This window comes from Hemitrygon akajei, chromosome 18 (genome assembly GCF_048418815.1).
Source record: "Hemitrygon akajei chromosome 18, sHemAka1.3, whole genome shotgun sequence".
Classification (NCBI taxonomy): Eukaryota; Metazoa; Chordata; class Chondrichthyes; order Myliobatiformes; family Dasyatidae; genus Hemitrygon; species Hemitrygon akajei.
Window position 1 is genome coordinate 36,902,609 of NC_133141.1, and position 288,358 is coordinate 37,190,966.

General features: G+C 43.0%; 3 protein-coding genes across 7 annotated transcripts; 1 reads left to right on the plus strand and 2 right to left on the minus strand.

The window, feature by feature from the left end:
* Positions 1–26,463: 26,463 nt before the first annotated feature.
* On the plus strand, positions 26,464–64,294 carry tbx21 (T-box transcription factor 21). Its single transcript, XM_073071408.1, has 6 exons — positions 26,464–27,146; positions 48,211–48,365; positions 56,928–57,049; positions 58,905–59,063; positions 60,417–60,478; positions 62,083–64,294. The coding sequence occupies exons 1-6, from the start codon at positions 26,620–26,622 to the stop codon at positions 62,774–62,776; spliced, it is 1,719 nt and encodes a 572-aa protein (XP_072927509.1). The 5' UTR covers positions 26,464–26,619; the 3' UTR covers positions 62,777–64,294.
* Positions 64,295–75,282: 10,988 nt separating this feature from the next.
* LOC140741325 (oxysterol-binding protein-related protein 7-like) lies at positions 75,283–199,118 on the minus strand. 5 transcript variants are annotated; one of them, XR_012102046.1, is made up of 24 exons: positions 199,008–199,118; positions 158,823–159,031; positions 157,267–157,389; positions 155,076–155,129; positions 154,881–154,994; positions 153,680–153,817; positions 147,372–147,498; positions 146,261–146,364; positions 137,660–137,743; positions 132,077–132,227; positions 130,410–130,546; positions 128,784–128,891; positions 119,485–119,619; positions 118,170–118,266; positions 104,536–104,789; positions 101,916–102,053; positions 99,256–99,319; positions 95,866–95,944; positions 93,607–93,751; positions 91,888–92,032; positions 90,315–90,441; positions 84,062–84,184; positions 78,163–81,121; positions 75,283–78,115 (listed from the first exon to the last, which is right to left on the minus strand). XR_012102046.1 is itself a non-coding variant. In XM_073071409.1 (23 exons), exons 2-23 carry the CDS (start codon positions 158,919–158,921, stop codon positions 81,013–81,015), a joined length of 2,655 nt encoding a protein of 884 aa, XP_072927510.1. In that variant the 5' UTR covers positions 158,922–159,031; positions 198,716–198,830; the 3' UTR covers positions 75,283–81,012. The 5 variants fall into 5 exon arrangements, 1 of the variants encoding a protein (XP_072927510.1); XR_012102045.1 differs by lacking the exon at positions 199,008–199,118 and adding an exon at positions 198,716–198,830; XR_012102047.1 differs by lacking the exon at positions 199,008–199,118 and adding an exon at positions 198,472–198,593.
* A 14,225-nt stretch (positions 199,119–213,343) lies between these two features.
* mrpl10 (mitochondrial ribosomal protein L10) lies at positions 213,344–227,445 on the minus strand. The gene is made up of 5 exons (XM_073071411.1): positions 227,342–227,445; positions 224,812–224,981; positions 222,893–223,057; positions 215,057–215,201; positions 213,344–213,904 (listed from the first exon to the last, which is right to left on the minus strand). Exons 1-5 carry the CDS (start codon positions 227,376–227,378, stop codon positions 213,642–213,644), a joined length of 780 nt encoding a protein of 259 aa, XP_072927512.1. The 5' UTR covers positions 227,379–227,445; the 3' UTR covers positions 213,344–213,641.
* Between the last annotated feature and the right edge of the window lie 60,913 nt (positions 227,446–288,358).

Sequence of the window (288,358 nt, forward strand, 5' to 3'; positions counted from 1 at the left end):
ATTAGAAGCATTTACAAAGTTCTTAGATTGGCACGGGGATGATGGGAAAGTGAAGGGCTATGCAGGAGGGAAGGGGTAGATTCAAATTAAAGTAGGTTAAAAGGTCGGCACAAGATTTTGGACCAAACAGCCTATACTGTGCTCTAATGTTCCCTGTTCTATGTTCAGGATGTCTGCAAGCACTTCATATCTAAGGAAGCATTGTCACTATGGTAAGCACAATTTCCATATTTCCTCAAGACCTTTTGGCCAATTAATTCTATCCCAGGTCCCAAAGCAATTGTATTTCCTCAGTAGTTGCTCCTGTACCCTGTTTTCCCCTGATTCCCATCAATTTTTCCAAGATATAATCCCTTACTTACACTCTGGGTGCAATTAATCTACTGGCATGCCTGTCTTTGGGATGTGGGAGGAAATTGGAGCACCTAGGGAAAGCTCACATAATCACAGTGAGAACATGCAGGCTCCACACAGACAGTACCTGAAGGCACGTTTGAACCTAAACCTGGAGCTGTGGGACAGTGTCTCCAGACAATAAGACATGGGAGCTGAGTTAGGCCATTTGGCCCATCATGTCTGCTCATCATGGATTATTTACTTTCTCTGTCAACTCCATTCTCTTGCCTTCACTCTGTAATCATTGATGCCCCAATAATCAAAAAGCTATCAATCTCCACTTTAAATATACCAAATGACGTGGCCTCCATGGCCCTCTGTGACAATGAATCCACAGAATCCCTCTGGCTAAAGAAATTCCTCCTCATCTCTGTTCTAAAGGGACACCCTTGTATTCCGAGGCTGGTCTTAGACTCTCTCGCTATTGGAAACATCCTCTCCATGTCTATTCTATTTAGCCTTTTCAGTATTCTGTAGTTTCCAGACACTACTTATATGTTACCCCTTTCACTCTCTGGAGGATTCTTGTAAACCTCCTCTGGACCCTCTCCAATGCCTTTCTTAGATATTGTGTCTCAAACTGCTCACAATCCTCCAAATCCTCTGAGAGAGTTAGATAGAGCTCTTATAGATGAGAGAGTTAGATAGAGCTCTTATAGATAGTGGGGTCAAGGGATATGGGGAGAGGGCAGGAACGGGGTACTGATTGTGTATGATCAGCCATGATCACAGTGAATGGCGGTGCTGGCTAGAAGGGCCGAATGGCCTACTCCTGCACCTACTGTCTATTGTCTATAAATGCATTCTGACCCACGCTTTATAAAGCCTCAGCATTACATCCATGCTTTTATATTCTAGTCCTCCGCAAATGAGTGCTGACATTGCATATGCCTTCCTCACCACTGACTCAACCTGCAAATTAACCATTAAAGAATCCTGCACTAGAAATCCCAAGACCCTTTGTACCTCTGATTTCTGGATTCGCTCCCTGTTTAAAGAATAGTCCACTCCTTTACTCCTTCTACAAAACTGCATGACTATCCATTTCCCGACACTGTATTCCATCTGCCACTTCTTTTCCCATTCTCCTAATCTGTCTTACTTCGGCAGACTTCCTGCACTACCTATCCCTTCACCTATTGTTGTAGGTACTTGCTACTGTATATTGCAATACCATAATCATCGCAACAAGATGAGTAACTTTGTGATAATGACCAGGTTTTGTGCTTTGTGTAAGTTTGTTGAGGGATAACATTTGTGCAGGACATTGGAGTGAACTTCCCAGCTCTTCAAATGAGTCATTTTTTTGTCCCCTATGTCTCCGTGAGTGGGTGATAGTGACTCTGCTTCCCTCAGAGTGAAACATTAACTCTGTTTGTTTCTCCACATTTGCAGCTTGACCTGCCCCTCTCTGTTTTCATTTTAGATTGGCCAACTCAAAAGTTGTGTCTCACGCTTCAGAACCGAGAGGTTGAAAACACAAGAGCTTCTGCAGATGCTGGAAATCCAGCCCAACAAGCACAAAATGCTGGAGGAACTTAACAGGTCCCGATGATGAGTCTTAGCCCAAATGTTGACTGCTTCTTCCTCTCCATAGATGCTGCCTGAGCTGTTGAGTTCCTCCAGTATTTTTTGTGTTACTCTGGATTTCAAACACCTGCAGAATCCCTTGAGTTTAAGGTCTAATCTTTCCCTCACACATAGCCCGAGAGGTTGAAAATCATGGATTTACCAGACCATCTTGATTTCTGAGGCGACCATTTCAGTGGGAAATTTCATAGGAAAGAAGCGCAGCTCCCTAGATCGCTGAACTTAAAAAAAAGTTAAATGTAATTACTTACTTCCTTTTATGATCTCAGGACGTCCAAAAACTGCTTACAGCAGGTAAAATAATTTTACGTGCAGCCAATATTGTAATGTGTGAAACCTGTTAACCAATATGTACACATCAGTCTCCCAGTGAACGTGGTCAGACAATGGCCTAGAAATTCATCGACAGCTATACAGTGTGCTAACGGGCCATTGTGCAGTGCGGGAATGATTGTTTGAGAATGGACACTCCATGGCTCCTGAGGTTAAAGGTACTAGGTGATACTCTGCACAAACCATGCTCTACCCTCCACGGTGTAGAGCATGGTAATGGAATTATGTCAAGTTCATTTGGGAATTGGGAAGGAAAAAGGGTGGGGAGCTTGCTCAGGATCTGGGGAATGATATCAGGTTCCAAGATGGAGACCGCAAGGTTTGTTAGGAGATAGGAGAATGGGATCAGCACAGTGGGGACTTGTATAGAGCAGGCTGGAGAATTAAGCAATGGGGTAGGCTTTCTAGCAGTGGGTGCTGACATCCTCTGGGAGAACGCCCCTCCCTTACATCCCCACAAACTACCCTCTTGCCTGCCCCGCCAGGCCATCTAGTCCATTATGAGGGGTATAGATAAAGTAAATGCAAGCAGGCTTTTTCCACTGAGTTTGGGTGAGACTACAACTAGAGATCATCGGTTTAGGGTGAAAAATGAAACGTTTCAGGGGAATCTGAAGGGGAGCTCCTTCACTCAGAGGATGGTGTGAGTGTGAACCGAGCTGCCAGAGGAAGAGGTGGATGCGGGTTCGCTTGCAACTTTTAAGAGAAGTTCAGATGGGAGGGGTGTGGAAGGCAATGGTCCAGTGGTAGGTAAATGGGACTGCACAGAAAACCAGTCTAGCACGTAGTTGATTGGCCTGTTTCCGTGCTGTAGTTCCCTATGACTCTATAAGTTTTGGGTGATATTTATGGGTAAAAATATATCTGTTGGTAATCTAGGGTTTAAATAAATCAACAGTCCTAACCATCCCATTCTTCGGATAGATGCTGCAGAGGAGTATGTCTTAGAGACAGCAAAATAAAATCGGGGATTTCCTGCACTGTGTGACTCAGCTGCACAATGGATACAATGAAAGGAATAAAACATTAAACAAATTCAAATTTTGTTTAATAAAATTAAAAGGTGGTATCCATCATTAAGGACCCCCATCTCCCAGGACATACCACCTTCACATTGCTACCATCAGGGAGGAGGTACAGGAGCCTGAAGACACACACTCAACATCTTAGGAACAGCTTCTTCCCCTCCATCTTCAGATTTCTGAATGGGCAATGAGCCAACCTATGAAAATAACCTCACTTTTTTTTTGCTTTCTTTTTGTACTCATTGTTTAATTTAATTCATATATACAGAGGACTCCAGAATCAGGGCAGCCGCTTATCTGGGACAAGTCTTAAAGAACAAAATCTAATAAACAACCGATTGAGAAAATAGCCCAGATTCTCTTTGTTTATTTGGGATACTATGCTGCATAACTGAGACAGGAGATTATTGCCTAACAGTTCCTAACTAGTGTCAATCACATGCACTTGCATGGTTGTTAGACAGTACACCATACTTAGAGCAAACAGTTTTTAAATAGCAACAGTTGTGTCTGTGTTCAAAAAGCAGTGATTTTTGTCACTAATAGTTGTTGATAAATAAGTAATAAGGTAATTTGGAACTCTTTTGCTCACCGTGGTTTCAAGCATTCAGATTTGGAGATGCCAGAAACAGCTGGAATTGAAAATGAGACGATTTCACAACTTCAACAATTTAAGGACTACAAAGAAATTGAAGGTATCAGCCATAATCTTGAATGTTACAATGAAAATGAAGATTTGTAGGATGCAATTGTCAAAAGCATTGTATGAAGGCCGTCCATTTTCAACACTAGTTGTCTACACAGTTTTATAGTACTGTAGTAGTATTGGTAGTGTTCTAATTTGTTCTGTAAATACATAAATCGTAACTCAGTTAAACAGTAGTTTATATTTCTTTATACTGTCTATTTCCATTAAATTTCAGTTAATTGAGTCAACTATTTAAATGGCCAATACATAATAGTCCTAATGAGTCCCATTTAACTGGAATCCACAGTACATACTGTATATTTCTTAAGTAATTCATAGTTTTTTATGTATTGAACTGTACTGCTGTTGCAAAACAACAAATTTCATGACATCTGCCAGTGATATTAAACCTGATTCAGATCCTAAAGTTTTGATTAAAAGAATCAGAGTTCAGGTAAAACACTTACTCCTGACCGTTATCCTTCTTCTCACTACTATCGTCAGGCAGGAGGTACAGGAGTCTCAGGCCCACACCATCAGGTTCAGGATCAGTTATTACTCTTAACCATCTGGCTCCTGAACCAGTGGATAACTTCAATCACCATAACTCTGAAATGATTCTATGACCTATGGACCCACTTTGAAGGACTCTTTGCAATTCATATTCTCAGTATTAATTTTGATTTACACTATCTGTCTTCTTTTGTGCAACGGTTGTTTATCATCTTTGTTTATATAGAGTTTTTCAATATACTCTATTGTATTTTTTCCTGTAAATGCCTGCAAGAAAATGAATTTTAAGGTAGCATATGGTAACCTATGCATACTTTGATAATAAATTTACTTTGAACTATAAAATATCCATTAGCTCACATGCATCTTAGACCATAAAACTATATGAATTAGGCCATTGGGTCTACTCTGCCATTCCATTATCCCTCTCAACCCCATTCTTCTGCCTTCTCTCCCTAACCTTTGATGCCCTTACTAATCAAGAAACTCCGCTTTAAATATACCCAATGACTTGGCTCCACAGCAGATTGTGGCAATGAATTCCACAGATTCACCGTCCTCTGGCTAAACAAATTCTTCTGCATCTCTGTCCTAAAGGGATGCCCCTCTGTTCTGAAGCTGTGCCCTCTTATGCCTAATGAACAACTAAAGTTCAAAGTAAATTTATTATCTTATGTCACCACATGCTACCCCAAGGTTCATTTTCTTGCTGACATTCACAGTAAATACAAAGAAACACAATAGAATCAATGAAAAACCATACACAACCAAAACAAACAACCATGCCAGTTCAGAAGTCTGATGGTTGAGAGGCAGTAACCATTCCTGAACCTGGCGGTGTGAGTCCTGAGGCTCCTGTACCTCCTTCCTGATAGCAGCAGCGAGAAGAGAGCATGACCTGGGTGGTGGGGGTCCCTGAGGATGGATACTGCTTTCCTGCGACAGCACTCCACGTAGATGTGCTCAGTGGTGGGGAGGGCCTCACCTGTGTTGGACTGGGCTGTATTCATTACTTTTTGCAGGCTTTTCCATTCAAGGTCGTTGGTGTTTCCATACCAGACTGTGATGCAACCACTCAGTATACTCTCCACCATCCATCTATAGAAGTTTGTCAAAGTTTTAAATGCCACGCCGAATCCTTGCAAACTTCTATGGAATTAGAAGTGCTCTTGTGCTTTCTTTGTAATTGCACTTAATGTGCAGGGCCCAGGACAGGTGGTCAGAAATAGGAACACTGAGGAATTTAAATTTGCTGACTTGCTCCACCTCTGAGCCCCTGACGAGGGGTAGCTCATAGACACCCAGTTCCCTCCTGTCATCAACAGTCGGCTCTTTGTTTTTGCTGACAGTGAGTGAGAGGTTATTGTTACTGCACCACTCAGCCAGAATTTCAATCTCCTTCCTATATGCTGATTCGTCACCACCTTTGATATGGCCAACGACAGTGATGTCGTTAGCAAAATTAAATCTGGTGCTTGTGCTGTAGTTAGTTTCACAGTCATAAGTATAAAGTCAGTAGAGTGGGGGGGGTGGGGTAGGCTAAGCCTTGTGTAACTAGGATACCAGGTGATTCCTCCTCCTCAGTTTAGGTTTGCACAGAGAGACTGCGAGCCCATTGAGGTAGTGGAAGGGTGCCAGTGGAAATTCTTCCCAGTAAATGTCGGATTCTTGGGAGGAAATAAAATTTAAGATTGTGAAAGATAAATCCCATGCCAGTGTGAGGTGACAGGAAGACACCACATCATTGAGAGGCACAAGGAAGTTTGCAGCTCAGGGTTAACCACTAACTGCATTAAACCAGTGTGTCAGATGGGAATACTTGTGTGTGAATTTTTTAAAAAAATGAGAGAGCACGTGTGAGGGGGAATGTGTACGAGCAAGTGACAGTTTATCTCGAATATCACATTTCAGTTCTGTAATTAAAGTTAGCTGTTAGAATCAAAATTACAGGGATGCATCTTGGTGCCTTTATATCAAAGTGAAGTTGGTGGGACACATGCATAATCTATTCCAATTCTAATCTTCCTCACCACCCAATGTTCACATGAGCATCTGAAGTTCTTCTCCAGCAGATTGTTTATTGCTCTTTGCTTCTTGGCATAATGAGGCACCATGGAAAGTTTAAAATGCTAAATTCATAGAATTGGAAACAGGCCTAAGACATGCACCTTGGTGAAGTTGCTGCTAGTTCAAAACCAGTTTCAGGAGACAAGTCACCTTCAGATTACCCGATGAAATGTGTTCTGCAGCCAATCATATCACAGCTAGCAGCAGCCATGAAAGGGAAGGAAAGTGACGCACAGATGCAGGAACCAAACAACTGAGCAGAGCGAAAGTACGTTGCCCCTCAAGTGAAACTCTGCAGCAGCTCAGAAGCAAGACTAAGATGTAAGTCGCCTTAGTTACCATGAAGGATGGCACCTCACTCACTAACTTCCGGGCTACCTGACATTGTAGCTTCTGAAATGGGTTCAAGCAGGAAGTGAATGTTCTTTTAAACAGAAGCTCATCTTCAAGTGTGGTTAACGCAATAATTACAACTCTGCTTGCAACTGTGTCAAACTCACATATACTCCTCAGAGAGTGAAACATTTCTCATGAACAATTCCATCTGGGTAGCCTCCAACCTGATGGCATAAACATTGATTTCTCTAACTTTGAGTAATTTCTAACCCTCCCCCTTCTCTCTTTTACCATACTTATTCTGGCTCCCTTCCTACCCCCCCTTCCCTTCTTCTCACCTACCTATCATCTCCCTCTAGTGCTGCTCCTCCTTCCCTTTCTCCCATGGTCCACTCTCCTCTTCTATCAGATTCATTCGCCTTCAGCCCTTTACCATGTCCACCTATCATCTCACAGCTTCTCACTTCGTCCCCCCTTTTCCACTCACCTGCCCTCCTCCTCACCCAGATTCACCTATCACCTTCCAGCTTGTACTTCTTCCCCTCCGTCCACCTTCTTATTATTCTGGCTTCTTTCCCTCTTCTATTCTAGTCCTGGTGAAGGGTCTCAGCCCAAAATGGCAACTTTTTATTCCTCTCCATAGATGCTTTCTGACCTGCTGAGTTCCTCCCGTATTTTGTATGTGTTACTGTGGACTTCCAGCATCTGCAGAGTCTCTTGAGGAATATAGTGACTGCTGTAACAGTGTTGTGCTCTGCATGGTGGATGCTGATGTAGGTCGATCAAACCCTATTAAACTCTTGATTATTTGGTTCAAGTCAAGTTCATTGTCACAAGTACGTGTACGCACTGGTACAATAAAAACAGGGAAGAGTCTATGCAACATCCACACCAGGAGCCACTAGACTCAAAAACAGGTACTTCCCCAAACCATCAGGCTGATCAACAGCTCCATCTATTAACCCAATGCACTGTCATAAACATCACCTATCATTTCATGTACATACAATCAGTCTGTGTATGTAACAGTTGTGTTTAATAGAACTGTCTTTATGTTTATATTTATTACATTTTTTTCTTTTTTTATTATTGTGTTCTTTATGCTTATTGTGCTTCTTAAGCTGCATCGGACCATGAGTAACAATCTTTTTGTTCTCTTTACCCTGTGGCAGAGCCCATGGTTGTGACAATTCCATTTTCTCACAGCTCCAATTGGGCAGGAAATAGATGTCTCCTACCACCAGGTTCAGGAACAGCTTCAGCATTTAGCTCTTGAACCGAGTGGTAAACCCTAATCACTAGAGACTGGCAACACTGTGACACTTTGACCACTTTGACCACTTTGACCACTTTGACCACTTAGCACTTCGACTTTGACCACTTTGTATTTTTAAAAATCTAATTGTGATCTTTCTGGTAAAACGATGTTTTATTTATGCTCAACTATGCTTTTCTCGTGAATGTTGAGCATCTGATCTATGTGTCTGAGATGCTGCTGTAAGAGTGTTTTAGCTGCACTCTGCAATCATGCATACGACAATAAACCTGCCTTTGATATCCGACATGTAATTCTGCCATTCTGTGCTCTCAAATGCAATTCACACAGACAACCCCAATCTGAGATCTCACCAAGTAACTTCCAAAAAATAACTCCAAACGAGCAGAATAATCCAGCGGAGCAGGCTCGACGGACCGAATGGCCTAATTCTGTTCCTATGTTTTATAGAATAATTAAGCACCCTTCCTTTCTAGTCCTGATTAAGGGTCTTAGCCCGAAGGATCGACTGTTTAACTTGCTTAGTTCCTCCAGCACTTTGTGTGAGTTGTTCAAATCCAGTATTACATCTCTTGTCACAGGTTATTTGGGCTCACAGCCTAGAAGAGCCTCCAATGTGGCCTTTCTCTTGCATTCCCAAACTTTGGCAGGATTTTCCCCATCCTTGACGCCCACCAACATCCCATCCCCCACCATCCACCCCTCCCAGCTCTGAAGCAGCACTTGGAAACAGCTGCAGGATCACTGTTGGCATCATTGCTTTCAATTGCAAATTGAGGAACTGTGCTCTAAGAAAATATGCAGACAGTGCAACTTCCAGAATAAACATTTAAGGCTTTTTTCGCTTGGGTTCAAAGTCATTTGGAGACGCATGTGACATCCTGATGGGAAAGTTACATTTTCCTCACCAAAAGAACACAGCATGCAGTCACAAGCCAGGGAGAAAATTTCCTTCAAAACTCTTGAAAGAAACAGAAAATGGGTGATGTGTTTCACATGTCACAAAACCCACGGACTAGTAAGAGAAACTGTGTTTAGAGAGTGTGGATTCTCAGTCAAGCCAGAGATTGATGGATTTCTGGGTGTAAGAAGATATGAGAGGACCGGGCAGGAAATTGGATGAGGCACAGAATTATCGATGACATTGAAGGGCAGAAAAGACTTGATAGGCCAAATAGCATATCCCACATTTATTTTTTACAGGGCACACAAGAAGTCGGAGGAATTCTGTGGGATAGCCAGTATCCATGGACAGTAGATATTTCAGGTGAAGACCCTTCATCAGGGTCATCATCATCATCAGGGTTCTGAACCAGTGTGGCGAGGGGGGGGGGGAATAACTTCCCTCACCTCAACTCTGAACTGATTCCAAAACCTATGAACTTAATTTCAAGGACTCTACAACTCATGTTCTCAGTATTATTTTACCCAAATTCCACCAACACGTCACCATGACCACTATGGAACAAAAAGACTCAACCTTGTACGTACAAACAGACACCGTACTTAACCAGCCCACACCTCATCTTGACCTCTCTGACCCTATCTCCACAATGTTAAACCCAGCATACCAGCCGCTGCTGAAAGTGGAGAAACCAGTCAAGAGGACCATCACTGTATGGCCTAATGAGGCAATCTCTATGCTCCAGAACTGTTTTGAATGGACTAACTGGCAGATATTCCAGGAGGCTACCACAAATGGAGAAGGCACAGACCTTGAGGAATATACCTCACCTGTCATCAGCTACATCTGTAATTGTGTAGACGATATTGATACCTCAAGAACAGTTGTCCTACGGGCCAACTAGAAGCCCTGGCTGAATGCTGAATACTGGCTCACTACTAAAAGCTCAGGCCGCTGCCTTAAAGTTTGGTGAAAGGACAGCTCTCAGAGCAGACAGGAGAAAGCTCATTTTGATTGCCTATACTCAAAAAATTCAGGCACACCTGTCCAAGGATGCCGATGTATGTGAGCATGACTGTGCAAGAAAAAACAGCGTTGACAGTACCAGAAACATTTCTCACCTTGGTATCCAAACAACTTTTATGCATGCTTCAAAGCGTGCAACACAACACTCTCTGTAACATGAGAAGAACTCTGCAGAGAGCCAACCCCCATAAGGCAGCTGTGCCTGACAACATCCCAGACTAAGTACTCAGGGAACGTGCACGCCAGCTTACTGACATCTTCACAGACATCTTCAACACTTCACTCATCCAATGGCATTGATGCCAATCATCATGAAGTGCTTTGAACAGCTGATAATAGCACAAATCAGAACTCTATTCCTGCCATGTTGGACACTCACCAATGTGCTTACTGACAGAACCGCTCTACGACAGATGCCATAGCATCTGTCATGCACCTAGCCTAGCCTAGATGAGATGGCCTGCAGAGAGGATTTGGAAAATCTCAAGTCCTGGTGCTAGAAAAATAACCTCTTCCTCAATGTCAACAAGACAAAGAAGATGGTTATCAACTTCAGGAGAACGCGCACCCCTCTTTACATCGGCAGCACGGCAGTGGAAAATGCAAGCAGATTCAAACTCCTGGGAGTGTATATCTCACACAACCTCTCACCAATGACTCTACTTTCTGAGGAGGCTGAAGAGAGCTGGACTATGTAGTCAAAACTACCCAACACATCTCCAGCACAAGCCTACCCACCATCAAGGACATATATACCTCTGACATGCCCCTATACTTTCCTCTGAATACCTTAAAGTTATGCCCCCTCATAATAGTCATTTGCACTCTGGGAAAAAGTCTCCAACTGTCCACTTGATCTATGCCTCTTATCATCGTACACCTCTATCAAGATGCCTCTCTTCCTCCTTCTCTCCCGAAAGTAAAGCCTTAGCTCGTTCAACCTATCCTCATAAGACATGCTCTCCAATGTAGGCATCATCCTGGGCAATGTCCTCTGCACCCTCTCTAAGGTTTCCACATTCTTCCTATAATGAGACTGATTTCTTCCAGCATTCTGTGTTGAGTTCTGGTTGCCTCATCAGTGTTTGTGGTCACTCAGAAACCCCAGCATGGTCACTCAGAAACCCCAGCATGGTCACTCAGAAACCCCAGGGTCGTCATACGTTCAAATATGCAACAGTTCAACATTATTTAATGCTTCAACAACAGTATGGCTCTCCCAACACAAAGTGTTGGTTAAAGCAGATGAGCAAAGTAGAAATACTGAGGTGGTTGATGTCATGCCTGCAATTCACATTGAAATGATCCAGGGTTAATGAGTGACAGAGAGAGGAGTTAAGGTAGTACGGGAATTCTGAATACTTAAAGGTCTGGAGAAAGAGTTCTAGCCAAAGAAGTGTAGAGAATGGAAGAACTTTGTTTTGAATGGGGCTTGAAATTCATTCAGGTTTAGGCCTAATGGAGGTGAACATAGAACATAAAACATAGAAATCTACAGCACATTACAGGCCTTTTGGCCCACAGTGTTGTGTCGACCATGTAACCTACTGTAGAGACTGCCTAGGATCTCCCTAGCACATAGCCCTCTATTTTACGAAGCTCCATGTACCTACCCAAGAGTCTCTTAAAAGACCCTATCGTATCCGCCTCCACCACCTTTGCTGGCAGCCCATTTCACACACTCACCACTCTCTGTGTGAAAAACGTACCCCTGATATCCCCTCGCTACCTATTTCCAAGCACCTTAAAACTATGCCCCTCATGTTAGCTATTTCAACCCTGGGAAAAAGCCTCTGGCTATCCACACGATCAATGCCTCTCAGCATCTTATATACCTCTATCAGGTCAGCTCTCATCCTCTGTCGCTCCAAGGAGAAAAGGCAAATTTATATTATATTCTGTCTTCAAATTGGACCTACCAAAATGAACCACTTCACACTTAAATGGGTTGAAGTCCATCTATCACTTCTCAGCCCAGTTCTGCATCCTATTGATGTCCCGCTGTAACCTCTGACAACCCTCCAGATTATCCACAACACCCCCAACCTTTGTGTCATCAGCAAACTTACTAACCCCCCCATCTACTTCCTCATCCAGGTCATTTATAAAAATCACAAAGAGCAGGGGTCCCAGAACAGATCCCTGAGGCACACCATTGGTCACTGGCCTCCATGCAGAATATGAACCATCTACAACCACCCTTTGCCTTCTGTGGGCAAGTCAATTCTGGATCCACAAAGCAAGCCCTCCTTGGATTCCTTGCCTCTTTACTTTCTGAAGGAGCCTTGCATGGGGTACCTTATCAAATTATCTACTGAAATACATATACATTACATCCACTGCACTACCTTCATCAATGTATTTTGCTACATCCTCAAAGAATTCAATCAGGCTCGTAAGGCACGACCTGCCCTTGACAAAGCCATGCTGACTATCCCTCATCAGAAGCTTAATACTTTCCAGAGCTTAATAGATCAACAAGCAACCTACTGGTGGAACTTGGGGGGTGAAGCAACATCTGTGGGGGAAAGGGATTGTCACCATTTCTGGCTGAAACCCTGCATCAGGACCCAATATGGAAAATGGTTTGAGTCGAGCATAGAAACCAATACAGTCCAGTTAAATTAAATGCCCTGTTTCCTGCTATATTCATTACATAAATCTCTAAGCAGATGCTCTGCTGAAGGAGCTTAACAAAATCATTAATGGGGTATTTTAACCTTGTGGTTGGTGTGAAATGGGTTTTAGCTATATCAGATAGAGGCATATAGGACGAAGAGCAGAGCCCTAAACTACTTGTTTATGTACTAACAGTCCCATCGGCATTTTCCTTCACACTGAATTCAATTCCAAACAACATTTTTCTGTTGTTAATTAATCACTTTTCAGCCAACAGATGTGGTGCTTGATGCTCATTAAGTCACAACAGTTAGGTTGAATAGTGATACTTGCATAAAATATCAGGTCAAATGCGTTTAGGTTGAAGTATCTCAAAATTCTTCACACAATGAATTAATCTGAAGAACATTGCTCTCTATTCCCTCAAGTAAATCAACATCCTGTACTGTGACTATGTTTCCTGAATTTCAAGGATCAACTTTATTCGCCAGATGCATTTCTGTGTATTGTATTAGGAATTTGTACATTGGTGCAACAAGCAACAAAAAAAACAACTTTCAACAATTATAAAAAATAAAGAATTATAAATAAAAGTTAAAATAGAGTTAGAGATTAACATACTTGCTTAAGCTCATTACCCCTACTGGGGCATAGACAACTGACAGCCTGCTAGAATCCTCTGTCCTGGGCCAGTCTTTCAAGCTGTCCCCAGATATAATCCATCTTTGAAGATCCTTCCTCTCTCAGGGTTGGGGTCCTTGGAGCTTCTGTTGGTGTTTCTGTAGCTCTGGGCTTTTATGTGATGGGGCTGCTAGCCCCGTACCCAACCCTCCTTCTTTCACAGTCAGGCTTGGGACCATCCATGGCAGAGTTAGGTTAAAGTATGATATGGTGTAAAATGTGCAAAAACTACATAAATTTCAGGTGGGAAAAGATTAAGAGCTTAAATCAATCAGGAAGTTGCAGGCAATTGATGTAGAAATTAAATTTCACCTATCAGTTGTCCTAAAATACTTTATACTGTATATCTTATTTAAATTACATAGTGTATCCGAGAAAACGATAAAAGGAATGCATTCATAAAGTTGGAATGCTTGGATTATCAAGAATCAACTTTATTTGCTATATACATTTACATGTATTAGGAATTTGCTGTAGTGTGTTGGTCAGGGCATAACAAGCAACAAAAAAACAATGTACAACAATGATAAAGAATAAAGAATTATATACAAATAATAAGAGGTTAAAGTACAGATATGGAATAAAATGTGTATAAACACATAAATACTGAATGTAAAAGTTCAAAGTAAATTTATTATCAAAGTATGTATACGTCACTATATACTACATTGAGCTTCATTTTCTTGCAGGTGTTTATAGGAAAATAAAGAAATACAATAGAATTTATGAAAAACTACACACAAAGGAAGAATGGGAAACAACCAATGTGCAAAAGACAACAAGTTGTTCAAATAAAAGGATCAAATAAATAATTTGAGAATATGAATTGTCAAGTCTTTGAAAGTCAGTCTACGGGTTGTGGAATCAGTTCAATGTTGGGCTGAGTGAAGTTACCCATGTTGGTTTAAGAACATAATGTTTGTAGGGTAATAACTGCTCCTGAACCTGGTGATGTGGAACCCAAGGCTCCTGTACTTCCTGCCGGTGGGTGGTAGCACGAAGAGAGAATGGTCTGGATGCTGAGGGTCTTGATGACGCATGCTGCTTTCTTGTGACGCCGCTCCTTGTAAATGTGCTTGATAGCAGGGAGGGCTTTGCCTGTGATGGACTGGGTTGCATTCACCACTTTCTGTAGACTTTTGTGTTCCTGGGCATTGGTGTTTCAATAAAAGCAGGTATTTACAATGTAAACTGCATTATAAAAATCTTCTGTTCACTTTCCTTTGCTTTTCAATCTTACCCTTTTCAATAGTTGTTTTTCCCAGATGAATATGTATCACTCCCAAAAGTACATGTATTGCCTTTCCCCTCAATAGCGGAAGGGTGGAAGTTCGACTTCTCCTTGATATTTGAAATTTAAAACTGTTGATATTTGGTCAACAATCATTCAAGCTATCTGCACCTGAATCCTAAATTCCATATTATATCTCACCCACTCATGATAATGAAGGATTGTCCATCTCTGTAGTGCTTTACACAAACTCACAGCGTCCCAGTGTAATTCATAGGTAATGAAGTATAGCCTTGAAGTATTTGAAGTATGATCTCCCCTGTAATATAGGAAAGGTAGCAGAAAATCTATGTATAACATTGTTCACATTGAACCCACATTCTCATCCTGCTCCCACAAACAGCAAATTTAACCTTGACTTGATGATCTCTATCAGGGCTATAGGTTGGGGGATAAACATTGGCCAGTGCTCCAGAATCCAAATCAGGTCTATTATCACAGACAAATATCATGAAATTTGTTGTTTTTGGCAGCAGTACAGTGCAATACATTAAAATTATTATAAGTTACAAGGACAAAGTTATAAAGTTAGTAAGTATTGTAAAAACAGAGCAAAATAATGAGGTAATGTACATGGGTTCATGGACCGTTCATAAATCTGATGGTGGAGAGAGAATAGCTATTCCTGAAATGTTTAAGTGTGTGTCTTTAACCTCCTGTACCTTCTCCCTGATGGTAGCAATGAGAAGAGGGCATGTTCTGGATGCTGCCTTATTCAGACATTGCCTTTTGAAGATTTCCTCAAAAACTCTGCTCCTGGGATAATTCCCCTCTCATTTTGCAATTAGTGACATTTTTAAGTGCATGTATAAGATCAGAAGTGACTATGGCTTAGTTGCCCATGAATAGATGGTACCCTGACAGAACAGAACTTCTTCAGTACAATTCTGGGATGTTGGCTGCAATTACTATATCTCAATGCTGGGATGTTGCAGTCATTTTTGTGTTCAGGACTCAGGGAAAGATTTAGCTTACAACCTTCCGACTCAAAAGCAAATATACTGCCACAGTGCCAAGCATAACATCGAGGCAAAGCCTTATTGTTGTCATAGAGAGATCTAGCAGAGAAATGGATGCGTTAGACCACTGCTTCTGCACCAATCATCAACAGTAAGTCGTTTACATTAACGTACACATTTTCTCCCACATTCCCATCAACTTTCCTAGGTAGAACTTAGCTGGTGAATGGCAGGGTGCTGAGGAGTAAGAAAGATCAAAAGAATCTTGGAAAACAGATCCATAATTCCTTGAAAGTGACGTCACAGTTGGTAAAGGGAGCTTTTGACACATTGGTCTTCATAAATTAGAATACTGAGTATGGGACTTGGGATGTTATATAAGACATTGGTGAGGCCTAATTTGGAGTACAAGAAAAATGTCAATAAGTTTGAAGTAGTACAGAGAAAATTTGCAAGGAGGCTGTGAGAACTTGAGGACCTGAGTTATAGCTTAGGACTTTATCCGGGTGAATAACAGGTGATTTGGTAGAGATATACAAAGTTATGAGGGAGTATACATTGGATAAATGCAAGCAGGCTTTTCCCATCCGGGTCGGGTAAACTAGAGATCATAGGTTAAGGCTGAAAGGGCAAATCTTCAAGGTGGATCTAAGGGGGAACTTTTTCACTCAGAGGGTGGTGAGAGTGTGGAACGAGCTGCCAGCGGAAAGTAGTGAACGTGGACTTGACTGCAAAATTTAAGAGAAGTTTGGATAAGAACATGGACGGGAGGGGTATGGAGGGCTGTTGTCCAGGTGCAGGTCAATGGGACCAGGCAATATGGCAGCTTGGCATGCACTAGATGGTTTGGGAATGGAAGTGCTATTGTATGAGGAATGCTTGATGGTTCTGGGCCTGTACTCACTGGAATTTAGAAGAATGAAGAGGGATCTCATTGAAACCTATCAAACGTTGAAAGGCCTAGATAGAGTGGATATGGAGAGGAGGATTCTTATAAGGGGGAAGTCTAGGACCAAATACACAGCCTCAGGATACAGGGACATTCATTTAGAACAGAGATGAGGAATAATTTCTTTAGTGAGAGGGTAGTGAATCTGTGGAATTCATGTATTTAAGGCAGAGGGTGATAGGTTCTTGATTAATCAGGGCGTGAAAGGTTATGGGGAGAAGGCAGGGGAATAGGGTTGAGAGGGAAAATGGATCAGTCATGATGAAATGACGGAGCAGACTCGATGGGCCAAATGGCCTAATTCTGCTCCTATGTCTTATGGTCTTATGGTTTATTACAGTCACATGTACTGAGATATGGTGAAAAACTTTGTTTTTCTTCTCAACAAAGTAATAGAAATACTACAATCTACTAAGAGCAGCAGTAGTTCATAGCTGTTAACCTTAGCTAATAAGAGTTTTGTGTGGTGAAATAAAGTACTAGGCATCAAGTGTTAACAATATGAAAATGGCATCTTTGCCTTCAATACCTTTAACATAAGCAAATATTACTCAGCCTGTGGGTTTGATAGGGGTGTGGAGTGAGGTGTGGGGTGAGGATTCAGCATTTGATAAGTATAAATGCAAATGTCATGGTTGAACAGAATTATCTGCCATCGAGTCTCTGAATGCCAAACCGCTTCAAAGTCAAGTGAAGATTGAAATCAAACCGAGCCATTGACTTTCTGTTTCAGTATCTTACTATTAACCAATCCTTAGCATCTTCCAGCTCTGCTCAAAATTTCTGCACCATACAGGACCTTTGGACCATCCCTCATTTTCAACATCCGTTTCTCTTGCCCTCTTTCTTTCCAATTCAGGAATGCAATTCCAAAATCCTACCACCAATCCTTTTGTAAGGAAATGAACAACAGTCCTGCCCCTTCTGTACTAGCTACTGTATCACCTATAAATTTAAAGAGCACTTCAAATCGACTCTGTCAGTTTGGCGATAACAGCATCGCGTTAAGCAGGAACAGAACAGATTAGTTTGTTCTGTATGGGAAACAGCAGCAGATCATAGACAGAAAAGCACACTGCACAGTTTTTTTCAGCTTAATAAACACCTCAAATGTTTTGGGAACCCACTGTTTCCAATAACTAACACAATTACATATCTTAAATTGACTGCAATAAGGTACACTTGAAATTTTTATACAATTGCAGATTCTGGAAATGTTAAATAAAATGGAAAATGCTTGAAGTTCTCAGTAGGTCTAAAAGCAGCAAATTGTGATTAAGGAACAATGACCTGATATGTAAACTCTTTCCACAGGTGCTGCCTGACCTGCTGAGTATTTGGGATAGGATTCAGTGTCCTTGCAGCAGTCTACTCACAGAAAAAAGGCACAGTAAATTGATCAGCAACTGAAAGAGGAAGATATATATTTCATTCAGGTCCCTTCAGTTAGGAAGCAGTGTCCTATGAGAGGTAAGGAGTCCCTTTGAGAGATATAACAAAAGTTTACCTATGCATGAAAAAATTCAACCTGTACAACTTATCTAATAAGGGTACTTTCAGAATGATGTTTTGATAGCTTTAAATGCATGGTCCAACACAGTGCAAGAAATGTCTTGAAATAAATGGCTGCTTGGGAACATAAAGGAAACTGATACAGGACTTTGTGACATGGTGCAACTCAAACTACCTGCGTCTCAATGTCACCAAGACCAAGGAGATGGTGGTGGACTTTAGGAGATCTAGGCCTCATATGGAGCCAGTGATCATTAATGGAGAATGTGTGGAGCAGGTTAAGACCTACAAGTATCTGGGAGTACAGTTGGACGAGAAGCTAGACTGGACTGCCAACACAGATGCCTTGTGCAGGAAGGCACAGAGTCGACTGTACTTCCTTAGAAGGTTGGCGTCATTCAATGTCTGCAGTGAGATGCTGAAGATGTTCTATAGGTCAGTTGTTGAGAGCGCCCTCTTCTTTGTGGTGGCGTGTTGGGGAGGAAGCATTAAGAAGAAGGACGCCTCACGTCTTAATAAGCTGATAAGGAAGGCGGGCTCTGTCGTGGGCAAAGTACTGGAGAGTTTAACATCGGTAGCTGAGCGAAGGGCGCTGAGTAGGCTACGGTCAATTATGGAAAACCCTGAACATCCTCTACATAGCACCATCCAGAGACAGAGAAGCAGTTTCAGCGACAGGTTACTGTCGATGCAATGCTCCTCAGACAGGATGAAGAGGTCAATACTCCCCAATGCCATTAGGCTTTACAATTCAACTGCCAGGACTTAAGAACTTTTTTTTTAAAGCTATTATTAATGCTTTTTGAGTTAGTGATTTAGATGCATATCATATTATTACTGAGTTAAGTATTGTATGTAATGAGTTTTTGCTACAACAAGTGTATGGGACATTGGAAAAAATGTTGAATTTCCCCATGGGGATGAATAAAGTATCTATCTATCTATCTATCTATCATACCACTTTTTAGAAAGATCATAAACATGAGAGATTCTGCAGATGCTGGAAATCCAGCACAACACATACAAAATGCTGGATGAACTCAGCAGGTCAGGCAGCATCTATGGAGAGCATAGATGAGTTCCTCCAGCATTTTGTTTTTTTTTAGAAAGATCAGGTCTGATCTGTGAAGGAACTCCACTTACAGTACCTACATGTTCCTTTTATCATTTAGTAGTTTTGGTTCAAAAAATATTATTTAGTTGAGATATAAAAATATGAATTGACTGAGTAGCGATTGACATTGTGAAACAGATTTCCAACTTCCTGCCACCCTTGCAATTTCACTTCTGAAAGATGTGGCTCTAATTTTTAGACCATTTGCCTTTGATCTAGTTCCCCAACTAGTGGAAATATTTTTTCCCCTCTATCCAACTGCTGAATCCCATTCAAAGAGTGAAAGTAACAATAATTTCAGCCCTTAATCTTTAAATTCCATTCAATGCAGTTCTGTAATTTCTTCGTTGTCCAACACTCCAATTGACAAGACTACACTGCACTAACTCTAAGGCCGATATTCCCTTCTCACAGTCAAAATTGTTTATTGCTATGCACACAGATGAAGTGAAAAATGTACTTGCAGCAACATCACAGGGGCATGCATCAGATACACAACGTTCACAAGGTAAACATGCTATGCAAAATTATACAAGAAAGAATACAAATAGAATGAAAAAGTAAAGTGATCAAAGTTTTCAGAATGTTGCTACACTGAGGTAGTGATGAAGGCTGTGTGGGACAGCTCATATAACAGTTTGAATTGTTCAAACTATTCTTGGACCTGGTGGTGTGGGACTTCAGGCTTCTGCGTCTTCTGCCCAGTGGTAGCTGCGAGCAACTGGCATGTCCTGGTTGGTAGGGATCTTTAATCTTTACCTCCTTAATGCAGTCCCTCATGTAAATATCTCCAATGGTGGAGAAGGATGTGCCACATTGTTTCTATTTCTGTAGCCTTCTGTATCTTTTTATGACACCTGTCGAGGGCTTTTGAATATGTGTTTGTGTGTATGTGTCCGTGTGTGTGGTGTGTGTGAGAGAGAATGTTAGTGTATGATATTACATTGATAATCATATAATTTTCTTAGAAATGCTAATTAGGTGGATGAAGGAATTCACTAACATCTGGCATTATCTTCATATATCATAGAAAAAATAAGATTAATCAACAAATTGCAGTGTATATATGAACTTAACATGAGTTTACAATACTTAATGGGAAATTCTGCTCATAGATTTACTGTAGATTTAACAGGGTTAATTGATAATAATAATTGCTTTTAAAATACAATTTAAATTGCCTTTAATATATGTTTGTCATTGGGGTTACACACCCAGGCTATCTTAACCTGTATTTTCAACTTATCCCTTTACAGATACTGCTAGATTTATTGCATATTTCGAGAGTTAGCCCACTTTTTAATGAAACTGCTATTCATATTATATACATGCATTACACAGGACTTTAAAACATCTCCATCAATTCATCATAAATAGCAAGGAAGATACTGGAGATCTCAAATAAAAACATGAAAGTTGGGAAATTACTCAACAAGTCAGGCAGGATCACTAAAGGAAAAAAAGTAATATTACGCTCATAAACATTACTGAACTGAAATTTTGAGTCTGTTTCTTGCTCTAGAAACACTGTCTGCCCTGCTGAGTATATCCAGCAATTACACAAGAAAATCTGCAGATGCTGGAAATCCAAAGCAACACACAAAATGCTGGAGGAGCTCAGTAGATCGGACAGCATCTATGGAAAAGAGTAAACAGTTGACGTTTCAGTCCGAAACCCTTGGGGATGAAGAGTCTCGGTCCAAAACATCGACTGTTTACTCTTTTCCATAGATATCCAACAATTATATTGTTTTTTTAAATTTCATTGCATTAATCTTCCTCTCAACGACCCAATTAATGTCCACATCATGTCTACTTTTACAGCACTGAGCTGCGTGCTGTTAATTTTTATTCCAATTAAGTAATGACTGCTGATAACTGTGCCCCACTTTATGCCCATGAGTCAGTTGATTGTGGGTTCAATTACCACTTTAGCAAGTTGAGAGTCAAAATCTTGGCTGACATTAATAAAGTACCTAAGGAACGTTGCATTGTCAGAAGCTGTTCTGTGAGTGGGTTATTTAACTGACTGCTCTCTCTACTGAATGGTAATTTTTTGAAGAAGGGTAGGATTTTTCCCAGTAGTTTGTCCAACAATTGACCATGAATCAATCTTATTACCAGTTTTTATAATGCTGTTGACATTGTAAATATATGCTGGTATTTATGTATTCATGCACATTTTATTCCATATCTGTTACTTAAGCCCATCACCCCTGCTAGGGCACAGGCTGCCAAGAGCAGCTTGCTAGAGTCTTCTGTCCTGGGCCAGTCTTTTAAGTTGTCCCCAGGTGTAGCCCATCTTTGAAGGTCCTTCCTCCCCCAGGGATAAGGTTTTTGGAGCTTCTGTTGCCGTTTCTGCAACTCTGGGCTTTTACGTGATGGGGTTGCTACCGCATACCCAACCCTCCTCCTTTCACAGCTGGGCTTGGGACCATCCAGGGCGGAGTTGGGTTAAAGTACGATATGTGCAAAAAATATATCTGAAAAATTAAATGTGCAAAAAAACCCATACATTTTAGACAGGTAAAGATTAAATCAATCAGGAAGTTGCAGGCAATTGATGTAGAAATTAAATTTCCTCCTTTTGGAGCTGGGTTTAGGACTGTCTATGATGGAGTTATTCAATATCTGTATTCCTAACTTGATTTTTACAGAATCCTTTATTCTTTATAATTGTTGAATCTTGTTTTTTATTACATGTTGTGCAAACATGCCACAGCAATTTCCAATACATGTAAAAGTATCTGGCGAATAAAGTTGATCCTTGATCCTTATTCCACTACAGATTATGGCAGATCCGGACCCACTATTTGGCTCCTGCACCTCTGATAATGTGTCCATAACTACGGTTCACAACACAACCGCACTGATTGTAAAATGCTTCAGAATAGCCAATAGGTGTCCGAAAGTCTATATAGGCTATATAATGCAAGTGTGCGTGTGAATGCGTGTGCTTGTTGACAGAATGTTAGTATTGTAAATGTAATTAGTTTTCCGAGTAACAATATTAAGATGCGTAAAGGAATTCGATTAATACATGCTCTCTGACCTACTGAGTTTCTCCAGGATTTTGTGGGTGTTACTTTGGATTTCCAGCATCCGCAGAATCTCTTGTGTTTTTGATTAATACAGTTTGGTTTACACATGAGGTCCCAATCAATTCCTGAATTTACCAATCTACTGAAACAATTCTGATGAAAGGCTATCATCCTCAGACATTAACCCTGTTTTTCTCTCCAGAGAGGTACTGCCCAGCCTGCTGAGTATTTCCAGAACTTTCTCTTTCTTTTCTGATTTCCAGTATCTCTGGTGTCTTACTTTCGAACTGCGGTCACAGTTGTAAAATCTGGTAATGCCAAGATGCGCCTGGCAGGGTCCTATAGAAAACAACGTGAATGAAATCACAAATTGCGGTTGGATTATAAGAATTATCTAGAATTTCGGAGCGATTCATTGAAATAACTTGGGATCTACTTTTATCCGCCTGCGGTCTCATAGTCCGAACTCCCAACACCGTCCCGATACAGTCCTATTAAGTCACCTGAGATTCATACTTTTACTTCTCCGGGGTACAACTACCGAGCACCAAGGTAATTACTCCAGAATGAATTGCCACGGGGGCATGCCTGCTGGCTCCTCTGTTGGTGAACCTGAGCTGCTTTCAACAACTGTACCAATTTACATCACTTTTATCCGTCCGTCCCTGAGGAGGGAATGTCTATATTTATGGGATAGTGTTCAACGAGTAAACTTCTGTTTAAGGTGGAAAACGGGACAATATAATATGTAAGATTTCTTTATTAAGATCAAGTGGCAAGTTTATTTGTAACTGGTGTTCACACTTAGAAACCGTGTGTGTGAGAGAGAGGGAGAGAGAGGGGGGGAGAGAGGGAGAGAGAGAGTGGGAGAGAGGGAGAGAGAGGGAGAGAGAGAGGGAGAGAGAGAGAGAGAGAGAGAGGGAGGGGTGTCAGTGTTTATAACACATTGACCAAATCCAAGAAAATGATTGCCCGCCAAAGATGAGAATTTCGTTTAGGCGCGTTTTGCGAAGATCGATTTACTTCATAAGCTAACTGCTCTGGAATTATACATTTTTTTCCAGTAAGCTGAAGCGGAAGGTTGTGTGCGGTCATTCATACCAGGTGTAACAGTCAACAAATTGCATTTTCTGTACTGACTGGTGTTCAGACACTTCGGCGCGTCGTTGAAAGATCGAAGGTAGCGACATTTTAACCCTTGGTAGTTAATAATTCTACGTACTTGTTTACCTACTGCACAACATCAGGTAATAATCTGGATGTAGTGAGATGAAATAAAAGTTGCGAGGTAATTTCTCTCCACGCCCTGTAACCAGAATCACCAGAATATCGTATTTTACTCTAGTGCCAATTTCCGTCTTTCCTTACTTTGGAGTTTGAAAAACAACAAAAACCATTGTTACTGTATCGGCCAACTAAATGTAAGAATGAAAATACAGCCGTTCGTTTGCATTAACTTTACCACTCAGCGGTATTAAATTGAGGGGGCGCAGGATGCAGGGTGGGGGTTCACTTTCTAGATAGTGTGGAAGTGGAGTTCGGTTACTTTGTGTATGAGTGCGACAGAATCCAACAGTTGAACCATAAATCGTTGGATGAGTGGTCTGTGTTAAAAAAAGTAAGCAGCGTTACGTCTTATATTATCAATAAAAATAATGATTTGATTTTATTAAAAGTATTGGACTGCAAAACCTGGAAAGTTAGCGGAGAGTACGGAAGGTCACTTTCCTCGTTAAATTTGCTTCTTTGAGCATCCATTCTATTTGCACTACTTGTTTAATATATACTTTATATATATAATTGTAATTTATATATTTATATGTATTATACATGTAGGGCTACCACAAAAAGCTGATTTCACAACATATGTCAGTGATATTCAACCTGATTGTGAATCATCCCAGAGATATTCAAATCAACAGATCCCCAACACGAGAAAATCCTGGAGATGCTGGAAATCCAAGCAACACACACAGAATGCTGGAGGAGGGACCAGGTTAGATCCCCTACAAACTAAAAAGAAATGCTACCGAGGGGGCAAGAACGGTGTTTTTAAACATGTAACATTGTGGATTCAATATGGATAATTCTATTTCCCAGTCATATGTAACTTAAACCCTAATCCCCACCCCCGCTAGTAGACCAGTTCATATATAAACCAAAGACTATATATTTATATAATTAATAAGCATAAAGTTAACACTTTTAAAAGCCAGCTCAAGACCTATTTATTTAACTTTGCTTTTAACTAACATCTTTTTGCCTTTCATTTTCACGTTTATTTTAATTTTAAATTTTAATTTTCATTTGCACTCTATCCCATTGTAAAACACTTCGAGCTACGTTATATGTATGAAAAGTGCTCTATAAATAAGTTATTAATATTATTGGTTTACTATAAGTATTCATCCTCAATATATTTCTTGGCTGTCTTAAGGTAATTGTTAAAAATAACTAGTCTGTTTTATAAATATGTTACCGTTTTTGTCCACTGTTTATTAAATCATCTACCTTTGTGTAAGCTTACTCCGATCCGTGTGAGACTATTAAATCATTGTTGTTTTAAATGGAAGTATCGTTAATGTTGTAACTGCTATGACGTTCAAGATGGTCTCTGCGATAAGATAATGTCTTTTTAGTTGCCTGCTTTGTAAAGTGCAACTTGGGAAGATCTGTCACAATGGAACAAGTTTCAAGATGATTCTTGAACGTTCACACTTAATCAAGGGGCTAATGATATAAAGCGTGCAGGAGGAAATCTGTCTGATTCCCAGTACACAATCTCAGAAACCGTCTGCAATTCACGGCTGGCTGCGGAACACGGCTGGCAATGCTCTTACTGGAGACATCGGGAGAGATCTGCATTTCAGTTCCACATTCACACAAAATACAACGAAAAAAATGTTTCATCGTAATCTTCATTTAAGTCATTTTTTCTCATGGTTGAGACATAATTTGTTTAGGATGCCGCATTATATAACTTATATAACCTCATTACTCGTTTTCTCCCCCTATTGATAATAAATACGTTTCGAATAATCTACAAATATGCTGTTGACTATACCGTAATTTGTAAAGGTGATTCTTGTATGAGTTAACGGGGAAGTGGGTTTAGAAGGAAGTTCATTTACCCAGATCTGCAAGCAGACAATCTCAAAACTTATAAGTAAAATTATAAATTCTTTTTTGGTCATTCTGAATCAGCTTTTCAACCTTCAATGCCAACTCTGTATTTTCTTTCCATAGATGCTGCCTGATTTACTGAATGATTCCAGCATTTCCTGTTTTTTATTTCAGATTTCCAGCAACTGCATGGTGTTTTTAAAAAATATTTTCGGGCACTTTTTGGTTGTCGCTTTGTTTCCCCGCGCCCCTCCCCCGATTTAGACACCTTCTCCAGGAAAGGATGATTCCCCGCTTTTGTATGCCTCGATTTATTTTCACTGCTAATGTTATCCCATTCAAAATGTAAGATGGCATTTTCAACATTCACTCCTGTATTTTTTTCTGAATTAAAATCCAGAAATTATAAAATTTATTCAATTAATCGCCAGTACCCGGTGTACAAAATTGATTTAAATATTTCAGTATCTAAAATCAAAAAAAGGATGCGGAATATTGGACGGAATAAGCGAAATGATTCATGCCTGGTTAAAGTAAAACTGAAATCTCAAAAATTCTGGGCTGGGATTACGTTCAGATGCTTATCTGACATGCAATCCTTTTAATAAGAACCAATTTATAAAGGGTAGTTGACCATTCGGCCCAAAATGTTTGCGCCAACTATTTAAGACTTGCCCAATTTTGACCCGCTATACATAATCCCCATATTCTTACAACTCGGTCCTCTTCAATCACTTGTCCAATTACGTACAGTGAGCTAAACCTCATTTCGCTTTTCAATGTGACACTGCAAGCATTTTCGGGGTAATGCTTTATATAAAAATATTCTTAAATTCTTGCCACATATTTTTCCAACTCCTGCCTTCGGTACAACCGAGATTTCCTTTCGCCCGTCGTGGGCGGGGTTTAGGCAAATCAGCGTCCTCTCTGCGAGTGACGCTAAACCAATGAGACGCACGCTGCTATGACTACCAAGAGCGCAGAACGAATCGTGTAGAAAGAGCCCGGGGCAGCAGAGTGTAATGTTTAATAGGAGCTGGTACCTGAAAGACCTAGTCAAGAGTTTTTAGACACCTTGATGGGCATTATCTCGCGTTACAGTAGCACCCAGAAACTTTGATCAGTTGTTTTTTTTTTAAAGTTTACATTTTTTCCTTCCCTTTCTCTGTTCAGTCCATGGGAGGATCGACTCCAGACTCCGGCTCCAACTTTCCCATCACTATGTTGAACCAGCCAGAGTCCAGCGAGAACTTCAACAAAGAAGCCGAGAGGAATAAACCGATGCAAGACTACCAAGAGCTCAGATATGGAATGCAGGACAGGTTCTTTTTAATGGGAGACCAGTGTCAGAGCACCCCGGACTCTGTCCCTCTCCCATATCCGAGCCAGCACATTTCAACCACCGGAATCGCTGTAGGTAACTCCAGCAGGTATTTGACACCGGCACTGCCTAACTGTCCTTATACTGCCAATAGATCGCAGGTCCCCGGAGCGCCGAGCTACCCGACGCCGGGAACAGAGGTTTACGCGACGGGCACCGATTCCTTCTCTGCTCCCTATGCTCACTCCTTCCAGCGGACTTCCCTCTGCTCTGTGCCGGGGCTGCAGGTATCTGGCAAAGTGCAGATTATGCTGTGCAACTACCAGCTCTGGACTAAATTTCACAAGCATCAGACGGAGATGATCATCACCAAACAAGGCAGGTGGGTAAACTGACGTCGGACGCCCTTTCACCCTCAGAGCGAGACCGTTGTGGTGTCTAGGGGAAATAATAGATTAAATACTGAATTGACCAGAGAGCGTTTAAATAAAAACTGCAGATGAAATTGATTAATTAGAAATACAAGCTACTTCCAGTGAGGGAAATGTCATTTGGAGATGGCTGTTTCAAACAGACTAGATTTCAGGAAAGACTTGGAAACTGTTCACGCTGATTCCTGGAGCTTCATTGTCCCCGTACTTATTAGAAACGCTCCTTCCAATTACTTTTAAGAATCACCTGAGGTTAAACGAGAAATGATCTAAACCAAAGCTCCAGTTTCAGAATTACACCGTGTGTGTGCGGTTTCCAAACATGAAAATCTCTTTCCGCTTTTACATTATAAGAGTTTTTCTCTCTCTCTAAATTACATGTGGATAAGAAAACTCGGGTTTTAAAAAAAGTATATTTTGGTTTAAAGTTTGTTCTGGCACCGGTCCCGTCAGAATTTGCTAGTTTCCGGGTTGTATTTTTGGCGAGCGTTATGCACACCCTTCCTTTCAAAAATAATTTCCCTCCCCCTTGCACAAGAGTTTCTACACTGAGGTTTCTATTAACGCGGGACTTACTGCAGGCCAGTGCGTTACAAAGCGGGTTAACCGATGTCAAGATAGCCATTAGTCTTCAACCCGTTCTCCAACGCTAGGAAAGTTTTGAACCCTGCAGGTTGCCCCTTAGATTAAAGTGGGAATTTCGGGAACAGGGAACGCCATCAGAACAGCTTCACTTTAGTTAGCTGGTAAAAAATTCAGATCAGATCGAAGTGTCAGGGGTGTGATGCAGTATGTTTGGTGAAAGAGATTGCTTCAGAATCATTCGCTCTTCCGCTTATCCTTAATAGAAACGATAGCTGTGAATGAAACAAACCCCACAATAAGAAACGTTTTGGTGATGCTTGGGACAATGTTGACCAGGACTCTGGGGTAATTGTACCGCTCTTCAAAATAGTGCCAAGGGTTTCCATCCACCGGTGTTGGAAACGGCCCGTTTGGAGAAAAGCTGGATTGAAAACTATACCTTTTCAATTCACTGCGCAGATTTAGAATGCTCAGACAGGCAGGGTGAATAACTGCGCGGAGATAGTACGCAATTCGACCACCCTGCTGAAGCGCCAAGTATTTTTTTAAAAAAAGATTGGTGGTTTGAGTGCTTACAGCGACTCTTCCCGGCGACGTAGATCCCCCAACCTCCAGTCTGCCCTGCCTCCTCCGAGTCTGAAACATATTCAAACTTTTACAAAACCGTTTATTTCTACGGCTGGGTGCAGGTGGCCTCTCATTCTGTTCTGGTTTCTCATGCGATCTGCTCGATGTAGGGAGGGGAAAGTGGCCTCTGAATACACACCTGTTACTTGGGATTACAGCGCCAGCGAATTTCTTGCGATCGAGGATAATTTTAAAGTTTAAGGGAAGCTAGTTCCAAAACTATTTTTTTTGCCGTGATACATACACAGTATGTACGAATCTGAAGATTCAAAGAGCAAAAAAAACTTGGTGGAAGTATGAAATACAAGTAAGAACATACTGAAAATATTCAACGGGTCAGACAGTATCTGTGGAGAGAGAGAGAACGTTAAAGGTCGGTGACTTCTTATCTGTAGTAAGAGAACAGTACAAAGGTCAGCCGGGGTTGTAAGGCAAATCCGTACCAGCAGTTTTAAATTCCACCAGGTTCCGCCATTGTCAGGTCGGGCGGACGTCTGAGTGAACTTGAAGGTTGCAAAGTGTTATTAGCCTGAGTGTGTGTTCGTACATGTTCAGCGGTCAATCTGCTCATTATGTGGTCTAGCCATGCGTTTGAGATTGACTGCCAAGTGACTATTAGATCAGTGCAAGATTCAGGGGAAGTTGTGTACTGAGGAAGAGGTGGTGGACGATACACAGAGGCGTTTCAACAAGAGTTAGGAACATTGGCCTTAACTTGAAGGAAATAACGAGAAATTCCTACCAGCTGCATTGCTTTGGCGCGTTGTATCTGGTTCGCCTGCTCCAACGTTGATGATTGTGTTTGTCAATGGAATTGATGATAGCTAACCATAGCAGTCAGACCTCACAACCCCCACCGGTGAAGAATTGGGGACTTGGAGGCTAGAGTTCACCAATACTTGCTCAATCATGCTGTAACTGAGTATTGTTCAGCAGAACTATACAATTGTAAATTCACAGTACACTTTTCAAGTCTGCCAGTCTATTCTCCCAGGTATATTCAGCGAATCAAGGCAAAATGATACTGTGGAAAAAAAAACCAGATGCTGCAACTCTGCGATTAAAACAGTAAGTGCTGGAAGCATCCAACAGGTCAGGCAGCATCTCTGGAGAGAGAGAGATATTAACGTTGGAGTCCAATCTGAAATATTAACTCTCTTTCCACAGATGCTCTCCACTTGTTAAGTAACCGTGTCTCGTGTGCAACCAGGTCTTCCAAAGCAAAAGGGGAGATGGCTACCTCAACCCAGTTCGGTTCTGTCCTCGTCAAACATCAAACGTATAGCTGGGCAGGTTAATCGAGGTTGGGAGGGAGTCCTGGTGCATTCCCCTCTCTGATAAGAAAGGAAGGAGAGTCCAATTCTTTTTGTAATTGTGTCGGTAGAATGGGTTAACTCAACGAACAAAATTGGCAGGTCATCTTTTTTAAACTAAGCTCCTAAACTGTGGCACTCAATACCTAAAACTAGAAGGGATGCAGACTCAGTCAATTTTAAACTACAGCTCAAAGCCTGTTTATTTAACCTTGCATTGAACTACATCATTTTGTCTTTTGTTTTCATGTTTGCGCTTTATCCCATTGCAAAGCACTTTGAACTTCATTGTTTTTATGAAAAGTGCTCCATAAGATATTGTTATTAAATTATTAGGAAACACAGGAGATGGTATTTGAAATCCTAGTTAGTTGTGATTTAGGAAAGGGATTCAATTGCAAGAAATAACCCCCCCCCCTAATATGAAAACCATCTTTTTGGGAGGTGTACCTGTTAACGTGCAAATGCATAAAATGAAAATAAATACTTTTCTCCCTAAACTGCTATGGTACAGATTTTCAGTGAAATAGTTACTGCTTGGCTACAATCTGAGGGATTTTTGGACTACTTAATTACAATATTGCGTTGTTACATTCAATCAACCCAAGCAACTCAGTTTAGAGGAAAGTGCAGCAGAAGAATACACTGTCGTTATGACCACTTCCATTTCTAATTAAGGTTTGATTTTTTGTAAATTTCTCCATGGCAATATTTGCAGTGGAATCAACCCATTGAACAAAAACATACAAGGGCGAAGACGAGGCTGTCAAAAGTGACCACCTCCTCATTTAGAATATGTGTGAAGTTACCCTTTCAAACACCTTTGGGAGAGAAATTAAACCACTTGCGATTGCAGTAGTCAGCCGCTTACTTTCTCCCTCTCCTTTCATCTAAGAATATATTTTCTCTTCATGCCTAATTTTGCCTTTGTGTGTCGATATTTATATATTCTCCGCACCCATGCTCCCTGACTCAGTTTCCCTCTCCACCTTTGTCTCCTTCCTCTGTTCTCTCACTTGAGTTGGTATCGCCTACATTTCCTTTCTCCCGTAAGGGTGGGTTATTTTATTTTCTGTTTTTTCAGCTCTCTGTCCGAAGTGCGCTTTTCTTTATTCACGATCTCTCCCTCGCTCCATCTCCCTCTGCATATTTCCTGTTTATTATTTCCTCAATTTGTCTCTAGCTGATGTTTAATGTATGATAAATAGAGAGAGAGAGAGAGATTTATTTCTATTCTCATCCTGTGAGTTTTCCTCTCCGTACATCTAGGTGCATGTGTGTTAACATACTCTATAGGAATTCCTTGTGCTGTTTTCATTTTGCAGAGGTCTCAGCGAGTTGCATTCGCCATATGTGTGTTTAACCTAACTGTGTTCTTTCATCTTCATTTTTACGGAAATAAATATCAGAAACCACAAGTCGACAGAGAGACTCCGTGTACAGCAGCGTAGTCAAATTGTTTCTGCAGAAAACTGCAATAACCGCCAACTACTGCGCCTCCAACTGAGTAAAAGGGGCGGGGGTAATTTGGTTGGCGGGGGAGAGCTACTTGAATTTCCAAGGGACAGTGTGCATTTGAAATAAAGCAAGGAACAGGGTTAAATGGTATGGAATTGTTTCTAAAAAGCAAATCTCCCTTCTGTCTACCACAGCCAGCATCAGATCAGACCCAGTTGAAATGAGTAACCAGGAGATGATTCATTGAACTGAGATCATATTTTCTTAAAAGTGTGGGTGTTTATTTTAATTCTCTGCTCTTAAAAGAAATCGCCCAATTTATTCATAGCCGCCCAAAAGTAAAAAAAATACTCTGTTCACAACATACTCTTTCAAAAGATAGTGCCCTTTCAAATATCTCCGTTTGAACTGGCATTTTTGTGCATCCTAGGCAAAAAACGTTTTAGTTATGTAACTTTTTAGTTCCCAATATTCTAATATACATTTTGCTCATTTAATAAGCAAACCTGACATTTTTCACAGAGAATTACATGCAATATTGGTGCCTTCTGGTTTTGTTTTAAACCAATTTTGCATTGGATCAGCCTAGATGATTACACATTTCATGCTGTAATGCACTTTTGCTCCCATTTCACACTCTGTTTTCCATTATTGGAGTGTTGTGGATGGTGCCTACTCTGTGCCCATCCTTTGCAAGTCCTGTCAGCTTCATCTGTCTCTAAGTTAAGAACCTTACACTTAAAAGGCAAAGTATGCTAATTGAAATCAACCCAGCTTTCTAAGAAAAGAGAGGGTCTAGAAAATGATTCTGGGAATGAAAGGGTTAATTTATGAGGCAGCGTGAGTCAGCTCTGGGCCTGAACTTGCAGGAGTTTAGAAGAATGAGAGGGAGTCTCATTGAATATTGAAAGGCCTACATAGAGTGGATGTAGAGAGATGGTTTCCTATAGTGGGTGAGTCTAGGACCAGAAGGCCCAGCCTCAGAATAGAGGGACATCCATTTAGAGCAGAGATGAGGAGGAATTCAGTTTTCTACCTGTAGTTAACCATGGCCACAAGTAGCTATCGATATGAATAAACTTCATTCCTCCTCAAGGAGACGCTTCCCTCGTGTATTGTTCACAGAGTTCATGTCTGTTCGATGTATGATAGTATTTTAAACATTGCAAACTCTACCCTATACAGCAAGTTTGCTTCAAACATTTAATTTACTCTAAAAAGGCGCACCATGAACCATCTGATCTGCATGGTTTGGTCATGGTTCGGGTGGGTGTTTGCATTCCACGGAAAGTCTAGGAGAGGCAGTTTAGTGTGCACGATGTTCTGGCCTACAGATAGAAGCAGGTTATCATTGCAGTGAGTTGCATCTTGCTATGCACAAAATGGTGGCTAAAGGTATCCACAAAAGCAGTGAGTTGGATGTGAAACCCTTAAATTTCTGCTTGCCATCGAAGAGCATTATTTAATTCAATGTACTTTCCAGTTACATTATGATTAACTGCCTCTTTTTCATTGAATTACATAGAATTTATGGTGTTGTAACAAGCTATTTGGACCAGGAGGTCCTGCTCTCAATAAATTATTTGGACTAACAGAGCAGTCCCAGGAGGTCACAAAGGTGTTCGAAGGTGTAATATTTGTTTGAATTTTTTTTACAGTGGAAGCATAACTGGCAGCATAAAAGCATGTCTATTCAACATGTGTTTTTGAATGATCAATTTATTTAGAGATTAAAGGGGCATTGTATGATCTACGATGTCTGCATCACTTAAGATCAGGAAAATCCAATATCTAAATCATTATCAAGTCATTATCATTATTAAATTTATTATCAAAGTTTAGTATATGTCATCATGTCCTCATGTACTACACTGAGATTCATTTTCTTGTAAGCATTAACAGGAAAATAAAGAAATACAAGACAATTTGCCAAAATATATATATATATAAAAACAAAGACTGACAGCCAACCAATCAAAAGACAAATTCTGCAAATAAAAGAAATGCTGAGAACACGAGTTGCAGAATCCTTGAAAGTGAGTCTGTAGATTGTGGAATCAGTTCAGCATTGAGGTGAGTGAAGTTATTCACACTGGTTCAGCAGCCTGGTATTTGTAGGGCATTGACGTTCCTGAACCCGGTGGTGTGGGACCTAAGGCTCCTGTACCTTTTGCCTGATGGTAATAGCGAGGGACGAGAGCATGGCCTGGATGGTGCAGGTCCTCGTCGATGGATGCTGCTTTTTTGTGGCAGTGCTCCTTGTAAATGTGCTCAGTACTGGGGTGGTCTTTACAGGTAATGGAATCCGCTGTGTCCACTTAAGCAATACATTGTGAAGTATTGTTGTAGGATTTGGCGAGCTAGCAGGCCTTAACAAATGAGCCAACATTTACACATAGCCAATTTTTGGCCAGATTCACTGGGTGGGTTATAACAGGAAGGAACTGCCCAGTAGCACTAAAGGGTGCTGAGTGCAAATTCACCAACTGTTGCTCTGGCCGTAATACTGTAGTTGAGCACTAGTCAGGGATGCTTCTTCAGGACCGCTCTCAATTATGTAATATCATGAGTGATTATTAATAATGGCATTTTGGAAAATTTATTCCCTCCCATTTTTACCAGACGGAATGATGGCGCAAAATTTACATAATATCTTAAGTGATTATTGCAACTTATAATTTTTCAGTGATATTTATCAATGCTTTTGCATCATACTCATGTACAGTGAAATTATATATTGTAAAGTTTTCCCATATACATTCCATGGCCACTTTATTAGGTACCTCCTGTTCCGAATGAAGTGGGCACCGAGTGTATGCTCATGGTCTTCTGCTGCTGTAGCCCGTCCACTTCAAGGTTCAATGTGTTGTGCATTCAGAGATGCTCCTCTGCACACCACTGTTGTAACACGTGGCTATATGAGATACTGTCGCCATCCTGTCAGCTTGAACAAGGCATTTTCACCCACAGAACTGCTCTTTACTAAATGTTTTTTTTTATTTTCACACTATTCTCTGTAAACTCTAGGGACTGTTGTGTGTGAGATCGGCAGTTTCAGAGACAGTCAAACCAACCCGTCTCACACCAACAACCATTTCACAGTCAAACGTCACTTAGATCACATTTCTTCCCCATTCTAATGTTTGGTCTGAACAACAACTGAATCTCTTGACCATGTCTGCATGCTTTTATGCATTGAGTTGCTGCCACATGATATTGACTGTTTAGATATTTGCATTAATGAGCAAGTGTGCAGGTGCACCTAATAAATTGGTCACTAAGTGTATATTTGGACTTTTATTTAAAGTAAACTTTTTTTTGGTTTGCTATTGAAAATAGAGTAAATTAGACACCCAACACCGGTAATGAGAACAAATTGTTTGCAATTGTAAATATTATCTTTAAACTATTTTTTTGACTACTCCTGCAAATAGGTCTACTGTGAATTTCTGCAAGAAAATGAATCTCAGGGTAATATATGGTGACGCATACATACTTTGATAATAAATTTACTTCGGGTTTTTACTATAATCACTTTCATATCAACACTCATACAAGCAACAAATTGAAATACGCATGCATGTTCAAGAAGCAGGCCCATTGGATTTTTCGTTAACTCAGCACCTGTTAGGCCAGCCTACCCAAATATTAATTAAATGCCATTAAAGGTCTTCATGTACAGGAAGCCTGCAGCCATTTTCTCATTACAACCTATTAGTCTGTGCACTGTTGGTGTGTGTGTGTGTGTGGTAGGCAAGGAGCCATTTTAATTATGTGTACATGATTATTGCAGTATCAGGATCCGAACCACTCCTCCATGTTATATTTATAGCATCTAATGTACAGTGACCATGCTTAACATGTGTCATGTCTTGCTTATTGTGCACCATTAGCTCCAGATAAATGCACACCTTAATTTGTTGGGACAATTTACACCCAGAAAATACTTCTTAAAAGGGAGCAGATTTGCAATGGGAGGTTTTACGCTGAAACGTGATAATTTTCATGTGTCATACCTTAGCAGGAAGTATAGTTAACATTTTGGATAAGTCCTTTGATTTTTTAAATGTTCAAGCTGCCTTTTGAGAAGCTGTCTACTTGCAGTGGTTTCTGCTCATTTCAGGATGTCTCCTCTGCACTGCCAGCTTTGTTCCACTTCTCCTTTTATCTCTTGCTACTCAAACTCTTTTGTGTGTTGTTTATGAATGAAAGTGTGAGTGAGATCATGTTTTGCTGGAGAAAACTTTACGATTGTTTTTCAGTTTTGAGTGTTAAAGGACGTGCCTTCTCTTGGCCTCACTGAGACGTTCACCAGCTCATTTGTAGCGCATCCTGGTGTTCTGGGAGTAGCTGAACTCTGTGTTACCCCTGTGCTGTCAGAGGACATGTTTATAAACCTGTTCAATGAGCCACGGAACACTTGGCCCTGGAGCGAGATGAGACCCAGCTTCTTAGCAACATTTCCTCAAGCTGCAACAAATAGGAAATAAATTCCGCTTTAGAAAGGCAAGATTTCAAATGACAACGTATGACTATGGTGTCTTTCAGTACAGTATTTGATAATGGTTGGTTTAGAAGCCACACATTACACAACAGTTTGGAGGGTAAAATGGAATAGATAAAATAAATTGAGGTGTGCTCTATGTGCTATTTCTCAAGCAAGAAAATTCCTAAATCTTGGTGAGTGTGCAAATTTTTTTCTTGTAATTTTAATTGTCTTTCAATCCTAATTTTATATCCATGTCCTTTAATTGTAATCAATGCTTGATACTTGTTTTCAGTGACCTACTAATGGGTGACAGGGATTATCGGCAGTATTGTATCAGATCACTTCAATAAATGGTTCAAAATTTTTAAAAAATACAGCATTTCATACAGGATGTAAAATTACATGTCAGCTTAGGGATAGATCACTGGGCTCTGGATATTCCCCAAGAGGGAATAGCTACCCTGCATAGTAATTTCTAAATTCAGGTTCAAGTTTATTGTCATTCAATTCATGCATACCACCAGACCAAGGTGCACAGTACATATAACACAAATAATAAGATGCATTTACGACTCAAGTTAAAAGTAAACTGTATAATGCCACAGCTGCTAAATATGAGCAGGTGCCTGAAGCTAAACTTTGGATTTGTTAACACACACAAAATGCTGCAGAAACTCAGCAGGTCAGGCAGCATCTGTGGAGAGGAGCAAACGGCCAATGTTCAGACCGAGACCCTTGTGACGAGCAAATCGAAGCGCCCACCTGCAACCGTAGGGATAATTGTTACCTCACCAGCCGGAGATGGAAAATGAGGGAACACATTTTCTGAACATTAGAAAATCACAGTTTAGCACAGAAGTGCTTGATCACTTTTACTTCACCTGTTCAAGCCCCGGTTTTTAGAGTGAAAAGTCCCTTGGTCATGAAAAGTTTTTGAAGATATCTATTTCTTTGACAAAAACTGCCAAGTACAGCTGCCACAGTGGTCAGACGGTGAAACAAAAATCACCAAGCGCGCACACATTATTTTATGGATGTGCATATTTATAAACTTACTGTTCTGGATAATCGTGGTTGAGGTGGTGGGGGGGTTGTTCTGAGGCCCTGATTTCTATTGCTTCCTCCCTTCCCCCACTTCCCATTCCTATCCCACGTACGCTGTGAAACAATCTTGGACACTCATGTCAAGAGAGGGCAAAGGTTCTGTGCATTTATTCCAAGTGAATGGCTTCATGATCCTTGATCTGCTGTGAAAATAACTGATAGTTTCATAGACACCTGATTTGTCAAGACCAAGATGAGCTTTGGTTCGTACACATAGAATGACTTCTTTGACAGACACAAGGATTGGAGAGATGCTTATAGATGTCGGCTCTGTTTCTGATAGGAGGCAGTTGGAGGGGTGGTAGGAGAGGGTTGGATGGGAAGCGAAGGGTCAGATCCAGGGAGAAAGTGCTGTACTACATATTATTCAGGTCACTCAACCTCAACACCTCATATCCACTTACATTGGTATTTACATGCTGCAATCTTCAAAACTGCAGCTATCGGCAACATTACCACATCAGAGAAAGTCCTTAGTGCTGATAAAAGACTAAGTAACAATCTGTCAACTCTGCAAAAATAAGTTAAAAAGAGGAATGAGTTACAGAGCAAGAACTTATCTTGAAAAGCTGTATTTTATTTGAGAAGATAAAATGTGCGTGTGTGTATATACACACACAGTACATTATATAGCAGTTACTTGTACACCGTGCTTTGTGGGATCACTTTTATATTTATAGTGTTTTTTAACTGTGTTCTTTACCTTTGTTGTGTGTTTATACTGCCTTGGATCCTAATTAACAATCATTTTGTTCCCCTTTACACTTGCTGACGTTGCTGATGAACGACAATAAACAATCTTGAATCCTTTGTAATATATAACATATTTTATGTATTGCACTGTACCACTGCCACTAAACGACAAGTTTCTTGACATGTCAGTGATAATAAACTTGATTCTGATTCTGAGCAGAAGGACCTGCTTCCATGATGAATGACCCTGGCAGACCGATTTCTGTGGGAGGAAGGCAGGGACATCCTCATAGAGAGGCAAGGTGCTTAATTCATTTAGTTACCTGTATTGTTAAATTAGGATTGTGAAGAATGTCACACGTTGGACAGGTGCTAATGCTTTGGGTGCTGTCTGTAGGTTCTCCACTCGGGTTTCCTCTGGGTGCCCCGGTCTCAAAGACATGCAGCTTGGTAAGAGATGCAAAATGCAAGTCAGACAACAGTTGATGTTTCAAACCGAGACCCTTCATCAGCAAAGTCATGGCTCCAAAATGTCAACTGTTTACTTCCCTCCATAGATGCTGCCTGACCTGCTGATTTCCTCTAGCACTTTGGTAGTTTCATTAGCTTTTATATATCGCTCCAAGTGCTACGATCTAGGGTTGGGTACTGAGAGCATGGGGGTGTTAAATGGGATTAGTGTAGAACTAACACAAATTAATGGACGGCACAGAGAACAAATACTTTGCAGTTCCGATGAGGTGGTGGTCAGCTGGCCATGGAGGCACCCTTTGGTTTTGGCGGCATCAGAACGAAGGGGCCAAGGTTCCGCAAGATTATGGAAATGTGAAATAAAAAGGAGAGAATGTGGGGAAATACACAGCAAGTCGGGCAGTATCTGTGGAGAAAGAAACAGTCGCTTGATTCAGTTCAATAACATTTCATTTCTGATGTTATTTTGCAATGCTAGGGCTGTCAGCATTTAGCCTGTGGGTGTTGAGGCCAGAATGTGTTAGAGCACCAACCATCTGTTCCTAACACCCCAAAATCAGAATCAGGTTTATTATCACTGTTTTATGTGACGTGGTACTTGTTCTTTGGTAGTGACATTATTGAAGCTAATAGGTTTTTTTCTTATGACAATCCAGTAGCTTCATGGTTACCACTGTTAAGGTTAGACTTTAAATTCCAGATCTAATTACATAGGTATGAGGTACAGGAGGTATATAATAAAGTGGCCACTGAGTGTACGTTCATGGTCTTCTGCTGCTGTAGGTTCAATGTGTTGTGCATTCAGAGATGCTTTTCTGCACACCATTGTTGCAACATTTCAACGTGGTTACTTGAGTTACTGTCAGCTTGAACCCGTTTTGGCCATCCTCCCGACCTCTCTCGTTAACAAGGTGTTTTCACCCAGAGAGCTGCTGCTTACTGGATTTTTTTTTTGCATTTTTCACACTATTCTCTGTAAACTCTAGAGACTGTTGTGCGTGAAAATCCCAGAAGATTAGCAATTTCTGAAATATTCAAGCCATTCCATCTGGAACCCGCAATCATTTCACAGTCAAAGTCACCTAGATTCCATTTCTTCCCCCATTTTGATATTTGGTCTGAACAACTGAACTTCTTGACCACGTCTCCATGCTGTTATGCACTGAGTTACCGCCATATGATTGGCTGATTAGATATTTGCAACAAGTAGCTGTAGAGGTGTACCTAATAAAGTGGCCACTGTGTAATTTTGTTTCCTTCTGAACCACATGGTTTTTTTCCGCATTGAGTTGCATCCTGCCTCATGTTTATTCAAATCCACCTGTTCCTATCTTGGACTTTTTATACCCTGCCAACTACTTTACATTTAAATTTGTATCATCTGTAAGTTAAGTCCTTGCACTTGTGTCATCTTACTCCCTGTTAATTTATGAAGATAATAAACAAAATATTTCCCAGGAATCCTCTCCACAGATCAGGAAAATCATTCATAAACACGAGATTCTGCAGATGCCGAAAATCCAGAGCAACACACAAAATGTCACAGAAACTCATCGGGTCAGACGGCATTTATACAGTTGATGATTTGGGCTGAGATCCTTCATCAGGAAAACCTGTAAGTGGCCTACCAACCTTAGAGCTGAAACCTCCAGCACTGCCCGTGGTTTCTGCTCTTCCAGTCCTTGAGTACTTGAATCCCTGTGGAATTGGCAGCTGTGCCTTCTACTGCACAGGTCCCATGCTCCGGAATTTCCTCCCCAACGGTTTTGTCTCCTTTAAGCACCTTCTTTTAAGCAATCATTTTAGACGCGCTCTTGTCATTTGCGTTAGTACCTCAGGTTTGGTGTGCCGACTGCCAGTGCAGTGTTGTGTCATTTGAGAACATTCAAGGTATATGTGAATGGTGATTATTACATTTTCTTGAAAAATGCTACCGATCATCTCATACAACAGCTTCAGCTGCGACATTACAATTGATAGATAGTTTGAAAACTCTGTTGTCACAATTCTCTGATGTAATTTAGTGAATAGACTTGCGTATGGAATGATCTGTGTGGATGGTAGCGCAAACTAAAGCTTTTCATAGTATCTTGATATACATGACATGAATAAACCAACTACCAATTGCCATTCATGAAGTCACATAAGGTGATAAGACCTACTAGCAGAATTAGGCCATTTGGGCCGTTGAGTCTGTTGCACATTTGATCATGGCTGATTTATTTTCCTTCTCAACCCCATTCTCTTGCCTTCTCCCCGTGGCATTGAACAACTTTACTCACTTACTGTTTTGGAGAGCAAGTTCATGGAAATAAATATGGAGTAACACCACTGCTGATTGTTGATGTTTCTCGGACCACAGGGTTTACACCTTTGGGATCTCCTGTGCTTCATAACTGGCCTGGAGCTATAATCCCAAGCACAGGGGCTAATTGGTTGGCCTAAACCTAGTCCAGAATAAGATGTAGGAATCTGAATAAAGGTGGGCATCGTGATGAGAGCAGGCAAACGCAGAACTATGTAGGCATATGTGATGTGTTTGAGAGGCAGCTAAGCAAACTGACAGAAATGTACTTAAATGCGCATGCAGGGGAGAATCAGCAGGAACACAAACGTGCCCAGTTTTCATTGAAACAAGATGCATGCATTTGTCACATAACATTATGGATAAGTCACCTATCCATCGAAAGATACCAAATTCTGTTTTACCTGCAATTTGTATGGAATTCTTTATCTAAATAGAAGTAAAAATAATACATGGAAAATGGACAATTGGGGTTCATGATTGATGATAGATTGAAGCCATTGCTATAATGCTTTGAAGTAGTAAATACATTCATGTTTTGGAATGTGTCAGAATGTCATCAATGTAGTGAGGTTATTACAAATTATTCATTGGTGCAACTGAAATTTGTACGTCCTTGTGGGGAACCTCCCTTTGCTGAAGCTGAGACTTGTAAACTCATTGCTAGAGATAGATCTATTAGTTCAATACTCTAAGAGTGTTTCTTCTGCTCTGAGGTAGATGAAAAGGAATAGTATGGATTGTGCTATTTTTCTCTCTCTGGAAGCTTGTAACTTTTGTTTTCTATCCCTGAGATTACACTACAAGTTACAGAGTGTGGTAACAAGACAGAGGAACGACCCAGCAAGAAATGTTTCCTAAAAGATTCAGACATCACTAAAGAAACTTTGAGGAAACCAAATGTAGAACCACAATCTGGAATTCAAATCAAACGATATTGCTTTCTCATCTGTGGTATCAGCCTAACTTGAACACTAAGCTTTGAAACATTTTCATATTATCCTCAGTTAATTTATAAAAATTATTTCTCAACATTCATAATAGCCGCTATATTTGGGGGTTTGCGGAGCTGTACTGTTCCAATTTCCCGTTTTCCTTGTACAGCTTGTGAAAAGATTATTTATTAGAATTGTAGACTTTCAGGTTGTTACATGACTTTGATTGTAAGATTTCCGTGTAAAGACCAGTTAACGCCCACATATAATTTCTAATGAGACAGATATGGCAAATTAGCATCTTCCAACAGCTGTAGTTGGCCTATTGACTTCCACAATATTGTCGACAAGGAGTTCCATGAATTAGATCCAGTGATGGTAAAGAAAGTGATATTTGTACGTCAGAATGGTATGTGATTAAAAACGTGGCCTTGTCCTTCTAGCTGGTGGGAACCCTGAATTAGGAAGTAATATTACAGAAGTTTTGACAATTTACTGCAATTAATCTTGTAGACTGTAGGCACCGTTTGCCACAGCTTGTCAGCATGGGGTTTGCGATTTTTCACAGTAATGGATCTGTATGATGTTGAATGTTATTGATGTTGGTATTGGTATTGGTTTATTACTGTCTCATGTACTAAGATACAATGACAACTTGTCCTGCATACTGTTCATACAGATTAAATTACACAGTGCATTGAATAAAATAGAACAATAACAATTGCAGAGTAAAGTGTAAAAGCTACCAGATGTGCTTTTAGATGGAACTTTCACTCATCTAGAAAGGTGGAGAGGATTTCTTCAGACTTGAGTGCTGTAACGTGTAGAGGGCAGGAATGCCTCAGCATGTCAAGAGGTGAGTCACTTGGCCTGCCCTTGTAGCTAAATTGGATTGATTTAGTTAAATTTTTTTGGTCAATGATAACTTCAAGAATGTTGTTAGGGGAGTCACTAACCATGGTGCCGGTCAATGCCAAAGAGACACGGTGATGGAATAATAATTTAAATTTCTTATTTATATTTCCTTATTTGTCTTGCATCACTTTTTGCCCAGTTGAGCATTGAAGTTCATGCTGGACTTCATGCATGTTCTTTTAATTTTGATATATTCTAATATTCTAAGAGGCTGTTTGGCAAAATCCCCTGAAATTGTGATCGGGGTAAGATACAGAGCAGGTGTTAATCTGCATTTGGCTTAAGTCAATGATATTTCATTCACACCAGCGTCAGGCAGCCAATTCTAAAACTTACTCACTGACAGACCTTGTGTTCCTTGTGAGCACTATACGTGATTAAAGAACTTGCAACCTGACCATTTCAGAGACTCTCTTTTCTTAACTTTCAAAGTTCATTCTCATAAAGGCTCAACAGGTATATGTTTCAAAATAGTCCCCGTCTGCACTTCCATTTTATGGGCTGAAACATTTTCTAAGGAGCAGCATAACCGCACTAGTAAAGCTCTGCACAGCTCCGGAGATGGGCCCCACGGCAGTGTAACGGTTAGCACGACACTATTACAGCTTGGGGCGTCGGAATTTCGATTTCAATTCTGACGCCGCCTGTAAGAAGTTTGTACATTCTCCCCATGTCTGATTCCTCCAGGAGGTCTGGTTTCCGCCCACATTCCAAAGACATACCAGTTAATAGGTTAATTGGTCAATGTAAATTGCTCTGTGTTTATGCCAGTGGTAAATAGGTGGGTTGCTGGCTGGCGCGGCTCGTTGGGCCGCAAGGGCCTGCTCTGCACTGCTTCTCAAAATAAAATAAATCATGACTTCTGAGGATCTCTGTGTGGAAGTTGCAGAGAGCTGTGGACATAGGGCTCAGCTCGTGGAAACCAGCTGCCCCTCCATGGATCTTCTCCATAAATCTTGCTGTCTCGGCAAAACAGCCAACACAATCAATGACCCTACCCACTCTAGACTCGTTCACTCTTCCCCCCTCTTCTAATAAGGCAGAAGATACAAATGTTTAAAAAGGGCATGCCACCAGCTTGAAAGACAACATCTTAAATCGTTCCCTATTATAATAAAATGGACTCTGTTGACTTCACACTCTACCTTGTTATGACTTTGCACCTTATTTACTTGCACTTGCTCTGCATTGTTATTGTTTTAAGTGTACTGCCTCAATGCGCTGTGTAATTAATTGATATGTAGGAACAGTATGCAAGATAAGATTTTCAGTGTACTTCAGTACGTGGCAGTAAACCCAATTCCATTTCCCTGTGACTCACGTGTCTCTGGTTTCAACCCCCCCCCACCCCCATCCCCAATCCTTAAGGCATGCAGGTTGACGGGTTAATTGACCACTCAAAATTAACCCTACTGTGTAAGAGAGTGGAGAAGATGATGAAAGTGTGAGAAGAATAAAGAAAGGCATTAGTGTAAGAGCTATGTAAATAGGTGTTTGGTTTCATGGATTTGAAGGGCCAAAGGGCCTGCCTTTGTTCTGTATGACTGTTGCTCTATAATCATTTATATATATTTAACCATCCTAATAGAGGGTGAGAAACGCCTTCTAAACTTAGTGCTTAGTTTAATTTTTGTGGACTGCTCAAATATTTGAATGGAATTAATAACTCAGCCATAGCATCGGAATTATTAGCTCATCTACAGTTGCTTCAGTATTTCACAGCATTGCTGCCTAAAAGTGGCAAGACATCAGATGATCTAAACCTTTAGCGCCCATTATACCGTACAATGGAAACAAGAACATCCTTGTAAGGTTCACAATAAGTAGTTCTGCTACGTATATAGTAAAGATAAAGATGTTTTGGTTTTGCTGAATTTCAGATCCAAAACCAATGCAAAGTATTTTCTGTTGATATCATCCTCTGTAATGGTTTCATGTGCTTTTTATACAGAGAAGTACTTTTGTAGGTGCAAAGTGTATATGTTACTGAATTTTCGTCATCCTTATTTATCATTGTGGTTTGACTTGTGATTTGCAAAAATTGACTTAGAAGTGTCGACAAACTCAAAACAAATTCGGTCTGTTGGGGGTTTTACTTCTGCATTGTTGTGTGTACCAATTGAGTGTTATTTAGTACACTCCATTGCTTGAATTGTGTATTCACTGCTGCTGTTCCAATCAAGCTGTGAAGACTCTCCAAAGTACCTTAGAACTAAAAATTCTCTTTTCACAAAACCTGGATGAACCAAGTCTTGCCTGGCTGATAGAGTATAATAGTATACTGTACATCCTTAGTAAAAGGAGAAGTGAGTCCTAAGGTATCAGAGAAGAAACCTTCATTCAGCATTGCATTGCTGTTTATTAAAGAAACACACACATTGCTTGAGCCTGTTCACATTTCAACATTTTCTCAGGTGTCTTAACAATCAGTTTAGTGCTTGTGATGTGTAGTCATTGCTTCAGTGCAAGAAACATGGCAAGCGATTTGATCACCATGGACCACAATCAGTTAGCACACTACAGCACAGGAATAGGCCCAAATGACGTCTGTGTCAACCATGACGCCAAATCTGCCCACCTATGACCAATATCTCTCAGTTTTCTCCTCCTCCCTTCAGAATACTTTTCCATCTTTGGAATGAATCTATCTTGTGCATTCAGAATTTCCCCCAGAAACTCCAGCTATTGCTGCTCTTGCCGTTATCCCCGATAGTGTCCTCTTCCAATCAACTTTGGCCAGCTTCTCTCTCATTCCTCTGTAATTCCCTTTACTGCACTGTAATACTGATATGTCTGGTTTTAACTTCTTCTCAAACTGCAGGGTGAATTCTATCATATTATGATCACTGCCTCCTAAGGTCCCTTTACTTTAAGCTCCCTAATCAAATGGTTTCATTACACAACACCCAATCCAGAATTGCTGTCCCCTTACCCATTAGCATTCTACAAATTCCCCCTCTTGGGATCCAGCACCATCCTGATTTTTCCCAGTCTACCTGCATATTGAAATCCCCCACGATTATCACAACATTACCCTTTTTACATTACTTTTCTATGCCCTGTTGTAATTTGTAGCCCACATCCTGGCTACAGGATGCTTGTATATAACTCCCATCAGAGTCTTTTTACCCTTGGAGTTTGATTCTACCCACAAGCATTCTACATCTTCCGATCCTATGTCACCTCTTTCTAAGGATTTGATTTCATTTTTTAGTGACAGAACCTCCCCAATCCCTCTGCCTACCTGCCTGTCCTTTTGATACAATGGATCTTAAGCTCCCAACTATGATCTTCTTTCAGCCACGACTCAGGGATGGTCCCTTTCGGGTTCAGGTCTAACCCGTCCCTTGTTTTACAGGTCAAACTTTCCCCAGAAGAGATCCCAATGATACAGAAATCTGAAGCACTGTCCCCTATACCAATTCTTCAGCCATGCATTCATCTGCCAATTATTCATTCCCTCACTGGCGCATGGCACAGGCAGCAATCCAGAGATTAACACCCTGAAGTCCAGCTTTTCAGCTTTCTACCAAACTCCTTATATTCTCTCTTCAGGACCTCCTCGCTTTCCCTACCTATGTAATTGGTATCAATACCATACCAAGACCTCTGACTGTTCACCCTCCCCCTTTAGAATGCAGTGGACTCGATCTGAGACACCACAGACCCTGGCACCTGGGAGGCAACGTACCATCTGGTGTCTCTGCTTTCTGCTCCTCTAGTTATGGAATCCCTTATCACTACTGCTCTCCTCTTCTTTCCCCCCCTTCCCTTCTGAGCAATAGAGCTAGAATCAATGGGTCTTCCCTCTGGTAGGTCATCTCCCCCACCCCCTTACCCCAACAATATGTATAGTGGTTTGTTTATTATTGAGGGGAACGGCCACAGGGGCACTCTACAATAGCTGTCTATTCTCCTTCCTTCTCTTTACCTCTCCTGATGGTCACCCAGGTATCTGCCACCTGCATCTTCGGTGTGACTACCTCCCTGTAGCTCTTATCTATCACCTAATTTTCTGGTATGAGCCAAAGGTCATCGAGCTGTAGCTCCTGTTCCTGGTCCCTACGGAGCTCCAGCTCAATGCACTTCATGCAGGTGGAGTTATCAAAGGGACAGGAGATCTCCTAGAGTTCTCACATCTCACCCAAGGACCATACCACAAAATCAGTACCCATTCTCAGTGCACTACCTATGTGCTGACAAAAAAAACCTTATTTGAAACTTACTCCACCAGTCCTCACCTATGCCAGTTGAGTCCATGTCTGGCCGCTCTAACAGTGTCCACTCACACAACATCCGCTCCACTTACACCTCCCTTCTTATTATTGGCCCCATGCTGATTGCAGCCCGCCAAAAAGAGCCAAAAGCACCAAAGCTCTTTAATTCTCGTGCTGCGTCACCAATGAATGATCTCTCGTGCTGATCGCAGACCACCGATTGTATCTGCTTCTACAACTCCCATGTCCCCTCCAACCAGCAGCCCATTCCAGGCACCTAAAACTCTGTAGAAAAACTTACTTTGCACATCACCCTCAAACTTTATCCCTCTTGTGCTTTATAATATTTGACATTTCCAGACTGGCTAAAAGACAATCTATGCTTCTCATAATATTATACTCCATCACTTTTTCCCTCAGCTCCTGAAACTCCAGAGAAAACTATCCAAGGTTGTTAAACTCCTACTAATATTCTCTGGTCCAGTCAATATTCCAATGAATGTCCTCTGCACGTTCTCCAAAGCCTCCATGTGTGGTGACTCGAAGTACACACCATACCTCAAATCTGGCTTAAACAATGTTTTATACATTTGCAACACGACTTTCTGACTTGTCTCGATTAAAGGCAAGCATACCATATTCCTTCTTTACTGATATTCTTCAATGTAGTTTAAGGCCAAGAGATCGTTGTCAACCCTTGTGCTTATCTTCCCATAAAACAGTGGGTTTGTTACATCCACCAGACAGCAGGTTGGCTGTTCCCTTTCCCTCTGGCCAGTGCACCACTTTCTCAGTAATGCACTCCAGAGTTGGTGATCAGATTGTGGGAACTGGACTCAAACTCAACCTTCTCACGTGGACACTTGTTGAGCCACAGGAGTCATTGAACCATTGGGGATCATGGTGACCGAGTCAGGTGTTAAGGAGAAACTATATTGTTTTCAAACTGAGTTCCCTAAACAAACATCGGCACACATGATCTGGCATGAGCCCAGAAATGAAAGGGTTATGAAGAGTGCTTGACAACTCACTAGAGAATTGGGGTGGGGGGGGGGGGGGGAAGGGAGGGATCTCATTGAAACCAATCAAATATTGAATGGCCGAGGCAGAGTGAATGTGGAGAGGATATTTCCTATAGTGGAGGAGTCTAGGACCAGAGGGACATCACTTTAAAACAAATGAGGAGGAATTTATTTGTGGAATTCAGAGGGCTGTGGTTGCCAAGTCATTGGGTATATTTAAAGCAGAGGTTGATAGGTTCTTGCTAAGTAAAGACATCAAAGATTACATGGAGAAGGCAGGGGAATGGGGTTGAGTGGGATAAGAAATCAGCCATTAGAAGACTGGATGAGCTGAATGGTCTAAGCCTGCAGGCATTTTCCTGATAGCTTTTCTTTAAACTATGCTTCTTTTTGTTTGTGTATTAAAACACCTACCACTGAATGAGTAATTACTGGGTTATCAAACTGACTAAGCATTCTTTTCCATTATTCAGTTTTCCTCTCTCGGAAGAAATGATTTGCAATAATGACATTTTAATAAAAATGTGTTAAAATTGATAAAACACTTTCTAAGCAGGTACTGTCAATACTGTGATTATCATGGGCAGCCAATTTGCATTCAACAAGGTTCCTCAAACAACAAAGATAACAGACCTGGTAACTTAGGTGTTAAGGTGACAAATGTTCATCAGATAGGCAGCAGCTGTAGAGAAAGAATCAGAGAGTTAGCGTTTCAAATCAATAACTTTTCATCAAAGCCAATGTAGCATAACTTGAAACATTAACCCCAGAGATGTTGCGTAATCTCTGAACGTAAACTGTGCAGTGGGAAATCAAATGTTAGATGTTTTATTTTTCCAGTAATACTGAATACTTGTATTTTTATTTCCCTCTTCTTCCAGGCGGATGTTTCCTTTCCTGAGTTTTAACATCACGGGGCTGGATCCTTCTGCTCATTATAATATTTATGTGGATGTTGTCCTGGCAGATCAGCATCATTGGAGGTACCAGGGAGGAAAGTGGGTGCAGTGTGGCAAAGCAGAAGGCAATATGCAAGGTTAGTGTGCTACAGACAGGAGGACTGTCTATTCATGGTGATACTTACTGCAAGTACTGTATAATTCGGCCACATGGAAGGCAAAGTACAAACTGATCTTTGGTCCAGGCATACCATAATGCTGCCTTGTTATGAGTTTCTAGAAGGCAGTAGACATTAATGCACAGAGCTTGATACATTCATAATTATGTTATACAATCAAACATGTCTTGGTGATTTCAGTCAGTATATTTTATGCATTGATGTACATATACAATAGGAAAATTCAGATGTATACTGTTTTATATTTATATCTGTGGGTAATGGTTAACTTTCAGTGTTAGTGCATGATGGCATTTGGAAGGTCATAAAAAATTTCTGCTATGCATTTCAAAAGCATTTCTGCTCCAACCATTGTCTCAAAGTTCCAAACTAAATCCCATTCATTGCAGCCTGTAACAGAGATCCAAAGCACCTTTCCTGGCTTGTGAAGGTCCTGAGGATAGGAAGATGATACACATTTTAAGGATTTAAGCTCTACTTCAGTAGAGTAACCCGTATTTAAATATAGGGCAATACTCAATGGAGGATAAAGTTCTGACAAGGTTGAGGTGTTGGTAAAAAGCTTAATTTAAGAGTGCAAACCGTTCAGAATGTGCTTCAGTTAAAGCCAAAAGATGGTGAGAGTGAATTGGAGGAGCCAAAGGACAGATGCTGGATGGATGAAGACCGTACCATCAGTATTGGAGGGATGAGGGACAGGGCCCGAGATCTGTACTGAGTTTCTACTCCAGATCACTCTGCAGCACAGGTTGAATTAGGCTGTCGGCACTTCTGGGCTCAAGTACCTGGCCAACAGTCGCCTTCAGGGGAATGAATTTTGTTCCTGAGAGGAAGGCAACCTTAGATTTTCTGACGTTCAGTATTTTACCATGTGAGGTTCTCAAGGACTATCCACACGGCGTGAATAATCCCGCCTTTTAGATTTTACACAATTTACTATATGCTTGTGATATTGGCTCCACAATTATGCACTGAGATAATGAACATCTTGGTTTTACTTTGGCTCATGTAGTTAATAAGCTTTAATCGTATCTGGCACATTGATAATTGGTGTTGTTTTATTCAGTATTGCTAGTTATAAATTGCTTTTATTGTGGGTGCTTCAAATGAATTTCTCCTCAGTTGTGCAGACCTGCTTCTGTTTGATATCTGACTTCGGAATCTTGACATCAGACAGCCTGTCATTAGCTCTTCAACCACAATGTCAGATACTGCTGATGTTGACACATCAGACATGACAGGCAAGCTCTCTTCGGTGACCAGAGATCCCGATTCTGGTCGGCGTTCTGTTCTGATTGAGATTATGTCTAACCTATCACAGACCCAAGACTAAACCTGAGCCCCACAGCACCAACACCCCATCTCCAATCTGTATGAAAGTAAAATTCTGCTTTACAGCCTTTCGCAGCCCCGAACTTTTCCATGCAAAGCTCTTCAGAAGCAGTGGAATATTTCTGGAGTCTCGGCAAATATAATGTAGGAAATCCATCAGCTAGTTTAATCCCGCATACTCCCATAGACAACAATGTTCATATTATTCATAAGAACATAATATACAGGAATAGGAGTCGGCCATCTGGCCCATCGAGCCTGCTCCACCATCCAATGAAATCATGGCTGATCTGCCTGTGGGCTCAGCTCCACCAAGCTGCCTTTTCCGCATAATCCTGAATTCCCCAGCTAGGCAAAAATCTATATGTGTTTTAAAATTATTTACTTAGGTAGCCTCTCCAGCTTCCAGGAGTACACACTTCCACAGATCACTACTCTCTGGGAAAGTAGTTTCCCTTTATCGCTGAACAAAATCTTGTTTCCATGAATCTATGTTCAGCACATTAGTAACAACTACTCTATTTAAATGAACTCAGTTTAACATCACATTTGAAAAGTGCCTCAGAAGACTGAGGTATTGAGATATTTTGCATCGGACATGAAACCACACCCCCCTGAGGTGAGAGCAGAGCAGAGTGAGCCATGGTTAACACATCCTGCTGAGCAAATGAGTACCAAAGCAAACCAAAACTTTGCTGAACAATCAGCAAACACGTGATCTGAACCAGTGTTTAGTGCAGTCATCTGTGGTGAAAATACTTGAAATTACTGAGAATGAATGGTTCGCGTAAAAATTATTTTTTGCTGGGTGACCTTGTTCTAAAGAACCACTAGTAATTTATGATTGTCGCAGCACAGAAGATGGCTGTCAAGCCCATCAAATCTATGTTAGCACCTGCTGAAGCAATCCGGCTAGTGCCATTCTCCTGCTCCGAACACATAAAGCTTTTATTGTCCCTTAGATGTTCTCTCCTGAAAGGCTTGATTGCTGTTTCTGCCTCTTTGTACACTTTGAATCTGTTCCCTAATCACTAATAGGAACAACTTCTCTCTTTACATCCTCTTTGACCAGCCATGGTCTTTCACACTGATATCAATTACTAATGTAACCTCACGGCTGAAGTTGCTTGATGCTGGACTACACCAGATTATACCAGAAAACCGAGAACCAAGAAGCACCTTGCACCGCCTCCTAATCCTCTCTGAAGTCACCCTCATTTCTGTTAGATTATGGTTTCTCTCTCTTGCACTCTTATCTACCCACCTCGGCTGAACAATCATCACAATGACTTGACATAATCAGAGTTAGCTTTTACATTTCCAAATCACTACCCTTATTTTTTTGGGGAAGAGAGGCAGAGAAAAATATCTTTCCCCACAATTGCCACCAAACAACTTGGCTCCAATTTGGTTTGAATGTTTATTCACTATGATTCTATTTAGTGTTTAATACTTTGCATGGTATAACATTCAACTGAAGTAGGGACTGACTTGTACATCTTTTGCTTCCTGTGACTTTCCTCTCTACTTCTAGCCCCTCATAGTTTGTGCATTCCATGCCTGAAAATTAAAAAGTTCCACTATGGCATTGTTTGTATCTAAGGCAAGCACTGTAAAATAATTTGTAGAAGGGATTACAGGGGTGTGAAAGAACCCATTGGAAAGGTATATTGGTGTAATTGTAACATGTAATAAGAAGGATACTGAATATGTCTTGGAATCAGTCACCTGACAGGCAATAGACTGAATATGTCTTGGATGATAGCAATTCATCCAAAAATTAATAAATGCACGTGGATTTCAAAAGGTAACTGCCAACTTTATTTGGCCACCCTCAGTGAATTTGAGGTAGTGATGCACGTGAACAAAGTAGATATTATTTTAGATGGATTACCAAAAGTACATTTTAGTTTGGTTCATAAAAGTTTGTGGTGTAGGAGATAGAAGACTGGTTGTCTAACAGGAAACAGCAGAGACATAAATTTTTTTTCTGGTTGGCAAGATATACCAAGTGGTATGCCACAGGGATTGGTGCTGGGCTCTCAATTCGTTAAAAAATATTTATTTCAATAACTTGGGTGAATATAGCAAAGATATGGTTTTAAACACACAGATGATGCAAAGGTAGATAGGAACATACAATCAGTACCCTCAAGTTCCAAGTTCAAGTTTACTTGTCATTCAACCATACATGAATACCCATGAGTACAGCCAAATGAAGCAGTGTTACGCCAGGGCCAAAGTGCAAAACACAGTCCCAATAGTCATACACAGCACAAGGCACATAACAGACAGCAATAAACATACAGTCACACAAAAAATATAATATTGTGGCGACCCACTTTCTGCGCAGGTGAACCGACTCACAAATAGCCAGCGCATGGGGAGAGACTTTGGTAATGCACCTCTGACGTCATTCCCGCCCGGAGAGGGCGGGCGCTAGGGATTAAATGCCAGCGCCACGAAGTTTGAATAAACTAGTCTCGAAACGACTTACCGACTGCGTGTCGTCTCTAGCTCAGTATGTAGTACATCGCTACAATATAGCCCAAACGAACACTGCAGGGCATCAGCAATGCCACCATGGATGCCATGTCACACTGCCTCCGGTGTCACCTCTCCTGAGTGGGTTCAACAGGTGACACCATGGCATGAGGCCCAGTCACGCTACAACCGAGGCCGTGCAGCTCCCCAGCCATCGGTCCTCCCAATAATGCCGTGCAGCATTCCACATTGCCAATGCCCAACAGGGTGATCACAAAAAAAAACGACTAGGGCAATTATTTGCTGCTAGGCTGTACACTGCCTTCACATACCAACTCCTCCGACTCTCTGGCGGGCAGTAGCATGGTTCATGCTAAGCCCAGCTCCTCCAGCTTCTCTACCAGACAGCACCTTGCTAATGGGATAGACCTGCAGTATTTGAAGTTCTTCATGTCTAGCAGTGTCTTGCAAATGTAGAAATTTTTTAAATTAAAAAAAAGCACCTTTGGTGAGCCCTATAGTCCAAGCATGCCACCATCTTACTGGAAGTCTAGTACTGGTGAGGTTCAAGGTTAACTTTACTTCAAGGTGTGACATGTTGTGCATTCAGAGATGCTCATCTGCACACCACTGTTATAACACTTGGTTATTTGAGCTACTGTCGCCTTCCTGTCAGTCTGAACCCATCTGTCCATTCTCCTCTGACCTCTATCAGTAACAAGGTATTTTTGCCCACAGAACTGCTACTCACTGGATATTTTTTGATTTTTATACCACTCTCTGTAAACTCTAGAGGCGGCTATGCATGAAAGTCCCAGGAGATCAGCAGTTTCTATGATACGCATCTGGCACCAACGATCATTCCATGGTCAAAGGCATTTAGATCACATTTCTGCCCCATTCTGATGCTTGGTCTGAAAAACAACTGAACCTCCTGACCATGTCTGCATGCTTTTATGCATTGAGTTGCTGCCATATGATTGGCTGATGAACGAGCAGATGTACACCGAGTAAAGTGGTACACAGATTCAGAGTGCTGGAGGAATTCAGCAGGTCAGGCAGCATCTATGGAGCGGAACTGTACAGATACCGCTTGATCCACTGAGTTCCCCCAGCAGCTTATTTATTACTGAAGTATAACTTCCTAACTTTTGTATTTTAGTTCCCTAATTAATGAACAGTAACCAGTTTTCCTAATTACCTGTTGTACCTACATGGACAGAGCAGAGTGCAATGCTTTGGTCAGGTGTAGCCTGTGGCACTGTTGGTTTATACTAATTTCTCAGAGCTAAGCACTTGGATCGTCCTGGATTGAACCCCAAGGCAATCAGCAAGTGGCAAAGGGTTCAGAGGTCTGAAAGCCTCTCAGAATATGTCCATCCCAGATCAGCCTCTACAGCTGCCTGAAAAAGCACCAAAAGGCGTCTCCTAGGAGAACATCATAATCGACTCTTGACACGCACTACTACTAATACTACTCGGGGGGGTAATTCAGAGCAGCGGTGAAAGGGTCAAAAATTGGTTTGATTCGTCTCTGCAAGTTGGGGGGCAATCAAACAGTCAGAGTATGATTACGATTCCACGGTGGAAATTCTGGAGCTGCATCTCGCTATAGAGTTGGCAGCGTGAGCGTAGGGTAACAGGGCCCTCAACTGAAAGTTTTTTCATACATGAGGCAGAATAACCCATCTATTAAGTGGTTTAGTATTAAATTCACTCCCACAACACTTACCCCACATACCCATACAACACCAGTGGGTTTTCAATGTCCCTCAGACACTTAAACAGTTTCAATGACTCATGACTTTTCCAGCTACGGTGAGGTCTCCCAGTGGTTAGTGCACTGTAATATTTTCCAGCCAGTTCTTTGTCGTTTTAACAATTACTCCGATTGTTCCTCTGTACAGTAGCCACTGGATGCCTCAGCGCCCTTGTCAGTAAACACCCTTCAGGAAGGGGTATGTCACAAGGCCAATGGCACCAAATTATCCTTTCCGGAGCTGCCATTTCCCAGCCATTTTAATTCCGCTCTCCATTCTCATACTGATGTATCACCTCAGCCTGCTGCAGGCTAAATGGAAAATACACCTCATATTCTGCCTGGGTAATCCACAACCTGACAGCCTGAACATTGACTTCTCCAATTCCTCTCCTGATCTACCCAGTTCCTCATACGCCCACCCCAGACCCCATTTGCCGGTTGCTTTCCGTTCCTCCACCCACTCAATCTGCCCATCACCCTCAAATTCCTTCCACTGGGTCCCCTCCCCCTATTGTTCCTATCTCCCTTATTATTTTGCATGCCTCACCTTTCTTTCCTATAAGATTCCACCCTCAGCAGCCCTTTTTTTGCCTCTACCACTCATTGCCACTTCCTAGACTCAGTTGCTATTCCCACTCTTCCCTCCTCACTCGGACCCACCTATCCCTTGCCCCACACCTGTCCTTCACATCTTTATACTGGCTAATCCCCTCTGTCTTTCATTGGAAATGACCAGTTTGGATATGTAACATACACCGTCCATTCCCCTTGACAGGTGCTGCCCGACCTGCTGATCCATCCACAAGACTGCCCTGTCTGCGAGAAAACACTACAACCCTGTGGAAGATTCTGCTGTCCTATTTCTGAATTACAAATCCTTAGAATTTTCTTTGCCAAATTTTCATGGTGGAATCAGCATTCCTGGAACCAGGCAGGGACGTTGAGTGAATGTATAGGTTCAGGCACAAAAGTACATCCGACAAAGTTGTACATAGTGTATAAACTAAAATGGCTCTATTTGAAGAAGGCTTTAGGGATTGGATTCTCTGTTCTTCAGACCATTGTTTTTTCTTCAAACAACCTGACAAATAGCAGATTAGTTAATAATAATAGCCCATGGTTGCGGAAACTGAATGTGTGCAATGTGGTTGCTGTGTTTCCAACAATACACACACACTTGGCTGAATCACACTGACTATTGGTAGCCTTTGATACCTGGAGAAAGCAGTGTTGCTTCCTTGACTCAAACCTTCACCCCACTGCCTGTGATCCCAAGGGGAATTTGCTGGTGTTGCCCCAGGGTTTGAAGTAGGAAGGCCAACTAGTTTCACTGTACCTTGTTGGCAACCGCATAGGGCTTCAGCTAGTGTGACCATAGAGTGACTTGGCCTAAAAATCACTCAGCAAAGAACCCATATCCTATCTTGCGTTAACCAGCAGTTCATTACAAAGTGATGTTGCAGCTCTATAAAACCACATTTGGAGAATTGTGTTTAGTTCTGGTCAGAAAGGATGTGGGAACCTTTGAGAGGTGCAGAGAAGGTTTACCAGGATGCTGCCTGGATTAGAGCAAGCTGGGGCTTTTCTCTTTGGAGCGAACGAGAATGAGAGGTGACTTAATAGAGATGCACAAGATGATAAGAGGCATAGATAGAGTGGACAAGCCAGCGACATTTTCTCAGAGCTAATATGAGAGGGCATACTTTTAAGGTGACAAAAAGAAAATATGGGGGGAGTGTCAGAGATACATTTTTTAACAGAGTGGTGGGTGTGTAGAACACACCGTCGGGGTGGTGGTAGAAGTAGGTACATTAGAGACATTAAAGAGACTCTTGGGAACATGGATGAAAGAAGGCCTATGTGGGAGAGAATAGTTAAATTGATCTTGGAGTAGGTTAAAAGATCAGCACAACATCGCGCTGTGCTTGCTGTACTGTTCTATGTTTTAAAAACATTCCCACACTAGGATATGGAGATACAATATGGCAATGAGAAAATAGCAGAAAAATTGAAATAACTTTCCAAAAGGTTACCCACTGCTGCGATAGACTTCATTAGGTGTAGGGGCTTGTTAATTTTCAAACTAGCTAGTAGCTTTCTTGGAAGTACCATTGACTCATTTAAAATTTGGCTAATTCGAGCATTCATCTCCTTTCTGAGTCACTCATTTGAGAGAAAGGCATACTTGAATTTATATAGAATAATGTTTTAAGGATATCCCAAAATACATTTTGTAGGCAATGTTGTAGTAAAACATGAGTCAATTTGTCACCAGCAAGTTCTTACAAAGGGCAATAGGGGAAACACCAGTGCCCAAGAAATGAAAAGTATATCAAAAGTAGTGGATACGGCCCAGACCATCACAGGAAAAGCCCTCCCCACCACTGAGCACATCTACGTGGAGCACTGCCACAAGAAAGCAACGTTCATCATCAAGGAACCCCACCGTCCAGGCCGTGCTCTCTTTTTATTTGCTGCCATCAGGAAGGAGGTACAGAAGCCTTAGGTCCCACACCACCAGGTTCAGACACAGTTGTTACGCTTCAACCATCAGGCTCCTGAACAAAGATGAATAACTTTACTCACCTTAACACTAAACTGAATCCACGGTCTGTGGACTCTACAAGTTTCAAGGACTCTACAACTTAAGTCCTCAGTATTATTTATTTACTTAGTTTTTATTTGCAGTTTGTCTACTTTTGCACATTGGTTGTTTTTTTTATTGATTCTATTGCATTTCTTTGTTCTACTGTGAATGCTTGCAAGAAAATGAATCAGAGTAGTATATGGCGACATACAGTATGTGCTTTGATAATAAATTTCCTTTACACTTTGGGAGCTGTATTAGGATCTCAAGTAATTCTTCACAGTCGGGATGGAAGTGCACTACATCTCCCTGGTGACTGACTTTGTGTTCTGGGCACATATTCCTCCCAATGCAGGTAATCGGACGTACATGCACCCAGACTCTCCGAACACAGGGGCTCACTGGATGCGCCAGGAAATCTCCTTTGGTAAACTAAAGCTGACCAATAACAAAGGAGCATCCAACAACGTCACTCAGGTAAGCAACAAGTTTCTAAGTAATGCAGCTTATTTAAAAAAAACAGGACTTGTCGCCCTTCCTAAAACAATCGCTGCCCCTCAAGGTGAGTGGCGATATCCTTACTAATCAAAAACCTATCAACCTCTGTTTTAAAGTGTACAGTTCTGGTTGCTGCATTATAGGAAGCTTGTCAAGGCTTTGGAGAGGTTCATCAGGATGCTGCCTGCATTAGAGGGCACGTGTGGAATAATGAAAGATTGCAGAGAGGGTTGTTTTCTCTGGAGTGGTGGAGGCTGAAGGGAGATCTGAGAGTTTTATAAGATTATGAGAAGCATGGGTAAAGTAGACAGACAGCACTTTCTCCCAGGGTCATATTGTCTAATATCAGAAAGCATGCATTTAAGGTGAGAGGGGTAAGTTGAAAGGAGACGTTGTGGGTGCCTGGGTGGTGGTGGAGGGAGGAACATTAGGGACTTTTAAGGGATGTTTAGATAAACATGTGAATGTGAGGGTAATGGAAGGATATGGACAGGAGGGATTAATTTAGTTGGCCATTTGATTACAAATTTAATTGGTCTGGCACAACATTTTGGGCCGATGGGCCTGTTCTTGTGCTGTACTGTTCTCTGTTCTAAATACACCAAATGACCCGGCCTCCACAGCTGTCTGTGGCAATGAATTCCCCAGATTAATCACCCTCTGATTAAAGAAATTCCTCCTCATCTCTGTTCTAAAGGGATATCCTTGTATTCTGAGCTTGAGCCCTCTGGTCCCTAGACTCCCCCGCTACGGGAAACATCCTCTCCACATCCAGTCTATCTAGGCCTTTCAATAATCGATAGGTTTCGATAAAATTCTCATTTTTCTAAACTGCAGCGAGTACAGGCCCAGAGCCATCAAATGCATTAGCACCTTCATTTCCAGAATCATTCTCATAAACCTCCTTGGATCCTCCCCACTGCCAGCACAGCCTTTCTTAAACTGCTCACAATACTCCCAAATACAGTTTGACCAGCGCCTTATAAAGACTCAACATCACACCCTTCTATTTATATTCTAGTCCTCTCAAAATGAATGGACGTTGAATTTCCCTTCCTTACCACTGACATATTCGTCCCATACATCACATAAAGTCACACAGAACACAGAACAACTCAGGAACAGACCCCTCAGCCCACAATGGCTGTGCCAACCATGATGCCAATGAATCCAATCCCATCTGCTTGCACATGCTCCATATCCCTCCATTCTTTGCATTCCCATTATCATGAGAGGCATTGATCATGTGGATAGTCAGAGGCTTTTTCCCAGGGCTGAAATGGTTGCCACAAGAGGACACAGTTTTAAGGTGCTGGGGAGTAGGTACAGAGGAGGTGTCAGGGGTAAGTTTTTTACTCAGAGTGGTGCGTGCGTGGAATGGGCTGCCGGCAACAGTGGTGGAGGTGGATACGATAGGGTCTTTTAAGAGACTCCTGGACAGGTACATGGAGCTTAGAAAAATAGAGGGCTATGGGTAAGCCGAGGTAATTTCTAAAGTAAGTACATGTTCGGCCCAGCTTTGTGGGCCGAAGGGCCTTTATTGTGCTGTAGGTTTTCTATGTTAATATCATGTCTGCTTCCACAACCAACCCTGGCAGCATGTTCCAGGCACCTACCCCTCGCAGTGTTAAAAAAGAACTTGCCCAGCACATCTCTTTTAAACTCTCTCCCCTTCTCACCTTACAGCTTAAAGCCATGTCATCTAGTAAATGACATTTGAAGCCTGAGGAAAAGTTGGCCCTTTCTATCTACCCACCCTATCTATGCCATCTAACAGGATGGAGGTGCAAATGATGGTTTCCTCTCTTGACTGATGCATGGGATTGTTTTGCAGATGATTGTACTGCAGTCTCTACACAAGTACCAGCCCCGGCTGCACATTGTCCAAGTGAAAGAGGACGGTGCCGAAGATCCATACCTCACATCCAAAATGCAAGCGTTCACGTTCCCTGAAACACAATTCATCGCAGTGACCGCCTACCAGAACGCAGACGTGAGTTGCATCCATCAGTATTTAGTCCAATGAGACATTTCTATCAGTCAGGGTACTTCAAAGGCAATCATTGGAGTGTGGTGTATGTACTTATTGGAAATGGGGATATATTGGGTGCTGGTATATGTTTGATAGAGCTATCTACCTCAGAGCTAATGGGAAATTTCCTGGAGTGTTTGGAGTTATCAAGTACACTTCATTAGATAGCACTTTGGTTCAGAAATGGTTCAATCCTTATCCAGAGACCGGAGTAAAATTCAAGGTTGACCCATCAGTATATTACAAAGGGGTGAAAATTGCTCAAAGAACTCAGCCAATCAGCCAGCATCTGTGGAGGGAAAGGGGTGGCCAACGTTGTGGGTTGAAACCCTGCACTAGAAGTGTGCACGTAGAGGGGAGACTGCAAGTACAAAGAGATTCGAGGTAGGGGTGAGAGCAAGAGCTGGTGGAACCAGATGAGGAGGAGGGGGAGTATTGGGTAGATGGAGCCAGGTGGAGGAGAAGGAGGGGCCATTCCTGAGACAAGAGGCTGGTGGGTGATAGGTGGAAATGTGCAAGGAAGAAAATAGGAGGAGGAGGAGTGGGTGGAATAGAGACAGAGGGTGGAAAATGGTGTGGAACGAGAGAAGGTGGTGGGCACAGATGGGGGATAGGATCAGGAAGGTAGGCCAAACCTGGTTGTTAGATGTGTGTGGGTGATGGGCAATCCCTACAGCCCTGTAGATGAGCCTAAGGTGAAGGAGAGTAGAAGAATGAGGGGAGATTTGATAGAGATGTACAGATTTAGGACGGCTATAGACAGGGTAAATGCAACTGAGGTTGGGTGAGACTAGAACCAGAAGTCATGGGTTAAGGGTGAAAGGTGAAATGTTTATGGGGAATGGGCAGCAAACTTCTTCACTCAGAGGGTGGTGGGAGTGTGGAACCATCTGCCAGTGGAAGTGGTACATCTGGGTTCAATTTCAACATATAAGAAAAGTCTGGATAAGTACATGGATGGGGGGGGGGTGGATATGGAGGGCCATGACACTATGGCAGGTTGCTGGAACTATGCAGCATAATAGTTTGGCATGAATTTGATAGGCTGAAAGGCCTGTTTCTGTGCTGCATTTCTTTATGAAACCCTAAGCAAGATATTAACTTTTAATTTACTTACATTTTAATAAGCGTGTTAACTCATTGAGTGAAAATCCCCACAAACTCCGTCAAAGAATTAAAGCTAACCAGCCTTCATTGTAGTGGGTTAGAGTTCAGAAATGCTTTCAGTCCAATGTAACTGCTGCAAGCAGACACTGTAGTTGTTTCAGGGGACTTCTACCTCTGCTTAACCATTGTGGAACATTTCCCTTGCAGATCACCCAACTTAAAATAGACCACAACCCTTTTGCAAAAGGCTTCCGAGACAATTTTGACTCGTAAGTATATTTAATCAAATAACATCTACACAGGCTGTAAATTATCCTGATTATCTTTCACGCACTAAACTGAAAGGAACTGACTTTTTTTAACCACATCAACCTACTTCCAATGAGCAAGATGCAAGGTGAATCTGTGGAATTCATTGCCACAGATTGCTGGCTATCCTTAAAGCAGAGGTTGATAGATTCTTGATTAATTAGGGCTTCAAATGTTACAGGGAGAAGGCAGGAGAATGGGATAATAAATCAGCCATGATGGCATGGCAAAGCAGACTTGATGGGCCCAACGGCCCAATTCTGCTCCTATGTGTTATGGTCTAAAAGCATGGCTTGGGATTCTAATCATTGGCCTGATTCCTGGGATGGCTAGGCTGCTGTTTGAGAATTTGAGTTGACCAGGTGAGTATCCCTTAAAGTTCAAAAGAATCCGTGCAGTTTTTGAGCAGAAAGCCGATTGTGATTCCTGCCAGACTAAATCGAAGATTGGGATCAGGGAATAGAATAGAAGTGCCCTCACCTTTCCTGAGCCCTATCTTTGCATCTCCCTTTTCATCCAATTTAAGTTGGACTCCATTCATGTACACATTAACGGCAAGCACTGCACTATGTGATGAAATCCAGGAACTGAGATGGTTTGAGTCTGACTCAGCTCTCCTCTGCCCAGTCTGTTCTGTCTAGAATGCCCACTGTGTTAAATGCATGACTGGTCTTTCCATTTAGTTATTACAGAATGTGAAACCTTTTCAAACCCCAAGGGATGCAGCAACTCATTTTGATTGGTATAAGCCTAAGGAGGAGGGCTGCCAAGTGTGTATTACTGATGCAGCAGGCTCAGAGTTATATCCACCCACATTACCACTAAAGAACTCGTTGCTGTATGTAGTGCAAGGATCAGTTTGTTCACCCGTAGCATAGTACAGTACAGTAGCATAGCAATAGCGCCAGCAATCAGCGATCAGAATTCAATTCCTGCCGCTCTCTTCGCTCTCCCTGCGACCCATGCGAGTTCCTCTGGGTGTTCCGGTTTCCTCTCACATTCCAAGGGTTAGGCTTCGTAAGTTGTGGCCATGCTACGTTGGCGCTGGAAGCACGGTGACACCTGTGGGCTGCCTCAAGCACATCTTCAGTGATTTGATTTGACACAAATGACACATTTCACTGTATGTTTCAATGTACCTGTTAGAAATGAAGCTCCTCTCTCTCTTTAGGGAAACATCAACATTCCCAACTGGTCACACAGGGAAAAAATCTCCCTGGAAAGGTGACTGAGGTTGAAACACAGGTTCAATTCAAATGGAGTTCCCCACCTCGGTACTTGACACTGTGATGCTGGCTTGACGTCAATTAAGGCCTATAACCTCCCCAAGCACAATATCTAATACTCTGGGAATACTTTAGGCTTGACACAGGGATTTGGGTAATTTATGGGAATTACTGGTTTGGCCATGGGGATGGGCAAGTTCCTGGTTATTGTGGTGTCCTGGATGCACGTGACAGCTGAACTTTCCACATACTCCTGTCAAGCGATGTTAACTCTAAAAGCTTCTTGGGCGTCATTTATGTGTCAGAGTCTGATCCGCCCCTCTAACTCTATTTTTCAGAATATACACCAACTCGGAAGGAGACCGACTAACTCCTTCTCCGCCAGACCAGCAGAACTGCCAGCAGTTGGTTCCCGCCCCGCGCTACCAGCCTTTCCTACACGACCAGTACATGAATGCACTGCCACAGGGTAGATACTACAATGGGGAGCGGACTGTGTCCCACACATCCAAACACCGGGAAGATATTACAAACCCTCACCGCTGGTTCATGTCACCAGTACAGCAGTCTAACACCAACCGGCTGGATTTCAGTACGTATGATCCTGAATACACAGGAAATGCATTTATGACTTACAGCATGAAAAGTTTCCCACTTCAAGCAAGCCCCCATGCCCTTGGTTACTACCAAGATCATCCATTCAGTTCAGGGAATACCTGGGGCACTAGGGGACCTTCTCAGTATCATCACAGCAAGCCTAGTTCTGCACTGACCTGGTACAGGCCTGTAGGTGATACCAGGCCAACGCTGCCCAATGTAGAGGACAAAAGCAAGGAAACAGAGGACTCTTCCTGGCTCGAGCCTCCCTCTGTAAAGTCAGCGGACTCCTCTGATTCGGGACTGTATGAGGTTGATTGTAAACGGAGGAAGGTGTCCCCCTATACCTCAAGCACCGAGAACTCGCCCCCCAATCAGAGCAGCGAGAAGGAAAATGGAAGTGATACCGGTTACTACAGCTTTTATGCCAACTGAATCGCTGCAGACGAGATCAATCCCACTGTGCTGCAAACCAATTCTGCATCAAACCCTCTCACCTCACCACTCGGGTTGGAGCCCCCTTTGAAATCTAAATAAGTTTTCTTACAGCAGTCCTGAGAGAGAGAGAGAGGGAGGGAGAAAGCTTCATGGAACTGCAGAGTTTAAAACTGCCCTGTGGTAGAAAGGGTGCTCTCTGCAGAATTTTGAGGCCATGTGTATGAAGTGTTTGTACTGATGGACTGTTACTCCAGTTAAAGTGATATAAATGGGTGTTACAGGGAAATAAAAACATTTCATTCAAGCACAAGTTTATCATTCATTGGTGGGTTCTCACGTCTGGGTATGTCGTTTTCTTATGTACAATAGAATGCCAGGTAGATATCTTATAATTGCAATATACAGAGTGGAAAAAACAATAAAAATTACCAGTTATAGATTGTTTCAAGCATCTGGTTGCAAAACACAGAGGCAAAAGGTACATTTAATATATGCATATATCTATTTACTGTGTTTAAAGAGTTATTGTTTCACTTTAAGAATGTGCTTTTTCTAATTCAGTATTTTTCATCACACTGCCAAGGAATAGCAAGCTGGCAGCTTCAACACAGCAACATTAAAGAAAACTGACTCTGCCCCTCTTTACAGAACATATAATACTGGGACTGTGAATGTGTTGTAATTGACCTGGAAGTTGACCAAGCCTTTATTTTTGTTTTTAAAAAAAGTCTGTTTTATAATGAAATAAATTAAATGCTGAGTAAAACAAAAAGCTGTGGTGATTATATTTGTCATTTTTGGCAGTTTTTGCATCCCTATCATAAACTGATCTGGCAACACCACCATTATTTTATTCATCTTGCTTCTACAGTTTCTCATTCCCAATCACCAGCCCTCAGTCCACATTCTACCCCTCCCTATTTGGAATGCACTGAATACCTGGGGCAGGATTCTACAGCATTCTTTTTCCAGGGGTGGTTCATTAAAATTGTGATGGACATTATCGGCAATCTCAGCCCTTGAGCCAATGCCCATTATGGTGGACCGCATTCCCAATGTCAATCAAGGGTGATGACCTCCTGCCTGATATATTGTCCTCCACCGCCACTTAGGGGCTAGTATCCAATTCTAAAGCTCTAACCTCTGACCTTCAGTGACTTTGACTACCAGGTATCAAATGAAGATTATCTGCCACTCAATTGGCAATTGAGACATGGAGAAGGAGATAGCTGTTCTATATTATGTGGGGGCTGTATGTAAATATTTTGATGTAATTATTTTGGGACCATTTGTAAATGGCTTCAATTCTGGAAAATGTAAAGGCTTTGGAATCAACCAACATCAGTACTGACCACGTGACTTAAAATGTGAAGATGCACAATAAGTTATATTAAAAAAATGCTCCTCCTGTGTCAGTGTTAAGTGTGAAATCTTTCTTGAGCATGGAGTTTTATTCCTGATTACTTAATTTATTCAAAAATCCTTGGTGTACATTACTGGTTAATGTAGTATATATTGAATAAATGTACCTCAAATGCCCAATGGCTGTAGCTATTTCATTTTTAATAAAAATGAAAAAAATAAATATTTTGTTAGAAGTTAATTTTGCATGAAAAAGTCTTGCATTTATATATGCACAGATACTGGAGGAATTCGGCAGGTCTGGCAGCATCTATGGAAGGGAATAAACAGTAATTTTGGGCCGAGACCCCTCAATCAGTCCTGAAATGTCAACTGTTTATTCCTTTCTTGCCTGACCTGTTGCGTTCCTCCAGCAATTTGTGTGTGATGCTCTAGATTTTCAGCATCTGCAAAATCTCTTGTTTATGCATTTATATACCACTTTTAATATTAGGACATCTCAGAGCCCTTATGAAGTATGTGTAAAATGTAACCACCATTGGAACTGGAGGCTCTGCACCCAATGTGGTGAAATAGAAAACCTGGTTTCATTTAAAACTTCAAGATGTTGCAAAGCACTTTGCATTTGCTGAAGGACACTTATTATTGTTGGAGTAGGAAATGTATGCCTACATAGCCAGGTTTCATAGACACAAAGAGCGTGACCGAATTTTTGGAATTATTGTAATAATCAGTTGGGACACCAGACAGAATTCCTGAAATAGTCTTTCAGCTTTCTACCTTTAGCAAAGAGAACAGATTGCATCTGGGTTTAATATCTCATCCCACATACGGCACAGCATATTCTCAGTACAGTCTGAGAATTTGCTACACAGAGGGACATTGCACATGAAACACAGAAAGTTAAGCTTGCACGTACAAGTAATTGGGAAGATAAATCACTTTTAATGGCAAGATGATGAGGTACAAAAGTTGGGAAGTCTTGCTGCAACCGTTATAGGGCATTGGCAAAAGTCCAGCTGGATTACTGTGTACGGTTTGGATTATTTTATCTATTATTCAAGTTCACTAGGTTGATTCCTGGGTGAAAGGGGAGTTGCATGAGGAAACATTAGGTCTAGAGAAGATACACGACATTGAAGGTAGTTGACAGGGTAAATGCTGAGATGACATTTCTCTGGAGCCTTAGACACAGAGGAGAGGCCAGATTTTCTCTAACACCTTGGAGACTGAGGGGAAGCCTGGAGTGTCAGAGGCTGAGGGAAAACCTGTTAAAAAATTATAAAATTATGAGAGACGTTGATAATTGACGTCAGCCAATATCTTTTTCCCAGGGTAAAAATGTCAAATGCTGTATTGATCTCTGTTATATATTTGCAATATAGAATTCCAAAGACTCACAACCCTCTGAGAAAAGGAACATCCATCTATCTGAAGTAGGTGACCCTTTATCTAAAACCATAATGTCAAGTACTGGAGTCCCCCCCTGGGGCAAACGTAGAACAGTACAGGATATCAAATATTGTATTCTAAATCTCATTCCCCCAGTTCTGTGTTCGATTTGCTTTGTCGTAGGTTGCACTGCCACCCAGTGGTCGTGTAAGTAAACTGAAAGTTGGACTAATTGTAGGCCATTATCTCATCTAATCTCAATGGTATTAACAATCAAAGAGATGTGCCAACAGATTACACTACAGAGGATAGCAGGAGCATTCCTGCATTGACTAATCATAGACTCCGAGTGATACAGCACAGAAACAGACCCTTCAGCCCACCAAGTCCATAACAACCACGAATTATAACAGTACAGGCCCTTTGGCATACAGTACCGACATACAACACTGTGCAAAGGTCTTAGACACATACTGTTGTGTGTATATATATACTGTAGCTAGGGTACCTAAGACTTTTGTACGGTAGTGTATATTAAATCTTTCCAGTTACCAAATCGCGCTTAATACAACGCCAAGTACTCTTATTTCTGTATCCCAACCACCTTCCTATTTTAACCAATATTATAGAGTACTGTGCAATAGCCCTAGGCACCCTAGCTACAGTATATTTATATATATATATCTAATACTTTTGCACAGTACTGTAACCTCTAAGATGATCAATCTAACATTTCCCTCCTACATAGGCCTCCATTTTTCTATCATCCATATTTAAGAGTTTTCTAACTTCTGGTAAGATGCCTGTGCGCATTAATGTAGCGGCCACTCTGGGTCCATTCAAAATGTGTAATTCTTTGTCATTTATGATCACAAGTTGCTGCTGGATACAAAGAACATCAAGTTCTGCAGGTCTACCCCCATCAGCTAGCTGCTCAATAGCGATGGAGCGGCGTACCGTGTTATCACCTAGACTTGTTGCGTACCGTTATTGTGCCGAGATGGTGCGCAGACCCTGTTGGACTTTGGTAATGTAGAATACTGCAAGTCCAGTTCACTGGCTCATTGGTGAGACCAACGGCGAGGGAGCTCTGTTGTCTCAGTTGTGGTGAGAACTAGGTCACCTGTTGCAACCACCCAGGGGAGGAGACCACGGAGGTGGTGTGTGAGAGAGCAGAGGCCTCTGCGACGAATTCGTACTGTGTTGGGGACTGTCCCCCCGTTACTGCTGCCCTCTAGTGTTCAATCAGTGGAAGAACAAGCTGGATAAGGACAATTTAGTTTACTTTGGCCTAATGTTTGGCACAGATTTTGTGGGCCACAGGGCCTGTTCCAGTGCTGTTTTGAGTTGTGTTGAATTAACCTGCCATCCAGTGCATCCAGAGGAAAACTATGCAGTCACAGAGAGAATATCCAAATTTCACATGGACAGCATCCACCATTAGGATCGAACCAGTGTTTCTGATGCTATAACATGGCTGCTCTATTGACTGCATCATTGCGCTGCCCTGAAGGACATAGAATAGAAAGAAGTTACACACACAAAATGCTGGAGGAACTCAATAAGTCAGACAGCATCTACAGTGAGGACTTTGATGAAGCGCCTTGGCCCAAAACATCAACTGTTTATACCTCTCCACATATGCTACCCGACTTGCAGAGTTCCTCCAGTATTTTGTGTGTGTTGCTCAAGTTTTCTAGTGTCTGCAGAATCCCTTGTTTACAGTAGGAAATTATTTTGTACCACCTTCCCCCAACCCACTTGTGTGGAAAAAGCACAGAAATGCACAATGGCACCAGATGGAAGGTCTTGACTTCCTTCCATAGGTTTTGCCTGCTCGGCCGAGCTCCTCCAGATGATAGGGGACCTGACTGGAATAAAGGTTGAAGAAAGTGTGAAAAACATTTTCCTTTAGCGGACATTGTCTCTAACTGGAGGGCACACTTTTAAGGTAAGGGGTAGGAGACATAGAGTGGATCTGAGGCAATTTCTTTTTCATGCAGAGGGTAACTGGAATCCCTCATTGGCTTGAGGGATGGTGGAGGCAGAGACTCTCACAACATTTATGAAGTACTTCAAAGAGCAAGTAAACCTCCCCCCCCCCCATGAAGAGAGGCCAAATACTGGGAAATGGAATCAGTAAAGAGTAAAGACAGGTATTAGATGGTTCCCAAGAACACAGTGGCTGAAGGGCCCATTTATGTATCGTATTATTATATCAGGGGTTCCTAACCTGGGTTCATGGACCCCTTCGTTAACAGTAGGGGTCCATGGCATAAAAAAGGTTGCTAAAGTGAGAACAAATTCAAATTCAGGCAAGCATTGGAAGGGTAGCCTCTAACCTGATAGCATAAACATTGATTTCTCCAACTTCCAGCAATTTCTGTCCTCTCCATCCACTTTTCCATTCTCCATTCTGGTTATGTTCTCATTCTCCACCCCCCCCCCCCCCAGTGTCCCTCCTCCTTCCCTTTCTTCCATTGACCACGGTCCTCTTCTATCAGATTCCTCCTCCATCAGCCCTCCCGCCTATCCACTCCCAGCTTCTTTCTGCATTCCCTCTCCCCCCCTCAGCTTTTGCTGGTTCCCCCCTCCTTCCCTTTCTCCCATTGACCATGGTCCTCTCCTATCAGATTCCTCTTCCTTCAGCCTTTTACCTCTTCTGCCTATCCCCCTCACTGCTTCTCACTTTATTCCTCCTCACCCTTCACCTGGTCTCACATCACCTGCCAGTTTGTACTCCCCCTACAGCCCCCCCCCCCCAACCACCACCTTGTTCTGGTTTGTCTCCTTTCTTTCCAGTCCTGACAAAGGGTCTTGGCTCAAAACGTCAACTGTTAATTCTCCAGCATTTCGTGTGTTGATCAAGCACTGGAAAGTGGTGGTGGAGGCTGGTTGAGCCTCTGTTCAGAAAAGAAGCAAAAGGTTCTCAGAGCAGGGTGGTGGTGGTGGTGAGAGATTGGATGCCCATTTGAACATGATCTGTTTGGCATCAGAAAACTGGGAAGCACCAAAGCCACAGAAGACATCAGAAACATCATGGATGTAAGTGGGAAGGGCCTGAACAAGTGGAGAGGTAAATCCTTTTGAATTAAAACTGGCCCATTGTTTACCAATTTGTGGACCTTGGAAAGGTGATAGAAGAGGACTGGTAGCTATGAAAGAAACCTTGCCCAGGCTTGCGCCCTGGAAACTTTCCAAGGTGCAAATCCATGGTCTATCGAGACTAACGGAGGCCTACATATATACACATACACACATATATACAATATACTGTTGCAATGTATTGCAATGTACTATTGCAGCAAAACAACAAATTTAATGACATATGCCAGTGCTGTTAATTCTGATTATTGTTGTTCAGGAAATCTATATTAAATAGGTAGTGCAAAAGAGGGGGAAAATAGTGAGGTAGTGCTCATGGGCTCATTGTCCATTCAGAAATCTAATGACAGAGGGGAAGAACATTGAGTGTCTCTCTTCAGGCTCCTGTACCACCACCTTGATAGCAGCAATGAGAAGAACTGAATTGACTAGGGTAATACATCCCAGATGTATGGATGGGCCAAGGACATAGGGTAACAGAGGAAATGAAACAGATTGACATTAGGAAGGAAACGGTGATGAGTAGACTGATGGGACTGAAGGCTGACAAATCCCCAGGTCCAGATGGTCTGCATCCTAGGGTACTAAAGGAGGTGGCCCTGGAAATTGCGGATGCATTGGTAATCATTTTCCAATGTTCCTTAGATTCAGGATCAGTCCCTGAGGATTGGAGAATGGCTAATGTTATCCCACTTTTTAAGAAAGGAGGGAGGGAGAAAACAGAGAACTATCAACCTGTCAGCCTAACATCAGTAGTGGGGAAGATGCTAGAGTCCATTATTAAAGATGAAATAGTGGCATATCTACATAGCAGTGATAGGATTGGGCCGAGTCAGCATGGATTTACCAAGGGTAAATCATGCTTGACTAATCTATTGGAGTTTTTCGAGGATGTAACCAGGAAGTTAGGCAAGGGAGATCCAGTGGATGTAGTGTACCTCGATTTTCAGAAGGCATTTGATAAGGTCCCACATAGGAGATTGGTGGGTAAAGTCAAAGCTCATGGCATTGGGGGAAGACATTGACATGGATAGAAAACTGGTTGGCAGATTGAAAGCAAAGGGTAGCGGTGAATGGGTGTTTCTCGGAATGGCAGGTGGTGACTAAGTGGGTGCCACAGGGCTCGGTATTGGGACCACAGCTATTTACGATTTATGTCAACGATTTAGATGAAGGTATTGAGAATAACATCAGCAAGTTTGCTGATGATACTAAGCTGGGTGGCAGTGTGACATGTGATGAGGATGTTAGGAGAATTCAGGGTGACTTGGATAGGCTGGGTGAGTGGGCAGATACTTGGCAGACGACGTTTAATGTGAATAAGTGTGAGGTTATCCACTTTGGGAGTAAGAACAGGAAAGCAGATTATTATCTGAACGGTGTAATGTTAGGTAAGGGAGAAATACAAAGAGATCTAGGAGTCATTGTTCATCAGTCACTGAAGGTGAATGAGCAAGTGCAGCAGGCAGTGAAGAAGGCTAATGGAATGTTGGCCTTTATTACAAAGGGAATTGAGTACAAGAGCAAGGAAATCCTCTTGCATTTGTACAGGGCCCTGGTGAGACCACACCTGGAGTATTGTGTACAGTTTTGGTCTCCAGGGTTAAGGAAGGACATCCTGGCTGTAGAGGAAGTGCAGCGTAGATTCACAAGGTTTATTCCTGGGATGTCAGGACTGTCTTACGCAGAGAGGTTAGAGAGACTGGGCTTGTACATGCTGGAATTGAGATTGAGAGGGGATCTGATTGCAACATATAAGATTATTAAGGGATTGAACAAGATAGAGGCAGGAAATATGTTCCAGATGCTGGGAGAGTCCAGTACCAGAGGGCATGGTTTGAGAATAAGGGGTAGGTCATTTAGGACAGAGTTAAGGAAAAACTTCTTCTCCCAGAGAGTTGTGGGGGTCTGGAATGCACTGCCTCGAAAGGCAGTGGAGGCCAATTCTCTGGATGCTTTCAAGAAGGAGCTAGATAGGTATCTTATGGATAGGGGAATCAAGGGATATGGGGACAAGGCAGGAACCGGGTATTGATAGATGATCAGGCATGATCTCAAAATGGTGGTGCAGGCTCGAAGGGCCGAATGGTCTACTTCTCCACCTATTGTCTATTGACTATTTCTTACATCCTTCACATACATGAGGAGTAAAAATCTTTACATTACGTCTCCGTCTAAATGTGCAATCATAGTAATAAATAGAACAGTCAATGTAACATAGAAATACACTCAAATCAGTGTGAGTTAATCAGTCTGATGGCCTGGTGGAAGAAGCTGTCCCAGAGCCTGTTGGTCCTGGCTTTTATGTTGTGGTACTGTTTCCCAGATGGTAGCAGCTGGAACAGTTTGCAATTGGGGGGACTCGGGTTCCCAATTATCCTTCAGGCTCTTTTTACACACCTGTCTTTGTAAATGTCCTAAATAGTGGGAAGTTCACATCTACAGATGTGCTGGGCTGTCCACACCACTCTCTGCAGAGTCCTGCGATTAAGGGAGATACAGTTCCCATACCAGGCAGTGATGCAGCCAGTCAGGATGCTCTCAATTGTGTCCCTGTAGAAAGTTCTTAGGATCTGGGGGTCCATACCAAACTTCCTCAACCATCTGAGGTACCTTTTTCACCACACAGCTGATCTGTACAGACCATGAGGTCCTCGGTGATTTGAATGCTGAGGAACTTGAAGCTGTTTACCCTCTCAATCCTAGATCCATTGATGTCAATAGGGGTTAGCCTGTCTCCATTCCTCCTGTAATCCAGAACCAGCTCCTTTGTTTTTGTGACATTGAGGGAGAGATTGTTTTCTTGACACCACTGTGTCAGAGAGATGACTTCTTCCCTGTAGGCCACCTTGTTACTGAGATTAGGCCAATTCATGTAGTAGCGTCAGCAAATTTAATTAGCAGATTAGAGCTGTGGGTGGTGATAGTCATGGGTGTACAGAGAGTAAAGGAGGGGCTTATTACACAGCCCCAAGGGGCTCCTGTATTGAGAGTCAGAAGGGTGGAGGTGAGGGAACCCACTCTTACCACCTGCCGGTGATCTGACAGGAAGACCAGGATGTCCTGGGTGATGGGGATGCTCAAAGACAGATGCTGCCATATTGAAGCATCACCTTTAGAAGATGTCCTCGATGCTGGGGAGGCTAGTGCTCATGATGGGGCCGGCGGAGTTTACAACTTTCTGCAGCTTATGTTGATCATGTGCAGTGGCTCCTCCGTACCAGACAGTGATGCAACTGGTTAGAATGCTCTCCATGGTACATCTGTAGAAATCTGCCAGTGTCTTTGGTGACATTCTAATTCTCCTCAAACACCTAATGAAATATAGTTACTGTCACGCCTTCTTTATAATTGTCAATATGTTGGGTCCAGGATAGATCTTCAGAAATATTGACACCCAGGAACTTCAAACTGCTCACCCTTTCCACTACTGATCCCTCGATGAGGACTGGTGTGTGTTCCGTCAACTTAACCTTCCTTAAGTCCACAATCAATTCCTTGGTCTTACTGACGTTGAGTGCAAGGTTGTTGTTGCAACACCACTCAATCCATCTTGCTCCTGTATGCTTTCTCATCACCATCTGAAAGTCTGCCAATGATCATTGTGTCATTGGCAAATTTATAGATCGCGTAGCCACAGAGTCACGGGTGTAGAGAGAGTAGAGCAGTGGGCTAAGCATGCATCCTTCAGGCATGCCAGTGCAGATTGTCAATGAAACGATATTATTTCTGATCAGCACAGACTGTGGTCTCCAGTTGCAAAGGGAGGTACAGAGGCCCAGATTTTGGAGCATTTTGATTAGAACTGAGGGTATGACTGTTGAAAGGTGAGTTGTAGTTAATAAATAGCAGTCTGACATGTCCACATGATCCAAGACTGACTGAAGAGCCCCTGAGATTGCATCCACCATAGACCAATTATGATGATGGCCAAATTGCCATGGGTCCAGGTCCTGACCTAAGCAGGAGTTGATTCCAGCCATGACTAATCTTTCAAAGCACTTGATCGCAGTAGATATGAGTGCTGCTAGGTGATGGTCATTGAGGCAGCTCACCCTGCTCTTCTTGGACATCGGTATGATTGTTGCCCTTTTGAAGCAGGTGGGAGCCTCTGACTGTAGCAGTGAGAGACTGAAGATGTCCCTGAACACTCCCAACAGTTGGTTGGCACAGGTTTTCAGAGCTCTACCAGATGCACCATCAGGGCCTGTCACTTTACGAGGGTTCACCCTCTTGAAAGATGCTCTGATATTGGCCTCCAAGACATAGATCTCAGGGTTACCGGATACTGCAGGGATTCACGTAGTTTTATTCCTTTCAAAGTATCACTGCTATTCTGATGTTAGACTTCCCTTTGTAGGAAGAACTAGTCTTGTCAACTGGATTGATGTTCCAGTTGGTCTTTGTGGCAAAAGTACCATGATTTTGGTCAGTGTGGGAGGGATGAGTTAGAGCACATTATGGCAGTGTTACAAATGAGAAAGTCAATGGCACAACTACAGGTAGCAATGGATAAACCTGGAGAAGGCAAGAGGTCAGAGGGCAGGATTCAGGTGGTCCTCAGCCTAAGTGATGGACATCTGACCAAAGGACAAAGATGAAGTGGCTAAGGTCCATCTCAGTGCAATGACAGCCATGGCATTTATTGAGATCAGGACACCTTGGGAAGAGGCAGAGTGCTGAGAACTGATTATTCAGGATTAGAGAAGGAAGAAGGCCCTTTTCTTCACCACCACCCCTACCCCCAAGTACACTGATGACGGAATTGTCACTATTTCTACTCTGATACCAAATGTTTTATGACCTTTGTTGCAAGTCTTTTCCCTGCTTTCATTTGGCCCATTCCTGACTTCTCCAGCTCCACTTTAGGAGATAGGATATTGAACAGTATTTAAAGCCTAACACAGCTATGTCATCTAGATCTCTTTGAATCCCATTTCAGGAGAACTGTCGACTTTCTCAAGTTTCTGCAACTCCATTTCTGTTCTGATGATATTTCCCCCCTGTATCTGAGCTCCCATGATGTCTGATTTGAACTTAACCAAGGTTTTGACCCTTTACCAGCGTTGACAGGGCTCTCACTTACTTCCCCTATTCAAGGTCTGGATACTGAAGATCAAAGCTTGACAACCAGAGTTTGTGCTGGAATGTGTGGCACCCCAACTTACACAAACATGCTCCACTATGTTTTGATGTACATGTGATATATAAATCTGAATTTGAATCTAATCTACTTCTGGTCTCAGGCCCATGCCTCTAAGGATAGGATATCTCTTCCCCTTACCTGCCCCCGCTCCCAATCATTTACATTCAACACATCATCCACAGAGCCTAATTCCTTCAACATGGTGGTATCATCAAGACACACCTTTCCCCCTTCTGGTTCCCATCGAGTATTCTAAAGATCCTCCACCTTCTGTGACTCCCCAATTCACTCATCCATCTTCAATCTCCACACCTCTCAGTCCTTTCCCATGCAGCTGCAAGAGATGACAAACTTATTCTTTTATCTCTTCCCTTATCATCCAGAAACAATTATTTTCCATGTTCAGTGTATTCTCTTCTGCACTGTAAACCAAACATAAATTGCTGACCACTTCCTCTTGTTCTACAAGGGTTTCCACTTGCCTGTCATTTAATTCTTCATCCAAATGTCTTTGGCTTCTTATGCTATTCCAAGGAAGTCCAACAAAGAGTCAGGTAATAGCTTCTTTCATTTAGGTATGTAATAGTCCAGACAAGTTTGAATTCAATGGTTTCAGATTACCTGATGTTGCAGTTTGTTTCCAAACTGGTAACCAACCTGTAATATTCATTCTATTGTTTATCACCACAGATGCTTTCTGATCTGCTGACTACTAACTGAATACTCCTTTACTTCAGACTTCCATTAACTTTCACTGTAGTGTAGCAACTAGTGCAATTGCTTCACTGGTCAGGGTTCGAATCCCACATTCCAAAAGTGAGTTGCGGGCATGCTATATTTGTGTCGGAAGTGTGGCGACACTTGTGGACTGCCCCCAGCACAATCCTTACTGCGTTGATTGTTGACACAAAACGACATTTTATTGCATGTTTCGAGGTTCATGTGACAAAGCTAATCTAATTTTTTTTTCCCTTTTTAAACTGCTGTCTTGTATTCAATCAGCATAGGGTTTTCTACTCAACCTCTTCCCACAAGACAAAGGCAGCATTCCATGAACTAGCAATAGTCCACTGCATTTCCACAAAAAGCAAGCAGAAGCTTCTTGGACAGAGTAACATAACAGTTAAAGGTGCTGTCTCACAGCCTCAGCAACCTGGGTTCAACCTTGACCTCTGTGTGTTGTGATCATCTGGGCTTCCACCACGTGCTCTGATTTCCTTCCACATCCCGAAGTTAATTGTCCAAAGTAAATTGCTCCTAATGTTAGGAGGGAGTTGAACAGTATGTGAGAAAAGGTATAAGGGAATGGGATCAAGGGCTGGCATAGACTCAATGGGTCAAATGGTCTCTTTCTATATTATAATAAAGTATAAATATAGAGACACCAAAACTGCAAGGAAATCATTTATGAACATACTCATGTAGAGATATTGAAGGAAGAGAGCTTCCAATCCTTGCACACTAAGGGTGAAGGGAACAAAAACAAGTACACCAATCCTTCAGACACAATTATATTTTTAATAAACATTTAAACATGCCAAGTACAAGGTATTGAATACCTTATCACACTGTGCTTGAATGGAGATGTCATTGTGCCACTAATACAGAAGTCCTGATGACACAATCTATTTGAATATTGCTTCAATGATGTTTCAAAACAATACAAAAAGATTTCTAAAATGTTTAACTTAGACAGGATGACATTTTTTCCCATGATTTTCAGACTCTAACTTTTAAAATGACTCTTATAAGTTACCTCCACACCTTGCTCTGTCTAGTTTTGCTCTATCTTGGTGGCCAGAACCAATCCTGTGGCTAATGGACTTGCCACACAAGTCTAATGTGGGCACTGGATTTTCACTTAGATGCCAGTGCTGACTACTTGTGTTGCTGTGTGAAAAGAGTGCCTGAATAGCTAAGTCACAATGATACAGTGGTAGGATAAACACATTGCCTTGGAGTGGATAGAGAAATAAATGTACTGATGTTTGGCTAAAATACTTAAATTTCAGCTGAGCTCTAACCCACAAGGGTAGGAACCAGAGGTGCCTCTCATTAACTATTGACAAAAAAATGTGCAGTCATCAAGTGGGAAGGAGGCTGGACATTTTACGGTGGGAAAAATATTGGGGGTGTTCTACTTGCTCTTCATAGGTCACAAACTGATGAATATTTTGTGAATCTGATTTCACCGGGGGAAAGTGGTGGTAAAATTGGGAGAAATTGGCATTCAGGGCACAGTAAAATGGGGCAGTGAACAGTATTGAAGAGGTTTGGTGGGACTAATAGGATGTTCTCATTTCTTCACTGTTTAAATAAAATAACAAAAATCTGGAAAAAATGGAGAGGTGGTCACAGAGCAAAACTAATCAACAGAAAACGAGGAATGCTAGAATCAGGGGTATTGCCAGTCTAGTTGCAGTCTAATTCCATAACCCTACTGGGGAAAATCTGCTGAAATTTACTCTTTGTAACTATGGTAGCAGAATCTAGTAGCACAGTAACATTAGTTTTTCTCAGTGAGATTGGAGGATAAAAATCAAAATTTCCAGCAATTCTCACTCACAACCAAAAGGTACAATAGCTGGTCTATTACAAGTACTGTATAAAGATTGCACTATATTGGTTCCATCCTTGCCTTACAAAATGCCCTTTTAACGGTGCAACATCACTGAAGGGTATAAGCTCCAAGAGACATTCTGGAATTTGACCTCACTTTCCTAGTGTGTGGAATCAAGGGCCAGGAAGGTACTTCAGAGAGGATTGTATTCAGGCATTTACTTTTCCAAAGTAACAGCAATTTTGGCATAGTGCAAAACTATTCCAAAATTAGTGGTGGGACACAAGCAAATTGGCTTTTACATTCTGCAAAGAACCAACATTTTGCAGCAACTAGAGTGAGCAAGGCGTGGAAATAATGGTCAATGACCAACTGCCCTTCACAGACATGACCTCTCCACTTCTCTCAGAGCATAGCATGGAAAAGTGTCCAAAAGTTAAATCTGCTTAATGTGCAACTTTATATTCCCCATATGAAAGACAGCTCAATGTCCACCTCCCCATTGACCAACACACAAGATTTGCTTGGAGATGATTACAGGCACCAATACGTTACTAATTGGGTCATCAGATAATATCAATAATGTATAAACGTGAAATCTCCAATCAAAACTGTTGTAGTTAAAATAAATATTTAATTTTGACTAAGATATTAAGAGAAGCTCAAAGAACATTTTTTCTCTTATGGTATCATGTCATGCTTCATTTTGAGTTATGTCCTGGTCATGATTTAAAGATGTGAATGGGTCTAAGCTCTAACTGAGCCAATGTTGAGTGGAACTTTCAAAAAGGTCATTGTTTTGCAAGCGTCATGGAATAATGCAGAATGCAGTAAATGTAACATTTCTCCCCCAGAGGTACACAAGGCCAGTTGACAGCATTACACGACTGCAGATGTTGTGAAGTGACTCAAGTGGTGGGGGAAGGTTTGGGGTAAAAATTAGGCAACTTGAGGATAAAAACATTCTGCCAACTTGACAAGAGCTTTGCATTATTTCCAAACAATCTTCATCTCATGCTATCTTTCTTCTTTTTTTAAAAAAAAGGAGTGAAAGCAAACCCAAGTCAGCACTTTAAAATTTCCCACAGCAGCATTTGAACAAGGGGTAGAAATACTTCCACGACTGGACAGAGACTGTTGGATGCGGAGAGTCCAAACCCAACTGTACCATGAAGATGATTAACTTGGTACTCTGAGCAGGATGAAGCCAAGTGAATTTTCTTCATTCAAAGCCATCTGAACAATCTCAATTAGCCCAATCTTGGTAGGCTGTATTAAAAGGTGAGCATTTTGCACTTTACCGCTTTTCCTTAACCTACCTCAACATTGCAGTCCACAGTATTCAATCTGGATATCATGTGTCTCAGGATCCACATTATACAGATTTGATTTCGACCATTTTAAAACAAATCTTGCTCCAATTCAAATGACCAGAGTCTCAAAACTTTACTGAAGCAAATGAACAGAGATACTATGCTGAGAATGAGTGATCATTGTTAAAGTATATAGAAGTGAGAGATCATGAGGTCTGACCCTGTTTGTTGTCTGCCTGCAGATAACTCTTCAGGGAGGTATAAATACCAGCTTTATACAAACTCTGGGTTTGGGTAGGGGTGGAGGAAATCAGGCAGCAATAATGCCATCAAATGGTAAAGGTGACCAACATCCACACTTCAAGTAACAGTTCCAAATGCATATCCAAAGTGTTCAAGCTAAACACTAACAGTGTACGTGAAGAGCCTTCACCAGAACCAGAAGGAACTTCCAAGCCCTCGAAATGGTTATTACTTTTTTTAAAAAAAAATTTTCCTTCTGTACCTTCATACATATTCGTTCCAAGGCTTAGTATCTCATCCGAGAAGGAGTCTTGATTCAGCTCCTGATTAAAAGTGCTGCAAATGTGCAGTTAATTAATTTCCTTTATTCACCTTTATAACCCACTGGTTTGATGGTGAGTACTAACTAACCATATAACAGGTCCCTTTTTAAGTTTAGAGATATTTAGACTTATTCACAACAATTTAAAACAGTGATTTGCAGGTATCCCTCCCTGTCAAACTACTCATAGTTGTGCTTATTCACTAAGGGGTAAGAATCTCAAAGCAATGAAAGGATTGATAGTCTATCTTCTTCACACCAAGTCAGTGAATATCAGGAGAATACTTTCACCAAAAAGAGAGTCACAGTGGAATCTACAGCCAGTCCTTGCACAACGTTGACCATTATGAAATACTGAACAAAATTAGTGTGATCCTGCCACGAACTATCCCAAGCCAAGAAATATTTAAAGCAATTGTAGTACCTTGCAATTCCCCCTAGTTGCTCCCACTATAAAACTGTACATCTCAAACTTCCTGCAGTTCTGTGTGATGGTTTCCAAGAAAAATGACCCATTGGGTTTTAGTATTTGACTGTAAATGGTAACATGAGATGTTTAATCAATGGATCAGTGCAGAGAATTTCAAAGGTATTGCTATTATCCATCCCCTTGCTATAACTACCTTGCACCTTGGCCAACACGAACGAGGGAAACGTGATGAAGTGGTGGAGCCCTCTTACCTCTGCATCTGATGTGTAAGTAGGCAAGAAAAGGCCAATGGATTGGTTATCCATTCCCTCCATTTACAACTTGTGGAAACAATTCCAGGGTCCACCAACCAACCCTCATCTCACCTCTTCCAGAGCAGAGGTCAGCTAAGACGGCAAAGACCGGAGATCAAACCTAAGCCCAAACCATTCTGGTTACTGCCCCACTGGACCAAACAGAGCTAAAGCCTACAGCTACTCAGCAATGTAGGTGGGAATTGTGATCTTGTGGTCAACACTCCATAAGCACAGTGAAAAGCACATGCTTGCTCCCAATGTGATTCCAATGCATTACTAGCACTGTTAAAGCAGAGCGAGTTGCAATGCACAGCAACTTTTCCACAAGCTCAATGCAGTTCAACCAAGAGCAGATGAGTGCTGCCAATCTTACTGTTCTGGGAGCTGGGGACACCTCAGTACTTCTTACAGGCTACAGGTCAACTCTCCCACAGAGTTCAGCACAACCGCTTTTCAAACCACTCAGCGGCCGCGTGAGTGCGGACTGCGCACCAGGACTAACAGCAGCAGAGTTCCAGCTGAGTAATGCCGGAACAAGACGACGTGGCATCACTGGTCCGTGTTTAAACACTGCAACCGTGTTTAATCACGGTTCCACTTCCCCCAGCTGCAGTGGCGCAGGCTACTGACTGCAAAATGCACACCGTGCTGCATCTCAGGCTCCGTGTGATAAACTTGCCAGTTGTGCATCCCGCAAACTTTAGCAATGAAAAGTTACAAATGTAAATAACTGTCATTCCACGCGTAGTCAGGGCATCCTGACAGCACTTGACACCTCAAGCTAACATCCAATGGCTTTTGACCATTTACACCACCTCTATAAACCCCTCTAATGGGCCTTTGTGACTGCTGCTCGATTGCCAATATATGCTGTGTCTTGTTAGCCACAACTTAATAATGAGCTCCAAGACCTCTCACTAGTCAAGGAAAAGTCAACTACAACTTGCTAGTGAGATGGTATTTAAGAGACTCCTGTATCTTTCCAGAGCTTTAAAAAAAAACTTTCTTGAAGAATTTTCCATTTGTTTTCTTGAGATGAAAACAATCTTTGCAAATGACAAGTGTCATTTTAATCACAGGAATACAAGGGCTCCCCCTCAAAATGTGCTGGGAACCTGCAAATACATCGAACCTGGAGGATGAAATGCCACCACTGTTAAAAACGTCTCTAGTGAGGCATTATCTCAGTCTATACAAACAAATAATCTTTGATTGAAAAGTGATTGCGTACAGTGCTGTAACATAAAAGACTGAATGCATCTTTTTTAACATCTGCTAGACATCATTTCAATCCTGCATTGCATCATTGGTCCACTGCAGGGGGCATGTCCAAAATGGAGATTTCCAAACCATTCCAAACGTACAGCTGGTCTATCAGTTCCAAGAAATTAGCAGAGGGAGGAAACTGCTCAAGGAATTCCTTCCCACTGCAGACCACCATCGCTCATGAGATCTATATCTCAGAGTAACTCTGTAGCAAAGGGAATCTTTACCCTGTGTGGATGCCAATTACAAATTATTTCATAAAACCCCACTGCGTTAGCAGTCAGACCATCAGCAGCAGTGACTCAAAAGATGAGAAAAAAAATCACCTCCCAAAATAAATATACACTATTTTCTTTTAAAATAAAGCTTAGACTTTCTTTGAAAACTAAAATTCTTCATAAAACAGGCTGATTGATAAAATATTCTTCATAATCTATGAAACTTTCAAAGAAAGACGTCCATGACAAACAGATGTGGATACATTACATTTATGTCAGGTGATATGGAAAGGTGCAACAACCTTAGTGTATTTCCAAATAATGCACTTTTGAGTTAGCCGGGAACCCACACCCCTACTCCCTTGCGCTAGAGTGGGGAGGAACAATCTATTAGCAGCACATACGCTGTGCTTTGGACGCAAGTGTGCTCTTCTCGTATAAAATTTAAGGCACCTGCTAGGAGGTAAACCTGAGAAGCAGGGTCGGTGTGGTGAGGGGCAATGGAACAGGAGGTGGTGGGACTTTGGGGGATAAGGGAGGTGTAAAGACTTTCCACATGGCCCAACGCACAACTGGGCCCTCACCACAGCACTGGGTTGTCCACCTTTGAGAATCCGGGGTCTTTCCTCAACTCCCAGTAAGTACCGTTGCTAATCCATGACTCTTTTCCACTGGCGTCAATAGTTTTTCTGGAAAAAAAAGACAAAAGTGTGGCTCATTAAAAACAGAGGGGCAGATGGGCAACAGACTGGAAGCCATTCATGCTCTTGACACTGAAGCAGGAGTGACTTCACGTCTCAATGCGGTGTTGGAAGTGCTGCTTTTCAGATCATCCACTCTCTTATTTGAAACCACAACTCATGTAGAGTGAGGGGTCCATCAAGGAAGCAACTTGGTTATCAGTTCTTTGATTATTTGCGGGTTTGTGCATCGATGATGAGGTCAGCATTTAGTGCCCTTTGGAAGTGACGGTCCCTTTGAACTGCGATAACCCTTCTGGCAAAGTTGCTCTGGGATTTAGAACAAGGAACGGTGAACTTTTACCAAGTCAGGATTTCGTACATTTTGGAGTGGAACCTACATAAGAGATTGGAGCAGAATCGGGCCATTCGGCCCATCAAACCTGCTCTGTCATCTAAACATGGCCGATTTTTTTTTAACCCCATTCGCCCCCTAACCCATAACCCTTTTACCAATCAAGAGTCCTCAATCTCTGCCTTAAGTACACCCAATGAGTTGGCCTCCATAGCCATCTGTGGTAATAAATTCCAGATTCACCACCCTCTGGCTTAAGAAACTCCTCCTCATCTCAAGTTTTAAAGCAATGGCCCTTAATCTGAGGCTGTGCCCTCAGATCCTAGTCACGACTCTACTAGAAACACCCTCTTATTTCAGTAGCTGGTAGGTTTCTTCTTGGTGGTCTTGACATAGTAACAGTGGTTTGATTTCACAAGGTCAGTCACTTGGTCTCTTGTGTGATGGAATCATGGAAACAAAAAGCCATCAACCAAGATCAAAGTGAACCAAGCGTTCAACCTTGAGCATGGCTGTGAGACTTTACAGGAAACGCATCAAACAGCAAGTGTTTCCACAAGATTTCTGCCATCACTCATTGGCATCAAGGTAAAACTTGGAAAGGCTGGACAAAACCTACCTGGTCACGACCCTGAGGGCACAGTTACACTGGACAGGTGACAATTCCCACAGACAGACCCATTCGCAATGCCAGCTCCCTTATAAAGAGCTTGAACTGGATGACTAGAAAGTTGCGTTTTTTTGCTCTGTGCACTTTTCTGGATAACTTTTTTTTCTCTTGTGAATGCTTTGCATCTGATGTCACGTGCCTGTGATGCTGCTGCTGAAAGTTTAAAAAAATTGTGTGTGTTCTTGTGCATTGAATAAACTTGACTTTAAACAGGGATATCCAAGGAAATGATACGAGGACTTTATCAAAGACAGCCTCACACGGAAATGATACGACGACTTTATCAAAGACAGCCTCACACAGTGACCTTCCTGCAAGAGAAATGGAGTCTTGTGCCCAGGACAGAACAGGCTGGTGTGTTTTGACCAAATGGGTCTGCGTCAACTTTAAAGCATCCCAGAGCCGGAGAAGGCAGGATAACCTCAGCATCTGTGCCTGCCATAGCATCTCACCTGTTTCCTTCCCTACCCCTCCACAAGCCAGCCTCTGAGCATGCACCTCCAGAGCTGGCCTTGCCAACCACACCTGCACAAATGACATCATTGAACTCAATGGGCAACCCACAGTATGGGTTGTTCTGTCCTGGGCACAAGACGCCATTTCTCTTGCAGGAAGGTCACTGTGTGAGGCTGTCTTTGATAAAGACCTCGTATCATTTCTGTGTGAGGCTGTCTTTGACAATGACAACTCACTGAAAACCTGACAGGGCAGATGCTGGAAAAGCAAATAAAGAGTTTTGCACTTCGAGAAGGCTGTGAAAACATTGTGAAGAATGAGAAGTGACCTAATTGAAACGTACGATTTTGTTTTGTGCAGCTTGACAGGGTAGGTGCAGATGCTGCCCCCTGGCTGAGGCATCTAGAACCAGAGCTCAAAGTTTCCAATTAAGGGGCTGAGATAATAAGTATTTTAGCATTATTGATTTATTTTTTTTATCTGCATGGTTTGTCTTCTTTTGCACAGTGATTGTCAGCCATTGTGTATCGTTTTAAATTAATTCTATTTCTGTTCTGTGAATGCCTGCAAGAAGATGAATCTCAAGGTAGACATGGTGACACATGCACTGTGATAATAAATTTACTTTCAACTTTCTTTGCCCGACAGGCAATAAGCCTTTGGTATTCTCCATCCAAATGGCTGCAGTAACTCAGTCACTGGCAGATTAGAGAGGGGGATTGAGCAGATTGTTAACTGAATCAGGGAATATGGACGGTATTCCTGCTGGAAATTAGTCCTGAGATAAATGATCAGCCATGAACTCAGTGAATGGGGAAAGCAGGTACAAGGGACAGAAATGGCACACTCTCGCTTCTGTTGCTATGCCTCATGCAATGAATAAGGTGGGATGGTAGGGCCCCCAGAGGTCGGGGTTCAATTCCTGCTGCTGTCTGTAAGGGGTTCACTTTGTGGGTTTCTTCTGGGAATTCCAGTTTCCTCCCATATTCCAAAAGATATACGAGTTAGGGTTAATAAGTTGTGGACATGCTATGTTGGTGCGAAAGTACAGCGACACTCGCAGGCTGCCCCAGCACATCCTCAGACTGTGCTGGCCATTGACGCAAATGACATGTTTCACTGTATGTTTCAATGTGCATGTGACAAATGAAGCTCATCTTTAGAGTCCAAAGGCAGATGCTGGTGGCACAAGAGACTCCAGATGCTTGAACCTGTAGCAACAAAATTGCCCTGATGCAGGGACACAAACTAAAACATCGACAATTCCTCCCCACCCCCCCATAATCCCCAGACAGATACTTGACCCACTGAGTACCTTCAGCAGACCGGTGGTGATGCTGAAGATCTCACCCTCTCCTTCACTCCCCTTTTGGCATCTACCCATCACCAGCATCACAGCAACGCAGTGCGCAGCCTCTGCCCATAATGGGTACAGTAAAATGAACCACTGTACCTAACTGCTACTTACGTGAAAAAACGAGACTGGTAAACCATGTTGTTTTCTTCCATTATCCTCCTCCTCTCCCTCTGTAATTGTTCAATTCTTTGCTTATGAACCTCTGCTCCATCCACATTCCCCTCCTCTAGATATCTGAAGTTAAAGAAAACACATATTAAAAAAAACGAGGGAGGCGCAAGGTTACTGGCAAAGACTTGCAGTATAATGAAGAGGCTTCCATGTTTGACACTGGCAAACTCAGCCTGAAAGGGGAAGTAGAAAGTTATGGAATCTAATCGGTACATTGCTTGGGTGGCTCAGTAGCATAGCGGTCAGCACAATTGCTTTACAGCGCTACCAATCACAAATCGGGCTCTGACTCCCACTGCAGTCAGTAAGGAGTTTGTATATTTTCCCCGGGACCACACGGTTCCCTCCCACATTCCGAAGACATACTGTTATAAAGCAAATTAGAGAATTGCAGGCATGCTATGCTGGTGCCGGAAGCATGGGAACACATGCAGGCTGCCCCCAGCACAATCCTCGCTGATTTGATTTGGCCCAAATGACACATTTCACTGTATGTCTCAAAGTACATTAGAGAAATAACGTTAATATTTAAAATTTTGGCTAGAGTTCTGGATCATTGACCAAGGGACAATCCCACGGTGGCAGATACCCAAATTTAAGTTCTCTGATTAAATAAAACTGCAATCACAAATTAAGAGCTAATTTCAATCATGGGAATCATAAACTTGATGGATTATTGAAAACATCCATCCAATTCACTAACATATTTTAGGGAAGGGAATCTGTCGACCTTACATTGTCTGGTCTCTCTTCAACCCTTGGCCCACCAACATGGTCGATTCTTAACTCAGTCAATTTGGAGATGGGGGAGTGTTGTCTCCCCGTCACTGTGGAAAGAGCGATACCTGTCTCCCCCTTGTTAGTGAGAGAGAGAGCCTGTGGGAAGTGGCAAATGTTGGAGTGAACAGTTAGACTGTAGATCATGGACTCTCTTTGGGGGCACGGTTGGTGGTGAGAATGCCGATGCCTTATGCTAGAATAAGTGGGGGAAGGGGAGGGGGGCTTTGGGGTTCTATGTTTTTTTCTGTTATTCATTCGATGGGTTTTTCTCTTCTGTTGTTTTGAGGATATCTGCGGAGATCAAGAATTTCAGATTGTATATTGAATACATTCTGATATTAAAATGGAACTAATGAACTATTGAAATTCAATATCCCCATCCTCTGAATCAATTTGATAAGGATTCATAATCCCTTTCAGAAAGATTCTCATGTCTATTTGAAAGGGTTAATTTCCCTGGGCTAGGTCGAGGAGAGAGTGGGCAGTCAATCACACATGCCCTCAAAGCATAGAATCAGATGCTATATATTCATCCTTTACTAAGACTTCCCAATGAAAACGCATTTGACAGAGTTGAATGGAAATACCGTACTTATTTAATGTTTTAGAGAAATTTGGCTTTGGTATTAATTTTAATAAGTGGATCAGAATGATATATAAAAGCCCTACTGCTACTGTTATTACTACCAATTGCAGATCTTTTTTGTCCCCAGCTTTCTCAGGGTACGAGACAAGGATGTCCGTTAAGTCCTTTGTTATTTAATTTGTTGCTGGAACCCTTGGCTATTGCACTTCGTGAAGCTAAAGATATTCATGGAATTTTCATAAATGGGACTGTTCATAAGATCTCCTTTTATGCTTACGATCTCTTAGTTCATATTTCGAATCCTGAAGAATCCATTCCTAGTTTATTGAAACTATTAAGTGATTTTGGAAAGTTTTTGGGATATAAACTAAACCTTCATAAAAGTGAATTATTTCCCCTAAATGACTCTGCTTCTATATATGACATTCCTTTTAGAGTCACGGACTCTTAAATATTTAGGTATTATTATCACTAAAAAAATCACAAAGACCTTTATGAAACTAATTTGGTTCCTTTAGTGGATTTTATGAAGCAATTATTTTGTAGATGGAATCCACTTACACTTTTGTTAGCTGGCCGAATTCATGCAGTTAAAATGATGATTTTACCAAAATTTTTTATATGTATTTCAAAATATCCCTTTTTTAACTAATAAGTTTTTTTTGATCAGGTTGACTATTATTTCATCTTTTGTTTGGAATAATAAAAGACCAAGAATTGGTAAATATCATTTACAAAAATTAAAAAAGCATGGAGGTCTTGCTTTGCCTAATTTAAGAATGTATTATTGGGCTGTTAATATGCATTATATGTGCTTTTTGTTATGATAAAAATGAACTATCACCTTGGGCTGATTTGGAATTGAATGCTGTGGAACAGTTTCACTTAACCTCATTATTAGGAGCTTCTCTACCTGTACAACTGGCCAAAATTACTAATTTAAATTTATACCCTGTGATTAAGCAGCCATTACAAATTTGGTTCCAGTTTCATAACTTTTTTTAATCTTAAAAAATTTAAACTTTTAAAGTTTAATTTATCGAAATTATTTACTTAAACTTTCATTAAGTGATCCTACCTTTCTTCTTTGGAGGAATAAAGGAGTTTATTCCTTCATGGATCTGTTCCAAGATGACCGATTGATGTCTTTTGAGAAATTAGTAACTAAATACTCTCTCGTATTCACATTTCCTGCAATATCTTCAGGTCAGACACTTCTCACAAGAATATTTAAATAATTTTCCATATATACAGGATTCTGACCTGTTAGGTATTATTTTTAAAATGAACCCTTTAGTGCAAGGTTTTATTGGGAAAATTTATAATTTATCGTTACAACAGCACAATTACCCTTCACTTAAGATTGGGAGAGAGAGCTTAACATGACCCTGATAACAGAGGATTGGTTGTGGATTTTGAAGTTGGTTAACTCTTCTTCGATCTGTGCCAATCACTCTTTAATTCAATTTAAAATTATACATCGTTACTATTTGACAAAGGAGAGACTGTCTAAAATGTTTCCTAATGTTGATAGTCAGTGTGACAGATGTAAAACCGAGACAGCCACATTGACACGTTTTGGTCGTGTTCTATAATGAAACATTTTTGGAAATCTATTTTCTCTACAATTTCTGAAGTTTTAAAAATTAATTTACAACCTATAAGACCAACATGTAATTGCACTTGTTATATTATTGGCCAGAAGGGCTATTTTGTTGAAATGGAAAGATGCTTCTGCTCCTACTTTGATACAATGGTTCTCTCAGGTGATGCTATGTCTTAGTTTGGAGAAAATCAGAAGTCGAACTTTTGATCCTCGATTTGATTTTGAGAAAAGGTGGGGTTCATTTGCCCGCTACTGTCATCTGATTTGAGTTAATTAATATGGTTTCTTTTCGATTTTTGTTTAAAAGGATTTGAGTTGGCGGATTGATGTTTTTCTTTTATGGAAGCTTGTATGACGTATAGCTCCAGGGTTGTGCTCCCAATGGGGTTTTATTTTCTCTTAGTTAGTAGGGGCTCTTTTTTTACCTTTCTTTCAAAAAATATTATTAACACTATTTTTTTCTTATTATTGATATATTGGTTAGCTTTGTTAATCAGTTATTTGCTAATTCAATTCTTCATTGTACATAATGACATACTGACTTGATTACCTTAATGTATTTTTTGTTGATCTTCAATAATAATTAATAAAAAATATTTTAAAAATGAAAAATGAATCAGATGCAATGGGCTCAGCAGTGCTTTATGTTGTGATGGCTCTGGATCTTTGGTCAACCAGCCAGATGTTCTGCCAACTGCAATTAAGGCCTGCTCCCTAGATGCCAGGAGCTGGTGTCTGATTAGCTCAAATCAGAATATTGGGAAAAAACCTGTCCCACTGCCAGCTTTGTACCAACATTTTATTAACTAACGAATATTCCAAATATATTTTGGTGAGATTCAACAGACCTAGAACTCGCAGCCTAACAGATTGTTGAAAGCCAACACCTTCATATTTCCAAGTGCCTGACAGTGGCCTAATGAATACCCTGCCACCACCAAGATCTTGTCACTAGAACAAGACTGCTTACCTATGCTGCACACCAAATGCGCTTTGAATCATAGTTTACTAACCTATTTGTGGTAATATTTTGTTTTATGTGCGGTGTGAGATAGGTTTTGTGGGTGCACTGTGGTCTGGAGGAATGTTGTTTCGTTTGGCTGTAAATATATATAGTCAGATGACAAACTTGAACTTGAGAAAAGAACTGTGATTGCAGGAACAAGTGCCAGAAACAGATTAATTTCACGTTCACTTTTCATCTTCACTAAAGGGTCTCCCTCTATATTGTAAATTTCCAAGTCTATGGTTACATGAGGTGTGGTGAAGACATGCAGTGAAAGCTCCTTCAGCCTACGCCCCCACCTCCCAAGCAAGCCTTGAACCAATATGGGGTTACATGCTAAATTAAGTTTTTAGGTAGGCAAGAGATGCTTATGAGCCATGCAGTGGTGCAATGTTGACACAAAGGCCTTGGAAAGTGTGCAAGGAAAGGGCAGGCTCTAACATCTTGGTCAGCATGAATGAGTTGAGCAGAACGGCCTGGTTCCATGCACGAGTCCTCCTTTATGACTATCTCCAAGATTGGTTGGTCCTCCTTTTAGAATTGTAGCATGGGAACAATTACTCGATTTTTTTCCTCCCTGGTTTAAGATGAAGGAGCGTGACAGCTTTCAGGTAGATTGAAATGAAGGAAATTTGACTAAACACACATCTTTTCTGAAGGAAATTGTGGTGAACTACCGCCACAAACAGTGAGGAGGTAGGCAGAGGCAAGGCTGGTCCGGGTGGGGTGATGAGCTATGCTGGGACATTGCGAGGCACAACTTGTTTGAGCAGGAGTCGCACACGGAGTTCATATCGCCGCCGGAGATGGAGTGAGCGATTTGGAGAGGAGTCAATGCCTGTTCACCTAATCCGGGTCACTCTAAGTCTGGTTCAGAACGCTGTTGGCTTGCGACTATCGTTTTTTCATTTGCATGGTGTGTGTGCTTTCTCCCCCCTCTCTTTCTCTGCGCAGCGGTTTCTGGTCTTTTTTGTTTAAATTAGGTTATTCAGGTTCCTTGCTTTGTAAGCAGACATATCTCAAGGTGTGTAAATTCTTTGATAATAAGTGTGTGTTGAATCTTTGATGCTTCAGTGTTACAGCTGCTGTAGTGAAAACCATTACAAGAAGTGCAAGTCCTTCTATAAATAAATCAATTTTGTTAGTTTAAATACCCCACTCTCCATCGACAACACAGAATGACCAAGAGAAAGATAGATTTCCTAAGGACCGGATAAACAAGGATGTTCTCCTTGAAATAGAGAAGGTCAAGCAGAGAACAGAAAACGGTGGGTATGCCCAGCAGGTCAAGCAGCATCCACAAGGAGGCAACAGTTAATATTTCATCAGAACTGGTGGTCATTGACCTGAAACATTCATGTAGCTTCTCTCTACAGATACTGACTGATCTGTTGAGCTTTTTTTTTTTTAAAAAAAAAACTGTTCTTATTTCAGATCTTCACCTTCTACTACACACTTCTGCTTTTCTCAAGTTGAGAAGGAATTTGATTTGAGGTGTTCAGGATGGAATAGGGTCCAACACAAATGAAAAAGGAGAAACAGTTTGGACTGGCAGGAGGAGCGAGGACCAGAGGACTCAAACTGAAGATCAACAGAACCAGGTGGTGATCCCCGAAAAGACTTTCATGCAGTAAATAGTCACAGTTAGATATTCACTGTCTGGGTGGCGGGAGCAGAGCCGACTTGGCTTCAAAAGGAGAACTGAATAGATAATGGAGGTTGATGTGACACTGTAGGGATATGAGGAAGGACCTGCCATCTGGGACTGACTGGGTTGACATTGCAGAGATAAAAATGGCAAACACCGGAAAACAGAGCAAATCAGGCAGCATCTGTGGAGAGATGAACTTCAGACTGACGATCTCAGACTGGAACATCAACCATTAATCCTTTCACAGATGCTGCCTGATTCGCCGATCTTTTCCTTCATTTTCTGTTTTTATTGAACATTTGCAATGTCTACATTTTTGCTTGAGTTTTGTGTGGACATAATGGGACGAATGGCTTCTTATTTTGTTGTAATTCTGTGATTAGTTTATTCCACAAATTCAAGCTTGTAAAAAATGCCCTTAGAGAATCAGCTTAAAGCAGCACAAATATTTTATGAACATTTGAGAGTGGAGCTGAAACGTGATAAACGATGCCTTGGGAGGAACCATGGCAGTCTCAATGTTAATGGCATATTGAGTAAAGAGCCTGTCTCACTTCGGCCTACCTTTGGTCTGGCCTCAGTCGTGTGTCAGTCAAGGGCAGGACACGTTTAAGGTCAAGGGTCAGTTCGTTGAGTTCCCGAGCGAATGTGGTGAAGCCGTAATAACTTTCATGGTCATTAGGAACGGGTTCTGAAAAGAGAATCAAGAATATTACATTACTGAACCAACATTACCACAACAAACACAGCATGCTTGTTGAAATAAAATGTTTCAGCGAAAACAAGGCTATTGCATTCTAAATATGAAAACACCAACACAAACTGAAGTTTATACAAACTAATGAAGAGATTAGTGAAGCTTAATTGAACTTTTAAAATTACACGAGTGAGCAATGTCCAATTCACACACATCAGGGATTCATCAGCAAAATGAAAGGACTCAGAATGCTTAACCAAAGCTGTTTCATATTGCAAATAGTGCTATTACTATATTGCCAGCCAGAGTGGAGATGACTGCAGAATACTCCGTGAATCAAGATTAGATTTCACCCTCTAATTGGGATCGACGTCTATATACATAATTCAGGTACGTCTAGCCTCCAGTGACTGTATTTTGTTTGTTTACTTAGAAAAGTTAGCTTATTGCAGTTTATTATTTGATGTCTTATAATGTACTGCTGCCATAAAACAAACTTCACAACAAATGTCAGTGATAATAAGCTTGATTCTGCTTCATACAGGGAAATGCATCGCTTGGGTTATTGAACAACAGTCCGAGGATAGCACTGGTCAGCCTGCAAGCGTTGAAATGCTTTTGGCGTCAACGTAACATGCCTACAACTTCATAACACTAACCCGCAAGATTTGAACTGTGAGGGAAAGTAGACCACCCAGAGGAAACCCACGTGATCACGGTGAAAATGTACCAACTCCTTAGACAGCAGCAGGAATTGAACTCTGACTGCTGGTGCTGTCGAGCGTTACGCAAACCACTACGGGTTGAAATGCCGCGAAACTGGGAGTTGCATTATGCAGTGACGGTGCTCTGCAAAATGGTCACCCAGCCTACACTTGATCTCGTACTGATGCAGAGGAGGCCACATCTGGAGATGAAATAAGGTGGGAGGAGATGCACTTAATTAGTCTGAGCTGGTAAGGCAATTTGGGTCCCTGAATGCTGGCGAGGAAAGAGGTGTTGGGACAGGTGTTGCACCTGATATGGTGGCAGGGGAAAGGCTTGGATAATCACACTCTGATTGGGCAAACACGAGGAAATCTGCAGATGCTGGAAATTCAAGCAACACACACAAAATGCTGGTGGAATGCAGCAGGCCAGGCAGCAACTATAGGAAGGAGCACAGTCGACGTTTTGGGCCGAGACCCTTCATCAGGACTCAAATGTAAATGTTTCGGCCCGAAACGTTGACTATGCTTCTTCCTATAGATGCTGCCTGGCCTGCTGCGTTCCAGCAGCATTTTGTGTGCGTTGTCACACTTCGATTGGGACTGATTTAGTGCTTACGATGCAGGAAATGCAAACGATTGCCTTGGGATGCTGACCATGGCAAGGGAACGCAAGCTTCAGCAGCTGCTAACCTCACTGCTAAAGCGTCGACGGCAACACGGCAGCTCTTACTTGGTTTCCAAATGCATTTAGCAGTTTGTGGGCCACCACAGTAAACTCCCTCGTGCCACTTGCCAAACAGCTGATGGACAATCCTCCCATTCTGATCCAGCACCGAGCCTTGCACCTCATTTACATTTGAGCTCCAGTACTTGGTCTGGAGATAAAAGAGAGAACACACCCAGTGAGAGTCAGAGTCATGCAGTGTTGACAGGCCCTTCAGCCCAACTGTTCCATGCTGACCAACCTCATCTAAGCTAGTCCCAATCCTTCTCAACTTCTATCCATGTACCCATGCTTAAATGTTGTTGATCTCCTGGCCTTAACTACCTCCTGTCTCTTTGTTCCACTGACAGTGATCACCAAACCTGGGCAACACGCACAGAAAAAAAAAAAATCAATGAGCAACTATCTCCTCTCTGGTTCAAAATGGTTTCCTTCAGGTTCCCATTGGATGAGGAACTGGGGGTGGGGGTGTACGGGAATCTCATTGAACCTTACTGGATACCGAAAGGCCTGACTAGACTGAACATAGAGAGGATGTTTTCTCAAAGGAAGGATGTGCTGGCATTGGAGAGGGTGCAGAGGTGGTTTATGAAGTTATCCAGGGAATGAAAGAGTTAACATACAAGGAGCATTTAGTAGCTCTGGCCTGTACTTGCTGGAGTTTACTCTGTGTGTGTGTGTGTGTGTGTGTGTGTGTGTGTGTGTGTGTGTGTGTGTGTGTGTGTGTGTGTGTGTGTGTGTGTGTGTGTGTGTGTGTGTGTGTGTGTGTGTGTGTGTGTGTGTGTGTGTGTGTGTGTGTGTGTGTGTGTGTGTGTGTGAGAGAGAGAGAGAGCGAGAGAGAGAGCGAGAGAGAGCGTGTGTGTGTGTGTGTGTGTGAGAGAGAGAGAGCGAGAGAGAGCGTGTGTGTGTGTGTGTGTGTGTGTGTGTGTGTGTGTGTGTGTGTGTGTGTGTGTGTGTGTGTGTGTATGTAGGGAGAGAAATCTCACTGAAACCTATTGCATATTGAAAGGCCTAGATAGAGTGGATATGGAGACAATGCTTCCGATGGTGGGGAGCTCTAGCACTAAAGGGCACAGCCTTAATTCAGGGACATCCATTTAGAACAGAGATGAGGAGGAATTTTGTTAGCCAGAGTGGTGAATTTGTGGAATTTATTGCCACAGACAGCTGGGTATATTTAAAGCTGAGGTTAATAGGTTCTTCATTATTAAGGGTGCTAAAGATTACAGGGATTGAGAGGAATAATGAATCAACCATGATGGAATGGTGGACCAGACTCAATGGGCCGAATGGTCTAATTGTCCCCCTATGTCTTATGGTCATGGATAGAATAGGGTTGAAGAAAATGTCAACCATGATAGAATGGCAGAGCAGACAGAATGGGCTGGTCTAATTATGCTCCTGTATCTTATGGTTCCCTAAACCTCCCCCTTTGCGACTCAGTCCTATACTGTTGAGTTCTTGACTTCCCCAACCCTGCGAAAAAGACTGCATATTCACCTTATCTATCCCCCCTCATGATTTTATACATCGCCATAAGATCAACCCTCAATCCCCTACGCTCCAAGGAATAAATTCCCAGTCCATGTAGCTTTCAGCTCGAGAACTGTCAGTGTCTGAGTAAGAGCAGTAAAGGACGTGGCATTTTGTGTGGTCAGTGTCGTTCTCCACCCGCCCTCACGCTGCTAAACAAACATAGCTGAAAAGCAGGCAGTCAAGACACACCTTCAAGAAGGTTAGCCTGCAATGGCAGACACTGCTCTTGGTGTTGGTGATCACCACCTCGCCGTAGTGTTCGATCCACCGCTGGCCGCTCAGGATGTTGTGGATACAGGAAGTCACTTTGTTCCACTGGTATTGATCGCCAAACCTGAACGACACACACAAAGAAACACAATCAGGAAAAATAATTAATTCAGAAAAGGATTTAGGTCATAGGACCACAAAACACAGTAGTTTTAGGCCATTCGGTCCATTGAGTCTGCTCCACCATTCTATCATGGCTGATTTACATTTTCTCTCAACCTTCTCTCTGTAACCTCTAAGAAAGTACACCCAAGCACTTTAGAAGATGGACAAGACTGCAGCTTCTGGAATGAAAAAAACTCAGTAGATCAGGCAGCATCTGTGGAGAAGTTTCAGGTCGAGTCCCTTTATGAGTCTAGATGAAGAGTCTCTACCAACAACAATGACCACCCCTTTCCCTCCACCAATGCTGCCTGACCCAGAGTTCCTTCAGCATCTTGCTGGTGGCAGGTGAGTCCACGGATGTCCTGGCCCACATGTCCCTGGGGCAGCTCTTTGCTGGATAGAAAACCACAATGTGGGTCTGCTCGGGAATAACCCCAGAACAGACCAGTCACCTGGCAGGTCTGGGCACAAGTCCGGCCCCAAATGGTGTTGGCTGAAGGAGGAACGACTGCCAGCACACAGTGAAGGAAGATATAGTGACAATGTTTCAGACATTTGTATGGGAAAGGTGCAGACGAATATAGACCCAATGCAGGCAAATGGGCCCAGTGTCAGGGTCAGGATGGACAGGAAGGGGCAAAAGGACACACTTCCATGCTGTACTCGTCTATGAGAACTCTGGGGATAATTTGTAATTGGAATTGGTTTATTATTGTCTCAAGAACCGAGGTACAGTGAAAGACTGAAGAATTGACTGGTGGTGTGGGACTTCATTCAGACTTCTGCATGTCCTGCCTGATGGAAGCCATGAGAAGATGACCTGGCTCACAGTAGGGATCTTTCACAGTAGCTGGCAGTTCCGTGGCAGGCACCAGTATTGTTCTGAATGGGCAGAGAGATTAACCTGCATCCGCATCCAGACCAGTGGATGGGGCCTGGGACTGAGCTGTTCGGACGAGCATGCTTCTGGAATTGAGCGAGCGATGACCTCAGGGCAGTTAAAGAGCTGTCCTGTAACCGGTCAGTGCTGTGGGACCATCAACCAATCTGCTAGATAAATAGTGCAGGTGGCAGGGTGTGAAAGGAACCATCAATGTCTCGGGTCCAGATCCGAATCGGGGCAGGTTGTGGGAGCTTTCTGTGTCTACACAGAGTGTGGTGGACACAAGGTGTTAGATTGCAAAGGTGTGGCAGCAGCTGTAAACTGAGTACTTTATGTATCATATGTACATCGAAACAGTGCAATGCGTTGTTTGCTTCAATGACCAACACAGTCTGAGGAGCAGCCTGCAAGTGTCCTGACGCTTCTGGCATTAACATACCATGCCCACAACTTACTTTGGAATGTGGGTGGAAACCAGAGCACCCAGAGGAAATCCACATGGTCGCAGGGAGCATATACAAATTCCTCACAGACAGTGGCAGGTAACGGTGCGTTAACCACTACACTACCGTGGCGCGCCAAAGTCTGAGCATCTGGGAGGATGTTCACTCAGTCATAGGGAGAACCTGCACACTCCACACAGACAGCGCCAGGCGTCAGCATTAAACTTGCGTCACTGGAGATGCACAGCCAGTTGGAATATGGAATCCAGAGACTAAAGTGGGCCGAAGAAGATGGGAGCGTGGTGTGCGGTAGCCGGGAGAAGAGATGGGCTAATAGAGGCTGGGCGGCACCACTGAGCAGGGAGACAAAAGGCACTGTTTTTGGGATCAGTGGGCCCATTGACAGTGGAAGAGGGTTGGGGCTGGAAAAGGTGGGGGAGTCCACAGGAGCCTGGAGTTGGCTGGATTGTGGAGAGTGAGAGGTGGTGGAGGGGATGGGGAGATTGCTGCTCCTCAGGGAGCGGTTGGAGTTGGCAGAGCCTTGGACAGGGCACAGCACAGCGAGATTATTGAAAGTGTAAGCTGCTGAACCTTGACCCTCTGTGCTCCTGCTCTGTACATTGAAGGTAGGGGTGTGTTCACTGGTGGGTAACTGGCCAGACTGAACCTGTGACCTCTGGTCCTGCCTCTCCAAACAGTTACCTTTCATTTGTTCTACAGGAGGGATTTGAAAACTTAGCTACTCACGTTGGCAAGCTCACGTTTACCATCCCGACGGGGACGATCTCAAGGGATTTGCCCCAGAACTTGTTCTTCCACCTCACGTCTGAAAACAGAAGGGGAAGAGTCACAGGATCAGATTTATTGTCACTGACATTGGTCATGAAATTTGCTGTTTTATGATAGCAGTACAGTGCAGGCATAATAAGTTATAATAAAAATAAATAGTGCAAAAAGACAAGAGATGGGAGCAGATTTAGGCCATTCAGCCCATTCAGTTTGCTCTGCTATTCCATCATGACTGAGTTATTATCCCTCTCAACCTTGTGAGAGTTAGAGGAATAACGAGATAGTGCTCATGAACATTCAGAGATCTCATGGCAGAGGCTTGGAAATTTGTTGATAGCACTGACGATTTGATGGTGTTGAACACTGAGCTGTAATTGATGAACAGCAGCCTGACGTAGAAATTGCTGATGTCCAAGTGGTCCAAGGCTGAGTGGAAAGCCAGTGTGATTGTATCCACTGTCGAGCTGTCGTGGGAGCAAAATCAGCCCATTCAGCCCACTGAGTCTTCTCTGGTATTTCATCATGGCTGATTTATTATCCCTCTCAACCCCACTCTCCTGCCTTCACCTCATAACCTTTGATATACTAATCAAGAACCCATCAACCTCTGCTTTAAATATACCCATTCACTTAACCCCCACAGCCATCTGTGGCAAATAATTCCACAGATTCATCACCCCCGGCTAAAGAAATTCCTCCTCACCTGTTTTAAGGAGATGTCCTTCTATTCTGAAGCTGTGCCCTCTGGTCCTAGACTGTTCCACTTATGGAAACATCCTCTCCATATCCACCATTAGGTCTTTCAAAAGTTGGCAGGTTTCAATGAGATCCCCCACTCATTTTTCTAAACTCCAGCAAGAACAGGCCAAGAGCCAAACGCTCCTCATACATTGACCCTTTCATTCCCAGAATAATTCTCCTGAACCTCCTCTGGAGCTTCTCTCATGCCAGCTCCTCCTTTCTTAAGGGGCCACAAGCTGCTCACTATATTCCAAATCAGTCTGACCAATGCCTTACAAAGCCTCAGCATCACATCCTTGTTGTTTTTTCTAGTCCTCTCTAAATGAATTCTAACATTGCATGTCTTCCTTAAGACCACTCAACCTGCAAGTTAACCTTTCGGGAATCCTGCACAAGGACAAGTCCCTTTGCACCCCGATTTCAGAATTTGTTCCCCATTTAGAAAATAATCTGCAACTTTATTTTTTTCTACTAAAATGCATGACCAATGCTTGCTTCCACCTCTTCCCTAGCAGTGTACTCCTAGCATCTATCAATGTGCAAAACAAATAAAAACTTGCCTCATTAATCTTCTTGAAGATCCACCCCCCCCCCCACCATCTTAAAGCCCTCTAACATCTGATATTTCCATATTGCATCCTCATTGTCACATGTCCACCTGCATCCCGCATGGTTTTGTCTCTTCAACCACTGGGTGCCCTCTGGAGATGCTTGTGGGTACTTGCAGTGAGTGGACTACCAAAGCCTGTGATAAGCCAGCAAACACTTCCCTGACAAATTCAGTGAAGGGCTCAAATTCTTCTGAGATGACAGACAGCAAAGCCCAGGAGCTGGAATCTGCAGCCTGTGCACTGCCTAGTTAAGCCACAGTAAAAACAAAAGGCTCGCTCTTGTGAATTATTGCATCCCTTTGCAAAGGTGCAAATTAAAGATTAGTGGATGATGGAATCATTCAGAGCAGTCTACAGTCCTGCAGAGTGGGCAGCAGGGTAGCATAGCTGTTAGTTTAATGCTATCACAGAGCCGGGGACCCTGATTCAATCCCACCACTGTCTGTAAGGTGTTTGCATTTTTGATCCAAGATCGCATAGGTTTTCTCCCACATTCCAAAGATGTATGCGTTGAGTAGATTAATGGATTGCATGATTAATTAATTGATTGGGAAGCAAACACTGATTGGGCCAGAAAGACCTGTTATCGTGCTGAATCTCCAGAACGAGCCTCATCCACATATGGAGTGCCACCACCATCTAGTGGTGATCCAGGAAAATGCCAGCAGGAGAAGGAACCGCAGAAGTCAAGCGTCCCGAAGACTTCTCTCAAACTTTCTCACCACAACCATCTTACCATGGGAGTGGAGCTGACCTTAAGTAAACGGGAAACCATTCCACCTACAGTGACTACACCTCAGAGCCAAGTTCACTCAAACCTCAGCAACGCTCACTGATGGTCGCACTCAAGAGACTGATTAATAGTGAGAGGACTGACAGACTCTTACTAGAGAATGGGCTGTACACGCAACATCTGCAGGATAAAGGTTCTGTCTGACCTCCCCTCTGACGATGAAGATTCACAACACAACCCAGAAAACCCTAACCAACCCCTTGGCAAAGGCAGATATTAGATTCAAACTTATTTATCACGTGGACATCGAAATGCGTTTTTTGAGTTAACAACCAACACACCCAAGGATTTGCTGGGGGCAGCCTGCAAGTGTCACCACACCTCTCGGTGCTAACACAGCCTGCCCAGTGTTCAGCATTACAACACAAGCAGCAACAGCAAAACAATCCCCTTTCCCACCTACTCACACACCAACCCCATGGGCAGGCCGTCTCCAGTTCTTAGTCCCCGACTCTGACATTATTGGTGGAATTCATGTCTGCCCTCAATACATCAGAACAACCTTTGCTTGATTAAGACCTCAGTCTTGGCACAAGCTCATGGCTCACTGGGCGGCAGTGATCCCTACTCTCCCACCTGCTTGAGACTTGGCCACCAACACCAGCTCTGCAGCATTCTCCAAATTTACTGGGGGGGGGTGTGGGAGAAGCAAACCAATGCCAGTGCCCTCCCCCAGACCAACACCCTCAGCACTGAGGCCCTAGTTCCACCCAAATGGCTACCCAGTGCAGGCTGCTTCACTCGCATTTTCCTCCACAGACATTGCCTGACCCACTGAGCTCCATCATCTTTACTGCATGCCTCCTGAAGCAGACTCACAATTCTGAACCGAAGGACCCACTCGGCGAGATCCCACGGGAAAAAAAATGCAATATCCTCAGTGAGGTGCTGGACCATGATACCTCAGTGAAGGAACATCATGGGGCGGTACTGGGAACTCACTGGAGCCCTGTGCCAACGGTGGGAGGGTTACTCCACCCAAAAACCACCTACCCAGACCGTCAGCATTTCTGCCCCCTCGGTGAAAGTTTGCAGATCCCTCAATGGCCTCGTCGGTTACCTCAGAACCCAGAGAACCAGAGACAGAGCAAGTCATCGTCAATCATGAAAAAGAGAAAAATAACTGGGAACTCAGCACAAGGCTGTTAATCCCTTCCCTCTCCCACCCCGATGTTGTTGTTCCCACTCCCTGACGCTGCTAACCTTGCCAGAAGATGAAGTTTTCCGATTCAGCATGGCAGACCGAGACCGGCGGGTGATGACTAACCTGCAGAAAGACAGGAAGCATGATGGGAGGTGTTACATCAGGAGTGATCCGCCTTCCCCTTCACCACCCTCCTCCTTTTCCCCGAAGGCCCCTCTTTTTCAGACTCTGATGCAGTTAATCCATGTACATCAAAACATACAGTGAAATGTGTCATTTGTGTTAACAACCAACACAACCTAGGAATGTGCTACAGGCAACCTGCAAGTGCTACAGACAGAGACAACACAACAGGCTCGTCTCCACCTCGGGCAGGGGACACAGCAGCCCAGAGCGACTTCTTCAGCACTAGACTTTGCTCTCATTTACACTTCCCAAACGTCATATACCAAACAAGTCACTCACTTAGAACCCCAGGTTTCCTTGGCTACGCAAGTCTACTGGTCCCGCCAAACTCACGAGATTGAGACGGCTCTCCCACCCCCAAACCCTGTTACAAATTAGTGCCACTAAATGAGACAGTACACTGCACACAAGTGAAGGAATATTTATGAATCTTAACTTAAGGGTTAGTAAAGGACAACAGAAAAGGGCCCATTTTAATCAACCAGTCAAACATGCGCAAGTTGGAGCTCATCTTGAACTTCTCTGTCACTCACACACTGGGCGTTCGGTCAGCGTGAGAACACACACCACCTTCCGAACATCGCTCGCAATCCATCTTGAACAAACTGGTCTGCCACTGGGTCGTATCCTACAACTGGTTCTCCCCAGTGTCTTCCCTCTTCATCTCCCACCAAACCAAAAGCCCCAAGCCCAACCTTAGTGTCCCTCATCAGAAACACTTCCTCGCCGTTCTACCATCCTAATCAGATGGCAGATATTCCTCATTGTCAATAACCCAAACAGGTTGAAAGCAGAACAGACTGCTAAATGAAATATATACAGCACAACAGTAAAAATATGAACCAGGGCATTTCACTGGGGTGTGTAGAAATTTATTCCTCTAGAGGGGAGCAAACCTCTGGACTTTCCTACCCCTGCAGGTGCTGAAGGCCAGATCACTAGATATTTAAGGTGGAAATAGATATTTAAAAGATTGAGGATTGTGGGGAATTTCCCCAAAGAGGAACCCAGGACAGTGTAGATCAACCTCGATCATATTAAAGGATGGGGCAGACTTGAGAAGCTTAATCCTATTTTCTTGTGTTGCAGGTCACAGTAGAGTCCAGTGTACCTCTGTCCAATCTGTAACATGGGGTAACTAAGGTGGCAGACTGTGTAGAGCAGAGAGAAAGTAGGCTTGGGTGAAAGGTTTCACACCGACACATTAACCAGGTTTCTCTCCCCACAGATGCTGCTGAGCACATGGGGTCTTTCCAACAGTTTTACTGGGTCTTAGGATGATCAGCAGTATAGCCCCAACTTGTTTCAACAACAACAATATGGACCAGAAGGCACAGCCTCATAGTACAAAGGTGGCCCTTTAGAACAGAGATGAAGAATTTCTTTAGCTATACAGGGGTGAATCTGTGGAACTTACTATCACAGACTGCTGTAGAAGCAAAGTCATTGGGTATACTTAAAGCGGAGGTTGATGGTTTCTTGATTAGTAAGGCTGTCAAAGGTTACAGGGAAAAGGCAGGAGAATGGGGTTGAGAGGGATAATAAATCAGCTATGATGGAATGGTGGAGCAGATTGAATGGGTCGAATGGCCTAATTCTGCTCCTATGTCATATGGTCTTGACGACTGACAAGAATAAGTTACGGTGTAGCACAGGCTGGATATTTGTCACTCAGACTGCCAATAGGCTTGAGTTGACTTCAGGCGAGGCAGCTCTTGGAAGGGTAGGGTAGAGGTGTACATGAATCTACCACAACCTAGATTGGAAGGATAGTACTGGAGAAGATCAGTAATAACGTACTTTGCTCCAATGCCCTTGCTAAAAAAAATTGGACTGGATCAGCTAGTGCCACAGTCTCCCATAGCTGGATGGTTTAATTTAATACAGCTCACAGCCCTACCTTACAACCTAAGGGCTAGTGGTCAAGGTACCTTCAGTCACTCATTCAACTGGAACAACCTGCGCCAATAATGACTTAATTAAGACCATAAGACATAGGAACAGAACTAGGCCATTCAGTCCATCAAGTCTGCTCTACTATTCCATCATGGCTGATTTATTATCCCTTGCCCCTATTCTCCTGCTTTCTCCTCGTAATCTTTGACACCCTTATGAGAACCCATCAACCTCTGTTTTAAATATACCCAACAACTTGGCCTCCACAGCCATTTGTAGCAATGAATTTCAGAGTCACCACCCTCTGGCTAAAGAAATTCCTCCTCATCTGTTCTTAGAGAGATGACTTTGTATTCTGAGGCTGTGCCCTTTGGTCCTAGGTTCACCACCATTGAAAGTATACTCTCCACATCCACTCTATCTAGGCCTTTCAATATTCAAAAGTTTTCAATGAGATCCCTACCCTCATTCTTCTAAACTCCAGCAAGTACAAACCCCAAAGCCATCAAATGCTCCTCACGTTAACCCTTTTATCCCCGGGATCATTCTCATGAACCTCCTCTGTTGACCTGACTCAAACCCCAAGATCTGAAGGAGGGGGAAAAAAATAAGGGAAATGATCTACATATAGGAATACCTGCTCTCCAATAAACCGGAAGCCCTTGTCTTCTCGCATACATTCATACGTTTCGCCAAGAACGGGGTTAAACGGCTTGCAGCGTGCTCTGTAATAAGCTGAGGCATAGCCCGATACAGCAAAGGCAGCGACGTAAACCTATAGGGAGAAAGGATCGAACTGTAAGAGATGCGAGGCTGAGGGAGGGGTTGCAAAGTGCCACTCTCATCTCAAACCTCCTGCACTCTGAATTATACAAACTTGCAGCAATATCCAAAAGTCCCACTTCTAAAGTCCTGTCCCTTCTGCAGAACTTGATTCCCCATTTTCTCCACTCCATAAAATCCCATTTGATGCACAGTATGTCCAAGCAGACCTGTCAACTTTTATCAATGGTTTTTGTCCAGTTTCTTGGTCATCTCTAAATTTTGAAGTGTTCATTTTTGTTTTCACTTGAAGATTTCACAGAATTTCAATTTATAAAAAAATTGCAACAAAGTCTCATTTAATATAATCCTTATATTTGCATACAGGTAGTCCCCGAGTTACGGACAACTCGTACTTACGAACCGAGGAAGGAGAACGCCGTCCGCCATTTTAAGTCGGATCGCGATGCCGTCCGTTATTTTCAGTCGTTGCCGTTGACACTGTGTTGAGTGTTTAACTTTGTATTTGGCTTAAATTTTTCTTAGCAAGATTCACCCTGACCCCGCCCCACCCGTTCCGGCTAGTGGCGCAGTGAGATCAGCGCCGGGCTGGAGAATGGAGGTTCCCAAGTTCGATCCAGTGACAGACCGCTCCCGTGCCGGGTTGATTTCGATCCAGTGACTCCTGTACCATCTGTGCCGGGTTGATGTCGAGCTCACAACTCGACCTCGTAAAAAAATACACTGCCACCTCCAGTTTAAATTCCCACGCGGAATATTGTGGAGGATCAAATACCCAAACCCACTTGTCCCATTTAGCCTGGCTCAGTGCGGTGCAGTTTAGCACCCAGGGAATTCAGTGCTGTGGTCTTTAGGACCCAGCGGACCTCGGGAGCTGGCGCAGGTCGGGACCCACCACCCGCAGTGTTTCTGTTCCATTGACAGGAAGTGATCGTGATTGAAAATAAAGTGGAAATAATAAAGAGTTTGGAAAGAGGTGAAACACCATCAGTCATTGGAAAAGCGTTAGGCTACAGTTGGTCAACGATCGGAACAATTTTAAAGGATAAAGTGAGAATAATGGAGGATGTGAAAGGCCCTGCCCCGATGAAAGCTACAATTATTACTAAGCAACGCAGTGCTTTAATTATTGGAATACATATGTTTCTTAAGTGTTTTATATGCATAGAAAGGTAAAATATATACAAACATACTATATACTAAGACAAACGTTTGACTAACTGACGCTAAATAATACCGGATGTACTTGTTCCGACTTACGTACAAATCCGACTTAAAGACGGACTCAGGAACGGAACTCGTACATAACCCGGGGACTGCCTGTACTCTCTTCTGTTACCCTTCCCCTGCCACCAATGCAAATTCTGGCTCACTTAAAACCCCATTTTCTGGGATGTGTTCTGAATTAGAGCCCCTCCATTTTCCCTGCAGAATCGCCTTCCCATTGAATATTGTTCAGGGTTTACACCAACCCAGGAAGCAACCCCTTTCATTCATTTCCAGAACACAAGGACTGCGAGCAAGATCACCCACTTACTGCCCTTATAGTTTAGGGTCAACCATATTGCTGTGTGTCTGAACCACCAAGTCCAGACAGTACAAAGGCGACTAATATCCTACCCCAAAGAGCTTTAGTGAACATGATGGTTAAGGAAGTATGGTTGTTGTATTATGGTTGACAGTGTTTTAATTTTACTAAACTTAAAAGTTCCCAGCTGTTTCAGTGAGATCTGAAACAGTCCCAGTGCTGAGAAACTAGCCTTAGAAGATGTGAATTTCTATAGCATCTTTCAGAACATTTCAATTGGCAGTGCAGCCACTGAGGTGTTTTCTGAAACACGATTTCTGTTCTAATGCACACAGTGGCCACTTTATAAGATACAGGAGTGAGTGAGTGAGTGAGTGAGTGTGCGTGCGGTCTTCTGCTGCTGTAGCCCATCCACTTCAAAGTTCAATGTGTTGTATGTTCAGAGATGCTCTTCCACACACCAATGTTATCAAGTGTGGATGTTTGAGTTACTGTCACCTTAAACCAATTCGACTATTCTCCTCCGACCTCTCTCATTAGCAAAGTGTTTCCACCTACAGAACTGCCACTCACTGGATGTTTTTTTATGCACCGTTCTCTGTAAACTCTGGAGATCAGCAGTTTCTGAGATACTCAAACCACCCCATCTGGCACCAACAATCATTCCACAGTCAAAGTCACTTGGATCACATTTCTTCCCCATTCTGATGTTTGGTCTGAACAACAACTGAACCTCTTGACCATGCCTGGATGCTTTTATGCATCAAGTTGTTGCCACATGATTGGCTGATTAGAGGTGCACGTTATTGTAATTATTGCATTATTGTAACATCTATGCTCATTAAGATAAATACATACAGAGGAAGACATTGGAGTTCTTTGCGTCTGAAGGGCAGACAGCACCTAGCCAGTTAACTCAACGCACAGAACAGATGGGTGAACTCACCATGCGTTCGAATGGATTGGCAGTCCTGCTCGCTGTGTCCAGCAACTCTGTGAACTCCAGCTCCTCGCAGAGTCGCTGCAGTGTGTTTAGCGGCTCATTCAGCTGGACCGGCATGGAGACCTTCGACAGGTCTTTACCAATATTGTTCTTCAGGATATTCCAAAGACTGACATTGCCCAGATTTGGGCCAGGAGCTGGGAGAGATGTCCTCCTTTGAACGGTGCTAACAGGAGCACAACTTGCAACCTCCTCAACTTTGGAAAAGAAAAATTGTATTTCTTTTAAACATATATACTAGTATCTTATTTTTCCCACTCCCAACACCCCAAATCAAATGACTAAAACAGTAAAGACAGCATTGAGGAATCAGATCTTAGAACATAGGCTCAACATCATGGGCCGAAGGGCCGGCACTGTGCTAACTTTTAGACTATAAGACACAAGGACAGAAGTAGGCCATATGCCCATTCCATCAAGTTTGCTCTACCATTCCATCGTAGCTGATATATTATCCCTCTCAAACCCATTCTCCTGCTTTCTCCCCGTAACCTTTAATGCCCATACCAATAGAGAACCTATCAACCTCCACTTTAAATGTACCCAATGACGTGGCCTCTACAGCCATCTGTGGCAATGAATTTTAACCTACTCTAGGACCAAAGTAACCCTTCCTTTGCACATAGCCCTCCGTAAATGAACCAACCCATGAACACCAGCTCACTTTTTTTGCACTCAAGTTTTTTAATACATTTCTTCCTTGTGAGTTATGGTATTTTTATGTATTGCACTATATTGAAGCCGCAAAACAACAAATTTCATACGTGTCAGTGATAATAAACGTCCAGATTTCAACTGCACTCCCCTAGCTTTGATACTCTCCACCTCTAGTTCCTCAAGGAGGAAGGTGTGTGGCCTCCACTTTCTGATCTCTCTACATCCTCAAACTGTGTCTTCAGCTGCCTAGGCCCCAAGACCAGGAAATTCTCTGCCAATACTTCCTCTCTCCTTGCAAGCACTCTCCTGACTCAATCTCTCCTTGTGACCTGGTATTAAGCAGAGTTCACTAACCACTCCTAAAATGCACCTTAGGATGTTGAAGATTCAATATTGCATTCAGATTTATTTATCACATGCATTAAAACATACAAAATGTACCAGTTGCCTAGGGATGTGCTAGGAGAAAGTGTCACCACATACTCTGTGATGGTGATTCACTACTTGGCCTATGGGCCCTTTTGTTGTTTACTAATCTCTGCTTTCTAAATACAGCAGCTGCCATGTGCAAGATCAAACAGCTGTAAGTAAATACTTAAACTAATACTGTTTTATTTAGTCTCTGGTCAGAACCAAGAGTCAGTTTCCAGTTCTTAAAATGTAAATTGCAAGGAGCAATCAGTTTGAAGTTAAAACAAAGTATTGTCTATAAAGCAGCTTAACAGATGCTCTCTCCATATAAGACCAAGAACATGAGACAATGGGTTGTTTAATTTGGCTTGTTTCAAATAGAAAAGCTGACTCTTAAGTTGCTTAGTTCAAAGAAGCGTGAAGAGCAGATGGATGGTATCATTTAGCATATCAGTAAAAGATGTGTTTATAGTTAGAAGGTTTATGTACTCAAGTTAGCTAGCTTCACAGTATTTACAGCTTTAGTTGTGGCCTGCATCTCCGAGATGCATTGAGACAGTTTGTGTAAAAAGGTTATCTGAGGAAATATCACATGCATGTGAAGTCACCCAAGTGGAGAAAAAGGGTAGGGATATCTAGAAACGTGAAAGAAACAGGGAGTGAACTAGAATCCATTCCTCTGGCTTTGGATTCTGTGACAGCCAATTCATTCAGCTGCATTGTTGGTTTGTCTTTTTAGTTTATAGGAATTGTACCCGTGTTTATCCTTTCTTTTAGAAATGCTTAGATAGAAACATTGCTTTAAATGTGTTTTAAGAATGCTGTTTGGGTTTAGATGTGTGTCACTGAAAGTAAATGAATTGTGTTTTAAACTACTTCATTAGCTGGAAGCATCTTCTCCTTGGTAGTGAGGAGGGACCCACCACTTGAACAGTGGGTATCGGCAGCTAAACACCCCATGGAGAATAAACAGGGAAGTGAAGTAGTCTTTGAAGATTTGATAATTCCAGTATAATCTCCTTCTAGTGAGGTTATTTGTAGCCATTTATATCTGATAGGGCTTAAAGTCTTCATTTGAGTTTAGAACTTCAGGGTCAGCAAACCCAATACCATCACAATTCCAGCGACAACATATCATGCTCACAATGTTCGGCAGAACACAACAAGCACCAAAACGACAGCTCCTTTTCTTCCTCCCACATGGTCAGCTTTCCAACTCCAGGGCAGGACTCTGGCCTCCAGTCTCTTGGCTTTGACCATCAGGCTTCAGTATAATCATTTGTCAGAAGCTCTCCATGGTGAGCCGACATTTGTCACTTGCTTGGGCACAGAACAACTATAATGAATAGTTGCCCTGTGTGCCACAAGTGCGGTTTCTTCATCTGTCTAACATCCTGCTGAATATCTAAGCATCCAAAGCACTGGCAAAACTAAAAACAGGAGTAGTTTGCTCAGTCTCTTGGGCCTGTTCTTCCATCCATTATTGCACAAGCCCCATATGACCATTTACCAGAATGCTGCCTGGATTACAGGGAAAAGATCCAAGGTTGGACACTTTTTTTTCCTCTGGAGCAGCAGAGGCTGGGGGGAGGGGGCCTGATAGATAAAGTTATGAGAGGCATAGATTGGAAAAGATTGTGACTCTCTACCCAGAGGATAGAAGTGTCTAATAGTAGACAGCATGCATTTAGGATGACAGGGTGAGGAGTTCAAAGGAGATGTACAGAGCAAGTTTCTCTCCTCCTCCTCCACCCCTCTCACACACAAATGCAGAGTGGCAGGTGCCTGAAATGTGGGGTGGTGGTGGTGAAGGTACAAGATGGAGCCAATTAAGAGGCTCTTAGATAGGCACATGAATGGAGGGACATGGAATATTTACACAGAGAAGCCTTTAGGTGGTATTAGCTTAATTGGTTTGGCACATTGTGAGTCAAAGGGCCTCTCCTGTGCTGCACTATCCCCTCGGCTATGACTTATTCCCCATTTCTGTCCAGAATATTGAGGGCGAACTTCTCCAGCCCTTTGCACTGAGCGTTCTAAGGATTCTTCACCTCTCTCCTCACTAGTCCCAGATGGGCAACTCCATGACCCCTTACTGGTGTGGACGAGTTGGGCCAAAGGTTTGGCTGATCCTACTGTCCTCGACAAATTAGTCAGGGGATGGAAACATCAACCCCCTCGTGCCCTGTAAGACTCTTGTAGGTCTTACCTCTGAACTCAACTGCAGCATGCACAAGACTACTTAATATTTCAAAAACTTGGGACAAAAATATGCATTTCTGAGCACCAAAATTGGCAGGTGTTAGAAATTAATAACTTAAGCATAAAGCATCAGATGATGGCTTTGCAGATCAGTTAATTAACATTTCAAATATAAGACTTATTGACAAAGTAAGGTTTAGAGGAAATACACCCACTGGTGGAAAAATATTTACATAATACCTTTAATCTTGTTATTTCTGTCAAAAATTTACATTGTGTTAAAAGGTGACTAAACACTACCTATGGAAGCTTTAAAGAACTTTATGATGGTGGGGGCAGAATTGGAGAGCTTGATGATTAAGTCACAGCTATCAGCTATAGGACAGGGGTGGTGGGGGGAGTGGACTGTGCCCAGCATGCAGAGTTCTGGAAGGGGTCACAGAAAGCATGAAATGTTTTTGCAAAGAAATGGAGATTATTGGAGCCTCCCTGCCCTCTATTGTGGACCTGTACTCTTCCAGGTTGAAGAAGAGGGTGGGGAACATCATAAAGGACTCCTCCCATCCTGCGCACGGTCTGTTTGATCTGCTTCCGTCTGGTAGGCGCTTCAGATCCCTCCAGACTAAGACTAATAGGCACTGGAGAAGTTTTTTCCCTACTGTGGTCACTTTGCTGAACAGTTAACTGCCGGATAACTGTCAGCTAACTATTACTTGGATTGCACTGCCTGTACGTATAATCTATATTTTCATTTATATCTATCATTATTATTGTTATGAGCAGAGAGACAACATCTGCCGGAAGTAAATTCCTTGTATGTGCATAGGTACTTGGCGATTAAAGTCTGATTCTGATTACAGCAGGCGCAAGGCAGTGTCGTTGGATAGCTGGGATTATCTCAATAAGAGATTATAATTTTAGTTGCTTTGAAAAGGAATTAAAGCTTCTTTGCAACCGCACACCAATATTAGGTTCTATGCAAATATAGCAGTGACTTGCATGTGATATGATCAACTCCACCTCCCGCCTTGTGCAAGGTTGTTCAACAGATCATGAAACCACAACTCCACCACCAGGGGGAGCATTTGAGCCTATCTGCTGAATTTTTCAAGCACTTGCATGTTTTTGCCAGACCTTGCTTGTGGATTTTCAAATGTCTGCCCCTACAATCATTCCTGTACTCCCCACTAGAACAGGAGAAAAGTGGCGAAGCTAAAGTAAAAGGCAAAAAGGGCACTCTAATATAACACGTCAGGCAGCATTGGTGAGAAATAATCAGGTCAATGATTAGAACCCTCACTTGACACAAGGTCATCAAGCAGAGATGTCAACTCCATTTCCCTCTTAGCGGATACTGCCTGACCTTCGAGTAATTCAAGCATTGTGCTTTTATTTCGCATTTCCAGTTTAGTGCTCTGTGACCAAGGTCTGCTCATACAATACTGCACAAAAGTCTTAGGCACATGTAAAAAAAATTCTGTAAAGAGCAGATGCTTTCAAAAATAATGCAAAGTTTCTAAATATCAGAAAATTACTGTAAAGAGCAGTAAGCAAAAAATAAATCAAATCAATATTTGGTGTGACCACCCTTTGCCTTTAAAACTGCATCAATTCTCTTAGGTACAGTGCCATGCAGATTTAAAAGAAAATCGGCTGGTAGGTTGTTCCGAGCATCTTGGAGAACTTGCCACAATTCTTCTGCAGACTTTGGCTGCCTCACTTGCTTCCGTCTCTCCAGGTAATCTCAGACAGCCTGGATGATGTTGATATCAGGGCTCGGTGGAGGCCACACCATCTGATGCAGAACTCCTTGTTTGTCTTTTCACTTTATGAACTTGGCCACGTGTTTGGGGTCATTGCAGTGCTGCAGAATGAAGTTGGGACTGATCAGACACTTCCCTGATGGCATCGCATGATGGATGAGAATCTGCTTGTACTTTGTATAGCATTGAGGATTCCATTAACTCTGACCAGACCACCATCTCCATTGGCAGAAATGCAGCCCCAAACCTGCAGGGAATTTCCGCCGTGCTTAGCTGTTGGCTGTAGACACTCATTCATGTAGCACTTTCCAGCCCTTCTACGGACAGACTGCCTCCTGTCTGAGGCAAAAGTTTCAAATTTTGACTTGTCAGTCCAGAGCACTTGCTGTTATTGTTCAGCACTCTAGTCCTTGTGTTTTTGTACATAAATACCTTCGTTTACAATTTGGAGGAATGGCTTTTTGGCGGCAACTCTTCCATGAAGCCTACTTTTAGTAATACAGTAGAGGGGACTACTTGGATTCCAGTGGTTTCTGTGAGTTCAGAGCTGATAGCAGCGCGTCAGTTTGATGTATCTCTCATCTGCTGCATTCAGTTTCCATGGCTGACCACTTCTACTCTGGTCTTCAACCATGTCCGTTTCTTTGTGTTTCTTCAGAAGAGTTTGGATAGCACATCATGAAATTCCTGTCTGCTACAAAATTTCTGCTTGGGAGAGATCTTGCTGATGCAGGATGACCACCTTGTGTCTTGTTGCTCTGCTCACTCTTGCTATGGTGTAAGAATTGATGATTTGAAGGTCAAATTGTCACATCTGCTACATCCTCACCTTTTAGTCTGGTTGTTCTTCACCCACTTTGATTCCTTCTACACCATTATGTTTCAGTTAATCAGCTTAGTTCATTCAATTCATGGTGGCATTGATCTGTTTGTTATCTTTGTTTAATCATGCACTGGACTACATAACAACAACATAATCAAATTTTTATCTGATAAGTGGTCTATTAATTAATACGCAAACACGAGGAAATCTGCAGATGCTGGAAATTCAAACAACAACACACACAAAATGCTGGTAGAACACAGAAGGCCAGGCAGCATCTATAGGGAGAAGCGCTGTCGACGTCTCGGCCTGAAACGTCGACAGCGCTTCTTTCTATAGATGCTGCCTAGCCTGCTGTGTTCTACCAGCATTTTGTGTGTGTTGTTGTTTATTAATTAATATGTTACTTTCTTTAACAAAATACAAAACTTTCTCTAACACTTAACTTTTTGTAAAGTGAATGTTTGGAAATCTAAAATTTGCTGTTTTCTACTAACACTAATGCAGAAGACAAAAAATATTAAACAAAATTTCTATAAAAACTCTAGGATGCCCAAGACTTTCGCACAGCACAGTACCCTCAATGGCCACTTTATTAATAGCTAATTGTTACGTACCCCGTAACTGGGTGTCTGACCAGCAGAGAAAGAAGAATCCGTTGGAGTCTGGTGGTACCAAACTAAAGGTGTTTATTAGTAAACTACAGAATACAATATCAAAAATGCAAATATACATATAAAACAAGTTAGCAGTAATAAACCTAAAAGTGTAGGAATAATAATAATCAATAATAAACAAGCTCTATCGATGTCTAGGGGTAAATGAATTGCCATAGGAAAGCAGAGTTCAGTTCATAAATGCTGAGGTGGTTATGGTTGTTGTATTGAAATCGTTAGAGAGAGAGAGAGAGAGAGCGAGCGAGATGTAACAGCAACAGCTGCGTCAGGCAAACCTTTTTGTGGCTTTCTTAATCCGTCGTATCTTTTTGGCCATTCAGTTATGACCCCTCTGGTCTTCAGCTAGACCGTTCTTCTGTGGTGGACTCGTCACTCTGGCATGAGTGGACACACACACAAGTCCCCACCGGCCCTGCTGTAACACAGCTTTACTGACCGATCTCCTGGTTTGGTCTCCGAAGCCCCCACCTTTCTGTGGGTTCCCAACACTCAGTCAGTGTCCACTGGTGTGTCTGAAGGGTGTCTCTCCAGACCTGTCTTTTATCCCCACTCACAGGGTCTCAACTATCCATCAACTCTGAATGACCGCGTCCATCAAATCAGGCCACTCCTGCTATCTCCTGAGGAATGTTAACGAGCAAAGTCCTTGTAGTGGAAGGTAAATAATCCAGGAAGAGTCATAATACAGTAAATCAACAGTCTCTCTCCCCCTCTTATCTGTAGCAAATGTTCTTGCCTGGGCTTTATCTCTCTCTCTCTCTCTCATGAGCAGCATAGCAACAGCAATAGTTCATAGTTCTCGGGGGGGGGGGGGGTTGGGAATGGTTAACTCTGCACCCCATTGACCATCAGGTCTGTTCATCACTCATAACACCCCCATCTTTCTAGAAATTTTCACCAGAGTGAAAATTAACTAATAAAGCATATTACTGAATTACAGAGTTTAACAAAATACAGAAGTGGTCTTAACTACAAGAATAATACAGATACACATTCAAATTAACATCTGGATAAACAATCAGCAAGTACATTATCACTGCCCTTTACATGTTGTATTTTAATATCGAATTCCTGTAACAACAGACTCCAACTTAATAACCTCCTATTTTTATTTTTCATGTTAGCCAAGAATACCAAAGGGTTGTGATCAGTATAAACAATTAATGGTCTCTGTGCTGCACAGATGTAGACCTCAAAATGCTGTATTGCCAAGATAAGTGCCAACAATTCTTTCTCCACAGTGGAGTAATTTCTCTGATGCACATTGAACTTTTGAGAGAAATACGCCACTGGGTGTTCCAGTGATCCGCCCCTGCAGCCTCATCACTTGCATCAGTCGCCAGGGAGAAAGGTTTCAAGAGATCAGGTGCTTTTAACACAGGGTGGTGGCACAATATGGTTTTCAACTTCTCAAAAGCTTCCTGACAAGGACTGCTCCACTCAAATTTTACTTCCTTCTGTAGGAGCTTTGTAAGCGGGAGGGCAATGTCAGCAAAGTTCTTACAAAATTTTCGATAGTAACCCACCATGCCCAAAAACCTTCTCAATGCCCTCTTATTTGTTGGGACAGGAACCTCGGAAATAGCCTGTACTTTAGCCTGCACAGGAGTCAATCGCCCCTGTCCTACCACATACCCCAGGTACGTGATTGTGGCATGGCCAAACTCACTCTTTGCGAGGTTCACTGTGAGATGGGCTGCAGACATTCGTTTAAACAGTTTCTCCCCAGCTTCAATGTGCTCATCCCAAGTGTCACTCCAAACTACATCGTCAATGTAAGCCTTTGTGTTTGTTAACCCTTTAATCACAGCGTCGATCATTCTCTGAAATGTCCCTGGAGCGTTTTTCATTCCAAATGGCAACACATTGTATTCATAAAACCCTGATGGTGTGACAAAGGCTGAAATTTCTCGAGCCCTGTCAGGCAAAGGAACACACCAGTATCCCTTCAGCAGGTCAATCTTAGTGATGTATCTCGCTTTACCCACTTTATCAATACAATCATCCACCCTGGGGAGAGGGTAAGCATCTGATTGCGTGATGGCATTCTCCTTTCTGTAATCTGTACAGAATCTTATACTCCCGTCCGGCTTCGGTACAACCACGCATGGAGATGCCCATGCAGAGGAAGATTCACGAATAATACCAGCAGCTAGCATATGCTCAATTTCTTTTTCCACTAGCTTGCTCTTTTCCAAATTCATCCGATAAGGGGATTGTTTAATCGGCTGGGCTGAGGTAACAATAACATCATGCTCTGTTACTTTGCACCTTCTGGGAACATCTGGGCATAAATCTGCATGCCGGTTAATTAGCTGTGTCAGTTGCTCTCTTTGTTCAAGCTCCAAGTGACTGACTTTTATCAGCTAAGTTGGCCAAAATAACATAGTTCTCTAGTCTGGTGGGTACTATGCTTATCTTTTCAAAACGCTTGGGCCCCTCCTTATCAATCCTTTCTGCCTCATCGGTCTTCGCGACAGCACTGACCACCGTGGGGGTCGCATCATGATAACCCTTTAGCATGTTAACATGAACCAACTGGCTCGGCTTTCACCTATCAGGTGTTTTGATCACATAATTCAGCGAGTCTATTTTCTTAATCACTTTGTACGGCCCTTGAAACCTCGCCTGTAGGGGGTTGGTAACTACAGGGAACAGGACCAAAATCTTATCACCCACTTGAAATTCTTGCTCTCGGGCTCGTTTATCATACCACTGTTTCAGTTTAGTCTGGGTTTGCTTCGCGAACTCGCAAACTTTATGGAGACTTTCACGGAACCTCAAAACATAGTCAATCACATTGACTTGCACATACGGACTAGACCATTTCTCTTTGAGTAAGGTTAAAGGTCCTCTGGGCCTGTGACCAAAAACAAGCTCAAATGGACTGAACCCCAGAGATTCCTGAACCGTGTCCCTCACTGCAAATAACAGAAGTGGTAATGCATCATCCCAGTCATGAGTGTTTTCCTGACAGTAAGTTTTAATCATAGTCTTTAAAGTTGCGTGGAATCTTTCCAACGCTCCTTGAGATTCCGGGTGTTATGCAGAGGCTAGAATTTGTTTAACTCCCATCTGTGTCAACATTTGCTGAAATGCATGGGATGTGAAGGTACTCCCCTGATCTGACTGTATATCTCTAGGTAACCCTACCGTGGTGAAAAATTTAATGAGTACCTTTACTACCGCAGGAGTCCTAATGTTCCCCAGGGGCACAGCCTCCGGGAATCAAGTAGCAGCACACATCATGGTCATGACGTACTGCCGCCCGCTCACAGTTCTAGGCAAAGGACCTACAAAATCCACGATGATTCGGGAAAAAGGCTCCCCAAAGGCGGGTATGGGTCTGAGGGGTGCCTTAGGGATAACCTGATTTGGCTTTCCTACCACCTGACAAGTATGGCATCTTTTACAAGAGTCAACAATATCCTTCCTCATATTTGGCCAATAAAAATCTTTCATAACCCTATCTACTGTCTTCTTTACTCCCAAATGTCCACCTAGAGGTCCCTTGTGAGCCAAGTTCAAAATGTTCTTTTTAGTCTGGTTGTCCTTCACCCAGTTTGACTCCTCCTACACCATTATGTTTCAGTTAATCAGCTTAGTTCATTCATGATGTCATTGATCTGTTTGTTATCTTTGTTTAATCATGCACTGGGCTACATAACGACAACATAATCAAATTTTTATCTGATAAGTGGTCTATTACTTAATATGTTACTTTCTTTAACAAAATACAAAACTTTCTCTAACACTTAACTTTTTGTAAAGTGAATGTTTGGAAATCTAAAATTTGCTGTTTTCTACTGACACACTAATGCAGAAGACAAAAAATGTTAAACAAAATTTCTATAAAAACTCTAGGATGCCCAAGACTTTCGCACAGCACAGTACCCTCAATGGCCACTTTATTAATAGCTAATAAAGTGGCCCGTGAGTGCATGCTTGTGGTCTTTTGCTGCTATCTTTAGCCCATCCAATTCAAGGTTCAAGGTGTGGTGCATTCAGAGATGGCCTTTGGCACACCTCTATTGTAACACGTGGTTGAGTTACTGTCACCTTCCTGTCAGCTTGAAACTCTCCTCTGACCTCTCTCATTAACAAGGCGTTTCCACCCACAGAATTGCTGCTCACTGGGTGTTTTGTGCTTTTTCTACCATTCGTTCTAAACTCAATCATCTACTGTCAAAGTCACTCAGATCAATTTTCTTACCCATTCTAATGTTTGGTCTGAACAACAGCACCTCTTGACACATCTGCATGCTTTCATACATTGAGCTTCTACCACATGATTGGCTGATTAGGTATTTGCATTAACAAGGTGCACCCAATAAAGTAGCCTCTGAGTATAGAATAATAAAGGGATTATTTTGTCACAACACTTAAGCTCAAATCAATCACTGTCTTTTTCTTCTTTGTCAGGGGAAAAACACAGGGCTGCTAAAGGCTGTGATACAAGAGTAAAGTGCTGCAGATGCTGCAAATCAAAAATAAAACCAGAAAACACTGAGCAACACCCAAAATGCTGGCGGAACCCAGCAAGTCAGGCAGCATCTATGGAGGGGAAGAAATAGTCGATGTTCCTGGCTCAGACCTTTCGTCAGGACTGGAAATGTAGGGGCAGAAGCCAGAATAAGGTGGTGGGTGAGAGTGGGAGAGGGAATGGATAAGAAGTTCAAAGGTTTCAAAGGTAGATTTAATGTCAGAGAAGTGTATGCAATATACATCCTGAAATGCTTGTTCTTCACAGGAGTGCCCCAAAGAATGAACGACAGTTAAATGCTAGAACCCCAAAGTCCCCCCCAGCTCCCCTCCCTCCCGTGCGTAACCAGCAGCAAGCAACGACCCCCCCTCCCCCCACTGGCAAAAAGAAAGTATCGGCGCCCACCGCAAAGCAACAGCGAGGAGCGAGGGTGGAAGAGGAAAAGAGCTGAAGGAAGGAAACTAACAGGAGAGGACAGCAGACAATGGAAGAAACAGCAGGCGAAGAGGTGCTAAGCACTTCCAGCACTTGCCAGCTTTGTCATTAAAGACAGTACTTATGAAGGCGAGGGATGTTCTTTCAGGCGATACAGGTTATAGAGTAACCTAACAGAGTTACACCAGGATCCCTCCAGCACATGTGCCCGGGCAGCTCTGAACACACAATATTTCCAGGGTGGAAATAAATGAAGTACAGATGTGTCAGTGCTGCAGACAGCAGACTGTTAAACCTTCTTCTGCTTCCCACATGTTCACAGAAATCTCATTCTACGAATGAAACCACTTCACCCTTACTCAAGGTCCACCTTTCCAAGAACCACAAAAGAGTGTGGCCTCCAGTTCCCCACAAACTCACTTCTCAAATCCAAAAACATCCTGAAGCATCAGTTTTCTTTCCTTGTGTTCTTTGCTTGTTCTCAGTTCCAAAATCTTGTGAGAAAGCAAGGATTGCATATTAATACACTACTCCACTCAGGCCTGAGCTTGTGGCTTACACCAGCCAAGCTCCTGTGGCAAAGCCTGCACACCCTTTGTCCCCCCTTCAGCTGAGGTCACAAAGGCGATGAGGTAGGCTCAACTCAAAGTAGCAGGACAAACTCACACTGACAGAAAGACTTGTAACCAGACACACGCTAAAGGTGGCTGGCAAAGATTCTACAAGCTGAAAAGTAAAGTTCATTCAGAAAGTTTATATTGTCTGCATTACATTATCTAAATCTACACATTCCGAGATCTGTCACAAGAGATCCTGCGGTGAAAAGCACCTCCTAGCTCCCCATCCCAGTGACTTCTATTTCAGTAAGCTCTTGATTAGGAAGTGTCCAGTGTAGACACAATAAAATGGGCTGTCTAATGCTTCACCTTGGGATGGAGGACAAGTTGTCTGAATGACCATGACCATGAGGATGGAGGGAACGCCTGGCAGACTAGTGTAGACTGGAGGGGGCTGCACGCACAGCAGCTGACACTGGATGAGGGAGAGTCTGGGGGGGGGGGGGGGGGGGAGAAGAGAAGCATCTGAAGTGTTACACACTGTTCACAGGAGAAATGTGTCAAAAATTGGGACCAAAAGACTGTTTTTATCCCCCTCCTCTCTATACATATCCTCCTCTCTGCATCTCACACCCATTCCACCCCCCTCCACGCATCACTCCCCCCACCCTGTGCCTCAAGGGATACAGGGAGTGCAAATTCTGTTCTAAAAGGGGATCAGTTATGATGGAAGTCCAACTCCTGTCCTTTTCTCTACACTTATGTTTCAATGTTTATTTAATCAGCTATGATCTTAGTGAGTGAGAGAACAGATTTCAGCTGCAACATCACCGAGACCTGCTTCACTAATAACTATATTAGCAGGGAAAGAAAGAAGAGGAATGGAACGGGGACTGCAGGTGGCAAGGGCAGGAGTGGGGACATCGATGAGATACAATGGTAAACAAGGTAACGTTTTGGTGGGGAGCGGTTGAGTGGGGCCTAGTGAAATAAGCAAAATGGCCAAGACAGAGCAAGTGTCCTGAGGAGTTGCAATGGAGCCAGTAACCACTCCAGCACTCAAAGATCTGAGGGGATTTTTGTTGCACTGAGTGACACAAAAGGAAAGACAGGCTGAAGATGGCTATTCATATTACTGATGTTAACACAAAGGTGGCAGTTGGTTGTACACGAACAAACATTTGAACCACTAAGGCATAGAAGACTACAGACCAAGTGCTGGTAAATGGGTACTTGGTCAATATGGGCTTGTTTTCAAGATAAACATTAGCTTTATTTGTCAGATGTAGAAAGAAACATACAATAAAATACACAGTTTTGCATCAATGACCACAGTCTAAGGAGAGAAAAAGCCCAAAAACGTTGCCAACATAGGTTCCAGCACCCACAATTTAATAACCCTTATGAACCTGTGCACTATTGGAAACCAAAACACCCAGAGGAAACAGAGTCACAGAAACTCATTATAAACAGCAGCGGGAATTGAACCCCGACCAGTGATTGCTGGAGTTGTAGAGTGCTGTTGGACTGAAGTACCTGTTTCTGTGTCACTTAACTCTATGAATATACCTGTTAGCTCCTGCATTGCTGTATCCACATGGTCCAGATTCTCCTCAGAGTTGCTGTTGGTGATTTCACTGGTTGTGGAGTCATCATCGTCTGACATCTACAACAGAGAAAACTGCCTTAACATTTAATTGCAAAATATTCTGGTCCTGCTGAGATGTATGTGTTTTATTGGTGCCTGAGCTTCAACTGTGACAAAACACAAATCTTCATGCAACAATCAGGACAGGCAGTATCTGTGGAGAGAGAGGAGTCGTCAATGCTCAAGGTCAAGGACCCTTCGTCACCTTCCTCCAACATGAGGATGATGGACTGAGTGGCAGTACAAGACAAATGGCTGCCGTCCACCCTGCCTGTGGGAGAAAATGGGGTCAGAACCATACATATCCTAGCCAGGGCCAAGTACTGGGAGAGGAAATTCAGTCAGCACTATTCAGACACTTCTCAAAGAACTTATATGCTGTACCGGTCAGGGTTGTGAACAATGATAAATACCACGGTAGGACAAAACATACAGCTGTATAAAGGTTTAGTTACTGGTCCAGCACTGGAGAGACAAGTTCAAACATTAGCAGATCTTAAGTAGCAAAGTAATTCTGAAATCTTACTGCTAGCAATGGAACTCAAAATTGTTCTAAAACTCATTGGGTCCAATAATTGCCTTTCAGGAGGAAATCTTCAATCTTTCACTAATGTTTCTTACATGTAAATGCAAACCTACTGATGAACTTTAAATGCCTCTTCAGTTAGGAATGGGCAATTCCAGCATTACTGGCAACTTCCAAAGCCCATTTGTGAACAAGTATTGCAACTGAACCTTTCAATGCCTGTTTAATTCCCCTTCCCATTTTCACTTCATACTCCAAATTTCAACATACTCAAAAGCAACATCTCATTTTTTTTTTTTTAAACTCAGGTAACAACAGCTACTCAGAACCAACCTTCTCACCAAGTGCACATAACAACAGTCCCCATCTTCTCAAACAGTAGATGCTGGTTATGAAATACCCCTCATCAGTACATTAAGAACCCTTTTGCTTTTTTGCTTTACTGCCACGCTACCTCCATTCCTTGGTTCTAACCTCAAAAACAGATGACTTCATTTACTTGGGAAGTTAGTCCTGCTTCTTTCTTGGAAATATTGCCTGGTTGGCTAAAGGCATCATGGACAAGGATCAAACCCAAGTCATTCCTGACTCAGTACACAACCACAACTGTGGAAGAAATGATCACTCAGAGACAGAGAGAGAGAGAACCAGAAAGAAGCCTTTCTTATTCAGGCTCCTGACCAACACCCAAACAAGATTCTAGCATTTACCTCATTGTAGGAAGAGCAGGCAGACAACAACACATCTTCAGCATCGAAGTACTCGACGTGCGACTCTGACAGTGAGATGTTGCTCTCCAAGGATAACTGGTTGGTCAGTGATTCGCTGTGTGTTGGCTGAAGATGCTTGATAAAGAAAACAAACATTAGCTAAACGCGATGTGAGCAGCTACCCCATCTACCAGCTCCTCTTAGCCGACCATTACCAGGTTGCATTTGGAGTGCCTGAATAGTCCTCAGGTTCCAATCAGTTGGAGAAAGCCAGTGTCAACCATACATCCATATCTCACACTGACACTGCGGCTGAAAGGTTATGGCACCTTTGTGGTCCCCGTCACTCAGATTCTCATCCACACTTTATCAAGCAGACCACCCAAAACCAAGCCTCAGACATTTAACAATCATACATGTCCTTTCGATAAACTGGCATCTCAATTTTTTTTTAGCAACACAAAATACTGGAGGAACTCAGCAAGTCAAGCAGGATGCTATCTGACACCAAGTTCCTCCAGCATGTGTTGCTCTAGATCAGGGGTGGGCAAACTTTTTGACTTGTGGGCCACAAAGGGTTCTAAAATTTGACAGGGGGGCCGGACCAGGAGCAGATGGACGGAGTGTTTTGGTAATACATCTCATAAGAGAAAATAAAATATCATGGGATATGTAGAAAACATGTGCTTTAATTTCAATTGAAAATGAACAAATGCATTACAACAAAATATCTATTTTTGAAGTCCCATGGTATTTAGCTATTTATTGAAATGACTTTTAAAACACTGAAAATTAAATGAATAAAATACAGCTTTTTTTAATAGTAACAGTTATTATTTTAAAGCACTGAAAATTCTGTTATCCTTCAAGATATTATCATCATCACTCTCCTCCTGACTGTCTTTATTTCAAAAACGGTAGGAGATGCAGGTCTATTTGTCCTGCTCCTTCTTATTCAATTGTCCCCTGTGCCAAAACTCAACAACGACCAGCACAAGGACAGAACAGTGACAGCGCGCCAGTATGCGGAGCGCGTTATTTGATCTGGAGCGCATTTTTTATTTTGAGAACGTACGTGCACCTGCGCCCTACTCATGTCCATCACTTAACAGAAATGACATGTAACATGTAAGGCTTATTGAAAAAAATATTTTCAAATGCATTTTTTTTTTTTTTACATAACACAACGAAGAAACTTATTTTTAATTTCAGTGGGAACAGTGTTGTTGGTCTCCCTTTTTAGCCAGCGCATCAAAGTCTGGATTTAGTTTTGTTGTGGCGAAAACGCCAGAATTGCGGGGAAAAAAACGTTAACAAGGTTTATTAATATAATTTCATCAAGTTCTGCGGGCCGGATTAAAAAGCTTAACGGGCCGCATATGGCCCCCGGGCCATAGTTTGCCCATGCCTGGTCTAGATTCCCAGCATCTGTTATTTATTTTATTATTTATTTAGCGATAAAGCTCTTCTGGCCCAATGAGCCCATGCTGCCAAATTACACCCATGTAACCAAATAACCTGCCAACCCATACACCTTTAGAACATGGGAGGAAAGACAGTCACAGGGAGAAAGTAAAAGCTCCTTACAGACAGCACCTCTTTTGTTTTGCTTGTATAAAAGCACCCCAGTTAAACTTTCTGTACTTGTGGACTCACACAATGTACCAGGAGCTCCACACGCCTGCAGCAACCTAATGGAGTTCCTAATCCTGTTCTTTCCTAGCAGGCGTTTCAGCTCCACTTTGAAAGTTACAGAGAGAGGGGCAGAGTCATTGGTGTGTGATGCGGTGGATGAAGAGAAACGTTATTTTGCTGCAATTGTAAAGAATCTGCAATTCACTCATTGAATTTGGTTTCAAAAGGAAATTCCACATGCTCGTAAAATGAGAATTTTGCAGTAACAAGTAGTAGCCATTTTGGACAGCTGCTACCACACCACTGAACAATGGCCTCCTTGTACTCTGAACACCTAATTCCACCTCAGCCACAGTGGCTCATCCACTTTTATCATAGCTCACCTACCGCTAGAACCCTCACCTCTTAACTACCAACTACCAATGCAATGACACCCTGCCACCCTTCTGCCTACCACCAGCAAGTCCCACTCATCCAACACCCTAGAATTTCGTAAATCCGGCTGGTTTATGGTCACAGATCACAGAAGAATAATGTGCAGGAACAGGCCCTTTGGTCCACAACATTATCTCAAACCAAGTGCTTAACTAAACTATATCCCTCCATTCTCTGCATATTCAGGCATCTAAGAACCTCTGAAATACCTCAATCATATCTGCATCCAATATTATTCCACCGACTGGTTAAAATTTTTTTGCCGCATTCACCTCTCAACTTACCCTCTCTCATCTTAAATGCATATCCTCTAGAATTAGACATTTCTACTCTGAGAAAAGATATCTACACCTCTCCATCTTAAAGGTTCACAATGATGATTCTGGGAATGAAGGGGTTAACATATGAGGAGTGTTTGGCAGCTTTCGGCCTGTGCTCGCTGGGATTTAGAAGAATGTGTGGGGATCTCATTGAAACCTACCGGATGCTGAAAGGACTATATAGGGTGGATGTGGAGAGGATGTTTCCTGTGGTGGGGGTATCCAGAACCAGAGGGCATTGCCTCAGAACTGAGGGGTGACCTTTTAGAACAGAGACAAGGAGGAATTTTTTTTAGTCAGAGAGTAGAGAATCTGTGGAATGCTCTGCCACAGACTGCGGTGGAGGCCAAGTCTGTGGGTATATTTAAGGCAGAAGTTGATAGTTTTCTGATCAGTCAGGGTATCAGAGGATATGGCGAGAAGGCAGGTGTATGGGGTTGAGTGAGATCCGGGATCAGCCATGATGGAATGGCAGAGCAGACTTGATGGGCTGAATGGCCTAATTCTGCTCTGACATCTATGGTATTAAAGCTTCAATCAGGTCTACCCGCTCTCAGCTATTGAATGGAGAATTGGAGGTCTGATTTTAAAATGTGGCTAACTTTAAAATTGTCATCTTGCTTTAACTCCTTTAGGGTGGCATGAGAGCAGAGCCAGCAATCATCGATCAGGGCTCAATTCCCACTGCTCTCTGCAAGGCGATTATACGTTCTTCCTGTGACCACATGGGTTCCATCCAGGTGCTCCGGATTCTTCCCACATTCCAAAGACGTACAGTTAGGTAAGTTGTGGGGATGCTATGTTGGCACCAGCAGTGTGGCAACACTTGCGGGTTGCCCAGAACAAATTTCGTGACATATGCCGGTGATAGTAGACCTGATTCTGAACAAACCTCAGTGATTTGATACAAATGATGCAATTCTTTGTACACGTGACAAGTAAAGCTAATCTCTCAACTCCTGTCCATGGCTTCATTCTTCTCGATCTGCACAACCTTTCCACCACGGCCATCTAAATTTCTCCAACTGTAGTCACAATTAGTTATACACACAAAATGCTGGAAGAACTCAGCCGGCTAGGCAGCATCTGTGGAAAAGAGTACAATCGATGTTTCGGGCCCAGACCCTTCAGCAGGACAAGAGAGAGAAAAAAAAGATGAGGGTTAAGAGTTAAAAAGTGGGGGGAGGGGAGGGAGAAACACAAGGTGATAGGTGAAACTAGGAGAGGAAGGGGTCAGGTAAAGATTTGGGAAGTCGATTGGTGAAAGAGATACAGGGCTGGAGAAGGGGGCATTTGATAGGAGGGTACAGAAGGCCATGGAAGAAAGGAGGAGAGACGAGCACCAGAGGAAGCTGATGGGCAGGCAAGGAGATAAGGTGAGAGAGTTTCATTTTCTTGCAGTCATTCACTGTAGAACAAAGAAATACAATAGAATCGATAACAATCAAAAAAATCCAAATTTAATAATAAATATGTAAATACACACTGAGAACAAGAGTTATAGAGTCCATGAAAATGAGTCTATGGGTTGTGTTCAGTGTTTAGGTGAGTGAATTTGTACACCCTGGTTCAGGAGACTGATGGTTGAAGGGTAATTACTGTTCCTGAACCAGTGAATTTCTCCTGGACGCTCTCGTTCACATCCCAAAGATGCGCTGGTTGGTAGGTTTATTGTTGACTACAAATAACCCAAGTGTGGATGGGTGTCTGGATAATCAGGGTAGACACGACTGGGGAGAAGTTTAAGGGGAAATAAGTGGAGAGATGGGATTGCTCTGAGTGTTGGCTCTGATTTGATGGACCAAATGGACTCTATATTAGAAGGAAATACAGGCAAGTAGATGACAGAAATTTATGATAGAGCAATTCAGCCCATTGTGCTTATACCATCTAGCTGTAAGCATTCCAACCTAATACGATTTCTCAGTTCTCAGTGTGCAGCCCTTCAAGTGCTCACTTATGTTCCACTTAACCATGATGGGAGTACCTCTCCACCATTTTTCCTGGCTGTGACTTCAGAAGCCTGGTGGAGACTCAGGGATACGGTCGCACACAGATGTAGAAGGACTCTTCCTTGCTGTTTCTGTAGGTTTTGCCAGGGTTGTTAGCCCTGAGCTGAACCCCCGAACCTGGAGGACCAGAGGACCACTTTTTGTCTGGCATCTACCCTTTGACCTGTCTGACATGGGTGACCCTACCAAGAGCCAAAGTGCAAGGCCCTGACTCCAGCCAGCATAGCTCTCCAAGTAATTGAGGCACACAAGCCTCCAAACTCTACAACAAGGTGGTGGTCTTCTTGGAGGACTATAACAAGAGGGGACAGAATTAAAAAGTCAGAAGTTATTATTAAATGAAAACAGAGGGAAAGGAATCAATAGAACCTAGTGTCCTTGTACACAAATTACTAAAATCTAACAGGAAGACAAATAATATGGTGGATTTTATTACAAGAAGATGAGATTATAGGAGTGGTTACATCCTACTCCAATTGTATAGAACCCTCGTCAAATCTGAAATATTGGGTAAAGAGTAAAAAAAATGATTTTATATCCAAAATATCTACAAACTTCTATGTAATACTCTACCTGCAATTTTATGCTCTACTGAATCAAAAGCTTTCACAAAATCAAAAAGACAGGTCATAAATTCTACAAAACTTATTTGGTGCCACTCAATAAATTACTTAAAACTACAAAGTTTTGATTACATCCTGGGTGGCTATAATCAAACCCTCCTGCTAATCATCAATGCAAATAGCTTCCACTAATCTCTTTGCCATAATCCTTCTGAGTATCCTTAAAACAGAAAATAGTGACTGGCCACTAATTACCAATTCTAAATACAATTTATCATCCGATAAGGGATTAGGACTGTACAACTACCAAAAGACCCCGAGGTATCCTCCAATGTTTGACCCAGAGTGAAAAGATTTTTTACTGTCAGCTCCTGATCCATCCCTTTAAGGTTGCTAAGAGACAGACCATCTGCTGTATCATTTTTAAAGCTCTTACATGCCTCGCTTGCTTAATTATTACCCAAGGAAGTGCAAGTGCTGCAATAAACAGAATGCAAAGGTTCACCCGATCAATTCCTAGCATATGGCCGAAGAGAAAGGCGATGGAGAATTTAAAAAAAAAAACATGAGACTACACTCTTTAGATTTCAGAAGAATAGGCCATATCATTGAAATATGTACTCTCCATGGCCACTTAATTAGGTACCTCCTGTATGTTCACAGTCTACTGCTACTGTAGCCCATCCACTTCAAGGTTCGAAGTGTTGTGCGTTCAGAGATGCTTTTCTGCACACCACTGTTGTAACGTGTGATTATTTGAGTTACTGTCACCTTTCTGTCAGCTTGAACCAGTCTGCCCGTTCTCCTCTGACCTCTCTCATTAACAAGGTGTTATCGCCCACAGAACTGCCACCCACTGGATGTTTTTTGTTTTATGCACCATTCTCTGTAAACTCTAGAGACTGTTGTGCATGAAAATCCCAGGAGATCAGCAGTTTCTGAGATACTCAAACCACCCTGCCTGGCACCAACAATCATTCCATGGTCAAGGTTGCTTCGATCACATTTCTTCCCCATTTTGATGCTTGATCTGAACAAATGAACCTCTTGACTATGTCCGCATGCTTTTTATGCATTGAGTTGCTGCCGCGTGATTGGCTGATTAGATATTTGCATTAACAAGCACTTCGATAGGTATACCTAATACAGTGGCCACTGAGTGTACTTCTTATAGGACACAAGAGACGGACACATTTCAGCCATCTGCCTTCTATAATCAAGGGTCACAACCTCAGAATAAGGATTGGCTTATCTGGACTGAGATGCAGTTACATTTCTTCACCTAAAGGGTAGAAAAATCTTTGAAATTCTGTATCAAGCGCATTTATTTAAGATAGATCAGTGTAAGTTTGGATATTAAGGGAATCAAGAGGCTTGTGGAAGAAAGTGGCACTATGGCAAAAATACTTCAGCTATGATATCGCCAAATAGCACAACGGACATGAAGTGATGAAAGGTCCATTTCTGCTTCTATTTCTTCCCCATCCACCAAAGGGGCAAAGGGTACCTCAGCCAAAAAACCTCAGTGCAGCATTCAATCTCCCCTGCTTGGGAGACAAGCCTGGCTTTGGATGCTCAGACCTCTTGGATCCTGACTCACAGGCCTCCCTGTGACAGGGAGACAGAGCTGATCCCAAACTTTCAATGAAGGGCAGATTCTCATACCACTGGTCAATACTTATAGCTTATATTCTTCATCAGCTATTCCTCTCCAACCCATCCAATCCAACACATCACCAGATTCTCTTTTCTTCCCCCACCCACCCTTTCCGATTTCTCCAATGTCTCCTCAAATCATCCAATAGAGTTGCCAGGGAGAGGGGGGAGGGAAGGTGGTAGAGGATAGTAACATTACCAGAAGCCCCCCCTCCACCGATCTGAAAAAGCTTCCTATTGCACATCCTATAGTACACTCCGCCACTGGATTTCTGAATGGTTCGCAAAATCTATGTAATTCGTCTTCTGCATTATTCATTAGAGACAGAGTACTATAGCACTGATACCAAGTCAAGTAAAGTTTGCCATTTAACTACAGACATGTATATAGAAAAGAGTCCACATTTCTCTGAGTCAGGGTGTAAAATACATAACACAATAACTTATGAAGGTAAGGATAAAATCTACAGATGAATCACACATAAATAACAAACTAAAGTGCATTAATATTAAATATTTAAAGGAACAGAACAGATTAACCAGTGACACTTCGACTATGATGCGACAGGGAGTTCAGAAGCCTAATGGCCTGGAGGAAGAAACTGTTTCTCATCCAGACTGTTCTTGTTTTTGTGCATCAGTCTCCTGCCTGATGGTAGAAAGTCAAAGAGGATGCTGGATGGATGGGTGGGATAGTAAATAATACTAAGGGCCCTGTGTGTTCCTGATAAATGTCTCTGACGGATGGTAGGGAGACCCCTATGATCCTCCCACAGTCCTTTGTAGGGACTTCTGGTCCGATGCTCGACTGCTCCCATACCAGATGCAGATACAAATTGTCAGGACGCTCTCAATGGTGATCCTGTAAAATGCAGTTAAGATGGGGGAAGGGGTGGGAGCCTTATTTGCTTCAGTCTTCTTAGGGAATGGAGATGCTGCTGTGCCTTCTTGTTCAGGGAGGTGATGTTAAGGGACCAGGTGATGTGAACTTGCAACTTGGTGCACTTTTCTCTACGGACGAGCCATGTACTCCAGAGGGGGATGGTTTGTCTGCACAATCCTGAAGTCCATAATGATTTCCTTTGTCTTCTCCATGTTCAGACTTGGGTCGTTCCTCTCACACGAATCCACCAGTCCCTCCACACTCTGTATTGTCATCGTTCCTGATGAGGCCAACCACTGTTGTGTCATCCGCAAACTTGATGACACGGTTTGAGCTGGATCCTGCAACACAGTCGTGGGTCAGCAGTGAGAACTGTAGCGAGCTGAGCACACGGCCTTGGGGAGCACCAGTGCTCAGCGTAATGGGACTAGAGACATTGCTGCCCACAAGGACTGACTGTTAAGGAGTTCAGTATTCATTTGCAGAGGGAGGTGTTGAGGTCCAGTGAGGACAGTTTCCTCACCAGTTTCTGGGGTATGATGGTGTCAAACACCGAAATGAAGTTTATAACCACCAGTCTGGCATATGAAACCCCATTTTCCAGGTGGAACCGGACAGAGTGGAGGGCAGAGGATATTGTATGATCGTGGATTGATTTGAGTGATAAGCGAACTGGAAAGGGTCCAGTGTAGCCAGAAGAAAGGCTTTAAAGTGCTCCATGACCAGCCACTCAAAACATTTCACAATAATGCCACAGGATAATGGCTATTTAAGCAGATTACTGTCGCCTTCTTTGGCACTGGAATAATGGTTGCCACCACGAAAACTGAGGGGACAATGGATTGTTCCAGAGAGATGTTGAATATATCCGTCAGCTGGGCTGTGCAGTCTTTCAGAACCCGACCTGGTATATTAATGGGCCCCACAGCTTTGTGCAAGTTAACTCTGGCCAGGGTCTTCCTCACCTCAACTTCAGCCAGATGGAGTGTCTGCTCTCCTGAGGGGAGGGGTGCCTTCCTCACTAGGTCTTTCAGCCCATGCCGAACCGTTATTCTGCTTAGTCCCAACCTGTACTTGGACCATAGCTCTCCATACCCTTCCATGTACTTATCCAAACTTCTCAAAAGTTGCAATCCACCACTTCCACTGGCAGCTCGTTCCACACTCGCACCATCTTCTGAGTGAAGTAGTTCCCCCTCAGGTTTTCCTTCAATATTTCACCTTTCACCCTTAACCCATGAGCTCTATTTCTAGCCTCACCCAACTTTAGTGGAAAAAGACTGTTTGCATTTACCCTATCTACATCCCTCAATTTTGTAGACCTCTATCAAATCTCCCCTCATTCTCCTATGCTCCAGGCAATAAAGTGCTAACCTATTCAATCTTTCCCTATAACTCGGGTCCTAGCAACATCCTTGTTTTTAGTAACTCAATGATTTTGTGTATTGCACTGTACTGCTGACAAAGCAACAAATTTCACATTGATCAGTGATAATAAAACACATTCTGCCAACGAGGAATCTGCTGAAGCATAAACACAAGAGATACTGCATGATTGGAAATCCAGAGCAACACACATACACACAAAACGTTGGAGGAACTCAACAGGCCAGGTTACATCTATGGAAGTGAATAAACCATGTTTTGGGCAGAGACCTCCATGAAGGGTCTCAGCCCGAAACATTGACTGTTTACTCACTTCCATAGCTGCTGCCTGACCTGTCGAGTGTGCTGAAGCAAATTACAAAAGGGAAGCAAAAACAATTTCAGATTCTTTACAAGAATTCCAACTCACCTCCTCAACTTTGACAGGAGTCGATGGATTAGTCACAATATCGGCAAAGCTGGAGAGACACTGGATTCGGTGCAGACGGTTCCGGAGATCAGCATTCTGGGACATTACCTGGGGAGAGCCATTAGTTTAATTGCTTAAGTTAGCCACGAGGGAGTTTAGCCGGAAGGCAGGGTTTGATGCAGAATTAGCATTCTCAACTCTAGAAAGGGGCTGGGGCTAACTCAGGGATTCCGATCTATCTGTCTCACAGTACAAACGCATGAAGATATCAGAACACAAAAATGAGCAATTTGCATACAATTTCTAAACTCTCCTCTTCAGGGAAAGTAGTAATCCCTTTCACAAGAACCCACCGCCCTTTTACCACAGAACAAAGGGTCAGTAACTAGTGGTGTTCCACACACATCTGCTCTGGGACCCTTTTTCTTCATGATTTTCATGACTTGGATGAGGAAGGGTGGGTGAGCAAGTTTGTCAATGACATGAAGGTTGGTGCCATGGAGAGTGTAGAAGTAGCTTAAAATGGGGACATTGATAGGATGTGGAGCTGAGCTGAGAGGTGGCAGTTACAGTTGAATCCAGAGAAGAGTGAAGTGGAAGGTCCTTGGAAGGTCCAAGTTAAAAGCAGGTTAATGGCAAGATCCTCAACACTGTGGAGGAACAGAGCAATCTTGATGTCCACATCCATAGATCCCTCACAGTTGCCACGCAGGTTGATAGGGTGGTTAATGCGGCAAATGGTGTGTTGGCCTTGTTTAGTCAGGGACTTGAGTTCAAGAGCTGCAATATTGCAGCTCTATTAAACCTTAGTTAGACCACTCTTGGACTATTGTATTCAGTTTTGGTCGCCTCATTAAAGGATGGTTGTGGAAGCTTTAGAGAAGGTGCAGAGAAGATTTACCAGGATGCTGACTCGTTTAGAGAGCAGATAATGTGCTCTTTGACCATAGCTTGGGCAGGAGAGGAATGCCAACATTCAGCACAGCAGATTTCTACATGTGTGGTTTTCAATACATCTTATTGGAGAACAGGAAACATTTCCCCCCTCATTCGCTAAAGGTGCTGATGAAATGCCAGTGAGCCTGATGGCACCCTGACAGCACACAAGTTGGGATATTCATCGCAAGTAAATGCCAACCCTCCCTTCACAGTGCCTATACCCAAGTCTGTTGTGTGAGATGTTAGTGGCAAATGGAGCATTTTCACTGATGGGAAGGACTGACAAAAGTCACCTTAAAACAGGCAACATTACTCTCAATGCCAAAACTCTCACAGAACAGGAACTTTCTCTCTACCCTAGAAAGGCTGCTGAGGTTTTGTGTCAATTGTAAATTTCAATTTTTTAAGAAAATTAAAGCACGTCAGTCAGCGGTTAGAGAAAAACAAGTCACTGAAAAGTAACTTTTGTCACAAGTTAGAAAATAGATACGACTATTGCTGAAACACGGTGGAGGACCGAAAGAACAAAGGCAAACTATGTGACTAGTGACAGAGAAACTGAATGATACAGTTCTGGCACAGGTTGACAGAGGTGCTGAAAGCTCTATATAATTAACTGCAAAACAAATTTCACAATGTACATCAGTAATTAAAAAAACATGATTCTGATTCCAGAGGCTTCCTCACCTCAGACAAGGCATTCTTCAGATTTGCAATCTGGACCGTTGGTGCGCTGGAATCCTGTTCTTTCTCAGCCCACATCTGTTTGAGCCTTTCCTTCTCTATTGCCAGCGTGTTGAAGAGAGACTTCAAATTCAAGAAGACTATAACAAGAGGAAGGAAGGAAATTTATGAAGGGGGGTGTCACCTTTATAAACTAAAATTCCACATTAATTTCATATTTTTTCCTTTACATGAGGCTCCTGAACACATGTGGATAACTTCACTCACCTCAACACTGAAATGATCACTTCACTGAACACAACTCAATTTCAAGGACTCCATGCTCCCGCTCTTAGTATTATTTGCTTGCTTATTTATTTATTTTTATATTTGCAGTTTGTCTTCTTTTGCATGTTGGTTGCTTGTCAGTTTTGGTTTGAGTGTAGTTTTTCACTGATTCTATTGTACTTTGTGAATGCTTGCAAGAAAATGAATCTCAGGGTAGCATATATGCACATTGATAATAAATTCCAGTTTGCCACCAGGTTGACTGGACAGTTGATAGACTGTAGAAGGATTGTAAGGAAAGCGAAAGGAGTCCAAAAATCAGCTGAACGGAACACAGCCGGCACAGGGTGACAATGAGTGAATGAGAAATGTTGACAAAGAAGCATTGTTACAAAGTCTGGGCTAATATTATGACATCAAAAACTGGACTAGGGTGTTCTCTGAGATTGGTCTCTCAATTAGTGACTGAAATCAGTCACTGTTCAGTTAGACAATTAGCCTGAGACCGGCATGGAGAAAACTAGATTTGTATCATTCTATTCCCAATTCATGGGTGCTTGCATCTAGGATCAGTTAAGGAATCTCCTTCTAAACGAAGAAGGGGATTGACCCAATCAGACCCTCATTCCTACTGAAGAGTCTAAGCTTGAATCATCAACTCTTTTTTCCTGACCTGTTGAGTTCCTCCAGCATTTTGTGTTAACTGCTTCCCACTTCATGTCTGATCACATGCCCTCTTTTCACCCCGCCTCCACTGTTTCACATCCTTATCCAAAAGTACAGAATATTAATGTCCAGCTGAAACAATAGAGATTGAGGAATTCTTGACTTTCATTACAATTGTGAAGTATTTCTTCACATCTTGCTTAAAAAGTCCAGGCATATGTTTGAGTGCACCATCCTCATGGTCTGTGCTTGTCCAGTAGGTTTTCTGTATCTACCTTACTGAAACCCTTGAAAGTGGCTCTGCAATCAGCCTGAAGCCTGAACCCTTTAAACTCAAGTTAAAGCAAGGCAAATTTATCAAAAGTAACACACACACACAAAACCCAGGAGGAACTCAGCAGGTCTGGCAGCATCAATGTAGAGGAATAAAGAGTTGAGGTCTTGGGCTGAGACCCTTCATCAGGACTGGAAAGGGGAAGAAGCCAGAACAAGGTGGGTGAAGTTTGGGGGGGGGGGGGGGGAATGAAGCAAGAAGCTGGGAGGTGATAGGTGGGAAAGGGAAAGGGCTGAAGGAACCTGGCAGGAGCGGAGAGTAAACTGTGGGAGAAGGGGGAACCACAGAGGGAGGTGATTGGTAGCTGAGGTGATGAGCAGGGATAAGTTTATCCAACCTGCGCTTAACCCTATAAGTTTCGCTAATCACTGAGGAACCAGTGCTATGCCCCTCCCGTCATTACCTTTCTGTGATATGGAACAGAAATCCTGCTGTAGCTGCAAGTACTCCTCCTTTATAGTGAGGGGCGCAGAAGCGCTCTTCATGTCCAGGCAGTCCGGCAGGCTGGGAGTGGAAACGTGTAGTTTTGCAGAACGCATGGCATCACAGGAGGCCTGGAGCAAGGAGATTAAAATGGCTCCCAGTCAAGAGTATGGGTGACAGTCGAACATGCATTCACAACCTGCTCAGACTATCACCTGTAAAACGTGGGTCTTCGATGGTGGACCTTCTGGTTACACAGTGCAAAACTCTTGAAAACAGATCCTGTGTTTGTGGCTTTTATCTTTCCTTTCGCCGTGCTAATGGATTAAGTCTACAGCTACTCTCATCAGGTAAAGGCTCTCTGTATGACTTTGAGACTTGTTAATAGAGCTTTTCATTTCTCCAATTTGCTCGGTCACAAACTTTCATCGCATCGTGAAAATTATTGGAAAGCGATACAAAAGCAGCCTACAACAGCTTGCAAGTTAAAACCTCAGAATTCATGGGAGGTTTTAAAAACATAATGCAGTTTTCACATGAAAAGCACTGGGGATAAAACATGCTCTGTCCCACCTAAACTCAGAGTAGCCACACCATGTTACACACTGCTTCTGAAGCTCCTGCTAAAAGTGTTTCTGAAATTCAGCAACCTGAGTGCAACAGATGAATCAAAGATTCTGCAGATGCTATAAATCCAGAGGAACACAAAAACGCTGGAAGAACTCAGCAGGTCAGACAGCTCCTACACAAAACCTGATGGAAGGTCTTGACCCAAAACATCAACTGTTAATTCCCATCCATAGAAGCTGCCGAGTTCCTCCAGTATTTTGTGTGCATTGCTCTACAACGGACAACAGCTGTTGTATTCCATATCTAGCACATGCAACTGAGGATGACCCTCCAGTCCAGGCTCCTTGGTTTAACATCCATCAAAAACCTGTTTTGCCTCATACAAACTGCAGTAATTGTACGTTTGCGCACAGGAAACTCCTTGCACCTTGCTGTGCTCAGTCTATTTCCTCTTCCGAAGGAATTAGCATACTTCCCACTTGCAGTGTTTTCCTCTCCCTGCGCCCTGCCGACAAGAGCGCCCATTTCTCACATCCTTCAGCGCAATGCAGACTTTTCCCCTTGGTAACAGCTAGTTGATGTGACTGGGCAACAAGCAACAGTCAGGAAAAGAGCTCCCTGCTTCTCTTCAGAACATGCCTGGCTTTTTCCATCAAACTGAATTGACAGAGCTTCTTTTTGTTACTGAACACCACAGCACTTGCTCAGGAATGCAAGCTAACATTAGCCTAGATTACACACACCTCCAGAGTGAGGTGAGCTATTGTATCTTGCCTCCAGGGCAAGAGCACTCCCCTTAACAGGCAGGGCAATAGCACAGTGACTAATGTAATGCTTTATAACGCCAGTGACCTGGGTTCAATTCCCAGGAGTTTGTACGTTCTCCATGTGACCAAGTGGGTTTCCTCCAGGTGCTCCAGTTTCCTCCCACAATCCAAACGAGTTAGTAAGGGTTTGTAATTTGCGGGCATGCGATGTTGGCGCCGCTGGAAGCATGGTGACACTTGCAGGCTGCCCCCAGCACATGCTCTGACTGCATTCATCATTGACGCAAACACCCATGACTACAATTTAATTTTTTGTGAGGTGGCACGGCAGTATAGCAGTTTGCGCATTTGCTTTACAGCGCCAGCAATCACCATTTGGGGTTTGATTCTTGCTGCTGTCTGTTCTCTGTGTGACCGCAAGGATTTCCTCCCACATTCCAAAGGTGTAGGGTTAGGGTTAAATTGTGGTCATGCTATGTTAGTGCCAGAGGCATTGCGACGCTTGCAAGCTGCCCAGCACAATCTTCTGATTTAATTTGACACACATTTCCCTGTATGTTTTGATGTACATGTGACAAATAAAGCTAACGTTAGTTTATCTTAACTCCAAAACTATTTATTATGATTAACATTACTATTGAACTCCTCAATTAAAAACAAACTGGGGTATTGAGATTGGAAAGATCAGGTAGGTTAGAGCTAGAGTATGTATATCACTCATCATGTCATAAAGCTCCCAAGTATCCTTTCCCTGGAGCCAAGGATGTCAATTTGTGACCTGAGGAGGATTATGAAATGATGAGAGGCCCTCCTTTATGCTGTATAACCATAAATCTGATCTATAAATGCTGAAGGGTGGATGCAGACTCAATGGGCTGAATGGCCTAATTCTGCTGTCATGTCTTATGGTCCAATAAAACACCGATAGATCAGTTCCATGGGCTAAAACAGTGAAACATACCAAGCACAGAGTCTGCCAGAACATTATTTGCAATTTTAAAAGAATGTGACAAATGCACAGATGTGAATTTCCATAAAAATACCCAAGGATGCCTCAACAGTGAGCTTGAATTTAATTCTGCAATACCTTGAATGCAAAGCAACACTATGAAAATTACTTACCTAAAAATGCAGTGGAACGTGGTTCAAAATAATTTGGACAAGGAATCAAACCAAATTTACAACGCAAACTCAAAACACAATCAGCTCAGTTTGGTAGAGGCAATGGCGAGAGCTGCTGGCCAATAACTAGGGCACCACCGCCTCAGTGTTCACGTGGCAACAGTGGTGCAGCAGGTAATAGGACAGTCTCACATGTCTATTAGCACAGGTTCAGCTCTCAGCTTGATGTGGGGCTTGTACATTCTTTGACTGCGTGGGCTCTCGTTTCCTTGCACATCCCGAAGATGTAAGGTTTGGTAGGCTAATTGGCTGAAATTATAGCCAGTGCAAGTGGGTAGTCAGAGAATAAGGGGGGGGGGGGGGGGGAAGGGCAGAGTCAGAGTGTAAATGGGCAAGTATTGTATGAGAGAACAAGTTCCAGAGAAATAAATGGGGAATTTGATGGCTCCAAGAATTGGCATAGTTAATGGGTTGAACGGCCTTTTTCTATATCGGAAGGAAATACAAATTTGGCATAAAGGATATCGTGACACTATCTATTCAAGGGTACAGAGTTCTCCCTACTCGATGTTTATTCCTTGGCCAATATCATTAAAAAGGCAGCTCATCCGGTGACACAACACAGATACCGGCAATCTGGAGCAGCACAAAATGCTGGAGGAACTTAGTGGATCAGGCAGCGTCTGTGGCGGGAAATACAGTCAACATCTTGGGTCACGACCGGGTTCCATTTGTGACATTGGAAGTTGAAACTTGGTCAAGGCTCAAAACATCAACAGTCCATTTCCCTCCATAGACACTGCCTGAGTCAGTGTTCCTCCAGCATTTTGGGTATTACTCTGGGTTACGTAGCTATTTGGACATTGCTATTTTATTTATTTATTATTTAGAAATTCAGTGTGAACCAGCCCTTCCAGCCCAACGAGCTGTACCACCCAGCACCCATTTAATACTAGCCTAATTACAGGACAATTTACAATGACCAATTAATTTACTAGTCAGTACATCTGACCCTGTGGGAGGAAATCTGAGCACCCGGAGGAAACCCACACGGTCCACAAGAAAAGTGGACAAACACCTTACAGATGGTGCTAGAATTGAACTCTGAACTCCAGAATACTTCAAGCTGTAAAAACATAGTATTTTCAGGAGCTCCTGTACACAAGACAAATGTTACATTTTTTACATTGCAATAGTCTTCAAAAATACCAACAACACACACAAAATGCTGGTAGAACACAACAAGCTAGGCAGCATCTATAGGGAGAAGCGCTGTCGACGTTTCAGGCCGAGATGTCGAAAGCGCTTCTCCCTATAGATGCTGCCTAGCCTGCTGTGTTCTACCAGCATTTTGTGTGTGTTGTTGTTTGAATTTCCAGCATATGCAGATTTCCTTGTGTTTGCTCTTCAAAAATACCAGTTTGGCTAGAAAGACCCTCGAAATATCCTAAGCATCATGAAAGGAAATTTAGAATTACAAATCTTTATTTCACTTTCTATACTAACCTGGAGTAACAACCATTCTCCAGCTTGCATTTTTGCTATTTAGTCTCATTACAGTCTCTGCTTCCATGGACATTTTCAGTAAAGAATTCCACATTTACCAACTCATTGTAAAAATAACTTTTCCAAACATTGCACACAACATTGGAGGGTCTCAGGTCAGGCAGCATCTATGGAAACATCACCCAGTATCCTGATGAAGGGTCTCAGCCCAGAACATCACTTGTTTATTTCCTCCCATGGATGCTGCCTGACCTGCTGAGTTCCTCCAGCATTTTGTGTGTGTTGCTCCAAGGGTAGTCACAGCCAAAGGGTGGTGGTGGAGACGAGCTCCCACTGCTAAACAAATGCTCTTCATGGCGTGTGACTCAAACAGCCTCTGACAACCAAGTCCAACTCCTGGCCTTCACGTGTGGCATAGTTCTTATGCCCGGTGGAGCTGTTCTCACTGACAGGAGAAAGGGCAAAGGCGGGCCACTGGCGCCTTAAAACCAGTTGCTCTGGGCAGATGGGGCTCGTTAACCAGGGATGGTAGCTCATCTAGGAAAGGGAAAACTCCGATTTCAAATCCCTGCTGCCTTGCGGCTATACCCGCTCACTGGAAAGGCTTTGGGAGTAAACCCCGAGCAAAAAACCGGAGTCGGAGTCTCGAAGGCGGCTGACTGCTGTACCCAGCACTGGCATGGCAACTCCTGCGATGATGCTGGCACCAAACTGTATCGACTTTCATCGTTCCTTTGGACCTGTCATCAGCATGGGGGGGTGGGGGGGGGGTGTCCCACTGCATGGGCAACAGACGGATCTCCGTATCAACTTTGCCCTGGCTTGCACCCTGGAGAGGCCACTCTCCAGTGACTACCAGAGGCGCAGTACCCATGGTCAACCACGACCAACAGAGGCCACGCACGCTCAAGATTTCCAGCATTCATGGAATCCCTTGGGGCCCTGTGTTCTTCTTTTGGTTGTGTCAGCATCCTGTTGGCATTATAGTTATTACCATCAGGCTATTCAACTGTCTTATCCTCAACTTTTAATGACTGAACTTGAATGGGAGACGAGCAGTGAATAAACAAATTACTGGAGGAACTCAGCAGTTCAGGCTGTATCTATGGAGAGGAATAAGCAATCAACGTTTCAGGCCAAGACCCTTCATCACAATCACATTCTCACTCTCAGGCTCCCCTCTACCCTTTGCCTCCCCCCTTCATTAAGCCCCTACCTCTCTTCCATTCCACTTTCCCACTTCAATTAGTAGTAAACAATTTCTCCTCTTCAATCCAAGTGGCCCGAACCAAAATTAGATTTTTTTAAAAAAATCAGCTTAGCATAAAACTGAGATGCTCCTAACTAAGTTTCATGGTAGGCAGGGCGTTAACACCTAAAACAGCCAAGTAGAAGACTCTAGGAAACACTGATACCCCAGTTTATTTTTAACATAACACAAAATGTTGAAATATTGACAGTTTATTCATTTTGATGAATTTTGTCTTCATCTTCCCAGTGTGGGAGAAGACTGGAGTCATGAGACATGATGGACAGCTTTCAAGGTTCTTTCAAATCAGGACAGATTTTACGTGATCATGCAGACATCCACCATTTACCTTAGTCTCATCCTTGGCCAAGCTTTGGGTACACCATATTTTGGAGGGACGTTTTTCCTTCTTTGATTTGTCTGCAAGGAAACCCTGGAATAATTGAAAATTTAAACAAATGGTAAATGCAGAAACACTTATGAAGTGTTCACCTTTAAGTTGGAAATGTTTTCACACCTGCAGAAGCTCTCTACATTAGAAGTGTCACAAATTACAAGATGTCATTGAGCCATTTAAAAGGATTAAAGAGCAACATCAGGGTTACTTTTATAAAACACATGAATGCTTAAATGCTACTCATCTCAAATAGTATTCAGAAAATATATTCCACTTAATTTTAAGATTATGGTGACTTTCTTTTATTCCCCACCCACTCATCTCCATAAGTCTTGTTACAGTGCAACACACACAAAATCTTGGAGGCACTCAGCAGGGTAAATAGCATCTAAGAGTAAACAACTGACATTTCATGCCAAGGCACTCCATCATGACAAATGAAAGATCTTGGCCTGAAAAGTCAACTGTTATTCCTCTCCATAGATGTTACCTGACCTGCTGAGTTCAGCCAGCATTTTGTGTGTGTTGCGCTGGATTTCGAGAATCTGCAAAATCCCTCGTGTTCATTGTCTTGTTCCAGAGTCTGGCACCTTGCGGTTATTAAATGCACATAAAACACAGTTGCTCCGCAGAATATCAGTAGCCACAAGATGGACCAATTGCCCTTTTCCGTAATTCAGGAACTCTGCAATCAACAGTATCTGTCACCTCAACACTGATAGGGACACAGCTAGGGACTACCCATGTCTGTACAGCTTAGACCTTACTACACAGCACTGAACTTAAATAAGAATTGTAAAGAAATGTGGAGAGAGTGGTCTAAAGTGGAGTGGGCCCTGAGATTAGTAGGCAAGACCACAGCAAGTGGTGGCGGATGTTTAAAGATATAATTTATGACTTCCCCACAACAATGAGAATGAAAGATCGGAGTTGGGGGCGGGAGAAGGGGTTTTTGCTGCTGCCGCCGTTCTGCTGAGCGTGGTGGGCATTTTATGTTGGTGGTGGAATGTGTGGTTACACGAGCTGCCCCAGCACATCCTTAGGTTGTGTTGATGGTTAATGAAAAGTGTCACTTGCAATGTTGCACTATGATAAGCAGATCTGAATCCAAATCTGTTTAGAAAGCTGTCAATGCAATACCTCCAATACCTCAGAAAGGCTGGCAACCCCATGCTGATCTGTACAACATTTATTATTGAAAATTATTACAAGTAGTTACCAAGATGATAATAGCAAAACATATAGAATCTATACCTTTATTGCACATAGTCAGCATGGCTTCATGAAAGGGACATTACATCTGTCAAATACAAGTTTTTTTGAATTACCAATGAAGTGATAAAAGGAATTTGCTAGATGTAATACTTAGGTTTCCCAAAGCCATTCAATAAAAATGCCACACAAAGGGTTATTTCAAAGAGTTCACAAGAGACTGCTGATACTGGAATCTGGAGCAACAAGCAATCTGCTGGAGGAACTAAGCAGGCCAAGCAGCTTCAGAGGGGTGGGGTGTGAAAAGAAACTTTGGGTGATTTAGATCAGCACCCTGCATCAGGACTGAGAATAGTCTCCGTTCATTTTCAGTCCTGATGCAGGGCTTTGAATTGAAATGACGACACTTCTTTTCCCTCCCAGCAGAATGGTTCATGGATAAAGGATTAGCCAACCATGGGAAACAGCAAGCAGAAATAAGGGCAAGTCCTGATGAAGGTCTCGGCCTGAAACGTTGACTGTTTACTGTCCTGCTGAGTTCCCCCAGCATTTTGTGTGTTGCAGGAATAAGGGCTCATTTTCAGGTTGGCAACCATCAACTAGATCTGTGCCACGGAGACCAGTGCTGGAACCACAGCAGTTTGCAATTAATGCTGTTACAGGAAAGAACTAAATGTACAGAAATTACATTCAAGGATAATATTGCTGTGGAATGAAGGCAAACTATGAGGATATAAACAGTTCTGAGGGATATGATAGGTTAATTGAATGACCAAAAGCTTGCAAATGGAGGGTACTGTGAGAAACACTGGAAGACAGAATGACAACATTATGACTGTACTCACTGGAGTTCAGATTATTGAAACATACCACACAGCAGCCGTGGAGAAGATGTCTCCATTAGTAGCAGCAGAGGGCACAGCCTCAGAATAGGACGTCCATTTAGAACAGATGAGGAGGAATTTCTATAGCCAGACGGTGGTGAATCTGTGGAATTCATTCCCACAGACAGCTGTGGAGGCCAGGTCATTGGGTATATTTAAAGTGGAGGTTGATAGGTTCTTGATTAGTAAGGGCATCAAAGGTTACATTGAGAAAGCAAGAGAATGGGGATGAGAGGGAAAATAAAGCAACCACAGTGAAATAGTAGAGCAGACTTGATGGGTCTGATTCTGCTCATACGTATTTAAATATTTAAAGACTGCACCACAGGGAAGCTGGGGCACTTGTACATGAAACAGAAACATACAGGTGCAGCAGGTAGTCAGGAAGATCAATCAAATGCCAGTTTATACAAGTAGGGAAGTCTTACTCCAACTGAACAAGACACCTGCGAGACCACACTCTGAGTATTGGGCATAGCTTCCACTCAATTATTTAAAAAGAAATACATAATGTTAGAGGAAGTGCAAAAAACATTCTCACCAGGATAATCCCCAGAATGGAGAGATTGTCTTGTGAGAAAAGTGTCCACATTCTCATATCTGAACATTGGATATTCTAATTTTCTTTCTCTCTCTGCCCCCTCCACTCCCGACACTAATCTATTTTCAGTCCCCCTACCCCTCCCGGTCCATCCACCCACAGGATCCTACAGGTATGGCTTTCAGAACATCCTTGAATTACCTTCTCTATCCCTTTGGAAACCTTTACTTGTGATGGAGCTTGGAATTGAATTTGTTCCAGGAGTCTAAATACTGGGCAGGCAAATGATGTAGCTTGCCCAAACAGAGCTGAATGCATGCAATTAGGGGCTCAATGCCAAGGATATTGGCTGAGAGAGGATGTGGACATTGGCTTGCTCATCTTGACACTGGGTTTGGAACAGTGGTATCAAGTGATAACATTTTACAGCATTGCACCAGTATTGCAGGTAGTTCATGCCCCAAAAGTGCAAGAACCACTTGCCCTTAAGACAATAGGTTAATGGTTGGTTCTTCAAACACTTCTTCCAATGGCCAACATCTTCACCAGTGAGCAGGATTGCAGAGAAGGCAGGTTGTGAGTGGACCATTTACTCTTGTTCTTTATTAAGCAAATCACCAATGGATTATAACTTGATTTTCAAACACGAGCATACACAAACATCAACTATGTCATACGCATTTGCCTGAAGTTGGACCACCTTGTTTCGGAAGCAGAGGTAACACAAGGTGAAAAGATTCCCTCTTTGCCCCACTCCAGTGGGAAGCTCATTGGAGATGACATACAACTAAGTGGCACTTCTCCCTTCTTCCACTGGGCAGAAGATACAAAAGCCTGAAAGCACATACCACCAGGCTCAAGGACAGCTTCTACCCTACAGTTATAAGACCGCTAATAGTTCCTTATTATGGTCAGGTGACTCTTGACCTTAATCTACCTTATTATACTCTTGCACTCTTTACTGTGTACTTTCTCTGTAACTGTTATACATTATTCTGCATTCTGTTATTAGAATCATACAACATTACAGCACAGAAACAGGCCTTTTGGCCCTTCTTGGCTGTGCCAAACCATTTTTCTGCCTAGTCCCACTGACCTGCACCTGGTCCATATCCCTCCAAACCCCTCTAATCCATGTACCTGTCCAAGTTTTTCTTAAATGCTAAAAGTGAGCCTGCATTCACCACTTCAACTGGTAGCTCATTCCACACCCCCACCACTCTGTGTGAAGAAGCCCCTCCTAATGTTCCCTTTAAACTTTTCCCCCTTCACCCTTAACCCATGTCCTCTGGTTTTTTTCTCCCCTAGCCTCAGTGGAAAAAGCCTGCTTGCATTCACTCTATCTATACCCATCATAATTTTATACACCTCTCTCAAATCTCCCCTCATTCTTCTACACTCTAGGGAATAAAGTCTGTTTTACCTTTTTCTACCACAATACACTGTTCAAAGTAAATTTATTATCAAAGTACATATGTCACCATATACACCAGAGATTCATTCTCTTGCAGACATACTCAGTAAATCCATAGTAGAATAACCACAGAAACAAAAACTGCACAAACTTGGGCATTCAACCAAAGTGCAAAAGACAACTGTGCAAATACAAAAAGAAATAAGCAATAAATCGAGAACACGAGATTAAAAAAATCCTTATAAGTCCATAGACTGGGAACATTTCAGTGATAAGGCAAGTGAAGTTGAGTGCAGTTATCCCCTTTGGTTCAAGAGCCTGATGGTTGAGGGGTAATAACTTTTTGAACCTGGTGGTGAGAGTCCTGAGGCTCCTGTACCTTCTTCCTGCTGGCAGCAGTGAGAAGAGAGCATGTCTTAGGTAGTGGAGGTCTCTGATGATGGATGCTGATTTCCTGCAACAATGCTCCTTGTAGACATGTTCAATGGTGGGGAGGGCTTTACCTGTAATGGACTGGGCCAAATCCACTACTTTATGTAGAATTTTCCATTTAAGGACACTGGTGCTTCCGTACCAGGCTGTGATGCAGCCAGTCAATATACTCTCCACCACACATCTACAGGAGTTTGTTAAAGTTTTAGATTCTTCACAACAACTTCACAAACTCCCAAGGGAGTAGAGACGCTGTGCTTTCTTCATAATTGCACTTACATGCTGGGCCCAGAACAGGTCCTTTGAAATGATAACAGAGGAATTTAAAGTTGCTGACCTCTCCACCTCTGATCCCTCAATGAGGACTGGCTTATAGGTCCTCCAGTTTCCTCCTCCTGAAGTCAATAATCAGCTCCTTGGTCTTGTTGACATTGAGTAACAGGTTGTTGTTGTGGCAGCACTCAACCAGATTTTCAGTCTCCCTCCTAAATGCTGATTCATCACCACCTTTGATTCAGCCTATGACAGCAAACTTGATTATAACATTGGAGCTGTGCTTAGCCACACAGTCATAAGTGGAAAGCGCATACACCAGGAAGCTAAGCACACAGCATTATGGTGCACCTGTGCTGATGGAGATCGTGAAGATGTTACTGATCCAAACTGACTGGGGTCTTCAAGTGAGGAAATAAGAGGATCCAATTGCATAAAGAGGTATTGAGGCCAAGGTCTTGAAGTTTATTAATTAGTTTTGAGGGAAATAATGGTATTGAATACTGAGCTGTTGTTGATAAAGAGCACCCTGATGTATCTTTGCTGAAGATGTTCCAGGTGAGTGAAGAGCCAATAAGACTGCATCTGCTGTGGACCTGTTGTGCCAGTAGGCAAATTGGAGTGAATCCAAGTCGCTTCTCAGACATCAGTTGATAGGTTTCAAACTCTCAAAACACTTCAGCACTGTGGATATAAATGCTACCAGATGACAGTCATCGAGGCAGGTCACCAGGTTCTTAGGCACTGGTATATTGAAGCCAGTTTGAAGCAGGTGGGTACCTCAGACTGCCAAAGCGAGAGGTTAAGGATCTCAGTGAACACACCAGCCAGTTGGTCAACCCAGGTCTTTAGTACTTGGTCATGTACCCTGTCTGAACTGGATGCTTTTTTGTGGCTTCATCCTCCTGAAGACTGCTTGCACATCGGCCTCAGTGACTGAAGTCACAGGGTCATCGGGGGAGGGGGACTGTGGGAGTTTGTGATGGTTCCTCCACATCGAGGGTCAAAGCGAGCATAGAAGGCATTGAGCTCATCTAGAAGCAAAGTCCCATTGTCGCCCACTTCGCTTGATTTTACTCGCAATGATTTGATCCGTATAAATAGCATGCAAGACGACTTTTTCCACTGTATCTTGGTACACATGGCAATAATAAACCAATTCCAACTTTGGCAAACAGCTACACTTGAAATTCAGAAGTCCCTGTCCTTTACCATTCTCAGGCTTGCAAGGCTAATCAAGGCTATGGTGGTCCTGCTCCCTGCATTCCTCATGGAGTTGATGTTTGGTGAAGATCACATCCATTATGTCTCCAGACAGAATTTGTATTGACATTTGGGGAGCAGCTATTCAGCCAATGGGAGGACGACTTCCCTTGTGGCATACAAGGCATATTTCTCTGTAGTTACTCCAATTATATGTTGCTGTTTTAGGTCCTTTCTTGAAACATTCATGATTATGGTGTCCAAGGTCTCTTGATAGATCTTCCTCCTCCTGGCTGTCACAGCTGAGACTGTGGAATTCCTTTCCATCAAGTTTTAGACTTGAAAGCAGCAGGTATCCCTGCTGAGGCTCTAAGACCATTAATGATTAACATACAACTCCTTGTTGGCCTCTGGTATCATTAGTTTGGACCAGAATATTTATTGTACAGTGCTAACGGCGAGCACAGAATCACAATTAAGGAGGTCCTTGAGGAGCTGCTTCCAATGGGAAATGATTTCCCCTCTTTCCTTGAATCCCGTCACATCGCATTCGAAGTGTCACCAGTTAGTTTGTTCTGTACCATACAATATTTAATTTATACACTTTACTTATGTGCAATTCATTCGTAGATTTAATCCTTACTTTCCTAAGTTATTTTGTGTTGTATGTACTAGCATGCTTTACACCCCAATCCAGAGAAATACTGTCTCATTTATTGGTATACTTGTATATAGTTACATGACAGTAAACTTGACAATAGTTACTTTCATAACAATTACTTTCAAATTCAAAGAAAAATCTATTTAACAATTTGTGCTTCTGGCTTAAATGACTTTTAGCCACAACTGACACTGAACAAACCGATTTTGCACAGCCACTTCAGTACCTTGACTCTTGTTACAACATTTCAAGTGAAACCAATTTCTTTATACTTAATTTATGTTTCCACGAATTTCCCTTCTGAACACCATTTCCTACCGACACACTTCTTTCTGACCCCTCCACACTCCCCATTACTTTATCATTTCCTGCCAGTCACCTTATTTACAGACACTCCTGTGCCTAGCATCACTTTATGGACATACGAATCTATGTATACAAGCTACCATATGAATTTATATTTATTGTGTTTTTTTTAAGATAAAGAACACAATAGTTTTAGTGTTTCTTTTAAAACTGCATCAGATCCGGTGTAACAATAATTTCATTCTCCTTTACACTTGTGCACTGGAAACAACATTAAACCATCTTGAATGTTTTAAAATCAACTATTCTCACTGGCTCTTCTCTCAGAGCTGTGGCCTGTTGCCAAAATGCAAATGGAAGATCACTAGCAGCTCAGATGACGGACCATTGTTTCACAGTAGGGAACTTTGATACAGTTGAGGCTGTCAACTGTCATAATTTTGATAAACCTGCTCTCAGCCAAAATCATGGGTAACACCTGCCAAAAACATTGGAAAATGACCGCAATGTAACGTCTCTTAGTTGACAAGCACTGGGCTGGGGGGAGCGGTATAGACAAAAAACTCAAACCGTTGAGATTAGCAAACTTGATACAACATTGTTGTTTTCCTTTTGCACTACCTCAGTATACTTTTGTATGGAATGATCTGTCTGCAAACAAAAGCTTTTCACTGTACCTCAGTACATATGACAATAACTCAACTACTTCCAGGCTTAGATCTTTGACTTTATGTAATACAAAACTGGGGTAAGAGTGCTCAGATTTAAAAGATAAACACAAGAGATTATGCAGATGCTGGAAACCTTAAGCTGTGTGAAGTTAATGCCACTCAGGTTCCTTTTAACTCTTTCCCCGCTCACCTTAAATGTATCCCCTCTAGTTCTCGATTCCCTCTCCCTGGTGAAAAGACTGTGCATTCATTGCCTCACCCAATTTTATACACCTCTAAGATCACTTTATAAGTTTTCCACACTCAAAGGAATAAAGCCCTAACATGCTCAAACTCCCCATATAATTCAGGCTGCTACTGTTCAACCTACTTAAGGCTTTTATAATTTTAGACATCTTAATCAAATCTCCCCTTAGCCCAGAAGAGAATACGGGGACAAGGATTGGAGGAGGCCTGACCTGGGATTCGAGGCCTGCATGCGAGTGAGAGGATGGGTGAAAGGAAAGGGGTTTGTTTTGCCTTTGCTGCTGCTTGCGTTGTGCTGTTGAATATTATGCTGGCACAGGAATGTGTAATAACACTTGTGGGCTGCCCCCAGCACATCCCTGGGTGTGCTGACTGTTAACACAAACACATACTTCACTGCATGTTTCCGTGTACAGGTGAAAAACGAATCTGAATGTGCACACAGACACACAAATGCATTTCACTCCACCACAGACCCATTTACGTAACACGTCAAGTTTTAAATTCAGTTACAAACTTTAAAATCAATTCTAAATGGCAGTTTTTGGTTCTATTTAAACCCTAAGTGGAATGCTTTGTATTTAAACAGAATTAAAACCTTCTCCCCCCTTGATTTACAAACAATGATGAAGTAGTGAACACACAGACCAGACACAAGGTTTCTCCACTTCAACGCCAGGTAAGGCCCATTTAAAACATTTACTCCATACCTGAGCATCACAAATGACAGGTGCTGAGTGAACCCTGTCCACCACCTCCAACTTCTGCAGGAGTTTGTTCAGTTCCGACAGATTCAACTGACACTGGCTGAGATCTTAAAAAAAAAAAAAATACACACAAGAATTAGAAACTAAGAAGATGCACGTGCGTCCTTTCCTTCTGAACTTCCGCAGCCCAGAGACTGTGTTGTTCCTCATTTCTGGGATGATGCCAGCTGATTCAGCACAATTTTAAAATTTATATTTAGAGACAAGTGCAGAACAGGTCCTTCCACCCCATAAACCCACTGATTTAACCCTAGCCTAATCAGAGGACAATGACCAATTAACCTACTAACCAGTAGGTCTTTGGAGTGTGGGAGGAAACCTGAGCAGCCCCACATGCGCATGGGAAGAACGTACAAACTTTCTTAGAGGACACAGGAATTGAGTCTGAACTCTGACCCCAAGTAGTAATAGCATCGTGCTAAGCGCTGTGCTACCCGTTTATTTTTGCACCACTTTCATTTCCTCTTTAGGATCCGAACCTGTATGGAACGTGACAAAGTTCTCCTCCCACCTCATTCTCAAGGCGGCAAGTGACAGGCAAGCTGGGTTGTGTAGCAGGACCATCCCTTTACCATCAATTAAGGCAAAAGAAAAACATTGCCAATATTGAAAATATAAAGGACAGAAAATGCTGGAAATACTCAGATGGCATTTGCGAAAAGAGAAACGGAGTTAGTGCTCTAAGTCACATGACCATTTCAATTCCAGCATCGCGCTGCTGTATAATTATCCATCCAAAACATCCCAGCTTCCTTGAACCGAAATACATCAGTGGGAGTAAATGGCTTTTGCCCCTTCGCTGCCCACATGGACGTTTCCAGAAAGTCCCCTCTATTTTCCCAACTTTTGAGTATCTGTCAATTTACTTTTATCCGAACTCTCACAAATTTTACAACAGAGGTGAAATTCCAGACCTCATTTAAGCAGCAGCTTGATGGTTTATAGAGAATGCTTGCAATAGCTTAGCTGCATCTACTCAAACCTGCCCGGCATCTGTAAGCAAGGCTAAATGTTAGGCACCAAAAAATTTAAATATGTAGTTTCTAGGAGGTACCTTCACCACAGTGATCCCATTCGTCAGAGTGTTGCAACCACTCTGCCGTCACAGTCGGTCCACTCGCTGACGCAGAAGGAAGGTGACCATTGCCTTCAAACTCTCTCAGGGAGTCGCTCTTCTGTGCCTAAACAACATGACAATCAAGTGCTTATTTTGTCTACAGAAACAGAACACATTGAGATTGTATTTAATGGAGAACTTTCTAAACAAACTGGAAAATGTTCAAAGAAGCTTATCCTATTCAGATCACATAACTAAGTCATCACTCAGGTGGTCTTGAGGGTAAATTATGAAAGCACATACATGTCACCATATACTACCCTGAGATTCACTTTATATTCACAGTTATTTATAGATTCAGAGATTTTAGTGGCAAATCGGAAACCTAACAAGACTGAATTCATCGATCGAGTAGAAAAGGCAGCAATTCACAGCAGTTTGGAGCTTTTAGCAGCAGCAAATCAGAGATCAGAACGCAGTTCACTCAAGTTCATCGACTGAGTGGAAAGGCGGCGTCTCGTGGCAGTTTGGAGCTTTGAGCAGTGGAAACTTGGAAATTGGAAGCTTTCAGCAGCGGCCAACCAGAGAGATCTGAAGCCTGAGAAGATGTAGCTCACTCAGGTTCACCAACTGGGTAGAAAAGGCAGCAATTCGCAGCAGTTTGGAGCTTTCAGCAATGCACAATTGAAGGTTGGAAGCCTGAGAGAAGGTAGCTCTTTCAGGTTTGCCTATTGTGCTGGAAAGGCAGTGACTTACAGCAGTTTGTAGCTTTGAGCAGTGGCAAATCAGAGATCGCAAGCCTGAGAAAAGGTAGCTCAGTCAGGTTCGCTGAACGAGTAGAAAAGGCAGCGACTCGCAGTGATTTGGAGCTTTGACTAGCGGCAAATCGAAGATCAGAAGCCTAAGAAGACATAGCTCAGATTCGCTGAACGAGTAGAAAAGGCTGTGACTTGCGGCAGGTTGCAGCTTTGAGCAGCGGCAAATTGGAGCTTATAAGCCTAAGATACAGCTCACTCGGGTTCGCCAATTAGGTAGAAAAGGCAGCGATTCGCGGCAGTTTGGAGCTTTGCGCAGCAGCAAATCAGCATTCAGGATTGATTGGCAAGAACAAATTAGAACAAGGCGGGGGCGAGCAGAGCGGCCAGTGTCGGAGCGGCAGCGTTAGAGTGGAGCTTTTTAGGCTACAGTGAGAAAAGGATTTAGTGAGAAAAGGCAAAAAAGCTGTAGGTAGAGTTTATTGTTTATCCCTCCCCTACAGTTTATTGTTCTTCCTTTTTTATATTTGCTCAGTTAGAACGGTAGAGATGCCAGGCAGGATAGTGGAATGCTCCTCTTCCGGGATGTGGGAAGGCAGAGAGACTTCCAGTGTCCCTGACAACTAAACCTGTGAAAAGTGCATCCAGATACAAACGACCCACGTGAAGGAGTTGAAGCTGGAACTGGACGAGCTCCAGATCATTCGGGAGGCTGAGAGGTGATAGATAGGACATATAGATAGGTAGTTACACCCGAGGTGCAGGACACAGGAAACTGGGTGACAGTCAGGAAGGGGAAAGGTGTAAGGAGCCAGTGCAGAGTAACCATGTGGCCACCCCCCTCAACACCAGGTAAACCATTTTGGATACTGTCTGGGGGGGGAGGGGGAATGATCTAGCAGAGGCAAGTCACAGCTGTCAGGTCTCTGGCACTGAGTCTGATTCTGCGACTCAGAAGGGAAGGCGGGGGGAGAGAAGAGGCGAGCTGTGGTGACAGGGAATTCATTAGAGGAACAGACAGGAGATTCTGTGGACGAGATTCCTAGATGGTATGTTGCCTCCCGGATGCCATGGTCTGGGACATCTCGGATAGAGTCCTCAGCATTCTTAAATGGGAGGGTGAGCAGCCAGAGGTCATGGTTCATGGAGGTATCAATGACATGGGTAGGAAGAGGGACAAGGTTCTGCAAAGGGAGTTAGGTGCTGAGTTAAAGAACAGGACCTCCAGGGTTGTGATCTCAGGATTGCTACTCATGCCATGTGCCAATGAGGCCAGAAATGGGAAGATCATACAGTGTAACACGTGGCTAAGAAGTTGGTGTAGGAGGGAGGGCATCAGATTTTTTTGATTATTGGGCTTTCTTCCAGCAAAGCTGAGACCTGTACAGAAGGGATGGTATGCACCTGAACTGGAAGGGAACTAATATCCTAGTTTGTTAATGCTGCACGAATGGGTTTAAACTAGAGATGCAGGGGGATAGGAACCAGAACAGATAGTGGAGAGGTTGTGGAGACAGATGCTAAGACTTCAAACAAAGTCAAGAACCAAAAGGTTGAGTATGCTGCAACTAATGCCCTGAGTTGCATATATTTCAATGCAAGGAGTACTGTAAGAAAGGCAGATGAGCTCAGGGCATGGATCAACACATGGCATTATGATATTGTAACTACTAGTGAGACTTAGTTGCAAGAGGGGCAGGACTGGCAGCTCAGTATTCCGGGTTTCAGTTGTTTTGGATGCAACAGAGAGAGAGGGATTAAAGGAGGGAGGGTAGTGTTATTAGTCAGGGAAAATGTCACAGCAGTCCTCAGTCAGGACAGACTGGAGATCCCATCCAGTGAGGCATTATGGGTGGAAATGTGAAATAAGAAAGTTATGACCATATTAACGGAGCCACCCAACAGTCCGAGGGATTTAGAGGAATAAATTTGCGGTAAGATCACTGACTGCTGCAAGAAACAAGGTTGCTATAGTAGGTGATTTTAAGCTTTCCACATATTGACTAGGACTCCAATATTGTAAAAGGGCTGGATGGGACAGAGTTTGTCAAACGTGTTCAAAAAAAGTCTCCTTAATGAGAACATGAAATCTCAACAAGAGAATGCACAATACTTGATCTGATATTAGGGAAAGAGACAGCAGGTGACAGAAGATTGTGTAGGGGAACACTCTGCATGTAGTGATCACAATGCCTTTTGTTTCAAAGTAAATATGCAAAAAGATAGGTCTGGTCCATGGGTTGAGATTCTAAACTGGAGAAGGTCTGATTTTGACAGTATCAGAAATGATCTGACAAGTGTGGATTGGGACTGGCTGTTTCCTGGCAAAGGTGTATTTGGTAAGTGGGGGGCCTTCAAGAGTGAAATTAAGAGTACAAAGCTGTAGGTACCTGCCAGAATAAATGGTAAAGATAACAGGTGTAGGGAACCTTGATCTTGAGGCTCTGGTGAAGAGAAAAGGTGTATAGTATAGTAGGTATAGGCAAGTAGGAACAAATGAGGTGCTTATGGAGTACAAGAAATGCAAGAGAACACAAAAATATTCAGGAGGGTTAAAATGGGGCATGAGGTTGCCCAAGCAGACAGGGTGAAGGAGAATCCTAAGGGATTCTACAGATATATTGAGAGCAAAAGGAGAGCAAGGGACAAAATTGGTCCTCTGGAAGATCAGAATGATAATCCATGCATGGAGCCAAGAGATGGGGGAGATGTTAAATGTATTTTTTGCACCTGTATTTACTCAGGAGACAGCCACAGTGTCTATAGAAGTGAGGCAAAGTGGCATCAACTTCATGGACCCTATACAGATTACAGAGGAGGTGGCATCTGCTGTCCTAAGGCAAATCAGGGTAGATAATTTCCCAGGGCCTGACAAGGTGTTCCCTCAGACCCAGCAGGAGCAAATATGTAGAAATTGCCATGGCCCTAGAAGTGATTTAATCCATCCTTAGCAATAAGTGAGGTACCAGAGGATTGGGGGATGACCAATATTGTTCCGCTGTTTAAAAAAAGGCTCCAAGCATAAACCAGGAAATTATAAGCTGGTGAGTCTGACATCAGTTGTGGGAAAGTTACTGGAAGGTATTCTCAGGGAGCAGATATACAAGTATTTGGATAGATGGACTAATTAAGGATAGTCAGCATGGCTTCGTGTGTGGTAGGTCATGTCTGAGGAAGTTACCAGGAAAGTGGATGAAGGCAAGACAGTGGATGTACTGTACATGGACTTTAGCAAGGCATTTGACAAGGTCCCGCACGGGAGGCTGGTCAAGATGGTCCAGTCACTTGGCATTCAGGATCAGGTAGTAAATTGGATTAGACATTGGCTTTGTGGGAGAAGCCAGGGTGTGGTAGTAGATGGTTGCCTCTCTGACTGAAGGCCTGTGACTAGTGGAGTGCTGCAGGGATCAGTACTGGGTCCGTTGTTGTTTGTCATCAATGGTCTGGATGATAATGTGGTTAACTGGATCAGCAAATTTGTGAATGACACCAAGATTGGTGCAGTGAACAATGAGGAAGGCTATAATGGCTTGCATTGGGATCTGGACCAGCTGGAAAAATGACAGATGTAATTTAACATCAACAAGCGCGAGGTGTTGCATTTCTGTAGGACCAACTACAATAGGTGCTATATAGTGAACAGTAGGGTACTAAGGAGCGTGGTAGAATAGAAGGATGTAGGAAATCAAGTCCACAATTAATTGAAAGTGGCGCCAGAGGTAGATAGGTTCGTAAAGAAAGCTTTGGGCATATTGGCCTTCATAAGTAAAAGTGTTGTGTACAGGAGATGGGATGTTGTGTTGAAATTGTACAAGACATTGGTGAGACCTAATTTGGAGTATTGTGTGCAGTTTTGGTCACCAACCTACATGAAAGATGCAAATAAGATTGAAAGAGTACAGAGAAAACTTACAAGTATGTTGCTGGTTCTGGAGGACCTGAGTTACGAGGAAAGATTGACTAGGTTAGGACTTTATTCCGAGGAACATAGAAGATTGAGAGGAGATTTGATAGAGGTATACAAAATTATGAGGGGTATAGATAGGGCAAATAAAAGCAGGCTTTTTCTACTGAATTGGGTGAGGCTAGAAATAGAGGTCATTGGTTAGGGGCGAAAGATGAAATATTTAAGGAAAACCTGAGGGGGAACTACTTCACTCAGAAGATGGTGTGAGTGTGGAACGAGCTGCCAGTGGAAGTGGTGGATGTGGGTTTGATTGCAATGTTTAAGAGAAATTTGGTTAAGTACATGGATGGCAGGGTGGGGGGGGGGGGGCGTTTCTGTTTTGTACTTTTCTATGACTCCATTATTTTGATTCATCTCATTTTATAAAATGAGTATAAAAATAAATCTCATATGAGATTCATAGTCAGTGACATCATCATTCTATCAGGGTTTGAGGAAGAGAAGTTGCACGTGATGAGGGACAGATTGCCTTATCAGGATGCCCCAAAACCCTTTCAGGAGGTTTTAGGCTTCCCCACATAATTAAATAATTTTAGCATAATAATCTGCTGGAGGTGAGGTTACGGCACCCTGCTGGAAAAGTGAACCACCTTGGCACACTCTGGCCTATGGAAAATAAACCTCACTGGAAAGTAAACAGTGCAGATGGCAAGACCAGCTACTTTGGTGTTTAACTGTGACCAGATTCTCTGCAAAAGTACCCAAACAACAGACTCAAGAGTAATGCCGCGTGGGAACAGGCCCTTTGGCCCACATGGTCCATGCCGGCCACTGCATCCTCCCTGCTTGTCACAGTTGCCCACTTTTGGCCCATGACTCTCCAAGCCCTCCTCTTCCATGTACCTATCCAAATACTGATTAAATGTTGCAATTGTACTCACATCAACCACCTCTTCTGGCAGTTCATTCCTGGCACTCACTACCCCATGTAAAGAAATTACCTCTTAGATCTCTTAAATCTCTTCCTTATCTAGTATCAGTGCCCCTAGTTGTGGGCTTCTCAACTGCAAGGAAAAGATGACGACCATCCACCATATCTATCCGCCTCATGACTTTATAAACCTCAATGAAGTTATCTCTCATTCTCTTACACTCTTAAGGAATAAAGATATAGCATGGCCAACCTCTCCTTACAACTCAGGCTCCAAGTCTAGGCAATATGCTCAAATCCCCTCTGCAGCCTCTCCAGCTTGAACAATGTCTGGTAACCAAAGCAATACACAATGTGCCATGATCGCTTGTTTACTCCAACTTCCTAACATTAAACATCTGGGACATGCCCTCTTCTCATTACTACCAGGTACAGTGTTGGGGAGTCCTAAACTAGAGGGAACAGCTCCTTCTCTGCCATCAGATTTCTGAATGGCCCATGAACACCACCTCACTATTCCTCTTTTATACAATTTTTTTTAAAAAAAATTGTAATTTATAGTGAATTTTTTTTAATGTCTGAACTGAACTGCTGCGACAAAAGCAACACATTTCATGACATATCAGTGATAATAAAGCTGATTTTGACTAAACATAGGTTTTGGAACAATGCTACCACAAGGATAGAGGGGGAAATACACTTGAGCCCATACCACGTTGGCTGTAGTTGGAGAGATGGGAAGACTGTATCCATTTGCTCCATACGGGACTTTAACATGGTCTCCTTTCTGGAACAATCGATGATAGCAGAGCTTAGATACCCAAGTGGTGAAAACTTCCTGAGATTTCACCTGCAATAATACAACACAGGATTCAGTGTCATTGGGTGAATCAGTAAAACAAATCTAAAAAGCACTATGATCTGTAATGAATATGCCTTTTTCAGCAGTTTGATTCCTCTCCATAATTGGATAAATACACTCATGGCCACTTTATTAGGTATACCTGCTCATTAATGCTAATATCTATTTAGCCAATTATGTGGTAGCAACTCAATGCATAAAAGCATGCAGACATGGTCAAGAGGCTCAGCTGTTGCTCAGCCCAAACATCAAAACGGGGAAGAAATGTGATCTAAGTGATATTTGACCGTGGAATGATTGTTGGTGTGAGATGGGGTGGTTTGAGTATCTCTGAAGCTGCTGATCTCCTGGGATTTTCTCACACAGTCTCCTGGGCTTACAGAGAATGGCGCGAGAAAACAAAAAAAAAGCATCTAGTGAGTGGCTGCCCTGTTGGCAAAAATGCCTTGTTAATGAAAGGGGTCAGAGGAGAATGGTCAGACTGGTTCAAGCTGACAGGAAGGCAACAGTAACTCAAATAATCACACGTTACAACAGTGGTGTGCAGAACAGCATCTCTGAATGCACAATATGTTCAATCTTAAAGTGAATGGTCTACAAGCAGAAGACCATAAACAAACACTCAGTGGCCACTATATTAAGTACAGGAGGTACCTAATAAAAGGGGCCAGAGTGTATATGCTTACCTTTTAAAAATAGACAATCATCCAGCACTGTATGGATACCACCCCAGAGAATTATACTTAAAGTTTACATCGAGTCTTAAATGCATTTAGCGATCAAACTATCCTTACAGTTGATGCCTGATGACCATTCTGCAGTCAGTAACCCAGACTGAAGTATAATTTGTTTGGAACACTCCAAGTTTTAATGGCAAAATTGCCCTGTTTCTGTAATTTCTTTCCACAAATTCTGTCTCCAATATTCTATATAAAAAAGAAAACTAATTTACTGAGTTTGTTCTCTAATATCACAAATTGCAGAATACAATTACCAAGTTTCCAGCAATTTTACGTACATGTTTACATATTTAAAAGCCAGCACACCTTACCTTCAGGTGATAAAGGTTCTCTTCTGCATCCAAGTCAATGCGCTTGGATTTCTTGTTAATGGACATTACAGAGAGGCCAATGTTGATGGAACCGTGAAGTTTCCCTCTCAGAATCTGTAAATTTATAAGTGATCTAGTTACTTGTGAAATAAATTCTGTTGAACAAGACAGACAAATAAAGAGGAAAACGCTTACATCTTGTTGAGTCTTGGCATACTTGAGAATTCCCTTTTCCAAGATAAAGTATCGCTGAAGAACAAAAAAAAATTTCAGCTTTTTAACTCTTTGAAAATATCATTTTTTCCTTAATATTTTAACTATTGAATTTATACATTGACCACTTGACCTTAAACTTTATCAAGAGGAATTATGTAAAGTTCACACAGATCGAGTTTGAATCTCAATATCATCTTTTTTGGTTATTTATTTTCACTTACAAGATCCAGACAGCGCTAGCAAGGACTGCATTTATTGGCCATGGGAAGATGGTTATGAGCTACCTTCTTAATAGTGACCTGTGAGGTCACTGCACAATTCGGTTGAAAGTCATCACACTGCTGTGCATCTGAAATCACATATTGGTCAAATTTGGAACAGCAATGTTCTTCATTGAATATATTTAAGCAACCGTTTAATCATCACCATTAGTGATAATAGTTTTCCCCTCACCTTCACTTCCAAATTGAATGAAATTAATCAGATTACTTGTTTAATGTTGGGATTGGATCTCATACCTGTGATACTAGCCCTGATGTTAAAATTGGGATGGCACAGTAGGCATTACCACTTTATAGTGCCAGCAATTGAGGTTCAATTCCCGCCGCTGTCTGTAAGGAGTTTGTATGCCCTCCCCGTGACCGCATGGGTTTCCTCCCTTTTCTAAAGACATACGGGTTAGAGTCGGTAAGCTGTGGGCATGCCGTGTTGGCACTGGAAGCATGGCAACACTTGCAGGCTGCCCTCAGCACATCCTCGGTCTGTGTTAGTGAAATGTGTCATTTGCATCAATTACCATGTTTCAACTCCCTACTAATGGTGTTTGTTTCTGGAAAAGATGTTTTTATTTAAATCACTAACATCTAGAAGTCAAGTGAGTTACATATGGAGGAAACAACTTAAGTACATCAAACCCAGCAAGACTGGAAAGACAGACCTTTTGGGCTCACCTCCCTTTCAGGTCTCTTTTCAAATCCATTACAGGCAATCACCATTTTATGGGCATTGTATCAAAGAAATTTGCACATAATTCAACAAATCACTACCTAAGAATTTGAGATATGGAATAAAATTTACTCATGGAATTTACGAGAGAAAAGGAAATAAATTAACAATTTTTTCAACTTGTGTGCACAGATGATGTGGTGCTGTATTATGGTAAATTGCAATCTAGACCATTCTCAACACCTGCCAACCCTGTAACACGAGAGTCACTGGTACTTATTGTGATATTCCAATTGGATAATCCCCAAGAGGTTTGACAGACTCTGCACTGCACAAGTGAGCTTCACAGCAGAAGAGTGCACTCAGCAAGGAGGAAACAAGGAAAGGAGAGGCTCTTGGAGCTAGCCCATCCCAGCAAGCTTTGCTGCAAGGTGGACCAGAATGAGCCTGTGGCCTGAGCTGTCCCACCATCAGGCATGGCCTAGATACACAAGCTCAAGAGAAAGGAAAACTACATTTCAAAACAGGTTCAAATAGGTAAAGTAAAACATGTAAAATAATGGAGGAACTTAGCAGGTCAGGCAGCATCTACGGAAAGGAATAAAGAGTCAACGTTTCTGGCCAAGACCGTTCATCAGGACTGGAAAGGAAGAGGGAAGAAGTCAGAAGAAGATAAGGGAAAGGAATACAAGTTGGCAGGTGATAGGTGCATGAATATAAACTTCTGGTGATTTTTCCTCCCCTCCTCTTTTTCCCATCCCAGCTCCACTTTTACCTCTCCTCACCTTGCCTATTACCCCCTCTGGTGCCCTTCCTCCTTCCCTTTCTCTTGTGATCCACTCTCCTATCAGATTCCTCTTTCTTCAGTCCTTTACCTTTTCCACCAATCACCTTCCAGCTTCTGACTTCATCACTCCTCCCCTCCCACCTACCTTCCCCCTCACCTGGCTTTACCCATCACCTTGTAGCTTGTACTCCTTCCTTTCCTCACCTTCTTATTCTAGATTCTTCCCCCTTCCTTTCCCATCCTGAAGGGTCTTGGCCCAAAATGGTGACTGACCTTCTTGAGTTCCTCCAGCATAGATATTGCCCGGCCTTCCAGTTCCCACAGCATTTTTGTATGTGATACTCTAGATTTCCAGCATCTACAGAATCTCTTTTGTTCAAATATGTAGAGGGCTCTTAAAATATATTGGTGTAGTCATCCCTTGTTAAAGACACTAACCTTATGCCAGCCTTTCAAAGGCCATTTCCTCTTTTTCAGCAAGTATCCTTCCTGCCTCTCAAGATCCAGAGAAGCATGGCTATCTCCCAGTGGTTCCTCCATAACTTCCCAGTTCTCAGAGTTCTGGAGCAAAGACAGTACTGAGGTTCACTTACACTTTTTAAAAAAAAACTTATTGAACTTGATAAGCAACAGTTTATTGCCACTTTCAGATAATTTTAACTAGGTAAAATCAGATTGAGAGATGGCAGCTACCACTGGACTACAGCTCAAACCAACCACCCTCAGAAGAAATGTACACTACCATGTTCTTTTCATTGACTGGAGATAATGGACTGCATCCTCCAAATCTTCATTTTCATTGTAATATTCAAGATCATTGTCAATACCTTCAAATACGTTGTAGTATGTCTTACGGTGTTGCTCATCATCTATACCATTGATCTAGATGATAATGTGATAAACTGGATCAGCAAATTCGAGGACAACACCAAGATTGGGGGCAGCATGGACACCAAGGAAGACTATCAAAGCTTGCATTGGGATCTGGACCAGCTGAAAAAATGGCAGATGGAGTTTCATGTGGATCAATGTGAGGTGTTGCACTTTGGGAGGACAAACCAAGGTAGGTCTTACACAGTGAACGGTATGGCACCGAGGAATGCGGTAAGACAGACAGATGTGGGAATACAGATCCATAATTCTGTCACAGGTAGATAAGGCCATAAGGAGTGCTTTGGCATATTAGCATTCATAAATCAGAATACTGAATACAGGAGTTGATGGTACATTTAAGTTGTACTCCGCCTTTTCTCCTTGGAGCGATGGAGGATGAGAGGTGACCTGATAGAGGTGTACAAGATGATGAGAGGCATTGATCGTGTGGATAGTCAGAGGCTTTTTCCCAGGGCTGAAATGGCTGGCATGAGAGGGCACAGTTTTAAGGTGCTTGGATGTAGGTGCAGAGGAGACGTCAGGGGTAAGTTAGTTAGTTTAAAAAAAATGCAGAGAGCGGTGAGTGTGTGGAATGGGCAGCTGGCGATGGTGGAGGTGGATACAATAGGGTCTTTTAAGAGACTCCTGGACAGGTACATGGAGCTCAGAAAAATAGAGGGCTAATGGTAACCCTAGGTAATTTCTAAGGTAAGGACATGTTCAGCACAGCTTTGTGGGCAGAAGGGCCTTTATTGTGCTGTAGGTTTTCTATGTTTCTAAGACATTCGTGAGGCCTAATTTGGAGTATTGTGTACAGTTCTGGTCACCTACCTACAGGAACGATATCAATAATATCAAAAGAGTGCAAAAAAATTTATAAGGACTTGAGGACCTGAGTCATAGGGCAAATAGCACCCTTTTCATCACTGATGCATGGAATCAAACTATTCATCCCATCGCAACCATGCTAGTTATCAGATTACTACCCCGGAAGCATGTTGAGGACAAATTAACAGAGGCATCTCCTACAATACTACAATGGCCACAGTGCAAAGAGTTCACTACTTAACTGCTGCAAAGCCACACAGGGATGCAAAAACATCCATGACTCTCTATTTTACCTGGTGCACACTAGTAGGTTTGGAAGATGCATTGCTGCTGCTTCTCGTCAGAGGTGACGTTCGTTGGGAGGCAGGAAGAACCTTCTCATCGGCGTTCATGGCTGTCGGGTACCCAGAGACCACCAGACTGAGGCAGTGAAGCAGCTCCTAGAGGCTGATCAAGCGCTCTCTCCTCAGCAATTCACACATTTGGACATAGTCAAACATTCCTAAAGGAGACCAACAAAAGACCACAAATATTCAGTTACCTTATCCAGCATTAACCAAAGTTTTTTTTTTAAAAAAAGGAGATTGGCAAAATCAATAAAAATAGCAGACTTTACTTGGTCTCATTGGCATATGCGGGAGACTACTGGCCTCAAATATGCTTATGCTCAAAAGTATAGTGGTTAGCGCAATTGCTTCACAGCACCAGTGACCATGTGGGTTTCCTCCCATGTTTCAGAGATGAATGGGTTAGGGTTGGTGAGTTATGTGCATGCGATGTTGGCACCAGAAGTGTGGCGGCCCTTGCAGGCTGCCCAGCACAATCCTCTCGCTGACTTGATGCAAAACAATGCATTTCACTATGTTTTAATGTACAATTGACAAATAAAGGCAATTTTAAAAAATCTTTTAAATCTCTTTAAGTTGCATGTTTGCGTGAAGTGCTTTTGCACCAATGATCTACATTATTCAGTTTAAGCAAGCTGAATACGACCACTTCTCTTGAGCCATCCCCATTCACTCCACACGTTCAAGGCTCTAAACATTCACTTTATGTACCACTCGCTTGCTGTGCACCATCTATGTTTGCCGTCATCTCTAGGGGCATAAAAGTCTGGGAGTCATGTCACAGTTGTACAAAACAAAACTCTGATTAGGCAGCACCTGTAGCTTTCATTGAAGGAAGGATGTGGGGAGGGTTGAGAAGTTTACCAGGAATCTGCCTGGATAAGAGAATATGACCTATAACGGAGAGGTTGGACAGATGGTTTTCTCTGAAATATTGAAGACCTGATCAAAATTTTATAAAATTGAGACATAGATAGGGTAGACAGCCAGAAATCAGTGGTAGATGCCTGCAACATGCTACTGGGGGAGGTAATGAAAGCAAAAATAATGCGGCGTTCAGGAGCCTTTTCAACAAGTTCATGAATGTGCAGGGAATGGAGGGAGATGGATTACGTGCAGGCAGAAGGGATTATGTTCATCATGCAGGCATCACGGATAGAAGGAGCAGTTCTGTTCCACGTTCTACGTATGCCAAGATCATTCTTCAGTTAAAGACAGTTAAAAAATCTCCCCATTTTAGTATCTTTCCAGAGAGAGAGTTTGGGGGGGGGGGGGTGCAGAAGAAGAAGAACATGGAGAACTTAGTGATGAATAGTTAGAGGTTCACACATGGTGTACACAGCTCCCTAGAGAAGGAAGGCGCATTCTGCCTCACACCATACAGCAGCTCACATTACAAATAACTGCACTTTCCTGAGTTGCAATTCATCGCTAGGACAGAAACCCTGAGTCAGCATTGATTGAACAGCATTAGAAGCAGCATCACATTGCAAGCTCCAACCCTTTACTGGGGGGGGGGGGGGGAAGAGAGGAGAGAGAGAGAGAAAAAGAGTACTCTTTTCTTTCCCCAGAATCAGATTTAATATCACCAGCATGTGTCGTGAAATTTGTCTTTGCGGCAACAGTACAATGCAATACATAATAACAGGAAATGTGAATTACAGCAAGAAGATACAGTGCCTATACAATACCCCCGGGAAGTTTTGATGTTTTGTTTTTTAAACATTGAATCACAGTGGGTTTAATTTGACTTTTTCTTTTGACACTGATCAACCGAAAAAGATTCTTTCATGTCAAAGTGAAAACAGATCTCTACAAAGATCCAATCATCACTGGTGCAGCCAACTGGTTTTAGAAGTCACATAATTAGTTAAATGGAGATCTGTTTTTGGAGACCTGTTTTTGGAGACCTGTGTTGCAATTGATTGTAGTAAAAATACACCTGTATCCGCAAAGTCCAACTGCTGGTGAGTTAGTATCCTGGCAAAAACTACACGACAACGACAAAAGAACACTCTGAGAAAAGGTTATTGAAATGCACAAGTCAGGAGATGGATGCAAGAAAATTTCCAAAACACTAAAGATCCCTTGGAGTACAGTTAAGCCAATCATCAAATAGAAAGAATATGGCACAGCTGTAAATCTGCTCAGAGCAGGCCATTCTCAGAAACTGAGTGCCTGTGCAAGAAGGGGGCTAGTGAGGGAGGCCATCAAGAGACCTATGATAACTCTGGAGGAGTTACAAGCTTCATTGGCTGAGATGGGAGAGACTGCATATACAACAATTGTTGCCCGGGTGCTTCACCAGTCACAGCTTTATGGGAGAGTGGCAAAGAGAAAGCCACTGTTGGGGGGGAAAAAAAAAAACCACACATGAAATCTTGGCTAGAGTTTGCCAGAAACTGAGCTTTTTGGCCATCAGACTAAATGCTATGTTTGTCGTAAGCCAAACACTGCACATAATCAAAAACACCCCATCCCTACCGTGAAGCATGGTGGTGGCTGCCTCACGCTGTGGGGATGCTTCACTACACCAGGCCCCGGGAGGCTTGTAAAGGTAGAAGGTAAAATGAATGCAGCAAAATACAGGGAAATCCTAGAAGAAAACCTGATGCAGTCTGCAGGAGAACTGCGATTAGGGAGAAGATCTGTTTTCCAACAAGACAATGACTCTCAAGCACAAAGACAAAGCTACATAGGAATGGCTTAAAAACGAAAAGATCAATGTCCTGGAGTGGCCAAGTCAGAGTCCAGACCTTAATCCAATTGAGAATGTGTGGCTGGACTTGAAAAGGGCTGTTCACTCTTACAGAGCCTGATCAGTTTTGTAAAGAAGAATGGTGAAAAATTGCAGTGTCCAGATGTACAAAGCTGATAGAGACCTATCCACACAGGCTCAAGGCTGTAATTGCTGCCAAAGATGCACCCACTAACTTGAAGGGGGTGAATACTTCTACAATCATTGTGTTTTATGGTTTTAATTAATTGAGATCACTTTGCAGAGATCTGTTTTCACCCTGACACAAGAGTCTTTCTGTTGATCGGTGTCAAAAAAGCCAAATTAAACCCACTGTGATTCAATGTTGCAAAACAATAAAACATGAAAACTTCCAAGGGGGGGGGAGATGAATATTTTTTATAGGGGGATATTTATATCTATTTTTTTTTTACAGATAGATTTTACAAAGACCCTGACATCATATCGATAAGGGTAATATTATGCAACTAACTAGAAATCTGACAGGTTTTAACTAAAAGCAGGAATGTGATGGTCATTAGGGGCAGGGTTAGTATTGATGCTTCCCATGAGAGCATTAAGCTCCTCAGTCTGAGGTGCAATCACCAAATCAGGAAACCGGGCCACCAATTTGCCCTCTAAAAACAAAATAACTGGATCACAGAATTAGACCTACAGTAAGCTCATCTTCTTAGAAGAAAGGCATTAAAGTGGAAAGAATACACAGAATGTTTACATAGAAGATTGTTGACAGGACTGGGGGGCCAGAGTTATAGGGAAAGGCTTGAATTGTATTTGTTGGGAGTATAGGAGTCTGAGGGGTGACCTTATAAAATCATGAGCGACACAGAATGCAAACCATCTTTTTTCCAGGGAGAGGGAATCAAAAACTGTGGATATAGGTTTAAGGCAATTCAGGAAAGATTTAAAAAATGACTCCAGAGGCAATTTCTTCCTGCAGACAATAGTGCGTATACAGAATGAGGTGTCAGAGAAAGTGGCTGAGGTGGGTACAATGGCTTTTAAGAGACACTTGGACAGATTCACGGATAGGAAATGTTTAAAGTGATATGAGCCAAATATAGTCAAATAAAACCAGCTTGGTGGGCAGCACGGTTGGCATGGACCAGATGGTTGAAGGGTGTTTCAATGATGTATGACTAATAATTGTTTAGCTTTTGTAATGTTGGTTGAGGTATTGGTTGGGACAGGTGGATAACTCTGCAATCTTTCTTCAAAGCAGAGTCACAGGAGCTTTTATATCCAACATAGCATCAAGGCTCTGTTAAGTATTAGATCAACAGAGGGGCACCTCCAGTGGTGAGTCAGTCTCTCAGTACTTCATTCGAGTGCCAGCCTGAATTCCTGTGCTGAGAATCCTAGGGTGCCTTTTAAAACCACAAATTTCTGACAGAGAGACAAGTGACTACCAACAGACAGAAATGCAGTGTTGATGTTTCAAGGTCAATCACTTTTCATTTGAACTGGAAAAAGATATTGCAGGCTTTGAACAGATAAATAGAGAAACAGGAGGGGAGCAACTGCCAGAGGCAAGGTCTATGACACAAAGGGACGAGATGCTAAATGGCAACATGGATGCAAATCTCCATCACAGAATGGTCGTGCAGTGGTGTAAGTCGGCTCTCATGGTCCGCCTGCGAGGAGCTAACTGGGTGGACGAGCTTCTCTGGGTCCTACTCGGAATCCGCACGGCGCCCAAAGAAGATCTGCACGCCTCGTCAGCCAAGTTGGTGTACGGCGCACCCCTGGTAGTCCCCGGGGAGTTCATACCAGCCCCAAGGGGGCACGAGGAAGAACCCGCAGCAGTCCTGGGCAGACTACGCGAGAGGCTCGGCGACCTGGCCCCCATACCCACTTCGCAGCATGGGCAGAACCCGACCTGCGTACCCAAAGACCTGCAGAACTGTAAGTTTGTGTTTGTACGACGGGGCGGGCATCGGCCACCGCTGCAACGGCCCTACGAGGGGCCGTTTACGGTGCTCAGGAACAACGGGTCCACGTTCGTGCTGGACATTGGGGGGAAGAGAGGAGGTTTTCACGGTGGACCGACTCAAACCAGCCCATGTGGGCGTGGCGCAACCGGTCGAGTTTCCGGCACCGCGGCGCAGAGGCCGACCTCCCAAACAGGGTCCGGCCCAGACTGTGGACATTGGGGGGTGTATCGCCGGTTCTGGGGGGGGGGGGGGGTATGTGGCGACCCACTTCCTAGCGCACTCGAACCGGCTCACAAATAGCCAGCGCGCCGGCACAAAGGCCAGTTCCAAAAGGGCGCCAGGTCTGCTTCACCAACAAAGGGAAAAGCCTGCGGGGGATTGTGAGTACGTGCCCCCTACAGCATCCGCGTGCGGGACAGGACTGTGAATACGTGCACCCTACAGCATCTGCGCCCAGGGAGGGCGGGATCAGGGAGGCTTTAAAGCGAGGCCGCGAAGTTCAAATAAAATCTTCTTTAACTGCAGTTTACCGACTCCGTGTCATTATTTCAGCGCTGCGTGTAGCACACCGCTACAGTTAGCACAATGCTGTTACAGCTCAGGGCGTTGGGAGTTCAGAGTTTGATATCCTCCCCATGACTGTGTGGGTTTCCTCTGATAGTCCAAAGACATACCGATCAGTAGGTTAATTGTCAATTGCCCTGTATTGGACCAGGGTTAAATAGGTGGGCTGCTGGGCGTCGGGCAGGAAGAGCCTGTTCTGCACTGCATCTCTAAATAAAAATAAAACTTGCTCTGTTCACTCCTTCCTTTCTGTGCCACTGCATCTAACAAACTTTCTCAGCTCCTACAAAGCTCATCAATTTGCCATATTACCCACCTTCCTCTCACAGCATTTACTGCCAGACTTGTAGTTCAATAACAGAAAATGCTGGAGGAAGTCAGCAGAACAGGCAGCATCTATGGAAAGTTAGGGTTGTAACCCTTCATTTTGGATTGAAAGATAGAGGGGAGGGATCCAGGATAAAAATGTGGGGAAGGGGTGGAGCAAAAGCTGGTAGGTGATAGACGGATCCTGATTTTTTTTGGTGGGGGGGGGGGGTGGGAGAAGGATGATGGGGAGAATGGGAATGGCATCTGAAACTGGGAGGTGATAGGTGGAAATAACAAAGAAATTACAGAACCAGGCCTCTCGACCCATCCAGTCCATGCCTAACTATCAATCCCATCATCCTGCACCCAGACCATAGTCCTCCATTCCCCTCCCACCCAAGTACCTATCCAAAGTTCTCTTAAATGCTGAAATCAAGCACATATGCACCACTTCCACTGGCAGCTCACTCCAGACTCTCACCACGTTCCGAGTGAAGTTTCCCCTCAAATTTCCCTTAAACATTTCACCTTTCACCCTTAACCATGACCTCTAGTTGTGGTCTCACCCAATGTCAATTATCTATACCCTCAATTTTATATATCTCTATCAAATCTCTCTTCATTCTCCTACACTCTAGGCTTCTTAACATAAAACTATACCAGCTTTATATTTAGGTGTCGTACAACAACAACGTGCACAAAATGTTTAGATATCAATTTGAAAGCAGTGCAGACTGGGATTACCAGAAATTTAAAAGGTTGCATGCCAGTTAGAAATTACTGTTCAAAATCTACAGATTGACCATAGTCCAACCAGGCAAGACGACTGACTCAACACAGAAATGTAAAATTTAGCACTGAGGTTCAGGGATGCAAGATCAAAAGGTATGTATCAAATTCAAATCCTGCTGCCTCACCACACTCCCTCCCCCACCCCTGCTTCTCCACCACTTCCCTACCTGTGAGATCTCTAGCTTTTTCAATATCCGGCGATAAGTTATCAACTTTTAGTTTTCAGAATACAGGGTAGAAACTGAAGGAAAAATACCTCAACCCAGTGAAGAGGAAGAGAAGTAAACAGCTCTGGGGTCCATTTCTGCTGCAGACGGTTCAGCAACAACCAAGAACCAAAGCAGAGAATTTCTCAACAAGTTTGGCTCATTGCATACCAAACAGAGCTCCATTTAACTTTGATAATATCGATGGGCCAGTAATTCTCCAAATACCAGCCCTGAGACCAGGCTGGAAATACCATGCACAACACTATTACAACTCTACAATTCCTCCTGGTTTGGATCGTGCATCTGACTTCAGGTGGATATTTGAGTCAATTAAAGAATTTTCTCCACTCAGAACTACAGCCACCACCCATCCATATTACTCGCATTCTATAAATAAAAAAGCTTGTGAATAAAGAGGATGTGACACAAGCCAGGCTTGAGATCATAGACCACAACAAGAGTGCCTGAACCCTAATCACAATGATACTGCACATGCTCTGCTCCCACTATCTAGGCCAGGCTCTCTTCTCGCTGCTGCCATCGGGATATACAGGAGCTGTACACCACCCTTCAACCATCAGGCTCCTGAAACAGTGTGGGTAACTTCACCTACCTCTACTCTGAACTGATTCCACAACCTATGGACTCCCTTTCAAGGATTAACTCATGATCTCAATATTATTTATTATTTGCAGTTTGCCTTTCTTTGCACTTTTGTTTGTCCATCATTGTGTAGTTTTTCTTTGTAACCACTGTGACGGAAATGAATCTCATAGTATAATGGTGACACACATGCACGTACAGTACTTCAGCAATAAATTTATTTTGAACTTTGATCTTTAAATTCTTGCCTTAGTGACTATTACTCACTTTGGACCTCAAGTAGTGGAAAACTACTTAACCACAAGCAGCAAGAAAGTCGATCTTGTTGATGTCGTATCAGACATCTATACGTGGGCTGCTTTTTCAAGTTCAAATTTTTAGCCAATAAACAATGACAAAAACCAAATGTGGAAAAGATGACAAATTGTGCAAATACACAAAAACAAATACTAAATAACACCGAGAACATTTATGCCGCCAAATGAAACAACATTCCTCTGGATCAAGGTATACAACACAGTACATACAACTCACACACAAAGTAATCTGACCACAAATAAATTAATAAGTAATAAAATATATTCCAGAAGATTGACATTTAGCACAAGGTGCATTTACAACACAAGTTAAAAAGTAAACAGTATAATGCTACTGACACTTCATAAGTGACAAGACGTGGGTGATTGCAGGGAGTTCAGTAGTCCACAGCCTGGGGGAAGAAACTGTTTCCCATCCTAATAGTCCTTGCCTTAATGCCTGATAGTATGGGGTTAGAGAGATTGTGGAACAGATGGGACCTGTACACAGTGCTCCTGATAAGTATCTCGGATGGGTGGAAGAGAGTCCCCAATGTCTTCACAATCCTTTGTAGGGTCTTGCGGTCAGATCATTCACAATCACAGGAGTATCCTCTGATGTTTAGAGGGTAAGGGAGCAATATAAAGGAGAAAATCTACTATTGACAGTCTACAAGTTCTGCTGCTTAGCCAGTCTAGCACCAACTTGAAAGCAGAATTTTTAAACATTACAACTAGGCCTTTCAGGAGTGAAATGAAGAAACATTTCAATTCAAAGTTGCAGAAACTGGGAACTCTCCAGGTCAATTATTAAGTTTAAATCTATTGTTGAAGTACTGGCATCAAAAATATCAAGATGTCTCGGTTACAAAGTGCTGTGCAGGCATTTTCAAAATGCAAGATCATTACAGGGTAGACCATCAAGTCAAGAGTCCATCTTATTGTACCAGGGAACCATTTAACAGTAGGGTAGGAGTCCTTGAGTCTGGTGGTACATGCTTTCAGGCTTTAATATTTTCTGCCAAATGGAAGGCAGTGAATGAAGAGAATTTAAGAGAGGTTCACAGGAAAATTACAAGACTGTGGCGACCCAATTACTAGCACACTCGAACCGGCTGACAATTAGCCAGAGTGCAGGCACAAAGGAAGAAAGCCTGAGGGGGTTTCAGTTACGTGCCTCTCGAGGTATCTGGTGGGGGAGACAGGCTTTAAAGCAAGACTGTGAAGTTGAAATAAACTTATTCTTTGACTGCAGTTTACTGACTCTGTGTCGTTATTTTAGCGCTGCGTGTAGCACACCGCTACAATTGGTGACCCCGACGGTCCAAACGTTTTTGGACCGGAAATGACAGACGCCGCATCTGTTAATGCAGTTTCCTTGAAGCTGCCAAGCTTCTGGACGCTACAACCTCACCTATGGTTTCAGCAAGCAGAAGCCCAATTCCACGTTCGGCAGATAACCTCAGAGGACACCCGTTACTACTACGTGGTGAGCTCCCTCGACCAGGACACAGCGGCCCAGGTCGCGGAGTTCGTACAGTCTCCCCCGGCGGACGGCAAGTACATGGAATTCAAAGCCCTGCTCATAGGGACTTTCGGGCTCTCCCGCCGCGAGCGAGCTGCCCATTTACTGCACCTGGATGGCTTGGGAGACAGGCCCCCATCAGCTTTAATGAATGAGATGTTGTCTCTGGCCGACGGACACACACCCTGCCTCATGTTTGAGCAGGCATTCCTGGAGCAGCTGCCCGAGGACATACGCCTGCTGCTGTCCAACGCGGATTTCAGCGACCCCCGGAGGGTGGCAACCCGGGCGGACGTGCTGTGGAATGCCAAGAAGGGGAGTGGGGCGTCCATCTCACTGAGCACCCGGCCACGCTCCCAGCAGCAAACCAGTCCAGGCCCGGCCGCAGAGCCCGCTAAACCCAGAGGCCAGGGTGTGGAGCCCAACGAGCAATGGTGTTTCTACCACCAGCGGTGGGGCGCAGAAGCCCGCCGTTGTCGCCCGCCCTGCCAGTTCCCGGGAAACGCCAGGGCCAGCTGTCGCTGATGGCTACGACGGCTGGCCATCGGGATAGCCTCCTGTATGTGTGGGACAGCAGGTCGGGACGCCGGTTTTTGGTCGACACCGGTGCCGAGATCAGCATCTTACCTCCGACGAGTTACGACACCCGCAGCAGGGCGCCGGGTCCCCCCCGCGGGCCGTGAACGGCAGCACTATAAGGACTTATGGCACCCATCCGGTGCAGCTACGGTTCGACTCCAGCCAGTTTACGTGGGACTTCACACTGGCCGCCGTAGCCCAACCGCTCCTGGGCGTGGATTTTTTGCGGGCTCACAGCCTACTGGTCGACCTGCCCAGGAAGAGACTGGTTCACGCCGAGACCTTTCAAATGTTCTCCCTGGATGCAGCCCAGTTGCCAGCCCCTCACCTCGGCTCCATCACGCTGTCCGACGACTTCACCAGGGTCCTGGCGGATTTCCCATCGGTTCTGGCACCGCAGTTCGCAGCAGCCATGCCCCGACACGGCGTACAGCACCACATCCTGACCCAGGGACCACCCCTCCATGCCCGCGCTCGGCGGCTTCCCCCGGACAAGCTCTGACTGGCGAAGGAGGAGTTCAAGAGGATGGAGGAATTGGGGATCATTCGGCGGTCTGACAGCCCATGGGCCTCCCCCCTGCACATGGTGCCCAAAGCAACAGGGGGCTGGAGGCCATGCGGCGACTACCACAGGCTGAACGAGGCTACAACACCGGACCGCTACCCTGTGCCGCACATTCAGGACTTTGCAGCAAACCTGCACGGCGCACGGATCTTCTCCAAGGTAGACCTCATCCGTGGATACCATCAAATCCCGATGCATCCGGACGACGTCCCCAAAATGGCTCTCATCACCCCGTTCGGTCTTTTTGAGTTCCTCCGCATGCCGTTCTGCCTGAAGAATGCCGCACAGACGTTCCAGCGGTTGATGGACGCGGTGGGACGCGACCTGGACTTCGCATTCATCTATCTGGACAACATCCTCATAGCCAGCAGCAGTCGTCAGGAGCATCTGTCCCACCTCCGACAACTCTATGCCCGGCTGAGTGACTACGGTCTAACAATCAACCTGGCCAAATGCCAGTTCGGGCTCGACACCATTGACTTCCTGGGCCACAGGATTACCACAGACGGGGCAACCCCTCTGCCCGCTAAGGTAGATGCGGTCCGCCATTTCCCCCGACCCACCACGATCAAAGGCCTTCAGGAATTCGTAGGTATGGTCAATTTCTACCACCGCTTCCTCCCTTCAGCTGCCCGGATCATGCGCCCCCTGTTCGCCTTGCTGTCCGGTCTGGGCAAGGACATTACCTGGGACGAGGTGTCCGCCGCCGCTTTCATTCAAACGAAGGATGCCTTGGCGAACGCCGCGATGCTAGTGCACCCCAGAATGGACGTCCCTACCGCCCTCACAGTGGACGCATCAATTACGGCAGTTGGTGGGGTACTGGAGCAGCTCATCGCGGGCCGCTGGCAACCCCTGGCGTTTTTCAGCAAACACCTGCGGCCACCCGAGCTCAAATACAGTGCTTTCGACCGGGAGCTGTTGGCGCTATACCTGGCAATCCGGCATTTCAGGTACTTCTTAGAAGGTAGGCCCTTCACCGCGTTCACGGACCACAAACCGCTTACCTTTACATTCACAAAGGTGTCCGATCCCTGGTCGTCCCGTCAGCAGTGCCATCTGTCCTACATCTCTGAATACACGACGGACGTCCGGCACGTCTCGGGTAAGGACAATGTCGTGGCGGACGCACTCTCTCGCCCTAACATTCACGCCCTTTCCCAAGGGGTAGACTATGAAGCATTGGCGGAGGCGCAGCAGGCAGACGATGAGATCCCTAGTTACAGGACTGCAGTCTCCGGTTTGCAGCTCCAGGACCTCCCTGTAGGCCCAGGTGAGAGGACCCTCCTCTGTGACGTCACCACCGGCCAGCCCCGTCCCGTCGTCCCGGCACCTTGGCGACGACGTGTGTTCAACTCCATTCATAACTTGGCGCACCCCTCCATCCGCACTACCGTCCGGATGGTCTCCAGCAGGTTCGTTTGGCACGGACTCCGCAAGCAGGTCCGTGAATGGGCCAGAACGTGCATGCACTGCCAGACGGCCAAGGTGCAGCGACACACCAAGGCCCCGCCGCAGCAGTTCCACTCCACCCACCGGCGTTTCGACCACATTCATGTGGATATCGTGGGCCCCCTGCCAATGTCGCGTGGGGCGCGGCAGCTCCTGACTATCGTGGACAGGTTCACAAGATGGCCAGAGGCGGTCCCACTCACCGACACCACCTCCGAATCTTGCGCCCGGGCGCTGATTGCAACCTGGGTGTCCCGCTTTGGTGTACCGGCCCACATTACCTCCAACAGAGGCGCCCAGTTCACCTCCAGCCTGTGGTCAGCGATGGCCAGCCTGTTGGGGACTCAGCTGCACCACACCACTGCCTACCACCCACAGTCGAACGGACTGGTGGAGCGTTTCCACCATCACCTAAAGTCGGCTCTCATGGCCCGCCTGCGAGGAGCTAACTGGGTGGACGAGCTTCCCTGGGTCCTACTCGGCATCCGCACGGCGCCCAAAGACGATCTGCACGCTTCGTCGGCCGAGTTGGTGTACGGCGCACCCCTGGTCGTCCCCGGGGAGTTCATACCAGCCCCAAGGGGGCAAGAGGAAGAACCCGCAGCAGTCCTGGGCAGACTACGCGAGAGGCTCAGTAACCTGGCCCCCATACCCACTTCGCAGCATGGGCAGCACCCGACCTGCGTACCCAAAGACCTGCAGAACTGTAAGTTTGTGTTTGTACGACGGGGCGGGCATCGGCCACTGCTGCAACGGCCCTACGAGGGGCCATTTACGGTGATCAGAAACAACAGGTCCACTTTCGTGCTGGACGTTGGGGGGAGAGAGGAGGTTTTCACGGTGGACCGACTCAAACCGGCCCATGTGGACTTGGCGCAACCGGTCGAGTTTCCGGCACCACGGCGCAGAGGCCGACCTCCCAAACAGGGTCCGGCCCAGACTGTGGACATTGGGGGGTGTATCGCCGGTTCTGGGGGGGGTTATGTGGCGACCCAATTACTAGCACACTCGAACCGGCTGACAATTAGCCAGAGTGCAGGCACAAAGAAAGAAAGCCTGAGGGGGTTTCAGTTACGTGCCTCTCAAGGTATCTGGTGGAGGAGACAGGCTTTAAAGCAAGACTGTGAAGTTGAAATAAACTTATTCTTTGACTGCAGTTTACCGACTCCGTGTCGTTATTTTAGCGCTGCGTGTAGCACACCGCTACAAGACCATATTAAAACAAAAGTTAAAAGTGGGTTATAGGAATGACATACAATAGCCTGAAAAATCTGCCAGTCCAGCACCAAAATCCCAAGTGAGATTAGGAGTCTGCCTGAAAATAGACAGAAGTTCAATCATCACACCAATAACTTCATATGACTAGGAACTGAATTTTAAGTCTATACAGATACACTCATTAGAATCATCTCCAGTTCATTAACCTGTCAGCTTCCTGCACAAGGGATCTTACTTTAAATGTACATAAAACTATGAAGTTTGATAAGATAAATGGAAAATGATCCCAGAGGTAAGGAGGGAGGGGGCAGGAAGTGGGAGAATGCAGAATCCCAAAACAAAGACTGAATCCAACTTCAGTTGCAAATAAAGAGCACAAGAAATAGGAGTAAAACAAATCTGCTCTACCATTCCATCTTGGATGATTTATTATCCCTCTCAAACCCATTCTCCTGCCTTCTCCGTCACCTTAACACCCTTACTAATCAAGGCTGTGCTATATAATTAAACTATATGTGTTATAAAATGGATCATCACATTGTAAAATCATTCAAGCACGAACTTGCATCCTAGCAACACTTATCATTTCAGGAAACTTCACAATTCAAATGTTAACACCAAAGCATTAAAAAGATATTGGGGCAGATGATCAAGAGCTTGCTCAAAGAGCTAGACTGCTCACATTTGTTGAGCAAACAGTGAGTTGGATAAGCATTTAGTTTGTAGAACAAGGCAGGCCACCTAGCAACTCTGGTCAGACCACAACTGACGCCTGCCTTATTACTCATCCTAATCACTAGAGCTTAGCAACATACTGACCATTCTGCACTATAAACAACATCTTTGTTCTAATTGTGTTTGTTCTTGTGAAAATTGTGTGTTTTTATGAATTCCACTTATCTAATGCGATGTGCCTGTGATGCTACTGCAAGTTCTAAATTGAACCTTGACATACGTGTACTTGTGCATATGACAATAAACTCAACTGACTGCATTCACTACTTCCAGAAAGATAGAGGTCCTGATAGACATTTCAGAATCAGTTAACATCCACCAGCATATGTCATGAAGTTTGTTAACTTAGCAATGCATGATAAATATAGAAAATAAGTAAATAAGTATATATATATTAAATAGTTACATTAAAAGTGCAAAAACAAAAATAATAAACAGGTAGTGAGGTAGTATTCATGGGTTCAATGTCCATTTAGAAATCAGATGGCAGAAGGGATGAATCACTGAATGTGTGCCCTCAGGTTTCTGTACCTCCTTCTGAATGGCAACAGTGAGAAGAGGGCATGTCCTGGGTAATGGGGGTCCTTAATAATGGATTCCACCTTTCTGAGGCACCGCTCCTTGAAGATGTCCTGGGTACTTTGTAAGCTAGTACCCACGATGGAGCAGATTAATTTTACAACTTTCTGTAGCTTCTTTTGATCCTGTGCAGTAGCCACCCCATACCAGAAGTGATGCAGCCTGTCAGAATGCTCTCCACAGTACATCTGTAGAAGGCTGAGTGTTTTGGGTGACAAACCAAATCTCAACTCCTAATGAAATATAGCCGTCTTGCCTTCTTTATGGCTACATCAAAATGTTGGGACCAGGTTAGATCCTCAGAGATAATGACACCCAGGAACTTGAAATTGCTTTCTCTCTCCACTTCTGATCCCTCTATGATGATTGGCTCATCTTCCTTCATCTTACTCTTCCTGAAGTCCACAAACAACTCTTTGGACTTACTGATGTTGAGTGCAAGGTCATTGCTGTGACATCATTCAACTAACTGGTACATTTCGCTCCTGTACACCCTCTCATCTCCATCTGAGATTCTGCCAACAATGGTTGTATCATCAGCTACTTTATCGGAATTTATCAATATTTATCAGAATGGATGCAGAAATTAGGGATTTTAGCTACAAGATTCGGATGAATACTTGGTAATAGATCACTATGATGCAAAAGAGACTGAAAACAGATTTGATGGAGTACAACACAATTATATTTAGATTGGGCAGAGGAGGAAGCATTACTCCCTGTACCCAATGTTGCAGTGACCAGATGCACACAGGGGATATGGTGTGGGGTGGTGGGCTATGAAGAAAGGTGGCTTAAAGCAGTGCAAAGTAATGACCTAGAACTCACTGCCTGCAGGAGAAGTGGAAATTGAGATGAGCAAAGATTTCAGAAGGAAATTGGATAGGTAGTAAACTTGCAGGGCAAAAGGGAAACAAAAGCCTGATAGAACATACAACAGTACAGGCCCTTCAGCCCGTGATGTTGCCCTGACCTTATAACCTACTCTGGTATCAATCCAATTCTTCCCTCCTACATAGCTCTCCATTTTTCTGGATTCTCCACTGACTGGATAGCTTTATGGCGAGCCAATAAGGACTTGATGGGCTGAGCGGTCTACTTCTCTACTATAAAGACTGTACAAGTAGCATGTCACATCTGGAGGCCACAGAGGCAGGGACAAGTAGCAGCCAGGCTGAGGCGAAGGTCATATTACACATTAGAGTTGGAAATCAATACCGGTAGCGCAGATTAGGAACAAGGAATCCTGCATCTCTTCCATTTTTTGAGCATCGGTGTCCACATCATCCTCCGCAAGGGATCCTACCATCAAACACATCTTTACCTCCCCCCACTCTCCGCTTTCCACAGAGATCGCTCCCTCTGTGGTTCCCTTGTCCATTCGTCCCTCCCCACCAATCTCCTTCCCAGCCCTTATCCTTGCAAGCAGCCACAATGCTACACCTGTCCATTCACCTCCTCCCTCTCCTCCATTCAGGGCCCCAAACAATCCTTCCAGTTGAGACAACACTGCACCTACAAACCTGCTGGGGTCGTCTATTGTGTCTAGTGCTCCTTATGCAGCCTCCTCTACGTTGGCGAGACCCGTCATAAATTGGGGGACCATTTCATTGAGCACCTCAGCTCCATCTGCCCAAAGCTGAACCCCCCACTGGCCAAGCATTTTAGTTCCCATTCCAACAAGCCAGTCCATAGGCTCCTCTTATGCCAAAATGAGGCAACCCTCAGGGTAGAGGAGTAACACCTTATATTCTATTTGGGAAGTCTCCAACCTGATATCAGAAGGAGAACTTTATGTTCATGCTTTAAAAAAAAAGTTCCCACTCCCCTCACCTCTTCTTCTATTCCCCACTCTGGCCTCTTACCTCTCACCTGCCTATCACCTCTCCCTGGATCTCGTGCTCCTCCTCCCCATTCTCCTCTCCATCATATTCCTTCCTCACCAGCCCTTTACCTTGCCCACCTACCTGGCTTCACCCATCACCTTTTAGCTATCCTGCTTCCCCTCACCAACCTTTTTAATTGTCTTCCCTCTTTCTTTCCAATCCTGAGAAAGGGCCTCAAACCGAAATGTCATTTGTCCATGGATGCTGCCTGACCTGCCAAGTTCCTCCAGCATTTTTTTGTATGTTGTTTAAGATGATAAAAGTCTGGGTTATTTCAAATGGAAAGCATTGGAAAGAGCTTGCAAATGCAGTTTGTAGCGGGGCCCAGATCTTACAGCCACAATTGTAACTGTTCACATTCAGCAGCAGATCAGAGGTAGAGGTCCCAAATTTGCAGTCAGCCATTCATGGAAATTTCACCAATGTATTCCACCATGAAGAATCCATCAAAGCAGCAGCATTGACCTGCCAAATCAATTTCAACGCAGGGCAGCTTGTGCAAGAATTAATCTTTTTACTTTTATTTTAATTACTCAGGTTCACTTCAGAGCACTTTCAAAATCAGTTATTAAAATATTCCTTATTTGATGAACTTTTAAGAGTTTTAGAAAGTCAATACACTTGACTCGAAGTTGTGTGCTGCTTAGCTGGCTGTCAAAATATTTCTTATTGCACTGGTTCTGGACTCTCCTATTGACCCACCAAGAACGTCTTCTCTCTGTAGTCACCGACAGAAGAAGCACAGAAGCCTGGACTCAAGCACGGACTCACTGCTTGCAAACTGACAGCCAACAGCTTCAGCCCTCCAAGTTTTTAATTGAAGTTAGCTTCAGTTGAACGGACAACGAACCAACCCATTATTTTTGCCTCATTATTTTTGCTCTCTATTTGTTCTTGTGTATTGCGCTGTACTGCTGCTACAAAACAACAAATTTCATGACATGCTGCACGTCAGAGATATTAAACCCGATTTTGACTCTCTTGCCAACACAGTCCTGGATGTCAGATAGGTAAATGACAACATGATTTACAGACCTGCAGAGGTTGAGAAACTCAATGCCTGGTGGGAATCTCATCAGTTAATAGCTGAGGTGTAAAATTACAGATCAGAAATTGGAATCTGTGGAATAAAATGCTCATCACAGGGGAGTGATAATGACCCCATGTTGAATGACATTTGGAATCCAATCCTGTGCTGGGTTTAAAAATAAGCTTGATGCACATCAAGGACACTGAAACCTTTGTAGAAAGGACTGGGCAGTGGGTGGGCTCAGTAAAGAGGTGGGTATTGGGTTCAAGGACAGCTAATTCTCATAAATATATTAAGTAGTTCTTAAATATCTAAGACACAATTTGAGATGTCGTCATGATGATCTATGCAGAAATCAATGTCCAAGCAGTTAGCAGAATATTTTCCCTACAATACATGAAGCAGCAAGTGCATAGGTGGAGGTTATGGTAAAGAAAAGTGACATCCTCCAAGACCCCTTTGGTTCCAATACACCATTTGTTCCCACTCCATTTTGTTTACTGGAATGCCTTTCTTGTAAATGGCTTTGCTGCAAACCATTTGTCCAAAGTGATCAGCTCTCAGAGCAGAGCTTGGCTGTCAGCTACTCTACAAGATGTCCTCTCTGTGGCACACAGCATCTCCCCATAGTCATATTCCAGAACACATTGATGTTGGATTGATAAAGAGCAACTGGCTCTGCCAACTTGACGAACATTAAAAGGCCTCAATAGAGTGGACATGGAGAGGATGTTTCCTGAAGTGGGGGAGTCTCAGACCAGAGGGCACAAGCTCAGAATAGAAGGACACCCCTTTAGAACAGAGATTGGGGTGGGGGGAGAATTTCTTTACCCAGATGGTGAATGAATCTGTGGAATTCACCACATGGGCTCTCACACAAAAATCCAAAGGAAAATGATGAACAATTTGACTGAGAGATACAGTAAGGGTGGGGCACATACAATGAGAAAATAAGACACCAACAAGGCATTACTGACACCAAGGTCTCTGTCAAGCAAAACCAGCCTTTGAATTTAATCCTCCATAAAGGAATGTGAAGCATCCCATTAAAAGAAATATAATCCAAGAAACAAAATTTGTTAAGTAGAAAATGTTCGCAAAGGCCAACTTGGTTTCAGTAGCTCCATCCTTTATCCCAGGGTTCTACTTGAAGTAAGGTTTGCCACAGTGGTTCCATAGGTACAGGAGCAGAACTAGGCCATTTGGCCCATCAAGTCTGCTCTGCCATTTAGCACTGCCATCTGTGGTAATGAATTCCACGGACTCATCACCTTCTGACCCATCTCTGTTCTAAAGGCGCGCCCTAATATGTTGAAGCTGTGCCCTCTGGTCCTAGACTCCCCACTATCTTCTCAAAGTTCACTATTGCTAATACTTGTTTAAGATTCAATGAGATACCCCTCAATCTTCTAAACTGCAGCCATCAAACACTTCTCATACATTAACCATTTCATTCCCCAGATCATTTTCTTGAACCTCCTCTAGACCCTCAGGGACTCAAATTATGGCAGCATAGTATGACAGTTGCACAATAGGAAATAGCAGTGATGGGTGATTGGGAGAGCAGTCAAGCTACAAACATGAGGGAAAATTCACTATTGATACATCCACCACTCTAACCAAACAGGTCACCAACAAATGGAAATTATCGCAGGTCAATTCACTTCAATAAACTAGGAACTACTAATCAACTCTCATCCAACTGCTATTCCTCCCACCTCTGAATTTTAAATATATTTGCACATTTTAAAATAATGCAAATCAATTTCCAGCCTGATATTTATGGACCCAACTCCCTCCCATTACAGTGACTTCCTGTGATATTATAATCCTCCCTGCATTCCTGTCTCATGACCCAGTATCTGGAGTTCAGTCCACAAAATGAGTCACCTCAAAACCTCCCTAAAATGTCCTCTTTGACCTGGATTTTTAAAGTAATCTTTTCTAGCCTCTCTTTCCTCAACATACGTCTGTGAAGTTATCCACATTGGAGACATGATGGTTACATGTGGGACCCCTACCACTCCCACACAGTCAAGGTTGACACCATAGATCGTAAGATACTACAGGGGTCATTCAGCCCATTGCTCCACCATGCAATCATGGCTTAATTTTATTTCCAACCATATTTTCTCACCTCTCCCCCCCCCCATAACCCTTATCCAATTGAGAACCTATCAATTTCTTTCTTAAATACACCCAATGACTTCACCTCCACAATCAGTGGGTATGAATTCCAGAGATTCACCACCATCTGGTTGAAGAAAGCTTTCATCTCAGTTAGTCTGAGGCTATGTCCTCAGATCCTAGACTCTCCTACTAATGGAAACATCCTCGCCACATCCACGCTAACCAAGCTTTTTTAGTATTCAGTAGGTTTCAATGAAATTTCTCCTCACCCACCCCCCCCCCCCCATCCTCTGAACTCCAGCGAGTACAGGCCTAGAGCCATCAAATGCTCCTCATACATTAATCCTTTCATTCCTGAAAACTCTTTATGAACCACTCTGCACATTCTACAGGGCCAGCACCTTTTCTTAAATGGGACCCAAAATTGCTCACAATATTTCAAATGTGGCCTGACCAAGCCTTCTAAAACCTCAACATTAAATCCTTGCTTTTATGCTCTGATCTTTTCAAAATGACTTAACATTGCAGTTGCCTGCAAGTTAACCTTGAGGAAATCCTACAACTAGAACTCCCAAGTCTCTTCGCAGCGCCGATTTCCTAAGTCTCTTCTCACTTAGAAAATGGCCTACACCTTTATTCTTTCTTACTTTACACTTCCCTGCACTGTACTCTATCTGCTACCTCTGTTCATCCCCCCAACTCGTACAAGTCCTGCTACAGACCCCCTGTGACTGTGTGGCGAGGTACAGCTCAAATGCCACCTATAAATTCGCTGATGATACCACTGTTGCTGTCAGAATCTCAGATGGCGATGAGGCTTACAGGAATGAGATAGATTGGCTGGTTGAGTGGTGCTACAACAACTTTGCACTCAATATCAGAAAGACCAAGAAATTAACTGTGGACTTCAGGAAGGGTGAAGGTAGGAAAATACACACCAGTCCTCATTAAGGGGTCAGTGGTGGAAAGGCTGAGCAGCTTCCAAGTTTCTTGGTGTCAGCTTCCCAGAGAATCCATCCTGGGCCCAATATATTGATGTAATCACAAGGAAGGCACACCAGCAGCTATACTTCATTCGGCATTTGAGGAGACTTGGTATGTCACCAAAACCTCAAATTTCTACTGATGTCATTCTGACTGGATGCGTCACCACGTGGTGTGGAGGCTCCAATGCACACTTGACTTGGTACCCATTGAGCAAGATCCAACCCTTTATGAAATTTGATTTGTCATTAGAAGTGCCACTTGGGCGGTTTCAAAAACCAGTGTTCTTCATTGTCTGGCTGGCGTGGGATTGCCTCTGAACTTTTTGTCCTAGGCAGAGTCCTGCCACAGAATCGTACGCAGTAGGAGCAGGTGATAGCACCATCTGGGAATAAATCCCAGGCACATCCCTCACCACCATCCATAGTGCTACATGTGACAGAGTTTATCTTAAGCATTATCAAAGATCCCCACCAACCAGGCCATTGAGTCTTCTCATAGCCACCATCAAGCAGGAGGTGCAGAAGTTTGAATTCTACACCATCAGGTTCAGGATCATTACTACCAACTGCCTGAAGGCAGCGGCATCCATCATTACAGACCCTCACTGTCTGGAATATGCCCTCTTCTCATTACTACCATCTGGGCTACTTCCCTTCAACCATTCAATACTGCAACCAATTAGCACAATCCTAAACACTACCTCAGTATGACCACTTGAATCACTTTGCACTACAGCTTTTCCAGTTCTAATTATGTTATTTTGTGTAAAACTTGTTAATTTTTCCTTTTAGTTGCTGCTTATCTGTTTGTGTGTCTGTGGTGCTTTTTCAAGTTTTTCCATACACGTACAGGTTTCCCCCGCTTTTTGAAGGTAGAGCGTTCCTATGAAATGGTTCGTAAGCCGGAATGTCATAAAGTGAAGCAGCAATTACCATTTATTTATATGGGAAAAATTTGAGCGTTTGCAGACCCAAAAAAATCATGCCAAATAACACATAAAACCTAAAATAATAGTAACATATAGTAAAAGCAGGAATGATCTAATAAATACACAGCCTATATAAAGTAGGAATACTTTTCTGCAAGTATTGTGGCATTGTCCACCATAGCAAAAATCTCACGCAAGCGCTCTCGGCAGAAACACTCTTTCCAGTAACCTTTAAGCTATGAAGCTGCCAAATCAAACCAAATAACACATAAAAATACACAGCCTATATAAAGTAGAAATAATGTGCATCCAGTGTAGGTTCACCTACCGGAATTGGGAAGGCAGTGAACACACTGATGATGGTGTGTTAGGCTGAGTCGTCGGATGTTGGGGTGGTAGGAGGTAGAGGAGACTGGGGTGTCATCTCATCGTCGTCTGTTTCCATCAGGGCAGGCAGGTCATCTTCTTCTATGTCTGCCTGCCTCGATGTCGAAGGTCAAGTTTTGTCGTCTGCTGTGGCTGATGTGGAAGGCCTGAAGAACAACAGTATGCTTGACTGCTTAGCCTCACGCATTTTTCTATCATACAGTTCTTTGCAAGCACTCAAACCATCCTGCAAATATGCCCTAAACCTACGTACCCTTTCAAAATTAAAGTCATACTTTTCTGCAATCACTGCAGCGTTGTCAATCGCAGTGAAAATCTCACGCAGTTGCTTCACGTTCAGTTCCTGGATGATTTCACTTTCGGGCTGTTCACTACTGCATTCGGTTTCAATTGTTATTCTTTCCTCTTCATCAGCTCTTCATCTGTCAGTTCTTGGTCATGGGATGCCAAAACCTCTTCAACATCATCTTCGTCAACTTCCACAAACCCTTAGCCAAACTCACTATGTCCTTAATTCTTTCACCACGATCGAAACGCTTTATTATGTCTAGTTTTACGCTGTGTAACACCCTCACGTGCTCTTTTAGGCTTTTCCGATATCTTAGAACTCATCTTGCTAATGGATGCACAAAATAAATCGACATAAAGCACAGATGCTCACAGGCACGTGTTAAAGCAATGCCGGCTAGAATGCAGTTCCGGGGGAGGAGCTCGGCTGATCGGCGCGCGCTGCCTTTTTTCCCCACACGCTACGTTTTTCACGCACTGCCTTTTTTCATAACAGTGAAAGCACCTTCTGTTAGCGAAAACAGGTAACTAATGTAGGTCTTTTGGAACAGTGAGGTGTCGTAAAGCGAACTTTTGAAAAACGGGGGACACCTGTACTTGTGCATACAAACTCTACTCAGTGTCATGCCAAATGCAGACAAAGAAAAATGTTCAACTGTAATTTTCATTCATCCATTCATGAACAGAACAGCATCACTCCAGCGCCAAGGTGCAAAACACAGTATCAACAGTCATACACAGCACAAAGCACACATAGCACATATAACATAGCAGTAAATATACAGTCACACAAAAGGTAAATAGTTCAAGACCCGGAGTCCATGAATGTTGCAGCAGTCTACAGTTGAACACAATACAGATGTCTGCTGAGCGAACACTAGAGGACAGCACCGACTCCAGCACTCTGGTGGAGTGCAGATTCCGATGCCTCTCTCCTGGACGGAGGCAAGCAGGCTATGGTGCAACTTGAGACCTCGTCCTTGTGACAACCAAGGCCACGCAGCTCTTCTATCCTCCACCAATAAACCAGTGAATCGGGCTTGCAGCATTCAACATTAACAATGTCCAGCAGGGGTCTTGCGATCACAAGTGACTAAGATGATCACTTGCTGTTAGACTGCACACCACTTTCGCGCACTGACTCTCTGACGCCTCTCTGATACAGGCAGCATCATGGTCTGCACCAAGTCAAGCTCTTTCAGTTTATCCACCAACAGGCAACTCGCTGATGGGGTAGACCTGTAGTACTTTAAGTTCTTATGCCTAGCAAGGTCTTGCAATCGTAAAAAAATGGCAATAACACCTTTGGTTGTTCACCCTGTAGAAACCACTGCTTGAAGGATGTTCTCAAAGCTTCTTTGAAGCGACATCCCCATAGAAACCTCTGGCCCATCAATGCTCAATGTGGAGCAGCTGCATTCAGAAAACTATCGAGAAGCTCAAAGCTTTACATTAGGAGCCCTACACAAGGAGGGAAAAATGTTTTAAACAAGCAACTGACCCACCCCACCTGTCACCTCCTGCCACACTGGTGATAGAATTTGTAAGAGTCTGAGAACTCGATCGCACAGAAACAGGCTCTCTGGCCCATCTTGTTCATGCCCTGAACTATTATTCAGTCTAGTCCCATTGATTTACACCCAGACCATAGCACTCCATACCCCTCTGAAATTTCTCTTCAAAGTTGAAATTGGACCCATATCCACCACTTCTGCTGGCAGCTCGCTCCATACTCTTATCACCCTCTGAGTGAAGAAGCTCCCCCTCATGCTCCTCTTAAACATTTCACCCTTAACCCATGACCCCTACTTCTAGTCTCACCCAACCTCAGTGGAAAAAGCCAGCTTGCATTTACCTTATCTATACCCCCCAATTTTGTATACCGCTATTAAATCTCCCCTCATTCTCCTACACACGAGGGAATAAAGTCCTAACTGATTCAATATAACTCAGGTCCACAAGTCCGGGCAATATCCTTGTAAGTTTTCTCTGTACTCTTTCAATCTTATCGACATCAGTTTATTAATCCGCACACTGACCTTATTAGCCACATCAGCACCCATAGAACCAGAACAAAATTAACTTATCCACACCAAGGGACTTGCCAAGATGAAGATATTTCAAACTACCTCAGGCATCCTGCTCAATAGCTCAGATTGCCATTTTGAAGGTATGGTTACCGAAGTCCACTATTCCCAAATTTACAGCACAATTTCAGACTTTTTAATTGTGAATCAAATTTGCAAGAGGCTTTTCTACCTTCCCAAGCTCACAGAAGCAAGTCTGGGGAAAGTGAATCCAAATGTGCAAAAGGACAGGCTAAGCTGGCATTAGAGGACTGATTCACATTTCCTGTTTGCCCACACACCTGTGCTCACTTCCTGTCTGCCAGAACCTCGATATTAAAATAGATATCCTGTTTGTCAAATCCCTCTGTGGCAATCTGCCTCCCTATCCCTGCAACATTCGTAATCTGTCCAATTCTAACCACCTCCAAACTCAGTCACAGGCAGTTTGTGTTTTCACCCACCAACTCCGCGAGATCTGGACACCCCTCTCCCAACTTCACCACCTCCCTTTTCCTCTTTTAGAACACTATTTTAAAACACTAACACTTTAAGCAATTTGGCTGCCAGCCTGCCAACTCAAAGAAACTTACTAAAAGTAGTGGATACAGCCCAGACCATCACACGTAAAGCAGCATCCATCATCAAGGACCCCCACCAACCAGCCCATGCTCTCCTCTAGCTGCTGCCATCAGGAAGGCAATACGGGGGCCTGAGGACTCACACTGCTTGGTTCAGGAACAATTGTTACCCTTCAACCATCAGGCTGCTGAACCAGTGTAGATAACTTCACTCAACTCGACACTGAACTGATTCCACAACCTATGAACTTACTTACAATGACTCTACAACTCACGCTCTCAGTATTCATGATTTACTGTCATATTATTTTGATTTTCCTTTTCTATTTCCAAAATTTATTGTCTTTTGTACACTGATGCATCTGTGTACACCTGCAAGAAAACAAATGGCAGGGTTGTATGGTGACACATATGCACTTTTTAACAAATGTATTCTGAGCTTTGAAATATGCTAATTTGACGGTGACACTGCAGCGTCTCTGGGCATTTTGGAGCTCTGTGCGTGCGAGTGCAGGGTATGCTGCTGATCTTGTGGTTTAGTGCTAAAGGCAACTTTCATGGCAAGAAAGCATCTGCATTCATAACACTGTCCCCATCTCAGCTTATATCTGTATAGCAGATGGTGCAGGAGATGTTACAGGTTTTCCTGGTCTGGGTGTTTAAGAGGGAGCTACCACAACAGATGTGGGCTGTTTGCCAGTGCAAAAAAAATCAATCAACAGGACACAAGGGAGCCTGTTCGTTTCTGTTGTTAAATCAGCCTTTGATTAGTACTAACAATAGCCTCTCAACACACACAGAAACAGCAGCAAATATGATCCTGCCCAATTCTTGTGGTTGGTGTGACAGAGACAGAGACATGCAGGTGCATTAAATCAAATGCAAACTGTGGTGAACCTACAGGGAAAGGTGTGGGGATGGGAATGATTTGCATTTATATCATCCTGGAGGGAAGAGGACAGTTGACAATTCAGATCAAGACCTTTCATCTGGACTGAAAGACACAGAGAAGACAAAGAGTGTGGGGGGGGGGGGGGGGGTAGGAAGGGTTGAATAAAATCTACTCAATTCCACCTACACCCACTTCACCCCATTTCATTCCCTTCCCCCACCAACTTCATCTGCCCATCACCCACAATGGGTCCCCTCCTCCTACTGTTCCCGACTGCCCACGCCACTTCGCTTTGGGTCCATGCTCCACTTAAATTTCCTATCAATTCCCATCACCTCTAGTTCTTTGATGCCTCCAGCTAAGAATTCCCAACTCCTGCTCTATTTACGCTCCCCCTCCTCCATCACCCCTTTTCACATGGATGTACTTATTACTTGCTAGCTCTTGCTCCATTGCCCCCTCCCACATCTCTCCATAAGCCTTGACCAGAAATGTCAACTGTCTACTTGCTGCCTGTTCCAATAGTTTCTCCAAGTTTGCTTTTTTGCTCCAGATTCCAGCATCTGCAGTCTCATGTCTCTTACATGCATATCGCGCCTTTCACAACTTCGATATCAATCGTGAAATGTTTCTGTTACAGTGAGAGAAAATTGGTGACCAGTGTATGCAAAGGACCATCCCACACAGCAACTTCCAAAAAAAAGTCAGTCTCAGTGGTATTGCTCGAGGCAAACGTGCCAGGATACCACTGAGTACTCCCCAAACTAGATTCCAGATAATGTTTTGTTTTTAAGCACTTGCCTCCAGAGATGGCTCCCATCTATGACCAGAGGAATGAAAGGGTTAATGCTTGAGAAGTGTTTGAGGCTCTGGGCCTGTACTTGCCAGTGTTTAGAAGAATGAAGGTGGGTTTCATTGAAACCTATTGAATATTGAAAAGCCTACATTGGGTGGATGTGGAGAGGACGTTTTCTGTAGCAGGGGAAGTCTAGGGCCACAGGGAACAACTTCAGGATAAAGGACGTCCCTTTGGAACAGAGAGGCCAAGAAATTTCTTCGGCCAGAGAATAGTGAATCCATGGAATTCATTGTTAAGGATGGCCACACAGGCCAAGTCATTGGGTATATTTAAAGCAGAGGTTGATGGGTTCTTGATTTGTAAAAGTGTCAAAGGTTATGGGGAATGGGATTAAGAGGGATAATAAATCAACCATGACAGAATGGCACAGCCGACTTGATGGGATGAATGGCCTAATTCCGCTCCCATGTCTTATGGTCAGCTAAGTGTATAACATTGTCTGCTTACAAAACTGCAGAAGCACTGGCTCATTGGATCTAATCATCACCTCCTATTCCCATGAACTAAGAGCCATTTACTTTGAACTCCATGACAGAACACAGGCTGCAGACCAAATCCCAGCAGCATAGCCAACCTACATGAACAAGCCTTTTACTGGGATTTAAATATAAGCTATCTAGGACTTTCAGACAGGAAAATCAAAGATGTCTTTTTAGAAATAGAAAAAAAATTCTGAGAGCAGAAGGCATGAAGGGAAGTTAATAACTGGAATCTCTCCAAGAAATGCCTTTGAACAAATGAGTCCATTGTCCAGTTCAACCAAACCAAGCAAAATACTGCACAGCTGCTGAACTCCATTTTGAGAGCAAGCACAAGCACATCACTGATTCCCATGGTCAGTTCAAGATGGTGACCCGAGGTACAATCACTTTTAAAACCAAGTCTTAAAGCAACAGACCTACTAACAGCAACTGAGATACTGCTGCAGAACTGCCACTGGACATAGCAGAATCTGCCCCCCCCCCCCCCATCCAATCACCACACATCGTGGAGGTCAAGTCATTGGGTATATTTAAAGTGGAGATTGATAGATTCTTGATTAGTCAGGATGTCAAAGGTTATGGGAGAAAGCAGAAGTGGGTTGAGGGGGATAATAAATCAGCCATGATGGAATGGCAGAACAGACTCAAGGCTGTTTCAAAGTTCAAGCAAGTTGATTATCAAAGTACATATAGTAGTAGTCAGCCGTCGATCCCAGGGCGTTTGTGCCTCTGGTGGACTGTGTCCTCTCCAGAGTGCAAGCCTTGGTGGGAAGATTTGAAGAACCGGCTGTTGCATATGCAGCAGGTTCCCCCTCTCCACGTCACTGATGTAGTCCACGGGAAAGGCAAGTGCTGATACAGCTTTGCACTAGTGTTGTCACAGAGATTGCCAAAGTGAAGTTGTAAACAACATCAAACTGCCTTAGGGACCTCGGCTCCGGATTTCTTCCTCAGGGTTTACTCCCGAAGCCTTCCCCGTGGATTTAAAGATCAAAAATTTTCTTTCTCCTAGGCAGACTGCCATCCAAGGCTGCTGAGCCCCACCTGCCTGACAAAGTACAAAAATGTCACCACATTCTACACTGTTCAAGAGCCTGATGGTTGAGGGTTATTACTGTTCCTGAACCTGGTGGTGTGAGATCCAAGGCTCCTGAACCTCCTTCCTGATGGCAACACTGAGAAGACAGCACGGCCTGGATGGTGGGGGCAGTAGTGAGGGAGTATAGTTAGGTTGAAGGTTCATTAACACCAGTAATTTGGTCTAGATAACAAGAGTCAGAATAATCAGAAACTTGCACACTGACAGTATTGAACAAATGTAATCTATCGTGCTTTTTCAGCAAACTAAACTGGATAGGTATTGTTTTAATGATGCTGGTGAGGATTAAATATCAGACAGGTCTCCTATTCCTGTATAATAAAGGTAACAGGATCTCATATTACCAAAGTGAACAGACAGAATCTTGATTCAAGCTCTCATACCAAAGGCAGGCCTTCCAACTATGCAGCATTCCCACAATATTACACTTGATATATTATATGTACATGAAGCTGTTTCATAAGCACAACCTTCTAACTCAAAAGGAGTGCTACCACTGAGGCAGGAACTTACTGGGTTTCATTCCAAAATTATCTCTGGTTGCTTTCTAATTGGAATTACTACAGTCCAATGGTTCAGCAAAAGAATGTTCTATACCCCAATTCTGTGGGGCTCAGTGAACAATTAAGATAGAGAAATACTGTTTGATTCTAAGAAACCAAGGTATAGGGTTTGTATGGGAAAAACACCACAAACAGGTCAAGGATCCTTCTTCAGAGCAGGGAAGGAATTAAAGAGCCAGTCCTATTTTAACTTGGAGAGAGGCAGAAGGGGAAAAAGGTGAACTTTATTGATTGGGTGCAGACTAAAGATATTAGGGTAAAAATAGTTTTAAAACTGGCAGTTAAAGACAGAAGAGAAAAACCAGAGAGAAATTGAAACTGAAAAGATATAGCCACAACTGTGGAAATACAGAGCAAAGAGAAAATGACATCTTACCCAAAATAATTTAATTTGCACTTTATTCAAACTGAGGGCTGAAATGAGTTGAGACAGAAGATATACTATCCCTGAACAGCACAGATGGCTGGAAGACAAAGATCTGGGTGGGAGAGAGAGAACTTAAGAGTCAAAGACAAGTATGCCTTTTGTTTGTTTGTTATCTGAGATTCTGCAAACAGTGGAGTCATCTGCAAAATTATAGATGGCGGTTGAGCTGTCCCTAGCCACACAGTCAGGAGTCAAAGACTGAAAACTCAGTGTCACCCAAGTTTGTCTGCAAAACTGTTGCACCACCCACCTTTCAATGCAGCACAGACTATAAAGTGAGCATCCTCGATTGAGAAGAAAAGTGCAAATGAAGCACTGCTTCACTTGAGCGTTTGGGTTCCTGGATGGTGAGATGAAAATAAGTTTGAAGAAGTGTTTAGTTGCATAGGAAGGTGCTGTGAGAAGGCGAGTGGATGAAGGACATGGAAGAGTGGACCAAAAAGTTTAAGAGACAACAGTCCCTTCAAAATTCTGAAAAGAGGAAGGGAAGATGGACCAGGTGGTGGAATCCAGTACAGGTAGCACGGTAGCGTGGCAGCAAGAGCAACACGTTTACAGTGCCAGTGATCACCGATCAGGGTTCAATTCCCACCGCTGTCTGTATGTAGTCCCCAGGACCACGTGGGTTTCCTCTGGGCGCTCTGGCTTCCTTCCACTTTCCAAAGACAGGATTAGTGAGCTGTGGGCATGCTATGTATGGAAGCATGGGATATTTGTGGGCTGCCCCCCAGCACAAGCCTCAGATCGTGTTGGCTGTTGACACGAAACAGTGCATTTCACTGTACATGTGACAAATGAAGCTAAACTTTCTTTCCTTAATTCCAGCATCTTCAATGAATGCTAGAGGGATGCAAAGACAAGGGAAACCCTACCTTGTTCTGCTGGGAGGAGAGAGTGTGTGAGATAGAAGTGTGAGAAATAAAGGAGCACAGTTGGGTGCCTTTCATCTTCTCTATTCCCATCATCCTAGAACTCAAACAGTCCTTCAAGGAGATACAACAATTCACTTGCACTTCCTCCAACCTAGCTCAGCGTTCTTGATATCACTGATACATTGCACAAAGCAAATGCCAATTGGGTAACTGCTTCGTTGAACTGCTCGGTTCAGCCTGCAAGGCAACCCTAAGCATCTGATCGACTGTTACTTTAATTTTCCATCCCTTTGAACCTGACCTCTATTTTTAGTGGTACAGGAGCCTGAAGGCCCACACTCAACAATTTAGGAACAGCGTATTCCTGTCATCAGATTTCTGAATGGTCCACAACTACCACCTCACCCTTCCTCCTTTTTTTGTACTTTTGCAATTTGTAGATTTGTCTTTGAACTGTCCTGCTGCCACAAAACAATGGATATCACATCTAATTAGTGATTCCTACAATGTTCCAATGATTGCCTGATGGAAACGCGAAGAACAGACTTGTCAGACTTATCCAGGCTTGTCACAGCCATTGGGACTAATATTGAATTCCAGGTAACTTTCCGCTCCACAGATGTGGCTGAACTTACCTGCTTCAATACATTTTACTTCCATCTCCAAAAGCCTGGCTTCTCACTTCCACAGTTCTTACAAAGGGTCCTTGATCTGACGTTTTAGTTTTATTTTTCTGGTTGACCTGCTCAGTGCTTTTAGCTTTTTGTTCAGGATTTCCAGATTCTCCAGCTTCTTGCTACAACCTGGCAACTGCCCATTCACAAAAAGGCAGAGAAACATATCACAGCCTATTACTATCCAATCAATCCACTCTCAGATCACCTGCAGAGTGATGGAGGGAACCACTGGCAGACAGCAATACCAAGCAGCACTTAGTCTCTGATGCACAACTTGGGGTTTGCCAGGCTTACGAGGTTCCAGACATCTCAACCTTAGGTCGAAGACCTGAATTCCAGCCATTTATAGCAGCATTTAGCCAAGAATGCCATCAGAGAGCCCTGGTCAAGCTAAAGTTACTAGGCAAAGAGAAATCATTCCAATTGCAAGGAAGATAGTTGAGGCTGTTAAGACATTAACTTTCCTAATCCTAGGACACCACTGTAGTAAGGGGAAGATCACCGATTCCATTAGGAGCATGACTACTCTGAATGGATACACAAGACTTAACGCCTCAGAACAAAATGCCAAATTCAGTTTTCAGCTGGCTCAGACACTTCCTCCAATTACTTACATTAGTTATTTAAGTTGCTGGGAACATTGTGCAGCTGGGCATTTAGTGTCACAACCAGCGAATGATCAACCACTTCAGCTGCCTTCGGCGCAGCCTCGTGCATAACACTCTGAAAGCAGCACCCCCGACAAAGGCTAAATTGTAACACTTAGGACAAATGTCGGCAAATAAATTTCAGCCTTCCCAGTGTCCACCGACAACATTTAAATAAGACTGTGGCATTGGTACAATATTACAGTTTGTAATGCACTGTAACAGTGTGGTTAGTGCCACGCTTGACAGTGCAAGTGATCCAGGTTGAATTTCACTGCTAACTGTAAGGAGTTTGCACATTTTCCTGTGAAAGGGTTTCCTCCAGGTGCTCCGGTTTCCTCCCAAATTCCAAGGATGTACAGGTTAAGGTTAGCACGTTGTGGGCAAGCTATACTGGCACTGGAAACACTGCAACACTAATGGGCTTCTCCCAGCACATCCTCAGACTGTATGTTTTGATGTACATGTGGCAAATAAAGCTAATCTTTCTCTTTACCCAATGAGGGCTTACAATCAGAACCATAGAGATCAGCACACACACAGGCCTTTGGGCCCAATCGGTCCATGTCAACCATCTATTCTACACAAATCTCTTTATATTACTCACATTCCCGTCAACTCTCCCCAGATTCCACCACTCAGTGATGCACTGGGGGCAATACTGTTGTTCCTTTACGTGCCTTGTGGCACATCCGGTGGCATTCCCCCCCCCGTTTCATATTATTTGACTTTTAAAAAAAAAAAACAAGGTTGAGTTGCTAGCTCGACACTCAGCTCAGCATGGATGGAAAGCGTGCAAGCAACCGGCCGGAATCAAACACGGCCATTACCTCAAAGTCCGGTGCTAATGCCACTACATCCCCGGCCAGTTTTGGGGGGGGGGGGGGGGTTGGAACTAGGTCATTGTAACATCCCTTTGAATTCATCTCCAGTTGTGGGTGGAAATAGACCAACTGAGAACTTGCAAATTTGACACAGACAGCACAAAGTTCATGTTGAATCGGGTACCGTAAGGCAGTGCTTCTATTAGTTGAACCGCTGTACCACCAGTTTCTTCTTGACAGAAGGTTAGTATTGCGTTAAAAATAAAAATCTATCTGTACAAAAAAAATAACTCAAGCTATGAATGTAGACACAGCATTGACTGTAATAGTTATCCAGCTATGGTAATTTGCACTTGATTAAACAATCTTATGCATTAATAAATACAGTGCCTTGAAAGAGCATTCATCCCCCAGTCCTTTGTTCACATAACTGAGCATTACAACCACAGATTTTGATCAAGTTATCTGAGAATTTTTATTTGTGAATCACATGCTCCTTTTTTCACATTACAGCCCAAAAAAAAACAGGTAAAATTGTAAGGAGTGGAAAAACTAAAAATACAAAATCTGAAATGTCAGCTGTTCAAAAGTATTCATTCCCCTTTGCTCAGTACTTGGTTGAACCACCTCTCACAGCTATTACAGCCAGTAATCTTTTTGGATAAGTCTCTATCAGCTTTGCACAACGTGATGGAACAAAATTTGCCCATTCCTCCTTACAAGATTGCTCGAGCTGTGCCAGGTTAGTTGGGGAGCGGCAGTGGACAGCAAACCTGAGGTCTTGCCAGAGATGTTCAATCGGGTTAAGGTCAGGGCTCTGACTGGGCCACCGAAGGACATTAATTTATTTCATCTGAAGCCACTCCATGGTTGCTCTGGCAGTGTGCTTTGGGTTGTTGTCCTGCTGAAAGATAAACTGCCTCCTCAGTTTAAGCTTTCTGGTAGAGGCTAGCAGGTTTTTATCCAGGATCTCTCTGTATTTAGCAGCATTCATCTTCCCAACAATCTTGACTAGATTTCCAGTCCCTGTTGCTGAAAAGCATCCCCACAGCGTGATGCTACCTGCACCATACTTTGCAGAATGGATGGTGTTACCTGGTGATGCGTAGTATTAAGATTCATGCCACATGTGCAGCACTGTGCAAAAGAAGGTATAGATAGATATCTAGATAAAGATATAGATAATACTTTTGCACAGTACTGTATTTGTCAATGTTGGCTTGAGAGTGAGTTTGTAAATCTGGTGGGAGCAAAGTTTGCTGGGAATGGTGAGGGTGGAACACCGTGGGAGGGGTATTGGACAGGTGGCAGAAAAGGAGTGTCAGGTGTGGAGGGGGGAATGGCTAGTGCAGGTGCAGATGCCAAACTTGCCTCCAAACAATTGGTTTATTAATCATTACAAAATGTCTCTCCGCTGCTTCTCACTCTCTTTCCTCTCCCTTTTTCCAACCATTATTCCCCTCTCTTTGCTCCCACTCCCAGTCCACAATAGAGACCCATATCAGAATCAGGTTTATCATCACTCACATACAAGGCCAGATTATCAGAACAGAATTAGGCCATTTGGCCCATCGAGTCTGCTCTGCCATTTCATCATGACTGATCCATTTTCCCCCTCAGCCTCAGTCTCCTGCCTTCTCTCCATAACCCTTCATGCCCCGACTAATCAAAAACCTATCAAGCTCTGCCTTAAATACACCCAGTGACTTGGCCTCCACAGCCGCTTGTGGCAACAAATTCCACAAATTTACCACTCTCTGGCTAAAGAAATTCCTCATCTGTTCTAAATGGATGTCCTTCTACTAATGCTGTGCCCCCTGGTCCGAGACACCCCCACCATAGGAAATATCATCTCCACATCCATTCTATCAAGGCCTTTCAACATTTGATAGGTTTCAATGGGATTCCCCTCATCCTTCTAAATTCCAGTGAGTTCAGGCTCAAAGCCATCAATCAGTCCTCCTATGTTAACCCTTTCACACCCGCAATCATTCTCTTGAACCTCCTCTGAACCCTCTCCAACATCAGCACATCTTTTCTAAGGGGCCCAAAACTGCTCACAAGACTCCAAGTGAGGTCTTACCAGTGCCTTATAAAGCCCCAACATTACATGCTTGGTTTTATATTCTGGTCCTCTTGAAATGAATGCTAACATTGCACTTGCCTTCCTCACCACAGATTCAACCTGCAAATTAACCTTTAGGCAATCCTGCACAAGGACTCCAAGTCCTTTTACACCTCTGATTTTTGGACTTTTTCTCCATTTAGAAAATAACTACTTTCATTTCTTCCTGCAAAGCATGACCATACATTTCCTGACACTGTATTCAATCTGCCATTTCCTTGCCCATTCTCCTAATCTGTCCAGGTCCTTCTGCAGACTCCCTGCACTACCTATCCCTTCACCTATCATCATAGCAGACTTGGCTACAAAGCCACAGATTCTATCATCATTGACACATAACGCAAAAAGCAGTCCCAACACAGAGCTCTGTTTGTGTAACACCACTAGTCACCAGCAGCCAACCAGAAAAGACTCCCTTTATTCACATTCTTTGCCTCTTACAAACCAGCCAATGCTCCAGTCATGGTAGTATCTTTCCTAGAATAACATGGGCTCTTGTTAAGCAGTCTTATGTACAAGACCATGTCAAAGGCCTTCTGAAAGTCCAAGCACACAACATCCACTGATTCTCCTTTGCCTATCCTGCTTGTTATTCCCCCCCACCCCCCCAAAGAAATCCAACAGATTAGTCAGGCAAGATTTTTCCTTAAGGAGTAAGAACAGGAAGGCAGATTATTATCTGAACGGTGTAGAGTTGGGTAAGGGAGAAATACAAAGAGATCTCGGAGTCCTTGTTCATCAGTCACTGAAGGTGAATGAGCAAGTGCAGCAGGCAGTGAAGAAGGTTAATGGAATGTTGGCCTTTATTACAAAGGGAATTGAGTACAAGAGCAAGGAAATCCTCTTGCATTTGTACAGAGCCCTGGTGAGACCACACTTGGAGTATTGTGTACAGTTTTGGTGTCCAGGGTTAAGGAAGGACATCCTGGCTGTAGAGGAAGTGCAGCGTAGATTCACGAGGTTAATTCCTGGGATGTCTGGACTGTCTTACGCAGAGAGGTTAGAGAGACTGGGCTTGTACACGCTGGAATTAAGGAGATTGACAGGGGATCTGATTGAAACATATAAGATTATTAAGGGATTGGACAAGATAGAGGCAGGAAATATGTTCCAGATGCTGGGAGAGTCCAGTACCAGAGAGCATGGTTTTAGAATAAGGGGTAGGTCATTTAGGACAGAGTTAAGGAAAAACTTCTTCTCCCAGAGAGTTGTGGGGGTCTGGAATGCACTGCCTCGGAAGGTAGTGGAGGCCAATTCTCTGGATGCTTTCAAGAAGGAGCTAGATAGGTATCTTATGGATAGGGGAATCAAGGGGTATGGGGACAAGGCAGGAACCGGGTATTGATAAGGAATTGATCAGCCATGATCTCAAAATGGCGGTGCAGGCTCGAAGGGCCGAATGGTCTACTTCTGCACCTATTGTCTATTGAAACCATGCCGACTTCAGTTTATTTTGTCATGTGCCTCTAAGTACCCTAAAGCCACATCCTTAACAATCGACTCCAACATCTTCCCAACCACTGAGGTCAGACTAACTTGCCTATCATTTCATCTCTTGCCCCTCTCCCCCTTCTTGAAAATGAAGTGACATTTGCAATTTTCCAGTCCTCCAGAACCATGTCAGAGTTTTTGACCCTTGAAAGATCATTATTAATGCTTCCACATTCCCTTCAGCTACCTTTTTCAGAACCCTGGGGTGTACACCATCTGGTCCAGGTGACTTATCTACCTTCAGGCTTTTCCATTTCCCAAGGACCTCCCCAGTAATGGCAACTTCACTCACTTCTCCCCCCGACACTCAAATTTCTGGCATACTGCTTATGTCTTCTACAATGAAGATTAATGCAAAATACTTACTCAATTCGCCCGCCATTTCCTTATCCCCCATTACTACGTCTCCAGTATCTTTTTCCTGTGGTCTAGTATCTATCTGAAGAAAAGTTTGGGATCCTCTTTAATATTACTGGCTAACTTACCTTCATATTCCATCTTTTCCCCTCTGACTTTTTTTTAAAAGCAGCCTTCTGTTGGCTTTTAAAAGCTTCCCAATGCTCTAACTTCTCATTAATTTTTGCTGTATTACCTCTCTGGCTTTTACGTTGGCTTTGATTTCCCTTGTCAGCCACGGTTGTGTCATCCTATCCTGCCTCTAGAACATCTATCCCACACCTTCCAAATTTCTCCCAGAAATTCCAGCCACTGCTACTCTGCCGTCATCCCTGCTAATGTCCCCCTCCAATCAACTTTGGCCAGCTCCTCTCTCACATCTCTAATTTCCTTTACTCCACTGAAATACTGATACATCGGACTTTGGCTTCTCTCTTAAATTGCAGGGTGAATTCTATCATATTATAATCACACCCCCTAAGGGCTCCTTTACCTTAAGCCCTTTAATCAATTCAGGTTCATTGCACAACACCCAATCCAGAATAGCTGATCCCCTAGTGGGCTCAACCATGAACTGCTCTAAGAAGCCGTCTCAAGGCGCTCTACAAATACCCTGACAGGATCCAGTACCAACTTGATTTTCCAAATCTACCTGCATATTGAAATCCCCATGACTTGCAACATTGCCCTTTTGACATGCCTTTTCTATCTCCTATTGTAATTTGTAGCCCTCGTGTTTGCTAATATTGGGAGGCCTGTATACAACTCCCATCAGGGTCTTTATACTCAGTTTCTTAGCTCTACAGACAAGTATTCAATACCTTCTGATCATTTGTCACCTAAAGATTTGGTCATTTTTTTAAAAAAACCAACAGAGCCACCCCAACCCCTCTGTCTACCCACCTGACCTTTCAATACAATGTGTAGCTTTGGATGTTAAGCTCCCAGCTATAATCTTATCAAAGCCATGGCTCAGTGATGCCCACAACATCACACCCACCAATCTCTAACTGCACAAGTTCATTTACCTTATTCTCTGTACTGCATAAATTCAGATATAACACCTTCAGTCCTGCATTCATCACCCTTTACGATTTTGCCCCCCTTTTACACTGAAATTCATTCCGCTGACTGCAATTTTGCTTTATTGTGAAATATGTCATGATTTTAAAAACTTTTTTTGTGGCAGTACAGTGGAATACATAAAAATACTACAGTACTGTGCACACGTCTTCAGCACCCCAGCCTAATACTTTTCCAGAGTACTGTACCACTCAAAATAAAATGCCTATCCTTGCCTGTAAAGACTCTGCTAAGTGTCACTTAGAAGTTACTGTGAAGATGTGGAAGAAGGTAGTGTGGTTGGATGAGCCTAAAGTGGAACTTTTTGACCTCAATATTAAGTGGTATGTGTGGCATAAATCTAATACCGCGCACCAGCCAGGTAATGCCATCCTTATTGTAAAATATGGTGGATCATACCATAGGGATACTTTTCAGTATCAGGAAATGGAAATCTGATCAGGACTGATGGGAAGATGAATGCTGCTAAATACAGAGAGATCCTGGATAAAAACTTGCTAGCCTCTGCCAGAAAGTTTTAACTACAGAGGAAGTTTGTCTTTCAGCAAGACAACGACCCAAAGCACACTGCCAGAGCAACCATGGAGTGGCTTCAAATGAAGAAAATCGATGTCCTTGAGTGACCCAGTCAGAGCCCTGACCTTAACCCAATCGAACATCTCTGGCAAAATCTCAAGACTGCTGTCCTCCACTGCTCCCAACTAACCTGGCACAGCTTGAGCAATTCTGCAAAGAGGAATGGGCAAATCTTGCTCCATCACATTGTGCAAAGCCAAGAGAGACTTATCCAAAATAACTACTGGCTGTAATAGCTGTGATAGGTGGTTCAACTGAGTACTGAGCAAAGGAGGATTAATACTTTTGAACTGCTAACATTTCAGTCTTTTTAATTTTTCACTCTTTACAATTCTCCATTTATACTCTAAAAATGGATGATGGGGTGGAGACATGTCTCTACCAAAGGAAGTGTAAGGCGCTCCTTCCCTCTGTTAGCCTGCAGGTTACCCATGGGCAAGGTGTGGTACCTGCTTAGCCCCCCAATTAGGATCATGTGAAGCCATGAGAGCAAGTGGTGGATGGTCATACGAGTAGTTGTTGCCAATCACAAATCCTGATTATGCCATCACTGACCCCAGACAGAAAATCTCTGAACAGCATTGATAATGGCTGGGGTCACCCATCTAGTAAGAAAAAAAGCGGCAATGGTAAACCACTTCTGTAGAAAATCATGAGACCATGATCACCTTCATCATATGATGTGACACATAATGATGAATGCTGTGAAATAAGGAGCATGTGATTCACAAATAAGAATTCTCAGTTAAATTGAACAAAATCCCTGGCTGTAATATTCACTTATGTGAGCAAAGGGCTGGGGGCTGAATATTGTTTCAAGGCACCGTATGCAACTGCTCCAGAACAATCTGCTTGTTATAACATTGGCATCTGCAGAATAATGTGCATAAATTTCCTATGGGATAAGGGTAGCTGCACATCATAGAATATTACAACACAGTACAAGGTCCTTCACCCACGATGTTGTGCTGACCTTTTAACCTACACCAAGATCAATTTCACACTTTCCACCTTCATACCCTCCATGTTTCGATCATCCACTTGCCTAAGAGTTTATTAAATATCTAAAGGATCTGCCTCTACCACCATCATTGGCAGGAACCTCTGACAACCATCCCCCCCCCAATACATTAAAATTATGCCCCCTTTTGTTAGCCATTTCCACCCTGGGAAATACTTCACTGATTGCAAAGTCTTTTGGAACATCTTGAGTCTGTGAAATGTCTACAGAAATGCAAGTCTACATCCCTAACACAGATGTATTCCAGTTTGAGGGGAAACTTCACGCAGATCAGTGTTACAAAAACCCATGTTGCCGATCCCATCCAAAGCAACTCATTCTAACGGTTGCCCCTGTGAAGAGTCTGAAGACCTTTCTCCAAACTGATACCAATTCTTCCACAGGGGAACCATCAAGTCCCTCATTTCTCGAACCAACCCTATTGGAGGCCAGCTTTAGCAACACTCTGCGAAGCCGTTAACCTCCATATCACACATCTAGGAACAGCACATTTTCTGGTGAGTTTGACACCTATGATAAGCAGGACCAGATATGGCAGGCTGGTGAAACTAGTAACAACTGAACTAAACCATCCAAATGCAATAAACCAAGTTTCAGCCAGCCCTCTTGATATTTACAAAACATATCCAGTCAGGGTTACTGGATTTGCTTCCCAAATCACAGGATGCTTCAAGGTAATGCAGAACAATTATAACTGGGACCTTTGAGGAGAAAGTACTTGCGGGTTAACTCTGGGCTCAAGTGAGCAACCCTACCTCCAAGCTAATGACAGAAACCCAAAACAGGTCTAATCAGCAGCGCATGAAAACATAACTGTATCTTGGGTGCTCGCCACTCTCTGACACTCTTTCCCCTCGGAAATGGGAAATGGGAGGAGAGAGAAAATCAAACAGAAACTGTGAACATGAGCCAAGACAGTAAACCGATTGCACACGAGGAAATTCCGAACACAAAACGCACGCCGCAAGCCCTTGACCCATTTTCCCCGCTTCGAAGCATTGCCAAGAACCTGCCCCAACTCCTGGGCAGAGCATTCATCTTTCATTAGAGTTATTGCAAAGGGACAGAGGCCGTTTGTGAAAACAACTCCTCCCTACGTTCCCGTGAGCGGTACACCTTCTCCCTCCTTGCAGGCAGCCCCCCACCGCCAGCCCTCTAACCTTACTCAGAAGCCAAAACCCGGACCCAGAAGAGCGGGAGCCCTCTCGAAAGTCACAGCTTCAGACAAATGCAAGCAATTCTTCCCGGTGAAAAAAAACGGGGTGAACAAAAAGAATAAAAATATATCCCAGGAAAGCGTTTTCAAGTACAACTAGGTCAAATCTCCAACTCCAGCAGGTCACCGGCGAGTGTCCTGCAAAGTCCGCCCAAGCCCCTCTCATATTTCCAAAACTGAGCGCTTACTCAGGAATTTTCGCCGCTCCAGGCACTGAAATACTTTCCTCTCTCCCGCGGCAACAGCTTCAGCGCTCGCTTGCCGGCAAGCTCTTCCGTGTCCGCTCGCCAGGGTCCGTTCCGCCACCCTTCCCCGTCAATCATCGTCCTGGCCACGCCCACGTATCAATCCCGCGCCGCGCCTGTCGATCAGAGAACGAAAACCACACCCTCTGCCTCTGTCAAAACAAGCTCGTACAAAAGGTCATGGACCTGAACCGATAACTTTGTAGCTTTCATTTACAGATGCCCTCTGACCTACCGAGTATTTACGGCTGTTATCTCAAATAAACTTCAATCAGGGTTCAAACGACTCCACGCCCTTGGTGTCAATCATGATTAATCCCGCCACCTGTCAGTCAGTGTCAACGCCGTGCCCACTGTCAATCGGGCCCCTCCTTCCAAGAGCAATCAACTAACGGTAAAGTGAAGTGCCTGTCACAGCCAATGGGGAAATGGGTTACTTGTAACAGCCAATAGAAAAGAAAACGTTGCAAGAAATGGTAAACATTGTGGCAGGCAAAAGTTAACGATAGGAGCCAATGGGAACAGAGGGACACGGTAGCTAACATCAAAGGATGTATGGTGTAACCAATGAGAATGTAAAAACGTCTGAATTTAACCAATGGCCATGGCCCGATAGGTTGGAGCCAATAGAAAAATAGATTAGACCGCTTTATCAAAGCAATGGCGGAAGGAATGAATAATCTTCGGTTATACATGTGCGTAAAGTGAAATAATTACAGAAATGGAAATCTGCAGTAAAACAAGGGATTACTCTCTTAGATCAGTGTCATCCAGACAAAGGTCATCAGAGGTTAATCCCATGAGGTTGGAAACTTTTAAAGTTCTTAGTGGCAGCGCATTTGGAACATCATAATGTAATCAGACAGTTTTCGTGTTTGAGGAAACATGTTTGAAGATAACCTCACCAGAGTGGCTAGAGCTGAGCTAGTATTTGCATTTGGACTTCGAGAAAAGGTTTAACAAAATTCCTCAAAAAGAGTTAATTCAAAAGTGTCCATGGCGTTGGACTTAATATTCGCACAAGTAGAAGACTAGTCAACAGGCAAGCAGGAGTGAGTGGCATACACGGGTTATTTTCAAGTTAAGAGTCTGTGATGGGACCACAATTGTGTGCAATATATACAGTCAGTGGCCACTTCATTTGGTATCTTCTGTAACTAATAAAGTGACCACTGAGTATATGGTCATGGTCTTCTGCTAATGTAGCCCGTCCACTTCAAGGTTCAATGTGTTGTGCATTCAGAGATGCTCTACTGCCTACCACTGTTTGAACACTTGGTGATTTGAATTTCTGTCAATTTAAACCAGTCCGGCAAATTATTTTCTGCCACTCACTGGAGGTTTATTTTTGCTTTTCACATGATTCTCTGTAACTTCTAGAGACCGTTGAGCGCGAGAATGCCAGGAAATCAGCAGTTTCTGAGGTACTCAAATCACCCCGTCTGGCACCAACAATCATTCCATAATCAAAGTCACGTAGATCACATTTCTTCCCCATATTGATATTTGGTCTGAACCTCTTGACCATATCTGCTTGCTTCAGAAAAGTCCAATGCATGCTTCTATGCATTGAGTTGCTGCCACATGATTGGCTGATTACTTGCATTAACTAGCAGGTCACTGAGTGCAAATGACTGGGGGGGGGCGGAAGAAATGTACCACAATCAAATTTAAAAAATAGTGGGAAATAGTTTATAGAGAGAGATGCCCTGATGTAAGGTCTTGACCCAATTGGTTGACAATTCATGTCTCCACAGCTACTGCTTCATCTGCTGATTCCACCAGCAATTTCTTTCTACTACAGATTCCAGCATCTGCAGTTTATTTTGTCTACAGGGAGATAGTGATAGGCTAGGTGAGCGGGCAGAAAGTTGGCCTTTACTTTTAAGAGGGTTACAGTGAGGAAAAAGTGAAGTTGTTTATTTAGGGAACAAAGAACAAAAGATGAGTGGTATTTAAATTTGCGGGAAGTTAAGGTAGAAAGGAATTTGCAGATTCTCACACACCAGATATAAATCTGACACACGAGTGTATCAGGTAATAAGGGAGGCTAATGAAATGTGGGAAACAGGAAAAGTCTGCAGATGCTGGAGGAAGCATTGCACACTAAATATTGGAGGAACTCAGCAGGTCAGGCAGCATCTATGGAAATGAACAGACAGTCGACATTTCAGGCCAAGACCCTTCTTCAGGATTCAATGGAACCTTGGTCCTTCGAGATGATTGAAACATAAAAGTGAGGATGTTTTACCGCAACTCCACGAGTCACCAGTTACCCCCCCCCCCCCCCCAATCCTTTCAAGGAAAAATCTTATTTCATTGGAGGCTGTTCTGCAGTGGAATATGTATGTACGTTAAAGGTTGGTGCATAATCTCATCTGCAGTTAGTTGTTACTGCTCTGGGGCAATCGATCATCTTACAATTAAATGCCAGCCACATTACCTGCTCAGGGAGTTTACTGTTGTGTTCCTCATCACTGTCTACATCCCCATGAGGGTGAGCACCAGAGATGCACTGGGAGAGCTGTACGGTACCACCAGCTCTCTACAAAGCAAGCATCCAGATGGTCTCTTCATAACTGCAGGAGACTTCAATCATATTAACCTGCAGGATAGTTTACCCGAATTCCACCAACATGTCACCATGGCCACTAGGGGAACAAAGAAATTGGACCGTGTTTTTATAAACAGACTCTGTATTTACCAGTTTGCCCTATGTCCTCATTTTGGCCTTTCTGACCCTATCTCCATAATGTTAATCCAAGCATACTGACCACTGCTGAAAATGAAGAAACCAGTCAAGAGGACCATCACTACATGGCCTAGTGAGGCAATCTCTATGATCTCTATGCTTCAGGACTTTCTTGTACAGGCTAACTGGCAGATGTTCAAGGAGACCGCCACAAACAGAGAAGACACAAAATCTGATGAATATGTCTCATCTGTCACTGGCTACATCTGTAAGTGTGTAGACGACATTGGTACCTCAAGAACAGTCATTTCACAGCCCCACCAGAAGCCCTGGCTGAATGCTGAGATGTGCTCCCTTCTAAAAGTCCAAGACGCTGCCTTCACGTCTGGAGACAGAATAGCTCTCAAAGCAGCCAGGAGAAAGCTCATCTTGGGCATTAAGAGATCAAAGACCGCCTACATACATAAGATTCAGGAAGACCTGTCTGAAAACGATCTGTGGCATTTGTTGCTGGGCATCAAGGGCATTACTGACTGTGCAAGGAAAACAGCTTCGACTACCAGTGACACCTCCCTCCCTGATGCTCTAAACAACTTCTATGCGTGCAACACAATGTCAGCCACAAAAGCTACCTCCCTCCCAGGTGAGCAGCCATTGTCTGTAATGGCAGTAGACGTGAGAAGGACTCTGAGGAGGGTCAACCCCATAAGTCGGCCAGGCCAGACAACATCCCAGGCCGAGTACTCAGGGAACATGCACACCAGCTTATTTTCATGGACATCTTTGACACCTCACTCATCCAGGCTGCTGTCCCTACATGCTTCAAATCAGCCACCATCATCTCTGTACCAAAGAACTCTGCACCTTCAGAACTAAATGATTACTGCCCAATGGCATTGATGCCAATCATCATGAAGTGCTTTGAATGGCTGGTAATAGCACACATTCCTGCCATGTTGGACACTCACCAATGTGCTTACTGAGAGAACCGCTCTACGACAGATGCCACTGCTGCAACTGGGCGTTGGACTTGCTAATGAACAGACCTCAGATAGTCAGGATGCACAACCGCTCCTCCCTCCTCACGATCCTCAGCATGGGTGCCTTCTGCCCCAGGACTGTGTGCTGAGCCCTTTGCTGTACACTCTGCTCACACGTGGCTACACGGCCAAACAGCAAAGAGATCACATCGTCAAGTTTGCTGATGACACGACAGTGGTGGGGCTCATCACCAATAACAGAGACGGCCTACAGAGAGGAGGGGGAAGAGCTCAAGGTCTGATGCCAGGCAAATAACCTCTTCCTCAATGTCATCAAGATTAAGGAGATGGGTATCGACTTCAGGAGGACTCACACCCCTCTTTACATTGGCGGCATAGTGCTGGAAACTGTGAGTAGTTTCAAACTCCTGGGAGTGTGCACCTCGTACAAACTCTCATGGTGCCAGAACTCATCCAACACAATCAGAAAAGCTCATGAACTCCTCTGCTTTCTGAGGAGGCTCAAGAGAACTGGACTATGCACATCAGTACTCACATCCTGCTACAGGTGTGCAGTAGAGAGCATCAAAACATATTGCGTCACTGCATGGTACAGACACTGCTCTGCAGCAGACAGGAAGGCTCTACAACGGGTAGTCAAAGCTGCCCAACATATCACCAGCACCAGCCTACCCACCATCAAGGACATGTATACAGAAAGGTGCTGGAAAAGGGCCAATAATGCCATCCAGGATCCCACACACCCTGCTTGTGGACTGTTTGTCCCACTCCTATCAGGGAGGAGACTACGTAGCATCCACACCAGGACCACCAGACTCAAAAACAGTTACTTTCCCCAGGCAGTGAGGCTGATCAATACTTCCACCCTCCACATCCCCCACCACCACTATTTTATCATTTCCTGTCAGAATCATCTTATATAGCCTCTCCTGTACCAAGCGTCACTTCATGGACATACTTGCAATCAATCTATGTATATAAGATATGCATTTATATTTATTGTGTTTTTTATATTGTGTTCTTTATCTTACTGTGCTTTTTGTGCTGCATTGGATCCAGAGTAACAATTATTTTGTTCTCCTTTACACTTGTGTACTGGAAATGACATCCAACAATCCTGAATCTTGAGATGATCCTGGTTATCAGTCCCCTTGATACAAATGATGCAATACCAACTTATGGAGAAATAAATTGATTTGCCATTTGCAAAATAAAATTGCTGTGACTCACTGCTCTTCCACGAAGCATCCAGTCCATAAACTATGATTTCAGGGGTCCATATAGGGTCATAATTTAGACATTAATACTTCACCCCCATGATATGTGTTCAAATGCAGCCCAAAATACTAATGAGGTAAACACTAACTCTGCTTGACCTGATCCAAGTATTCCAAGCATTTTCTGTTTTATTTCAGATTTACTGGCTGTGAAGTGGGAATGCAAACTAAGATCCCATTCCTAGTTGATGTGTCAGCAAGCTGTCTTTAATTCACTATAATGCGTGTTCAGGCCACAGGGTGGGGGGTTACACTTGGGACATATTCTTTACACATTTCATTTATACATTTTTAGGAAGTGGACACCATTACTAGTTGCCCACAATAGATGAGGATCTTAATCGAAGATCTTTGTAGAGGTTCCATATAACTTGCTACTCCTCTTCAGGGGACAGTTAAGAATCAAAAGACATTGATGTGCATCTGGACTCCGACCAGATCAAAACAAAGGCCTTAGGGGAAATGGGGTTTGCCTGAGAGTCTAGTAACTTCACGCTTCATAGTTCAGAAATGTTTCAATAAACCAAATCCAATTATTGGATTTTAACCCAAGACTCCAATAGTCCAGTAACGAATCCACACTATCCACCTGCGATCTTCACACTGAAGCACATAAAAATTATATAAAACCTTTGATTATATACATTAAAGAGCAAAATCCATCCCATAGCCTCTGTAAGTAATGCATTGTAGATGCTTTAAAATGCAGATTGATACACAACACACTGAAGTTGAAGCATATTTAAAGATAACTTGTTACTTTGCAGATTGCTAAATACATAATAGCATTCAATTATTACCACTGTTCTACAAGGCCATTCGGCCCACTGATTCTGCTCCAAAATCATGTTGATTTATTATCCCTCTCAACCCTATTCTCTTGCCTTCTCCCCACAACCTTTAACATTTTTACTAATCAAGAACCTATCAACACCCACTTCAAATACTGCACGCCCAATAATTTGGTTTCCAAAGCCGTTCATGGCAATGAATTCCACAGATTCACCACCCTCTGGCTAAAGAAATTCCTCATCTTGTAACCTTGATTAATCTTCCCATTTACTTTCCCCTCGGGGGGCAGGGTTTCGGATTTCTGGACCACTGGGGCCTCTTCTGCGGCAGGTGTGACAGGTTGCACTTGAATCCGAGGGGGACCAATAGCCTGGCAGGGAGGTTTGCAAAGGCTACTGGGGAGAGTTTAAACTAGAATTGCTGGGGGGTGGGAACCGAACTGAAGTGACGGAGGAAAGGGCTGTTGGCTCACAAATAGAGAAAGCTTGGAGACAGTGCAAGAGGGAGGATAGGCAGGTGATAGAGAAGGGATGCACTCAGACTGATGGTTTGAGATGCGTCTATTTTAATGAGAGGAGTATTGTGAACAAAGCGGATGAGCTTAGAGTATGGATCAGCACTTGGAGCTATGATGTTGTGGCCGTTACAGAGACTTGGATGGTGCAGGGGCAGGAATAGCGCCAGGCTTTAGATGTTTCTGAAAGGACAGGGAGGGAGGCAAAAGAGGTGGGGGCATGGCACTGTTGATCAGAGATAGTATCACAGCTACAGAAAAGGAGGAAGTCATGGAGGGGTTGTCTACAGAGTCCCTGTGGGTAGCATTTAGAAACAGGATTGGGTCAATAACTCTACTGGGTGTTTTTTATAGACCACTCAATAATAACCGGGACATCGAGGAGCAGATAGGGAGACAGATTCTGGAAATGAGTAATAATAACAGGGTTGTTGTGGTGGGACATTTTAATTTCCCAAATATTGATTGGCATATCACTAGAGTGAGGGGTTTAGATGGGGTGGAGTTTGTTAGGTGTATTCAGGAAGGTTTCTTGACACAATATATAGATAAGCCGACAAGAGGAGAGGCTGTACTTGATCTGGTATTGGGAAATGAACCTGGTCAGGTGTCAGGTCTCTCAGTGGGAGAGCATTTTGGAGAGAGTGATCACAATTCTATCTCCTTTACCATAGCATTGGAGAGGGACAGGAACAGATAAGTTAGGAAAGTGTTCAATTGGAGTAAGGGGAAATATGAGGCTATCAGGCAGGAACTTGGAAGCATAAATTGGAAACAGATGTTCTCAGGGAAACATACAGAAGAAATGTGGCAAATGTTCAGGAGATACGTGCGTGGGGTTCTGTGTAGATACATTCCAATGAGACAGGGAAAGGATGGTAAGGTACAGGAACCGTGGTTTACAAAGGCTGTTGTAAATCTAGTCAAGAGGAAAAGAAGAGCTTATGAAAGATTCAAAAAACTAGGTCATGATAGAGATCTAGATGACTACAAGGCTAGCAGGAAGGAGCTTAAGAATGAAATTAGGAGAGCCAGAAGGGGCCATGAGAAGGCCTTGGCGGACAGGATTATAGAAAACCCCAAGGCATTCTACAAGTATGTGAAGAGCAAGAGGATAGATGTGAGAGAATAAGACCAATCAAGTGTGACAGTGGAAAAGTGTGTATGGAACCGAAGGAAATAGCAGAGGTACTTAATGAATACTTTGGTTCAGTATTCACTATGGAAAAGGATCTTGGTGATTGTAGGGATGACTTGTACCAGAATGAAAAGCTTGAGCATGTAGATATTAAGGAAGAGGATGTGCTGGAGCTTTTGGAAAGCATCACCGGGACCGGACAGGATGTACCCCAGGCAACTGTGGGAAGCGAGGGAGGAGATTGCTGAGCCTCTGGTGATGATCTTTGCATCATCAATGAGGACAGGAGAGGTTCCGGAGGATTGGAGAGTTGTGAATGTTGTTCCTTTATTCAAGAAAGGGAGTAGGGATAGCCCAGGAAATTATAGACCATTGAGTCTTACTTCAGTGGTTGGTGAGTTGATGGAGAAGATCCTGAGAGGCATGATTTATGAACATTTGGAGAGGTATAATATGATTAGGAATAGTCAGCATGGCTTTGTCAATGGCAGGTCCTGCCTTACGAGCCTGATTGAATTTTTTGAGAATGTGACTAAACACATCAATGAAGGTAGGTCAAGCTGCTACACAGGTTGACTGTGGTTAAGAAGGCATATGGTGCATTGGCCTTCATCAATCGTGGAATTGAGTTTAAGAGCCGAGAGGTAATGTTACATCTATATAGGACCCTGGTCAGACCCCACTTGGAGTACTGTTCTCAGTTCTGTTTGCTTCACTGCAGGAAGGATGTGGAAACCATAGAAAGGGTGCAGAGGAGATTTACAAGGATGTTGCCTGGATTGGGGAGCATGCCTGATGAGAATAGGTTGAGTGAACTCGGCCTTTTCTCCTTGGAGTGACGGAGGATGAGAGGTGACCTGATAGAGATGTACAAGATGATGAGGGGCATTGATCATGTCGATAGTTGGAGGCTTTTCCCCAGGGCTGAAATGGTTGTCACAAGAGGGCATAGTTTTAAGGTGCTGGGGTGTAGGTACAGGGGAGGTGTCAGGGGTAAGCTTTTTACTCAGAGAGTGGTGAGTGCGTGGAATGGGCTGCCGTCGGCGGTTGTGGAGGCGGAAACGATAAGGTCTTTTAAGAGACTCCTGGATGGATATATGGAGCTTAGAAAAATAGAGGGCTATAGGTAAGCCTAGTAATTTCTAGGGTAAGGACATGTTCGGCACAGCTTTGTGGGCCGAAGGGCCTGTATTGTGCTGTAGGCTTTCTATGTTTCTATGTTTATCACCAGATGTTTAAGCCATGATGATTTGATTTTGGCAGGTTACATGTTGGAAAAGGCATGTTTGAGTGATCACACCATGTCTGTGCAGAGCTTCTACTTGGATCAAGAAGCACCTGGAGATACAGTTCATAAATTTACCCAAGTGCATACATTAAGGTTTGTTCAATTGGATTAATATTTCCTTTGGCTTTACAAGTGATGAATATAATGTTCTACAGTTTTTTTAAAGACATACTTTCATTATAGAGCAGAGACCATAGATAACAGAACATAAAACATTTCAACACAGCACAGGTCCTTCGGCCCACAATGTTGTGCTGACCTTTTAACCTACTCCAAGATCAATCTAACCCTTCCCTCCCACACAGCCCTCCACCTCTCCAGCATCCCTATGAGATCCCCCAAATGCGTCCAATATACAAAATCTGTAACACTTCCGGGAGTGCACATCACACACAACTTCTCATGATCCCAGAACATATCCTACATAGTCAAGAAAGCTCACCAATGCCTCTACTTTTTGAGGAGAGCTGGACTTTGCACGTCCATATGCACCTCATTCTACAGATGCACAGCAGAGAACATCTTTGCAGGCTGCATCACTGTTTGGTACAGAAGTTGCACTGTGATGGAGAGGAAGGCTATACAATGCATAGTAAGAACTCCCCAATGCATCATGGGCACCTGCCTACCCTCCATCAAGGCCATATTCAAATTTTCAAAGTAAATTTAATATCAAAGTACATATATGTCACTATATTTGTTTTCTTGCAGGTATACTCAATAAATGCATAATAGAACAACAACTATCAATGAAAAACTGCACCGCCTTTGGCATTCAGTCGGTGTGCAAAAGGCACAAACTGTGTAAGTACAAAAAGAAAGAAATAATAATAATAAATACGCAATAAATATCGAGAATGAGATGAAGTGTTCTTGAAAGTGAGTCCATTGGTAGTGAAAACATTTCAATGATGAGTCAAGTGAAGTTGAATGAAGTTATCCCCTTTGGTTCAAGAGCCTGATGATGAGGGGTAATAACTGTTCCTGAACCTGGTGGTGTGAGTCCTAAGGCTCCTGTACCATTCTTCCTGATGGCAGCAGTGAGAAGAGAGTATGTCCTCGGTGGTGGGGGTCCCTGATGATGGAAACTGCTTTCCTGTGACAATGTTTTGTGCAGATGTGTGCAGTGGTGGGGAGGGGGCTTTACCCATGACGGATTGGGCCAGATTCACTACTTTTTGTAGGATGTTCCATTCAAGGGCATTGATGTTTCCATACCAGGCTCTGCTGCAACCACTCAATACACTCTCCAAACATCTATAGACATTTGTCAAAGTTTTAGGTATCATGCAGAACCTTTGCAAACTCCTAAGAAAGTAGAGACACTGCAGTGCTTTCTTTGCAATTGCACTTGTGTACTAGGCCCAGGATTGATCCTCCAAAATAATAACACCAAGGAATTTAAAGTTGCTGAGCCTCTCCACCTCTGATCCTCTGATGAGGACTGGCTCATGGACCTCTAATTTTCTTCTCCTGAAGTCTATAATCAGCTCCTGGGTCTTGCTGACATTAAGAGGTTGTTGTTATGACACAACTCAGCTAGATTTTCATTCTCCCTCCTGTATGCTGATTCATCACCACCTTTGATTCGGCCTACAATGGTGGTGTCGCCAGCAAACTTAAATATGGCACTGGAGCCGTGCTTAGTCACACAGTCATAAGTATAAAGCAAGTAGAGCAAAGTGTAATTGATGATCCAATTGCACAAGGAGGTATTGAGACCAAGGTCTCGAAGCTTATCATTTACTTTTGAGGGGATGATGGTATTGAATGCTGAGCTGTAGAAGAGGATCCAAGTCACTTCTCAGGCAGGAGTTGGTATGTTTCATCAGCAACCTCTCAAAGTACTTCATCAAGATAGTCACTGAGACAAGTCACCATGTTCTTCTTAGGCACCGGTATAACTGAAGCCTGCTTGAAGCAGGTAGGTATCTCAGACTGCCAAAGCGAGAGGTTAAAGGTCTCAGTGAACACTCCAGCAGTTGGTCAGCACAGGTCTTTAGTACTCGGACAGGTACCCTGTCTGGGCCGTTGACCTAAGTTTAGTCCAGAATTGGTACTTCGCCCTTGATTGGTACTTTGACTTTCTGGAGATTGTACCTGGACCTCTTGTATCTTCTTAGTCACTAGACCTAAATGCCTCTGATCTGGCCGTCAGCAGATTGTGGATGTCTTAGTTTTGAGGGGATACACTCGTCTACATCTGTTTTAATAAAGTCCGTGACAACCATGGTGTATTCATTCAGATCTACAGATGAGTCTTTGAACACAACTTAATCCACCGGCTCGATGCTCCTGTCCTCTAGAGCTTTGCCCGTTACCCTCTGCCTGCATGCAGGTAGAAGGACAGCCAAGTGTTCCGAATTACCGACATCCTGTCTGGCCATGGAACGCTAGGCCAGACTTCTCTTAGTATAACAGTAGTCTAGTGTGTTGGGACTACTGGTGCTAGTAAGCTGATGGTAATTGGACAGGGGTTTCTTCAAATAGGCCTGGTTGAAATCTCGACTATGATTTGAAATGCATCGGGGTGGACTGCTTATTGTTTGGTGTAGTATCTCAAGCACCTGATTCATCAGCTGCTGGTAGTATGTAAACGCATATACAGAATGGCGCTGGAAAAGCGCCAGAATCATCGCAAAGGATCTCACACACCCTGCTCATGGACTGTTTGTCCCACTCCCATTAGGGAGGAGGCTACTTAGCATCCACACCAGACCTAAGTAGTAAGGCTGATCAACATCTCCACCCCACCCACTTTATTTTTTCCCCATCATTCACCTTGTGTACAACCTAGCGTCACTTTATGGACATACAATCAATTTATGTATACAAGGTATCTTATAAATTTATGTTTATTGTGTTTTAATATTATTATATTATTTATCTTTTGTGTTTTTTTGTACTGCATCAGATCTGGAGTAGCAATTATTTCATTCTCCTTACATTTGTGTACAGAGAATAACATTAAACAATCTTGAATCTGTTGAGAACTTACATTCACTTCCTCCCCTGACTGCACTTTTAGGATGTAATAACAGATCTCCAGGAAAATAGTAATCGGAATTTGCAAAGCCAAAATGGGTTTACAATAAAAAAGTTTTACATGGAATGCAAGACAACTTGGGGATCCTTCACTGCTGCAGCCTTCCTCCGCCTTCATTGTCATCGTAATATGTTATCATCTTCTACCAGCTCTACCGTTGAGGTCTTTGTCTGGAACCTCCCCTTTGACCTTACCAGCATGGGTGACCCTACCAGGAGCTAAGTGCCAGGTGGCTAAACTCCAGATGGAATCGCTCTTGGGATCTCAGGAACTCACTATCCTCTCATCCAGAACAAGGTGATGATCCTCAGAGTAGAAAAGGAGGGAAAAAAGGATGTGGTGTGTTTTGAATTTTATTTAGCTTTGAATAACATCCCACACAAGGGGATGATCAACATGGTTACAAACAGGTGGAACTGGGATACTATACAGATGCAGACTGAGAATTGATATCTGACAGAAAGCACGGAATGAAAATAAATGGATGATTGTCAGGTGTGCAGGCTGTGATGAGTTTTGCAGGAATTTGGAACTTGAACCTGAGTTTTTCAGAATCAATGATTTGGCTAAGAGTGAATTATTTCCAAGTTAACCAATGGTGCTAAACTAGTGGGAACCCAAATACAGAGAATGATGCAGAGATTTCAAGGGGATATGAACAAGATGAGTAAATGGATGAGAACATAATACTGTACAGTATATATTGTGGGAAAATATGGATCCATCCACCTTGCTGCACAGAGCAGAAAGGTGGTGGAAGACTGAGTAGTGTTAATGTTCAAAGGGTCCTCGGTGTATACAAGCACATGTGTCCCCTTGAACACCCAGCCAACATCCAGGTGCAGCAGAGTTTATAAAGACTGAGGAGATCTCATCAAAACATTTATATTGCTTGGATTGACAAGTCAGAAGCAGGGAAGATACTTCTTTGGCTAAAGAGTTTTGTACCAGGGAATGCAGTTGCACAGGAAGGGGAAAGAGGACTATTGTGAGGAGAAATTTCTTCGGAGGATGGTGAACATTTGGAACACTCAGCTCCAGAGGGCCTTGTAAGCTCAGTGACTGTGTTCATTCAAAATAGCTCATTGGATATTAACTGAATCAAGAGATGAGAGATAGTACCGGAACAGGGTGTGAGGTAGAAGATGAATGGCAGAGCTGACTTGTTCCAATGGTCCTCTCCTGCTTCTCTTTCTCATAATTTTATGTTCTAACCACATGAGATACAAATCTTTAGCATAATGAGTAAGGCAATCAGTATCACCACAATACTTCTAGTTATCACAGGAAACATTTATTTTTCCCAACTTAGTCCATGTGAATGCTATGACTTCTGGTGCAGTGCCCTTTAGTGGTAGAGACTTGTTCATTTATTTCCTTCAACTTCCACCTACACTGTCCCCCAGGTCTCAAGGTTTCACATACTTTACCCAAGTGGAACCTTGTCAAATGTCTTACTAAAATCCATATACACCAGATCCACCAAGACATTGAAGTGCAAGCCAAGCAAAATGTGGATCATAGTTTTTATTCAATATCCACTTATATTATCTACTCTTGCATGGGTAATAATAACCAACAGGAATTGCATACATCACTAACAGACAGATCATGGAAACAAAAATCTAACATCCATCCACATTTTGATTGGCAAAAGCAATGACCAAAGGAGCCCATTGACCTACTAATTGTACACAAAAATCTTGTTTTCTTAAGTGCACTTGTAGTCTTTTTGCATAATGCTTAAAACTGCCTGTATATTACTGCACAGTTTTTCCAAAAAAATTTGAAGTCCATCAATTTACACCAATTCAATGGTAACAGATAATTTACTAGATTCCACACTTTACTTTCTATGGTAGGCTGTTCACGAATACCCATTGATCATACAAAAAAAAAACACAGAAACAGAAAATGCTAGATGTGCACACAAATAAACTCCAAAGATAAAGAATGTTCCTTTAAGAATGCTGAAATGATAATATTCTTCCTAGTTCAAATGTTGATGTGCACTTCTGACTCTTTCACATATCCACCATTGCCTTTTTTTCATTTTTATCCAACATTCTGAAACTGGAGTCATTAATTACAAACATGGAACCATATTGCACACTTGCTCTTCAGTTAACCGGAATACACAACCAAACTACTCCCGCAAAGATGAATATTGTGAGCAGTTTTGGGCCCCTTATTCTAAGAAAGGATGTGCTGCCATTGGAGAGGATCCAGAGGAGGCTCACGAGAATGATCCCGGGACTTAAAGGATTAATATATGAAGAGAGTTTGGTGTCTCTAGTTTCAATGAGATTGCCGTTCATTCATCTAAACTAGGGATCCCAACCTTTTGTATGCCGTTAAGCAAGAGGTCCGTGGACCCCAGGTTGGGAAACCCTGTTCTGAACTCTGCCTGCACTCACTAGAGTTCAGAAGAATGGGGGGGGGGGGGGGGGGGGGGAATCTCACCAAAACCTATCAAATATTGAAAGGCCGAAAGTGGACATGGAGAAGATGTTTCCAATAGTGGGAGAGTCTAGGATCAGAGGGCACAGCCTCTGAACAGAAGGACATCCTTTTGGAGCAGATATGAGGAGGAATTTCTTTAGCCAACAGGTTGACAGGTTCTTGATTAGTAAGGGCATCAAAGGTTACAGGGAGAAGGCAGGAAAATGAGATTGAGAAGGTTAATAAATCAGCCTTGCTGGAATGGGGGAGAAGACTCAATGGGTCAAATAGCCTAATTCTATACCTGTGTCTCATGGTCTTATATACAGATGGAAGATAAAACTCACACTTAGTTTTAAATGACTGTATTATAACTTTGAGTGTTTATACATGTATTTTAATTTATAATTTTGCTTAAAATCATGCCATTTACAGTGAAATAGAAAGCAAAAACTGTATTTTAGGAGGGGAAGATGGGAGCCACAAGACAGTTGCACCTGCCAGTAGTCCTTTACACCTCTGGGCAGAAACAAACATGTATTTATTTCTGCTTCAATGCATGATTTAACCATACAAAATGAAATGCAGATCAAAGATAGTAACTAATAGTTAATATTCATTTTCAGTATGACAACTTGGAGATCCAAACTTTGCTTTTAGTCCATATGTTCAGGGGGAACTAAGATCCTTGGATTCTCTCGGTTTCCTTGGGCTCCTCCTTTACTGAATCTTTCTGCCCAGTAGCAGCTTCATTCTGTTGTTTCAAGTATTGCCCCAGCAAAGTCGTGAGGAGCACAGGACCATTGTTCAGGAGCTGATACGTCTGTGATGTCATCTGAGTCAACCCACTTACAACCTCCCCACGGATGACCTGCAGTCCTGGGAGCGTGGAATATTTAACAACTCCCTGGTTGCTAAAGAGGGCATCTTCGATACAGGCACCTATGTAGGAAACAAAGGGTACAATCAACAGATATTGCTTTTAATGTCTTCTATATCCTGAAGAATAAGTTTCTAATAGAGAAGAAATGCCAACGACTCCCTCAGTTTACAACAGCCTCAGGAAACAAGGAAAACCAAGAACTTTGATGTGGTGAAACATCATTAAGTGCCGAAAAGGAAAGTTATCCTCAAAATGTGACTCCAAGCCACAGAGGGAGAGAGTAAAGCCTGTCCAAAAACTATATAAAAATCTCACAAAACGTCCTGGGAGTGGGGGAAGGAGAAAGGGCTCAGCACGATCATTAATGATTTATGGTTATGGAAGGACAAGAGACTAGACAAAGAGATTATGGAGATTTCAAAGGATTGTAAGGGCTTACAGAGATGGGAAGGGGCAAGGACACGAAGGGATTCAAAGATTGGGAGAATTTTAAAACCAAGATATTCTAAAATGAGTTCAGAAATCAGAAAGCACAGATGTGATGCACAAGAGGACAGCATGTGAAAATCCAATTCAGCCTTACAAAGTCACCAATGCTTCATCTTTCAACAATGCTTCATTTATTGTTTGTCTTGTCACAAATTACTTGCACACAGTATTCCAATTTTTGTTTTGTGAGAAGTTTCATTTGCATTTCAATGGAATTACTAATTGCTTCACTTTCTGGGGAGTACTTCTCAAAGGAAAGACAGACTTCATTCCAGTCACTAAAATTTAGATTCCACAGACTAAATGCAATAGAGATTGATTATCAGGAAACCAAGTACAAAACCAAGGTAAATCTTCAAACACTTTATTCCTTGACACTACTTATTTCTTTATGCAGCAGCCAATGATAAACAAGGGCAATCAGTGAGAGAGCACAAACAAAATTGGCTGAAATTCTCTACAATTACATATGACCTTGATCGAAAACACTAGTCCATCAGGTAATTTAGTATCTGCAACTATCTGCATTTTAACAAGCATGCAAGTTATATGGTGATGTTTGAATACAACATTTTCTGTAGTGGAAAATAAAGCCTTAAAATAAAAAAATATGCAAAATAATGAAACGTGAAATTAACTTTATTAATCATTCACAATTTACAAATTGCAAACATTAAAAGCAATCATCTCTTGTTTTGCTGTTGCTCTAAAGGAATTCTTACCTAGTAAGGTGATCTGAGGTGTGCTGCGCACAATATGGAGTAGCTCTTTTGTTTTGAGCTCCTTACTCACAGCAATGATATTGCGTCCAATAAACAAAGGTAACAGGTTCACATACTTGGTCTCTGTTACATATGATTGCAGGACCTGAAATTGAAATAGCTGGAGGTAAAATATCAGCTTGATCCACATTATAAAGAAACAATGCATTTGTATTGCAGCTTTTAATATGAAACTAACCAACATTTTGCTCTGATTTTAATAACTCATTGCACAGTGCTACATCTAGTGGTACACCCCATAGCTCCAGTAGCACGGGTTCAATCCTGACAGTGTATGGAGTTTGCACGTTCTCTCTGTGAACATGCATGTTTCTCCTCATGCTCTGGTTTTCTTGCACATTCTTGCATGGGTTGGCTAACTACTCTGAATGTGTGGATTGTAGAATCTGTGAATAGCGATGACAGGTATGTGGAGAGAAAAGGTTGCACAGAAAATTAATTAGGGAATGCAATTGCAGTGAGCCAGCATATGCTCGGAATCAGATTTATTATCACTGACATAACTGTACGCCATGAAATCTGTTGTTTTGCAGCAACAGTACAATGCAATGCATAAAAAATTACGTTAAGTTACAATAAGTATAAAAAAAGTAGTGCAAGAAAAGAGCAAAACAGTGAGGTAATTTCAGGGACCTTTTAGAAACATGATGGCAGAGGGGAAGAAGCTGTTCCTAACAGCCCAAACAGCAACCTCCTGCAAGGAAGAATGGAATATTGACTATAGAATCTCTATACAGGATAAAGTTATGCTGTTTTACCAATAGCCTTTGCTAAGTGCCTCTAAATCAGAAGGTTTGTCTGTTCATCTCCCACTCTCCACAAGCACGTAATCTTGGCCAACCTTTCAGTGCAGGACCAAAATACAAGAAAGGTCTTAACCATATCTTCCTTTAAGCTTTACATCCATTACAAAAAGAAAGTGAAATTACCTAAACATATAATCAATGTTTCAAAAAAATCTTACCTGCACAAATGTCATAAAGAATTTGTATTGATAAATGTCTATTCTGATCTTAAAAGCAAAACTTTAAAAGGGCAGCATGGTAGCCCAGCGTTTTGCGTAATGTTTACAACACCAGGGACCTGGGTTCAACTCCTGCCACTGTTTGTAAGGAGTTTCCTCCAGGTACTCTGGTTTTCTCCCACATCCCAAAGATGTACAGGTTTAGGGTTAGTAAGTTGTGGGAATGCTATGTTGGTGCCGGAAGCGTAGGAACACTTGTGGGCTGCCCCAGCACAATCCTGATGCAAAATGACACATTTCACTGTGTTTCAATGTGCACATGACAAATAAAGGTTATCTTTGATTTATAAAATGAATGAAAATCAAACTATTGCGACACCTGTTCATTGAAAGTACTGCAGTGTCACAGCCGGTAAACTAGTGAGTATGGTCAGAGACAGCAAATACAGACAGAGAAGAGCAGAGAGTCAGAGAAAAGAGAGGGAGAGGACTGACCACTGCAGGGAAAGAAGAGTTAAATGGCAAGATGACTGTTTGGGGGGTATGAGTAGGAGGGAGGACTTGAAGCAGGAATTAAATATTCCATCCTGCATTCATGCTCAACCATTTAATATGCTCTCTACTGACAATTCACTTCAAGAGTCCTTTCTTGTTATCTCTTCTTAAGCCCATCTGCTTATCTCTTTATCCCTCAATTCCCTTAACCTCTAAAAACCTATCAATCCTATCTCACATATATTCAGTGAGTGAGCTTCCAAACCCTCCTTGGCTGACCCCTTATTTTGAGATGGTGACTCCTGGTTCTTGATACCAAAACTAATGGAAACTTTAGATCTACAGTTATCCTATCAAGCCAAAAAATGTTTACACATTTCTGTGAGAATTTCATTCTTCTTAATTCCAGAGTGTATGAACCTTCTGTGCTAAATATCTCCAGAAACACAAAACCGCTTTCTCAAGAAGTATTCTGGTGAACCTCTGCTACATTCCTTGTAATGCAAGCAAAAATTCCCTTAGATCGGAAGATCAGACCTGTACAATGTTCCAGATTTGGTACCTCTAGGGACCAACATAATTAGAGCCAAACGTTTCTCTCTGTGTACTCAAATGATCTTGCAGAAAGGCCAATATACCATTTATCCTAAGTGCTTGCCCAATTTCTATGTTAACTTTCAGCACTGTATCTACTTTAGATATTTTTACAGGGTGGATGTATAGAGGATGTCTGCCCCAGTGGGAGTGTCTAGGACCAGAGGGTATAATTTGAGAATGAAGGTCACTCATTTAAGATTGAAATAAGCAGGACTTCTTCCTGCAGAGGTTTTAACTCTTGAATTCTCTACCCCGACAGCAGAGGAGGTGGAGTGTCACTGAATGTACTCAAGGCCAAGATGGACAGACTGTTGAACTACAAGGAGGTTAGGCAGGAAAAAGAGAGTGGGAAAGTCAATCAGCCATAATTTTACTAACAGCAGAACAGGTTTGAGAGGCCAAATGGCCTTCTGCTCTTCTGCTTCCATGCAAGCTTTGATCACAATTAACAAGTCCAAATCAGACAACTCAGTGCAGACTGGCATTAAGCAAGCATTTCTCACCACCCCAACAATTTCCTCAATCTTTATGGCTGCAACACTGCACCTCAACTCTGTGAAGTTTCCTGCTGGAATTGAGATAATTTAAAGGTCAAATGGGGAACCATTCATTTACATTGGTTCTACTCCACGACATGTTCACTTTGCTACAGAATGCAACTTATACTGCTATGTGTGGATGCCAGGAGTTGGAAGTTCAAGTCATTAGTGAATAATTCATTGCAGCACAAGAGTGATCTTACAATCCACTTTTCAATGATGGCAGATGTTGTTGCTAAAATTCAAAGATTAAAGATTCATCTGTCACCGGTATATCGAAACATACAGTGAAATGCATAGTTGCTGTCAATGACCAACACAGTCCGAGGATTGTGCTGGGGCAGCCCGCAATTGTCACCATGCTTTCAGCATCAAAATAGTATGCCCACAATTTACTAACGCTAATCCAAACATCTTTCAGAACCAAAGTACCTGAAGGAAGCCAACGCAGTCACGGGGAGAACACACAAGCAAGCTCCTTACAGTGTGAGAATGGAATGCTGATCGTGATCACCGGTGATGGAAAGTGTTACACTACTTGGTAAGCTACCGTGCTGCCCACAGCAGTGCTTCAGCAGTCCTTGGTCATCTTAGGAAAAGAATGTTTGAAGATCCAGACCTAGACATGTCACTATTCTCACAGTCCATTGGGCAGGAGTGATCCCTATCTTTGTTAGGGTTACCTAAATTAGACATCCTGAGGCATCGGAGGGTGACCAACAATACTGTCCCTACAGAATCCTCCAACTCCACTGGCAGAATAAAAAACCTCTCCCAGGCTAACAAAATTACATCTGAAGCTGATTCTGTTGGACAGGCCATGTTGTACACAAGGTGAACAAGCATATTTCCAAAACAGCCAGCTTTGACTGAGAAGACGGGATCAATTCAAAGATATTCTTGCAGCTTCCTCGAAAAAGTGGTAAGGCATTGTTGGCTAGAAAGAACTACAATCTACAAATCAGTGAACAGAAATGAGGCAAGGACGGTGGAAACAGACAAAGCAAAAGTGTTTGTTCTTGTCATGTAGTTGCAGGAACGCAGGCGGCCATTTTCTGAGACTGTTCTTGTAACCACCATTTTGTGAACTGTTTGGTGAACTGGTTCTTGCTTCAGGATAGCTTAATCAGAGCAAAAGAACGTGGACACAGAGTTTCTGCTGATGATCTGCTAAACTTGAGACCATTCTCAGATAAGAAGCTCAAAGATAAGAAAATCTGCAGATGCTGGAAATCAAAGCAACACACACAAAATACTGAGGGAACTCAGCAGGTCAGGCAGCATCTATGGAAAAGAGTTAACAACTGACATTTCAGCACAAGACTGTTTACTCTTTTCCACAGATGCTGCCTGGCCTGCTGAGTTCCTCCAGCATTTTATGTGCTTTGCTCAGATAAGAAGCTGTTTATTATGTAAAGTGGCAGGCATGCAGAAGGAACAGCCTGTGATCTGGTCGTCTGGATCCAGTGTTTGGCTGACCTGGTTAGACTGGTTTAAACTAGTCTAAGTTGGACAGACCAAAAACACAAGGCTGAAGCAAACAGCCATAAAGAAATACTCCTTGGGCCACTTCCAATGAGAAGCTGACACAGGTCAGTCAGATGATCTTGAGTCAACAAAATGGAAAGATAATAGATTGATCCGATAAGGAAAAGAATCAGAATGGAGGATTTTGGGAGCACAAACAATGACAACTCTGTGGAGACCAACCATCAGAGATGTGGGGACTATAGTACAACAGGATCAAGAAAAATGCCTGGACAGTGATAATCTCCTTTTCCTGGGTATTAATTTTTCTCTTCTTTGACTGTTCATGGAGGGCCAGGGAAACCTAGAGAGTGCGCACACAGGTATTCAGTTGTGTAAATTCACATGGTTGTGAACTGAGCCAATAAAGATACTTGTCAGTAAATACCGATTCTCTCCGTGCCTAACCGATCATCATTACTATTGGGGGTTAATATTCTTGTTAACAAAATTTGTTGTTATTTTCTCAATGGGTACAGTGCTAGAGGCAAGGTCCCATTGCCTCAATCAAATACTTTTCTTCAGAATAAAAACACAAAATGCTGGCAGAACTCAGCAGGCCAGACAGCATCTATGGGAAGAGGTAGTGACGATGTTTCAGGCCGAAACCCTTCATCAGGAGTGAAGTAACATGGGATGGTCGAGGGGGGATAAGAAGTGGGGGGAGGGATGAAGTAGAGAGCTGGGAAGTGATAGGCTGGAGGGAAATGGGCTGGGGGAAGGTGGAGAATTATGGGAAATAAAAGAGAAAGAAAGGTAGGGCTGGGGGGAGATTATAGTGAGGGGGGGAAAGAGAGAGAAAGAGAACCAGACTAAAATTATAGATAGGGATGGGGTAAGGGGGGGGGGGGGGGCAGGGGTATCAACTGAGGTCTGTGAGTTGGATGTTCATGCCGGCAGGTAGGAGGCTACCTAGGCGGGAGATAAGGTATTGCTCCATCAACCTGCGTGTGGCCTCATCTTGACGGTAGAGGAGGCCATGGACAGACATATCGGAGTGGGAGTGGTCTGTGGAACTGAAGTATGTGGCCACAGGGAGATCCCGCCACTGCTGGAGGACTGAGTGCCGGTGTTCGGCAAAACGGTCTCCCAGTCTGCGGCGGGTCTCCCCAATGTATAAATGGCCACATCAGAAGCACCAGATACAGTATATCACCCCAGTTGGCTCGCAGGTGAAGTGGTGCCTCACCTGAAAGGACTGTCTGGGGCCTGGGATGGTGGTGAGGGAAGAAGTGTGGGGGCAGGTGTAGCACTTCTTCCGTTTGCAGGGATAAGTGCCTGGAGGGAGGTCGGTGGGGAGGGATGGGGGGGATGAATGGACAAGGGAGTCGCGTAGGGAGCGATCCCTGCGGAAAGCCGAGAGTTGGAGGGAGGGGAAGATGTGACTGGTGGTGGGATCCCGTAGGAGGTGGCGGAAGTTACAGAGGATTATACGTTGGATCTGTAGGCTGGTAGGGTGATAGGTGAGGACCAGGGGGACTCTATCCCTGGTGGGCTGGCGGAGGGATGGGGTGAGGGCAGAGGTGTGTGAAATACGGGAGATGTGATGGAGGGCAGAGTTGATAGTGGACGAAGGGAAGCCCCTTTCTTTAAAAAAAGGAAGACATCTCCTTTGTCCTAGAACGAAAGGCCTCATCCTGCGAGCAGATGCGGTGGAGGCGGAGGAATTGAGAGAAAGGGATAGCATTTTTGCAGGAGACAGGGTGGGAGAAGGAATAGTCTAGGTAGCTGTGAGAGTCTGTAGGTTTGTAGTATACATCAGTGGATAGGCTGTCTCCAGAGATAGAAATAGAAAGATCTAGAAAGGGGAGGGAGGTGTCAGAAATAGACCAGGTGAATTTGAGGACGGGGTGAAAGTTGGAGGCGAAGTTAATGAAGTCGACGAGCTCAGCATGTGTGCAGGAAGCAGCGCCGATGCAGTCGTCGATATAACGCAAGAAAAGAGGAGGACAGATACCGGTGTAGGCTTGGAACATAGATTGCTCCACATGGCCGACAAAAAGGCAGGCATAGCTAGGACCCATGCGGGTGCCCATGGCTACACCTTTGGTTTGGAGCAAGTGGGAGGAGCCAAAGGAGAAATTGTTAAGGGTGAGGACTAATTCTGCTAGGCGGAGAAGAGTGGTGGTAAGAGGTGACTGGCTGGGTCTGGAATCCAGGAAGAAACGGAGAGCTTGGAGACCTTCCTGGTGGGGGATAGAGGTATACAGGGACTGGACGTCCATGGTGAAAATGAGGCGGTGGGGGCCACGGAACTTGAAATCTTTGAAGAGATGTAAAGCATGGGAAGTATCACGGACATAGGTGGGAAGGGATTGAACAAGGGGAGATAAAACAGAGTCGAGATAGGCAGAAATGAGTTCTGTGGGGCAGGAGCAAGCAGAGACAATGGGTCTGCCTGGACAGGCAAGTTTGTGAATCTTAGGTAGGAGGTAGAAACGGGAAGTGCAGGGTATGGGAACTATAATTTTGGTGGCTGTGGATGGGAGATCTTCCGAGCTGATGAGATTGGAAATGGTTTGGGAGACAATGGACTGGTGCTCCCTAGTGGGGTCATGGTCCAGGGGTAGATAAGAGGAGGTGTCAGCGAGTTGTCGTCATGCCTCCGCTATGTACAGGTCGGTGCGCCAGACAACAACAGCACCCCACTTATCAGCGGGTTTGATGGTAAGGTTGAGATTGTTGCGGAGGGAATGGAGAGCAGAGCGTTCAGAGGGGGTAAGGTTGGAAGACTACAATACCGGGTCTGGGTTAGCGTGTGGTCCAAAAGTTTCAGGGCCGATGAAATAGTAGGTTGGAAGCAGAGAGAGAGGCTCTCGCTGAACTCCCGTCGGAGAGAAGATCTGAACTTCTTCAGTGTAGGCATCACTTTTCTTCAGAAGTTGGGACAGCAACTGTTTTTGGGATTAGAACCAAGCCTTCATACTTCTACAGGAGTGATTTTTAGTGCAGACCTCTGAAAAGGTTTGCATATGGAGAGTTATGGATCTTCCAAGAGCTGATACTTTCTAGAGGAGTGAGAAAATACACTGAGGCCACTTTATTAGGTACACCTGCTCGTTAATGCAAATCAGCCAATCATGTAACAACAACTCAATGCATAAAAGCATACAGACCTAGTCAAGTGGTTCAGACCGAACATCAGAATGGAAAAGAAATGTGATCTAAGTGACTTTGACCATGGAATGATTGTTAGTGCCAGATTGTGGATGGGTGGGGGGGTTGGAAACCTCTCAGAAACTGCTGATCTAGGATTCCCATGCACAGCAGTCTCTAGAGTTTACAGAGAATGGTGCAAAAACATCCAGTGAACAACAGTTCTGTAGGTGAAAATGCCTTGTTAATGAGAGGGATCAGAAGAGGATGGCTGGACCGGTTTAAGCTGACAGGAAGGCAATAGCAACTCAAATAACCACCCATTACAACACGTTGAACCTTGAATTGGATGGAGTATAGCAGAAGACCACGAACATACACTCAGTGGCCACTTTACTGTATTAGCTACAAGTACCTAATAAAGTGATCACTGAGTGTACATTTAGGAGGAATCCTAATGAATAACCAAAAAGGGTCTGGTGAAACAAGTATTACTACCTAGTCTGAAGAAATTCAATGAATGCGTTCAAAAATAGAATGATACAAATAAATACAAACCCGATTAGGGAAAAACTTCATGCGAATATCGTGTTTTAGCATTCGATGCCGAAGTAGCCTTAGTTCCTCAGAATTAATGGAGTTGTTCTGAAAAACTGCAATCATTTTATTCTCGTTGAATGCTTTTTCCACATCACGCCGTATCAGTTTCTCTAAGGCAGATGGCTAGAAAAGAAATTGATGAACATTATCCTTTGTGTCTTATTGATTAAAACCAACAAACGAAATGCTGTTACATGCAGGAAAAGACAGATCCTATAGTGTTCAGTTGTTGTTTAACAGTTAGCCTTCATCATCATTACTTTATGAAACTGACAGCACTTTCTGTAAATGCACAGTAAAATGCAGCAATCTGGATGCTATTGTCAGTGTTATGCTTCTCTTCCATTATATCTGCAGCATTTTCCAGATAAAATGAATACAATTTCAGTAGTTTGAAAGGAATTTCACATTCATGTAAATTCCTATAAAGTTCACTGAAAATGAGTGAGGTGTAATTGATAAGAGATAATTACTCAATAACATCACTGGCCTTGAAATTTTACTTCCTTTGTGCACCATCCAATATCTCCAAAGTTACACAGCATTTAAACAAAATCCCTTATATTCCAACTTTCTCCTAATCTGCAAGAATACCCTAACATTCACTGAGCAAATTTTTGCTTCTTGGTTTGCTGTCTTATAAAATTTTGATTAGCTTCAGCATGATTGCTCTTCTTGGATACCACAGTTCTCTCATAGCTCGTATTGACTATAATGGACATCAGTGAAGGTGGATGGGGGTGAACATGGGAAGCACACATCACTGGCTCCATTCAAACACTGAATAGATTCCTTCACAACCAAGGGGTAGGGAGTGAAGTGAATCACTTCACTTCATGACCTGGATAAAATCAGGATGAATCTGTTTAAACAGTTCTGTAATGTAGCTATGGAATATTATCATAAATGTCTGTGAATAACACATTCTTATTTCATCAGTGCTGTTGTCATGAACACTGATTTATTTTCCCCTCTTTGTTTCATGAGCATGAATAACAATCAATGTATTTTTACATGTATGCTAGCCAGGCATAGCTAATTCACATCCTTACCCCACTAATAAAGTTCCATTTAAGATTTTAATCAGATTTCTGTAAATCCGCTGTTGTTCCACAGTACTGTTAGAGGATGCAGTCTTTTATTTTTGCTTCCTACATCAACTATGTTCATAAATGGTCTTTGGTGGCATAAAACCAATGAGAGAACTGCACATACATGCACAGATTTCAACGGATTAGTGTCTTCTCTCTCCACTCTATTCTAAAGGAATATTTTCCCCTAAGAGTGTTCTTTAGAAGGAAATATTGTATCTTCAATGTAAAAGATTTATGACAGAGATATTCACATTGTTCAGGTGTAACATTTAAACAACTCCTTGATTGTACCTGAGACAGCAGATAGAGCTAAGCTTGTATTGCTTTCAAATTTATAAAAGTGGCGTAATCAAAGGGAGATTAAGTAAACAGTTCTAAATTATATATTAAATTCTATTTTATCATCAATATGACAATATTCCATATAAAGCATGCAAATAGATAAGGCCTCATCTCTAAAAAAGTCTCCCCAATATCAATTTTGTTTTACCAGTGATGAAATGCCAAGCACCTGCAGTTATACCTTCTCTGGGCAATAGTTGAAAGGCATTGAGCAGTATCATCAACATATCCACAAACTGCAAAGACTGCTGTTTGTCAAGAATTGAGTGGAATGGTAAGCAGACCTGCACAGCTCGTTAAAAAGGGCAACATGAAATAAATAATTCTTTGGTCCATGAAAAATATACTTCATTTCAAGATTTAGCGCAACAAAGTTTGGCACACTATGGAGGAAAAGAAAGGTTAATTAAAACAAAATGCATGCCCAATAGACGTCTTCACCTCTTGAACCTCTTGCCGCCTGGGTTTGATGCACCTTTCTGGGATAGCAGGCTTTGGTGGGATATATTCTGTGACAGCCAACAGCTTCTGGCGCAGTATGTGCATGGGCTTGCGGTGTCGTGTAACTGCTTTAGATCCATGGCGCACAATAAGTTGGAAAGGAAGCCACCCTTTAAAACAAAAAGAATTTCAGCTTATTAAACTGCTCAAGAAGCTAAATATTTGCACATCAAGTTTTGTTTAAACTTTCAAGTAGTCAGCACAAAGTTAGTGGGGCACTAAATTCAGGCATCTCCAGAAATAAAGGGATGGCAGGACCAGGAAAAGGAAAAACTATCTTTAAACACTATCAGACTAGATTACCGCCAAAAGAGCAGAGACCTAAGAGAGTGCAGATGCTGAAATCTGAAGTAAACAATATACTCCTGGGAGAATTCAGCAGATCAAACAACATTTGTGAAGGTAAAGGGATCATGATGCAGCACTCAACCCAGCCACTACAGATGTTGCTCGTCTTACTGAGTTCTTCTTCTTAGACCATCACCCCTACTGGGGCACAGGCTGCCAACAGCAGCTCAGCAGAGTCCTCTGTTTGCTAATCGGCCCTGTGGACTCTGCTTTCACCACACAACTTCATACATCTGCTAAGTGAAGATCCTTCATCTCCCAGGATCTGGGTTTTTACTAGATGGTGTTGCCAGCCCCAGGCCCAACCCTCCTCCTTTCACAGCCGGGCTTGCGACCATCCATGGCAGAATTTTGTTGAGTTCCGCAAGCAGTTTATATCTTTCATCTCCAGTAAAGATGTGTCATAAAGGGTTGAGGTGGCCAAGTACTTTCTTTTTTAAAACGTCCAAATTAAGAAATTGTTCAGGATCCTACAATCAGAGAAACCTTTTCTCAAAGTCACTCCAAATCATGCTGGTGCCAAGAACAATTAAATTCAGCTGGCAATTTGAACACACACATGCCAGTTAAACATAAGCAAATTTTCACACAATCATCTAGGTGGGTGTTTGCTACCTGAAGTCAGTGAACATTGGCTAGATGTGGAATTTTTTTTTACATCTTTCTCCAAATTCTTACCACTAGCAGAGTTCTGCCTGAGAGTAGCTAATTCAGCAAAGACTCGAGATCAACTTCGTTGTATCATTTGATCTTCTTGTGTAATGTTCATTTTTGTCAATCAATGATAACACATTCTTGATCTTAAGCGGTATGAATGTGGAGCACATCATCAAAATTTTAGGAGAATTTAGATGGATTATAAGGAGTGCAAGATGCACAAAGGAGAATGCTCAGGTGTAGGAACATGCTCTACAGCCTCTTGAACTTTACCTACCATTAAATATGACTATGGATGAATTGATCTTTGCTTCACTCCATTCCGCTGCCTGATTGCCATAAACCTCAATTTCCTTAAACTCTTTAAAAACTCACCCCGAATATATATTAAGGGAATTCCAAAGAGGTTCAACTCTCAGAGAAGAAATTCTTTCCTATCTCAGTCTTAAATCAGCAACCTTTTATCCTGAGTTCAAGGTTCATCCACCAAAGGAAGTATAAAAACAAAATCTGCCCTGACTGACCCTCTCAACATCTTATATTATACTGCTTACTTTTCATATCATTATAAGCACAAATAGGTGCTCATTATGTATGAAGTATCAGTAGCATTATACTGTTTACTTTTTAACTTGTGTCATAAATGCATCTTTGAGTACAGCACAAGAACAGGTCCTTTGGCCCAGTATTTTGTGCAATTAATTAAATCAAAATCCTTTCTGCCTGCACACAGTCCACATTCTTTCTTTGCATATTCATGTGCCTACCTAAGAGCCTCTTAAACACCTCTTATCATATCTGCCTCCACGAGCAGTCCATTCAAGGCATGTCGTGTAAAAAGATATCAGTTCCTTCAAATTATTCCCCGTTTTAAATTTTATTTTTCTTAACCTTTTGAACTTCACATCAGACTGAGGCTTAGCGTTACTATTATATTCTATTTCTTCAGTTATGACACTTGATAACATCTTGTGAGAGCATCAGGTGGGCCCAAGGGTGGGGTTTACATCAAAGCTGGTGGGTAAAGGGGTGCATTATAAAGTGGGAGCAAAGGGTTGTGGAAGAATGGGCATTATTAAGGGAATCTGGTGCAATGGGAAAAGAATAGGGGCAGGGCATTATCAAGGGGAGCCCCAGAGGGTGCGAGTGGGGGAAAAGGGGGCATAATCAAGGTGAGCCCGGGGAGCATCATCAAGGGAAGATCGCGGAGGTGGGGGGGGGGGCATTATCAAGAGGAGCCGGGGGAACGGGGAGAGAATATGGGATTCAAGGAGAGAGCGACGTGGGGATATCATCAAGGGGAAAGGAGGGCGTCATCAAAGGGAGCCCGGAAAGAGGGGATGTCAGGGCCAAAATGTCGGCAGGGACTGCTTAAGAAGACGAGATGTGAGACGATTATGGTGGACCTCTTGTTTACAGCCTCCGGATTCTCCACCCCGGCGACAGGGCTCAAACCTCCACTCACCTCTGCTGTTCAGCAATAGTCCGCTCACTGCTGCCATATTTGCCGGGACGCCGCAACAAACCCGCCCGCGATTCGTCAGATTCAATACCAGCGGCTAATTGGAGGGCTTCTCGGAATGGACCAATTAGCAGCAAAGGAGGAGAATAGCCAATCAAAACAACGCAGAAGCAGCCAATGCCGATCGAGATGCTTCGACCCGTCTACGGCGCGACCTCAGTGGCTGCGCCCCCTCTAGACAGGTGAGGAAATTGCAGCCCTGAACGAAGGAGGTTGGGGTAACCGACGCAAAATGCTGGAGGAACTCAGCAGGTCAGGTAGCATGGAGAGGCATAAACAGTTGACATTTCAGGGCCAAGACCCTTCATCGGGACTACCTGCAAATCTCCAGGAATGTGTCTGCAGGATCACCTCTAAGTTTCCAAGAAAGTCATGCAGATGCTGAAATCTGGAGCAACAAACAACCCACCGAGGGCTCAGCAGATCGGGCAGCATCTGTGGGGGGAGAATGAACTGTCAACGTTTCAGGTCTAAACCCTGCATTAGGACCACATGGGATCCATAACAACTTGGGAGTTTGAATTATGAATAGGCTTGCCAATAGAAAGGGGGGGGGGGTGGCTGGTGTAAAGAAGGGAGGGTGAGATATTTTGAATTTATTAAAAAGTACGTGTTGTTTCATTCATTTAATGTCTTATTTTATATTAAGACAATTGAACTTGGGGGATGACTGGGCAATGGAGGTGGGATGTGGCCGCTGGGTGGAGCTCAGTGAACTGACCAGAGCTGTTAACTTTACAACTTAACACATAATGCTGGAGGACCTCAGCAGGTCAGGCAGCGTCTATGGAAAAGAGTGAACAGTCGATGTTTCGGGCTGAGGCCCTTCATCAGGACTGGAAAGAAAGATGAGAAATCAGAATAAGAAGTGGGGGAGGGGATGAAGAAGTACAAGGTGGCAGGTGATAGGTGAAACCGGGCTGGTGGGGGGAGAGGGGAGGTAAAGAGTTGGGAAGTTGATTGGTGAAAGGGATAAAGGGCTGGAGGAGGGGTGAATCTGATAGGAGAGGGCAGAAGACCATGGAAGAAAGGGAAGGAGAGAAGCACCAGAGAGAGGTGATGGGCAGGTAACAAGATAAGGTGAGAGAGGAAAAAGGGGATGGGGAATGGTGAGGGCGAGGAGAGGGGTAATTTCTGGAGGTTAGAGAAATAGAATTTATGCCATCAGCTTGGAAGCTGCCCAGACGAAATATAAGGTGTTGCTCCTCCAACCTGAGTGTGGCCTCAACGCGGGCAGTAGAGGAGACCATGGACTGACATATTGGAATGGGAATGGGAAGTAGATTGAAATGGGTGGCTACCAGGAGATCCCGCTTTTTTTGGCAGGTGGAGAGCAGGTGCTCAGCAAAGTCGTCTCCTTATCTACATTGGGTCTCACTGATATACAGGAGGCCACACCGGAGCACTGGATACACTAGGGTATTGCAACAGACTCACAGGTGAAGTGTCGCCTTGCCTGGGAAGGACTGTCTGGGGCCCTTCATGATTGTCGGAGTTGGTAGAAGTCACGGAGAATTATGTGCTGGTTGAGGAGGCAACTGGGGTGGTAGGTGAGGACAGGAGGAACCCTATCCTCATAGGTAGGTGAGGGCAGACATTCGTGAAATGGAAGGGATGTGGATGAGGGCAGCATTGACGGTGGAGGAAGGGAAGCACCTTTCTTTGAAGAAGGAGGACATCTCTTTCATTCTGGAATGAAAAATCTCCTGAGAGCAGATGTGGTGGAGACAGGGGAATTGAGAGAAGGGGGATGGCATTTTTACAAGTGACAGGGTAGAAAGAGGTATAGTCCAGATAGCTGTGAGAATCAGTGGGTTTGCAAAAGATAAAAGTAGATAGATTGTTTCCAGAGATAAAGACAGAGAGATCAAGAAAGTATTACAGATATCAGATATAAAGTCTCTCAAGATGGAGTCAGAGAGCATAACTTCTGCCATCTGCAACAAGTCCGTAACTTCTGTCATCTCCAACAGGATCCCACCACGAAGCACATCTTTCCCTCTGCCCCCCCCCCCCATTTTCTGCTTTCCCCAGGAATGACTCCCCACGTGACTCCCTTGTCCCTTCATCCCACTCCACTGATCTCCCTCTTGGCACTTATCCTTGCAAGCGGAACAAATTCTACACCTGTCCCTACACTCCCTCCCTCTCTATCATTCAGGGCCCCAAACAGTCCTTCCAGGTGAGGTGACACTTCACCTGTGAATCTTTTGGGGTCGTCTGCTGTATCCGGCGCTCTCAGTGTGGCATCCTGTATGTTGATGAGACCTGACATAAATTGGGAGACCGTTTCGCTGACCTCCACCTGCCAGAAAAAGCAGGATCACCTGGTACCCACGGCACCCACCCATTTTAATTTTACTTCCTGTTCCCATTCCGACATGTCAGTCCATGGACTCCTGTACTGTCACGATGAGGCCACACTCAGGTTGGAGGAGCAACAGCTTATATTCCATCTGGGTAGCCTCCAACCTGATGGCATGAACTTTGATTTCTCAAACTTCCATTAATTGCCTCCCTTCACCATTCCCCACCCACTTTTCCCTCTCTCACCTTATCTCCTTGCCTGCCCATCACCTCCCTCTGGTGCTCCTCCCCATTCCCTTTCTTCAATGGCCTTCTGTCCTCTCCTATCAGATTCACCTTTCTCCAGCCCTGTATCTCTTTCACCAACTTCCCAGCTCTTTACACCCTCCCCCCGGTTTCACCTATCACCTACCACCTTGTACGTCTTCCTCCCCTCCCCCCACCTTCTTACTCTGACTCCTCATCTTTCTTCTCAGTCCTGCTGAAGGGTCTCAGCCCAAAACATTGACTGTTTACTCTTTTCCATAGATACTGCCTGACCTGCTGAGTTGCTGCAGCACTTTGTATGTGTTACATAAACATAAGAACATATGAGATAGGAGCAGGAGTAGGCCAATCGGCCCCTCAAGCCTGCTCCGCCATTCAACAAGATCATGGTTGATCCAATCTTAACTCTAGTTTTCACCGAATCCCACAAGGCAACAGTGCCAACCAACAGGGCACCATGCCGCCCATTTTATTTTATTATTCATCCCGCCCAAACCCATGCGATCACCCGGGGGAAAAAAAAAACGAGTTGTCAATTGAGGAGAAAAAATCTGGAAAATTCCTCTCCGACCCATCCAGGCTATCGAAAACTGGTCCAGGAGATCACATGGCTGATCTAAACCTAACCTCATGTCCACTTACCTGCTTGCTCACCGTATCTCCTAATGCCATTTTTATCCAGGAAAATGTCTATCTCCGATTTGAATTTATTGAGTGTAGTAGCTTCCACAGCTCTCTGGGGCAGTAAATTCCACAGCCCCACTACCCTCTGAGTGAAGAAATTTCTCCGCATCTCAGTCCTGGAACGGCATCCCCTTATTTTAAGATTATGCCCCCTAGTCCTAGTTTCACCCATCATTGGGAACATTCTCCCCACATCCACCCGATCAAGCCCCTTCACAATCTTATATGTTTCAATAAGATCGCCTCTCATTCTTCAGAACTCCAATGAGTAGATTCCCAATCTACTCAACCTCTCGTCATACATCAACCCACCCATCCCTGGAATTAACCTAGTGAACCTTCTCTGCACTGCCTCGAGAGCCAATATGTCCTTTCTTAAATATGGACACCAGAACTGCACGCAGTACTCCAGGTGTGGTCTCACCAATACCCGGTACAACTGCAGTAAGACCTCCCTGTTCTTATACTCCATCCCCCTAGCAATAAAAGCCAGCACTCCATTGGCCTTCTTGACCACCTGCTGCACTTGCATACTAACTTTTTGTGTTTCCTGCACCAGGACCCCCAGATCCCTTTGCACAGAAGCACTTTCCAGTTTCTCTCCATTTAGATAATAACTTGCTCTATTATTTTTCCTGCCAAAGTGCAAGACCTCACACTTGTCAGTATTATATTTCATCTGCCAAATGTCTGCCCAATCACTCAGACATATCTATGTCCCCTGCAGGTTTTCAATGTCCTCCGCACTCATTACACTCCCTCCCATCTTTGTGTCATCAGCAAACTTCGATACGTTGCACTTAGTCCCTTTCTCCAAATCATTAATATAGATTGTAAAGAGTTGGGGTCCCAACACCGACCCCTGCGGAACACCACTAGTCACCAACTGCCAGTCTGAGAATAAACCATTTATCCCAACTCTCCATTTTCTGTTAGAAAGCCAATCCTCCACCCATACCAGAATATTATCCCCAATCCCATGATTTTTTACTTTAAGTAGTAATCTTTGGTGTGGCACCTTGTCAAATGCCTTTTGGAAGTCCAAATACACCACATCCACTGGTTCCCCTTTATCTACCCTATATGTTATGTCCTCAAAGAACTCCAACAAATTTGTCAAACATGACTTCCCTTTTGTAAAGCCATGCTGACTTTGTCCTATTAAGCTATGTTTATCCAAATGCCCTGTTACTGTTTCCTTAACAGTGTTGCTTTGGATTTCCAGCATCTTCAGATTTTCTCATGTTTGTAACTTTACAGCTTGTATGGGGTGGATGAAGGGAGATGGGGGAGTACAAATGTCATGGCCTAAACCTTCGTGTTTTAAAGTTTCAGCAAAAACAAAATTGGCAGGAATATGCTGAATTACATTACTGAGGTTAGATGGCCTTCAGTAACACAACAGCTAAGGTATAGACATCTTTGCAGTCTCTCATTTAGATAAAAGTGTGATCTAACAGGCTTGGTGCTTTGATCAGGGCTGCTATCTGTGATGGACTGGGCCATATCCACTATTTTTGTAGGATTTTCCATTCAAGGGCATTGGTATTTCCATACCAGTCTATGATGCAACCAGTTAATATACTCTCCACCACACATCTATAGAAGTTTGTCAAACTTTTAGATGTCACGTCAAACCTTTGCAAACTCCCAAGGAAGTAGAAGCATTGCTGTGCTTTCTTTGTAATGGCACTTATGTGGTGGGCCCAGGACAGGTCCTCTGAAATGATAACACCGAGGTATTTAAAGTTGCTAACCCTCTTCACCTCTGATCCCCTGATGAGGAATGGCTCATGGACCTCTGGGTTCCTCCTCCTGAAGTCAATAATCAGCTCCTTAGTCTTACTGACATTGAGTAAGAGATTGTTGTTGTTATGGCACCACTCAGCCAGATTTTCAATCTCTCTCCTATATGCTGATTTATCACCCCCTTTGATTCGGCCAACGTCAGTGGTGTGCTTAACCTCACAGTGATAAGTGTAAAGTGAGTGGAGCACATTTCTGTGGTGCACCTGTGCTGATGGAGATTGTGGAGGAGATGTTGTCGCCAATCTGAACTGACTGGGGTCTGCAAGTGAGGTGATCGAAGATCCAATTGCACAGGGAGGCATTGAGGCCAAGGTCTTGAAGCTTATTGATTAGTTTAGAGGGGATGACGCTATTAAATGCTGAGCTGTAGTCGATAAAGAGCATCTTGATGTATCTTTGCTGTCCAGATGTTCTGGGGTTGTGTGAAGAGCCAATGAAATGGCGTCTGCTGTTGACCTATTGTGACAGTGGGAAAATTGGAGCGGACTTAAGTTGCTCTTCGGCAGGAGTTGATATAATCACCAATCTCTCAAAGCACTTCATGACTGTGGATGCAAGTGCTGCTGGACTTACATCTACAGCGTCCCCACAGGATAGGATTTAGAGAAATGTGGCTTGATCAGGGACACTCAGTGTGGTTTTGTGCAGGACAGGTCATGTCTTACAAACTTGAGTTCTTTGCAGAATGACAGAGATTATTGATGAGAATAAGACAGTGGATGTTGTCTCCATGGATTTTAGTTAGGCATTTGACAAGGTCCCTCGTGGTAGGCTGATCCTGAAGACTCAGATGCATGCGACTTGTTTCTGAATTGGATTGTCTATAAGAATTAGGGTAGTGGTGGAAGGGCATTATTCTGACTGGAGGTCTATGACTTAGGGGTGTTCCATAGGGATTGGTGCTGAGGTCTGTTGTTTGTGATATGTATATGATACATACTTACTCATATATTATATAGAAATGATTTGTATGAAAATGTAGATGGGTGGGTTAGCAAGTTTGCAAAGCCAGGAGGAGCTGTGGACAGTGTAGAGGGCTATCAAAGAATATGGCAGAATGTAGATCAGTTCAAGTTATGGCTAGAGAAGTGATAGATGGAGTTAAATCTGAGCAAGTATGTATATACTTGAGGGAACTTAAGTTTCAAGATCATAGCTCATTGAAAGTGGATAACTTCACTCACTTCAACCATGGATTGATTGCACAACCTACAGACTCACTTTCAAGGACTCTACAACTCATGTTCTCAGTGCTATTTATTTACTATACTTATTATTTGTTTTAATGTATTTACACAGTCCATCATCTTTTGCACACAAGTTGGTTGTCTGTTTGTATGTAGTTTTTCATTGATTCTACTGTGAATGCCCGCAAGATAATGAATATCAGCGTAGTGTATGGTGACATAAACGTACTTTGATAACGTTTATTTTGACTTTGAATTTTAATGTGTAAGTGAGTGGTAGAATCTGGGAGAAGTTGATGAGAAGATGGGGAGAATTAAAATAAATGGGATTAGTGCGTGATTAGTGTAAAGTTAGTCATTGCAAGCTGGCATGGACTTAGTGGGCCGAAGGGCCTATTTCCATGCTGTGTGGCCTCTGACTCCAAAATGCTGTGAGAAATGTTCTTGAAACTCTTGAAAATTCACTTGCTTATTTTAGTTATTCTGTAGGTGGTGCTATTAACTAGAAAATGCTGCAATTGCTCAAGATTTGTTGATGAACGTAGAAGAATCTGAGTAAGCGAGGAGATTAAAAACCCTCCTCAGACCTTCTCCTTTTACAAACCACAGCGCTGAGTCATGTTTAGCTGCCAGCTTGCATGGATACAGAACAATCAGCAAAATGACCTCCTCTGCTACAAATGAAAAAATTTTAAAATGCTGCAGATGCTAGAAATCTGAAACAAAACCAGAACATGGTAGAAACACTTAGCTGGCCATGCAGTATCTGTGGAGAGTGGAAAAAGTATCAAGGATTCACTTTTCTGAGATATTACCCTGCTGGCCCTACTCTGTTATCCACAGTGCCTAATACCTCAGTGTCAGCAACAGGGAGTGACAACCCTCCATGTACCAACCATCGTTCGATGCATGGAGATCATATCAAGACCACAGGGAACGCCTGGTCAGCATAGACTTTTTTTGTCTGTTCATGGAGGATCAGGGAAACCTAGTAGATGTGCACACAGGTATTCAGTTGTGTAAATTCACATACTTGTTAGTTGAGACAATAAAGGCACATGCCAGTAAATGCAGATTCTTTCTGTTCCTATCTGATAAGTATTATTAAGGGGTAATCCTTGTAACAGAATTGACGTCCCTGGGGAGGCTGGAGAATAAATCTCACTGTTGAGTCAGTGGAAGACTCAAGTCAGACCATGTTAGTGAGGTACAGGGAGATCTGGGACTGAGTTAGCCGTTACTAACCCCAGGATGAAAAATCAGAGAAGTCTGCAAGCCTTGGATTGTTTTGATTAGAGGGGATTCCTCCAGAAATACATATTGGGGAAATGGCCACAATATGGGCAGAATGCTGGTCACACTGGCAATGAAGGGAAAACCTCTATGGAAGGTCTTTGAAAAATGGCTCAAGGGAAATTGTCAAACACGGAATTTAAATGATTACGGAAGCCAGTAGCTGTTGACTGTTTAATTGAGGTTTGAATAGAATGTCGACAGAAAGCTAAAATAGAGAAAGAAAGATCAGAAGAGGAAAACTTAGAATATTGGCAGAAAATTAAAATAGAGTGAGAAAGATCAGAAAAGAAAAACGTAGAGTGTCGGCAGAAAACTGAAGCAAAATAGGAGAGATTAAAAAAAGGAAAATCTAGAGTGTCAGCAGAAAGCTGAAGCAGAATGGGACTGATGAGAAGAGGAAAACAAAAACCTTAAAGAGAAGGTTACTGATTTACACAGGCAGAGAAGTGTGGATTTGACACATATGTACCCGTTTCAGTTACAGTGTGAAAAACTGGTTAAAGAAAAAAGTAAATAACAAGAAGAAACCCAGGTAGCTAAGACCGAAGTGGAGGGATCGAGGAAACAGTGCAGTGATTTAAAGACGGCAATGAATGTGATACAGAAATCAGTACTTGAAAAGAAATGCAACACTGGAAATTATACAAAAGGTTTAAAGCAGATACAAAAGCTGCAGGGCCAACTTGCTGCACAAAGAGGAATTATATGAAGAGGTGAGGAAGGTGAATATGGATTAGAGTGATTTAGTAGACAAAGTGACCAGGTATGGTTATGACGAGGAGCCTTCTCTCGAGGATCTCCTGTTTACACACAACCAAGAGGAGCCAGTGCTATCGACGGCACGATTGGTCCCCCCTAGTTACTATCAGAGGGGAGGGGGATCTGCGCAGTAAATCTAAACCAGAATGTAACACACATTACCCTGTTCAGGGTACAGCAACTAGAGGATATTCCAGGCAACTAGTCACCAAAAAGCAATACATGGTCTAGATAATGGCGAGGAATGAGTTTGATTGTATTGTGCTTGCATTTGAACATATGTTCTACCTTGCCAGAATCTCAGCGATACACTGGGGGAACAAATGAGGAGTTAAAGGATACAATACTGACTGTTATGGGTAATAACAGCAGGGACTCAATAGACAAGTTACATAAATGTTACCAGAGGAAAGGAGAACACCCCACAGCACTTGTGTCCTGTCTGTGGATGGTGTTCCAATTGGTATATGGATTAGCATTAGATCAAAATCACTTAGAACCAGAACCTGCAAATAGATGGTTAAGAACATTAGTGTCTAATAGCACCAACAAATCTAGGAAGATGTTGGAACTGTTTGATCCCAGTGACCCTATACATTCTGAGGCATGGTTACTTGGGAAAATGATTGGAGCATGGGAGAAGGAAGTGCAGGAGTTAGATTTTAACTTTGGGAATACTTGAGAGGCAGCTAAAATGTTTTCCCTTCGAGAAAATACATTGGGTATAGTGTGAGAAATGCAGGTCAGGGTAGAGGCCCGCAGAGAGCTTGCAGCAGGGAAGTAACAGCGCTGGAGTGAACCTTCACCCAATCAGGAAAACAGTTGTGTTGTGTTGGGCGAGCATCCCAGTACAGTGCTCAAATCTGCTGTTTCATGTAGGTCATTATGTCTCAAACTGTGCAGCAAACAGTTCATTTAATCTGAATCCTAACACAGATCAGAGATTCGAGTTACAGAAGGGTCAGCATATGTTGCAATTTTGGTTGATGTCGGGATGCCATGCTGTTTTCTAGTGCATGATGAATAACTTCCAACATTGCTTTGTTTGAAAGTCTTAAAGTAACATAATCTCCTCAATTTTGTCTGATTGTAATCTAATATTTTGGAGGAAGCGATTTTCTGAAGTGGTTTAAAGTGTGGTTTGTATGCTTTAAATGTTGTGTAAATGTGTTTCGGGCCCCCATCCAGCTGTCTTCTCCTTTGTTCTTTGAAAAATGTGTTGAAATTTTTCACAGTGGGAATTACCTTTATTCTAAATTTGCAGTTACTTGTGAAGGCTCTGCAGGAAGAAAAGTACAAGCATGATTTTTTGTTTGTCTTGTCTGAATTTTTAGTTTATTTCTTTATCTGTTTTCTGTGGAATTGTGTTTCAGAGAGACACTAGCCATGTGGAATCCAGGTTAAGGTGGTGGAAATCGATGCAGAGGGAAATGTTTTTTTTGGAAAACTGCTCATTGGTGGACAATTACATTGGGGATTTGGAATTCATATTTTGAAAGATTGGAATATTTGGGGATCAGTCTTAAAAGTTGTTTTTACTAACAAGATTGTTTTGTTTTCAGAAGAAAAAAAAGGCAGGTGGTAGAAGGAGATCAAATAAAGCAATGCCCAAGAACAAAGACAGAAGCAAAGGAAAAACTACTTATTGATTTTTTTTGTAGATCATTCCTCACCTGTACAGGGTGGTGAGAGGAGAAGCAACTGTGGGATATATGTGACAGTAAAAGAACACAGAGTCATAAAGGTGAAAGCTCACTCAAAATTATCCTGAGTGGGAATAAGGAGACTGACAAGTTAGCAAAGCAAGTGTTGCAGATTGGAGAAATTGGAAGACAGAAGGAGCAACAAGTAATGATTATGGATTGAAGAGGAGCGAACTAAAAATGGAATTACAACAGCTGATAGAAGGAACAGGGTCAGAAATATACAAAGAACACAAGGGAGTGCTTATGTGAAATTTGTGATTCCAGAGGGGGGAATGAAAGCAGATCACTTACTGGTACTATGACCTATGAGGGTACCAGGGAACAGTAAGTGCCCTAGAAAGACTAAAGAAAAGTGTAAACATTTTAAACCTAAGATGGAGGGAATGATGTATTTTGTTGCAATGGAATTAATCATGACTGGGGCCATGGCCGGTCTTGTTTCAAAGCTGTTAAACTGGACAAACATGAACTTGGAAAATACTAGGTGATCTTAAACAACTTTTCTCAATGCATTTGGGTAACATGAGGCTAACAAAGGAGGTATGGAGATTTACATTTGAATTATGCCAGGACAAAATCTTAGGTATCCCAAAGGGTACAAATGTACAGTTCTTAAATAAAATTCTAGGGGTGACATTATCAAGAGTCCCAGAGGAATAATAGTCAATTTTTAGGTCCAATTACTGAGCAGCCCTCAAGTAGTGATGGCCTTGGTAAGATTACAGTTCTGTGGGCTCACACTCATGTGAATATGAGTGGGGCAGTGATTCACAGAAGATTTATCTATTGGGGTGGTTACTACCAAGTACTTTCCAAAGGTTTCTTCGATCACTGTTAACTGTACACAGGAGGATATTGTACAGAGGGAAGTAGAGTGTAAAGGTTCACAACGTGGGCAAGTATCATGAGAATACTTGTGGCTTCAGTACTGATGACAATTGTTCATTTTCTATTCTGCTTGTGAATAATCAGACTTCCTTGCAATATGTGGCGGTGGGGCAAAGACAAGACAAGACATATAGCAAAGGCAGCACAAGTTATATCAAGGGATGGAAATAGTGCCCTTTGGAAAGTCACAATGTTGCCAATGGAAATGTGACTTTAGATCTGGCTATTGGAGGACGAACTTTGCCTCAGCCGGCATTAGACATAGTAATGATATGGATCAATATTTGTGGGACTATTTTGTTACCAAGTTGCCACAGATTCCTCATTAGTCTGCAAACTGGACCTTGAGTGATTTATATTTTTGAAGTATATTTTGGAATTGGGGATCAAATGTTCAATTGCATCCATTGGTGAAAATAGTATCGTATGCCTGCTGTATTACTAATTTTATGTATGCTGATAATTGTAATGCTTAATGTGTATCAACTTAGAAAGTGGAAGGCTGAAATTATGTGAAAGTTAGAGGATGATGGTCTTATAAAACAGAAGAGGTGATTGTTGGTATAAAGAGTGTGTGAATTCAGAACGTAAATGTTACCTTTACCTTTATGTAATGTAAGTGTAGCACACCTGCTGGGGGTCCATGACAGTCCTATGGGCAGTCAACAGAATGAGAGGGGGCATAATGATCCTAAGATAAATGTCTTTGGATCAAGAGGAGGGAGATGTTGGCCAGAATGAACTGCAATCTACAAATCAGTTGACAGGAATGAGGTGTGTGTGTGTGTGTGTGTGTGTGTGTGTGTGTGTGTGTGTGTGTGTGTGTGTGTGTGTGTGTGTGTGTGTGTGTGTGTGTGTGTGTGTGTGTGTGTGTGTGTGTGTGTGTGTGTGTGTGGGGGGGGGGGGGGGGGTTGGATTTGAAACCAGACAAAGCAAAAGTTTGTTCTTGGCATGTGATGGCAGGAATGGAGGCGGACATTTTGTAAGACTGTTCTTGCAGCTGCCATTTTGTGAACTGGTGAATTGATTCATGCTCTGGAATAACATAATCAAAGCAGTTGAAAGTAGAAACAACTTTCTACAAATTTCTGCTAATGATCTGCTAAACCTGAGACCATTCTCATATAAGGAGCTGTTTTATTATGTAAAATAGCTGGCTTGCAGAAGGAACAGCCTATGATCTGGTGGGTTGGGCCCATGTTTGGGTGAGCTGATTAGACTGGTTTGAATCAGTCTGAGTTGGGGGGAAAAACAAAGGAAATCGCCTAAGGCATGGGGCTGGAAAGCAATAAGGCAATACTGCTTGTAGCCCAGGGCTACATCCAATAAGAACTGACACACGTTGGTCAGATGACCTTGAGCCAATGAAATTGAAATATCATAGATTGATCTGATAAGGAAAAAAATAAGAATAAGATTTTGGGCGCACAGGGAGCGACAACTCTCCAGGGACCAACCATTGTGGATGTGGAGGATCCCACATTGGACATGTGGAAATCACATTGGGACCATGAAGAGTGCCTGGCTAGTGCAGACTATTTTCCTGGGTATTAATTTTCTCTTTTTTGTTCATGGAGGGTCAGGGAAACTGGAGGGTGTGCACACAGGTATTCAGTTGTGTAAATTCACATGGTTGTGAACTGAACCAATACAGACAGACAGACATACTTTATTGATCCCGAGGGAAACTGGGTTTTGTTACAGCCACACCAACCAAGAATAGTGAAGAAATATAGCAATATAAAACCCTAAATAATTAAATAATATTAAGTTAATCATGCCCAGTGGAAATAAGTCCAGAATCAGCCTATTGGCTCTGGGTGTCTGACACTCCTAGGGAGGAGTTGTAAGGTTTGATGGCCACAGGTAGGAATGACTTCCTATGACGCTCAGTGTTACATCTCGGTGGAATGAGTCTCTGGCTGAATGTACTCCTGTGCCTAACCAGTACATTATGGAATGGATGGGAGTCAGTGTCCAAGATGGCATGCAACTTGGACAGCATCCTCTTTTCAGGCACCACCGTCAGAGAGTCCAGTACTTGGACTCTCCGTCAGAGACAAGTTATTTGTTGGTAAATACTGATTCTCTCCGTGCTTAGCTATTCATTATTATTAAGGGGTAATCCTTGTAACAGGATCATGCTTGGCACAGCTGTCAAAAGCTTATGTTGTATATTTACAGATTTATGAATAAAATATAATTTTGGAAAACAATATTGGGGATGAGCAATAAATACTTGCCTGATCAGTGCTGCCAAATGTACAAATGAATAAAGAAAACACCATTTCATCTTGCCACATCCTCACCTCTACCCCCTATTTTCCCATTTTTTCATTGGGGCATCCCCGTGCTATCATTAGTGACAAGTGCTGGTTTGTTACTTAATCTTCTTCCGCCTATATCAATTGGAAGTTTTGCACAAAGGCCACTTCTCTTTTGCAGTTTTAGTTTTTCTTGACTAATCCCATTCCCTTTTTGCCTCTTCCTTCATCCATTTTGACATTTATACTACAGATATCCAGCCAGACTTTTAATTGAATGTTTGTGTATTCTGTGGAAGAAAGAGATTTAAGAGCAATGTAGAATAGGGAAGTTATTGGCCAGTGCCAAATCTCACTTGCATTTCCTAATTTCTATAATAGTGCTGTTTCTCTTGAACCCTATAGTCTGTCAAGATGTCTTTAAGATAATAACAAAACATACTGGATAAATTCAGCAAGTCAGGTGGAATGGTGAATTGGAAATTGTTGGATCAGCCTGGGGCAGAAAAGTTAAGGGAGGGGAAACAGGGAACTGGGGGTGGTGGGGGATGTGGAGCAGCATCACAGTATAAGGTTAATAATCAAGGGATAAGGGAAGGAAGTACTGGAGGGTTGCAGGTGGTGGCGTGGACCTTCTGGGGCTGGAACGAGATGACAGGAGGATGAGTAATGATGTCTTGAAAGATCAAAGGATTTACCTTACAAGGGTCCCACCAGTGTAGCAATATTAAAACATGGTCATCCTGAGAATGCCCAATTCCTGAAACTACGTCTAAATGTGGCTGCAAAGGCGCAGCTGGAGGTCACCATGCTACCGCACTGGTTGGCTCATGCCAGGAAGTACCAGGTCAGACTTCTGACACAAAGCACCTTAGAAAACACTGGAGTTACTTGAGTACATTTCTAGGCCTGCACCCTCAAAAGTGCAGCATTCCGTCACTGCATGATGACCCTGGATATCTATGCAGCTTCTGGAGTGAGTCTTGAACTCACAGCCTCATGACACAGGCAAATAGTTCAGCCTGTCTGGGGATCTCCCTCACTTGTGACTCTGGTCAGGCAGGCATTATTCCATTCCAGAACTTCAAGTCCACAAACTAATCCGAAGCTTTAGTGCAATATGAGAGATTGCTGAGCTATCTGAGATTCTGAGTTGGGTGAGAATTATACCATTTGATGTACAGGTCCTCTGAGACTTTCCCTTTGAACAGTATGAGAGCACCCCCCTCCCTCTCCGAGTCCTGACTAATGCCTCTCCCTCAGTCCTTGGTTCAGTTGATGACATCCTTATCTCCAAATCAGAGAATTAGAATCAGAATCAGATTTGCTATTGCTGATAAATGTCATAAAATGTGTTGTTTTGCAGCAGCAGTGTAATACATAAAATTGCTATAATTTACAATAAGAAATATATTTTAAAAATCAATCATTAGTGCAAAAAGAGAGCAAAATAGTGAGGTAGTGTTCATGGGCTCATGAACCATTTATAAATCTGATGGCGGATGGGAAAAGCTGTTCCTAAAACACTGAATGCACGTCTTCAGACAGCTGTACCTCCTCCCTGATGATAATAATGAGAAGATGGCATATTTTGGATGGTGAGGGTCCGTCAAGATTTATGCCACCTTCTTGAGACCACCTTCTAAAGGTGTTCTTGATGGTGGGGAAGCTCTTTTTATTTTCAACCTCATTCTCCTGCCTTTTCCCTCTTTACCAATCAAAAACCTATCAATCTTTGCCTTAAATACACCCAGTGACTTGGCTCCACAGCCCTTTGTGGCAATGGAGTTCCACAGATTCAGAACCTTCTGCCTGAAGAAATTTCTCCTCACCTCAGTTTTAAAAGGACATTCCTTTATTCTGATGGATCCTAATGGAAACATTCTCTGCATGTCCACTCTATCCAGGCCTTTCAGTATCTGGTAGGTTTCAAAGAGATCATCCCTCATCCCTCTGAACTTCATAGAGTGCAGCCCAGAACCATCCTCATAAGTTAAGCCTTTTTGCAGGGTTGGATCCACCTCTGGACCCTTCCTTAGATCCAAAATTGTTCACAATTAAGGCACAATAGTCTCAATTAAAATACATATTCATGCATTTGTGAATATAACATTCACGGAGAAAGCAGTACAGTGGAAGTGGTAGGAGGGCAGCCTTAGAAAGTGAATGGGGGAGCTGTGGTGATCTGTTGCACTATGTCATTGTCAGCAGGTTTCATGTGTTGCCAAAACACTGATGTACACTCATTCAAGTAGGGTGCCATGTGATCAGCTACGTAAAGCAAAAGTATTGCTTGTCAACAGCCACCGGCAGTAAGCAGATGGAGGATTGGGAAGTTTTAAAAAACCCTACAGAGAGTAACTAAAAGAATCATTAGAAGGGAAAAGATGAAATATGAAAGCAAACTAGCAAATAATATCAAAGTGGATAGTAAAAGTTTTTTCAAGTATGTAAAAAATAAGAGATGAGAGTGGATATAGGACCACTAGAAAACAAGGCAGGAGAAATAATAACGGGGGGCAAGGAGATGGCTGATGAACTAAATGAGTATTTTGCATCAGTCTTCACTGTGGAAGACACTAGCAGTGTGCCAGATGTTGTAGTGTGTGAAGGAAGAGAAGTGGGTGCAGTTACTGTTAGAAGAGAGAAGATGCTCAAAAAGCTGAAAGACCTAAAGGTACATAAGTCACGTGGACCAGATGAACTGCACCCTAGGGTTCTGAAAGAGGTAGCGTTAGAGATTGTGGCACAATTAGAAATGATCTTTCAAAAATCATTGGACTCTGGCACGGTGCCAGAGGACTGGAAAATTGCAAATGTCACTCCACTCTCTGAAAAAGGAGGGAGGCAGCAGAAAGGAAATTATAGACCAGTTAGCCTGACCTCAGTGGTTGGGAAGATGTTGGAGTCAATTGTTAAGGACAAGGTGATGGAGTACTTGGTGACACAGGACAAGATAGGACAAAGGCAGCATGTTTTCCTTCCTGTTGGAATTCTTTCAGGAGATTACATATAGGATAGATAAAGGGGTTACAGTGAATATTTGGACTTTCAAAAGGCCTTTAATAAAGTGCCACACACAAGGCTGCTTACCAAGTTAAGAGCCTGTGGTATTACAGGAAAGTTACTAACATGGTTAGAGCATTGGCTGATTGGAAGAAGGCAACGAGTGGGAATAAAAGAATCCTTGTCTGGTTGCCTGCCAGTGACTACTGGTGTTCCGCAGGAGTTGGTATTGGGACTGCTTCTTTTTATGCTGTATATCAATGATTTAGATGATGGAATAGATGGCCTTGTTGCCAGGTTTGCAAATGATATGAAGATTGATGGAGGGGCAGGTAGGAAACAGGTAGGATGCAGGAGGACCTAGACAGATCAGGAAAATGGGCAAAAAAGTGGCAAATGGGAAAATGCACGGTCATGCAGTTAGGTAGTAAAAAATAAATGTGTGGACTATTTTCCAACTAGGGAGAAAATCCAAAAATTTGAGATGCAAAGGGACTTGGGAGTCCTGGTGCAGAACACCCTAAAGGTTAACCTGCAGGTTGAGTCGGTCGTGAGGAAGGCAAATTCATTTCAAGAGGTCTAGAATACAAGAGCAGGGATGTGATGCTGAGGCTTTATAAGGCACTGGTTAGGCTTCCACTTGAGCATTATGAACAGTTTTGGGCTCCTCATTTTAGAAAAGATGTGCTGGCATTGGAGAGGGTCCAGAGGAGGTTTACAAAGATGATTCCAGGAATGAAAGGGTTATCATACGAGGAACGTTTGATGGCTCTGGGTCTGTACTCACTGGAATTCAGAAGGATGAGGGGGGGGGGGGGGAATCTCATTGAAACCTTTCGAATGTTGAAAGGCCGAGACAGAGTAGATGTGGAAAGTATGTTTCCCATAATGGGAGAGTCTAGGACAAGAGGGCGTAGCCTCAGGATTGATGGGCAGAGGAATTTCTTTAGCCAGTGGGTTGTGAATTTGTGGAATTTGTTGTCATGTGCAGCTGTGGAGGCCAGGTCGTTGGGTGTATTTAAGGCAGAGATTGATAGGTTCTTGATTGGAAGATGGCATCTAAGGTTTTGGGGAGAAGGCCGTGTTACGTACCCCGTAACTGGGTCACTTACCAGCAAAGATGGAGCGGTCTGTTGAAGTCTGATGGTACTATTTTTAAAAGTCTTTATTGATAAAGGGGCACAAAAATAAGATTAGTACAAACATTCAGATAATATATGTCGTCAATACTCAATCTAAAACTGCGGGTATAATAATAATAATCATCAATAAGAAATAGCTCTATCGTTGTCTAGGGGATACTGTATTGTCTGATGGAAAAATAAAAGTCACTGTCATTCAAGCTGCTGCTCTTTGGGTTTAAGAGAGACGGCTTTAAACTTGCCCGGGTCTTTTATGAGGCCAATCTGTTGAGTCGGGGGAGTTGGTTCGCCGTTGTTAGGTCAAAGCCGTTTTCCGTGGTACCAGCCACCAGTTCCAGGCAATGGAACTGAACGCACGTGGCTTCCTTCAAATGGCTTCCCGCTATTACGGGATCGCTAGCGTTTCTTCTGGTGCGTCTAAGGGGCCGTTCCTACAGCCCCTCTTTTATCCTGACTTGCAGGGTTGTAGATGTCAATCAGGTTGGGGGGGATGCAACCTCTCCCCTTCACCCAGCCCACTTTGCCCGAGGGCTCTCATGTAGCATAGGATCTCAATCCACAAATTTGTCTCCAAGAGACAATGGCCATTTCCCCTAGCTTTACATCGCCGGGGAACGAGACAGTCCGCACGTCTCCTTCTCATTTCCTGGGCCCCCTGACCCAACCCAATAGTGATCTTGCGATTCTCACAAAGGAGGGGGCTGCGGGCATAACAGCCGCAAAATGGGGTTGAGGAGGAGAAAAAAAGGATCAGCTGTGATTGAATGGCGGAGCAGACTCGATTCGCCAAATGGTCTAATTTTGCTCCTATGTCTTATGGTCTAATTTAGGATCTTGGTTTAACATTCTAGATTCCTGTTTCTGTCTCAGCTGGTGGCCAGGAAGTCATTGACTTTTGGTTCCCCTCTCACACGATATTTAGGCTAATAACCATGATTCAGTACTGTATGATTGACTTTATCAAGGTCTTTGATAAAGTCCCACTTGGGAGGTTGGTCAAGAAGGTTCAGTCACTTGGCATTCAGGATGACGTAGTAAATTGGATTCGTCATTGGCTTTGCAGGGGAAGCCAGAGAGTGGTAGTAGATGGTTGCCTCTCAGACTGGAAGCATGTGACTAGTGGTGTGCAACAGGGATCACTGCTGGGTCCATTGGTATTTGTCATCTATTTCAACAATCTGGCTGATAATGTGGTTAACTAGATCAGCAAATTTGCAGATGACATCAAGATTGCGGGTGTAGTAGACAGCAAGGAAGGCTATCAAAGCTTGTAACAGGATCTGAACAGCTGAAAAATGACAGATGGAATTTAATGTAGACAAGTGTGAGGTGTTGAACTTTGGGAGAACAAACCAGGGTAGGAGTTATATGTTATTCGAAGAAGCAGTAAGGAGTGCAGTAGAACAGAGGGATCATGGAATACAGATCCATAATTCCTTGATAGTGGCATCATCGATAGATAAGGTTGTAAAGAGAGCTTTTGGCACATTCGCTTTCATAAATCAATGTACTGAGTACAGGAGTTGGAGTGTTATGTTGAAGTTGTATAAGAGGCTGGTGTGAGTGTGGAATGAGCTGCCAGCAGAAATGGTGGATGCCAGTTTGATTGTAATATTTCAGAGAAACTTGGATAAGTACATGGATGGGAGGGATATGAAGAGCTATGGTCCACGTGCATGTCAATTGGACTAAGAGAAAACAAGACTGGCATGGACTAAATGGGCCAAAGGGCCTGTTTCTGTGCTGTAGTGTTCTGTAACTCAATATTAGTAATGAAAGCACCATCCCTCAGGGATGTAAAGCCAAAACTCAGGCAGGACGGGTCTCTGGTGGATTTATGCTACGTCCACACTAGACCGGATAAATCTGTAACCAAAGCTTTTCCTCTTCGTTTTGACCCTCCGTCCACACTGAAACGGCATTTTTCTCCCCTAAAAATGGAGCTTTTCTAAAACGCCCTCCAGAGTGTGTAAATTTGAAAACACCGTTTGGGCAGAGCAGTGTGGATGGGGTAACCGGAGATGTCTAAGAACGGTGTCATGACGTGCCGGAACAGATGGTGGTGGCAGTGCGGCATTTCATTGTTTTCTTGAACACAACCTAAAAATTTCAGGACAGCAACGAGACTGAAGCCAGAAGAGTTAGAAATGTACTCACCAAATACTTTGACCCATAACTTACTGAATAAATAATTATACTCACTTTGCCCTGTTTTCTGTCCTTGCTCGTATGAAGGTGGTTTACCCATTTATGCAAGTACTTCTCAGACAATAGATGTGTACCAGCCTAATGTAACATTGTATGGAAATACAAGATAACACTGACGCAGACGTGTTTTATACATTTAACAAGTTGCTTTATTAATGCAACAGTTAGTCAGTTTTTTAATGTTCGTCGTCAGCCAGGTCATACTTTCCATGAACACCCTGTCGGTTGCCTCCATACGCTCCAGTATTTGTTTTTTTTTAGTTTTAAGTCCTCCTGCACAAGAGCCAACAGCTGTCTGTCATTTGGCAATTTCCTTTAAAATTTTTCTAGTCTGTAACTGCACAGACGCACACTTTCACAGCGAGATTCAACACCAACCACGTCGCTTGTTTTCTGTAGATGTGTCCTGCACATGCCCAGTAGGAGGAGATTCGCCCAAATACCCATTTTAATGTGGACGGGGGCATTTTCAAAAACGCTTGGTGTGGACACCTATCGTTTTTACGCGAAACCGGTGTTTTCAAAATTATCCGGTCTAGTGTGGATATAGCCTTACTGTAGTTGCTCTTCACCTGGATTACACTGTATTTATCTCTCTGCCATTAGATGATCTAGACATGATCACATAATCATTTGCAGGAACTGGTTTGCGTGTAAAATGGCTGCTTTGATTCCAACATTACAGCAATCAATGCACTTTAAAAGCATCTCTAGCTGTGAAGTACAATGGAATAACTGAGCTAATATAGAGGAGGCTTGACACCCTAGAACTGATGATTCAGAGGATCCCTTTTCCCACAAGAGCCCCTTCTCACTGCATTCTTCAGGACTTCCGGAAGGGGAAATCAGGAGAACACACACCAGTTCTCATTGAGGCGTCTGAAGCTTCATGTTCCTGGGTGGCAACACCTCAGAGGATCAGTGGCAAGCTAAAGTATTGGGAAGGCTTTAAAAAACAACAGAGGGCAATTGAAAAAAGGCAATAAGAGGAGAAAAGATGAAATATGAAGGCAAGCTAGTCAATAATGTAAAAGAGGTGTTGGATTGGAGTGTAGACGTGTTATTTTTCCTGTTTTCTTTTGTAGTTTAGCCTTCCTATGCTTGCTTATAATTTTTATATAATTACCCATTATGTGTATAATTGTTCAGTGAATTTTCAGTAACTGTCGTAGAGTTGATTCAGACCTTTTCTAGAAGCTCCTCTCCAGCCTGTGTCATAGGTTATTTCTTGTCACTGGATTTGCTTTAGCACTCTAGTCTGAACTAATTTTTACTATAAGACAAACACAATATTCTTGTTTTATTCTTTCCTTATTTCTTCATTTTCTCCCACTTGACAGAAGAGCGAGTTTGTTACTATAATTTTTTATTGTAATGAAAACTTAATAAAACAGCTATAATCACAAGATTTATGCCTCATTCTGGAAAAATGAGCTGAAAAATGGCAGATGGAGTTTAATACAGACAAGTGTGAGGTATTGCACTTTGGAAGGAAAAAGCAAGGTAGAACATATAAGGTAAATGGTGGGGCACTGAGGAGTGCAGTAGAACAGAGGGATCTGGGAATACAGATACAAAATTCCCTAAAAGTGGCGTCACAGGTAGATAGGGTCATAAAGAGAGCTTTTGGTACATTGGCCTTCATAAATCAAAGTATTGAGTATAAGAGTTGGAATGTAATGGTGAGGTTGTATAAGACATTGGTGAGGCCAAATTTGGAGTATTGTGTGCAGTTTTGGTCACCTAATTACAGGAAGGATATTAATAAGGTTGAATGAGTGCAGCGAAAGTTTACAAGGATGTTGCCGGGACTTGAGAAACTGTGTTACAGGGAAAGGTTGAATAGGTTAGGACTTTATTCCCTGGAGTGTAGAAGAATGAGGGGAGATTTGATAGAGGTGTATAAAATTATGATAGGTATAGATAGAGTGAATGCAAGCAGGCATTTTCCACTGAAGCTAGGGGAGAAAAAAAACAGCTGACATGGGTTAAGGGGTGAAGGGGGAAAAGTTTAAAGGGAACATTGGGGGGGGGGCTTCACACAGAGAGTGGTGGGAGTGTGAAATGAGCTGCCAGTTGAAGTGGTGAATACAGGCTCACTTTTAATACTTAAGAAAAACTTGGACAGGTACATGGATGAGAGGGGTATGGAGGGATATGGTCTAGGTGCAGGTCAGTGGGACTAGGCAGAAAAATGGTTCAGCACAGCTAAGAAGGGCCAAAAGGCCTGTTTCTGTGCTGTAATGTTGTATGGCTCTATGGTAAAGTCAAGAGTAAATAATGGACCACAGGAAAATGATGTTGGAGAAGTAGTAATGGGGAACAAAGAAATGGTGGTTGAACTGAATGAGTATATTGTATCAGTCTTAACTGTTGGAGTCAACCCCAACATGCCACAAATTTAAGAGTGTTAGTGGGGGAGAAGTGAGTATATTTGCTCTTACTACGAAGAAGATGCTTGGGAAGCTGAAAAGTCTGAAGGTAGATAAGTCACCTGGACAGAAAGGACTACACCTGAGAGTTCTGAAAGGGGTGGCTGAAGAGATTGTGAAGGCATTAGTAATGATCTTTTAAGAATCACTAGATTCTGCAGTGACTTGAGGACTGGAAAATTGCAACTGTCGTTCAAAGTTCAATGTAAAAGTTCAAAGTAAAATTTATTATCAGAGTTCATACATGTCACCATGTACAATCCTGAGTTCTTTTTCTGTGGGCATACTTAGCAAACCTATCAAATAGTAACAAACAGGATCTGTAAACTGTAAACATTAGGAATTGTAAACTGTAAACAAATTGTGCAAATGCAGATAATAAATAAATAGCAACAAATAACGAGCGTGAAATTACAAGGTAAAAAAGTCCTTAAATGAGTGTTCAAGAGCCTGATGGTTGAGGGGTAGTAACTGTTCTTGAACCTGGTGGTGCAAGTATGAGGCACTTGTACCCTCTACCTGATGGCAGCAGCGAGAAAAGAGCATGGCCTGGGTGGTGAGGATTTTTGATGATGAATGCTGCTCTACGTTTTATGTAGATGCGCTCAATGGTTGGGAGGGTTTTACTCGTGATGTACTGGGCTGAATCCACTACCTTTTGTAGGATTTTCTGCTCAAAGGCATTGGTGTTCCCATACCAGGCCGTAATTCAGCCAGTCGGAACACTTTCCACCACACATCTATAGAAATTTGCCAAGGTGTTCGATGACACGCCAAATCTGCACTCTACTCCTTAAGAAGGGAGAGAGGCAGAAGAAAGGAAATTATAGGCCATTTAGCCTGACTTCAATGATTGGGAAGATGTTGGAGTACATTATTAAGGATGAGGTTTTGGGATACTTGGAGGCACATGATAAAATAGACCAAAGTCAGCATGGTTTTCTTAAGGGGAAATCTTGCCTGGCAAATCTGTTGGAATTCTTTGAGGAAATAACAGGAGAGTCAGTGGATGTTATTCATTTGGATTTCCAGAAGGCCTTTGACAAGATACCACACACGAGGCTGCTAAACGAGATAAGAGCCCATGGTTTTAGAGGAAAGACACTAGCATGGATAGAATGATTGTCAGGAGGCTAAGAGTGGGAATAAAGGAGGCCTTTTCTGGTTGACTGCTGGTGACTCGTGGAGTTCCAACTCGTGATGTTTGAACCACTTCTTTTTATGTTATATGTCAATGATTTGGATGACAGAATTACTGACTTTGTGGCCAAGTTTTCAGATGATATGAAGATGGGGAAGTGACAGGTAGTGTTGAGGAAGCAGGGAGTCTTCGGTAGGACTTGGACAGATTAGGAGAATGGGCAAAAAAGTGGCAGATGAAGTAAAGTGTAGGGAAGTGTATTGTCACTCACCTTCCTAGAAGGAGCAAAGGCATAGACCGTTTTCTAAATGGGGACAGGATTCAGAAATCAGAGGTGCAAAGGGTCTTGAAAGTTCTCATTCAGGATTCCCTAAAGGTTAACCTGCAGGTTGAGTTGGTAGTAAAGAAGGCAAATGAAAATGTTAGCATTCATTTTGAGAAGAATATAAAAGTAAGGATGTAGTGCTGAGGTTTTATAAGGCATTAGTCAGGACAACATTTGGAGTATTGTGAGCAGTTTTAGGCTTCTTATCTAAGGAAGGATGTGCTGGGTTTTAAGACGATATAGAGGACTTTTATGAGAATGATCTGGGGATGAAAGGGTTAATGATAAGGAGCATTTGTTGGCCTTATGCCTGTATTTGCTGGAGTTTAGGAGGTTGAAGAGGATCTCATTGAATATCGAAAAGCTTGGATACAGTACATGTGGAATAGACCTTAAAATAAAAGGACATCTCTTTAGAACAGAGATGAGGAGGAATTTCTTCAGCCAGAGGGTGGGGAATCTGTGGAATTCATTGCCAACAAGACCAGTGAAGGCCAAATCATTGTGTATATTTAAAGCAGAGTTTGATAGGTTCTTGATTAGGAAGGCTGTCAAAGGTTGCAGGGAAACGACAGAATGAGGATGAGAGGGATAATAAATCAGCCATGGTCAAATGGAAGAGCAGATTCAATGGACTGAAAACTAAATCAAGTCTGAATTGAATGGTTGAGCAGAGTTGATGGGTTGAATGTGGCCTAACTCTGCTCCTCTGCCTTGTGGTTTTATGATTTATCCTGGGCTAACGCATTGATGTAATCACAAAGAAGGCAGAGAAGTTGTTCTATTTCATTAGGAGTCTGAGGAGATTGGGTATGTCACCAAGGCAAACTTCTCTCGGTATACAATGAAAAACATTTTGACTGCTTTCATCACAGCCTGGTATGGAGGCTCCAATGAAAAGGATCGCAAGAGAGTAGTAGAAGGTTGTAGACTCAGCCAGCTCCCCACCATTGTGGACATCTTCAAGAAATGGTGCCTCAAGAAGGCGTCATTCATTGCATAGTACCCTCACTATCTAAAACATCCATTCTTCTCGTTACTACCATTAGAGAGGAGGTACAAGAGCTGGAAGACCGACACTTAACGAATTAGGAACAGCTTCTTCTGCTCCGCCATCAGATTTCTGAGCACAAAAGATTCTGCAGAAGTCCAGAGTAACATATACAAAATGATAGAGGAACTCAGGAGGTCAGGCAACATCAATGAAGAGGAATAAACAGTTGACGTTTATGAAAGGAAGAGGGAAGAATCTGTTGAGATTCTTCGGCATTTTACTTCATTATTCTTTTAATTTTTGCACTACTTATTTACGTACATGGTAATTTATAGTAATTTGAATACATTTATTTCTGTGCTCTCTACTGCTGCTGCAAAGCAATGAATTTCATGACATATAAGAGAATGATAAAAACCCGATTCTGATTTTGATTCTGGTCCCATTTCCATTATTTACAAAGTTCTGTCTTCAACCACGTCACTGGCAGCTGGATAATTGTAGACTTCATCCCAGTGTTAAAAATTTCTCACCATGATCACCAGTCATACTGATAGATCCTGATCCATATTTTGAGCTCGCACTTCTTTTAAAACGAAGTACATTCTGATAATAAAAAATTCCAAAATTTCTAAAGAATTTCAAACTTCTTAATGAAAAGGTCAACAACAGATGTCATCAGGGATTCCCATTTATCTCAAGATGTTTATTTCTTCCACCCACCACTCCCTTGTTTCAGCCTGTATCTTTTAGTTTCATTTAACCAACTTGCAAAGGAGAACAAATTAATTTGATGCTGTAATTCTGAAGATTTGTTGTAAGTCCCCAAAGAGATTATCTTTGAATAATTTTCTCCCCATCTGAGTAATGGTAGAATTTGAGATACTTTGCCAAATTAAATCTTTGTCTGCAGTTTAAAAAGCTGCAGCTTCAGAATTCTTACAAGAGTTCTTTATTTTCTTTCCTTTGTTCATGAGATACAGAATCCCTGGCAATGGTAGCATTTATAAGGCATCCTTTTATGTCCCTTTACTTTAGAAGGGTCAGAGTTAAGTTCACTGCCATATGCAGAAGTATATGTATGAACAAGTGCAATGAAAAACTTACTTGATAGGGAGTCACATATCGACCCAGTGGCCACTTTATTAGGTACCTTCTGTACCTTATAAAGTGGCCACTGAGTGTCTGTTCGTGGTCTTCTGCTGCTGTAGCCCTTCCAATTCAAGGTTCGACATGTGCTCAGAGATGCTCTTCTGCACACCACGCTTGTAGTACACGGTTATTTGAGTTACTGTCACCTTTCTGTCAGCTTGAACCATTCTAGCCATTTTCCTCTGACCTCTCTCATTATCAAAGCATTTTCACCCACAGAACTGCTGCTCACAGGATTTTTTTTTTGCACCATTCCCTGTAAATTCTTGAGAATGTTGTGCCTGAAAATCCTAGGAGATCAACAGTTTCTGAGACAGTCAAACCACCCCAATTATTCCACAGTCACAGTCAAAGTCACTTCGACCACATTTTCTTCCCTGTTCTGACGTTTGGCCTGAACAACAACTGAATCTCTTGACTATGTCTATGTGCTTTTATGCATTGAATTGCTGTCACATGATTGGCTGATTAGATATTTGCATTAACAAGCAGGTGTACAGGTACCTAATAAAGTGGCCACTGAGTGTATGTAACCCAGGTAAGAATAGCAGATTTCTTTCCTTGAAGGGCTTTTATGAGCCAGTTGGATTTTAGAACAATCTATCTCTTTGATGGTCATTGTGACCAGGTCTAGATATATATTTATCTATTCCTTATTTATCCTTGTTATCATATCACTATGCATCCTTCCATGTATTTAGACAAGTCACCTGGTTGATAGAGCATTGTTGGTTGTGGGGGCTTGTGATGTGCAAATTTGCTCCTGCATTACAACAGACTGCATCTCAAAAGTACATCATTGGCCATAGAGTGCATGCACCCAGGACATGCCCTCTTCTTATTGCTGCCATCAGAGAGGAGATACAGGAGCCTGAAGCCACACTCTCACCATTTTAGAAACGGCTTCTTCCCCTCCACCATCATATTTCTGAATGGACAATGAACCAACCCATGAGTACTACCTCACTATTTTTTAATTACTAATTTAATTTAAAATTTTAATATATATTTTTTATTGTAATTTATAGTTTTTTAATGTATTGCACTGTATGGCTGCTGCAAAACAACAGATTTCACATTTATCAGTGATAATAAATCTAATTCTGATTCTGATGTGTCTTGGAAAGTATTTGAGAGGTGAAATTTCACTTAACAGTGAATTAGAAATACATCCTATTTTGATAAAAATCCAGAGTTACTAATGATCACTGTTTCATATAATTTGTTATCTATTATTCTCCTCTTTTACTGTGGATTGTGTCCCACAGGACTCAATGCTTTATCCAACACACCAGCCTTTGTGTATCTTGCCATCATTAAGAGCTGTGAGGTAATGTTGCAGCTCTATAAAAGTCTGGTTCGCACAAAGCATAATCAGCTATTCAACCATCAAGGGAGTCAGAGCTGACCCATAACTTTCCCTCTAACATCCATGCAGAATCAGAATCAGGCTTCTTATCACAATGTGAAAGTCACAAAATTTGTTGTTTTGCAGCAGCATTACAGTGCAATACATAAAAATTACTATAAATTACAATAAGAAATATATATTAAAATTTTTAATTAAATAAGTAATGCAACAAGAGAGCAAAAATAGTGAGGTAGTATTCAAGGGTTGATACATTTTCCGTTCAGAAATCTGATGGCAGAGGGGAAGAAGCTATTCATAAAACATTGAACGTGTGTCTTCAGGCTCCTGTACAACCTCTCTGATGGTAGTAAGAGGAAGAGTGCATGTCCTGGGTGGTGGGGATACTAAATTACAAATGCCGTCTTTTGAGGGATAGCCTTTTGAAGATGCACATGCGTTGTGCATCATTTCAGAAGTAGTAAGCCCAAAATGTTTACCCCTCCATAGCCCAGGGACGACACATCATTCTGTCTATGATCACTCACTACAGAAGTGACGTGACCTTCCTTTTTCTGAGTTCCTTGTTATCACAATTTACGCTCAAAATTTCCTTGATGTTAATGGCTCCGTACTTGGGGGAAATCACATACAACCCACTTTCTTCCATTTTCTGGCATCACAACTTTTTAAGCAAGTTGACAATAAAATAGCAAAAACAGGCTTTAAAGCAGGTCATTGATATATCAGTTGCGGCTCAGTGGGTAACACTCAAGGAGGTGTTAACTTTTGGTTATGATATTAAACAAAGGCCCTGCAAGCTTTCCAATTCTGGAGCTAGGGCTTCACATGCTGAGGCTAGTGGGTTGGGTGGTACAGCCATTTTACTCTGCCTGGGAGCTCAGTGTATATACATCTGGGCAGCTACAAGGGGTTTGCTTCCTCTTGTTCCAGCACTGGCTCAGTTTGATCTCACAGCTCTACTTCAAAGAAAAGCAGGCGCCTTGTCCAATATTCGCTCCACAATCAACAGAGATAATGTTGCAGCTCTACGAAACTCTGGTCAGACCACACTTACAATATTGTATTCAGTTCTGGTCATCTCTTTATGGGTAGGATGCGAGAGCATGCAGAGGAGATTTAACAGGATTTTGCCTGGTTTTAAGAGCATGGCTTATGAGGTGAGGTTGAGCAAGCTAGGACTTTTCTCTTTGGAGTGAAGGAGGATGAGGGGTGACTTGACAGAGGTGTACAGGATGATAAGAGGCATAGACAGAATGGTCATCCAGCATTTCTTCCCAGGGTGGCACTGGCTAATCTAAGGTGTTTGGAGGAAAGTATAGGGGGGAGGTCAGAGAGTGGTGTGTGCACGGAACATGCTGCCGGGGTGATGGTAGAAGCAGATACATTAGGGACATTTAAGAGACTCTTAGTTAGCCACATGGATGAAAGAAAAATGGAGGGCTATGAGGGAGGGAAGGGTGAGATTGATCTTGGAGTAGGTTAAAAGGTCAGCACAACATTGTGGGCTGAAGGGCCTGTACTGTTCTAAAACTGATTATCAGGTCATTATCACATCCAGAAATACATCTCAAGATAAAGCTCATGAAAACTACTCCAATAATGTAGGGTTGTACACATCTTATTTCTGCTGAGACAAAAATCAGGTACACACAGAGGAATGGCCACCATTTCCAACATTATATAAGCAAATACACTGGTTCAACAACCACATCTTATTCTTTGAGGTGAAGTCACAAGGAGAAGGACAGCCAAAAAAATGATCAGTAATTTCTGAAGGTACCTATCAGCTATGGAATTACATCCAGTAGAAGAGTATCAGAGTTCTGTAACAGCAGAAAGAAAAAGCTGATCATGTAATACCCCCCATCAGTGTAAGTTCTTTTGAAAGGAAAACACTTCACTATTTTCACAATGATCTTGATTAGATCTCCATTCTTCCCATTAATTTCCTCATCAACCCTTCCTCTTACTTTATGAACATACTTAAAAAGTCAATTGCTGTTGACAACCTTTATATATTCATACTTACTTCCATCCAGTGGGTGAAGATGCCAACTGATGACAGCAACCTTTCCAAACTTGTACACTATTGCCTACATCAAAACTGTATGACTTTACCACAGAGAGAATAAATCCATCAATTTATTGTTGGTATAAACCTAAAATTTTGCTTTGGGGAATTATTTGGGGAAAGCGAAAAATATTTTTGCACTTCAACTCTTCAGTAATTTGTGCAATTTGAACAAGGAATCATGTTCTCGTGCAGGTCAGAAAATCAAAAAATAAGCTGGAGTGGAAGCAGCTGAGAACATGGTTATTCAGATGAGCTCCCAAAAAGCAAATCGTTGAATAAACTGCAAAAGAATATTGAAATAAATGATTCTGTCACTGAGTTCAGAACCTTCTATATTTCCTTAATGATTTTCTCCAGAAAATGATGAGATAATATCCTTTAAGAACTCCACCCATACAAAATAAAACTCTGTTTAATTAACTTCATTGTTAGATGTAAATCAATAAGATCCACATGTCCAAGAGATATATCTGCTGAGCCAGTGGAGCAGAGGTTCATACTGTTTACTGGCATTTAGAGATGAGGATTATCAATCTAGTGAAACACGCACAAAATGCTGGAGGAACTCAGCAGGCCAGGCAGCGTCTATTGTGCTGCTTGGATTTCCAGCATCAGCAGATCTTTTTTTGCTAGCAATCTGGTAATATAAGTTTGATTGCCAGTGAGCTGCCAGTGGAAGTGGTGAATGCAGGTTCAATTGTAACTTTTAAGAGAAACTTGGATAAGTATGTGGATGGGAGGGGTATGGGGGGAGGCTGTGATCCAATTAGTTTTCATCAGTTATTTAGTGCCAAGAAACTAGTTCACTCCCAGCCTCTTCCACCCCCCACTCCTCCAAAAAGTATTTTACACCTTAAGTAGTTTCTTACTGTATTTCAATAGAAAAACCATCAGAATTCTTTAAGAAACAACTCTTTAATTATTTTCCATCTTCAACCAAAATGCTTTTCTTCATTAGTATCAGCTGCAGGGATAGGGCTAATTTTCATACCCAGGTTATCTCACAGCATTCCCTTTCCATCATCTCTGTAAAGCATACGATCAACTCAACCAGTATAGTCTTTGTGGGACGGGTTTGAAAAGTGCTCCTATTATGTACAAGACCTGATAGTTATTCTAATCCCTTCAATGGAATGAAACAACAGCTGCTGATTGCTGGGTATAATAGATCCAATGCTGTTCATTGAGCCATCTTTTGTAAGGTCTTAATTTCCACTAATATTCATCATAGATTTCATCACAGATTTTTAAACTATTGTTCTGTTTACAGGTCTATAAATGATATTTCTTTACATCATCTTTATAATTCCTTGTTTTATTAACCTATTTTGCTTCCTTGCTAATTTTACTAGTTTTGTCTTATTTTGTGTTATTTTTGCTGATTTATCAAAAGCTGTTTCATAAAAAAATCTGGTTTGTACCTACAGGGAATAAAATCTATCAACTTCTGCAGTACGATTCCATGCTTAGAACTGGGCAAGGCCCTCAATGCCAATAGTTTTGTTGTTCCTAGTTGTTGGAAATATTGGCAAGAGTGTCCAGGTTCCATAGAAGGGACCACTGTGGATCTCTTTTTAGGCTTCGGCATAACACGGAGTCCCATTGTCCATGCACCTGTTGCTTTCCATGCTCCTCCTAACAACTTAACTCAATAATGGGACCAATGGATTACACTTACTCAGTATGTCATAGAGCCATAGTGATAGTACAGTGCCATACAGTACATAGCCATAGTACAGTGTAAGGGCCATGAGGAGGTAAATAAATTACCGCTGTTAAAGATCTTATTTTGGTTTGTAAATGCTCCTGTAATCCACCATGTAACATTTCAGATACATGCGAGTATTTTTAAATATTAATTTATTTATCTCTCATGCTATATGCCTGTGATGCTTTTGCAGGTAAGTTTCATTATACTTGTATGACTTTTAATAAAAAAAAATTACGCAATTTTATCTGGAATTTCCCTGACGTTACCATTTCCATGATGGCATTTCTATAAATGATCACCAGTTCTCCACCACATGCACTCGATCATCTCTGTCCATCACAGAGCACGTCGGCTCCAAAGAAATCAAATATGAAATTCAGTATGAATGTTATTAGTGGTGAGTATCACGTAAATTAACTTATTACCAGTTGCCTCTTCATGTGTAACTTTATGTGCAGATTTAGCAGTCACTTCTCCGTTGAGATCACAAAAGTACAAGGAGATGGAAGTCGCGCCAATGAATGGGGAAACAGAGGATGCAAGCTGAGAGAGGAAAGCTCTAAACGAAAATACTTGGCTCTCAACTGGATGCTAAAACCCCGTGTCCCTGAAGTTACTCACTGTCTATTGCTCTCCTCTGCAGCTGCCTGGATGTTGCTCTTGACCTTGGGAGTCAGCGTCTATTCTGCTCCGGCGTTGCCCTTGGAGATTTCGGGTGATCAGATAGCTCCAGAATTTCGGGACGGTTTGGAGAGAAACAGGAACTTTGTAAATCAGATCCGGCACAGCGTCCAAAATCTGATGGCACTCCATGTAAGTACGAACTGTTTCAAACCGCCGCACACTCAAATAAATAACTAGCTATAAATACGAGAGGAGGATCAAATGTAATTAATGCAGCGGAGTTAAATTAATTATCGGAAAGAAGCTAAACTAGAATCATCTGTCAGCTAATCCTCGAGAAACAGTTCAGTTTTTGCAGACGGTCGATTTGAAACCCTCTCTCCACATGTTAGCCGACCCGTTGTGTTTTTCTAACATGTCTATCTTATTTCAAATAATTATTTTTTTCATTTACAATTATTAGGGATTTTATCTCTAGATCACAGAAACCGAGCATTTGAGAATTAGTTCGCGGATGAAGAACCCGCGGAGAACGAATAGAACGAAATGTTTCGGATTGATGACTATATGTCAATATTACTCCTTTGACTGGAGTTATTCTTACCTCAGTACTTTCTTTTATACAATGTGCCGAATGCGGGTTAGTTGCCCCCAGTCAGTCTCTTTCGATCGATGTTTGATTTTAGCGCGCTTTCAGTCGTGGGCAGATTTCTAGTGAAATACTTTCGGTTGGCTGAGAGCACGCCGACCGTTTTTTTTCTATACAGTCGCTGACTGGTTCAGAAAAAAATTAGCAGACAAGTTGCTCTTCCAAAGTTCGCTACCGATGTGCAGTTCTCTCTCCAACCACCTCTGCGTTAGCTAACCAGTAAGCGATCGCTAGATTGCAGCCTTCACAAGAGACCCGCCCTTCCTATCGCTATAATCTCCTCCAGACCGACAAGAATTCTGATTCTTCCCTTCAGGCTCTTCCATCACTTTTGAGTTTAATCGCTTCACTGTTTGCAACAGTGCCTTCAGTCGCCGAAACTATAAACTCTAGTAAACCCTCCCCGAACCCTACCTCTGCCCGTACCTGTACCTAGTCTATCCCCTTAAAACTGTATTGTTATTTGTTTATTGTAGTCACATGTACCAAGATACTGTGAAAATACGGTTTTTGTACGTCATCCGTAGAGATTATTGAAGTACTTTGAGGTAATACAAGGGGAAAGCAATAACAGAATGCAAGGAGATATATGAAGAGGTCACCAGCTCTATTATAGATCTCATTTTGATTTGTAAATGCCCCTATGATTCACTATTTCTAACATGTTTTGTCTTTTTTATATTAAGTCAATTTATATAGCATCTAATTTTCCTGCAATGTTCTTTAATTCTGTCGCATTGTTACATTGATAAAACTCTAAAAAAATGAAATGACAGTAGTCATATTTGTGTGAAATAGTGTTGCTTTGTAGTTGAATCAGTATAGTGCTGCTTATAATGAAGAAGGTTCATCCCCATTTAGCTGATGAATTAAAAGATGCTCCAGGATTCTTAGGCACTGCTTGACTTTGATATATACCACTAGATTTTGAACTGATTTTATTACCTAGAAGTACCAGATGGAAAATTGATGTGTGGTTATGTGTGGAGATGTCAATTGATGGCAGCATCAGCTGTAGTTGAATTGTTAGTTATAAAGTCCCAAGAAATAACGAGTCCTCATAGATAGAGGGGAAAATCGCCTTAATGTAATACAAAATAGAATTTCTGCCTACTTGCATTTGGTGTCTCGGCCCAAAACGTGGACAGTGCTTCTCCCTATAGATGCTGCCTGGCCTGCTGCGTTCCACTAGCATTTTGCGTGTGTTGCTTATGTCATTTTCCTTTGGTTTAGTGAGACTCAGTTTGGCCAAGTTGGCTAACTTTCACTTAAAAATATAGTGCACATTTGGAATGTAAATTGTTTTCCACTCAATGAGAGCCTAAATATAATTCACATGCTGTGCTCCTAGAGTAGTCAAGCAACAGAGCCCAGTGATTTTGGATGCAGTTAGTGTTCATCCAACTCCTATGGTTGCCCCTTTGCCACAGACAGCTGTGGAGGCCAAGTCATTGGGTATATTTAAAGCAGAATTTGATAGGTTCTTGATTAGTAAAGGTGTCAACGTTATGGGGAGAAGGCAGGCAAATGGGGTTGAGAGGAAAAATGAATCAGTCATGATAGAATGGTGGAGCAGACTCAATGGCCTAATTCTGCTCCTATGCGTTATGGTCTTATGTTCTTGTGGCCCTTAGCAGTAATGAGGAATTAGAAAGTTTGTCCACTCACCCACCCTAGACCAGGAATCAGAAGACACTTTGACCATTGTCTTTCTTCCCTTTGGAGTTCAGTTAAATGCCAGCATTTTAATAAGTTGTGATCCCTATCCAAAGTTCAAAATAAATTTATTATCTAAGTATATATATGTCACCATATGCTACCTTGTGATTCATTTTCCTGCAGACATTTACATGAAAATAAAGAAATAAAATAGAATTTATGAAAAACTATAAAATCATCATCTCTGAATAAGATGGTTTAATCCTCATTATGTACATTGCAAGTGAAAGAATGACCATTCTCATATTGAAATACTGGACAGCCGTAGACATACGTTTTACAGGACTGGTGCAGCAATCCTTCCTTGTAATTAGCCTTCCAGCAATGAGCACTGAACTGAACTAGCAACCTGCCTATATAAAACATCAGTTCAGTATAGAAGGAACTCAGATGTACTGATGACTGAAGTAAAGACTTGGGATCGTACTGACTTGCTGACTTGTCCTTTCTTTTCGATCCCAGGCAAGCGAGCATCCATACCTGTTTGAAGATCAACTAGCTCTCCTGGCAGAATCCCACAACTTTACCTCAGTCCATATCAGCAGCTGTACCCAGAAAAATTTCCAGATGGTGAGTAGTATTTGGTATTATATTTGTCAAAGTGGCAGGATTGTTAGCAGTAATACATACCAATAAGCAATATGAGTAGACCGTATTTGATTTGGTGACTTGCTAGATCAGACACTTTTCATATATTGGTGCACTGTGATATGTGAAGGTTTTACATTGAACATAATTAACATGGAATGCAGAACACAGAACACTATAGCACAGTACAGGCCATCTGGTCCACAATGCTGTGCAAATCTTTGAAGCTACATTCATATCAATCTAACCCTTCCCTCCTACACAGACCTCCATTTTTTTCTCTATCAGCTGTATACCTATTTAAGAGTTTCTTAAATGTCTCTAATGTATCTGTGAGGGTTACAAGCAAACTCAAGTGCAGGAATCATAGAGACTTAAGCAATTCAAACAAAAAATTTATTACAGAAATTAACCAGAAAAACTAACAAGAACTCAGGCAAGCTACACAGAATCTTGAAGAACTGAAATCACTCCTGATACACAGAAGAACTCAGTCTGAGTTTCACCCAACAAGGAAGCACAATGACCCAACAAAGAAGGGTTAGCATGCTCCCCCCTCCAAAATACACCTTGGAGCATATAGGAACTCAGGGCCAATCAGACAACACAGGTGTCCAGACGAAGCAACAATCCCCAAAGCCAACAACTACAATGCAAGGTATTGGAAATACCGTGCTAATTAAGTTATTCCAAATTGAATAAAAGTGATTAATACAAAGAGAGTCAAGCAATCCCCATGATCCCAAATGAGACACCTCCAACACAAAGTGAAAAACCAGAGATAGTTCAAAGTCAAACAATCCAAGGAACACTGCATACCCACAAGGTGACAATGAGAAAATACAGACCACATACTAACTGGGGAAAAAAACATCGTTTTTTAAAAAAGTGACCCCTGGTTGTGACAATATCTGCCTCTACCACCACCCCTGGCAGGGTGTTCCATGCACGCACCACTCTCTATGTAAAGAAACTTCTCAATTGTTTTATTCTGTGCTCAAAAAATCTGGGGTTCCAAATCAGTGGCCACTTTATAAGGTACACATGTTCACCTGCTTGTTAATGCAATAATCTAATCAACCAATCATGTGGTGGCAATTTAATACATAAAAATACACAGACATGGTCAAGAGGTTCAGTTGTTGCTCAAACTAAACATCACAATGGGGAAGAAATGTGATCTAAATGTCTTTGACTGTGGAATGATTGTTGGTGCCAGACAGGGTGGTTTGAGTATCTCAGAAACTGCTGATCTCCTGGGATTTTCATGCACAAGTCTCTAGAGTTTACAGAGAATGGGGTGAAAAACAAAAAAGCATCCAGTGAATGACAGTTCTGTGGGTGAAAATGCTTTGTTAATGAAAGAGGTCAGAGGAGAATGGTCAGACTGGTTCAAGCTGACAGGAAGGTGACAGTAACTCAAATAACCACATGTTACAACAGTGGTGTGCAGAAGAGCATCTCTGAATGCACAACACCTTGAACCTTGAAGTGGATGGACTACAGCAGCAGAAGACCATGTTCATACACTCAGTGACCATTTTATTACGTACAGGAGGTAACTAATAAAGTGGCCACTGAGTGTATACTGTCTATAATATATGTAGACATTATAGGGAAACACAGGTGATATATGTACTGTACACCTGGAGAAAATTGCTACAATAAAATGTAATTAAACTTCCAAACAGAAGGTTTGGTTGAGCATGGTGTTAAGAACAAGTATTGTTATAGATCTTAATATAACAAAAGGGTCTTCAGGATCTTCAAGGATCCTGATGAAGGATCTCAGCCCAAAATGTCGACTGTTTATTCCTTTACATAGATGCTGGCTGACCAGCTGAATTCCTCCAGCATTTTGTGTGTTACCTGGGGTCTGCAGGGAAACCTTATCAAATAAAATACGACAGAGAGTTATTACAGACGGCATTGTGACAGGTAACAAAAAGCTTTACCAAAGATGCAGCTTTTAGGAAGATACTTAGGGGGATGGTAAAATAGAGAGAGGATTTAGAGGAGTAGTATTATTTAGCAGACTAGATAAAGGATGCTGTACCACAAGTAGTGAAGTAAAATGAGAAAAAAATAGTTGTCTACAATTACTGACATTAATGCAATTTTTTCTTCCAGGAAACTTGCCTGATGAACACGACAATTGTACTACAACAGTATCACATGTACCTAACATCACCCATTGTGGAGAAACTTTTTAAGAAACATCACCAGAAACTAGAAGGCACACGTTTGGATCTAAACAACCTTAGAGTGCACATTGAGGACCTCGTAAGTATTCTGTTATAGTTGGACCCAGAAGTTCCGTCACTGAGGGCAAACATGTGCAAACTCAGAGAAATTCTTCACTAAACTGATCACTACATGTAATCCAGGTGCTGTGCATTGATCTTGATGTTTACCATGTTGCCTTTGCATTCTTTGAGTTCGCAGAATGCAAATGTTCAGAGTTGGGTCTTTGGGATGCCAACTCACAAACTTGATCCGCCCATGCAGATGGGTGCCCTCACTTTTTCATGCTGGCCTCCCTTGAGCCACTCATACAACCCTCATGCCAAATGTTATCCCCAACACTCACCTTTTCACCTGATCACCACCCCAATCCTTTCCCCCATGTCACTGTTAATTCTGTCACCCTGCCTTAAGGCCCAAACCCTCCTACCACATCAGCAACCCCACCCAAGATTTTCCTTTTCCATGTCCCTTTGACTTCAATTCTGAACACTGCCACAGATCCCCTTCACAAAAGAATTTTGCAATGGCAGGCCTGCATACAATACAGGCCTATTTGTTGGCCCATAACTCGTGCCACATCTAGCATGCCATTTCCAGTGCTAAAGAATGTTGTCATCTTCCTTCTGTTAAATGGGATGCTTGGTCCAACATAACTCATATCAGCATGATTGCATTTGGTTGTATGAAGTGTCCCTTCAGTCTAATGAAACAAATGACCATTGCTCATGTGGCTGATCACTATTATTGAGTCAAGGATGCAATGGCTTTGCAATCATACACTAATAGACACGATTGTTATAAAAATACTTTTATAAAGTTTAGAGTTTCATAAAGATCAACAGGAAGTTGACCATCACAATTCAAACTTGTGATCTTTAGTTCACAAATGATTTGTGTTGGTCCAGTTGTACCTTGTGACTATTACAATTCATTGGATATGATAAGAGAAACAAAATAAATAAAGGAAGCTGGAGAGCAGGCTGATGAGCATCTGAAATGCAATCAATGACATGCGTTAACCCTTTCATTTGTTGACACTATCACTTCACTTCAGATTGTCAGCAGTCTTCCATTGATTTCAATGGAAGGAAAAATCAGATGATGTCAGCAGTTTGAATAGTCTCTCAAGAAATTTTCCTTTCTGCTCCATGTTCTCGCAGTGGTCCAAATCAACAGACCATTAGGCATAAGAACAGACTTAGGCCATTTGGTCAATCAAGTCTGCTCCACCATTCCGTCATGGCTGATTTATTATCCCTCTCAACCCCAGTTTCCTGTCTTCTTCCCATAACATTTGACACCCCGACTAATCAAGAATCTATCATCCTCTTTAAATATACTCACTGACATGGTCTCCACCATTTTGCCTTTGTCTCCCCACAGAGGAAATTGCTCAAGAAATTCCTCATGTTTGTTCACGTGCCTTGCTGGTTGTTCCTCCATCGGTTTTACATCAGGGTTTCCCAAGAGTCAGTGATGTGGTATTTTCTCAAGAAGGCATTAAGAATGTCCTTGCAGCATTTCTACTGCTCACCTGCTAGTCATTTCAAAGCCCTGGGTAAAGACCAAGAGCCTAGAGTCAGTCTTAGAAATGATGTGCCCCACATACGGTAGCTCGTCAATTTACCCAACAATATCTTTTATTTAAGTTGTTTTCTTATAAGATCTAGAAGAATTCAGAGGTGATTCACCTGTACATCTTTTGAAACACTCAGTGAAACAAAATGTAAGCAGTTTTCCTATCCTGCTGGGGACTAGCTTTGAAAAGGTCTTCTTGCTTTGTGGTTTTCTTTCATTCACATTCAGCCCCCAAAATTTCATGTCAATAAGTCAAAATTACATCCACTCATGCTTGAAACCGGCTGGTAAAATAGCAACAAACATTGGGGAGAAGGCAGGAACGGGGTACTGATTGTGGATGATCGGCCATGATCACAGTGAATGGTGGTGCTGGCTCGAAGGGCTGAATGGCCTACTCCTGCACCTATTGTCTATTGTCTATTTATCAACTGGTCCTTGAACACATAAATAATATCTACTCTTGATTTTTTGTTGCTTAGTAAGAAGAGAAACCGTTCTTATTGGGGTTATTTATTTACTGGACTAAAATAACATTTTAGTTCGAAAATTGTGGAATTCATTGCCACAGACATTTGTGGAGGCCAGGTCATTGGGTATATTTAAAGCAGAGGTCTTGATTAATAAGGGTGTCAAAGGTTGAGGGGAGAAGGGAGGAGAATGGGATTGAGAAGGAAAATAAATCTGCCATGGTGGAATGGTTGAATAGACTCAATGGGCAAAATGGCCTAATTCTGCTCTTATGTCTTCTTATATATTTAACACTCAAAGCAAATCTGCAGGTTTAAGATACAAGTTTATTAATCACGTATGTATTGAAACATACAGTGAAATGCATAGTTTATGTTAACAACCAACACACCTGAGGGTGTGCTGGGGCAGCCCGCAAGTGTCACCACACATTCCAGTGCCAACAAGTTTTCATCTATTATTGCTATAGTAAATAATGTTTGCAATGCAGTCCTATAAAGAATGTAAATAATTGATCTAAATTCTGTTTTACAATAGATGCGTCATTTGGATATCATCCCATTGGTATCTAGAATTGAATCAACAACACCGAACCTTCAGAATGACTACATGGAAAAAGTGTTTGTTTATTGTTTGTTGAAAAATCTGAAAAAGCTGATGGAAAATACTTCTCGTGTCTTCAGTTTTCTTTTACTCAGACTGTAAATGTGGCTATGTACAAATTTACATCTGTTCTTGAGATGATACCTTCCACTCCAGAATATCAGAGATGTTCCCCTTTTTCAGAAAAAAGTGTTCCTTATCTCCTTCAGTTCCATGCCCAACCTTTATGTCAGATCCTATAGTCTTCAGCCCTTTGTCGCTTTCACCTGTCACCTCTCTCCCCCATCTGTCAATCACTCCTGCTCACTGGATCCACCTATCACCTACCAGCTCTTGCTCCATACTTTTTCTCCACCATTTTATACTGGCTGCCTTCCCTTTGTCTTTCAGACCAGATAAAGGGTGTCAACGCAAAATGTTAACTGTCCACTTCCCTCCATCGCTTCTGCATGACCTGCTGATTTCCTGCAGCTCTTTGCCTACATATAGCTCACTTGCTATATTGAGGATTATATAGGTGAGGACTGATGCTTAAGAAAAAAAAGCATGTCCGCATATTGTGGAATTGATCGTATCTACGGCAAGACTTTTAATATTTAGTACTTTCTATGAAATATTAAGTATGATATTTATTGACAAAGATGAGATTTTTATATTTGGTTTTAAAGAATATAATTATTATAGTAAGATACTTCTCAGTGACATGAAGATATTTTTTTAAAAGATAGGATTGAAACAAATTATAATGTGAAAGGCAAGGAATTTGAAGATACTGCTGAAAACATTCCAAACTACCAATTTGCCATTGAAAGTAAAAGTAACAGCTCAGGGTGCGGGAATCGATTCCAGGTTTTTTCTCTGAATGTTAACTTGGAATTGTATCCCCACATCCTGGTTTGGGATTAGAACCAAATTTGTTCCTACTCGGCTTTAGTTGAATCTGTTATTTAATGCATGTTTGATTTATAAAGTTCATTTTCAAGTTGAAATATTCATAAAAATAATTTCCCCAGGTTTCCTTTACAAGAGAAATTTCCTTGGCTTTCTGAGTTGTGTAAACTGGGCATTTTGCCAGTGATTATTGTTTGTGCTTCTCATCACTGACTACTGATTATGGACAGGTCTTTAGTGAAAACACTGCTGCCAAAACTCATAGATTCATAGTGTCGTACAGTAATGGAACCAAATCATTTGATTCAGCATGCCTATCTGACCAATGGGCACCCATCTATATTAATCAATTCTTTCAGCACTTAGCTCACAGCCTTCAATGCCTCGGCAATTAACGCATTCAAATAGACACCTCTTAAATGCTGCCAGTGACTGCTTGCGCTTTCCATTCAAGATACTCACCACTCTCTTACTGAAAAAGGTCCCCAGCAGATCCCCTCTAAATCTCTTACCCTGTACTCCAAGTCTATGTCCACTAGCTTTATTCACCCATGATAATGGAAAACGATTCCACCTATACCTAATTTTATGAACTTCAATCATGTCCTCCATTAACCTCCACCTCTCCACGGAACACAAAACCAGTCTATCCTCTCACTAAAATGTTTCACTCGGGCAACATCCTATTAAATTTCCTCTGCAATCTCTCTAGTGCTATCACATCTTTCCTACAGTGTGGTGTCCAGAACTGCATGCAGTACTTCAGCCAGAGTCTGGCCAACAGTTGGAGCATAACCTCTCTGCTCTTCTAAATGAAGGCCAATATCCCATAGCCTTCTTAACCATGTCATCGACCTGCACTGCCACCTTCAAGGAACACTGGACGTGCATACCAAGGGTCCTTTTCCTTGATATTCCCTCGGGCTACCACTCATGGTGCTTGTTCTGGCCTCATTAATACTCTCAAAGTAAATCAAGTCACTCATCAGAATTAAACTCCATCTGTTATTTATTGGTCCATTTCACCGTCACAGAATTCTTTAGTATGTTGTCTAATCAATGCATTGGAAACCTGTAATACTGGAATGTTTAACTGAAATGGACTTGAAGTTTTACTTTATAAGTACTGCACATTTAAATAGTATTTATTTTAATTATAATATTTATGTTATTTTATAAAATAAGAAACTATGTTTAACTTTTGCAGTTTTCTGAATAAATCCTTTTAAACTAAAATGGCTGTTGTCTGAAATGCTTTGCCAGAAAAAGTGCAGATACAATAGCAAAGTCTAAGAGACATTTAGAAGACACGTGTACAGGCAAGGAATGGAGGGATATGGATGATATGCAGGCAGGGGTATGGGAACCAGATCAGTAGGTCAGCAAGAGGAGTGATTGCTAGGAACATAGGATGAACACTGTGGGAGTGACGGGCTGAATTGTATTTATTTCAATACAAAGAATATTATGGGTAAGGCAGGTAAACTTAGAGCCTGGATTAGTGCATGGAACTGTGATGTTATAGCCACTACAGAGACTCAGTTAAGGGAGGTGCTGACTGACAGCTAAACCTTCCCAAGATTCAAACTTCAAAGTAAATTTATTATCAAAGTACATATTGTACAGTATGTCACCATATGCTACCTTGAGATTCATTTTCTTGCAGGCATTTACAGTAAAACAAAGAAATACAATAGACTCAATGAAAAAGTGCACATAAACAAACAGTAGCAAACAACCAACCCTTGTATGTTTCAGGCACGATAGAGAGGGATGCAAAAGAGGTGAGGAAGTTGCATTACTGATCAGGGAAAAAGTCACAGTTGATGCAAGATGGCACTGGTGAAAAATGGCAGTGCCTTGTGGGTACCTTACAACATTTCTAAACATACTTCTGAATTACTCCCACTGCAATCTGCAGCCTGTAATTTCCCTATAATTAACACACATTTGAACCGGCTTAATGAACTAGTGATTTCATGATCTTCTGAAGGGCTCAGCAGACTTAGCTCTCAGGAATGCAGGTATAGCACCTTTATGTGGACACAGGTACATTGCCATGGCTATAAGAGAGGGAGGACTCCAAGCCAGGTCAAAATGTCAGAATATTTATCTTTCTCTACCCAGTATCTTGTTAGCAAATGTACAGTCACTGGAGAACAAGACTGAGGACTGAAGGGCAAGATTGTTGTATAAGAGGGAAATGAGAAATTGCTGCATTCTGTATTTCATGGAGATATGGCTAATTCAAGACATGCCGGATACATTGGTAAGACCCAAAGGCTTCTTGATACACAGAATGGACCGGGCTGCTAATTTAGAGAAGGCAAAAGGTCGGTGGGGGAGGGGGTCTGTGCTTCATGATGAACTCTTTGTAGTACACGGACACAGTGGCTTCATCACACTCTTGTTCCCCCAACCAGGAACATCTAATGATTAAGTGCTGACCTTTCTACTTATCCAGGAAGTTCTCCTCCATGATCCTACCTTCAGTTTACACACAGAAATCTCTGCCCAATTATCATCGACATATCACCCATAGCACCAGGGTCCCAACACATGCGACCACTGCTGTACGACCATAAGGAATGCCCACCATTCTTCCCTAACCTGCATTTTTGGAAACCTGACCATTTGGCTGCCCTCCTCCTACTTGCATACAGGCAGAGATTAAAGAGCAAGGCTGCAGACGTAAGGACAATGAAGAGATGGTTGTGGGAGGAAGAGGACTGGCTACAGGATTGTTTTGAGTTAATGGATTTAGCTGTGTTCAAGGGCTCATCAGACCATCTGAACAAATACACCAGAGCCATCATAGACTTTACAAGAACTGTCATTGATAGGTGTGTCCTCACAAAATCAGTCTTCCCAGCCAGAAAAGCCCTGGATGAATCATGAGATCCACAATTGGCTATGGGCCAGATTAGTGGAGTTTCAGGTCTGGGGACCAAGTAAAATGCAAGAGGCGTAGGTACGATCTCCGGAAAGTCATCTCACATGCAATGTGGGCAGTTCTTGACAGCTGTGGCAGGGCTTGAATGCTATCACCTCCTACAAGGTGAAACCAAGCAAAATAGATGTCAGCAAGGTTTTGCTTCCTGATGAGCTCAATGCCTTTTCTGCTCGCTTTGACAGTCAGATCATGGAGGAGCCTTCACAAACTCCACAGGCCCTAACGACCCTGAGACTGATGAGAGAGCATCCTTCAGGAGGGTTAACCGATGGAGAGCATCCAGCCCAGATGGGGTACCTGACCGAGCACCGATCAACTGGCTAGAATGTTCAATGATATCTTCGACCTCTCGATTTGGCATTCTGAGGTACCCATCTGGTTCAAGCAGGTTTCATTTATACCAGAGCCTAAGAAGAACATGGTAACCTGCATTCAACAGGATGCTTTTCATTGACTACAGCTCAACATTCAATACTATCTTCCTCTTAAAATTAATCAATTAGCTTCGAGACCTTGGCCTCAATACCTCCTTGAGCAGTTGGATTCACTATTGCCTCACTTGCAGACTCCAGTCAGCTTGGATTGACAAGGACATCTCCTCCACAATCTCCACCAGCACAGGTGAACCACCAGGTTGTATGCTCAGCCCCCTGCTCTACTCGCTTTACACCTGTGGCTGTGTGGCTAAGCACAGCTCCAATGCCATATTCAAATTTGACACCACTGCTGTTGGCCAAATCAAAGGTGGTGATGAATCAGCCTATAGGAGGACGAGTGAAAATCTGGCTGAGTGGTGCCATAACAACAACAATCTCTTACTCAATGTCAGTAAGACTAAGGAGCTGATTATTGACTTCAGGAGGTGAAAACCAAAGGTCCATGAGCCAGTCCTCATCAGGGGGTCAGAGGTGAAGAGGGTCAGCAACTTTAAATTCCTTGGTGTTATCATTTCAGAGGATCTGTTTTAGGTTCAGCACATAAGTGCCTTTACAAAGAAAGCATGACCGTGCCTCTACTTTCTTAGAAGTTTGCAAAGATTTGGCATGTCATCTAAAACTTTGAGAAACTTCTATAGATCTGAGGTGGAGTGTATATTGACTGGTTGCGTCATGATCTGGTATGGAAAAGGCTACAAAAGGCCTTAAACCAAAGGATTAAACTACAAAAGTGGTGGTTATGGCCTAGTCCATCGCAGGTAAAACCTTCCCCACCATTGAGCACATTTACAAAGAGCTCTGACACAGGAAAGCAGCATCCATCATCAAGGACTCCTACCACCCAGGCCATGTTCTCTTTTCGCTGCTGCCATCAGGTAGAAGGTACAGAAACCTCAAGGCCCACACTAGCATGTTCAGGAACAGTTATTACCCCTCAACCATCAGGCTCTTGAACCAGAGGGGATAACTTCACTCAGCTTCAGTCACCTACCTCATTACTGAACTGTTCCCCCAACCTATGGACTCACTTTTAAGGACTCTTCATCTTATATTTTTGATATTTATTGCTTATTTATTAGTATTATTAGTTTTATTTTTATTTTTTCACAGTTTGTTGTCTTTTGCACACTGATTGTCCGCCCTGTTTGTTTGGTCTTTCATTGGTTCTATTATGGCTATTGGATTCATTGAGTATGCCCGCAAGAAAATGAATCTCAGGGTTGCATGTGGTGACATCGATGTACTTTGATACTAAGTTTACCTTGAACTTTGAACTTTGCATTCAGTGAGACACACTGGAGGGTTCAAAGTCAAAGTCAAGTTTATTATCATATGCACAAGTACATGTGTGCACAGGTGTTCTGAAAATCTTACCTGCAGCAGGATCACAGGCACATGGCATCAGAGAAATATTGCCCCAAACACAAATTAAACATAAATTATACAAGCTTACACAAGAAACAATGCAAATAGAACAAAAAATGTCCGTTGTAGTGTAAAGTGGTCATATTGTTGGTATACTGAGGTAGTGATTAAGTTCATGCAGGTTGGTTCAAGATCCAAATGGTTGAAGGGAAGAAGCTGTTCTTGAATCTAGTAGTGTAGGACTTCAGGCTTCTGTACCTCCTGCCCAGTGGTAGCTGCAAGAAGATGGCATGGCTCAGATGGGGACCTTTGATTGTAGATATTGCCTTCCTGAGGCAGTGCAAAGAGGGATGAGCTCATTATGCACTGGGCTGAGTCATTACTTTGCAATGGCTTGTGTGCTTGAACATTTGAACTGCTGTGCCAGGCCAGGATGCTGTCAGTGAGGATACTTTCAACAGTTCATCTGCTGATGTTTGTTAGAGTGTTCGGACACATGCCAAACCTTCTTAACCTTCTAAGGTATTAAAGGTACTGGTGCAACTACGTGGTAATTACATTTGTTAACACCCAGGAATTTAAAGCTGCTGAGTTCCCCCAATGTAGACTGGTACATAGTCACCCTCCTGCCCCTTCCTGAAGTCGACAGTCAGCTCTTTAGTTTTAATGACGTTCAGTGAGAGGTTGTTGTTGCGGCACCACTCAAACAGGTGTCCCATCTCGTCCACGTGCCCTGTCTCATCACCAACATTCAACAACAGTAACGTTGTTGGCAAATTTGCCGAAGTTGTTGGAGCTGTGATTAGCCACGCAGTTGTGTGTGTATAGGGAGTAGAGCACACAGCTTTGAGGACCACCTGTGTTGATGATCAGCAAAGAGGAGATGTTGTTACCAATTCTCACTGATTAAGGTCTGTCAAGGGTCCAGTTGCACTGTGAGGTACAGAGGCCAGGGACATGAAGTGTGATGATACCTTGGGATGGGATGATAGTTTTGAATACTGAGCTGTAATCAATGAACAGCAACCTGACGTATGTATGTGTTCCTGATGTTATTCTTTTCAGTGATATGGGTAGAGCTCAGATGATGGGGTTAAACTATAGGTCTCCCAATATCCATAAAGAAATTAACATGCATGCGTCTAAAGGATAAAGCCCTAGTTACTCTCAGATAAATTCAGATCTACCTCTTCCATCATACCACTTTCTGATGACATTTCAGTGCAGTACTGAGGGAAGAGGAGATGATAAACCAAGACTTTGATAGCTTCCACAAGAGAATATTAAATACTCATTGGTTCTATTCTCAAGGATATCAGGAGAGTTATCCTAAATGGGCGATTAATAGTTTGCCCACATGTTTGTGAGCACTGGAGGAGGCCAACACGAACAGCATCTCCATCACGACAGGTCATATCATTTGGATGCCTCACTCATGTCTCGCCAAAGAGATCCTTTACTCTCAGTTGAAGGAAGGTCAATGAGTCACTGGTGGGCAGAGAAAATGCTTCAAAGGTCATCTCAAAATTAGCTGGAAGGAATTCAGCATTACATCTAAATACCGGGCAAACATTGCACTCAATAGATACACCTGAATGAAATCTGTTCAAGAGGAAGCTGTGTTACATGACAATGACCTCCACTGTGCCTCAGAGAACAAGCGGCAGCTACGAAAGGGGAGACTAAACAACCAAAAGACTCAGCCATTAACCACAGCCACTACTTACCCGTGTCCACACTGCACCAGAATTTGTGGATCGCAGATCAGCCTCTCCAGCCACCTGAGAACCCACCAATAGACAACCCTTTAGGAGAACATCATACTCAACTCAAGTGATCACACTACTAGTGTTTGATCCATAGTCGAAATCATCAATCGATTATGCCTTCACCACCCTTGCAGTCAGTGGTTCCAGATCATCACTATTCTCTATGTAAATCTAATACTGCGTATCAACCGGGTAACACCATCCCTTCTGTAAAGTATGTGGAGGTAGCATCATTCTATGGGGCAAACACGAGGAAATCTGCAGATGCTGGAAATTCAAACAACACACACAAAGTGCTGGTGGAACACAGCAGGCCAGGCAGCATCTATAAGGAGAAGCACTGTCGACGTTTCGGGCCGAGACCCTTCGTCAGGACTAACTGAAAGGAAAGATAGTAAGAGATTTGAAAGTAATGGGGGGAGGGGGAAGTGCAAAATGATAGGAGAAGACTGGAGGGGGTGGAATGAAGCTAAGAGCTAGAAAGGTGATTGGCGATGCTTTTGTGGTGAACTACATTTACCTGTCTGGACACGCCCCTCTGCTGACTGCTCCTGTGGCTCCTCCCACAGACCTCTGAATAAAGGCAGTTGGAGGCACTGCTCCTCCCTCAGTCTCCAGGATGTTGTGTGGTCGTTTCTTGCTGCTAATCGTTGTCTCTTGCAGCTAATAAAAGTCTATTGTTCGCCTCCCGTCTCTGAGAGTTATTGATGGTGCATCAATTTTATTAGCTGCAATTTTAAAACATGGAGAGCATTTTACAACCAGACAAATTGGACATTAATCCTCAATCTCCCAAAACAGCCATTGCCATTGGCTTGCATGCTTCCAATCGTACCTGGAAGAGATCCGCGTGACTGAGCCTGCCACGATGCACAGAGTTCTCCTCTCCAGGGTCAGTCCGCGGGTATACTCCCTAATCGGGGACCTGCCGACCTACCAAGGGGCACTGGACGCCCTCAAAAGACAGTACCTGCGGCCGGTGAACACCGTCTACGCAAGACATTGCTTAGTGACGTGGCCGCAGCGGGCTGGAGAGTCGAGCACTGAGTTTGTCCGGGCCCTACAGACACTCGAGCGGGCCTGCGACTGCAGGGGACAGACGGCGGAACAGCATGCGGAGCTCCTGGCATGAGACACCTTCGTTACGGGGATCAGGTCAGTGTACGTGCGCCAGTGGCTGCTGGAAAATGCCAATCTTACCTTACAGTCGATGATCGAGCTGGCCGACACGCTGGAGGCTGCTCTGCACAACGCTGATGCTGTCCAGCCGCGCGATCTCCCGCCGATCCCATGGACGCTGCAAACCCCGCCACCCGCCGGTGAATCGACCACGGCTCCTGCCAGTCGCAAGTCCGCGCAGTGTTACTTCTGCGAACTTGAAAAGCACCCCCGAAAACGCTGCCCGGCCCGAGAAGCTACCTGCTCCAGCTGCGGAAAGAAGAGCCATTTCGCCAAGGTCTGTCAGTCTAAACCACGAGCGGGGTCGAACAGCGCCGCGTACGAGGCATGGGGGCAGCCATCTTGGTCGCCGCCATCTTGCCTGCCCACCTCATGCGAGGCATGGGGGCGGCAATCTTTGTGGGCGCCACCTCGCCCCACCTCCGACCCACGGGTGCTTACCGGGCACCAAGACGGCGATTCAACTCTGGCCTCCGCAACCCTCGACCAAAGCGCCCCACACCAGCTTGCAAGGTCAATGATGGACATCCTGGTGGAGGGGCACAGGACTAGCTGCCTGTTTGACACGGGCAGCACTGAGAGTTTTATTCACCCGGACACGGTGCAACGCTGCGGACTCGTGACACAGCCGGTAAGCCAGAGGGTCACCATGGCTTCTGGGTCGCATTCCACAGATATCCGGGTGGGTTGTGTAGCGACATTGGTGGTGCAGGGCACAGAATATCAGGACTTTGCGTTACTGGTCACGCCTCAACTGTGTGCCCCTGTGCTATTGGGGCTCGACTTCCAGAGCCACCTGAAAAGTGTGACAATGGAGTATGACGGGCCCCTCCCACCAATCACTGTCAGAAATCCTCAGTTTTGTGGGGCTTCCTCATATACCCCGCTACTGACCACACACACATACCGACCCACACATCCCACCCAACACCATGCCAACGGCCTCGCTACTGACACCACTTGCAGCCTCTCCACCCTCAAGATCCCTCCCCCACCGCTGTTCGCCAACCTGACCCCCGACTGTAAACCTGTGGCAACTAAAAGCAGGAGGTACAGCGCGGGGGACAGGGCCTTCATTAAATCGGAGGTGCAGCGGCTGCTCAGGGAGGGGATCATTGAGCCAAGCACAAGTCCTTGGAGGGCCCAGGTGGTCGTCGTTCCGACTGGGCAGAAAAATAGGATGGTCGTGGACTATAGCCAGACCATCGATAGGTTCACGCAGCTTGACGCGTACCCCCTACCCCGCATCACGGATATGGTCAATCAGATAGCTCAGTACAAGGTGTACTCGACCATAGCCCTGAAATCTGCTTACCATCAGCTCCCCATCCGCCCGGAGGACCGCCCCTACACCGCCTTCGAGGTGGGCGGCAGGCTCTATCATTTCCTGCGCGTCCCCTTCGGTGTCACGAATGGTGTCTCTGTCTTCCAGAGGGAAATGGACTGGATGGTGGACCAGTGCCAACTGAAGGCCACGTTCCCATATCTGGATAACATCACCATCTGCGGTCTCGACTGGCAGGATCATGACACTAACCTCCAATGATTTTTCCAAGCGGCCAAAGCTCTTAACCTTACCTATAACAGGGACAAGTGTGTGTTTGGAACCAACCAACTTGCTATTCTTGGGTATGTCATGGAGAACGGGGTCATTGGCCCTGACCCTGACCGTATGCGCCCCCTGTTAGAACTCCCTCTTCCCACCACCCTCAGAGCCCTCAGACGGTACCTGGGCTTCTTTTCCTATTACGCCCAATGGGCCTCAGCTGAGGCCCACGCGGCCTTCAGCCGCATTAAAGGGGACATTGCCAAAGCAACGATGCATGCGGTGGACGAGACCATTCCCTTCCAAGTAGACAGTGACACCTCCGACTTTGCGCTGGCTGCTACCCTCAATCAGGCAGGCAGGCCAGTAGCATTCTTTTCTCGTACCCTTCAAGGCCCTGAAATTCGGCACTCCGCGGTGGAGAAAGAAGCCCAGGCCATAGTGGAAGCTATTTGGCACTGAAGGCACTATCTCGCCGGCAAAAGGTTCACCTTGCTGACCGACCAGCGTTCAGTTGCGTTCATGTTTAGCAACCAACAGCGGGGCAAAATCAAAAATGATCAAATTTTGTGGTGGAGAATGGAACTCTCCACATACAACTATGATATCCTGTACCAGCCTGGAAGGCTCAATGAGCCCGCTGATGCCCTATCCCGGGGAGCGTGTGCCAGCGCGCAGCTCGACCAGCTATACGCCCTCCATGCACATCTTTGCCACATGGGGGTCACCCGATTTTACCATTTCGTGAAAGCCCGGAACCTGCCGTACTCCCTGGAGGACATCAGGACGATGACCAGGGACTGCCAAGTCTGCGCTGAATGCAAACCGCACTTCTACCGTCCTGAAACGGCCCAACTTATCAAGGCCACCCGCCCCTTTGAGCGACTGAGTATCGACTTTAAAGGCCCCCTTCCCTCCACCGACCGCAATGTTTACTTTCTCAACATAATCGACGAGTACTCGCAGTTCCCCTTTGCCATCCCCTGCCCCGACACCACTGCCACATCCGTCATAAAAGCCCTGTGCCAGCTCTTCACTCTGTTCGGATATCCCCGCTATATCCACAGTGATAGAGGGTCCTTGTTTATGAGTGATGAGCTGCGTCAGTACCTGCTGGCTAGGGGCAGTGCTACTAGTAGGACCACGAGCTATAATCCCCGGGGGAATGGACAGGTGGAGAGGGAGAATGCCACGGTGTGGAAGGCCACACTCTTAGCCCTTAGGTCAAAGGGATTGCCGGTCTCTCGCTGGCAGGAGGTCCTCCCCGAGGCACTCCACTCTATCCGCTCCCTGTTATGTACGTCCACCAATGCCATCCCTCATGAGCGACTCTTTTCTTTTCCCAGGAAGTCTGCCACTGGGACCACCCTACCGGCTTGGCTGACGTCCCCAAGGCCAGTGCTGCTCCGGAAACATGTGAGGAGCAATAAATACTCCCCGCTGGTCGAGAGGGTTCACCTACTACATGCGAACCCCCAGTATGCCTACGTGGTCTTACCTGATGGGCGGGAGGACACGGTATCCGTCCGTGACCTGGCGCCCGCAGGAGCAGCAGATCACTACCCCGAACACTCCACGGTAACTATGAACCCTGTACCTGAGGTGACACCACGCACACCGAGCCCTACACAGACTCCTCACGACACTCCTATACCGGGCATCTCGCACACTCATGAGGGATTACTGATGCCTAATGGGCTGACACCTCAAGTCAGGCCGGAGCCAGCACAACCACCGTCACCGGTGCAATCACCACTACCGGCACCTGTGCAATCACCACCACCGGCACCTGTGCAATCACCACTACCGGCACCTGTGCAATCACCACCACCGGCACCTGTGCAATCACCACTACCGGCACCTGTGCAATCACCACCACCGGCACCTGTGCAATCACCACCACCGGCACCTGTGCAATCACCACTACCGGCACCTGTGCAATCACCACCACCGGCATCTGTGCAATCACCACCACCGGCACCTGTGCAATCACCACCACCAGCACCTGTGCAATCACAGCCGGTGCTACGTAGATCGCAGTGACAGATTCGACCGCCTGATAGACTTAACCTATAAATATACTTGTAAGAAACTTCGCCCCATGGGGACTCTCTTTTAAAACAAAGGAGGGGTGAATGTGGTGAACTACATATACCTATCTGGACACGCCCCTCTGCTGACTGCTCCTGTGGCTCCTCCCACAGACCCCTGTATAAAGGCGGTTGGAGGCACTGCTCCTCCCTCAGTCTCCAGGATGTTGTGTGGTGGTCTCTTGCTGCTAATCGTGGTCTCTTGCAGCTAATAAAAGCCTATCGTTCGCCTCCCGTCTCCGAGAGTTATTGACGGTGCATCAACTTTCTATGATTCTATGGGGATGCTTTTCAGCAGAAGGGACTGGTAATTTGGTCAGGATTGATGGGAAGATGAATGCTGCTAAATACAAAGAATTCCTCGATTTAAAAACCTGCTAGCCTCTGCCAGAAAACTTAAACTGGGGAGGATGTTTGTCCTTCAGCAGGACGACAACCCAAAGCACACTGCCAGAGCAACCATGGAGCAGCTTGAAATGAAGAAAATTGATGTCCTTGAGTGGCCCGGTCAGAGTCCTGACCTTAACCTGATTGAACATCTCTGGCAACACCTCAGGTTTGCTGTCCACTGCCGCTCCCCAACTGACTTGACACAGCTTGAGCAATTTTTCAAGGAGGAACAGGAAAATCTTGCTCCATCACGTTGTGCAAAGCTGATAGAGACTTATCCAAAAAGACTACTGGCTGTAATAACTGCAAGAGGTGGTTCAACCAAGTACTGAGCAAAGGGAGATGAATACTTTTGAACAGCTGACATTTCAGTTTTTTAATGTTTAATTTTTCATGCATTACAGTTTCCCTGTTTTTTGGGGGCTCTGTTGTGAAATAAAAAGCATGTTATTTACGTAAAAATTCTCTGTTAAATTGATCAAAATCCCTGGTTGTAATACTCATTTATGTGAACAAAGGGTTGGGGGCTGAATACTTTTAGAAGGCACTGTATGTATGTGTCAGTGTTCATTTATGTATATTTTTTCATAAATTCTATTGTATTTCTTTATTTTCCTGTAAGTGCCTGCAAGAAAATGAATCTTAAAGTTATATATGGTGACATATATGTACTTTGCTAATAAATCTACTTTGATTTTGAGATATCCATCGAATCTTTTGTGTTCAGTTTTAAATCTGTGTCCCTTGCTCCTTGAAACAATTGCTAATGGTAAAAGCTTCTGTCTTTTCTCCTATTTAAATCAGTGATTTTTTTTCACTACAATAGAATTTCCTTCCAAAATTCTTTACTCCAAGCCAGCAAAGTTCAACAAAATGAATATGAATTAATGTTTTGTACCATGGAGATTATTCTAACTGGTTGGATCACCATCTGGTCTGGAGGGGCTGCTGCAAATGATTTGAAAAAGCTGCAGAACATTGTAAACTCAGCCAGCTCCATCACGGACACTAGGCTCCCCAGCATTGAGGACATCTTCAAAAGGTGATGCCTCAAAAAGGCAGCTTCTGTCATGGGGTATTCTCATCACTCAAGACACACCAACTTCTCATTGCTACCATCAGAGAAGAGGTACAGGAGCCTGAAGACAAACATTCAACATTTTATGAATAGCTTCTTCCCCTCATCAGATTTCTGAATGGACAATGAACCCATGAACACTACCTCAGTATTCCTTTCCTCTCTTTTTGCATGACTTATTTTTTAATATATATTTCTTATTATAATTTAAAATATATAGCATAGTTTATGTATTGCACTGCTGGACTGCTGCCACAAAACAATACATTTCATGACACGTCAGTGATAATGAACCTGATTCTGATTCTGGCGCTATAACATTGGAGTATGTTGCTTGGTTAGTCAGGGCATCAAAGGTTACTGGGAGAAGGCAGAAGAAAGGGGCTGAGATGGATAATAAATCAGCCAGGTTGAAATGGCAAAGCAGAGCCAAAATTTAAAACGTTCAAAGTTCAAAGTACATTTATTATCAAAGTATGCATACGTTATACAACCTTGAGATCTGAATCCTTACAGGCAGCCATGAAACAAAGAAACCAAAAAGAACCCATGGGCCAAATTTCTGATCCTATGTCTTATGACGTTAGGGTCTCATATGCTGTGTTTTCCAATAGTTATGGAAAGTCATGGTGTAGTTGAGCACAAGTCTTATCTCACATAGGTACTGGATATTGTGTTACAGATCTGGGATATTAGGTGACAGCAACCAGTCCATGCTTAAGGTACAATGCTCAGCCTGAACTCCAATTCCGGATTACTATCCCATGGTCCATCTGGAAATTGGAAAGTGTCCCAAGGAATGGCTAAGGTTGTGTTGCGTCTGCTGGATGAGGTGCTTCATTTCGACTTAAAATGAAATGGCACTCCATGTAAGGGCAGCGTTATCAAGAGAGGTGGAGGGGGTGTGGTGGGTGAGGAGAGAACTAGAGTGGAAGAAAATGTAGAAGCAAGATAAGTAAAATTGGTATACAGTATTCTCAAATAAAAAGATTGCTGTGGTTTCCTTAACCTTTAACAAGGTAACACATAGGATGATTCAGTAGAGATTATAATTATCACCAGAGCATGGTTATGTTAATGTTCAGGAGTGCTTGTTGTGTAGTAATACCACACCATCCACATCATCATATATACTGGCCACAGAATTTCTCAGTGGCAAACACTGCAATTTCCCACTGAAACTGCAATAATCATTCATGGCTGGCTGAGTTAGCAGAAATTGGTTCACGTCTTGGTAGCACTCAATGTACTGGCAGCATCAACCAGAGGGCAAGTTAAATAAAATTAAACGGTTGAGTGCTTGAGACCATAAGACACAGCAGAAGAATTAGGTCATTCAGCCCATCGAGTCTCCTCCAGCATTCAGTCATGGCTGATGTATCATCCCTCTCACTTCCAGTCTCCTGCCTTCTCGCTGTAACCTTTGACACCCTGACTAATCAAGTGACTGACTGTAGAATGATTGTTGGTGCCAGACAGGGTGGTCTGAGTATCTCAGAAACTGCTGATCTCCTGGGATTTTCATGCACAACAGTCTCTAGAGTTTACAGAGAGTGGTGTGAAAAACAAAAAAAACATCCAGTGAGTGGCGGTACTGTAGGCAAAAGCACCTTGTTAATGAGAGAGGTCAGAGGAGAATGGCCAGACTGGTTCAAGCTGACAGGAAAGTGACAGTAACTCAAATAATCACACGTTACAACAGTGGTGTGCAGAAGGGCATCTCTGAACACATAACACATTGAACCCTGAAGTGGATGGGCTGCAGCAACAGAAGACCATGAACACACACTCAGTGGCCACTTCATAACTTGAGTGATATCATGTTCCGGATATGTCTAGGATCTGACCAGTATATTACACTATTACTGGAGATATCTGACGTCAAATTATAATGAAGAGAACACCTCACATGGTAATCAGCTCAGAGATCCCAGCTTTCTGGTTTTGAACATGCTTTGATAACACAAACCCCAGACACAAGACGTTGACTATTTCTGGTGATGTAAGAGGATCTCAAAGTCCTAGAGACAATACATTAACTATGCCGACGTTTTCTATTTGTATTTGTATTGAAATCACTGACTGGCTGCATCATGGTTTTGTACGGCAATTCAAATGTGCAGGATCGTAAGAAGCTCCAGGGAGTAGCGGACCCTGGCCAGTATGTCACGGACACATCCCTCCCCACCACTGAAAGTCTCCACATGAGGCACTCCCTCAAGAAGGCAACATCCATCAGCAAGTATCCCTACTAGCCGGGCAATGCCATTTTCTTGGCAGGAGGTAGTGCCATCACTCAATTTGAGTATGATGTTGTCCAAAAAGATTGTCTATTGGTCGGTCCCCGGGTGGCTGTAAAGGCCAATCTGGCATCCACAAAGCCACGCTGATAGAACGGAGACTGCCTGTGCATGACTTTGTTTAACATGGGGAGGCTGATGCACAGGCAGCCGCCACATGGTCCTTGACAGATTGGGTTCAGGCTCCAGTGGCATGGACTGCAAGACTGGGCAGCCTTCATCTGCCTTCACTGACATCGCGATGTGTCATCATTTTCCACTGTTGAGATCTTCGTTGGATTGCTCTTTGTCTGCAATTTCCTGCTTGACCTTACCACCACGGGTGACCCTAACCAGGAGCTAGGCACCAGATGGTGTCACTCTCGGGATCTTAGGAACTCGCAAGCCTCTCCACCATGGCAAGGTGATGATCCTTGGAGAGGAGTCTCTGAAAGTAGAACATAGAACATTACAGCATACAGTTACAGTTTTGGCTCTTCAGCCCAGGATGTGCCAATCTTATAACTTACTCTAAGATCAATCGAACTCTTCCCTCCTTCATAACCCGCCCCCCCATCTTTCTATCACCCATGTGTGCATCTAAGAGTCTCTTAATTGCCTCATATATCTGCATTTACCACCAAACCTGGTAGTTGGTTCCACACACTGACCATTCTCTGTGCTAAAGAAACCTACGTTTCCATGATATACAACTTTAATTCCTATTCACTTTGTTGAACTTTGCTGCCCTGGAGTAAAGAATTTAAAAATGAAATTCTACTGTGGTGTACAAAATCATGGCTGATTTAAATAAGGGAAAATAGAAGCTTTTTCCATTAGCAGTTATTTCAAGGAGCAAAGGACACAGATTTAAAACTGGGGGCAAAAGATACAGTGGGTATATTTACACAGAGAATGGTGATGATCCAGAACTGACTGACTGCTAGGGTGGTGAAGACAAAATTGATCAGGGTTTTAAAAAAGAAGTCAGATAGGCAGAGAAAGAATAATTTGCAGAGCTAAGGAAAGCGGGATTGGTGGTTGTGGGTGGGGGGGTGGTGGGGGAAACGTGTTTGAATTCATTGGTCTCCTAGGACAGGGATGTCGAATAAAGGGCTAAATAACCTCCTCATTCATCATTATTTCTGACATTCTGATTCTATATTTCTTTCAGACATGCTATTAACAGCAACCATGGATGAAAAAGAAACTGTAAAGAAAAGTAATGCTTTATAGTCAACAACTGAACAATGATTTGATGACTGACCAAAAGTGTACTGGTTATAAATCAGACTGGTACTGATGGAACTTGGATTTAAAATAAAAAGAACAAACTTCTCTTGAAGGTTGTATATTTCATGTTTTAGTTATCCCGATTTTACTTTGCTTTCTCTAGTTCTGCCAGAGCTACTGCCAGTATTACTACTAGTCAGTATTACAGTTGAACAAAGGGAACTATGGAGCTATGAGGGAGGAGCTGGCCAAAGTTCAATGGATCAATGCCCTAGCAGGGAAGACAGTGGTACAAAAATGGTAGGTATTTCTGGGAATAATGCAGAAGGTGCAGGATTGGTTCATTCCAAAGAGGAAGAAAGATCCTAAGGGGAGTAAGGGGCGGCCGTGGCTGACGAGGGAAGTAAAGGGCAGTATAAAAATAAAAGAGAAGAAGTATAACATAGCAAAGATGAGCGGGAAACCGGAGGACTGGGAAGCTTTTAAAGAGCAACAGAAGATAACAAAAAAGGCAATAAATATGCCAAGAAAAAATGAGGTACGAAGGTAAACTAGCCAAGAATATAAAGGAAGATAGTAAAAGCTTCTTTAGGTATGTGAATAGCAAAAAAATAGTTAAGACCAAAATTGGGCCATTGAAGACAGAAACGGGTGAATTTATTATGGGGAACAAGGAAATGGCAGATGAGTTGAACAGGTACTTTGGATCTGTCTTCACTAGGGAAGACACAAACAATCTCCCAGGTGTAATAGTGGCCAAAGGAACTAGGGTAAAAGATGAACTGAAGGAAATTTATATTAGGCAAGAAACGGTGTTGGATAGACTGTTGAGTCTGAAGGCTGATAAGTCCCCCGGACCTGATGGTCTGCATCCCAGGGTACTTAAAGAGGTGGCTCTAGAAATCGTGGACGCATTGGTAATCATTTTCCAATGTTCTATAGATTCAGGAACAGTTCCTGCCGATTGGAGGGTGGCTAATGTTGTCCCACTTTTCAAGAAAGGAGGGAGAGAGAAAACAGGGAATTATAGACCGGTTAGCCTGACGTCAGTGGTGGGAAAGATGCTGGAGTCAATTATAAAAGAGGAAATTATGACACATTTGGATAGCAGTAGAAGGATCAGTCCGAGTCAGCATGGATTTATAAAGGGAAAATCATGCTTGACTAATCTTCTGGAGTTTTTTGAGGATGTAACTATGAAAATGGACAAGGGAGAGCCAGTGGATGTAGTGTACCTGGACTTCCAGAAAGCTTTTGATAAAATCCCACATAGGAGATTAGTGGGCAAAATTAGGGCACATGGTATTGGGGGCAGAGTACTGACATGGATTGAAAATTGGCTGGCTGACAGGAAACAAAGAGTAGTGATTAACGGGTCCCTTTCGGAATGGCAGGCTGTGACCAGTGGGGTACCGCAAGGTTCGGTGCTGGGACCACAGCTGTTTACAATATACATTAACGATTTAGATGAAGGGATTAAAAGTAACATTAGCAAATTTGCTGATGACACAAAGCTGGGTGGCAGTGTGAAATGTCAGGAGGATGTTATGAGAATGCAGGGTGACTTGGACAGGTTGGGTGAGTGGGTAAATGTATGGCAGATGCAGTTTAATGTGGATAAATGTGAGGTTATCCACTTTGGTGGCAAGAACAGGAAGGCAGATTACTATCTAAATGGAGTCAAGTTAGGAAAAGGGGAAGTACAACGAGATCTAGGTGTTCTTGTACATCAGTCAATGAAAGCAAGCATGCAGGTACAGCAGGCAGTGAAGAAAGCTAATGGCATGCTGGCTTTTATAACAAGAGGAATTGAGTATAGGAGTAAAGAGTTCCTTCTGCAGCTGTACAGGGCCCTGGTGAGACCCCACCTGGAGTATTGTGTGCAGTTTTGGTCTCCAAATTTGAGAAAGGACATTCTTGCTATTGAGGGAGTGCAGCGTAGGTTCACAAGGTTAATTCCCGGAATGGCGGGACTGTCATATGTTGAAAGATTGGAACGACTGGGCTTGTATACACTGGAATTTAGAAGGATGAGAGGGGATCTGATTGAAACATATAAGATTATTAAGGGATTGGACACAATGGAGGCAGGAAGCATGTTCCCGCTGATGGGTGAGTCCAGAACAAGAGGCCACAGTTTAAGAATAAGGGGTAGGCCATTTAGAACAGAGATGCGGAAAAACTTTTTCATCCAGAGAGTGGTGGATATGTGGAATGCTCTGCCCCAGAAGGCAGTGAAGGCCAAGTCTCTGGATGCTTTCAAGAGAGAGTTAGATAGAGCTCTTATAGATAGTGGGGTCAAGGGATATGGGGAGAGGGCAGGAACGGGGTACTGATTGTGTATGATCAGCTATGATCACAGTGAATGGTGGTGCTGGCTAGAAGGGCTGAATGGCCTACTCCTGCATCTACTGTCTATTGTCTATTGTCTATTGCCTCAAGAAAGCAACATCCATCATCAGGGATCCCCACTATTTGGGCCATGCCATCTTCTGACAGCTATCACTGGGCAGGAGGTACAGAAGCTTGAAGTCCCACACCACCAGGATTAAGAAAAGCTACTTCCCTTCACTTACCTTGAAGCTCGACCTGCACAACCCTAATCACAATCTATGTAGAACAACCTCTCTGTATGGCAACACTTTTACCGCTTTGTATTAGAATGGATCGTGTGGCGGGGTGGAGATATGTCTCTACTGAAGGAGGTGTAAGGCGCTCCTTCTCTCTGATAGCCTGCAGGTCACCCTTAGGCAAGGTGTAGCCCCTTCTTGGCTCCCCATATCAGGGTCACGTGAAGCCATAGGAGCAGGTGGTGGATGTTCGTATGAGCAGCTGGTGCACATCACAAGTCCTGGTTATACGACCACTGCCACCAGGCAGAAAATATCTGAAGAGTATTGATAATGGCTGGAGCCACCCATCGGTAAAGACACAGCCCAGAAGGCAGCAATGGCAAACCATTTCTGCCCAAAAAACTACCAAGAGCAGTCATAGTCATGATCGCCAATGTCATATGACGTGGCACATAACGATGATATTGGTTTCTTTTCTAATTGTGATCTTTCTTGTATAACTTCATATTTCTCTTGTGAATATTATGTCTTTGATGTTATGTGCCTGTGATGTTGCTGCATTTAAAATTTTCATTATCATTTGTGTCATTTCTTTAATTACTGTAACAACGATTGTAATTTTGCTATTTATAAGACAAAATGGGCAGTCTCACAGCCCTCGTCATATCGAACCTGAACAGTAGTGAGTGAGTTTGAATTTGCCAACACTCACAGGCAGAGTTCAGAATCCAACTCAGGTTGACAGAGCCCAATTTAATGGACATGAGGTGTTTTTTGTATACTGAGCAAGGGTAACAAATTGATTCAGATGGCTACTTTTTAAAACTCTTTTGCATGGGTGAATATGCTTCAGTTTTAAACCAATTAACTCTGTTAATTCACTTTAGGAAAAGGGTTAAAATAAAGCCTCAAACAATTTAAATCTATGCCAATTTTAAAATCCTGAGGGGTATAGCCCCCCCACCCCTGTCTTTCCCACAGGAAAATGGAAACTAAAGCTAGAGGGCATAGTCTTAAGGTGAGAGGGGAAAGATTTAAAAGGGACCTGAGGGGTATCTTCTTCACACGCAGGTTGGTGCATACATCAAATGGGCTTCCAGAGGAAGTGGTTGAGGCAGCATAATAACATTTAAAAGACACTTGGATGTGTACATGGACAGAAAATGGGCCAGAGAAGGGTATGGGCCAAATGCAGGCAAATGGGACTATTTTAGATGGGCATCTTGGTCTTGGACAAGTTGTTTCTCTGCTGTATTAATCTAAGTTGTAAGTTCAAAGTTCAAAGTAAATATATTATCAAAGTGCATATATGTCACCATATATTACCCTGAGATTCATTCTCTTGCGGGCTTTCACAGTAAATATAAAAGAAACACAATAGGATCAATATAAAACCGCACATGACATAAACAACCAATGTGCAATAGGCAGCAAAATATGCAAATAAAAATGATAAAAATACTAACAATAAATAAATAAGCAATAAATATCAAGACTATGAGATGAAAAGTTCTTGAAAGTGGGTCCATAGGTTACGGGGACAGTTCAGTGACAGGGCAAGTGAAGCTGAGTGAAGTTATCCCCTTTGGTTCAAGAGCCTGATGGTTGCGGGGTAATAACTGTTCCTGAACCTGGTGGTGTGGGTCCTAAGGCTCCTGTACCTTCTTCCTGCTGGCAGCAGTGAGAGGAGAGCATGGCCTGGATGGTGGGGGCCTTGCTGATGGATGTTGCTTTCATGTGACAGCACTCCATAATGGAATAGGCTATATCCATAATATTTTGAAGGATATCCCATTCAAGGGCATTGGTGTTTCCATACCAGGCTGTGATGTAACCAGTCAATATACTCTCCACCACACATCTACAGAAGTTTGTCAGCATATTAGATGTCATGCTAAATCTTTACAAACCTCAAATAAAGAAGAGGCACTGCCGTGTCTTCTTTGTAATGGTACTTACACACTGGACCTAGGA

Bases quoted from the DNA above. Each gene is read 5' to 3' on its own strand.
- tbx21 (XM_073071408.1), top strand. From the start codon at position 26,620: ATGGGAGGATCGACTCCAGACTCCGGCTCCAACTTTCCCATCACTATG. The intron at 57,050-58,904 runs GTAAGCAACAAG...ATTGTTTTGCAG, and splicing joins CATCCAACAACGTCACTCAG to ATGATTGTACTGCAGTCTCT. The intron at 59,064-60,416 runs GTGAGTTGCATC...TTTCCCTTGCAG, and splicing joins CCGCCTACCAGAACGCAGAC to ATCACCCAACTTAAAATAGA.
- LOC140741325 (XM_073071409.1), bottom strand. From the start codon at position 158,921: ATGAACGCCGATGAGAAGGTTCTTCCTGCCTCCCAACGAACGTCACCT. The intron at 146,365-147,371 runs GTACCTCCTAGA...TTTTTTTTTAAG, and splicing joins ATGGGATCACTGTGGTGAAG to ATCTCAGCCAGTGTCAGTTG. The intron at 90,442-91,887 runs GTAAGAGCTGCC...TTCTCTTTTCAG, and splicing joins TAAATGCATTTGGAAACCAA to AACCCGTTCCTAATGACCAT.
- mrpl10 (XM_073071411.1), bottom strand. From the start codon at position 227,378: ATGGCAGCAGTGAGCGGACTATTGCTGAACAGCAGAG. The intron at 224,982-227,341 runs GTGAGTGGAGGT...TTTGTTTTAAAG, and splicing joins ACTATTGCTGAACAGCAGAG to GGTGGCTTCCTTTCCAACTT. The intron at 213,905-215,056 runs GTAAGAATTCCT...TTTCCTACATAG, and splicing joins ACCTCAGATCACCTTACTAG to GTGCCTGTATCGAAGATGCC.